This window comes from Danio rerio, chromosome 8, assembly GCF_052040795.2.
Source record: "Danio rerio strain M-AB ecotype USA chromosome 8, GRCz13ab, whole genome shotgun sequence".
Taxonomy (NCBI): domain Eukaryota; kingdom Metazoa; phylum Chordata; class Actinopteri; order Cypriniformes; family Danionidae; genus Danio; species Danio rerio.
This window is the reverse complement of record NC_141028.1, coordinates 32,975,631-33,235,578: the sequence shown is the minus strand read 5'-3', so window position 1 is coordinate 33,235,578 and position 259,948 is coordinate 32,975,631. Positions and strand designations below refer to the sequence as shown.

General features: G+C 36.1%; 8 protein-coding genes and 2 long non-coding RNA genes across 30 annotated transcripts; 5 read left to right on the top strand and 5 right to left on the bottom strand.

Annotated features, from left to right (window-relative positions):
- The first annotated feature begins 24,643 nt into the window (after positions 1-24,643).
- slc20a1a (solute carrier family 20 member 1a) lies at positions 24,644-42,794 on the top strand. 6 transcript variants are annotated; one of them, XM_087263060.1, is made up of 11 exons: positions 24,644-24,752; positions 26,984-27,604; positions 30,337-30,477; positions 30,832-30,917; positions 31,065-31,161; positions 34,264-34,383; positions 34,950-35,168; positions 36,951-37,449; positions 39,986-40,171; positions 40,496-40,580; positions 42,172-42,794. In XM_087263060.1, the coding sequence occupies exons 2-11, from the start codon at positions 27,256-27,258 to the stop codon at positions 42,334-42,336; spliced, it is 1,947 nt and encodes a 648-aa protein (XP_087119186.1). In that variant the 5' UTR covers positions 24,644-24,752; positions 26,984-27,255; the 3' UTR covers positions 42,337-42,794.
- A 3,601-nt stretch (positions 42,795-46,395) lies between these two features.
- snrnp200 (small nuclear ribonucleoprotein 200 (U5)) lies at positions 46,396-69,519 on the top strand. The gene is made up of 45 exons (NM_001123257.2): positions 46,396-46,440; positions 49,657-49,820; positions 49,916-50,087; positions 50,618-50,810; positions 50,897-50,952; positions 51,035-51,130; positions 51,836-51,988; positions 52,077-52,176; positions 52,295-52,431; positions 52,543-52,620; positions 52,744-52,917; positions 53,477-53,614; positions 53,716-53,871; positions 54,445-54,615; positions 54,706-54,899; positions 55,022-55,145; positions 55,260-55,409; positions 56,136-56,246; positions 56,337-56,468; positions 56,541-56,729; positions 58,177-58,374; positions 58,594-58,746; positions 58,842-58,922; positions 59,008-59,091; positions 59,188-59,294; positions 59,863-59,981; positions 60,065-60,219; positions 60,302-60,491; positions 60,643-60,813; positions 60,898-61,058; positions 61,943-62,170; positions 62,256-62,447; positions 63,449-63,627; positions 63,722-63,873; positions 64,235-64,343; positions 64,434-64,542; positions 64,629-64,818; positions 64,937-65,101; positions 66,000-66,121; positions 66,201-66,344; positions 67,242-67,418; positions 68,513-68,673; positions 68,781-68,862; positions 69,156-69,248; positions 69,370-69,519. The coding sequence occupies exons 1-45, from the start codon at positions 46,396-46,398 to the stop codon at positions 69,517-69,519; spliced, it is 6,405 nt and encodes a 2,134-aa protein (NP_001116729.1).
- A 116-nt stretch (positions 69,520-69,635) lies between these two features.
- odf2b (outer dense fiber of sperm tails 2b) lies at positions 69,636-86,442 on the bottom strand. 7 transcript variants are annotated; one of them, XR_015497023.1, is made up of 19 exons: positions 86,372-86,442; positions 86,010-86,176; positions 85,814-85,915; positions 85,067-85,231; positions 84,288-84,475; positions 84,071-84,200; positions 83,865-83,996; positions 83,683-83,757; positions 82,737-82,808; positions 82,464-82,580; positions 82,203-82,382; positions 81,015-81,124; positions 78,610-78,745; positions 78,406-78,516; positions 75,964-76,227; positions 75,760-75,860; positions 73,416-73,578; positions 72,929-73,313; positions 69,636-71,547 (listed from the first exon to the last, which is right to left on the bottom strand). XR_015497023.1 is itself a non-coding variant. In XM_087263229.1 (19 exons), exons 2-19 carry the CDS (start codon positions 86,103-86,105, stop codon positions 70,120-70,122), a joined length of 2,433 nt encoding a protein of 810 aa, XP_087119355.1. In that variant the 5' UTR covers positions 86,106-86,176; positions 86,372-86,442; the 3' UTR covers positions 69,636-70,119. The 7 variants fall into 7 exon arrangements, 5 of the variants coding, with proteins under 5 accessions (XP_087119355.1, XP_087119357.1, XP_087119356.1 ...); XM_087263229.1 differs by having other exon boundaries at positions 69,636-70,284; positions 73,188-73,313; XM_087263231.1 differs by having other exon boundaries at positions 69,636-70,284; positions 73,188-73,313; positions 81,015-81,121.
- A 2,445-nt stretch (positions 86,443-88,887) lies between these two features.
- On the bottom strand, positions 88,888-94,266 carry ptges2 (prostaglandin E synthase 2). Its single transcript, NM_200280.3, has 7 exons — positions 93,920-94,266; positions 93,602-93,796; positions 93,462-93,517; positions 91,787-91,939; positions 91,457-91,657; positions 91,260-91,377; positions 88,888-89,806 (listed from the first exon to the last, which is right to left on the bottom strand). Exons 1-7 carry the CDS (start codon positions 94,211-94,213, stop codon positions 89,687-89,689), a joined length of 1,137 nt encoding a protein of 378 aa, NP_956574.2. The 5' UTR covers positions 94,214-94,266; the 3' UTR covers positions 88,888-89,686.
- A 9,254-nt stretch (positions 94,267-103,520) lies between these two features.
- On the top strand, positions 103,521-155,457 carry ralgdsa (ral guanine nucleotide dissociation stimulator a). Of its 3 annotated transcripts, none has more exons than XM_087264012.1 (17): positions 103,521-103,855; positions 137,733-138,037; positions 138,124-138,189; positions 138,946-139,139; positions 139,233-139,357; positions 140,821-141,036; positions 142,819-142,922; positions 143,191-143,275; positions 147,031-147,108; positions 147,293-147,379; positions 147,477-147,509; positions 148,112-148,233; positions 148,348-148,612; positions 149,905-149,976; positions 150,059-150,334; positions 150,454-150,568; positions 151,745-155,457. In XM_087264012.1, the coding sequence occupies exons 1-17, from the start codon at positions 103,676-103,678 to the stop codon at positions 151,918-151,920; spliced, it is 2,499 nt and encodes an 832-aa protein (XP_087120138.1). In that variant the 5' UTR covers positions 103,521-103,675; the 3' UTR covers positions 151,921-155,457.
- A 1,754-nt stretch (positions 155,458-157,211) lies between these two features.
- Positions 157,212-205,269, top strand: smarcb1a (SWI/SNF related BAF chromatin remodeling complex subunit B1a). Of its 7 annotated transcripts, none has more exons than XM_087264016.1 (9): positions 157,212-157,364; positions 161,565-161,676; positions 161,779-161,887; positions 163,385-163,522; positions 196,494-196,621; positions 196,712-196,878; positions 200,800-200,990; positions 204,150-204,281; positions 204,935-205,009. In XM_087264016.1, the coding sequence occupies exons 1-9, from the start codon at positions 157,281-157,283 to the stop codon at positions 204,972-204,974; spliced, it is 1,101 nt and encodes a 366-aa protein (XP_087120142.1). In that variant the 5' UTR covers positions 157,212-157,280; the 3' UTR covers positions 204,975-205,009.
- LOC147842656 (uncharacterized) lies at positions 203,731-205,259 on the bottom strand. The gene is made up of 2 exons (XR_015498096.1): positions 204,458-205,259; positions 203,731-204,302 (listed from the first exon to the last, which is right to left on the bottom strand). It is a non-coding gene; the product is annotated as an uncharacterized LOC147842656 (long non-coding RNA).
- A 61-nt stretch (positions 205,270-205,330) lies between the features above and the next one.
- derl3 (derlin 3) lies at positions 205,331-213,557 on the bottom strand. Its single transcript, NM_200903.2, is given in 7 exon segments — positions 205,331-206,207; positions 206,290-206,380; positions 209,087-209,282; positions 211,033-211,126; positions 211,288-211,361; positions 211,448-211,513; positions 213,254-213,557. Coding segments are annotated over 7 exon segments (744 nt in total). The 5' UTR covers positions 213,344-213,557; the 3' UTR covers positions 205,331-206,074.
- Positions 213,558-213,652: 95 nt separating this feature from the next.
- Positions 213,653-218,379, top strand: LOC141375655 (uncharacterized). Of its 2 annotated transcripts, XR_015498095.1 has the most exons (4): positions 213,653-213,742; positions 214,646-214,715; positions 217,397-217,448; positions 217,552-218,379. It is a non-coding gene; the product is annotated as an uncharacterized LOC141375655 (long non-coding RNA). The 2 variants fall into 2 exon arrangements; XR_015498094.1 differs by lacking the exon at positions 217,552-218,379 and having other exon boundaries at positions 213,684-213,742; positions 217,397-217,527.
- Positions 218,380-222,811: 4,432 nt separating this feature from the next.
- mmp11a (matrix metallopeptidase 11a) lies at positions 222,812-253,829 on the bottom strand. Its single transcript, XM_087264872.1, has 8 exons — positions 253,639-253,829; positions 240,167-240,420; positions 235,625-235,768; positions 234,162-234,295; positions 233,106-233,326; positions 230,274-230,478; positions 227,831-228,094; positions 222,812-225,193 (listed from the first exon to the last, which is right to left on the bottom strand). The coding sequence occupies exons 1-8, from the start codon at positions 253,747-253,749 to the stop codon at positions 225,075-225,077; spliced, it is 1,452 nt and encodes a 483-aa protein (XP_087120998.1). The 5' UTR covers positions 253,750-253,829; the 3' UTR covers positions 222,812-225,074.
- Positions 253,830-259,948: the final 6,119 nt, after the last annotated feature.

Here is a 259,948-nt window from a genome sequence, read left to right as displayed (position 1 = left end):
AATCAAGGCTTGATCATATTTTATTTTGGTAAAAAAAGGCATAATCTGGAGGCTTTTGCCTTTTATAATAGCCACTTCTGATACCAAATGATCAAATAGAAGTGAAAATATTATTTGTTGCTCCTAAAGCTTTGATAGGTGACAAGACTTTTGTCAGGTAGTGTATACTAAAATATAAAATGCTTATTTAAAGTAGCAAACACGTTTCACAAAAGTCATTTTTTATTGCATATTTATTTTTATCAAATAAATGTAACCTTGGTGAGAAAAATAATAAAAAAAACATGTTTTATAATCTTTCAAACTTTTATCAAAAAATTCTCAGCTACATTTTTTTTTACAATTTAATTAATGGGATCTTCAATTAATCTTCAGAATTTAAGAGTTAAGAATATTAATATGATTTAGTTTTTTGCCTCAGACCAGTGACTCTGAAACAACCTGTTGAGTGAGTGAATGGAAAAAATATTGTTTTTATTTGCATTTCTTTCAAAAATATGTAATTAATTGTAATAATTAAATATTAATATATACATTTATAAAAATACATTTATATATAATTTTATTGGCCTGGAACAAAGCATTCATTAATTCATTTTCTTGTCAGCTTAGTCCCTTTATTAATCCAGGGTCACCACAGCGGAATGAACTGCAAACTTATCCAGCAAGTTTTTGTGCAGCGGATGCCCTTCCAGCTGCAACCCATCTCTGGGAAACATCCACACACACACAGACAATTTAGCCTACCCAATTCACCTGTACCACATGTCATTGGACTGTGAGGGAAACCGGAGCACCTGGAGGAAACCCACACGAAGGCAGGGAGAACATGCAAACTCCACACAGAAACACCAACTGAGCCAAGGTTCGACCCAGCGACCTTCTTGCTGCAAGGCGACAGCACTACCTACTGCGCCACTGCCTCGCCTGGAACAAAGCAGTTTTTATTTAAATGTTTGTTTAAGGTCAATAATAGCCCTCTTAAGATTTTTTTTCTACAGAACAAACCCTGTGGCTTACCTAATTAAGTCAGTTAACCAAATTAACCTAGTTAAACATTTAAAAATCGCACATTAAGCTAAATACTAGTCTCTTGCAAAATAACTAGTAAAATATTATGTTAAAACAGTCAATCAGTTGAGCTATTGTATAAAATTGGGCTAGGGATCTAAACATAAACATAAAGAAAGATATTTGGTCAACAATTTTACAAAATGTCTATACATCATCTGTATGTGCTCATCATGGGATTCTACAAAGCAAAGTAGTCCAAAGAGTTCACTGGTCTGAGCGTAAACTGGCTAAACATGTTCCCAGCTGATCCAAACTGTGACAAATGTCATGTTGAACCTGCATGACTTTTACCTAATAAACCTATTAAACCTACTTATGGAACCTATAAAAATGGATCCTTCTCTGTTAATTGACCAGTTTGAAGTTCTACCCCCTGACTGTGAGTTACCATTTTCATTTATTCATTCATTCCTTTTCTTTTCGGCTTAGTCCCTTTATTAATCTGGGGTTGCCACAGCGGAATGAACCGCCATCTTATCCAACATATGTTTTACGAAACGGATGCGCTTCCAGCTGCAACCCATCCGTGGGAAACATCCATACATTCTCATTCACACTATAGACAATTTACCCTACCCAATTCACCTGTACCCCATGTCTTTGGACTGTGGGGAAATCGGAGCACCCAAAGGAAACCCACGCAAATGCAGTGAGAACAAGCAAACTCCACACAGAAACGCCAACTGATCCAGCCGAAGTTCGAACCAGTGACCTTCTTTCTGTGAGACGACAGCACTACCTACTGCGCCACTGAGTTACCATTTTATTTTTTAATGAACATTTTCTGTAATTATTAGCTAGGCGGTGTATTTTGTTGCGGTGGAAGTGTCCTCAACCCCCATCTTATACTAAATGGAATAAAGATGCCTTTTTTTTGTTAAATTAGAAAAAGTAAAGTCTTCGAGGTTCAGTGATCAGTGATCAAATTTTCTAACATTTAGTTGCCATTTTTGGAGCATGTAAAATTTCTGAATCTTGTAGCATTTACTGCAGAATGAATGGTTGCCCATCTTGTACTTTTAGTCTTTATACCTTCCAAATGAACACTAGTGCTGATATAGCACAACTCTTCCTGATAAAAAAAGCACAAGTTTGAAGAATGTGCCACCCCCAGCCTATTCCCTTTAATATATTAGCCCTCTTTTCTTTTATTATCATGATTTATTTTACCTAATACACCATGCTGCCTACCTCAATTTTTTGGTAATGACCTGTTTATATATGCTTTATTTGTAAAAATGAATGAACATCATATATTGTTTATGCACATCATATACTGTGTGTTGCACAATATGAGGGTTATAGAGTGGTTTATTTCTATTCTTTTATTCCATTTTGTACTGTTATACATTTCATTTTTGTTCCTGTTATTTTCTTTTTTACTTGTGTATGTGAACTGTCAGAAAAATCTGATAAATAAATCTTAAAAATTAAAAAAATTCTCTTCGATTTCTTATTTTTCCAAATGCACAGCAGATCATATTTTTAACTCAAATCAACAGAACATGATGTTGTATGTTTATGTAAATGATCGTTATGGGAGGGTTAAATTAGTCTATTAGAAAAACCACTTGTGTCATCATTTCAGAAGCCAGATTCAAGTAGTGCATTTACCAGTATTTCCACATGAGCCTACCTTGCCAGCAGCTAAATCGCAAATAGATTTGACCTTACATTGTTTACGATAAATAGGAAAGAGTTGGAAAACAACATCCATGCATGCTAATACAAAAAATAATAATACATCAACTGCCAGTTAGATCAGATGCAAAACCTGTCAATCACAAGATCGGGTTCAAGAAGCTGAGGAACAGGTTTGAATGAAGATTTGCTGGCACAAAGGTATAGAGTAAAAGCTATTGAGCAGAGTTCAAAGAAGTTCTTGCTGTTGCCAAAAGCCCTGCCTGTGTGTTGCAGGCTTGACCGGCCTCATGCAGGGCAGAGTCTAGTGTTTCTCAGAGAATAAAGTGACTCAGATGTGGAGGTGTCGCGGTAACATGATGTCCTGCTGGAATGTGGACACCTCAAGGCAGCTTTAACTCACATAAAAGGCTGCTATACATGACATCATTCTCTTTTGCAGAGCAGATCCATGTCAAATCTAACTGGCAAGATTGATAATATTAAGTTACTTCAAACTTTTAGGTGCAAATAGCAGGTGTTTTAGGTAAGACTTTATAATAAGGACTTAATAGTGAATGTTTGTGAAAGAGGGAGAAAATACTGTCATCATTTACTCACCCTTCACTTGTTCCAAACCTGTTTGGCTTTCTTTCTTCTGTTGAACACAAAAGAAGATGTTTTGAAGAAAGCTGAAAACCTGTAAGCATGGACTTCCACAGTATTTGTTTTCCCTTCCATGGAAGTCAATGGTTTTCAGTTTTCTTCAAAATATATTTTTGTGCATATGTGTGTTCAACATAATAAATAAATTACCAAATGTTTGGAATCAGTAAGTAAATATTGGGTACATTTCATTTTTGGGTGAACTGTCCCTTTAATGCATTAATGGGATAGTTCAGTTTGTCAATTTACTCTCCTGCGGGGGAGGAAGGTGACTTTGTACTTTAGTAGAACATTAAAGAAGAGTTTTAGCTGAAACAGAAGTCCTTGGTGAAGTGGAAGTCAATGATTGCCAGCATATAGAGAGGCAAAAACATATAGAGGCAAAACAAAATTAATATCCATGGTTCCTTGATTAATGTCCATGGTGTCTTGAGCATGTTCTTGACAGTCTGAAGCTCATGCTTCTGTCATATAGTGATGAATATCTAGTTTTTATATAGAAAATTGCAACTTTCCAGATAAGCAGAAGAAATATATTAAGCACTTACTGATTGATCTGCTTCATAAGGCCTTAGCATATTGCCAGGAGCCAGAGATATTCATTTTGTTTTGCCTGTATGTATTGTTTATTCTTAATGTGGAGTAAATTGTCAACAAACATTTTAAAAATTTGTTTTTAAATTCATGTTTAATTTAATTACATTTAATTCACTAACAAGCTATATATATGATAATTTATCTTAAAGTTAATAAAAATAAAAATACAGCTGTTCAATGTTAGATCAGGTAAATACATAATAAAATACAATCAAATAACATTTTAAAATTACAATTTTAAAAACTAAATATAATTTAAATGGAAATTATAGACATATTTTAGAAATCAAATAAAAGAATTAAATGCATAGTATACTATAATAGTACACATATACTGGCAAAAGTTGTAAGCCTCCACCAGCTTTGGTGTTTTAGCTTTTTATTTTATTTTTCATTCATTCATTTTTTTTTTCGTGTTTGCCACCACAGTGGAATAAACTGTCAACTTATCCAGCATATGTTTTATGCAGGGGCAACACGGTGGTACAGTGGGTAGCTGTTGCCTCACAGCAAGAAGGTCGCTGGTTCGAGCCTCGGCTGGGTCAGTTGGCATTTCTGTATAGAGTTTGCATGGTCTCCCCGTGTTGACATGGGTTTTCTCCAGGTGCTTGCTATTGTTTTAGTTTCACTTTTTATATACAAACAGAAAGTGCACATGAACACAAACTAACAAGGTTACAGAACTAAAAAACTAGGCACCAAGCACACAGTTTTCAAGTTCATATTTAGATTTAGGCATCTTTAATTTAACTACATCTCTTTCCAAGTAATCCCATGTAATGTTACACTATATTTTACAGGATGCCATCAATAAAAAAACCTTTCAATGCTCCTTTAGTCTGGCTTACTGCGACTTAATGGAGATTGTTTGTGTTTCCTAGTATCCAGCACTTTGTCTCGGATGCCTTTCCTACAATCCATTAGGAGAAATCAAAATAGAAACTTGAAAAACCTGACAGGAGACAACTGTTGACATCACAGTAAGATGCCACATTAAAGCCAATAGCTCTGAAAATCTGGACTTATTATTGTATACGTATTCTAGGGTTTTTGTTTTGTTTTATTTTTTTTTCTAGATAAAACTGAGGAACAAAAAATAAGTAAATTGAGACCATTAACACTAGAACTACCAAAAATTGTTGTATACCGAAACCAACAGTTGTCAAAATGTATGAACATACTGTTTTGATATGGCTAAAACTTGTTATCCCACTATTTTCAAAAAGAGTGTGAAAATAGTGAAGCTCTCCAGAGTCATGGAATTATTATTTTTACACATCTGTGATCCTGCGCAGACCAAGGACAAAAAAAAGCAATTGCATGACACCGTATTTTCTGTATTTTTATTTGTAATATATACTTTTTATATTCCGCCACTGGCGTCAATTTGGAGCAGTGGTTAGCACAATTGCCTCACAGCAGAAAGATCACTGGTTCGAGCCTCGGCTGAAGTTGGCATTTCTGTGTTGAGTTTGCATGTTCTCCCCGTGTTTGTGTGGGTTTCCTCCGGGTGCTTCGGTTTCCCCCACAAGTCCAAAGACACTCGCTATAGGTGAAATGGGTAAGCTAAATTGTTCGTAGTGTATGTGTATGGGTGTTTTCCGGTGATGGGTTGCAGCTGGAAGGGCATGCACTGCATCCACTAAAATATGCTGGAGAAGTTGGTGGTCCATTCCACTGTGGCGACCCCTGATTAATAAAGGGACTAAGCTGAAAAGAAAATCAATGAACGAATATACGGCCACAGGCCGAGTGCCTTAGTTACATTTTGCACTGCTACGAGTGTGATATTGATTTTATACAACATTCAACGGCATAATCATGTATACAAAATTTTTTTTAAATCAAACACGAAGAGTCTCAAAAACCCTTTTGTATGAGGAACTATTTTTTTCCACCACTCATTTACATCTACAGCTCACATCAGAACAGCAGAAACCGTTGCCAGTTCATAAACATCACTTTAATATTTAAATGATTTAATAGCGTGATATCTACAATGATGACAAAGCAGCGGATTTTGCTTACATTTAAAGATTTTAAGGTTGAACAGCATGAAATGCCATTAATCTAACTAGATATCCCATTTTCTCTATTGCAATCAGGATACCACAATAATAAACCCCAAAAAAGCCAAAGCAAAGCAAACACTACCATAAATACAGCACTACAAAACAAAAGAGAGAGACCGTCTTAGAATGTCTAGTTTGAAACTTACCTTGAAACTTACCTTGTTTTTCTCTCTCTAAGGACTTATTATGCAGTCTCTGTCACCATATTGTGGTGGAACGTCAACCGTCACTTTCTTTGGTCACTTTCACCTGTCTTTGCTCAGACAGGCTAATGGAGGCCGATGCACTGAATCTCTGAAATTATAAATATTTTTAAAATAGACAATATCCTTATAAATAATTTGCACAGTTGCAATCCAAACATCTACATTCTCGACCAAAAAAGCCTCAAAAGTACATTATGTTGCCCAACAGCAGCAACATTTGTCAAACTGTAAAGTGTGCTCTGCTTGTCACTGTATCTGGGCGGAGTAATACACAAGAGTGAAGAGGCTGTACAAGTGCTGTTATTTGTAAAATATCTCATGGCTATCAGCCAATCAGATTCAAGAACCAGACAGAACTGTTGTATAAGAAGGCATTACATCTTTAAAACACTGAAGTTCTTTTAGTAACACCTTTTTTACATACAACAGTATGATACATTTAAGAAAATCTGTTTTAAACATGCCTTGAGCTAAAACATAAAAATGGTGTAAAATGTCACTTCTGTTATTGTCAACTCTTTAAACAGTTTAAAAGGTTTAACAATAATAAAGGTTAAATAACATTTTGTAGCAGAATCAAATGTTCATGTTTAAGCATTTTGCATTATCTTACATTATTAATGGATTCTGTGTACTGTAAGTCATACCTTTTTTGTTTGTTATTCCAGTTCATGGAAAATGATTTCAAAATGTCTGAAATGTACCCACAATTATTAAACTATAGGTATAAGCATCCAGTGGTAATTTGGTGTTATCTAAACACAATTTAACAACAGGGAGATGTAAAAAAATGCCTGTTTAGCGAAAGTCAGTGACAGGGAAATGTTGTTTATCCCATGGCATTCTAGTCAGAATTTTACAGAAAATTGTACATCTTGCTGTATAAAAAGTGACATGAATCCTCTTTTGAATTATTACTAATCCTTTTTTGTGCTTTACAAAATGATGAAAGCATCATTCACTCATGACATGACTAAGACATCAACACCAAATCAGTTTTAAAGTTGATATTTGTCACCGGTGGCATCAGCGAGCTCTTTCTGCAGCTGAAGAACCAAACGTGCATTTATTCTGTCATTTTCCCTTCGTGTAATGGAGCCCCGGCCCTCAGGCTACACATACTGTGGCTTGTCGTGGGGTGTATTTATAATTCCTCAAGCCAGAAAAAGGAGGAGGGAGGGGGTCAGCGTGGGCCGTTCTCAATTCACTATATTATCCTCTAACAATAATTGTGGTTTGAATCAGCATTTAAGATGGATCAAAAGTTTTCAGAGGAGAAGCAGGTTTTAAAAAGGGCGCACCCTGCTATCCGTGTCAAAGCATGTGTTGAAACAGATCCCGTCTGACATCAGTCATTGTACATGTTTGATTCAATTCAGGACTAGGGTGGTACTCTACAGAAGTGTATTAAAATGGGAGAAAAAAATGCTCATTTTGTTACAGGTTTTTTAATTACAGTCATTAAATTTGATTGGCTCATTTAAGATTTTTGAGCATCTCATTGGGCTCAATAGCAGGAAAAATATTTTTCCTGATTTTCCAGAAGAGGAAATTGTCAAATTGTCAAATTTAGGCATATTAAGGAACTATTTATGAAGATTTTTTTTCGATTTGCCAATGGATGGACTCTTTTTATGACATTAAATCATTGGATCGTTCACTTCATTTGTTCAAACACAATAATTCCTTCAAGAACGAAACACCAACTGCTGCATTTTTGTTCCTTTTTTTGACTGTGAATCAAACACTGTAAAAATGCTTTAAAAATCGTTTTGTTTTGGGACAACATAACTGAATAAAGTTTACTTATTATCTTTTACAAATTTAAGTGGATTGAACATAAAATATTTAAGTAGTCCCAACAAAATCTCACGAATTGTGTTGTTTCAGCTCATTTTAAATAAGTAGTTTGAACAAGCAACAAAAATATTTTAAGTGACAGTTTCAGATCTTTACAGGTCTTACAATTTAAGCAGTTTGTTCCAATTCTGAGTTTATATCTCATAAGGTGATATCTCGGCATTTTTTAGCTTAAATCCCCAACACTGAAAAAAATTATTCAAAGATAATTCCTTGGATTTACTAAATTCTTTTACATTACGTGGTTGTAAACTATTTATTTGGGTTGGATTTAAACAAACAAATTAAGTTGAACATTAATAAAATTTGATTCAATTCAACCCATATAAATTATTTGCAACAATATTGCAAACATAATTTTTTTCAGTGAATCAAGAGTTTATATGTAGCATGATTGTAGTTTATTTCTTACGATATTGTTTATCCTTCAACACTGAATTTATTTCTCAATTTTAATCTCACAATTCTGAGACTATCTTACAAATTATTTGAGTTTTCAAGAGGTTTTCTTGGAATTTTGATTAAATATCTTTCAATTCTCACTTTTTTTTTCACCAGAACTGCAATCTAAACTAATTTATAAGTGAAGACCGCAGGAGACAAAGCCACAATTTGAACAAAAAAGAATCTGAATAGCAAGATGTTATAAAATATTAACCTGCAGCTGTGTGACAAACTCTTAATTTTTGGAAAAGTCTACATTTTGACATAAAAACCTGCAGTTACATTATGTATTTTTCCTTCTGTTGTAAAAACAAGCTTCCATAAACAACACCACTCTTGCTCATGCAATATTGATATATTTATTTCTATTTTGTGAACTCCTCTTATAACCTATATTTACACCAAAACATAAAAGTGACTTCTTAGACCTGATTGTCTAAACAGAGCGACACAAGCACATCCTGCTTATTTTTATTTACAGTTCATACACAAAGTTCACAGTTAAAAGCGTTCTGATTGATGCAGACTCGACCTTTATTTGTGGTGTGGAGCACTCCCTGCATTATTCCAGTAATTAAGTGTTCATGCATCTGACTCACTTCCGTAGGATTATAGTTCAAAAACACATTCGGCCAAACCTTGGCATTCCCACCTTCACAGGTCTGACAGACAGGTAAGTCAGCAGTCTGTGACACATCAACAGTCTGCATTTCTTCAGCACAGGCAGCATCTGTGTCAATGATGCACATTAGCAGAACCTTAGTTAGTTAGTGGATGCTTTCTTTTTTTTATCTCACCCCTTTTTTTAGAGGGAGGAAGAAAGCGTACCTTACAGGCTACAGCAAGTCTTTTGTGTAACACACACATAACGTATGCACACACACACACACAAACATTCCTCACTTCTGAGAAAATTGCTTTGAGTGATCCTACCGATCCTGTTTGGCGAGGGAATGGAGGGAGGGAAGGGTTGGATAAAGGAGAGACAGATGGAGGAAAAAAAATGAGGAGAGATGAACTGATAGACAGTGTGAACCGCTTGTAAAGGGTTTATTTGCATATTGAATCAGGTTTAACTGTTCAGTTTGTTTGTTTTTTGTCCATGAAAACAGGCACTATATGCCGTTAGTTATTTTACAAGGAAATGATGTGGAGGGGAATCAAATCTGGGGAAATACAGGGAAGATTAATTCCTTGATTGAATTATAGCCAGCTTTCTGCTGTAAGTTACAAAATATGTCTTCACATAATAAATATGTGAGCTCTAACGTATTGTAAAACATAGATCAAGTTCAATAGAAACCTTGGTAAACATTTGACTTATCAAAATAATGAGTTTGTGTCAATTCTACTATACATGTACAACTTATGCATAATAAAGGTGTAAAGGTATAGTTTAGTCACTCTTTTTTCTTTGCTTTGTTTTATTGATGATATATTAATTAAACAATGTTAAATATATTAGTTTTTAAAATGATGTGTACATATAATAATAGTAATAATAATAATTCTTGAAAGTTTTTTTTTAAAACAGTCCAGAGAAGTGGAATTCCTGATGGTCTTAAGTTTACAGCATGGCTGATACAGGGTAAGTCCAGATGCAGAATGAGGACTGCGGGTGGGAGTGGCCAGGTCACAAATGTAACCAGGTTCTGCTAGCCCATGCACTGCTTTATGTTAAAATCAAGGTCTTAAAATCAATATGTGACTTAACAGGAAGCCAGTGTAGTTGCTGAAGTATAGGGCCCTACATACAAACAAGCTGTTTTAATGATGACTGAAAATAGGAGTACAGTAAATTACATTTTTCCCTGCCATGTCTTTAAAATATGATCATTTATTCTACCCCAGTATATTCAATAGAGCTTCTGCGCTAGCCTGTCGGTACTGACGGGCACGTGCGAGTAAACAGCTTTTTTGTCTCGTTTTACGCTTGGTCAACTAAATGAATCCCAAAGTCTAATTAACTGATTGTATTTTAATTACATTTCAACACTGATGCTGTAAAAGGTAACGTCGTATAAAACGGAAAAAAGTCAAGTTAACCATTCACCGGAGGTTTATCAGAATGGGAAAAACACAAGCAACAAGAGAGCCAGGAAAATGTTTCAGATTAATGAATATTTTACTTTGTTTAAAGCTCTGTGTCATGCAATATTATTAACATTCACAGGAACACTGAGAATTAATCTTTATGTTCAGCTACAAAATTCCAAAAAACAATATCCTGAGCTAATAATATTTTTATCACCCATTATCTTAACCCTCCCACAAAATTTGCATAGGCTACATATAGACATAGTTTTTTTTTCTTCTTTGAAACACTTTAAATAATATACGTTTACATTCTCTTCATAAGGCACATTGGTGTTTATTCAATGTTTTCCTAACCTACTGATGCATTTGTCCCAGACTACCACAGCTGTAAAAATAGCATAGAACTGTACGTTCCTAAAAGCAGAGGTACAGAAGTAAAATAATAAATAATAAAAATGATTTTGTGTTTTACTGACATCTTGTGGTCATTGGTTGACTAGCTTCACTGAGAGCGGATGATACGATTGTAGTATAGGGGTGATCACGAAAAACTGTACCGTTTACATGTGCTTGTTTAAAGATCTGAAATAACCAAAATGTTATAGATTCAGATTTTACAAAGAATGGCCTGTTGCCATTGTGTTAAAGGCATTGTGGCAGTAATCAAGCATATATATATATATATATATATATATATATATATATATATATATATATATATATATATATTTTTTTTTTCTCTCTCTCTTTTTTTGTTATTTAACAAATAATGTTTAACAGAGTAATGACATTTTTACAGTATGTCTGATAATATTTTTTCTTCTGGAGAAAGTCTCATTTGTTTGAATTTTGCTAGAATTGTTTTCAATTTTTATAAACTATTTTAAGGTCAAAGTTATTAGCTCCTTTATATTTTTCGATAGTTTTGATAGAAAGCTATGAAATGAATAAATCTTTGTTTTTCTTATTCCATACTATGCTTAATATTCATTGGATGCATTGTAAATAAATTAGTTTTGATGTGTACTTGAAATCAAAGACTTTTATATATAGCTCTGTGTCTTCTAACTTGTCTTCTTGTTCACTTTTGTGAACCAATGATAACAAACCTTTTTTTTAAAAAAAACATCATCATTTGTATTGAATATTTGTTATTCTTTTATGTTATACAAAATTAGTAAATATATTACAAAAAAATAACTGTATCATCATTCATGAATACTTTATATTTACTTAATTCAATCAATAATTGAGAGTCAGTGTAAATTCAGTGCAATCTAAATGAGGACCAGAATCAAAGTAAATCTATACCAACCCCTGCTTGGATTTATTATTTTTGTTTATATTAAACCACTTTTGTTAATGCTATTTGGTGTAAGCCAATAAAAGATGGAACATTTTGTCTTTGACTCATTTATATACATACATTAAATCGATACATTCATTCATTCATTCATTTTCTTGTCGGCTTAGTCCCTTTATTAATGTGGGGTCGCCACAGCGGAATGAACCGCCAACTTATCCAGCACATTTTTTACGCAGCGGATGCCCTTCCAACCGCAACCCATCTCTGGGAAACATCCACACATACACTCATACACTACGGACAATTTAGCCTACCCAATTCACCTGTACCGCATGTCTTTGGACTGTGGGGGAATGGGAGAAACCGGAGCACCTGGAAGAAACCCACACGAACGCAGGGAGAACATGCAAACTCCACACAGAAACGCCAACTGAGCCGAGGATCGAACCAGCGACCCAGCGACCTTCTTGCTGTGAGGCGAAAGTACTACCCACTGCGCCACTGCGTCGCCCCATTAAATTAATAAATAATAATAATTAAAAAAAAAAACAATGTATGATGGTTAAATGAACACTTTGTAAGAAATGAACAGTTTGTAATACTGCTAACGTGTTATAAATATGATTCGGTAGAAGGGAAAAGTAGAAAATTTGAACCAAAATCTGAGCTATTTACAATATTATACACTCTGCAGTATAGGGTTGCACGGTTTACCGGTACTATATCGTGATACTATGGCTCCAAAATACTGGCGGTACCCCTGTAGTTTGTAAATGGTAGTATCGTCAATAACGGTCTGTCTACAATACATAATGTTGCATGTGGAAAAGTCACTAAATGCTCACACGTTTGTGCAACAATAGACCATTTTATTTTAATAGTCTATGGAAACTTCTAAATTTGCAAAAATGTGTAGAATTCACGCCTTTTATGGTAGCATATTGCATATTTTCTGATGCTTCAGTTCGAATCTGAATCCGTTCATTTCTGCTTCTGTCAATATGATTTAATATCTACAACACTTTGGATTTCTTTGGATTCTTACCTGATTAGGCTGAAAGAAAAACATCAGATGAAAAACCAAAAATAGCAAAAGGAAACACTGAAACTATTTTTGACCACTTCATATAGCCTAAAATTCTCTTTTTGTAACAAATTTTATTTGGTATAATTTGTTTCTTAATTTTAATGCATTTTTTGTTGGTACGAATACATTTTAGGTGAGGAGGCGTGCAAATACTTTTCTCAATGAAATATAGAATTCATGACATTTTCATTTTCATTTGAGTTATAAATTACAGTATCGCAATACTACTTGGTATCAGTATTGGACATGAATTGATGGTATCACGACAACCTTGCTCTGCAGTGAAAATATTATTGACTACAATGTGTTTTCAGGAGTGATGTTTGAGGAGCTTTCTGGTTGGTGTTGATGGATAAGTTGGCAGCAGTGACTCGAGGGAATGGGTTTGCTTTGCCTCCGGCAGGCACTAACATGTTCTTGGCTTATGATTGCAAACCTGTGTAAACTATTGTTAAAATAGACTTGTTTATGTGCAGGAAAAAAAAAATATACCCAACTGTATGTTTCACTTTAATTATTATCTCTAAATAAAAGTCTGTTTCGTTCTTCCTTAATTAAAGCGTCTCCAGCATCAAGTTAACAAGATGTCAAGGTAAAAGAAAACAACTAGCACCATCTATTTAGCAGTCGCCTATTGTGAAATGACAAATTCTAAACAATTGCAGTAAAATGCATGAAACCTCCTGCTGTATTTGGTAAAACGTCATTGTACCCTATAATGCAAAGACTGATTTATGTGGATTCTTCTCTTTGTGTTTATAGTTCAAGCCTCACACTGCTGTTTACATGTCATTATCTGTTATTTCTTAAAGTGATGTTTTCAGCAGAGGCGGAAAGTATTTCAAAATAATCTCTTATTTACTCTTTCACGTGATATCTTGCATTTCTCAATCATTTTTAGCTAACCATTCTAAGCTTTATCTGTATAATTATAGAAGCAGGCTTTGTAAAATTGCATGTAATTGGTGGTTATTTTGGGTGTGGTGATTTGTTCGGTCATTGTATCAATGTCGTTTTGGGCCGTTGCATTGTGTCAATAATCAGGCTTTATGAGTCACGTGTAAACCTCCTGTACAACTGACTTATCACTAAATTTGCATCTGGATTTCCTTAAAGAAACATTACACTTTTTAATAGGCTCGTTGAACAAGTTTTTCTAGAGTTTTTGTATCCATTCAGCCGATCTCCGGTTCTGGCGGGAGCACTTTTAGCTTAACTTAGATCATTGAATGGGATTAGACTATTTGCATCCTGCTTAAAAATGAACAAACAGTTTTGACAATTTTCCAATATAAAGTTTGACTCTTCTGTAGTTACATCGTGTACTAAAACTGACAGAAAATAAAGTTTTTAGGCTGATATCTAGGAACTATATTCTCATTTGTGCGTAATAATCAAGGAATTTTGCTGCCACACCATGATATTGTTGTAAAATGAGCCCATTTTCAAAAAAGTGGGGTGATCCTTAAAGCATTAGAAAATGTAAATATTAATGATAATTTAAAAGATTTTTAAAGGGCACTAAAAAAACATATGCTGATTACGTAAGATTATGTGCTTGTTGTAGTATCCTAACTGGAAAAAAATAATTTTTGAGCATATTTCATGAGTATATATGAGCAATATCACACTCGTAGCAGTGCAATATGGCTGTATATCAGCATTAACGGGAGGCAGCCGAGTGCCTTAGTGTCCCATCAGTATGGAAGTAGATCAGTAGCAATACTTGAGAGCTTGCAAATGTAAATGTGAGCACTTGTGATCTACCTTCATACATCAGCCACATCCCACTGCTATGTGTAATAGTGTGATAGTGCGTTTATACAATAGTTTGACAGCATAATCGTGTATATAAAAAAGACAATCAAACACAGAGAGTCTCAAAACCCTTTTGTATGAGGATCTACTTTCTTCCGTCATTCATTCACAGCTGCAGCTGACCTCAGAACAGCAGAAACCATTGTCAGTTCACAAACGTCACTTCGGAGATGGTATTTGACTGATTCTCTAGCATAATATCATAATATAAGTGATGACAAACAGGTAATTTTTGCTCACATTTTAAGATTATAAGGCTGAACGGCATGAAATGCCATTAATCTACAATGGTTTCCAAGTGTTTCTCTGTTGTAATCAGGATATCACAATAATTAACCCCAAAAAGGCCAAAGCAAAGCAAACACTACCAGTTTCTGTGGCATAAATACAGCACTACAAAATACAAAAGAGAGAAATTGACTTAGAATGTCACTTACCTGATTTGTTCAGCTGTATTTTGAAATGTGCGCTGAGAAAATGCTGTTTTCGTACCTAAGAACTTTAATAATAATATGATATATGATATATGATAATGTGGTCTCTGTCGCCATCTTGTGGCAGAACGTCAACAGTCACTTTCTTTGGTTTGCTCATGGCAGTCGATGCACTAAATCCGATGCTCCGACATTATACATCTTTAAAATAGATACTCCTTATAAATAAACTGCATAGTTGCAACATAAACAACTACATGAAACTATAAATTGTCAAACTGTAAGGCGTCTGTCTCCTGTCGCTGTATGTGGGTGGTGTAATACACGAGGATGAAGGGTAAAGACATATCACACGGCTATCAGCCAATCAGAATCAAGAACCAGATGTAAACCTTCAATGAAATATATTAAAAATCCTCACAGCTTTTATTTTTCAAATATAAAGGTCAAAGGGATGCTATCAAATATAGAGAAACTCACTGTACATTAATTAAATAGCCTTGAATAAGTGAGTGCCGAAAATAGCACTGCTAATTCAGTTTTTTTTCTGTTGATTATTTGTCACGTTTATTTATCTACCATCATTCACTCAAAATAATCATCAGGTTGTTTAATATAGGCTACCCTGTTGAAAATATCAATTTTGGGATTAGAGGGAATTGTAGAGTATGCCTTTAAATGCAAATAAACTGGTTCTCTCTGCTCACTCTTCGGACATTTCACTTCAAAGAAGGAACCAGGCCAGGGTCGAATCTTGTCAGGATAAACTGAACACAGCACAATGACAGAAAGCAACGCAGACATGAAATCAAGATCTACAGTCACAAATACCACAGTAACCCAGTCAACAAATTTCCTTTGGCCCTGATCTGGCCCAAATCAACAGCTAAGATGTGGCCCAGATCAGTTAGTGTTCCCCGGCCTAGAACTGGCCCACATCTGTTTAGCCAGAACTGAACCAAAGACTGAATCAGGAAGTTTCACAATTGTTATCTGAAGTAGTTTCCAGACACTATTGCCTTACAACGTCGCTGTTGTTGTTTTTGCTCATTTGCTCATTCCAGTTATGAATTACGTAGCTCAAAAAGTATAAATTTAAAATGTTATAAAAATACAAATTATGTAGTGCAGGGGTGCTCAATCCTGTTCCAATTAATTAGGACCTGAACACCACTTGATAATTACAGGCAGGTGTGTTTGATATGGGTAGCAACTGAAATCTGAAGGAAGGTAGATCTCCAGGAACAGGATTGAGCACCCCTGGGGCCTGTTTCAGTAAGGAGGTTCAAACAACTCAGAGTTTAAACTTGAACTCTGAGTTGATTTACCGAGAGATTAAAAACTCTGAGTTTTCGGTTTCAGAACAGCTGATCTGAGTCGGGTCAATCAACTTCGAGTAGACCAACTCAGAGTTAAGCGCGCACACCGTGACTTTAAAAAGGCATTATTAATAGAGCGTAGACATTACGAGTGACTATGGCAATATCTTATAAAAGAGATCACCATTTCTTTCTCCAGCTGAACTTGATGTTCTCATGCAAAGTTATAGCAAATATGAGTGTATATATTTGAAAAGAAGCAACCATCAGTGAAGAAGAGACAGTTAGCGTGGGAAAACAGCTGCTCAAGTTAATGCCTAATTTCACTTTTTAAGTATTTAAATATTTAAGTATAATAAAATAAGTAATGTAATTTGTGACGTTTATATTTTTTTTCTAAACTTTTTTATACATTTATTAGTGCACTTGTGTGTCTGCCTTTTTTATTGATCAAGGGATAGAGGTTAATATAACATTTAGAAGGTAAGCAGTACTAAAAATATTTTTTAGAAAGAATAATAATCCCATTAATCTAGTTACAGTGCATGTCGAAGGTGAATTTAATTTAATTATTTATTAAAAAAGGATAAGCCATTCTCGTACAGTTCTTCTGTGTGTGACTAAAATGTAGGCAATAGCTATGTTTCCATCCAAATATATTACATAAATTTATGTGCAAAACTGGAATATTGCATAAAAGATGCGAATAAAATTCCATCCAACGAGTCAAAGAGAAAAAAAATTGTCACTTCCTGATTAAACTGGCACCAAATATCAACAGTAAAAACAGAATTTACTGTGGTAGAAGAAGCTGCGTCAATTAATTCTTTATTTAGCCTAATTAATGTACTTGCGCCTCGATGTCAAAAGACTGAAACACAATGAACACGTGGGGGCGTCTGAAGCCATGAGACGCGGAGACTCTTGACACGCACCAGACGTTCGGAGGTAATTAATAATATACAATAATACTGAAACAGTTAAGGCATTTTACAATGACTAAAACAATATTTAAGACGTGTTACAGTGTGCTCAGCCTGCTGGTTTGTCCATTTACACACATTTTCATTATCATATGATCATGATCTTTTTTAATGTACATACTGTAATTTGTTCAGTAAAAGTGTTTCCATCGTAGTTTATGCGCACATTTTCTATTGAATAAAAGTTTATCCTACTCAGTTATGCGCGGTTTTTATGCATATTTTAAAAAGTTATGTGCATCATGACGTTTCTATCAATCGTTTTTATGCACGTATCCAAAATAAGCATAAAAATAGGTGGGTGGAAACGTAAGGCTAAGACGAGAAATACCGCTTCATCTTTAAAAAAGGGGAGGAGACAGACAGAAACTCTGAGTTTAGAGAATAACACCTGCTTCTGACCAGGTTAGATTCACAGAGTAAGTTACCACAGTAACTGACTCTGAGTTAAAGTTACCTTTCTTTCAGAAACAGTCTTGACTTACCCTGCTTTCTCGAGTTTGACAAACCTGCCATTTTGAAACGGAAAACCCAGAGTTTCTCTCATTTCAGGGTTAAAATACTCTGAGTTTTCAGTTAACCTCCTTTCTGAAACAGGCCCCTGATGTAGTGCTTTTTGAGGTGCAGTTAGATCACAGAGAGCTGCAATAGATCCTTTCAAATCCTGTCTTGTGGACATAATAATGAGCATTGATACATGATAAAACCACACTGCTACATCACAGTGTAGTTCGCCACAAAATCGCTGGGATTTGAATCCTAAGTTTATTGTCAGGAAATTAAAAAAAAAGAGAGAGAGACTTGTGTTCACATAACTCCAATATGACTGTGGACACACTTTACCTATGCACATTTCTCTCCAAACAGCTTCCATAAGTTGATTTTGCATGATAGGTGCCCTTTAAAAAATTTAAACAGTGCCACATTTTTATCGTTTTTTTTTTTCAGTGACCTACATATCTATTTTATGAGTGAAAAAGTCCCAGTGTTGTGATGTTATGTAGTATGTGGTGCAGGGCTTTAGAGATCTGTGTCACCCGGTTCAGCAGCGTCCAACAGAGCAGGAAGAAAACAGCTTATTTTAGCGTCTTCCCGCTCTGCGTCAGTGTGCAAACCTATTAGTGGAAGGGCTGAGCAGCCTGCAGACACATGTGGGTGAGACTCATGGCAAAACCAAACTATTTAGTCTGAATATTCTTTTCCTGTTTTCCTACATGTCGGGTTTAAATACAGGTTTAAGCACGCGGTCCGGGGGAAAACAGAGCTGCCATTGTGGACCTGAAAAGACGAAAATCTTTTTTATTTCACTCTATGTTCTGTAAGAGAGTTGAAATGAGCAGGTTATCTGTTTAGCAAAACCAGAGGCAAATATTATGATTGCAAACTGCTTCGTAGGAGTTAGTTCAAAATGTCATGGCTGATTTCACAAGACGAACTGGCAGGTTAGATGTTAAGTAAAACTTGCATTTCTCTGAATTACAAGGAAGAGTGCGAAACCTTCCATTTCAGACAAATACAACAACAGGCTCATTTAATTTAGGTCTGGCCTTGATCCAGAGCCTTCTTCTGCACTTCACATGGAGCTGCCTGTGGTCTCCACTGAGGTCAGGGTTTGTGTGGAAACAAAAAATTCTGTAGGGAAAATTCCTCACTCCCCTGTGACTGAACATGTTCATGAAGTGTAAAGATGTACAACAATGATGCGCTCAAATTTTTCGTGCAGTAAAATGTTTTCCAGAAAATATTTAAATGGTTATTTTAAATTATAATTCATGTAAGAAGAATATAAAAAGTGACAGTAAAGTTTTTTTTACAGTTTTAAAAAAAAAAACTCAAGAAATCTGGCAAATTAAGTTTTTAGCATTTTTAGCACTTAAATTATTTAAATATTAATGTTTAACCATGTCTGTTCTTTTGAAATTTTGTCAAAGAGTTATGTGGAAAAAACTTGTTTCAAAATTGGCTCATTCTGAAAAAGCAGCCCTATGTACATTTCTGGAGACAATAATTATGTAGCCAGAAGAACGTAAGGGTGCATACGAATGCTACGGGGCGGTATATGCCGTTCCTTTTCAAAATGTCCTCGCTGCAGCCAGGGCCAGTGCATCCATAGAGGTGACCTATGTGGATGTAAAATAGTAAAGGCGGCAGACCACCAAATTAATGCTACAGCCCTGGGCTTTACCTTAGTGAGCAGTACAATGTCCACTATGTATTGGCCGTGGTCCATTATGTCATTGTGATTACAGACTGCAGCCTGGACATCTTACATCACAAAAACAAAAAATAAAACCAACAAGTAAATAACAGGGTGAGAATGTGATCAAATCTGAAAACGGGGCTGTCGAATCTGAAATCAGGCTTTTCTTTTTCTGGATTGCTTTTCAAAACACTGTGGGTTGGGTTTGGGGAAGTGGGGCGACTCTGGTTTGGGGAAGGGGGTGGGTGGGGGATCAGTTGGTTGGTCAGTCAGTTGGTCAGTTAACAGCTCCTGGGACATATTTGGTGCTCTCCAGAGTTGTATATAGGGGTACATAATCAGAATGAGCCTGGTTTAAAAAAAATACACAAAAATATTTCACAGTATTGATACTATTTCTTAATCAAATCAGCATATTCAAATATTAATTTTGAATTAAAATAAAAAAATGCAAATAAATTAATAATGTTATCTGAATATTCTTTTTAGGTATTTTTTGTCACTATAAAACAAATGTTCCAGAATGTTGCTAATAAATTATGCAAATTATTTCAATTATTACATTACGGAGGGTGTGCATTGAAGCATAATTGAAAAAAAATAAATGCACATTTCCTTTTACTACCTGACTGACTAACAATTGTTTAAAAAATCCTGTTGAATAATTGAAAATAAATATGCACACAAACCTCCAGCACAGCTTACCACAGAGAAATGCATAATTTAAAAGTTTAACAATTTAGTTACTGTGACTGACTAACTCAATCTCAATCTTATCACTGAAATATTGCCTTAGATATATTTTTGATGTTACATTGCTCTGACAGGCCTAACATGATGCAAAACCTCTTGTTTATGGACCGAAAGAAAATCATTCATTCATTAATTTTCTTGTCGGCTTAGTCCCTTTATTAATCCGGGGTCGCCACAGCGGAATGAACCACCAACTTATCCAGCAAGTTTTTACACAGCGGATGCCCTTCCAGCCGCAACCCATCTCTGGGAAACATCCACACACACATTCACATTCACACACACGCTCATACACTACGGACAATTTAGCCTACCCAATTCACCTGTACCGCATATCTTTGGACTGTGGGGGCAACCAGAGCACCTAGAGGAAACCCACGCGAAGGCAGGGAGAACATGCAAACTCCACACAGAAACGCCAACTGAGCCGAGGTTCAAACCAGCAACCCAGCGACCTTCTTTCTGTGAGGCGACAGCACTACCTACTGCGCCACTGCCTCGCCAAAGAAAATCATATTTCGTTAAACTGTACATTTCTTTACAATTCAGTGGTAAGAAATGGATATCTTATATTTTACTATTGTTTAGTCATTTCTTTTTTACATTTTTGCTGAATAAATTTCATATTTTAAAAACCCTATAGAGACTTTGAATCAGAATTTGGTCATTACTTAAATCAGCATTTAAAGCAACTGTTAAATATAAAAAACCTGTCCTGGTCACACACACACAAACAGTTAAAGTCAGAATTATTACCCCCAACTCCCCACATTTATTTGTTTGTTACTCTCAAAGTGCCAGTAGCCATTGACTTACATTTATGAACCACCTATAGGCCACAGTTTCAGCTACAAATCTTTCTTTCCCTTTAAGAAGTCTGGCTGTACAGAAAGTAAAGTGTATATTTTGGTTCACTGACATGGAAGTAATCTCCTTCTCATTATGTGTTGACAGTCCCTCGGTCCAGGCCCCTGTAGTCCTCCCAAATGGGGTTCAAAGTTTGGTCCAAAAATATCTGCCTCTTCCCTCATTTAAGCTGAGAAGGCTTTTTCCGTATCAAATACGCCATCCATCACTTTAAAACGGTCAATAATTACATGAAGGAAGATGTCAGCAGTCCAGTGTCCATCGTAGCATTTCGGTCCTGTCAAAGTTGCTGACGCTTATACACGTGTGTGCGGATGTTCATTAGTGACTGATGATTACGCAAAAGAACATGTTACTAAGTTGTGTGTACTAATAACTGATTAGAGATTGGTAATTTAATATGGATTCATCCTGTTTTAAAGATGTTTTCCTTTGGCTAAGCAATTTGTGAAAATTAATAAGTGCCTGATAAGAACATTTAGGTCACGAAAGAAAAAAACAGAAATTCTTTAAGAATTCTAATATTTTTTTTGTTATTTGAACCTAAATTTTTAGTGTAATTGAAATGTTAAGTACAGTAAGGACTTTCATGACTCTACATATGCTGTGCTTGATTTAAAATTAATGGCACTTTCAAAAGTCATTAAAAGTCCTTGAATCTGCTGTTCATGAAAGCGTGGGAACTCTGTTATGTGTTTGAGTTATTGAAATATATTTTGTTTTAAGTCTGTAAACTAATAATGAAATATCTTCCAAATTTAAAATACATTTTTTTTATCAAATAAAATAACCAAATAGACTATTTTAAGAGATGTTTAGATTCCTTTTTATAACATACAATATAATATTTATTTATAAAGCACATTTAAAAACAACCAAGGTTGACCAAAGTGCTGTACATATAGGAGTGCTAAAGACAGAGAAGCAGAATATAAAAGAAAGATTTAACAAATAAAAGCAATAAAACAATCATCAATGAGTATTAAAAGTGAGAGAAAATAGATAGGTCTTTAAAACAGACTTAAAAACAGAAATGGAGGGGGAAAGTCTAATGTGGATAGGTAGACTCTTCATTTTTAGATGAGAGAGTACCAGTGTTTTACTTCAGAAGAGTTAGGAAATTAAAATTTGGTGGTGTAAACCTAATTTTCAATCACAGCAAAGGAGAGCATTTGTTATTCTGACAAATTATCATTCATTCATTTTGATTTTAGCTTAGTCTCTTTATTAATTAGGGGTCGCCACAGTGGAATGAACTGCCAACTTATCCAGCATATGTTTTACGCAGTGGATACCCTTCCGCAACCCAATACTGAAAAACGCCCATACACTATTTCACACACATACTCTACGACGAATTTAGCTTATTCAATTCACCTGTACCGTATGTCTTTAAACTGTGGGGAAAACCCGAGCACCCGGAGGAAACCCATGCAAACAATAGGGGTACCACCTGACCCAGCCGAGGCTCAAACTAATGACCTTCTTGTTGTAAAGCAAATGTGCTACCAACTTCACCGCCGTGACGTCCTGACAAATTATTTTTTTCTAAAAAAAAAAAATTGTATAAATAATGAGAGCATTTGTATTAAAATGGATAAATAAATTGGAACATACAATAAAACTAAATATTTTATTCAAACACATACTTCTAACAAATACAGTACATCCATAAAAATGACCATTATATATATATGTACACTATGATAAACACAGTATGTCTTGTTTAATTTTATTTAGCAAAAAATAATGAGTGTCATACTTTTTTCTTCATGTTTTACAGAAGACACCAACTAAAAATACCATTCAGTGTTGCAATAGTTGCATACCAAACTATGTCAATCATGTTAATCATAAGAGAAAAGTATCATTTGATGACATATAAAAATACCTAATTTAAAGATCATTCTGCAACCGCAAAACACCAATTAATTATCATTTCAAATATACAGTTGGAGCGAAGCAGTGGCGCAGTAGGTAGTGCTGTTGCCTCACAGCAAGAAGGTCGCTGGTTCGAGCCTTGGCTCGTTTGGCGTTTCTGTGTGAGTTTGCATGTTTTCCTTGCGTTTGTGTGGGTTTCCTCCAGGTGCTCCGGTTTCCCCCACAGTCCAAAGACATGCTGTACAGGTGAACTGGGTAGGCTAAATTGTCCATAGTGTGTGAATGTATGTGTGGATGTTTCCCAGAGATGGGTTGCGACTGGAAGGGCATCCGCTGTGTAAAAACTTGCTGGATAAGTTGGCGGTTCATTCCCTTGTGGCGACCCCGGATTAATAAAGGGACTAAGCCAACAAGAAAATGAATGAATGAATATACAGTTGAGTCAGAGTTATTATCCCCCTTGTTTATTTTTTTCCCTAATTTCTGTTTAAAGGTGAGATTTTTTCAACACATTTCTAAACATAATAGTTTTATTAACTCATTTCTAATAACTGATTTATTTTATTTTTGCCATGATGACAGTAAATAATATTTTACTAGATATTTTTCAAGACACTTCTATACAGCTTAAAGTGACATTTAAAGGCTTAACTAGGTTAATTAGGTCAACTAGGCAGATCAGGGTAATTAGGCAAGTTATTTTATAACTATGGTTTGTTCTATAGACATTCGGGGGGGAAATTAGCTTAAAGGGGCTAATAATTTTGACCTTAAAATGTTTTTTTTTATTATTACAAACTGCTTTTATTCTAGCCGAAATAAAACAAATAAGACTTTCTCCAGAAGAAAAAATATTATCAGATATACTGTGAAAATTTTCTTGCTCTGTTAAACATCATTTGGGAAACTTTTTTTTTTTAATTCAAAAGGGGGCTAATAATTCTGGCTAAGTATATTTATATTTACATATAATGCCATATATAGCACTATCCTTGTCAGCATAAAGTATTTTAATCTAAAAGTTATTTTAAAGTGAAACCTTTTACGATCTTCTAAACACTATCATAAAATCTTTTTAGTAGATTTTTAACAACTTTGGTTTCCAGGCATAACATATTAAGAGGTGTCTGTAATTGAGCTCTTACAAAAGACTTTTTTCACAGCCTATTGCTGTATTATTAAACCCAACTATATGATCATATTTCATAAAGATAGTTAGCACACAGGCACATGCGTCTACATGAAGCCCAGATGACGAAATATAGAGTATAATTGGTTATTTGGTGCAAACGTCTGGCTAAACATTAAAAGTCTTTGCCTTTCACAGAAGCCACAGTCTCATGATCTTGTGGAGGTGTGGTTCACTTCACTCTCTCCTCCTTCTCTAGTATTTATAAATGACAGACGGGACTGAGCTACAGTTAGTTGAGTCCTGGAGTTAAAGGCTGAGAAAGTTTTAGAAAGCTGAGCGTTCATTGTTCACTGAATTTATTGACAACAACCCAGCAGAAGACATTCATCGTATTTGGTGAGTACTTGCTTTTTTAGTCATTTTGTATTGCTTTTACATTTGAGAGTATATGATATTAAGTGTGGCAAAAAAATGTGACTGATTTTAGACAATAATTTAAAAAATCAATCATTTTCATTCATGCAGAAGTTGTTGTTTTAGAAAAGTAAGCATAAAGTGTTGTTTTTACCTCTGTATCTAATATCACCCTCACGTGACCCTTACTTAAGTGGAATGATTGCCAGTTTTGGTTATTCATAGTATTTTTATGTCTGTAAACATTGCACAGAAGACCAGTGTGATGTTTGTTTACAAAGTCAAAACAAACAAAACAAACAAAATTCATCTACTTAGAAGCATCTCTTTAAATGTTTGTGTGAAGCCGAATAATTGCTCGTTTTCGGTTTCCTTTAGATCATCTGAAAGCTCTTATGTAATAGTCTGTTCAAAAGTTGCAATCAAAATATCAAAGTGTTTTCAGGCTTGTATAGCATGCTTAATGAAGCATTATTAAGCCTCTTTTTTCCCCAAATGAATATGGCTTTTTGTTTTACAAATTCCTTACTCGATTACTTACTGGCACAGCTTAATTTCCCTTCATAAGTTTTTTGGGAGAAAATGCATTTATTTTATAGTCAGTAAATAATATGCAGATACAAACTGCTGATAAATAACTGCATACAATAAGTTTGTTTATCAACAAACTATCTTTCCTAGTTATTCACCCAAAATTCTAATTCTAATGTGCATGCTAATATCTTGTATTGTGTACTGATGTAATAGAATTACAGAGTCTTTAAACCCTTTAATTGACCCTCCAAGAAAAAAAGGATTGCATTTTTTAACTCCTAATGTAGCTAGTTAACACACACAATGCATTTTTTTCTCAACACATCCCATAATTTCTAAAATGTCAACCTCTACCAAGTGGTTGATATATTGGTTTGTGGTAAAAGTAGTGGAATTATTACATATGCTACACTGTAAAACCTAAAGAGTTAAAATAACTCTAACTGTTTGAAGAAACTGACTGCAACAAACTATTTAAGTTGAAAAACTAATCCTAATGAGTACTGTGAACATAATCATTTGAGTAAACGAAGCAATTTAAGCACAGTAAAACCCAATAACTGAAGAGAACTCAAACCAACTGAGTACTGTAAAGCCTAAAAAGTTAAGGCAACTCAAATCGTTTGAAGAAACCGATTGTTACAAACCATTAGAGTTAAAAAAAAACTACTCTGTATGAGTACTGTAAACTTACTCCATTTAAGCTGAAGTAATGGTGTTTTTAATTAACTCATTACCTTCAACAATACTGAGTTCAAAGTTCTTTTCAAAAGAGCAGAATTAACTTTCAGTCAATTTTGAGTTAACTACACTCATTTAACTTGATCAAGTTGACTGTTGACCAAATTATTTAAAATAATATTCAAAATAAAACATTTTTGAACACTAAATCATCTTGAGGTCATTCTCTAAATGACTTTACCAGTCATTATTTAAAACAGTCAAACTATGGTCAATCATTTGGTAGAGCAGGCAGTTAAATGGTTAAGCAAAGTGATTTAAAAACAATATGGACAATAGAACAACAAAAGACTAACAATGTGTAAGTATTATATAGTTGTGGAAAAAAAACTAACTAAACTAAACTAAAGTAACTATGAAATTCTCCTTTTCCCTGGATGTTTATAGTTTTCTGCATCAAATTGCGTGATTGTGTAAAAGTTAATAAATTAATGAATTAATCACATTTATATTAATATTAATTATAAATAATAAATAAAAACATACTATTTAGAAAAATAGCCAAAAGTTTATAGAAATGTTTATTTTATTTATACAACAAAAATATTAAAATTAAATATTATATCTCCATAAAAAAAATCTTTAAATCAAACTATAGACTATTTCAATGTGGTCATGTCACTGGCCCATAAACAGTTCCTGTTTGTTATCAAACTACTTCAAAACTGTTACAAGAGGTGATTCAATCATAACTTCATGTTAAAACAGCCATAATAATATTATTTATCAATATGTGGACCTTTTTGGATTCTCGCAAGCTGTAGAAATCAAAAATGTAAAACAGGAAATGCATTGGGACCACTGTTATTGTTTACATCCTCAAAATGGTCTATATAAAAGCAGCACAGTTTATTTCAATAGTTTGTCTCAGCAGTTTTGTGTTTTTATAATCATGCCATAAAGTCTTTAATTAATCCAAATGTCTCTTTCTTTTTCAGTACCATCAACACCTGCTAAGATCTAGTCCATAATGGATGTCTCAGTTTGTGTAGCCACTCAAAGCCAATCCAAAACCTTTACTGATATTAGTATATGTAGCTAACAGTTGCTTTTTACTTTCTGCTACGTTTATTTTCATTTGTAGAGACGATTTGATTTTTAGCTCATATCCTATATCACTTTGCCTATTTATTTATTTATTTATTACGAAAATACCTCAATAATCCAAGCCAGTTGATTCTCGGTAGGCCAGAAGTGTTTTTCTCCAGAAATGGAATCCACTACATTAGCATCTCTAGCAGCTGTTAGTGTGCTAGCGGCAGGTGCACAGACAGACATGTCTGATGTCCTCTGGCTGTTGATTTTGGGATTCGTCATCGCCTTTATCTTGGCCTTCTCTGTGGGTGCCAACGATGTCGCCAACTCCTTCGGGACTGCCGTGGGTTCTGGGGTTGTGACTCTGCGCCAGGCCTGCATCCTGGCTACCATCTTTGAGACAGTGGGTGCCATGCTTTTGGGGGCAAAGGTCAGCGAAACCATCCGTTCGGGGATCATCGATGTTCACATGTATAATGGCTCGGAGGCTGTGCTGATGGCTGGATCCATCAGTGCCATGTTTGGTGAGTGTGTACTTGATTTAATGTTTTCATTATGTAATAGTGTATCAGACAAATGAAGAAGTCAGGAACATAGATATGGATATGTATACGCCACCACAAATTTGACCACTCCACAAATGGTGACGCATCCGCCATCTTGTAACAGTCAATATCATCACTGAGTTCTCCAAGATGTATCAACATTGCACAACCTTTGGTTGTAAGAACTGACAAAATGTTAAATCTTGTTAGTTAAGCAAATCAAACTTATTTATAGATATTCATATGTGGATATTACTACACAACTTGCTCTTGAATGTTTTAACACTGACTTTGACTGCTCCAATATGGCGGACAGTATCTCAGCAACAGACATCCATAAATATTTACATTAGATGTTGCCTACGCTATTGTATTGGAAGGAATGCGTCAATAGAGTCGCTGTTTTAATACAGGGTAGTGCTCCTTTGAAATGAATTTGGGAACAAGGTGTAGTGGAGGACTTGCCATCCAGAGCCAGATATAGATACACATATGTTCATATATCTATGATCAGGAGTTTTCACTGTGGTCAGTATGAAAATATATTTGTTAAATTACGAAAATCATAATTTTACATCACTTTTCTACATCAGTGGATAAGTAATTGCATAGGCATTGGTGACAAAGAGTGTGTGTTTGTGTGCATGAGAATGTATTATCCTCCCTCCCTGTTAAATTTTAACTCAATCCGTGTCCTGAAACACACCCCCCTCTCCTGCTTTCACTTCTCATTCTAACAGAGGGAGCGATTTGTTTGTGGAGAAATCTCCGTTATGAGTGACTTGTTCACTTAACTGACAATAATACAAGTTTCTGGCACAGCAGCAACTTGTTGTCATATTTCATTTACATTGTTTGCTTATTTTATTCAACATAACTAGCATAAGCCTAGTGTTTAGTGCGAGTTGGTGCTACTTTGCCTTGTGGTGAATGCAGTAAGTGACTGTATTATCATCAATAACGTTACCTGTTTAGCACAAAAGTTCCTAACATACAAAAACATTAAAAACTAAATCTAACCTATGAAATGTTCTGCCTTTGTGCTTTGTTTTCTTTGTTTGCTCGTTACTACACCCGTACACAGCGCTACAGTCCAGGTTGAATGGGATTTGTCCTGGGAGCATTTTACAAATTTGGGCAGACATCAAGCATGACATCAAAACTGCAAATCATTTTTGTCAAAACCTTAATGTCCATTTGACATCCACACATTTTTTTTAATTCATTGTAAAGATTCAATTACAAATTAAAAATTGAAACTGGATTTTGTATCATTACAATGCATGTACCTACCTTGTTACCAAGCTACCTTGTTGTCAAAAATACATTAAACTGACATCTAATATTGGCACCAAATGTGGCAAAAATCAATTACAAGACAGTGCTGTTTGTTTTTTTTTTTTTGTATGTTTTATTTTTTAATGCCAATGTTAGATGTCAATTTAATCTAATTTTGATATCAAGATAGTCAATTGCATTTTTGACGTGTTTTTTGGTGTCATCTTGACATCAAGGTGCCCACAAGGCACTAAAATACAATTTTTAAAATTGTTGTCTTCTAAAGATTAAATTTAGGTTTTGTTGTTTTCAACCAGAATTTGTTAAATTATATTGAACACAATCAGGAATTCACAACATAAAAATCGCACTAACAACTTTCTCATCTGCATTAATGACATCAATAACAAAATACATACTATTACAGGATCTTCCCTCAAGTTCCTTTGGCTTAGTTCCTTCTCTATAAGGGGTCGCCACAGCAAAATGAACCACCAATTACTGTGTAATATGTTTTTATGCAGCAGATTTTTTTAAATCATGATGAATTTGTTTGCTTGCAAACACATTATTGCAACCATTTGTATATAGTAAACAAAGAAAGCTGGGTTAAATGTTGTTTTGGACAACCCTTTTTTCTCGTTCTTCTTCAAATCTATTTTAAATAAGTAATAAATCACTGACTTACACTCCTAAAGTGATAAATAAAATACTAATTGATTGTTACCAGAACTTATGAGAGTCATTTATTCATTTTCTTTTCGGCTTATTTTGTTAATCAGGGGTCGCCACAGAAAAATTAACCGCCAACTCATCCAGCATATATTTAACGCAGTGAATGCCCTTCCAGCTGCAACCAATCTCTGGGAAACACCCATACACACTCAATCACACAGATATACTTTGGACAATTTAGCTTAGTCAATTCACCATTGAGCGCATGTCTTTGGACCTGTGGTGGAAACCTGAGAACCCAGAGGAAACCCATGCGTACACAGGGAAAACATGCAAACTCCACATGGAAATGCCAACTAACCCAGCCGAAGCTCGAATCAGCGACCTTTTTGTTGTAAGGCGACAGAACTACTCACTGCACTATAAGAGTAAAAAAAAAAACAACAACAAAAAAAATGTGTGGCTACTGAATATACATTGAGGCCAATAAAGTGAAATTATTGTTCTGTGTAAGAAGCTAAACACTATTTACAACAATTATAGCTTTATTCCTTGCTGCCAGGATTTATATGCACAGCAAATGTTATTTTTGGGGGGAATTATCCCTTTAAAGCCAATACGTATTTAACAGTGCGTCACACGGGGCATCACAGATCAGCTGAATCCAGTAAACCACGAGTATGTCACCTAGGTGTAATTTTCTCATGATGTCGAGACTTGTGATGGTCACGTCACGAGTGTTGTGATTGCGGTTGCAGGATCTGCAGTTTGGCAGCTCGCAGCTTCCTTCTTGAAGCTCCCCATCTCTGGGACACATTGCATCGTGGGCGCCACAATCGGCTTTTCCATGGTTGCCAGAGGTCACCAGGGGGTCAAATGGCTGGAACTGCTCCGCATTGGTATGTGAAATTGAGTGTTTTTGAGAATTTGCACAAGCATGCTTAGTCAGATTACATATTTTATCCCTGAGTCAGTAAATGGAAAGAGAATATTTTCTCATGTGACCCCAGAAATAGCAAGTGGTAATGCCTCCCGAACATGCAGATCTCCTCTTATTATTATTCTTTCACATGACCTAAATGAGATCTATTTATGGAGCGGAACATTTTGGACTCTTCAGACAGGAAACATGATTAACCATGGTGACTTAAGGGGTCTTTGTTGATACTTGTCGTGCAGTCCTGAGAAAATTTGAGGAGTTTAATGATACATTGACCATATTTATGTGGCTCATTGATTTATGTGTTTTCCAGTGGCCTCTTGGTTTCTCTCACCTCTCCTCTCGGGCTTCATGTCTGCTGTTCTCTTCTACTTTGTCCGCAAGTTTATCTTGAACAAGGTAAAAAAGCAAATCTGAGCTCACTTGTTGCATAATGTACCAATGTCTGTTTTGGTGCTTCATAATCTCTTGTTGTAGTCAATAATGAAAGAACATGCGCTTTTTCTTTAATCACGTGCTAAACAGCAGCATTTCCATGTGCTCTAGGATGATCCAGTGCCCAATGGTTTAAGAGCATTACCGGTTTTCTATGCTGTTACAATGGGAATCAACCTGTTCTCCATCATGTTTACTGGAGCACCAAGTAAGCTTTTTTCTTTTATTTTTAGATATTTTTTCTTGAACAAGTAGGAAAAAGAGAAAAGAGACAGCTTTGGTTGTATTATTTTATGTTGTTCACCATAAATAGGTATGTGTTGTAAGTAAAAATCTAATTTATAATTTCTAAACTATAGATAAGGTTTTTTCAAAGTTTTGAAGCTATCATATAGAGCATTTATTAGCAGAAAATGACAATAGAGTTGTATAAATGATGCAATTTAAATCACTAAAGTACACACAAACATCGTAGGTAGCAAAGAATTCTTGCACAGATTTGGCATAAAGCTGGCACAGCATGCATTTATTCCGCACTGGCATACAGCATGTGGGCCAAACATAGTCCGGGTTTGGCAGAGGTGGCACATCACTATTTTACAGATGTAAAATGTAGTATTTGGCCCAGATGTTTAAAATGTATATGTGGGCCACGTAATTTTGGCCTGTCTTAAGTCTTGACCCACATTTAAATTATTTTTGAGTAAAGAAAAAGATTCGACCAATCAGGTCGCTTCGAGAAAAAAGCATGCCTTTTCACCTTATTCTCAGCTGACGAGTGGGTGCTGCCATTTGAATCTTTTTGTCTCGCGACTTCCGGTCACATTCACTTCCATTCATTTTTTGACGTTAACAACTGCTCGTTACGCTGCTTGATGTTGCAATTTAATATTTTCTTATTATATTATGCTACTTGGTCTGTGTAGTCATGCAAACATTTGTTTGTTGAGCAAGTAGTTTGGCCATTTTCTGCCGTTTATTATTCCTAGTCATTTCTCTTATAGGCGACTGAATCGGAAGTTCTAAGACAATCGTGAAAACAGGCGAACTTCCGCATTTTAGAATAAGGTCAATAGCGTGCCTAAAGCCCAATACTTCTTGACTTTATCAATTTAATTGCAGTCATGACACCATCATTTCTGGCACAGCTTTGGGTGTTTTGGTTAGACTTGGCCCAGATATGGTCCATGTTTGGCCCTTGTCTGGAATCCAGACTTGGTAAAGTCATGTATCGTAATTCAATACAGCATGTGGGCCAAGCAAAAGATGATTGTGTGGGCCAGAGCTGGGCCAGAAAAATTTTGTTATGTGGGACACATACATATAAACAAAAGCATTTTTCTTTTAAAACACAAACAAGAGAAGTGACAATAATAAATATTAATATCTTATTTAATAAAAAATATCTTCATTTTTTTCAAGTGCTGTATTTTAGATCATTTTTTAAAATAATATGAAGAGCAAAAACCTCTAAATGCAAAACCTCTAAATGCCGCCTGAAATTTTCCTGTGTGTATGTTTAGTAATGTGGCAATGAATAAGTCCTTCTCCTGATCTTTAAAGAAAGATATCGCAACATACACATTTTCTGTGGAAATTTCAGACGATAATTAGAGGTTTTTGCATCTGAGCTCATATTTTGAGGAACATTTTGTTCTCAGATTGTAGCTCAAAATGTACTCACATTGATAACTTACAGCATGCTGTATGATGGTCACATGACCTGAATGCACAAATGACCCCTCCCTCATCTGTTATTGATTAACTGACCATTAATTTCACATTTACAAACACATACCGAGTCGGTTTGTTTCAAGGGATAGTTTGCCACAAAATAAAACAATAATACTCACAATTTAGTAATACCAAACCTTTTTGAATATCTGGTCAGATTTTGATGTTCCATTTGTTGAATTTAAGTTACATTGCATCTACACCAACTAATTCTCATTTCATATTAAGTGGACTGTTAGGTTGGGGTTAGGGTTAGTGTAAGTTGACATGTACTTGCTAAGTTTCTTATAGTTTTGTTGAAAGAGCAGTATCAACACATTAAGTACAGTCTACTAATAGTCAAATGGACCATCAAAGTAAAGTATTACCAAATTTCTTTTTTTTATGCTAATCACAAAAGCAATTGTAGCCATTGACATCCATAGTTGGAAAAAATAGTCTGATAAGTCAATGGTTACCAGACAAATATATATATATATATATATATATATATATATATATATATATATATATATATATATATATATATATATATATATATATATATATATATATATATATATATATATATATATATATGAAGAGTTCAGATTCAAAAACCTCTAAGTGCCGTCTAGAATTTTCTTCTACAATGAAAATATCCTTTCTCATAAAAGTAAAATTACTGAATCAAGAGATAGAAATCTGAGAAAAATACTAATTTTAGAAGAACAATTCAGATTGCACTTAGAGGTTTTTGCATCTGAACTCTTCAAACATTTTATGTTGAACAGAAAAATGCTATTCATACAGGTTTAATTCCACTGGATTGAGTAATCAGTAAGAAAACTCTCATTTGTGGTTGAACTTTCCCTTTAAGGAGGATAGACCCTTTTGCTGACAAACATATGTGCTGTGTAGAGGAATGGTCTGTACAGTTGAATTAGTAACAACATTTTTAAATAAAATGTTGGCCTAAGTTCAGCAATCTGTACTTTTAAGCACACTTCAGGGGATCGTGATGTCCCGAAGATAGTGTCTGCTGTGAACCAACAGTTGTCTGTTTGCTAATCAGCTAAGCACAGGACCGCCCTCTTCCTGGTTATCTGGCCAGCCACGCACAGTGTTCAGTGCTGTTAGTGGCTCTTCTCTTTCATAGGAATCGAAAATTAACCTAGCCATACTTTATAATGATATATATATAAAAAATAGCAGAAGGTCCCCTTTTTAAGCTCATTTAATACAGAGAATTTGTATAACAGCTAACTTATCTCACTGCAGTTTTTAGTCAACACAACAGACTTGTAAAACACAGACACACACGTGCTATTATTTTGTTGAAAGCAGGACGATGATCGTTTTTGTTCACACTCACTAATTTCGAATCCCAGATTGTTTGTGTTTTTGGTTAATTTAACACAGTTTTAGTTTTAAACAGAAGATGAAGTATATGCTAATGCTAATTTGCTAATTTATAAGATGTTTTCAAGACTAGCATTAGATAAAGTATTATAACAATAATATGTAAGTGTGTATTGTATAAGAAACCATTGAACTCTAAAACATGTCAAGTGATTGTCTGTTTGTTTATTTTCAGTGTTGGGGTTTGATCGGATACCATGGTGGGGAACCCTGCTAATCTCACTGGGCTGTGCCATCCTCACTGCTCTGGTGGTCTGGTTCATTGTGTGCCCGCGGTTGAAGAAGAAGATGCAAAGTAAATGTTTAGGTGAACTTGAATTTAAAAGGCAAATTAAGGAATTCTCTATGGATGGAAACTAGTTTTTGAAATGAATATGAAATTTTACAGTTCAAAATTTCAAAAGAAAGATATCAAACCTTTATTGAGCAATTAAACTAAGTAGATATAGGACATTCATAATGTAACAAAAAAATATATAATTCAATCTAAAAAAAAAATCAAACTGTTTAGATAAAAGTATCTTAAAACAACATTAACTCTTTTCAGGGTGTTTTAAGACCATTCAAAAGTGTGGGTTAAACAAAAAATATTATAAAAACATAAAAAAATACTTTTGTTTAGCAAGCAGGCATTAAATAGTTTCAGTTTAGATTTTACTTTAGACGTACTTTTCAAAAACATAAGATAAAAATCTTACCTACATCCAAATTTTGAATATAGTTAATTCTCGGCTGAATGATAAAATATGTTTGTAAATGTTTCTAATAAATTGCCCCTTTGACTTTTTTGATTATTCCATGTTCACCCTGATCCATTCTCTTACAATATCATAATTTCTTTAACTATTTCCACCTTTTCAGGTCCAAATATTGCGGACACCAGTGGGACACAGCTAGTTGAGAAGAAGCCTTCCTTAAATGGCCTGATGGACCATCATCCTGGCCCTCCTCGAAACTACTCTCCTGTTCCACAGACACCACCTGCTGACAGCAACAAAGTGTCCTTCGACATCGGAGGATCGGCAGAAACTGACCTGGACAAGAAAGAGTTTGACACCAAAGATCAGGACTGCACTCATGGTCAGTCTCTTGAGTTATGCTTGATCCATTAGACTGCGGGTAAATTGGGTAAAAAAAAAAAAACTTACGAACATAAATTCTGAGTTGATTGATTATATTAAGAATTGCAGACATTTTTAGTCTTACAAGTTTTCTAAAAATGTTTTAAATTTAAATATGTATTGATTTTCATACATTTCTTACTCAGAACTTATTCTCAAAATATTTTATCTTACTGTTTTCTCCTTAATAGCAGTAAAAGTACACTAAAGAAAAATTTAAGCAAGTACAAAAGAAATCCTTAGTTCCTTTTGCTTTTCTTTTTCACTCAGCTTTTGAAAACATCAGCTGCACTGACCTAAATTATTTGTCAGTGATACAAAAAACTTTTAGTTGGATTAATTAAGATTAGTTTTCTGGAGAGGTGAACTACTCTGTAACAAAACTTTTTAAGTTGTGCCAACCATTCAACTGACCAAAATATTATTATTAAAATTCATAAAATTGTGCCAACTGACCTAAATATTCATAATCCTTATTTCCTTTAATTTGTTCTTGTTTACTCTGTTTTTGAAAGAATCAGTTGCACTAACCTAAAATGTCTAAAGTTGAGTGGACAAAAAAATTATTGTGGAAATTGCTACTAAGAAATAATGCATTGTCTGAACAAACAAACATAGTTTAATAAAAAAAACTAAAACAACGACAAATGTTAACAAACATTTATCAAACACAGTATTAGAAACAGGACAGGAGGTAAAACAACAATAATGGTAAACTAGACAATGATCAAAACATGATAGAACAAACAGATCTGTAAAAATGCTCTGTAATGCTTCACAGCAAAAACTAGACTCAGCAAAGAGTCTGTGTGAATGAGGTGTCTTTATAGACCTATTAATCAGTCCATCATGAGCTTCTGTGTGTGAGTAATCAGGAGATTATTTAAATTATAGTTTGAGCATTTGATTTCTCATTGAATTATTACAGGATTTTACTGAGTCGTTCATGAAAATTAAATATCAAATACATTTGATTTATTATTCGAGAATGCATTTTGATTTATTATTTGATCATTGGAGCATTTGATTTATCCTTTGGGTAGTTGTTTATGAAAGATTGATGTATTATTTGATCTTTTTAGGCATTTAAACAAAATGTTGTCGGAAATAAACTTTCATAAATACAAATTAACAGCTAAGTGTTTCTTTTTGTAGAGCAAGTAAATGTGAGATGAAAATTCCCGTTAAAAGTCTTTCTGCAGCTGTTTTATATATATAAAAAAAGCACATTTTTAATAATTATAGGGTCAAAAAAAACTAGAGCTGCACAATATATCGGAAAATTATTGTTATCGCAATAATAGTATATGATATATACATATTACAAATATCTGTAATAAATAATTTTTTTTATTTATTTATTCATTGTTTAATCAAGACAAGAACGGGGAAAAAATGAACCAATCAGAATTCAAATTTCTTCTGAGACTAAAGGTTTGTACCTTGACAGTTTTTAGTCTGAATTAAAATTTAGTTCAGAAATTTGTTGGATCTGAAAATGTCTTTTACCAGTTTATTTTAATATCAATACATAAATAAATATTTTAAAATATCGCTAATAAAAATAGCATCATAAAAAATATTGTTATCGCAATACTTAACAATAGTATTGAATATTTTCCCAGGATTATTCACCCCTAATGAAAACAATGTGTTTGCCTACAGTGTCTTGCCTTAAACTTCAGCTTCTTTTTTTTATTGACAGTAAAACATTAAAAAAAAATATTGCTACTTCTTGCAGCTTTAAACGGCAGTGGCGGTATTGTTATTCCCGACTTGAGCGGAAACCAGTTTCACACCGTTCACAAAGACTCAGGAATCTACAAGGATCTTCTTCACAAACTTCACCTGGCCAAAGTAGGTGAATGCATAGGAGAGCCCGTAGAAAAGCCCATCCGCCGCAACAACAGCTACACCTCCTACACCATGGCCATTTACGGCATCCACGGCTCACTAAAGGACGGAGAGGGAGGAAGCCGCACGGGACTGGATGGAGAAAAGAGGCGCTCGCGGTACGACAGCTATAACAGTTACTGTACGGCGGTAGCTGATGGTGAAGCTGCATTGGAGGATGCGGCTCTGGCGGTGGGGATGGAGGATGAGGCACTCAGAGGAGATGTGCTGGAGGAGGATATTGATGAGCTGGAGATCGACAAGCCTGAGGTGTCCACACTCTTCCAGTTCCTTCAGATCCTCACCGCCTGCTTCGGCTCATTCGCACATGGGGGGAATGATGTTAGGTATGTAAGATGGGATTTTTCAGACTTCTTTAAAAAAAAAGTTAATTTAGGTTTATTTATTTTGAGATTTAATTAACTTGGCAATGAATTATTAGTGATTTCTCTAACTATAATTATGTTTATTGGATTTTTTTACAATAATGCAAACATAACAATACATCTTCAAAAGACACGCAAAGAAAAATATCAACACAAAACTATGAAGAGAAAAAAAGGAAAAAGAAACGAAAGAAAAAAAACTCAGATTAAATATAAAACAGCACTACCCCAAATAAAACAGATCATAAAAAGGTCTTAAAACATTGATTATTTTTCAGATAACGATACAGTTACATTATTCCTTTTAGGATCATTGGGCAAAGACTAGGTTTCAAACAATCCAAATTAGAGTCCAAACATTGAAAATATGTTCTGTTATTTTGTGTAAACCATGGGTAAGATGTTCCAGGGGAATTAACTCAAAAATTATCTTGTGCCAACCTTTAAGTGATGGAGATTCATCACTAATCTAATTAAGTAAAATATTTTTTTCGGGCAGCAAAGGTTAATACATTATGCAATTTCTTTTTAGCCGATGAAAAAATGTGTCCATTAAAATAGGTATAGGTATACCCAAAATCAATGAAACTGGATCAAAACCTTTATAGTCTGTTACATGACCACATACAAGTTGGTTTGAGTTTTCTTCAATTATCAAGTTTTACTATGCTTATTTACACAATACTCATTAGGATTTGTTTTTCAAGTTAAATGGATTGTTACAATCGGTTTCTGCAAATAGTATGAGTTACCTTAACTTTTTGGGTTTTACAGGAGAGATATGGAGTCTACACTGTAATAAATGCAGGGTTTCACACAATTAATTTATGTTGTCCCAACACAAATTAAGTTAACTTAATACTTTGAACAAATTTATGTGGATTGAACATAAAAAATAAGTTGTCCCAATGAAATCTCAAGAATTGTGTTGTTTTAACTCACGTTAAATAAGTAGTTTGATCGAGCAAAAAAAATTTTTGAGTGTATGTATTATTTAATAATGTATTTTTTTGTACGTGTATAAAGAGATATTTTCTTACCATTAGACCAAATATCATCCCATGTTTTCTCATCAATATCAGTATCTAACTCCTCCTCCCATTTGGTTTTATTTTTTTGTATCAGGAGATGGGATTGAACATACAGACCCATAAAAACGACCAACAGACATCTTTCCTGATGATAAAAATAACCTCTCAATAGAAGATCTTACCATTTTTAACAAGTGCTGTGCTGTTAGTGATATAATGTCTCAATTGAAGAAATCTGAAAAAATCACGTTTGAACAATTGGTATTTCTGAGCTAATTACGTAAAAGACATTAATTTATTGTCTGAGAACATATCCCCAAGCCTGACGATTCCCAAATTACTCCAGCGTTTACAACCATCATCCAGAATTCCTGGGGTAAATTTAGGATTATCTAGAATTGGGGTAAAGAAAGATGTCAGTTTAAATCTTCCTTTAAGCATGCAAACTATAACTGAATTTTCATATATCTCCCTTTATTTTTTGAAAGCTCTTAACAAAAAAACATTGTGAAGGAAATTGTGTAAAGGGATTTTTAAAAGATGAAAAAGATTTTCTAAATTTTAAAAACCCAAAAAATTGAACTAATTTGCCACAGAAAGCTGTTTCAAGACATTTATATTTTTTATTAACAGGCAATGATTTTAAAATCTTTACATATTCTATATTCATACACTGCAAACAATGATTTTGCCGCAAAATAATCTGCCAATGGGGTATGAAAAATAATCTTAGGTCAAAAGGAAAAACAAGATTATTTTGCTTACCTCATAGGCAGATTATTTAGCTTGTTTTAAGGAAAAACTCACTTAATATTGGCATATTATTTCTGAAAACAAGACAGTATGTTTAGCTTACCTTTTGCTTCTTGATCTACAAATTTAAGATATTTGGACTAGAAAGAACACAAAAAATCTAAGTAAAAAAGCATTTTTTAGTAATTTGTTTTATTATTTTTATTAAGTTTATTTTAGTTTTACTTTAATTAAAAGTAATTTATATATTTTTATTCATTTTATTTTAGGTTTTTATTTTATTTTAGCTAAAGTTTTAGTATTTATTATATATATATATATATACACACACACACACACACACACAAACACATATGGTCGACCATATATAATTTTTTTAGTATTTATCATATATTTAATTTGTCATCTAACTTTTTTGTTTGTTTTATGGTTTTAGGTAACCAAGGAATGCACTAAATGTGTCAAAGCATGGCTTTTTGACTTATAATAATAGGATTTATATTTCAAATACACGCTGTTCTAAGGGATTATTTGACACTGAAGACTGATAATACTTTTCAAAACATAATAAAAACCTTACCAACTCCAAGCATTTAGATCATAATTTATGTCATGCACTCCAGCTCCTTTCTCACGTTGCTTTAATCTCTAATCTTTTCTTTATACTCTGCAATCTCTAAGCGATAACCCTACCCATGATTCCTCTGTTCCAGCAATGCGATTGGCCCTCTGGTGGCCCTTTGGCTGATCTATGACACCGCCTCAGTGGCACCCAGCGCTCCTACACCCATCTGGCTTCTCTTATACGGTGGAGTGGGCATCTGTACAGGACTCTGGATTTGGGGTCGCAGGGTCATTCAAACCATGGGCAAAGACCTGACACCCATCACCCCCTCCAGGTAAAAAAAAAACACTAATACCCTCAGTAAGAACCCATAAGATGTGGGATCAGACTTCATAATTCAGTTTTATCACAGCAGTTCTCATGGGGCTTAAGGGCCCAGTTCCCACTTTCTTATCTTTGTTGACTTTGTAGTGTAAACAAACAGTTTAACAACACTCCCAGCCTTGTGGAAAGTCCCTCAGTAGAGAACATCTGTCTTGTCTCTTCAGTATTATGACATTTTCGCAAGGCCATACTGCTTTCTTGTCATTCAAAGAGTGTTGTGCTGTGTGTAAAGATGATTATAGAGCTTATGATAATCATCATGTCTGTCTCGCAGTGGGTTTAGCATTGAGCTCGCCTCTGCTATTACTGTGGTTGTCGCTTCCAACATCGGACTCCCAGTCAGCACTACTCATTGCAAGGTGGGTTGTTTATCAGTGAATTAAACACATGCCATTTTAAAGGGAAAGTAATTCAAGTTTGCCTCTAAGATGTTTGGTCATTTTTTTCTTCAAGATTTTTACCTAAAATTGTGATCCTTGTTGATACATAAAGTTCAACATGAGTAATAAAACTAATACTCATTTCTTCTGATGATATATTGAGGTGTTATGACGCAAGACTGACAGTCTCAACAGTTTACAGCATAATTACCTTTGAAACAGCCTCAGTAAACAGTCCTTAGTGTGTTAATGACAGTCTTTAGCGAGAGCTGCCTTTGTTTTGGTGCAATTTGTTTAAGTTTTCACTTTTTACAGTGTACAAGAATAATCAACAGACATATGAAAAGATTTTTTCATCGTAAATGAAATGTATAGATTTTAATTTTACATGTCAATGAGATAATCTATCGTTTATAAAAGAAATTATTTGACACGTTGTTCTATGTATGATATGTTGAAGCATAAACAAGCAAACAAAAATCATACAATGTAAAACCCAATAAGTTAAGGTAACTCAAACCATTTGAGGAATCCGATTGCAACAAACCATTTAAGTTTTAAAAACTAATTCTAACGAGTGCTGTGAACTTAGTCCATTTGAGTCCCTTTATTAATCCAGAGTCGCCACAGCAGAATGAACCGCCAACTTATCCGGCACGTTTTTATGCATCGGATGCCCTTCCAGCCGCAACCCATCTCTGGGAAACATCCACACACACTCATACACTATGAACAATTTAGCTTACCCAATTCACCTGTACCACATGTCTTTGGACTGTGGGGGAAACCAGAGCACCCAGAGGAAACCCACACGAACGCAGGGAGAACATGCAAACTCCACACAGAAATGCCAACTGTCCCAACTGAGGCTCGAACCAGTGACCTTCTTGCTGTGAGGCAACAGCACTACCTACTGCACCACTGTGTTGCCGTATATATTTATATATATATATATATATATATCCTGAAAAATCTGGGTATTTATATGTCTATTTTTTAAAGTTATTAAATTACTGAATAAAAAAACAGTTAAAATGACGTCTTGACTATATTGTTAAAGTATGAATTATTAAAGTGAAACATGTTTCGTGTATAAGATGTAATGAATTTTGATTGATTAATAAATCAAACTGAACAATCTATTTATTCTGTTAATGATCTGTTGACAGCAGTTTCCTTCAAGGAAAATACAGAAATTAACAACCTTAATGTTTTGGGGAGCCTCCATGACGTGGTGCCCCTTCTCCGCTACGCCACTGCTAACCTTAAAAGCTGATGCAGACAGTAGTGAACATACTTATATGACAGTTTCTGAGGTTGTGGACTAAATGTAATAATGTAGCATGTTTAGTTTCCTGCACAAACTAATCATTGCTCTTCCTAAGACCTCAATGTATTATCATCTGGAGACAAGGTTATTAATTAGTGTTGCCGGTATATATGCTTTTCCTGACTCGATCTTGAGAGGCCTGAGTAAGTGCAGCAAATTTTTATTTTTGGGTAATCTATCCCTTCAACATATAATAACACACGATGTGCTGTGTTGTTTTGTTTGTGTGTTCGTTGACAGGTGGGATCAGTGGTGTCTGTTGGCTGGCTCCGCTCCAGGAAGGCGGTCGATTGGCATCTTTTCCGGAATATTTTTATCGCTTGGTTTGTGACCGTGCCAATTTCTGGTCTCATCAGTGCTGCTATAATGGCACTATTTTATTACGTTATACTGCCGCTGACCTAATGCGTTACATTAAACAATTTACCCTTTGTAAATACCTACTTTTTAAACTGACCAGATGCTCGTATAATATGGAGTGCCCTTCAAATTTGTGCCATCAAATGTACTGTACATAGCAAATCAAAGACTGTGCGTGGTTGCACATCACACTCTTACTCTGTGATTTTTGTACGTTTAAGGTGCTTAGTATTTTTAGCTGTAAATGTGTGAAATATGTAGAATGACAGTGTTTATCTAGTTTTATTTGGGCCTTTTTTTAAAGAAAAAGTGTTGTTAGGTTAGACTAAATTCTGTTTAGACCTTTTAACGAAAATGAAAATGTATAGTTTGAGCTGTAACGCAATATTTTATTTATAAAACGTATCTATATATTTGCATGGAATTTGAAAGAAATAATGTTTCTTGTGAGATTTTGCATGCTCATTTACACTTGTAAATAAACCAGTTTTACAAAACATAAATCATGCTTTCTTTTGTAAGTCTTTTCATGTTTTCATGTTATATTCAACAAAAGTGTATAAACAAAACTAACAGCTGTATATCTTCTAAAAAGTCTAAATCTACACATACATGAAATTTAAGTAAGTGCATTTCTCAAAACAACACATTCAAATAGCAAAACATCATGAATTGCCTGCAAAAGCCATGTCTCTTGCTCAAAACCCTTAGTTTATCTCTCAGAAATAAATATCTGTCAATGAACACAGTGACATCAGAATGACAAGTCCTTGTGCCGTTGTGTAAGGATAAGAGAGTCAAATTGCTTAGTCATGTTGTCAACATAACTACTACAGTTGTGATGACAATGATTGTACACCTCATGTGGACTTTGATTGCATGAGACTGGACAAAATTCATGTTTATGCTTTTTTTCTGTTTGTTCTGTAGTTTGTTGACAGACCATGTCATTATGATATAGAAAGTAAAGGACATCACTGCATTGCATAAATTAAAAAAAAAAATTAAATGTAAACATACAGTAGGACAGTCTCCTAAAGGAAAAATGGCACATGCAGTGCTGTAGAAAGCACAGTGCCGTCTTCTTACACTCAACAATCCTATTTGTTGGACCTCAAATATTCATTTACACCAGTTACATCACTTGTTCGTCCTATGTTACATTATTATCTGTGCATTCATAGGCTTATAACAAGTTCTCTAAAAACTTTCATGCATATTGGGCCATTTCTGCCTGAAACAGCTGTGCATGCATATTCTGGTAGAGCAGCTCTGTAATGCATGCAACAGATAAGTTGACTGTCTAACAAGAGTTTCATGAATGTAGGGCCCTTTTTGCCTGATAGAGTAGTACATGTCCCGGCAGAACCATTCTGCTATAATGTATGCACCAGGTAAGTTGGCTTTCTAACAAGAGTTTCATGCGTGTAATGCCATGTCTATCTGAAACAATGGTGCATGAATTTGCTGACAGAGACGTTCTGCCATATTATGCATGCACCAGGTGAGTTGGCTTTCTAACATGAAGCCAAATCATGTTTTTTGCTTATACAAGGGCTTATTACAAGGTCACTTTAGTAGCTTTATGCATGTAGTGACATTTTTTCACCTCAGACAGCAATGCATGCATATCATGGCAGAGCAGCTCTGCTAATGCATGCGTAAGGTAAGTTTGTTGTCTAACACAATGGGATTAAATGTTTGTTTTCTGCATATAAAGGGACTTATTGGAAGGTCACTAAAAGAATTCCATGCATGTAGTATTAAAAATACATTCATATATTTATAAATATATACAGTACACAAAACATGCCAGTATAATACATCTTTATAAATTTATTAAAATATGTATATACATAAATGCCCATAAAACACATGTATATATATATATATATATATATATATATATATATATATATATATATATATATATATATATATATATATATATATATATATATATATATATATATATATATATATATATATACATGTATTTTACTGGCAAATATTTGTATGTGCTAGTACAATATAAATATATATATTTATATATATTATATATTTATATATATATATATATATATATATATATATATATATATATATATATATATATATATATATATATATATATATATATATATATATATATATATATATATATATATATATATTATATATATTTATATATAGTACACACACACACATACAAATATTTGCCAGTAAAATACATGGTCATGTATTTATTAAAAAAACATATTTTCCAGTAAAATTCATTCCTATATATATATATATATATATATATATATATATATATATATATATATATATATATATATATATATATATATATATATATATATATATATATATATATATATATATATTACCCCCCCCTGCATATTGTTCCCCCAGTTTCTGTTTAACGAAGAGAAGATTCTTTTCCAACATATTTATGAACATAGTTTTATTAACACATTTCTAATAACTGAACTAAAACTAACTAAATCTTTGCCATGATGGCCCTACATAATATTTTGCTAGATATTTTTAAAGTTTTGCTTAACTAGGTTAATAAGGTTAAATGGGCAGATTAGAGTAATTAGTCAAGATCTTATATGCCAATTGTTTTTTCTGTAGACTATCGGGAAAAATAGCTTAAATGGGCTAATAATTTTAACCTTCAAAACTGCTTTTATTTTAGCCAAAAAAGAAAAAAAAAGATTTTCTACATCAGAAAAAGCATTATAGGAAATATTGTTGAAAAATTCCTTGCTCTCTTAAACAAATGATGTTTATGTATACACGAACATGTATATAACTGGAATATATGTGTATATATTTTTGTATAAATTTAGGAACATATTTTATTGCCATATTTTGTGTGTATATATTTCTATGAATATATAAACATGTATTTTACAGCCATATTGGTGTATATATCTATATATTTTAAATTATGAACATGTATTTTACTGGAAAATGTGTCACATATTTTTGTAAATATATAAACATATATTTAATTGTATATATTGTTATAAATATTTTATACACACACAAAGTTGAAGTCAGAATTATTATCTCCCCTAAATTATTCGACCCCGTTTATTTTTTCCCCCCAATTTCTGTTAAACTGAGAGGAGATATCTTCAACACATTTTATGAACATAACAGTTTAATAACTATTCTCTAATAACTGATTTATTTTATCTTTGCCATGATTATTTGGCTAATAATTTTGTCCCTAAAATGGTTGTTAAAAATTTAAAAACTGCTTTTATTCTAGCAGAAATAAAACAAATAAGACTTTCTCTAAAAGAAAAAAAATATTATCAGACATACTGTGAAAATGTTTTTGCTCTGTTAAACATCATTTGTAAAATATTTTAAAAAGAAAAAAAAAAAAAGAGGGCTAATAATTCTGACCTTAACTGTATATAACTAGATATAAACATGTATTTTACAGGGCTTGACATTAACACCTCCCAATTGCAGGTACACTTCAGCTGAGGCAGTTCAGACAGGCAGCCACTGGTGAGTTGAATATAATTTTAAAATTGTAGCTTAATTAAAAGTCCTATGTATATAAAGTACTTTAGTCAAATTTAAGCATCATAAATATATTTTCCCAACGACAAACTTGTGGCTAAATGCCAAGTGGCTAGAAACCTTGGAAAAAGAATAGTGTCTGTAGAGCAAAACCTTAATTAAAATGTGTAGCCTTGGCGTCACTTTTGAAATTCCCTTTTTCAGAAGTCAGATATCTTTAATAACATTACTTTCCAGAAGAGGCAGCATTTTCGTCCACTACACTTCAGTTTGGCTGAACCCGGAAGCGGAAATCACACCAAACTACGTTTTGAAACCGTCGTGCGTGTTTCGAGCGTATGGTGTGGATATCCACATAAAGAAAAGAGAGTTCTTTTCTACTTTAATAATATTGTAGTGTACGCGCTGTCCGTGCACATTAACCTAGTTTTGAATAACTAGCTCCATATATGAGTGCTGTGTGGTTTGTTTAGCAGTCTCTCTCTCCGCTAGCACCGGGTGTGCTGGTTAATACAGAAGACTTTCATTTCAGCGCACTTACAGTAATACGAAGCCATGGCGGATGTTACTGCGCGTAGTTTGCAGTATGAATACAAAGCGGTAAGTTTTATTACATGTCTAGTAGTTTGTTATGACATGTTATATGCTTTGTGGCTAAATTAGATCTTTTAGCGCGCTGAAGCGGTTTGTTTTGGTGTGCGTGAGCTCAGGGATAGTTCAACGCAAATTATAATTCTGTCTGACTCTCTTCTATTGAGCACAAAGTAAGATACTTTGAAGAATGCTGAAAACCGGTAACATTGACTAACGTTGTATTTATTTTTGCTACTATGACGTCAATATTGAGGTTAAGCTGGTTTTTGGTAGATGCGTTCAGTGACCTGTTGTGACATGCTCCCTGTATTGTTTACCATGGTACTTTGAATATTCGATCTGAAATCACAATTAAGTATGACTTCAATACAATATTAGCACTTATTATTTGACTGTGAGCATTGTTGTACTTTGATAGGCATTGGCTGCTAATTTGATTTCACTATTTCGATTTTTAAATTTTTTTCTGAAATTATATTTAGGAGAAAGTCTGAATGTGTGAAAATAATACCAATTTTACCTCAATGGCGTCAGTGGTTATCGGTTTACAACATTTTCAAATATTGTCTTTTGAGTTCAACAACAAAAGAAACACTTAAAAGTTTTTAATAACTTGAGAGTGAGTACATTTCCATTCTTGAGTGAATTGTCGCTTTAAACACGATTTAGAGTTATCTCTCTAGACAGCATTGTGATTAATTTAGTAGATTTGTTGCTTTGAATGATATTAGGGCTGGGCTATTTGGCTTAAATTCAAAATCTCGATTAATTGAACCTTTTTATTTTATTACGATTAATGAACAATTAATTGTTTAATTTTTTTATCCCATACTACAAGTGAGAGATTATTAAAGGGTGCATTACATAATTTTAAAATAACTGAAGGAAACACACACTATCTACTCTCTATTACTATTTATTGAACATCTATGCTGAACAACTGATATTTAAGCACACGTTGCCTTAAACCAGGGGTCGGCAACCCAAAATGTTGAAAGAGCCATACTGGACCAAAAAAAACAAAAACAAATATGTCTGGAGCCGCAAAAAAATTAAAAGCCTTATATAAGCCTTATAATGAAGGCAACACATGCTGCATGTGTTTTTATTAGCTGTATTAGCCTACTATAAAAATGATTTAGTTGGCTACAAATACATACTGAGCCTTCATGATTAAATGTTTTTTTTTTCCTGCAGTGCATCCTGTAGAGAATGACGCACCACGTGACTACTCTTTTGTACGATGCCGTCTCAAGTTTAACTTAATTACAATATTAATGCATTATGTTTAATGTTCGAGTTTAACTTCATTACAATATTAATGAATTATGTTTAATGTTAAAGTTTAACTTCATTACAATATCAATGAATTATGTTTAATGTTCAAGTTTAACTTCATTACAATATTAATGCATTATGTTTTGCTTTGATGAAATTAAAGAAATGCAGTAAAGAAATCAGATTTTTGATGTTTTTTATTTTGAGGATTCCAAAAAACAACATCAAAGTGAACGTGCATAACGTGCCCCTTACTGGGAATGTGCTCAACAAGGAAGGGTCAATCTCCAGGGGTGTGTGACAAGGAAAGACAGTCTCGTTTTTTCCTTTCGCCACTCGCAAAATCTGCTCCCAAAAGCAGTTTGCATATCAACGATCGCACCTTGTAAATAATCACCGTTGAGTGAGTGATAGGGATGGGCTTCTTTGAATTCTCTCAGGGAGGGAAAATGAGAGAGCGTGCCCCGCTGTACATCTTTGGCAAAGACAGCTTACGCTCCATGGCGCATCACACAGCCGCCGGATAGTTTACAACAGCCACCTGCCTATTCCATGTGTCGCAGGCTATGACGCAAATCTTCGTTGACAGAAATGTTGAAAATAAATATTTTACACACTTTTACAGCATTGGAAAACGTTAAGATTGTTTGTCCTCCTATAGAAACCATATTAAAACAAAAATATATTTACCTCCCCCATCTTTTTCTGTTTTCAAACATTTTTTGAAAAAGCTCCAGGGAGCCACTGGGGCAGCGCTAAAGAGCCGCATGCGGCTCTAGAGCCGCGGGTTGCCGACCCCTGCCTTAAACCAACAGTCACTTTTTTTCTATAAATATTTGGAAGCAAAATTAATTATTTTCAATGTTTTCAAAAGTATATAATAAACAGTATCTCTTCTAAATAAAATAACTCTTGTATATCCTGTAAATAGTTTAAACAGTGCATTTCTTGATTTTATTTATTTTTTTGTAAACAAATTATAGTGGAAAATAATTTTATTGTAATAGAAAATATGCTGTCTCAAGGCATATCTGGCGTGGCTTTCTTAATGCAAACTTGCAGCGTGTAGTTACATTGTTTGAGAGGTGCATGGGTATTCTTCCTCTCAAAGGCTGCGCCGGACCATACCCGTGTGTTCGACGCAGAAGTATAAATCAGCCTTAACAGAGCAGGGTCATGTGACTCCACATCCTGTAGGAAAAGATTTTTGAAAAAATTGACCTGGGAAAATTAGATCAATCATAGGTTCTAAATGTTAATTTCGATTAATTTTCAAATGATTGTCCAGCCCTAAATGATATTGTGTTTTAGCATAACGATAAGGATTAGACATGCTGATATTCATACAATATGGTATATACAATATATTGTCATAAATAACATCTATAATGCATGTTGGCATTATAATGTAATGTGTAACAGCGTAATGTTATAACATGTCAGATGTTCATTGAAAATAGTTATATTCTTTATGTACTTGTATGTTAGCACCTTACAGTGAAGCTTCATTTGTTAACATTAGTTAATTAAACTTAATTGATGAATGAAAACTACATGTAAACCGTTTATTTGTCTTGGCAAATGTCAACTTCCTTGTTAATGTTTAATAACTTGTTAATAACTAACATTAACTGCATTACTTTTTTAATGTAGCTATTTCTCACTTTCAATATTAGTTAATGTATTAGTAATGTTTATTGTTGCAAAGTGTTATTTATTGTACTTCATAATCCTTGTGCAATTTAATCTGCAATTTACTTTTTTGTTATTATACCTGTTGAATTAATCTTTTTGAAAACATCACATATTCTTATAAAAGCTTCAACAATCATGGCAACAAGATAGATTTATAGCATCACGCACTTATTATGCATATAGCCAGTTTGAGCTTGAGACTCAAACTTACCATCAAACTGATTGTGAGTGTTTGTGTTTCTTCCACAGAACTCTAACTTGGTGTTGCAAGCAGACAGATCTCTGATCGACCGAACACGCAGAGATGAGCCCACCGGAGAGGTGCTGTCTCTGGTCGGAAAACTGGAGGGGACCAAAATGGGAGACAGAAGCCAGAGAACCAAACCTCAGATGCTGGAGGAGAGGAGAGCAAAGTCAGTCTGATCACAAATGCATCAAGTTTGCTGGTAAAAATGTCTCAAATGAGTCAAGGATTTACTAAACAAATGTGGTGCATTGTGTGATGCAGGAGGAGAAAGAGAGACGAGGACAGACATGACATCAACAAGATGAAGGGCTTCACACTGTTGTCTGAGGGCATTGATGAGATGGTGGGCATTGTGTACAAACCTAAAACCAAAGAGACCAGAGAAACATATGAAATCCTGCTCAGCTTCATTCAGGCCGCTCTTGGAGATCAGGTAGGAACAGTGTCCTTGTTCATATGTGCTATGAATATGAAATTTTAATGGAACTACTGTAGATTTTGCTAGGGATGCGCTGTTATAAAAATTCTGGTTGATGACTGCTTTTTTGTTATTGGTGACAGATTTATATTTTAAAAATCTATATTTAAAGTATATATTTATATAAAGTATAAATGTTGATTAATTTGAATCTTTTTTTTTATTAATTACATTTTTTTAAATATTTGTGTTTATTTTTGTTCAAATCAATGAACATGGATTAAAGAAACTGTTTCAAAACATCCAGAAATCTATCAAAAAAATTGTGCTGACCTTTGTATGTTTGTGTAATTGCAAAATTACATGTTGATAAAGCAAAAGTTAATCTCTTTATGAATCTCTATTTTTAACAATCCATTAAGTGTAAAATGACAATGCTTTATTAGAAATTTGGGCTAATTTTGTATGTTATGAATGTAAGAAATTGATAGAATTTTTTTAAAATATCACAATATAAACTACATATATATTTTTTAAAATCTAAGCCAAGGGATATCCTGTGTGGAGCAGCAGACGAGGTGTTGGCTGTGCTGAAAAATGACAAGATGAGAGACAAAGAGAGGAGGAGGGAGGTGGAGCAGCTGTTGGGGCCTACAGATGACACACGTTACCATGTCCTGGTCAACCTGGGAAAGAAGATCTCTGACTATGGAGGAGACAAAGAGCTACAGAATATGGGTATTTTATTTTAATTTTTTTGGTGTCCAAGCTCTCCTCAACTTGATGTCCAGGTAGATTGTGCTTTACTGTCTGTCTTTTTGCAGATGACAACATTGATGAAACCTATGGAGTCAATGTGCAGTTTGAGTCCGATGAGGAGGTGAGCTTTGGCTTTGGTTGAATTATGATAATGTGTTTTTTGCTCTTTAAGTGACGTCATTGTGCTGTTGGTTCATCTGCAGGAGGGTGATGAGGACCAGTATGGAGAGGTTCGGGATGAAGGCTCTGATGACAGTGAGGGAGAAGAGGCAGATGAAAGCAGCACACTGACTGCAAATGTAAGTCACATGCTCCACGTGTTTCTGCATGTTATAATAAAGCAGTGACTTTCAAGCAGGTCACTGGGTCCCACAATTTTATATTATTATTAATGACTAAATTGTCATATTTATTTATTTATTTATTTAAAAGTTAGATTTTAATGTTATTTTAACATTTTATGTAAGCTACCTTTGTAATACTGCTTCAAATAGTCAATAATTTTAATGAATTGTTTATAGATAATAAACACTATAATAAACTGTTACAGTTGCAAATTCACAATTAAATATAATTACCCAAATGCCTGCAATTAATCCAACTTTATTACAGATTAGATAATGGAAACACACAAAAAGCAATAACAGCCACAAAATATTACAAAGGCTACAATTAACCAAAAATACATTGTCACCAACCCTCAGTTTAATCTTAGGCCTAGAAGTTTGAGCTGTTTTAACTTGAGGAAGTTTGCACTGACAGGTCTTAAAATATATCGTCTGTTTTGTTTCAAGATTTTTTAAAGGACTTTTATAAAAAATTACTTGTATGCCAAATATAAACTAGGGCCTTATCCTGGAAACCAGGCTTTAGAAATAATCAATGAAAAAACTACACCTGGATCATAAATAAGTACATAATAATAATAATAAATAATAATTATAGGGTTTACAGATCACTGATATAAAGTACAAGAACCAGCTTATCATTTTCTTTCTCCATAGCTGGGAAACACAGGAGATGTAATGATGACCAAAAAGAAGGATCTTCACCCTCGAGACATCGATGCCTTCTGGCTTCAGCGACAGCTCAGCCGCTTCTACAACGATGCCATCGTGTCCCAGAAAAAAGCAGACGAGGTCTTGGAGATCCTTAAGGTAGAGAATGTTCATGTCCTTAGAGACTAAGGGATTTGTTTGTATTTGTTTTGTTTTTGAGTTGCTGAATGAAAACTTTTTTTGTTAGACTGCCAGTGATGACAGAGAGTGTGAGAACCAGTTGGTGCTGCTTTTAGGCTTCAACACATTCGACTTCATCAAGGTCCTGCGCCAGCACAGGCGGATGAGTAAGTAGATTGTGTTGGATTAAATGGATTGGAATTTTTGAGAATGTTTCGCCAATGTGACTTAATGTTAAAAAGATATACTGCTTTTTTTTTAATGTTGCTTTTTTGTCATATTTAGTCCTGTACTGCACCATGCTGGCCAGTGCTCAAAGTGAAGCAGAGAAGGAGAAGATCATTAATAAAATGGAGGCCGATCAGGATCTTTCCAAAGTTCTCTACCAGCTGCAAGAGACTGAAAAAGAGGACATCATCAGGGTCAGGAATTGCCCTCTGGTTTTATTCACATTAGTGTTGGACTGTTTGAGATTTTAATCATTTAAAGACAAATGTCTGTCTGTAAATTTATGATGTTGTGTTTTCTTGCAGGAGGAGAGATCTCGCAGGGAGAGAATGAGAAAATCTCGTGTGGATGATCTGGAGTCTATGGACATTGATCATGGCGAGGTAGATCCCACTTAATGCTGTGTCCACCTCTTAAAATTAGAGTTAAATGTAATTTTTCTCAGTTTGATAACCACTCCTAATGTGCATTGTGACACTTTATTGTTCTGTGTTTTTTGTCTTTAGTCTGTGTCCTCAAGGCAGCTATTAGACCTGGAAGATCTGACCTTCACTCAAGGTAGTCACTTCATGGCCAACAAGCGCTGCCAGCTGCCTGACGGCTCCTTCCGCAAACAGAGAAAGGGCTATGAGGAGGTTCATGTGCCTGCACTCAAACCCAAACCCTTTGGTGATGAAGAGGTATTTATCTGCTAGTTTTTCTTTTCTTATTAGGGATAGGGATTTTTGGTTAATTTATTGCCACATCAAGTTGGCTAAGTAAAACAAAAAAGCTATTAAGCTTTCAAAAGCTATCAAAGATCATACTGAAATCTTGTGGAAACATTGCTATCTAAAACTGTATTCATATTTTAGCATTTAATTGTTATTCCTGTGATGGCAAAATGTAATTTCCAGAGCAAATGCTCCATTGTTTAGTATTGCATGATCTTTCAGAAATCTTTCTAATATGGTGAATATCCATATAACAAAATGGATGTGGTTTGTTTGTGTCGCAAGAAAGATTTATTTTCGCTGTTCTCTAATCACTATGCTTAAGTGAACACTATTGATTTGAAACAGAAATACTTTGTAACATCTTTGCTGTCAATTTTGATCATGTTAATGCTGTCTTGCTATATACATTTTTTTTTCCATTAAAAAAAATGTTATTGGCCATTTTGAACAGAAGTGTATACAACAGAGTTTAAATTGCTGGTTGATTGGCCAGTATTTCACTTTTCTCTTATTTCTTTCAAAGACATTGGTGGGTATTGAGAAACTGCCCAAGTATGCTCAAGCTGGATTTGAAGGATTTAAATCCTTGAATCGCATACAGAGTAAACTCTTCAAAACCACTATGGAGACTGATGAGAATCTTCTGGTTTGCGCTCCAACGGTTAGTCTACTGGAAAACAAAGATAAATGATATAATGTAGAACTTGCCAGTTTTATGTGCATTTTACTTAAAGATTTTTTGTCCCTCTCTATGACCTGTAGGGTGCTGGTAAAACTAATGTTGCTCTTATGGCTATGCTCAGAGAGATCGGAAAGCACATTAACATGGATGGCACCATCAATGTTGCAGATTTTAAGATCATTTACATCGCTCCTATGCGCTCACTGGTACAGGAGATGGTGGGCAGCTTTGGCAAGGTAGGAACACTGAACATAGAGGTAAAAACATCTTACATTTCTAGTAACACTTTAGAATAATGGTACATTAGTTAATGTATTTACTTACATTAAGTATGAATAAGCGTGTATAGCATTTTTAATCATATTTCAACGGTTACTAATGCATTATTAAATGATAAAGTTGTGCTTGTTGACCATAATGCACTGTAAGTTAACATGAACTAACATTATTTAACTTAATGTTAACTAACATTAACAAAATGAATAAAGACCGTAATAAATGTATTACTAATTGTTTGTTCTTGTTAGTAAAAACATTAACTAGCATGAACTAATGGACCGTTTCTTAAAAGTGTTACCAACTTGATTTCATCTCTCATAGTTCCTCAACTAAAAGCAAGTTTTATTTCTAGTGACTTCTTGTCATAATAACAGGAAAGATTTTAAGACAGATGAATTTACAGTTTTACAATTAGCCAGATAATGTTGTGAGGCCACATTAAGACATAGATTTAACATTAGCACTTTTATACTTGTTTAATGTTATAATAAATTATACAGTTCTAAAATATTGTTGCTTTACACCTGCAGCGCTTGGCTAGTTATGGCATCATTGTTTCCGAGCTGACCGGAGACCATCAGCTGTGCAAGGAGGAAATAAACGCCACTCAGATCATCGTGTGCACGCCAGAGAAATGGGACATCATTACAAGGAAAGGAGGAGAACGAACTTATACACAGCTTGTGCGCCTTATCATTATTGTAAGTAATCAAATCAAGGTTTCACTTTAACTTCTTTTCAGTGTTTCTCCGTATGTTTTGTGTTATATATAAACATGCGTTGCCTTACAGGATGAGATCCACTTGCTGCATGATGACCGCGGCCCAGTCCTGGAGTCACTGATTGCTCGAACCATCCGTAACGTGGAGCTGACGCAGGAAGACGTGAGGCTTATCGGCCTTAGCGCCACGCTGCCTAACTATGAGGATGTGGCAACCTGCCTTCGTGTGGATCCATCAAAGGGACTTTTTTACTTCGACAACAGGTGAGAAATGGACTGCTGTTGTGAGATTGTGAATGGTGGTCTTCAACAATTTTTGGTAAACACTGAATATGTTTTTACTATAATAATGAACATATGTTTGGCTTTTTTCTTTTGTTTTATAGTTTCCGACCTGTGCCTCTGGAACAAACCTATGTGGGAATTACAGAGAAAAAGGCCATCAAACGCTTTCAGATCATGAATGAAATCGTCTATGAGAAGATCATGGAGCATGCTGGAAAAAATCAGGTGTGAAGCTCAACACAATAACATGATTAGTCCTTTGTACTTCCATGTGTCCCATTAGTTTTTCAGTCATTAATATTGTCTTTTTTATTGTTTCATACATGTTGTTTCCCCCAGGTGTTGGTGTTTGTGCACTCGAGAAAGGAGACCGGGAAGACAGCTCGAGCAATCAGGGACATGTGTTTGGAGAAGGACACTCTGGGGTTATTCTTGAGGGAGGGTTCAGCCTCCACTGAGGTCCTGAGGACTGAGGCAGAGCAGTGCAAGGTTAGCTCATCATTTTAGGGTTTGTTCACACTTGGCAGAATTGATTTAATAGCAGTGAAATCTGGTGCGATTGTTAGTGTGGTAAATTGAACAAATGTAATAGTTGCCATCTGAACACTGCTATGCACCAAATAAATGGTTTGTCTAACTCTGGTGTGGTTAAACTGAAATATCAATGCAACAGACCAGAGACAAAAACAGACTATGATGTCACAGGATGTGACCAAAAAAGCAATCATAAAAAAAAAATCACATACAAGGAGTGCATTTAGCCAAGGATACAGCAATGTTTTGTTTTTAACAAGTTTTGACAGTAATAAAAATCTATTCAGCGAATCTTAAGAATTCAGAAATATTACTGATCTCACAACTATTGTTTTTTTTTTTTGGTCTGGACCAGACAAGCCAAGAAAAGTGAACTACAAGTGTGAATACAGATATTATTATGATATTATTTTTATTATTTGAGATATTAGTGGTTGAGTCATACAAATGAATTTTTTAGATCATTTACACCCACTTAAGTATTTACCATAATTTTTACACCAGGATCAAACATGCTTCTTGTCTGCTGTTGTTTAATAAACCAGCAATTCCATTGCAAACTCAGTGTGTTGATAAAGCTAATAGTATACCCATCAGTGAATACTAAAATGTAACTAATATTGGAGCAATTAATTGTCCTCTACACACATTATCAATTAATTAATTTTTTTATGGTTGCAGAACTTGGAGCTGAAGGATCTTCTGCCGTATGGTTTTGCTATTCACCATGCCGGAATGACCAGAGTGGACAGAACGCTGGTAGAAGATTTGTTTGCTGACCGTCACATTCAGGTTAGTTAGTAACCGTGAGGGAAAAAAAAATAAATAAATAAATTTATTTTGTTTTCTAAATCCTAAAACCCATGAATGTGTGTTTTGTAGGTGCTGGTCTCCACAGCCACTCTGGCCTGGGGTGTGAACTTACCAGCTCACACTGTCATAATCAAAGGCACACAGGTTTACAGCCCAGAGAAAGGCAGATGGACGGAGTTGGGAGCACTGGACATCCTACAGGTCAGTGTTTTTCATCAATCTTTTAAGAAGTTAATTGAACTGTGGGTAATAACTCTTGACTTTTTGGTGCAGATGTTGGGTCGTGCTGGCAGACCGCAATATGACTCTAAAGGAGAGGGTATTCTGATCACTTCTCATGGAGAGCTGCAGTATTACCTGTCCCTGCTCAATCAGCAGCTGCCCATCGAAAGCCAGATGGTGGGAAAACTAGCTGACATGCTGAATGCAGAGATTGTGTTGGGCAACGTGCAGAATGCCAAGGTGAGTTGTAAATGCATTTGGATTAGGGTTATGGTTAGTTTAATAGCAGGTGTTTTTTTATATAGGTTTAATTTAATTAGTTTTTTGGTGATATATCAAAGGCGGTTTTAAAAAAAAATTAACTGTCTACTTGTGGCACCCCCTTTATAAGATGTGGAATATATACATAGATTGTAATTTTACATATTGCTGTGAATAATAATCATTAAATAAAGATACCATTATGCCTAGTATTTTCCAATACTTCTGGGGGGAAAAAATGAATGTAATTTTTATATAACTTTTTAACTAATTTTAAAAACATCAGTCATAATTTTTACTCAATATTTATGAAGTTGAAAATGTTGCTTTGCTAATGCTTTCTGTGTCTTCCAAATTATAGTTTTTGATTGATTGTGAAGCATATTGTTGAAGAATTTGTTTTCAAAATTAAAGTTGTTTATTGTACTTGAGTAAATTGGCAAAATATTTACTTCATATTCACGCAGCACATGTTTTTTTGGCGTTGATGTTAACAGATTAAAGCTTTCATACTGCGCACAGAAGCAGCGCATAAGCACAAGGTGTGAGCGCCACTGAAGTGATATTTTCAGCGGTGGGTCTATTTTTGCCGCGCTTCTCACGCTTAAATAAAGTGACAAAAAAATGACCAAAAGCACATTGAATGATAGTAAAAAGTTGTAATTTTACCCAACAAATACATTGATAATATCCACTGGTTTTTATATATTCAATCAAATGAACTTAAACGAATAAAAACAGCAACAATTATTTGTTTGGGCCCGAACTACAAAACTAAATTTAAAACCATTTTAGTATCAGTTTTGCTTCATTTGCACACTGGTTTGATCACGTATAAATATTATTATAACTTTAATCCTACATTATCCTGACAGTCAAAAACAAAATGACATGATACCACATGTCTAAAAGACATAAATGACACTCCTCATAGAGCTTGAGACGCATACAGTTCTTTAAGATCTATATCATTTGTAAAATAAAGACTTGCAGGTCAAGGAAACAGCCTTGGAGGAAGTTGCCCTGGGCCTTGATGCAGATGAAAAGTAAAAAAAAAAAAGTGCATAGATGGATAGATAGATTAGACAGAGATAGATTGATCTGTGCAACAGCTGCTGATGAGCTGTGCGCTGCAGGCGCAGTCAGTGTGAAAGGCAAATGCCTTCGCGCTGCCTCTACTCTCCATACCACTGCTCACGCTTGCGGTAAAAAGTACAATAATGTATTTCTCATTATTATTGCACTATTTGACTATTGGAACCTTACCATTACTAGATTTATTTCCAGAATTAAAGTTTTACATTGTCATTTTTCTACAGCACACACTTGAAAATATTATTTTCTACAGATAATATTGCACATGCTTAACAGCAGTATTTCTCTGTAAATTCAACATCTCTAGCAGTGATTGGTCTATTTTTTTTAGGATGCTGTAAATTGGCTGGGATACACATACCTGTATGTGCGCATGCTGCGTAACCCCACACTATACGGCGTGTCCCATGACGACCGCAGCATAGACCCCCTGCTGGAGCGTCGCAGGATGGACCTGGTGCACACGGCAGCTACCGTCCTGGAGAAGAACAACCTGGTCAAATACGACAAGAGATCTGGCAGCTTTCAGGTACACACTGTTCTTGCTCATCACATTAACCACTGCTCTAAACACCTCTTGGCACATCCAGATGATTTATATGCACAATCAATGCCGAGATTGTACCAGCTTGAAATCCCCCAGCATGGCATAATGGATTTCAGCACGGCTGCCTGAATCTATTGATTAAATATTTAAACGGCAGCAACAGATGTGCTTTAAATGATGGCTAATGTGTTTGCATTGAAGGTGACAGACCTGGGGCGCATCGCCAGTCATTTCTACATCACCCATGAGTCCATAATGACTTACAACCAGCTGCTAAAGCCCACACTGAGTGAGATCGAGCTCTTCAGGGTGTTCTCGCTTTCATCTGAGTTTAGGAACATTACTGTCAGAGAGGTACGTGCCTTGTTTTATTTAACCAGACGAATTGGTTCATCCAAATATCTGCTTCCAGGATTTAACAAGCGTGGTTCTTACGTTCTGATTGACAGGAAGAAAAACTCGAGCTTCAGAAACTGCTCGAGCGAGTCCCTATTCCAGTGAAGGAAAGCATTGAAGAACCCAGTGCAAAGGTTTTTTTTTTTTTTTAAATACATGTCAGTTGTACGTGAAGTTGGCTGATCCTTTTTTATCTTAAACGTTATGTCTATTTTTCAGATTAACGTGCTGCTGCAGGCATATATCTCTCAGCTCAAACTGGAGGGCTTTGCTTTAATGGCTGACATGGTCTATGTGACGCAGGCGAGTGTAGAATAAAATCTTGTCTTATAATAAAAAAACATTTTTCCCTTCAGTCTGACTGATTTCCTGTATTAACATTGTGTTCGACTTTTGCAGAGTGCTGGCAGGCTGATGAGGGCTATCTTTGAGATTGTTTTGAGCAGAGGCTGGGCCCAGCTTACCGACAAGACTTTAAACCTCTGCAAGATGATTGACAAAAGGATGTGAGTTGTCTTGATGTTGACTTTGGAAAGAATAATTATATTAGGGTGTCCACTGGGCCTTAAAGTCTTAAATGTGCTGAAACATTGTATTGTAGGTCTTAAATCTTTTTAAAACAGGTCTTAATTTTTCTTTGTTCATGTAAATCTACATAATCTGGCCAACACCAATACAACAATGCAACTTTTTAATTAAAAATTTCATTTTTAACTCTGTTTACCATAATAGTTTAATTATTTTCCTTACTATAGCATTTGTTTAGAAGTTATCCATATATTAACTGCAAAGGATACTAACCTGACATATCTATTATTATTAAAATATTATAATTATTATTTTATTAAATTATTATTATTTTTATGATGAGGCAAGTGAAAATCTTTTCCAACTGTGATATTCTAAAAAATATCCTTGCGTTTAGCCCTGTATAAGTCTAAAATTTCATTCATAATGGTCTTTAAAATGTCCTAAAGTCTTAAATTTAACTTGGTGAAACCTGCATAAACCCTGTATATACATTTGTCTTGTCATGTGATGTTCTATCATTTGTTTTTGTTGTTTTTCATCAAGGTGGCAGTCAATGTCTCCATTGCGTCAGTTCCGCAAGCTTCCCGAAGAAGTCATCAAGAAGATTGAGAAGAAAAACTTCCCCTTCGAGCGTCTCTATGACCTGAACCACAATGAAATCGGTGAGAATTGCTAATTATTATACTCAAGCAATGTTGTCATATTCATGTGCAGTTTTATTGAATTACCTCATGGTCTATTTCAGGTGAGTTGATCCGCATGCCAAAGATGGGGAAGACCATTCACAAGTACGTCCATCAGTTCCCTAAACTGGACCTGGCAGTTCATCTGCAGCCCATCACACGCTCCACTCTGAAAGTGGAGCTCACAATCACGCCCGATTTCCAGTGGGATGACAAGGTCAGTCTTAAACTAAAGAAGTAAATAACTCCAGGAGGTTTTTTGTAATATGAGCTTGAGACTCACTGTTGGCTTGTTTTAGATACATGGCTCATCGGAAGCCTTCTGGATCTTGGTGGAGGATGTAGACAGTGAGGTCGTCCTTCATCACGAGTACTTCCTCCTGAAGGCCAAGTACGCTCAGGATGAACATCTTGTGACTTTCTTTGTACCTGTGTTTGAGCCACTGCCACCACAGTATTTCATTCGCATAGCTTCAGACCGCTGGCTTTGTAAGTTATTCTTGTTCTACTGAATTTATTGCTCTATAACTCTTTCCAAACAGTTGAGCAAAATAAATAAATCTGAGCCCTGGAGATACTACAGTATTTCATATGTAAATGTGTTTTCTAAAGGTAATTTTTTTGCACTGTCTTTCTCAAGCATGTGAAACACAGCTGCCTGTTTCCTTCCGTCACCTGATCCTGCCGGAGAAATATCCTCCTCCCACTGAGCTGCTGGACCTGCAGCCTTTACCTGTGTCTGCTCTGAGAAACGGAGCCTTCGAGAGCCTTTACCAGAATTTCCCCTTTTTCAATCCAATCCAGACTCAAGGTATCTGCCCTCACAGACCCCATAATATGCTCCATTTTTGATCCAAGTCTTCCCTCAAAATGAAACTGTTTTTGTCCCCCTTAGTGTTCAATGCTGTGTACAACAGCGATGACAATGTCTTTGTTGGTGCTCCAACGGGCAGCGGGAAGACCATCTGTGCAGAGTTTGCCATTCTCAGGATGCTGCTCCACAATGCAGAGGGTCGCTGTGTCTACATCACACCTATGGAGGCTCTGGCTGAACAGGTATTTCCCCAAGTGCAAGCAAAGTATTTTATTCTAATAATAATTCACATAATCTGTAACGCTTGGTCTTAAAAAGTCTGAAAATTCTAAAACTTTTGCTTTGTCCGAGTTAAGCTACTCAGTTGGGCCGACATCCATCCAATGACTAACAATACATCTTAATAAAACCTTTTTTTATAGTTAAGTTTTTTTATTGCAAAGAGATATAATTTACAACAGCTGTTTTACAGCAAATTCACTATTAAATACCCTAACCAGGGAAGAAAAACTAAAAACATTTACACGATTCCTGATGATCATACAGGGCCGTTAAAAAAAAATCCTTAGTTTAAACCTGTATAAGTCTAAAATTGAATTATTACTGGTCTTGAGAAGTCTTAAATTTGTCTTGATGAAATCTGTAGAAACCCAGTGTTAGAACCCTATAAAAGACACTGAAATGTGATGTTGAAAATGCAATGCTGCCAGAAACTATGGAGGTACCATGAAATATGAAAAAAGCACAATTCTTCCTTTTATTTATTTGTTCATAAACAAGAGATTAAACAAACAGTTCACTCAAAAATGTTCATAATTTATTCACGCTCCACTTGTTTCAATCCTGATAACTTTTAATTCTTGCTTGTTAAACAAAAAAAGATTGTGTGAAGAATGCCATTGTCTTCTATAGTATTTATTTTTTATACTTTTGATGTCAGTGTTTACCAGTTTCAGCATTTTCCAGAAAATCTTTTTTGGTGTTCAACAGAGAAAAGAAAATCAAAAAGCTTTGGAACCACTTCACTGGACGATATATTTGTCTTTTTAGGGGATGAACTATCACTTTAAATGTTATAGTTTCTGTGGAGTGTAAACATCATTATTGAGTCATATTTTTTGTGCAGGTCTTCCTTGATTGGCACCAGAAGTTCCAGGAAAATTTGAACAAGAAGGTTGTTTTACTCACCGGTGAGACGAGCACTGACCTGAAGCTGCTGGGTAAAGGTGACATCATTGTCAGTACCCCAGACAAATGGGACATTTTATCTCGCCGCTGGAAACAGAGGAAGAACGTGCAAAACGTCAGCCTCTTCATTATAGATGAGGTTCATCTCATTGGAGGAGACAACGGAGTAAGTGTTTGTTTCTTCATTTTTGTTTTTTCCGTGATTTAAAAAAAAATTATATATATTTCTAATTTTCACATATCTCTCATAGCCTGTGTTAGAGGTGATTTGCTCCAGGATGAGGTACATCTCCTCTCAGATTGAGCGGCCCATTCGCATTGTGGCCCTCAGCTCCTCTTTGTCCAATGCTAAAGATGTGGCTCATTGGCTCGGCTGCAGCACCACAGCCACCTTCAACTTCCACCCCAATGTCAGGCCGGTTCCTCTGGAGCTTCACATCCAGGTCAGTCTGAACTTCTGTCAAACTTTAACTTTGTATTTTTTTTTTATTAAGCTTTTCAAAGATGTGTTTTGCTTGATGCAATCAAAAGTAGACAAAATCCTGGTGTACCAATTTCAGATTTTGATTGTCACAAAAGATTTTATGTAAATCTTTCGGATGTAGTGATATACAAGCCATCACATGATATTCTTTGCCATAAAAACATGGACAGAGGAAGACATCACTTTGGTTGCTTTTAGAGCCACTTTCTCTTTTTCTCTCTTTCATAATAGCTATTGATATGAGACAAATTTTTGCTACACATACAGGTTCTTTTTCAGCACTAGGATGCCTGGTCGCCCTGTGTGTAAAGCATAGTCCCCAGTAAACTATAATCTCTGAAAACCCTGTCATGCATGACACATTATATAGCACTTGCTGTTCAGAAAGTTTATCCTCCTGACTGGTCAGATTTAGATGATTGACAGATCAACGTTCAACCATGCACCTCACGAATTAAAGCTGACAGTTCCTAAACTTTTTGGAAATATTTAAAAGTGATTGGGAGTTTATAAGCCCAGTACGCATATAAGCTCATTCGATAGCAACAATCCTCACTGTATATCCGACTTTATACAGAAAAAGCCACTTTAATTTCTGTTCTGGTCAAGACTTGTGAGAGAATATTGTGCATTTTAGATATTTGTCTTCATATTTGTCCATATTTTAACATCACAATCTAAAAATATTCAAGAAGTAGGTCAGTAGGTTGAAAGTAACTGGCTTTTTGTGGCTGTATGAATGCATTCAACCACATAAGTGTTGTTTACACTGCGGAAACAACCTGGTCAGACCCCATTTAGATCTTATTTGGATATTATTCAAATATTCAGATATTATTTGGGTCATCAGTTTATGAATAAATCTATAAAAATGTGCATCATTAAAAGCAGTAAACAAACAGAACCCTTGATGTTTGCATTTGGAAAATTGTTGTTTGATAATCCTCATAACTTTTTCAGGGCTTCAACGTGAGTCACACACAGACTCGTCTGCTGTCCATGGCTAAACCGGTGTATCATGCCATAATGAAACATTCCCCATCCAAGCCAGTGCTGGTGTTTGTGCCATCAAGACGCCAGACACGTCTCACAGCTATTGATATCCTCACCTTCTGTGCTGCAGATGTGGTTCCCCAGAGGTGCTGAAAAAAGATTTATTTGGTTATTATATATTTAATCAGTTTTCTTCCCATCAGACATCTCATCTCCAGCATTTTTTTTTTGTCTCTGAAGGTTCCTGCACTCAACAGAGAAGGATCTAGTTCCATTTATGGAGAATCTCTCTGATGTTACACTGAAGGAGACCCTCTCTAACGGGGTGGGCTATCTTCACGAGGGCCTTTCACCTACAGAGCGCAGGATTGTGGAGCATCTGTTCACTTCTGGTGAGATACAAAAGACCTAAAGTTTTAATCTTATGCTTGTTTATGTTTGCATGTATAAAAATATATATTTGAGATATAATTGGTTGCCAAAAAAACTTTCAAATGTGCCAAAACTGTCAAAATGTTTAATTTTCTGCCAAGTTCTTTTGTTTGTATTTCTTCTCTTATTTTTATTTATTTTGCATTCTGATTTCCTGAGTAGTCTTTGTGTTTTTCCTCATATACTGAACTCATGGAGCCATAATTCCAGCAGTTTCAAACAGACCTGGAAATACACAATTTGTAAATAGATTTGAAGATGCAGTATAAAGTTAATTGGGTGATTAAGATATGACCAAGCCTCCTCTTTTTATTTATGCAGGTGCAATTCAGGTGGTGGTTGCGTCTCGCTCTCTCTGCTGGGGCACTAACATTTCTGCCCACCTGGTGATTGTCATGGACACACAGTACTACAATGGCAAAATTCATGCGTAAGATTACTTACTAATAATACTTACTGATCTTAGACCATTAATGACATCCCCAGTATTCACCCTGTGCACCTCTCTTCCTCTGATCAGATATGTGGACTACCCAATCTATGATGTGCTTCAGATGGTAGGAAAAGCAAACCGTCCTCTTCAGGACGATGAGGGTCGCTGTGTCATCATGTGTCAAGGGTCCAAAAAGGTAAAACTGACTCTGATCCATGCTTTTTTCAATATATTTACTTGTTTGTTCAACTCCTCATAATATTGTGCTTCGTTGTTCTTCAGGACTTCTTCAAGAAGTTCCTCTATGAACCTCTGCCTGTAGAATCTCACCTGGACCACTGCCTTCATGACCATTTCAATGCTGAGATTGTTACTAAGACGGTGGAAAACAAACAGGATGCTGTGGACTACCTGACATGGACCTTCCTGTACCGCAGAATGACCCAGAATCCCAACTACTACAATCTGCAGGGTGATGAAGCACAGAAGCCTGCACATCTTTACTAAATCTAGAGACTTTATGCTGCAGGTTTGACTGTTTGTGACTCATGTAAAAATATATATATATTTTTTTGCATTTGAATTTGCAGGTATGTCTCATCGTCACCTGTCAGATCATCTGTCTGAGCTGGTGGAAAACACCTTGCAGGATCTGGAACAATCCAAGTGCATCAGCATTGAGGATGAGATGGACGTGGCACCTCTGAATCTGGGCATGATCGCAGCCTACTATTACATCAACTACACTACTATTGGTGAGGACTCTCTCTGTTTAACACTTCATTTACAATAGAACAGAAGCCATGGTTGATCTTTTTTCTGTATTCTGCTTTATATATGTGTGAAACTAATTTATTGGGAAAATGTAGGCTGGCATTTGGTTCTGGATGTTTTTTTGTTTTGTTTTTTGGATGAAAGTAGATCTGAATTAAATATAAAAAGAGGCTGCACTTAGTTTCAACATTATATAACAGAGTTCCCACAGGTCAGCTGTGAACAGTCAGACTACTTGTGCTTCAAACCAACGTGTTTAAGATGATACATTATAATTAAAGTCATATGATGAAAACTGCAGTTGACAACATTAAGCAGCTGAACTAGCTGTTTTGTATGGCTAAATAATAAATGGAAGTGAATTAGACTGTAGGTCTTGACAAATTTAAATTACAATAGCCTCGCACCTCTTGTTTTGAAAATAAAGATGTATAGGTCATGAAAATACAGCTTTTTATTCAGTGAAAAATCAGGGAATTTGACAATTTATCCTAAAAAAACATGCATGTCATGCAAATAATTTAATCACTATGATGGAAAAATTGTGATGCCCTAAAATTTTATTTTATCCATTTATTTATTTATTTATTTATTTATTTATTTATTTATTTATTTTAACCAAAACTTAAACTAACATTTAAGTTTCATTTTCCAAAAGCCAAAACTATAAAAATTAGTTCATCTAAAATATTTAATAATCAACATAAAAAAGACCAATTTGAGTCTTTTAAATGGTCATTCTAACATGCATGTTTTTATTTTCAGATTCTGGTTAATATGTTCAGTTTCTGAAATGTTAAGATGATTCATTTGCTTCTTGATTTTCTCATCATGTCTGTGTCATCTGATTCAGCTACCCTGTGTTTGTATTCTCTCCAGAGCTGTTCAGTATGTCTCTGAATGCCAAGACAAAGGTGCGTGGCCTCATCGAGATCATCTCCAACGCTGCAGAGTATAAAAACATTCCCATCAGGCACCACGAAGACACCCTGCTACGACAGGTGAGAAAAATGCACCTTTAATTCAAATTCTACAACAAAACGTGATCAGAGCGCTTAATCCTCTCTTTGATTTTTACAGCTGGCTCAGAAAGTCCCTCACAAACTGAACAACCCCAAATTCAACGACCCTCACGTCAAGACCAACCTGCTGCTCCAGGCTCACCTGTCCCGCATGCAGCTGAGTGCAGAGCTGCAGTCTGACACCGAGGAGATCCTCAGCAAGGTCTTAATCATATTTTCACATGCTTTTTTCTGTTATCCAGTTACAAGTGTTAAAATGTTTTCACTTTAGGCAACATAAAAGTTGAAACACTGCAATTTACAGCAGCCATGACGCTTCAGTGTTGCATGATTTAATATACCAGCATTGCACTAGTGTCACAGAATCCTTCAGAAAGGATATTTGCTGCTCATTTATTGTTGTTGTTGCTCTGTCATAATAGGGATAATGTTATTTTTATCAATGATAAACAAACATGACTGCTGCTTATCTTTGAATAGGAAGTTCAAAACAACAAAATTAATTTGAAGTTTCAGTAATAACTTTCGGTAACATAATAAATATCTGTGCTGTCACTTTTCATCGGTTTAATGCAGCGATGCTAAAAAGAAAAATTCATTAAAAAAATTCTTGCCCCAAACCTTTGAAAGTATACCACTATTTTCACATCAGTAACAGAAAATGAAGAAACAAAAAAAAATGTAGAACATATTAGACATCTTAAAAAAAAAACTAAAGATTTTTGTTTATTTCAAACATTTGACCAGAAATCTTTATTTTTATCAGACAAAAGATGCCATATAGTTTTATTTTTAAATTAGGCATACAGTCAGGGTGCACATAAGAGGTCTGTATGCACAATATAAATTACGTTTGGCAATCAAATATGGCACTAGAGAAGTGCTTTTGCAGACCACTTTAAGTAATGTAAAATCAGTAATTGTATATTTGTAATATAAATAAATGTGTTAACTTCCGACCGCAGAAGCCTTCTAGCTGCTCTTCATCTCAAACACAGTCATCTTCCCCCCGCACATCATCTCAAACATCATTCCTTTTTTTTTGTTATGTTGACGTTCATATATTCAGTGTTTCTAAAGTTCTGGTGTTTGTCTTCAGGCGGTGCGTCTGATCCAGGCGTGTGTGGACGTGCTCTCCAGTAACGGCTGGTTGAGTCCAGCACTGGCTGCTATGGAGTTGGCACAGATGGTCACGCAAGCCATGTGGTCCAAAGACTCGTACCTCAGACAGCTGCCACACTTCACCTCTGAACTCATCAAGCGCTGCACAGACAAGGTAGACTCTTTAAAGAGATAATTCACCCAAAAAAATCTAAAAGTCTGTGTCATTTACTCACCCTCATGTGGTTCTGAATTTTTTTTTTCTTTTTAACACTAAACAAGATACACTCAAAAATGACTTTTTCTGCTTGTTCAGATTACTTATTTAAAATGAATCGTTTCATGTTTAATCCACTTAAATTTGTAAAAACGATTACCGTAATCGATTTGAGTTGGGACAACATGAAGAACTTGTGTAGAACCATACCTGTCAACATTGGGATGTGAAAATAAGGGATAACAATAATAAGGGATACCCCCTCTCCTTAAAGTCCCTAAATAAATAAATATGTTCATCTGTTGCTGTTTTAATGTAAATTAACATTTAAATTGGTATATTTTATTATTATTATTTACAAAATAAATAAATAGTTTGCATTAACAGCAAATAAATTAACAAACATCTTATTAAAATTAATAGCTGTTATAAATAAATAAAATCAAGTTATAAAATCTCAATCTTTTGTTGACTGTATAACTTACTCATTCTGATAAAAGAACACTGAATGAATCTCATTTATTTAGATTTTTTGTTTGATTACATCAATTAACAGGTGTCACTGTAAAAAATGCACACATCTAACATTAAAATAAAAGCATTCGATTACTTGCTTTATATGCTCATTTAGGACTAAATGAATTGTAATTGAAAAGAAAACCCCGCCATCATCGACATTATTGGATGTTATTATTATTATTATGTGTATATATCTGTTCAAACACGCACTCAAAACCCAGACTTTTGCCCCGTTTCAAACCGCGTGTACAGAATCTGTTTGCGAAACAATGTCTCTTTTTCACTAGGAAGCATGTCAGTTGACAGTCACACACTGCTATATGAATGTTTTGAGGGTGCATAGAAGCGATGGCCCCTGTAATGAAAAGAAAAGGGAATCCCGCTGTTTTTATATTTATTTCAGTGTTTGCATGCCTAAATAAGATGAAAGCACAGAAGAGTCACATTTAAGAGCAAAGCGCCACCCCTGGTGGTTTGGCGGTATGGTTTTGTGTGACTGTCTATGTTTTGTTGATGTGTGTGTGTGTCTGTAGGGTGTGGAGAGTATCTTTGATATCATGGAGATGGAGGATGAGGATCGCACTGGACTCCTTCAGCTCTCGGATGTCCAGGTGGCAGATGTGGCTCGTTTCTGTAACCGATACCCCAACATTGAGCTCTCGTATGAAGTGGTTGACAAAGACGACATCAAGAGGTGCAAACTCTTTCTTTTGAAGATGCTTAATATAGTGTGGTTGTACGAAACACAGAATTTTTTCCATAATCAGCTGGAGGTGTGAATGAGTGTTCTTGTGTTTGCAGTGGGAGTCCAGTAGTGGTGCAGGTGCAGCTGGAGAGAGAAGAGGAGGTCACAGGCCCCGTCATCGCCCCTCTCTTCCCTCAGGTCAGTGTCTGTCGGGATATTGAAATAATTATGAACAATACAGCATTTAATAATCATAGTTTAACATTTACTAATGCATTATCAACATCCAAACTCATGCTTATTAACATTAGTTAATGCATCATGAGTTAACATGAACTAAAAATAAACAACCATTTTTTCGTTAACAAACAATGAACATTGCACTTATAACAGTATTTGTTCATGTTAATAAATGCATTAATTAACACAACCTTATTGTAAAGTGTTGCCCAATGAACATGAGTTAAATAATATCTTGTCCGTTTGTGCAGAAACGTGAAGAAGGCTGGTGGGTTGTAATCGGTGACCCCAAATCAAACAGTTTGATCTCAATCAAGAGGTTAACTCTGCAGCAGAAGGCCAAGGTCAGTCCTGCTCCTCTATCCAAAAGCAGCAGAATATACATTCTCACACGTTATTTTAGACTTTCTAAATGTACCATTTAAAACTTTCTTCAACTACAGCGTGCTCTCTCTCTCTCCACAGGTGAAGCTGGACTTTGTGGCTCCTGTGGTCGGTGTGCACAACTACACCCTGTACTTCATGAGCGACGCTTACATGGGCTGCGATCAGGAGTACAAGTTCAGCACAGAAGTGAAGGAGGCTGACAGTGAAGGAGACAGTGACAGTGATTAAGCCCACAGTAGACGGACGGTTTGAGCCCATTAACTTTTTTTTTTTATAAATATTTTTGGAGGAATAACGTGACTGTTAAGTTCATTGTGATTTGAATAAAGATGTACATTGGAGAGTTGTCGCAATGATGTTTTATTAAAAAGTTAACAAAACAAATTCAAGTACATTATCGGTAAAAAGAACTGCATCATGAAAAAAGATTGACTTTTATTTTTCCTCATGTTATTCCATAACTTTTCTAACCTTATTTCCAGTGGACAGATATAAAATGAGAGCGCTTTTACATTTTGTCTCTCTGCATTAGTCATTTTTTGTTTAGTAAAGTTATCGTAAAAAATGTGATGCCATTTCTTTCCAAATCCAAATTTAAAATCACAGTGTTCTTATTTTCCACAATACCCATGTTTTAACTTGGAATAACCTTGATTTTTCAGTCACAACAAATAAATAAAGACCTTTATAAAATGAAACAAATATTACAATTTTACTGAAACACATGCGTAGTGAATCCACAGGATTTTTCCCCAGAGACAAAAAAAAATCATCGGCATTTCGGCATGACATGAGGATTAGTAAATGACAGACTTAACATTTGATAAATCAGATGTGTGGATTGAGTGCGCTGGTCAGCGAGGAGTCTCCAAACACATCAGCGTATGAAGCTTTAAGGTAGTTGACGTAGTTCTGCAGGCTGCGGTTTGAGCTGTTCACCTGCTCCAGCTGATTCTTCATGTCTTGAAGTTTACACTGAAATCTCTTCTCCATCTGAAAAAGGAAATGCAAACCATTTCTAAGAGAGTTTCATTTAAAGAGACACACAAATTCCCTTCATCATTTACTCGCACAAATCTAAAATGTCCTCTGTTTCATCACAGAGAGTTTTGCAGATGTATATCTGCTTAAATATTTTAATTGCATTTCTTTAGCAAGTGTTTGCCTTCCTGCTTTCATGTAGGTCAATGTAAATTGCACTGTACTGTAGGCAATGAAGTGCTTTAAATAAATGTGTAGATGTAACTGTAATAAATGTGTCTAATAGACTTCTATTGTTGGTATGTTTCTGTGCAACCCCTTTAAAAATAAAACTAACTTTTTCTGCACATGCACACACATACATATAACTTCATCCAGATTGACCGTGCTGGATCATTTTGCTGCGTTGAGCCTTGATAAAAAGAAGAGAGTAAGCCAAAGGCAAGATGTGTATCTCTTATTTACATGTGATCTTATATTATTTTGCCGTTATGGGATTACCGTACCAATGTCAATGGTGGGGAAGTGTTGTCTCTTAATTGACAAGATATCTTGTCAATGTCAGGGAATGGGTTAACAAAGTACAACTGTTTTCAAGATGGTAATACTCTACTTTAACAAAAAAAAATTCCCCGGAGCTCCACTGGGAAGGAAATATAAAGCGTTTTTCTACTACATTCAGTGTGGTGCAGTGCAGTCTTGAGGGTTTTTTCACTGCTTTGCTTTCTGTACCTGGTACTTTTTTAGTACCACCTCAGGTAAGGTTCCAAGTAGCACTTAAAAAAAAACTTGACATATACACATTGCTGATTGGGCCATTTCAAGCTGTATTAAACTGCAATGAAAATGAAAAACCGTAGTGAGCCAAGCTGTGCAGAACTTTAAAGTAGCACACAGTCTATAGAGCAGGGGTTCTCAAACTCCTGCAAAGTTTAGTTCCAACCCCAGACACACATCAGACACACCTGGGCTAGCTAATCAAGCTCTCATGCAGCGGACTCTAGAGTTTAAGCATAATTGAGCAAAATTCTGTCGTACAGCGCTGAGTAAAGGAACGGGGTTAAACAAGATGATTAGAAATTTAAAAAAGCGAGCGATTGATCCATGTTTTGAATTTCTGTCCAGAGACGTCATGGTTTGATCTTTGATTGGTCTCATGCAGTCACGTGATGCCTCTTCACAGGTCAGAGTTCACCAAGCTTGAACTTTACAACGCAGCAAACTGTAAAACTTGACACTAGAGCTCGCGTTTCCGGTCTCCGAGCTTGATTAAGCCTAGTTCACACTACAGGATTTTAAACATCAGCAGATCGCTGTGCCGTTCACACTTCATGACCTGACTTTGTGTCTTTTGATCTCTGTGGTGGTCACACTACGCAACACTCTGTGAACGATCCACAAGAGGGGGGTCACACACTACATGATCTGACAACAACTCATTCCCCATCAGCTCATTCAAGCTACCAAACCACAGCCAATGAAATTTTGAGGGAGGAGTCGTCAGAAAAAGCTGAACACTATTGGCTGCTTGTGTGCTGATGACATCACTGACAGCGTTTTAAGCTTTGGAGAAAGCATTTAAAAACATCGTCAAATCAGCTGATTTATCAGCGGATTAATCACTCATCTGCAAGCTTCCAGTGGATAGATACACAGAGAGTTTTTAATTTAACTCTTTGAAATAAAACTAACATATTTATAACACCCTGCTGTTTTCTAACTATCAGTGTATTTCTTTCTGACATTGTTATTTTTTTTTTTATTACAAAACACTAAAGAACTGAGCATTTCTGCCTTAAATTACCATATTGGTCAAAATGACTGCATGCATGTCTGATACTTTTCGCTGTGACTTTAAATATGTGTGCATTTTCTTGCCTAGCAACTTCCTGCTAACATAAAACTTTCTGATGGCAAAAACATCAATTTACTTTAGATATCTTTCAAAACAGCATAGTCTGTGCTGTGAAATAGCTCCTGTTTGAGAGTGAAAATGAAAGCCAAGACCTTTAAGTGTTTTAGTATCTTAACTACATATTTATAGGCTGTATTACCAAAAAAAAAGATTATATTTTTAGGGTAATGGTGTCATTAAATATGATGCCAGACATTCAAAGCTTAATTTTAATATCTCAATAATAGCTTTGAATGTAAATATGTTGTGACAGTATGGCGTTTTATATGAGAACGGTCAGAATGAGCAGTATGGTAATTCTAATAGTTACAGAATTCTAGTTTCACTGTTAATATAGCCTACTCTCATGTCTGTGCTAACGCAGAATGAAGCGAGTGCACCGATGCCCATTCTGACCAATCACAGAGGTTTCTGCTGAGCTCCTGAACACACAGGCACGCGGCTCATGCTGATATGCTCTCTCATTGGCTGCAGCTCGTCACTACATCTGACCACACGTGGGGTTGAGTCGGCCGACTGCTCTGGAATATTTAGCATGCTGAATGTTGGATTTCCGTCTGCGAGGTGTCGGCAACGCGTCAGCGAGCCTCGTTGATGCGTTGTTCAGTAGTTCACACATGCCGAGCGCCGAGCACCCGCAGATTTCTTCCCGATCACAGCCCGATCTGTCGGCGAGCTCGTTAACTTCCAAATCGGACTCAAATCAGGCTTAAAATCCTTTAGTGTGAACTAGGCATTAGCTAGCCCAGGTGTGTCTGATTGGGTTATAACTAAACTTAACAGGACACCGGCTGTCCAGGACTGAGTTTGGGTACCCCTGAATAAAGGGGGAAAAATAATATGTACTCAATGGCAACAAGTTGCCCATTCTCAAGTTCAGAATACCTTCTTTTGTGTACAACAGAAGAAAATAAAACAGGTTTGAAAATGACAGTTTTCTGTTTTGGGTGAGCTATTCCTGTCATCTTTTCGTCAAGTGTCTTCATCATAGAATACTTGCATCATCTTTGCTGCGGCGTGTTTGACTCAGCTCATTTTTGGCCAGGCTCAGTTGGCTCTCCAGTTCCAGCATTCTGGACTGAGTGGATCGCTCTTTAGAAATCAGCCGCTCCAGACTCTGCTCCCCCTGTCCACAAACATCAAACACTGCAGTTGAAGAGTTCTGCTGTCTGACGAGGCATGTGAAGACTGACAGACTGTCGTGTGTGTGTGTATGTATATATATGACCTGTCTCTGTGCCTCCACTCTGCTCTGCTCCAGCTGTCTGAACAGACACTCACACTCGCGGCTCTTCTCCTCCAGATGCTGCTGGCAGCTCTTGATGGTCTCTTCACGCTTAGAGACCAGCTGAAGAAGATCCTTGTTCTGAGCACTCGTGTCCTCCATCTTCCTGAGTAGCAACAACAAGAAGTGAAGTTTCAGAAACTAATTTCGAGGAACATGTGATTCGATTGAGCACGACTGGCTGCTCATCTGTAATCAGTAATAATCCAATCAGAGTGAGGCAGGCTTACTATAATTGGATAGTTTTCCCCCTACTGCTCTATCTTCATTTTGGAAGAAACCTTCCTTCCACCCCAACTCCTTTTCCACCCTTTTCTAAGGGGAAGCTCTCGAGACCTACCTGATCTCAGATCCCCTAATGCTTTTTGACCGGGCGGTCAAAATTCATATGCAAAACTGGAATATCGCATAAGATGTGCGAATAAATCAGCATTTCCATCCAATGAGACAAAGCGAACAAAATAGTTCCTGAATAACTGCCACCAAATATCAACAGTAAAAACAAAAATTTACTGCGGTAGGAGAAGCTGCGTGAATCTTTTCTTTATTTAATAAATTACTTGTGCCTCAGAAGACGATGCCAACAAGCAATGAACACGTGGTGACGTTTAAAGGCGTGATACACAGAGCATAGCGTCTTTTGATTCTGGAGGTAATTAATAATATAATAACACTAATACTGAAAGGGTTACTGTGTTTTAGAATGATTAAAACAACATTTCAGTTTTACAATGTGCTCGGCCTGCTGGAATGTCCATTTGCACACATTTTCATCATCACATGATCATATAACAAATCACATGACTTTTTAATGCGCATACTGAAATTTGTTCGCTAAAAGTGTTTCCATAGCAATTTATGCACATCTTTTTTTCATCGAAAAAAGTTTATCCAACTCAGTTATGCGCACATGTTTTTGGTGTTTCCATCAACTGTTTTTTTTATACTTTCATAAAAGTAGGTGGTTGGAAACGTAGCTATAGTTATTTGGCACAGAACAAGTTAAAGTCCACATGAACAGGAAGCTGTGATCGTTTTTTCCCATATTGTGACAGTTCCTAGAGAAACAAAATATTAAATGATAAAACAGTGGACGTGACTTGTTTTTTCTTCTCTGAGCTGATTGGATGTAGTAAAGTGGGTCTTTTATTCAAAAAGATTGGGTAAAGGGTTTTGGAAGAGTTATTGCAACCTAACAGACACCTCCTGCTCACCATTTTTGTTCGTTGTCAAAACTGACAGTTGGAGGGCATGGTCAAGTATGTTATACACGTCCAATACTTTAGACAGGCGTAATCAGTGAATTTAACTGAAAACAAACAAGAAATGCATTTTGAGATTTTAATCTTAGATTACAAGAGAAACTTTTCTTTTTTCTTCTTGATGACTGTGACGACCCCAGGATATCAGTTTGGATGTGGCAGATCGTGATTAGGTGCCTGGTTGCTCTCCAATTGGTTTAAAGCATATAAATAAGAGTGTTGTGCTAGCTTCGGAAGGACTGTGTAGCTATTTGGACATCCTCGTGTCGAGACCTTCTCTTTCATTCTGTAACCTTATGGTTTCGTTTTGCATTATTTATATTATGTAGTTAAAGTTAGTTGTGATTATATCTTAAGTTCTTATTCTTCTATATCTATCCCTAGACATTTGTTTGTTCCTTGATTTGTTGTTCTATTAGTTTTATGTATAATAAATAAGTTGCATATAGATTCTTTTGTTGTTTGAGCTCTTTGATGTTGCGACTCAAATGAGGGGGTCTTAACAATGACATGCACAGATGAATTGTTCAACCACCGAACTGGCAATGTAGGCTAACCAAATCAATATGGTTAGTTTTGGCTGCATTTGTACTTTAATATTAAGACATATTTGATTTCAATTTCACAAGGCCTTTTTAATATGATACATTTTATATTGTGATTATACCATCAGTATATTTTGGATATTTTTTTTATATTATTATTATTATATTTTATATATTTTATTTACATTTTTTAAATATTATTATTATTATATTTTATATATTTTATTTACATTTTTTAAATATTATTATTATTATATTTTATATATTTTATTAAAGCAAAATATAAAGCAATAAGTACACTTTGGTTTATCTTATAAATAAATATAAACCGTTATTAATAATATTTATGAATTTAGTTTTAAAATGTTATGCATGTTGCATAGTAGACCAAAATATCAATATACTTGGTTTACTTTTTAAAAGAGAGAATGAAATTTTACTGTATAAAACAAAACAATAATATGCAAATGTGCAACAGACCTTTCAATGCTTTCCGTTGAGCGTTTCAGCTGCATATTTTCTTCAAGCAGAAATAAGTTCTTCTCCTGGAGTGACTCTATTTTACTACTCTGCTGCTCCACCTACAACCAAACAGGAAATTAATAAACCCAAGTGAGCTGGCTCAATCATACATCTGAAGGTAGAAATCTTAAACCAACAAAAGTGGTCTTCATAACCCCTCACTTTTGTCCTGAGTTCAGCCAGAGCGCAGCTGTGTTCAGTGTTTCTCCTGTCCTGGATAATCCGGTTCTCTTTGGTCTCTCTGAGCTCATCCTCCAGGAGCTTTAGAGCTTCGCGCAGCTTCTCCATCTCTTTCATCCGGGCCTGGAGCTGCTTGCGGCCATGCTCCATCTCTCTGTCCACCTCCACACGCTCGCTTTCTGCCGCCTCCTCCATCATCTCCAGTCTCAGCCTCCATTGCTCAGACTCCAGATGCGTCTTCTGCAACTAACATTTAAAGGGTTGTGATTACTATTAAATTTAGATTGACTGAAATGAGCAGGTGATGTTTGTGGTACAGGTGAATGCAAGAGTGTTTGAGTGTTTCCCTGTGTTGGGTTGCAACTGGAAGGGCATCCACTGAGTAAAACATATTAGCATAAGTTGGTGGTTCATTCCGCTGTGGCGACCCCAGATTAATAAAGGGGCTAAGCAGAAAAGAAAATAAATGAATGAAATGAAATCAGATTATTATTTGACGTCAATGTAGAAGAGCTGAAATCTGACAACATTAAACAATACTAATGACTCGTAATGAAAATAATGAAACTGTTTCTTCTCCTCAGTGTCAGTATATTGAGCATGCATGTATTGATGCTTGCATGACTTCCTCTTGAAACAAAGTACAGATGCAGGTAATAAAAATTGTAAATGTGCACCCTATACTGACACTGAAGAGAAGAAACTGTTGAATTTAGCCCTTCTTTTTTTATTTATGCATGCACAAAGTATTCCGGTAGCTTGGTAATGTTCTTAATGAACCACTCACGATATATAGTCTCTTTCGAGGATGTTTTTTGGTATTTATTTTGAGTCTGGACCATGCTTTTTATAATACGCTCTCTTATGTGATCTCAAATTTCCTAATTTGTATTCAGAAGATGCTCCAAGGCCTCTGAGTTTTGGAACAACATGAGGGTTAGGAATGAACAATTTTCATTCATGAATTTTAATGTAGGCATCATCGATTACGTGATGGTGACTTTATACAGATTTTAACCGTTTAACTACATTTTAAACACAAAATTGTCTTTTTTTCTAATTTCCAATAAAAATAGTTCCAAACATCTTTGAACAGCACTGCACTTTTGTGTTCCTGAATGAATCTGTGTTTAAATGAAGCAAGTAACAAATGATAATCCTTTTAAAAATTCTATTTATGGGCAGATCCATTCATAAAAAAGCTATTTTGCTTAATTTCTAAATAATTATTTTTTATTTGAACACACTTTTTGTCATCAGTCATGCTTTTAAACACAACTATTTGCCATCTATTGAAAGTTCTGTTTACACCTGTGATTAAAGGGTTAGTTCCCCCAAAAATGAAGATTCTGTTTAAATCATTACTCACTCGCATGTCGTTCCAAATTCCTGAGATGTTTGTTCATCTTTGGAACACAAATTAAAAAATTTTAAATGAAATCCGAGAGCTCTCTGACCCTTTACACTTTTATGGTCCACAAAAGAGTTCTTTGAGCATTCTACAGCTATAGTTGTAGATCACAAAATAAGATATTTCGAAGAACTATCCCTGCAACATTTTTTTTTGTAAAACGTTAATCAAATTATTAATAAATAGAACGATTATTCAAATATATATATAAAGAGGTTTCATAAAATAATTAACATTGTGTCTGACTCCCATGAGCATGGAGGACTGCATCCCTACATCTCTGCAATGACTCAAATAACTTATTAATAATATCATCTGGAATGGCAAAGAGTCTTGCAGGACTCTCAGAGTTCATCAAGATTCTTTGGATTCATCTTCAATGCCTCCTCCTTCATCTTACCCCAGACATGCTCAATAATGTTCATTTTTGGTGACTGGGCTGGCCAGTTCTGGAGCACCTTGACCTTCTTTGCTTTCAGGAACTTTGACGTGGAGGCTGAAGTATGAGGAGCAGCACTATCCTGCTGTAGAATTTGCTCTCTCCTGTGGTTTGTAATGTAATAGGCAGCACAAATGTATTGATACCTCAGGCTGTTGATGTTGCCATCCACTCTGCAGATCTTTCGCACACCCCATACTGAATTTAACCCCAAACCAGGATTTTTCCATCAGCAAACTTGACAGATTTCTAGAAAAATCTTGGGTCCATACTGGTCTCAATAGGTCTTCAGCAGTAATTGTGATGATTGGGATTCAGTTCAGAACAGATGATTCATCAGAAAAAAATTCTCTTCTGCCACTTTTCCAAATGATCAACTAGAAGACAAGTTGTTATTTGTTGTTCTTACAACTGGGATCGACGACAAGACTTTTGTCAGATATATATACAGATAGAGATATGTATATTTGTAGAATAATTTACATGGCTCAACCAATCAGAATCAAGGACTAACCATCAGTTTTATAATATTGTTTATTGATGTCCCTCTAAAAATGCTGAAACTTGAAAGTACCTGACTTTTGTAACCTTCCACCAGACTCTCGAAGTCTTTGAGTGAGACCTTCAGCTGCTGCACCTCAGCCTGAGACAAACACAGCCTGTCCTCTGCAGCTGACAGAGTGCTCTAATGGAGAATATAAAGCAATATTAATTGACAAGAACATATAAATGACTCGTCTGCAAAAGAGGTAAGTCTTTCTCCAGACAGAGTTCTTGCCTTGAGTCTCTGGTTCTCCAGTTTGGTGGAAGTGTTTTCTGAGGTGAGGAAGTGCAGACGGTTGAGAAGACCCTCTCTCTCGGCACAGGACTTCTGCTCACAACTGCACAACTGATCACTCAACTCACTGAGACGACTGCAAAGAGACAACACTTACAATCACTGGCCATCATGAGCTCTGGAAATACCATAAATCAGTCAAACATGAAATGTTATTGGGAAATAGGGGTAGGAATCACCAGAAACCCCACAACAGGATTTTATCACAAAACTTGTGTTACGATACAATATTATTGCGAAATTTTAAATGTATTACGATAATCTACGATTAGGGTTCCCACTCTTTCATGAACAGCACATTCAAGGACTTTATTTTAATTCAAGCACATTGAATAATTCCCCCAGCATATGTAGCGCCGTGAGAGTCCTTACAGTATTTAACATTTCACCTAATATTTAGATTAAAATGTCAGAGTAATGAAGATATTTTGTATGTGTCATTTTCAAAACATCATCATTACTCTGAAATTTTAATTCGTTAGAGGTGCAGTAGGTGATTGTCTTCAGAAACATTTTTTGCTGTGCTGGTTGAAAGTCTCTTCAAAGTCCAATTGTAATGATCAAAGTAAATGATCTAAATATGTGTATGTGTATGTGTATTTATTTTTATATTCTGGGTAAGGCATAAGACTAAAACAAGTTCATTCAATTAAATAGAGTCGAGCCGACATTTCCTATAATTCCGATAAGTAGCTTAAACTGTCAGCAAATGCAGATTTTAAATATTGCGCAGCTGTAGATGTTGTTTCAAATGGGTGATATGCACAGAAGTGTTGTTCAGCCACTGAAAAATTGATGTGACTATTTCAGTTTCATAAGGTAGCTTTTACAACATCGATAATGTAGATTTTTATTTAGTTTAACAGCAAAACAGAAGTAAATAGTGCTATTCCGCCTAGCCTGCTTTACTGAGGTTATGTTGGTTTTATATTCACATTGGTTCATTTTTAAACAATAATGACCTGTGACGCGCTCCCTATATTGTTTACTGCTACTCTAAATATTTGGTCGTAAATGGCATGCAAGTATGGCTTAGTAATAGGTAACTCCTGCACGCCGCTGTCCAAGCACTAGTCGTTTTAGCTCAACACATGAAAGAGGGTTCTGCTGTCACCTTTAAGGTGTGCGTGCTCGTGTTTCAGGAGGCGTGGCTCTGGACTGTGGTTCAGAGATTTATGCTAACCAGTTAGCATTGTGCAAGATCACCCACTGCACCTTTAAATCAATACTGGTAATCTTCAAATGTGGTTTCTGAAATATTGATGAAATGTGCATTATTTTTCATAGTTTTGTACAATGTTTAAAATATAAGATTTTTTTTTTATTAAGAATTTATAATTTTTTGTTCTGTTTTTGACTGTAGCACAGTACAATTGCTGAAATAACTTTTAACGTTACACTGCAATTTACTACCATTTTTAAATTATGTCCCGATAGAAAACTTAACTGGTAACATTGGTTTTAACTAAATAGAAACAGTTTGTGTATCTCAGTTAAATTTAATTTTTGCAATTGTCATGCACAGGGTATATGCAGGAATCCTGAAGATAATATCAATACCTTTTTAAGACTTTTTAAAGATCTTCTCAGAATATTTGAAGACGTCATCGCCACTTCAACTTCTAATCAGTATCAAAACTTTAACTTAATAAACAGTTGTTAATGGAACTCCTAGGACAGCGTTTGAACAAACTTTAAGACCTTAAAAAAATGTGATTAAGACTTTTTGATACCTTTTTAAGTGCCTTAATTTTCTCATAATTAATTTATCAGCTTTTAATACTTTTTAAGATCCGGCGGACACCCTGCATGCAGATAAACTGACCAACGCTATTGAAAATCTGTCATAAAATGTTATATGCACCTTTCTGTAATGCTGCAAGAAAAAAGAAAAGAAAAAACTCTAAGTTTTTTTTTAGAGTGGTATGCTAATGGTCTAATCTGATTCGATGATCTTTGCTAAGCAAAACTAAAAGTGCTTTCCGCCAGGCTCAGAGATCAAACTATTTGCAATTAAAGTTGAGTCTTCCTTTAAACGACTTGCAAAATAAAATCGCTAAAGGTAGGTTTTATTTTTGTTATGCAGAAAAAATATGAAGAGTTTTGCTAAAATATGACTAAATCTGACTTTTCCTTGACAGCCTTTGTGAGTTTCACTTAAGAACAAACCTGTTTTTACAATGCATTTGACAGACTATTAAAATAAACTCACTGATTTGGAGACCTACTAGTCATAAATTACTCAGAGCATAATCCAGAATTCACAGTAAAAAATAATAAATTACAGACAAAGACTAGACTGAGTTTCAGTTGAGCACAAAGCAGGTTAAGAAAGAGTCCCTGACTTATTTAAGGTGGTGATCTGCAGCTCCAGCTGGCTTTTCTCTCGGCTCTGTTTGGAGAAACGCTGCTGAAGCTCCTCAGCACTGGAGAGAGCCTCTGTTAACTGAGCCTCCTGAAGAAATGACAGAGACACATTAGGCATCACAACACAAGTCTGTACTGAATGGGTCATACTGGACAAATGTGTGATTTATGTATTAAAGAAAGTATTAAATAAAAACTGTACAATGTGGGATTGAATGTCAAATTTAGGTAAAATTACACAAAGTGGAAATCAGAATTATTAGCCCCGCATGTTTATTTTTCCCTTAATTTTTTTTAAAGGAGATTTTGTTTTTCAACACATTTCTAAACATAATAGTTTAATAACTCATCTCTAATAACTGATTTATTTTATCTTTGCCATGATGACAGTAAATAATATTTTACAAGATATTTTTCAAGACACTTCTATACAGCTTAAAGTGACATTTAAAGGCTTAACTAGGTTAATTAGGGTAACTAGGAAGGTTAGGGTAATTAGGCAAGTTATTGTATAATGATGGTTTGCTCTGTAAACTATCGCTTATAGAATATATATAATATATAGCTTGAAGGGGCTAATAATTTTGACCTTAAAATTTGTAAAAAAAAAAAAAAAAATTCTTAACAGCTTTTATTCTAGCCGAAATAAAACAAATAAGACGATCACCAGAAGAAAAAATATTATCAAACATACTTGTGAACATTTCCTTGCTCTGTTAAACTGAGAAAAAAATTTTTTAGCCCTCCTGTGATTTTTATTTTTCTAAAACCATTTTGAGGTCAATATTAATAGCCCCATCAAGCTTTATATTTTTGATTGTCTACAGAACAATCTATCATTATACAATAACTTGCTTACTTCCCTAACTTACTTAATTAACCTAGTTAAGCCTTTAAACGTCACTTTAAGCTGAATACAAGAATCTTAAAATATATCAAGTAAAATATTATGTACTGCCGTCATGGCAAAGATAAAATAAATCAGTTATTAGAAATTAGATATTAAAACTATTATTTTTAGAAAAGTTTTGAAAAAAATCTATCTGTTAAACAGAAATTATGGGAAAAAATAAAAAAGAATAAAAATTTAACAGGAGAACTAATAATTCTGACTTCTGGTTTTTGTCTTTGGTAGGATATCCAAATCTTTTTCTTTTCTACATTACCTTTTCCAGGAGCTGTGCAGAAAGCTGTGCAGCAGTATTCACACTTTTCTCTGCCTGTTTTCTGTGTTCCTCCAAGACCTGTTTGTGGACGTCTCCTTCACAGTGCTGCTTCAACTCTCTCATCTGCTCCAGCAGGCCTTGAACCTCATCCTGCTGATGCTGCAGTGTCTCTTCCAGTCTCTGTGTCGCAGGACATGTTTACAGTCTCACTTTACTGTGTCAAACAAAAACCGAGAACAAAGTATAAATTTGTTGGCTTACTTGGATCTGAGCCTCCTGACGTTTATTTTCAGCTTCCTTCTTAAGCAGATTGTTCTGCAAGCGACTGCGGGTTGATTCAAGAACCTTGGACAGCTCTCCTGTGGCTTTCATATGCTCCTGTCATGAAACAATGTCTTTTAAATATTTTTCAGATTTTAAAGTACTCATCGCAGAAGAAAATTAGATGCAAATCCACAATATTGAAGTATTGAAGGTATTAAGTAATGCTGTAGAAGAATGCTACACAAATGCATAAAGAAAAATTACTGTTACCTTTTCAGTTTCCAAATTCTCAGCCATCTGATTGGCCTCTCTTTCTCTCCTGCTAAGTTTAGTCTCAAGTTTCTACAACAGAAATGATATTTATTAGTAATAGTAAACAACAAGTCTAGCTTGAGAGAAAGGAAACAGCTTTGCATTCAATAATTAACTACCATTTGGAATTTTGAGGTTGGTAAGATTCTTGGAGTTTTAACTAAATTCTGCCTTATATGGACCACTGCAACATTTATTTGATCTAAAACACAGTAAAACAATATTATGTATTTTTATTAGAACTTAAAATTGTTTATGTTTTATATTAAACACATTTCAAAATCTTTTTTTCTGTGATTTCAAAGCTGAATTTCAATAGTTGCTACTGTTCTGTTTTTGTTTTTTACTGGCAATGTTAAAAATAGCTGCGTTGATTTAAAGGAATATTTCACTCAACATTTTTAATTCTGCCAAATTTTTCTCACTCTTCACTTGTTCAAAACTTATTTGAGTTTCTTTCTTCTGTTAAACAAAAAAGAAGGAATTTTGCGAAATGCTGATAGGTAGCACTATTGACCATCAAAATAATTAATAATGTAACCTTGGAAGTCGATGGGTGCTAGCAATCAGCATTATTTAAAATATCTTTTTTGTGTGTTCAATGGAAAATGAAACTCAGAAGAATTTAAAACCAGAAGCGGTTTAAATTATGCTGTAATTTTGATTTTTGGGTGAACTATCTCTTCAAATAGAACTATTTTGTAACATTAACCCGGGCGGCGTATAGTTTAGTGTAGTATGAAAGTATTCATTTATTTTTTTTAAAAAAACTTAAATGACCACAAACTTTCGAACAGCAGTTTTGCGTATCAAGCTCACAACATTGTTATATTAATAACACCACAAACCAATATACAATTTTTGTAACACTACCACAACAACAAAAAATATATACACAACACACCCTTCTCTCAGCTTCAGAATCTGCTAGCTTCCTCATTAGAATCTCTCTCTCATCAGTCATCTTCAAAGCATCTGTCTGTGATAAAAATAAAAAAACAACAACAGAAAAAAACAATGGATTTCTGCAGTACAATAGAACTAAATTAAAATTAAATGTATAATAAATTAAGTTTACAATAGTACCTCACGCCCATGCTGCTCCCTCAAAAGGCGTCTGAGAGTTCGGTTTGTCTCCACAAATTTGTCCAACTTCTGTTCAAGTAGCTCATGTTGACGGCCCAGCTGATCCGAGTTTACCTTTGACTGTTTTTTCTCCTGAATACACAAATCACATGTGTTTTATTTACGTGAAAAAATATCACTGTAAGACACTGCAGTTTGCAATCTACCTTTTTGAGTTTGCCCACAGATTCCTTCAGAAGCACCACTTGTTTGGCTGCGGCCTGACCATCAATTTCAGCTTCCACCAGTTTCCTCAGCAGAGTTTCTAGCTCCTGGTGCAGTGGTCCTGCATCTGATCTGTCCACATCAACCACACAATTAAAAAATCCAGTATATAAAAAAAACTGAAAATAAATATGTCAAAAATATATTAAAGTACAGTACCTGATTTCTCCAGGTTCACCCTGTGTCCCGTCTGCAGAGCTACGCAGATCTGTGTTTTCACGTTTTGACCTCCTCAAGCTTTTACTAGCTTCCTCAAGTCTTTCCTCATGCTGGTCAATCAAATGCTGACAGGCACTCAGCTGCTGTGACTGGTGCTTCAGGTGCTCCTCTGCTTGCCGTAATTTCACCTGTAGAGTCAAATCAATTATAAAATCTTTCTTATTGTCATGCAGGACTTAACATTAAGGACTGCCCGATGGCTCAGCACCAGTGTAAAAGACCATTCACGTGCAAGATGTTAAATTCAGTATTAGCATGCACACAACATATAAGGTCAAGTCTTAGACACCATGCAAACATTTGGTATTGAAGGGATAGTTCACTCAAAAATTAAAAAAATTGTATGTTGAACACAGAAGAAGACATTTTAAAGAATGTTAGAAACCTGTAACCATTGACTTCCATATTAATAGTTTTTCCTATTAAGGAAGACAATGGTATCTGGTTTTCAGCATTCTTCAAAATAACTTCTTTTGTGTTCAACAGAAGAAAGAAACCCAAACAGGTTTGTGAAAAGTGAAGGGAGAGCAAAAAACGACAGCATATTCAGTTTTTGGTGAACGAACTATGTTTTTGCTGTAGTATCGAAATTGATATATTGAAACTGTGTACAAGTTTTGATTACAAAATAAAATGGATCAAAAACAAATAAAACAACTATTTTGATTTTTGCACGGATTCATGCCAGGGCACAGGAATATAAAATTCCCAATCCATACCTCATTTTTTAAACAGTCAACCTCCGACATTAGGCTTTCGATTTTTCTCTCATATTTGTTGATGGCTCCTCCTGGATCCTCTTCTTCACTGGACAGGTCGGTGAGCCGGAGTGGAGGTGAGGAAGAGGAGAGTCCCGGAGTGATCTCCAAGCAGCGAGTAGACCCCTGATGGAATTTTTAAGGAATTAAAACAGTATTTCATGAAAATGCAATTGTCATTTTAAAAACAAGAAAAAAGCAGCGTGATTTTATCTGTGTGAAATTGACTGTATGGCTGTGGTTTACTAGAGAATGGGAATGTGACATAACAACACAATGCACTGTTGGACTTTTGGTCATGGAGCTGCAGTAGAAACTGAGTAGCAGTGAATGTAGGTATGTAATATTATTGTGTTTGTCTAATTCAGTGTACGAATGCACTGAAAAACTCTTGCTCTATTTATTGACATTGGTCGTTCTCAAATTTTGCAAGTGACACAATTGAAATAAAGCAAAAGTGAAAGTACATGGTAAACAGGGTGACGTAAAAAAAAAAACGAATGATGTGACATGGTTTGTCCGGCCCTCACACAGGAAAGGTTGCTGCATTAAGAGTAAAATTAAATATATTTAATTAAAAAATACAAGGGCACTTATAAATGTATGTGTTTGTGTGTGTTTAGAGATAAAATGATTTTAATAATTATTATTCATAATAAAGATTTTTATTTCACGCTGGTGAATAAAGTAAAACAGGGCTAAACAAACCTCCCATTTGTACTGTCTTCGTGTTGAGCTCTTTCCAGGAGGAACCCATGGAGCTCGGACCTTCACACTGGCAGTGGATCGCAAACTGCTCACTTTTGCCTGCTAAAAACACAGTAATGGTGATGAGTGACTTAACTGTTTCTGTAATTCAGATGATATTTATTTAAACTGGAACAAGAGGAGGATTTGGTCAAACCTGGCTCCTCTGTGGGCTCTTCTTCAGGTGAACATGCACAGATGTGGAGTCTGGGATATGAACATGAACGGGCGGAGAAGACGACCGTGTTTTCATCCCTTTACTTTAGTAAGACGGTCTTAAAACAGTTACAGGTATGTAAAAGTGTCCCAGATGTGTGTCAGAAACTTGTAAGAAAAATAAAAAAGAAGTGTTACGAAACAAGCGTCCACTTTGTCCACATTCAACGATGTTTGTAGTTCTGAGTCGTTATTTTAGTTTACGCACTGCAACCAGTTAAATCGGCATGATCGGAAATACGTTTGAAAAAGCAAGTCGTGTACATTAAATGGTAAATATGAATTTAAAAAAAATATTACAACCTCAAGTCAAGTATACAACGTTGCATCCCCCGGGTAATGTTGTTTGCACTACCCGGTAGTCTCGCACGGACAACAATAGCTGCCAATCAGAGACGCTCCTGGCACTACAAGTCCCGCCTTCGATGTACTGTTTTGGTTAATGATTGGCTATTTCGAACTTTATCGACAAAGAGCTGAGAAGTGTATGCCCAATGGACTGAAGCGTATTAGGTTGTCCTGACAACGACGCGTCGCTATGTGTGGGCATCTCGTTTGGCATTTATAATAAATAATAAACAGTAGTAACGTTATGACATTTTTGAATGACATTTGAATGAATTTCATCTAAATTATAATAACTTTAAAACTTCCTATTTTTATTTTTATAACTTCCTATTTTTATTTTTATCAGGGTTTCTGCTGGTTTCACCCAGTTAGTTAAATGTAAGACCTTTTTAACACCATTGAACGAAACTTTAGACTTATACAGGGCAAAATGCTAAGGATTTTTTTTTCGAATATACCAGTTGAAAAAGATTTTCATTTGCTTTATCAAAAATGATTATAATTTAATATATTTAACAATATAATAATAATTTAAATAATAAGAAATATAGGTCAGGTGAGTATTCACAGTAAACAAATATAGAACTTTTAAACAAATGTTACTGTAAGGAAAGTAATTAAAAAATTATGGTAAATTTAGTTAAAATCCTATTTTAAAATAAAAAAAAAATGTAAAGAGATTGGGATTGTTTGTGATCTTATAAGCATACATTCTTGTATGATTGTAAGTTAATGGCCTGATTGGGTAGCTATATATGAACAAAGGAAAATTAAGACCTATTAAAAAGATTTAAGACCTGCAACACAATATATTGATGGATTTAAGACTTTTTAAGACCAAAAATTTAGCTTCTGAGATTTAAGACATTTTAAGACCCCACAGATATACCCTGTCATGTACAGGGTTCTTACACATTTTCCAACTTCAAATTCCAGCACTTTTCACTTTTTCTTTTTTATGCTTTTCCAGCACCTAACAACCACAGTAAATTACATTTATTTATGATGTATGTACTTTTCACATTTAAATCCATTGAGCTATTTTTAAAAACAAAAAATTACATTTCAACTTCAGTTGTTGAATACTTTAAAGCATAGATTTATAGGCATAGTTCACCCAAAAATGGTCAAATATATAAAATAATCAGTTATTGGAAGAAGTATGTTATTAAAATTTGGTCTCTTTCTACCTAAAGTTAATATCTCAAAAAATGAGCTCACAGTCAGATTTTGTTTGGATGTAATGCCAAACTTTCATGACCAGTCGTTCATGATTAGATGCATTCTGGGTAAATGTCTCCAAAATATGTATGGAGCTAATAATATGCCAAAAGTTAATATAACTGATTATTATATGATATTTAAAAAAATAATAATAATTTGAATTTTTAACTAAAAGATAAGGTTACAGTATAAGTCAGAATCAGCTCTTTATCCCTCAAAACACTGAGAGCTTGTTTGATTAACCAATGAGATTTAATTTAAATATATGAATTTGGTTCACTGAAGCATGCATGTTAACTACTAAAAATAACTGCGCCCCAATAGCCAAACAAACGCCAGCAAACTCAAGCAGCTGTATGATAGGCCAAAATGCTTAGTTTGACTTTTCGGTGATCATCTACTCTTCCTTGCTGATCACCACTGACCTACTTTCTGCAAGATCTGAAATTCATGATCTGAATTTTAAATTTTGTATTTTAGTATATTAAATTTGATGTTCCGAATTTCTCCATCTTGAAAACTTAAAACTTTTTTTTTTTACAAACTGAATATCTGCTGTCTATGAATTCAGAACCAAAAAAATCTAAAGTTTGAAATTGTGTCTATAAAAATCTGACTTTAAAAAATTGAGTTGTTTTAAATTTCAGATGTTCAGTAATCAAGTTAAGAAATTCAAATTCAAGTTGAGAAATTAAAATTCAAGTTGAGAAATTAAAATTCAAAAGAATTTTAAATGGCATATAATATTTAGTCTTTATTAACTTACAACTATTAATAATTCAAATGAACAGTTCAAATTCAGATTGTTTTGGCATATTATTAGCTTCATAAATACGAGCATACAATGAACATTTTGCAATGAAAACTGGTCACACGGCAACAATTTATGCAATCCCACAAATGCTCCCAAATATATTTTGAGCTCACATAGATAAAATTTCAGGTGCATATGCAACCAAAATGGTCACAATTTTGAGCCCTGAAGTTTCAAATTCAAGCAGGTTTAAGCACTTTTCTAACCTTAAAAACACCATTAAAAATCAAGCATTTTCCAGGAATTCCAGCACCCAAAAGTACCCTGTATCTATAATATATGTAATAATCTAATCTGCCCTTTTAACAATTGAACTCAATATCTACACATACAATTTGTGTACTGCATTAGCGTAGTGTATGTATGTATGTATGTATTTATGTATGTTCTGTTTCGACTATTTAAAAAACAGTTTACAGACCAATCAAGCCAATGACCATATGCTTGAGACGTTTATTTCTTTGACAAATATTTACCATTCTTGTCAAATCAAAAGATGATGCATAGATAATATCTTGGTTAAATGAACAGGCTGAATGTCCATAGAAACTATCACATTATTCATTAAGATTTCCTTTAAATTAAACCATCTAAACCCAAGGCTTTGAAAACTAATATGAACAATCAGCAAACAAGTTTTGAAGTCACTGTAACCTCAGATTGAAAGAAGAGCAATCTAAACTGAGGTAACTGTAAGCTTGAGTAAGCAACCTAAATGCCACTTGATGACAATTGTAGCGAAGCAGAAATTCGAAAGAACAAGAAAGAGCAACATATGCGAAAACAATTAACCGTAATTTGTGAAAACTGATGTTAGCTTCAAACTAATCCACACACTTGAAGAACTGGATGGTTTAAGAACAATCCCTGTAAAGCTCATTCACAACTACCATAAGAGGATGTTTTACTTTAAATAGAAATAGGTTCATGTTGCCATCCAAAGTAAAAGGAAATCCAGAAATCCAGCCTAGTCAAGTATAATGACAGAGTAAAAGCGTTCAATGCCATTTCAGGGATTTTTTTTTTATTGATATCTTTAAATTAATTTCTTAGCTTTGAGGTTACAGTCTGAGCCAAGAATAGATGAAAGCCAGTTTAATTACTAGAAAGGAAGTCTTTACGGCAAAACCAGCAGGCTACCATTAGATGGCATCAAGCTTTTTAAAGTTGTGCTGTGTTAATCAAGAGCTTCATGTCGGTGCAGCGATGACAGAATGACAGAAGCTTTGATTTTATGACACATGTTGTGTGGCCTTCTGCATTCGGCTGTACCATTTCTTCACCTTGGTGTGTTCCATCATATCATCAAATGACTGAAGGCCTTCCATAACCCTCAGAACTCCAAACACTGCCTATAGCAAAGAAATAAAAAATAAACAAGGTATGAGAAGGAGCCTATTACTTAAGTAAAGTACATATTCCAGCATAATTACATAGGATAGTTCACCCAAAAATGTAAGTTTGATGTCAATTTATTGACCGACAAAAGATTTTAGCCGTTTATGATTCCTAAAATGCAAGTGAACCATTTTCAGCACTTTGTGAGTCACAAATAATTTACAAGCAAAACAAAATATCTGTGGCTCCTGACGGCACACTTAAAGGTGTTGTATGTAAGTTTTTGACTCTTCTAAAGCATAAAAATATCATAATATGTTTGCAGATATTTAAGAAACATGCTAAGTGAACATTCTTGTTCTCTGAAAAACAATGCTGAAGTCAGTTATTCTGCTTTAAAAATGGGCGTTCTGTGCCGGAACGTCTGTCTGTGTTTTGGTCTATGTAACCCACCAAGTTGCCTATTTAGTTGCCCAGTTTAGCCTTTTATATTTCAGCACCCTGGGTTGTCTTGTTGGAAAACCGCATATTTCATTCAGTCTGAAAAGCTCTAAAAGCATGCTTCTGTGACCGAAATGCGACCTGCGGTGAACAGTAGCAGACTTTGAAATGAGACGCACATTCAGAGCTCCACATGAGGTAATTATTAGCAAATAATATAAATATTACGAATGTAAACATTAGGTGAGCAGGTTACATTGTAACCCTGTGCCCTAAAAATACGCTACATGATGAGATTTGCAGTGAGGTTGTTGTTTACAACAAAAATTCATTTTTTTCACAATATTTTTGTATATTTTTAATATACAGCCTTTTAAGTTAAATAAGCGCAGGCTTCGTGACAATAAGAGCCTTTTTTTCAAAAACATAGATATTTTACAGATCCCCATGTAAACGAGTGGCAAGAAATTGAAAATAAGAACTTTTTACCTCAGAATTCAGACTTTTTTTTTTTAAGGTAAAGCAACAATTCTGAGATAAGTCGCAATTGTAAGTTATGAAGTCAGGATTTGAAATAAAAAGTCTTAATTCCGAGTTATGGTCAAAATTCTGACTTTGGATCTCGCTAATTGAAAAAATTAAAACTTGCGATTGCAAGTTATCAAGTCAGAATTTTGAGATAAAAGTCCAAATTTTATCTCACAATTGCGAGTCAAGTCAGAATTGTTACTTTATTTATCAGAATTTCAAGATATAAATTCAGAATTTTGAAAACTCGCAGTTGCAAGTTTTAACCTGACTAATCTGACTTTTTTTAATTGTAAGGAAATTCTAACTCAATAACTCACAATTTCAAGTTCACATTTCACATTTCTGAGATAAAAGTCAGGATTTTGAATTCTGAGCTAAAAAGTAGCAATAACCTTTTTTTCATTTAGTGGTGGAAAAAGCTTTCATAGACCCCAGTTTACAGAAATAAAGTGTATTTCTATTAATATAATTTCTGTCTATCAGAAAAACACATACCAGATCTGCAAGGTTGGGTTCATCACCTCCCATGAATTGCTTGTTTTTTCCAATGGCTGCCACCCAGTCATTGACAGCCTTGTAAAGATCCTGCCTTACATCAGCTTGCAGATTGTGTCTGTAGAACGAGCAAATTTAACTTTAATATCAAATCATTTTTTTTACATATTATTTACACACTGCCAACAGGTGCATACTTATATTTTAATCTCTTTGAGATGATCCACATGGCAGCAGCTCCAAAATACTTAGCAAAAAAGCCCTCGAAGGAACCGAATTTCCCTTCCCGTACTATGTAGTCAAAAGATGCGAGGGCTTCAGTTGGCGTCCGGTAAACATTTGGGGAAATTAGATGCACCAGCCAATCATCTGCCCATGTCCGCCATTTAATCTCTTCTCTGAGAAATAAAAATGTTATTGAAACATAGAGGAAGCCCCATAAAGCTAAATTATTGTTTGACACAGTAAATAAAAAATGAAATATGTTGAGAATGCAATCACTCTCAGACATAACTGATTTGCTTTACTTTCTGCTGTCTTTTCCAGGATATAGTTGATCAGCATCCGCGTCATGCACCATGACCCAGTACTTATTGCCAAACTCTATCACGTCTTTCCCTCTGTCGTTCTTTGACTTCATTTCAGGATAACAAGCAAGAATCTCAGATATCTTTTTGTCCCTAGGAGGAGAAAACAGACCATCCAAATTTGCATTTAAATTTACATTCATTTGCCAGAATGAACAGAACCACAACTTTTTTATAGCGAAGAAGCAATCACAAAAATGAATGCAGTACTTAAAGGGATAGTTAACCCAAAATAAAAATGGACTCCTTAAGGCTGATTTATACTTCTGCGTCAAACACCGGCGTAGGCTACGGCGCTGATGCATAGCCCTTCGCCGTGGCCGTCGCCGTCACTGACGTGCACCTCTCAAAAATTGTAACTACACGTCGCAACAACGCGTAGCGCAAGCCCTGTGATTGGTCGGCTTGCTAGCCCCGACGAGTCTGGGCGGGACCAAGAGCCGCGCGAATGGCGCGAGCGATTGTTTACAAGTGTGGAGTCCCGTGAAGGAGCTCCGGATGGAAAGTTTTGTTTTGTGTTTACCTCATGATTAAAGTTGTTGCACGTCCGCCGGTTCCTGCCTCAAAATGAGCGAGTTTGAGTCACTTGTACATCCAGGAAGTGTTCAGAATAGCAAAACAGAAGCGAAGAAACTCGACACAGAGAAACATTTACACCTCATTGCCAACTAGCGTTTCGGAAGTGTTAATGCAGACCAACAGAGACAGCGCGCAGAAGTATAAATGCACAGCTGCGCGCGTTGCCTGCGCCGTGAGTTGCGCCGGTCACTTGACGCAGAAGTATAAACCAGGCTTTACTCAGTCTTAAGTGGTTCTGATCATTTATGAGTTTATTGTTGTTGTTGTTCTTGAGCAAAAAAAAAAAGATATTTTGAAGAATTACAATAGCCAGTAAATACTGACTTGCATTGTAAAAAACACAAATACAGTCAACAGTTACTGGTTTCCAACATTTTACCAAATAGGTTCTTTTGTGTTCTCGAACATGTTTGTAACAAGTGAAAAGTGTGTACACGATGACAAAATATTTATATTCTTATTATATTCTATCAATATTATAAGAAAATATAATGGTGCCATTTCATTCTGGCTTCAAACTGTGACTAGGGAAGAAATTTAATGTATAAAATGTAATGTTACAAATAAAGTCAAGCCAAAAGCACAGCAAAAAAAAGACGCTTAAGTGTTGCTACTACAAAATATTTATAGGTCAGAGAAAAACAGGGTTTCAGTCTCAATAAATAATATGAAATTTAATAGTTTTCTTTTATTCTATAATTTGAATTGTATTTAATAGCATTACATTCTCTCAAGCAAACAATGATTATCCTAGATCTTTACTATAATTTACAGATGACACCCATTAAAATGTTATTGGTGAACAAAATAAAAATTGATTGTTATTTTAAACCATTATACGTTGTCACTGATTTATCCATTTATCAGGCAAAAAAACTAAATTTGTAATGATGTTTTAATTATAATTCCCATTTTAATAAGTATATCAATATATTCTGTAGATTAGAATTTGTTTTTATGCAGACATATCTTATAAATAGTCTAACAATAACATCCATACAAATAAAATAAAACTATTCAAGCAGAAGATACTCACTTGCTGCTAATGTATGTCTTCAAAGCACTAATAATTACTGAAGAGTCATTCAGTTGCTGTTGAGGAATCGATCAAGAAAGAGACTTTGTGAGCAGAAGCATCATATACTTCACTATCCATAATCAGGAAAGACTACATACCACCGTCCCGTTCACCATCAGGATGGGGACTTTTCTGTAGGTCGACCACTTGATCTCCTGCCGCATAACGGGATTGACCTCCACGATTTCATATGGCAGTCGATGATAATCCAGGAAAGCTCGCACTTTGCTGCAAAACGGACAGGTCTTATACTGATAGAGAGTCAATTTCAGGTCTGTGTCCAGATCTGATGCCTGAAACAATAAAAATCAAGGTAAGCCAGCAAACTAAAAATTACACATATTGGACTTTCAACAGCTGCACGTCAACGAGAAAATTTCAAGGGTGTCAGACATTGCACATTCGTGTATATTTACGTCAGCTTCTTTCTCTGCAAGGTGATGTTGAAGTGTGAGTTTGATGGTCTGGTACAAGCCGAAACCACCTCCGAGCAAGAAGGCGCATCCCAGGACTCTGCCACTGCCTCGCACCGGCGCCGCGAGCAAAAGTCTGGATTTAAACCCCGAGCTACCGGTACCGTAAGCTCTCCCTTGGCATCTCATGGAGGTTCTCGGCACGAATGCTGCAGTGTTTGTAAAACGGCACGTCGGCGTGTCTAAAACTAACCGGCCGACCTTACCCAGCGTTCTCGTACAGGCCGCCGCCATCATGATTTTACATAAACTCCCACAAATCTACGGCAAGCGCAATGACAGCCGAGCAAGCGCTACTAGAGCGCTACAAGCTAATAGCCGTTTCCAAGGAGAAAAAACGTTAACTTCCTGCAGGGGGCGCAATGGATTGAAAAACAAATGTCCAACTGTGTCGCATTAAAATCTTCTTTTTAGTCTAATTTAGATATTTATTTACACCAAACAAGAGTTCATATACACTGTTTTATAACTTAAAAGTATAAATAAAATCTTCAATAATCTTTACAAATAATCGTGATCAGTGCGGAGAAAAGTAACAGATATCGCGTGACACACTCATCGGATAAGAACTTACACGTCAACTTATTACCAGTTGAAGCAAAGACACGAAGGTATTCTTTTCCTCTTAATTTTCCTGTGGCCTGACTAATATTTACAACTATTGTTAAACTTATAACCTGGTCAGGGTCTGAAACACATACAGTCCATTTTAAACATGACTTTCGCAGACGGACAGCTTATACTAGCTAACGTACAGCATGTACTTTTAAGAATAATTGCATTCATTATTCATTAATCTGGGGTCGCCACAGTGGAACGAACCGCCAACTTATCCAGCACATTTTTACACAGCAGATGCCTTTCCAGCCACAACCTGGGAAACACAGGAAACACACACTCATACACTACGGACAATTTAGCCTACCCAATTCACTTGTACCACATGTCCTTGGAAACCGGAGCACCCGGAGGAAACCCACACAATCGCAGGAGAACATGCAAACTCCACACAGAAACGCCAACTGAGCAGAGGATCGAACTAGCAGCCTTCCTGCTGTGAGGCGACAGCACTACCTACTGCGCCACTGCTACGCCTAATTGCATAACAAAGTAAATTATGTTAAACCAACAAAGACAACCTTTACTTAAAAAAGTTTACAGGCTAACCCTCACCCTAAGTATTCCTATTCATTATATCAGCCGCTTCAGACTTTAGACCCTTGAGTTTTAGTAGGTCAATTTTATTTACACAAATATTAGTTTCTATAAGCTAATTACATCATGTTATTATTTTATTACCTATTTCATTTAAAATAAATGAATAACAGACTTTTTAAAGCACCTGAATAAAATCATTAAAGATCTGTCAAATAGCCTAATATATATTACACTAAGTTTGGAATGAACCGCCAACTTATCCAGCATATGTTTTACACCGCGGATGCACTTCCAGCTGCAACCCATCACTGGGAAATATCCATACACACTCATTCACACACACATACAATTTAGCTTACCCAATTCACCTATACCACATGTTTGTTTTTGGACTTGTGGGGGAAACTGGAGCACCCAGAGGAAAACCACATGAACAGAGAGAACATGCAAACTTCACACAGAAATGCCAACTGACCCAACCAAGGCTCAAACCAGCGACCTTCTTGATTGCGATTGTGCTATACCCACTGTAACACTGTATTGGCCCGATGATTGATGTTATTACTCTTAATTTATTATTTTTCAATTTTAGTAAGACACACACAAACATGTATATACCAAAACATTATGACCACTTGCCTAATATGACGCTAGTCCTCTGGATGCTTCCATTGTAACCTGCCAAGGCATGGGCTCTGCAAGATATAGTATCTGGCACCTAGATATTAGCAGCAGTTCCTTTGTTTTTTTAGGGAGCAAGCAAAGTGGAGCCATTGTTAGTTTCAGTTAGGTGTTGATCTAGTGAATATGGAGGCCAGGATGTCTCATCGTCATGTTCTTTTAAACTTTCCTAAACAATGGCAGTCCTGCTGTAATAGGCCACTTACACAAGTGATCAATGTTAAGGTAGGTAGCATGTGTCAAACTTACGTCCTAATGAATCTCCAAACCCAGGGTTCCTGGATTACTCAGAGCATCACAATCCACTTCAATGGCTGGTCTTTGTCTCGCATTGCATCCTAGAGAAAGTTTTGCCTCTGCTTTTTAGAGATATTCTGCCTTGGTTAACTTCCCTTAATAATTTGGCTCATATGTTAATTCCTGCACATTACTTGATGATGAGAAATTATTGTTTGCCTAAAACTTAACCCACAGCTATGCTGTTTCCTGTGGGTCACCTGCAGGAGTTGTATAGCATGTGTCAAACTTGCGTCCTAATGAATCTCCAAACACAGGGTTTACTAGGTTGCTCAGAGCATCATAATCCACTCCAATGGCTTGTCTTTGTCTCACATTGCATCCTAGAGCCATAATTCCATCCATGTAAACAGCCATTTATTTGATGAAAAAGAAAACAAGACCCATCTGAGATGACCTTCTTCTTTTGCTCCATGTTCCAGTTCTGACACACACACATGCACATATAGGCACTTCTGATGGTGGAAAGAGGAATGAAGTGCTCTGTGTCATAAACAATCCTCTCATAACTATCATTCAGATTTAAAATGATTGTTTCAGATCAGATGGAAATCCTTTGTTGCCTTTATGCATGGCTGAACCTTGGGGGACCAGTACCCTGTTGCTGGTTTGTGGTTTGTCCTGTCAAGATCCACTGTTGGTAAAATTTCGCCTTGACTTTTTAGAGATATTCTGCCTTGGTTTCCTTCCCATAATAATTCGGCTCATATTTTCATTCCTGCCCATTTCTCCCGCATCCAACATTTTGATTATGAGAAATGATTGTTTAATGTTTAGCCCAGACCTGTGCTGTTTTCTGTGGGTCACCAGCAGGAGTCGTAGTTACAATTTTACATGTCTTGTCAGGCTTTTTACTAACAAATGATTGATTCGGAACAACAGGTTTGTGTTCCCATCACTCACTCCCTGTGTGTGTTCTTTGTACCAATATGGAAACAAGCAAAAGGAAAAAGTTCTACACCAGGAAAAATTGAAACTCAGCATTGTTTGACTGATGTTATAAACAAAGCAAAGGCTTTTAAGAATGTGCAGACAGTTGTTTACAGCATGTTATAATCGATGAGTCATTACACAATAAAGAGGATGCAGAATCTTGTGGCGTTCTCTTTGGCAATAGGATGTGTATCATGTCACCACAAGTCTCATGGTCTACCAGTTAGAAGCCTAATAGTTACATTTATTTCAAATGACACATGTTGTTGCAGTGCCTTATAAACAAGTTTATCTTGCATCACTGTAACTTCTAAAATTACAGAGAACCGTTCTCAACAGCAGAGGAATTGCCACATTCATGCTGCTAAAATAGCCTGCATGCACATGTGGTTGTTAAAGTAAAGCTTTTGGAAATTTTTTCTCGAGACAGAAGTTTCCCATCGACGTGTAAAGTTTCTCCATGATTCCATTGCCAGTGTCCTGAGGCCGAGTGGAACATTAAAGTGAACAGCTCCAACAGTTCCTCTCCAACACCACCCTGTCCTGTCTTTGTGTTGAGCTGGATCTCTGTGTTTAGAAAGGATCTGTGCTTCCTTCCCTGACTTTCTATGAACTCTTATTCTACAACACACAGTTCTTGTCAGTTAGAGAGTGTTTATAAAGCCAGGAGTGCTTAAAGGGGGTGGGTCTGTGTCTGAATTTATGTATTTATATTCAAACAATTCTTACCTATCCTAAACCTTTAAACAGTAGTATATATAATATCCAGAATTCCTTATAATGTTGTGATGGCTAAAATCACATGTAGCATTGAAATTAACTGAATACTGATGTTTCTATTCTAGTGTGGCATGGTGGCTCACTTGTTAGGACTGTTGCCTCACAGCAAGAAGGTCACTGGTTCATATCCTAGCTGGGCCAGTTGGCAGTTCTGGGTGGAGTTTGCATGTTCTCCATGTGTTCGAATGTGTTTTCTCCAGGTGCTCCGATTTCCCACACATTCCAAAGACATGCCCTATAAGAGAATTGGTGGAACTAAATTGGCTGCAGTGTATGAGTTTGTGTGTGAATGCGAGCGTGTATGGGTGTTTCCCAGTACTGTTTCAACTGGAATGGCATCCGCTTCGTAAAACTTATGTTGGAATAGTTGGCGATTCATTCTTCTGTGGCGAGCTTTGATAAATCAGAGACTAAGTCGAAGGAAAATTAACAAATTAATAATTTCTATTCTAAAAATTGTATAAATTTGAGTACAGTGCTTGTAACACAAATATATAATCACATGTCTGTAGGTCAATGCAAAGTATTTAAGAAACTGCTGATCTACGACCATCTCTATGGTGTACAGAGAATGGTCCAGAAAGAGAAAATGCAGAAATGTCTTGTTGATTGTCAGAGGAAAATGGTCAAACTGTTTTTCATAGACTCAAAGAACCACCAAAGTCTGCTGAAGAGTATCTCTGAACAGAGATTATTATAGACCTTTTTCATGGCTGCTGCATGGAGGGCGCCATAGCGACCAGCGTCTTCCGGTAGAATGCTAAAAACTTCCGTTTACAGCGTGTACAACTGGGGCCTCATGTACGAAGACTTGCGTGGAAATCTTACTAAAACATTGCGTACGCACAAAGCTGTAAATGTGCGTACGCAGAAAAAAATTCAGATGTATGAAACACTGCGTACGCCGAATCTCACGCATATTCTTTTGTACATCTGAATGAACGTGAAACTGAGCGCAACATGCACGAGCACAAAACCCCTCCCTGCCTCCTCCCCGTATGAATATGCTAATGACTATGCTAATGGAAAACCCAACGAAAAAGCAATGGCAAAATCAAGCAAAAAGAGAAACTTTGAACAGAATGTGAATTGGAGGTGCTGCTTTCGGAGGTAGACCGGAGAAAAGCGGTGTTATTTGCAAGTTTGTTCTCCGGAATTAACAACAAAAGAAAAAAATAGAGTGGGAGAGTTTAGCTGATGCGGTCAACACAGTTGGGTCTGAACATCGCACTGAGTGCATTAAAAAAAAAAGAAATAGTGTGGTTTATATCTGTAAAATGTTGCAGGATGCTTAACAGTCTCAGTGGTGCGCTCGTAAGACGCTTTTGATCATGAATTGATACGTTCGAGCATGATCTCGGCTCGAATCCAGCGTCTGATGAACTCTTTCTTGTTTTTCCCCCGCTACATATCAGATTTTGCCAACTATTTATCACGAGAAAGACAAGTAGGAATCATCAATAAGTTCATATCAATAAGCATCATATTTTATTTGCACATTTATTGAATGGAAATGTTTCTGATTCACGCATGCAAATTCATCTTCAGATAGTGTCTTTATAGCAATGTGCGTGCGGTAGATCGCTCAGATTACATTGGGAAAACAGGCGACTGCTGCAAATTGTGCTTTAATGTTTAGCTGGTCAAATGTATGGTATGAAAACCTTATATACCTGCTGAACCCGTTTCATACAGCTGTGATTGCAAGGCTCAGACACTTTGTGGAGATGAATTTAACACAACTGCCTCTAGAAGTCGCCAATGGCAATGAAACAGACACGCACAAAAAATGTGCGTACGCCTGCCAGAAAGCTGCCGTGAAGCTGCGCACATTCCCATGTTCAGTTCATTGTTAGTAAATCCAAACGTGAGCGATTCTGAGCATGAAACCTGGCGTACGCAAAGTTTTTGTGCGTACGCAGCGTTGATACATGAGGCCCCTGGTAATTTGTGCTCCGAAAATGGGGTTCAAATAACTTTTTTAATGGATAACAGTGTTTTTGTGACACACAACTTAGAAATGTGTCTGTTAAAGCCGTCATAATGTCACATGTGGTTCAAGCGCGTCAGAAATACGAGAAAAACATTCTCCTAATTCACGTGTCTGCCGTCAGAAATACACGTGCACACACACACACACACACAGAGAGAGAGAGAGCGCAAACCAGAGTACTGGCATGAAACTTAGCAGGTATGAAAGTCGTGCAATTTACAAAAATGACCAATAAAAGTCTGTTATTGATCCTCTGCTGGCTGATTTGCTGTTCATTCTAATCGCGCGCCGTTTGTGTTTTATTTCGTGTGTTGTTTTTACCACGGTTTGTGTTTTTCTGTCATTTCGAAATGACACTAGCCTATATTTTCACTTTGTCACAGTTATTAAATCAGTGTGTCAGTGGCACAGTACAGGCTATACGTGTGTGTGTCAAACATTTTGGTGAATTACATTTGTTTGGGCTGGTTATATATTTGAAATAAAGAGAAAACGTTGACTTTAGCGATGACAAGGCTTCATTTAAACTGGAGAAGATGCCTCACAGCAGCTGTTTTCCATCCTATTAGATCGCATTTCTTTAAATGATCAGTACAGGAGGTGGTGCGGATGGACAACAGTATTAGTTCAAAGAGAATAAAAGCAGGTAAATAGATTAAAACTATCGTTTCGAAGCTGTCCATATGTGACTGTTTACACGCATTAGCTGCCGACCGGAAGTTCTTTGCATTCTCCTTGCGCATACACGCAAAGCATAATGGGTAATTTTGCGTTCCAAGAAAAAGGTCTATACTTGAAGCAGATGAGCTACATCAGCAGAAGACAACTACAGTCCTGCCATCTAAAAACAGGAGACTGAAGCTACAGTTTACAAAAAAATTACAAAAATTGAACAATAGAAGACCGGAAGAGGGTTGTCTGATGAATCAGGACATTTGCTGTGACATATGGATGATCAGAATTTGGCACAAACAACAAGAAAGCATAGATCATCCCTGCCTACTATCAATGGTTCTGGCTGAGATTTTCTTGACACATTTACTCATTAGTTCCATCTGAGCATTCCCAGCAAACATTTTGTGTTTAATTTACATCTAATAGACATCTAAATGTAGACAGCAAGGCTAAACGTGGGCTGTCAGTTAAAATCTAATAGACATCTAAGAATAGCCCAAAACTAGACTAGTTGTCAAATAGACAGATTAGACTTTATGTAGCATAATTTATTTGTGTTTATTTGATGACTAGTCTAATGTTGACCCAGTCTTAGACGTCTATTAAACTTTCACTGACAGCTAAAATTAAAAAATGCTTGCTGGGTTGCTTCAACACTCCCGCCAACCTGATTTCACCACGTAAGACATGTTCCTGGTTTAACACCTATGTTGATGCTGGAACAACATTCCAATCAGCCAATCAGAATTAAGAGATACGTTTACCATTTACGTTAAGTTTAGGCTTATGGTTAGGTTTATACACTTCTCCATCTATTATTCCCCTCTGAATTGGGAATGATTTACAGTTATGGTATAGATTATAGGTATGGATTTCATTTTTTTTTTTTAAATGATGTTCCAGGATCAACACAGATGTTAATCCAGGATCACATAGTACTTGGCAAAATCATGAAATGCTAAACACCCCAGACTACCTGAGTATTGCTGCTGACCATGTCCATCCCACTATGACAACAATGCACCCACCCAGTGATGCTACCGCTAGCAGAACAATATATAATGTTATAGACCTTAAATCAACACATTTTTTTTAAAAACGCCACAGTGACCAGATCTTAATTAAATAGAGCACCTTTGGCTTGTGCTAGAATAGGAGATTCTGTCAACAAGTTCACATAAATCTTACAAATGTGTTATCAGCCCTTTGATAAACCTATGCCATAGAGAATTCAAAAGAAGCACTCAAAGGTGTACCTAATTTAGTGGCTTGTAAATTAGCCGACAGCTAGCTCTCTGCAACTCGCACATGGTTGCCCATTGAAGCCAAGCAGGGCTGAGCCAGGTCAATTCATGGATGGGAGACCACATACGAAAGCTAGGTTGCTGTTAGTGTAGTCTTAGTGAGGCCAGCAGGGGGTGCTCACCCTGCAGTCTGTGTGAGTCCTAATGCCCCAGTATAGTGAAGGGTACTCTATACTGCTCAGTGAGCATCGTATTTTGGATAAAACATTCAACCGATGTCCTGACCCTCTGTGGTCGTTAAATAAAATATCAGGACGTCCTTCAAAAAAAGAGTAGGGGTTTAGTCCCGTCATCCTGGTCAAATTTACCCACTGGTCCCTGTCTATCATGGCCTCATAACCATCCCCCTATCATAAATGACTGGCGCAATAAGGCTGACGTCTTGTCATCCAGGTGGATGCTGCACACGGGTGGTGGATAAGGAGATTCCCCCCAATGTGTAAAGCCCTTTGAGTGTCTAGAAAAGCGCTTTATAAATGTAGGGAATTATTATTATTAGTATTATTATTATTATTACTATTACTATTATTATTAATTGTAACAAATTAAAATGTTTTCCTATGACTCTGAATCAGCCTATACAACCATTGAATGCCTTACACACGTGAGAGGTACTTTTTCAAAATTCAAGATGTTCCCAAGAACTTGCACATGTCTGGACGTGATTGGAATGAAGCGAATGTAGGCAAGACATGTTCGTGCATATTCTGCCTGAATTTCAACAGCCATGCACCCTACAGAACGCAAGTGAAGCGCCTCAATGTGAGACATATTTTAAACAGAAGCTGCTTTTGTGCACACGTCTCTGTAGTGAGGTAGGGCGCTCTTGTGCAAATACAGTCGTCTCTGTGGGCTTTATTGCAGTTCCTCTAGGCATCTCTTTTCAAAGGTTGAGCGTTTGCTGTCTCCATGGCAACCACATCGCTCTATGGCTGCGTAGGATATCCTCTGCATTTCAAAACAGTTCCCACAGTCTGTGCTTTCATAATAGAGTGCCACCTCCCTGCGCTCCTCAACTATATCTGCTGTTAGATAATCATCACATGTATGATATTGAACTGTGTGCTACTCCTGTTGCATGTACGGTGGCCTCACAGGAACTATTCTTCCATTCTGCATCCCTCCCTTGACTCGTTCAGATGTTATCATTAAGCCTGTTTTACTACAGGACAGCTCGAAAAAGCGGTGTGACCTAGATTTAATGTTAGGGCATTGCAATTTTTTTCAACTCTTTAATGGATCTGAGAGTATGTCGGCCATTTATGTGTGTGTGAGTGTATGTGTGGGCTTTTTTCTAGGATCCAGACTCACTTACAGGTCACTGGGCAGACTGGTCACACGTGCAAAAACACACTTTTTGTGTTGCGCCAGCAAAAACATGATCCAGATACACAAACAGAGGGTCTCTAAGGGGAAAAACATCCAGGAAACTCTCCTATATATCTTCACATGCTGGAAAAGGACTGTTAGCAGTATCCATGGAGTGAATGTGGGGCTTAAAAGGGAGGGGGAAAGAGACAGAGAGAGATACACTGTTACGCAGAGATACTGCATTTTAAAGCGAAATGTACCTGCATACCTACGTCGCATGTACTGTATAGGCGTGGGTGTTGACATGGTTAGGAGATTGTTAGAGACTATGTGCAAAAGGAAACCCTTGGAGGAGGAGGAGAAGGAGGAGGAGGTCGAGTTGTTCAGATTTCTTACCGTCTCCTGAGGCGACAGAAGTAGACAGAGTGTTACTGACAGCGACAGCAAGTTCCTGTTTGTGCACAGGGAAATACAGAGAGAGGCGAGTAGTTTTTGCCTGTGCACTCACTCTGGAAAGGGAACGACTGAAAGGGAGAGAGCACGAGAGAGGGAGGGAGTTGTGTATCAATGAGAGCAGACAAGGGGGAGCAGCATTCCCCTAATATGAAGCAGGCGCCTGGACAGCAGCCTACACTCTCTCCATCGGGTAAGATGGAGCCCAAATCTCTGTTCAGCCTGCATAAAGCTCTGGCTCAACCTGTGAAGATGTGCATGTTTGATTTCCCCGTCTCCATCCTGGACGATCTGGTAAGAGACTGCAGTCGTTCGCTTCTGATTCACCTGATGCGAGTGTGTTGTCATTTGGTCCAAGTGTTGGTTGCGTTCTGCTGTTTTCATGCATGTTGGATTAGAGCCAGTGAGGACTTTAACTGATGTTTCACTGGGAATGCTGGTACAGGCATGTTAGTTTTTGTTGTTTTGTCACTTGTCATTATACAGGTTGATCAATATTGGCGTCTGGAGTTAGTTGGGGATGTCTCGAGCTTAATAGTGAGTTGTACTATTGGCGTGATGAGTAGGACGTTGATGCTATCTGTTTTTTGTTTTGTTTGTTTTTCTGTGGTACTCTTCGGTCAAGAGATGTTCAAGGATGATGTGCTACTTTTGCTAAGTAGCAGGTGTTTTATGTGTCAACACTTCTGCAGGTGTGAGTATGCATTTAGGTTACCGGGCTTGATTTTTATTGCATTTTATATGGTGCACTTCAGTAGAGCTCTGCAACTACTGCTTAAGTTTTATGAGTCATCTTGGAAATGGATGTGATCCGTAGTTAGTCCTCTGGGCTTTGTTTTGGATCTGTTTTAATGCATTGGAGTGAAATGTTTGGTTTATTAAATGCTGCTAATTGTTTAACATTTTTACTAATATTCTTTAGTGGCCATGAAGTAAAAAAATGCAGTGTGACATGTGAGTGCATTTTCTAAATACCTTTTTTAAATACAGTATTTCCTTTGCACTCTTTTTAAAGGGCACCTTTTTTACCCCTTTATGAAGATTTAAGATAAGCCGTTTGTGTCTCCAGAATGTGTCTGTAAAGTTTCAGCTCAAAACACCCATCACATTATTTATTATACCATTCCGAATGTTGGATTTTCTGCTCTAAACACAATGTAGCTGTTTTTGTCTGTGCATTTAATGCTATTTCTCCCTACCCACCGTTCACGTACCTCATTTACCGCCTCGGCTGCGTCAGATAAACAGCACAGTGACAGACATGAAGGAAGCAGATCTCACGTAACGTTTGAGAGAAATACTACAGTAAGAATTTTCCCAATGAGTATTTGATGTATTTGTTGTGGAGTTAATTCAAGCCTTTCTACTACGATGAGTCACACACAATGTTGTTACAATGTTCACACAAACACACACAGCACGTATGTTTAACTTTTGCACTGTTTTTACATGGCAAATGTGACATGATACACGTTAATATCCACTGCTGAATGTACATCCGTTGTTAATGTACAAAAAACTTGATTTCATGTCCACAAACCACGATTGAAGCTTCTTCTTTGATAATTTTACTGACATGCAGCTGTGGTGATAAAGACGGTAAAATAGCTGTAATTCATTACACATATGCTCTGTTTTAAAAACATTTTAAACTTGTAAAACTCATTCTCGATCATATTTGATGATGATTGATGATCACAGAGAGCTGAACAGATCTTTTAATTCCAATTTGCGCATGTCTTGTCTTGTTGATATGATTATTTGCGTTACTACGGAGACATATTATTATGCGGCTGTCAATCAGTTCTGTGGGTGGGGAAAACCACACTCCTACATCATGTTGCCGTGGGCCTCAAAATGAGAGGGATTTGGATCCTATTTTAACGTCAGGAAATTTAAAAGAAGAGACTTGTCTTTTTATCACTCTAATAAGATTGTGGACACACTATACAGGGCTCGAAATTGCGACCATTTTGGTCGCATATGCGCCCGAAATTTTACCTATGCGACCTCAAAATATATTTGGGAGCATTTGAGTGAGTGCTAAAAATTGTTGTGTGCGACCAGTTTTTACTGCAAAATATTCACCACATGCGCGGATTTGGGAGACATTCACGCAGAATGGATAAAAGACTTCCAGTGGCTTCAAGTCCGCTATGAGAAGTCTGTGGGGTGGAATTTTCAGGTAACTGCGTGCCACATCTAGCACGAGAGCTTCTGTTTAATCCTTCATATAATCGCCAGATAGTTTCTGCCGTGCAAGTGGCAGTTATATGTAAAATTTAACACCATGTTAACCATGTAATATCACTACTCATGAAAAGTATTGCTATTAACATGACGTATACATATAATAAGGTACAGTATATGTCAAAAACATCAGTGCAATATAAGACACGACCCGTGAGAACTGCACAGCTATATCATTAACAGATTCATTCATGTCAAGCAGTGCGTGCAGGTCCGGTGAGCTGTCCGTGTATCTTTTGGTCACTCAGCTATGTTATAAAAATCTATTTTCTTATGATGACGGGATTTCGTTGAGACATATTTTCCTCACGCTTGCATATATATTTTTTTCCTTGTTAGTTTGATTAGAGTTGATTTCAAATGCAATAAATATGTTTGTATAAAACTTGTAGTAACAATGCTTATAAGTGCGACTAAATTTTGGCTGTTGCACCTAAATTTTTAAAGTTAGGAGCACCGGTGCTACCAAGCAAAAAGGTTTATTTCGAGCCCTGCTATACCTGCACACAGTTCTGTCCATACAGCTTCAAAAAGATGATTTTCATCATAGGTGCCATCATAAATTATTCATTTTAAACTTTTATTTAATGTTTACAATACAAATCCTATTCGATTCATTTATTTGGTAAATAAAGCAAGTCTCTCATATAATATATCTTCCATATATCTACTAAAAGACAGAAATTATTACTTTACAAACTGTATTGTAAGTAAATCATATGAACGTTTACATATTACTCTGTAATATTACTCGAATTAATTAAAAAACTGAATAAATTAAATGTACACACATTTACACACAACTAAATAAATAGACTTAATGATGGGGTGAAAATCTGCATAAATCTGTGGATTTCTGCGCGCGCAAATTTCGTGTGGGCCTTGTCATAACTCTATAAAAATCTTAAGTTGATATAAATCCCCAACACTAAATAGTAATTTAAAGTAATACATATGGAACAGCGTGGTTTCATTAATGATCAGTATGTTTTCAGCAGTGATGTGACTGTATCAGATCAGCGTGTCTGCGTGTCTCAGCCAGTGACTGTCTGTACTCATTTGTGACTTGGACAAGGCTTTTGATAGAGTTTCTCTTTTGGCCTCAGCCATGAGGAGAAAGCACTTTTAAATGCCAAGTTCTGAGTGTCAAAGCGCCTTGGAATCATAATGGAGCTCCAGAGAATACAGCAGGGTAATAAATTGAGCCACAGAATGGTGTTTCTGTGGCACTAAAGAAAGAAAAGTATGTGAGCTCTCTCTGTAAAAAAAAAAAAAGAATCGGAGGTTTACACACTATGTTGGGTCAGTGAATTAAGTTTTGACCTATTTCTGAAAAGAAGCTGAGTGTCATTAGTACTTTAGCTGTTGTTTTGAAAAGCACCGTTGGCTTGTTAGAACATCAGCATTGTTTTAGGCCGCATAGACACACATTGACAAAGTCTGGCCTCTTGAACATCAATATCCACCTGTGTGGACGTTCTGTGTTTGTGGGTCAGGTTTTGTCTAGTCTCACAGAGCCAGACCTTTGATGGTCCATAATCCAGTTAATTCTAGCCAAGAGTGGCATGCTGGTAAAAAATGGATTGTACAAGCACAGAAAACAGTCAATGTTTAGAGACTCCAGTTACACACAGTAAACATACACTAATTCAAATATATAGGCTAATCATCAGGCTCAAGTTATCTTGATTAAAAATATTTGATGTTAATTACTTGTGTCAAACCCATTGATTATTGTAAACGATTGAATCAATTCTTATGAGGCTATTACCTTAAATTAATTTATTCATTTATAATTTTCCTTCGCATAGTCTCTATTTCAGTGGAATGAACCACCAACTAATCCATCAAATGTGTTACACAGTGGATGGCCTTCCAGCCGCAACCCAGTACTGGGAAACACCTATACACACGCATTCAAACACACACTACGGCCAATTTAGTTTATTTAATTCACCTATAGTGCATGTCTTTAGACTAGGGGAAACCGGAGCACACGGAGGAAACCCATGCCAACACAGGGAGAACATGCAAACTCCACACAGAAATGCCAGTTGCCCCAGCCAGGACTCAAACCAGAGACCTTCCAGCTGTGAGGCAACAGTGCTAACCACTGAGCCACCATGACGCCCTTATTACCTTAAATGTAATTTTTTATTATTTTTTCAGGAGAACTGCTGACAAGCTACACAAATCATGTGTTAAATTAAAATAATACTAAAAATAAATAAAATATTACTTCTGTAAAGTATTAAGTGTTCTTTTCCGATTTTAAAATTACAAAATTGTACGTGATTGTTTTAGGTATTCTTTTGGTTTTATTACAAATAATGGGATGTAATTACTATTGATAATTATTGATAAAAATTACAATAATAAAACCCAGATGGTTCGGATACAAATAATATACAAATAAAGACATTTCTGTAATCTTTAACTGTACACTTGCTTTGGCCAGATCATTTGCATCACTGAATCAGTAATTGGAGGCTTGCTGTGATCAGATGATTTGAATTGGTAAATCATCAATTTTAGACTCACTCTGACCTGATTGGTTGAGTTGCTCTGACCAGACCATTTGAATATGTGAGTCGTTAACTGGAGACTCACTCTGGCCGTTTTCAATTCCAAGAATGCTGAGAACAGACTTGCGTTCTTGTGAAGAGCGGTCACCTCGGAAAACCAAACCCCGGCATGCGAAAAGACAGAACGAGTTTGGTGTTTAAGTCTGCATCGATGCATCCTTGTTATCAAGAACACATTCGAGAACTTTCATGCATCCTCCGTTTTTGCGATTTTGAGTTTTGAAACTGAACTTTGGCAGTAGATGATGACGTTACACGAGAACATGAGGACGCAAGAACGCATATTGAGAAACAGCCACTGATATGATCATTTAAATTAGTGAATCTTTAATGGGAGATTCACACTGAATATTTGAATCAGTGAGCTTTTGAAATGAAAACAGATACAGCTAGATTAGTCCAATTCACAAATTAATAATTCAATGCAATATCCAAACTGAATTTATCTCGGCCAGCCCAAAGCTTAACCACAACTTCACTATACAGCAGGGCACCTTGACAATAACTCCTTCTAGGAATGTCAGGAACCTAGGAGTAGTTATTGATGACTAGTCTGTTCTTTCAGATTTGCTTTATTTGACACCTGGTAGATTAGACCTTTCTTAACCAAACATGCTGCTCAAATGCATGTCCAAGCTCTTCTCCTCTCCAAGATGGATTCTTGCAATACTTTCTTGGCTGCTTCCCATCCAACACCATCAAGCTTCTACAACTGATTTAGAATAAAGAGAAACAAGTCTCTAATGCTGCTTTAACAATAGACACGGATGAAGCGTCAAGTGGGAGTGTTTACATGTTTGCAAAGACCCAAATAGACATCCTGCAGTGTAATTCGCACAAATCGCTCTGATTAACCAATCAGGAGCTTGCTCTTTTAGGGGTGTGATTTATGACATGGCGCAAGTGGATGAACTTGAAGTTCATGGACTCAGACTCGGCCCCGAACTAATATATGCTGTTTTTCAGCCTTCCTAAAGCACATAAGCACAGTTGTTCTCTCAATAAAATCCACGTTTAGCCATTTAGCAATGAAGCTAGAGTCAACGGGCAGAAAGAAGCCCTTCCCATGATGCAAATCCACGTCTATTGTGAATTGAATTTAATGCATAAATGAAGTGAGTTAAACTTACTTTGCTAGTTACATGAAAATAGTACAATTTATTTGCGTGTTCCGCATCTGGTATGAACACAGCATACTGAACCAAAAGGAGTACATGTTATACCTTTATTTTGTCAATCTACACCAGATGACCACCATGTTCCTGGAGATCTACTTCCTGCAGAGTTCAGCTCCAACCCTGACAAACACAACTTGACCAATGAGGTATAGGCACAGCTAGTGTTTTCAGCCAACAATAAACTACTGGTAAAAGGTTTATGTGACTATTATCCATACTTTTCTTTTACAGTAACGATATTACAATGTTATTAAAATAGACCAGTTCAATAGGCTTAAGCATTCATTTAATTGTTGAAGCATAAAACAGGATGAAAGACTGTGTAAATGAAAGCGGCGTCAGTGGCAGGCTTGCGCAGAAACTCCATTAAATATACTGGGGTAAAATAATTTTCCATATTTCCACAAGACATGGTGCGGAAATGTTTAATTTTAATACTGTGCCTCTTGTCCATTCTGAGACCCATTTTATTTTGTATGTTAATCAGGCAATGAAGATCACTGAATTTGAAAGAAATCAGTTCTTAAACGTGGCAATTTTGTAATGGTGCGACAGGTCACCAGAAGCCCTTGGACTGGCAGACTGAAAATTAAAAGTCTGTGTGCATATACTCCATTAATTAGGACCTGAAACAGCACTTGGTAATTACAGACAAGTATGTTCGATCAGGGTTGCGACTGAAATCTGCAGGAAGGTAGATCTAGTAATCGGTGCTCGTATCAATTTCGAGGCACTGTTATCCCTACAAATCAACCGCTGACTCTGCACTCATTTACTTCAGCCTGATGAGCTCGGTAGGAACCTGTGCTCTGCTAATAAAAGTTGCCTTGTGATACCATGGGCCACAGAATCAATCACAAAGACATTTACTTTTAATGTTTCATACTGGTGAAAAGACATGTCAAACAGCTGAGTGTCTGGCCATTTTTAAGAAACTTCTGAAAACACGTCTGTAATATCAATATGTATGTCCAGGTTTATTAAATGGCAGAATTACACAAAAGTGCAATTTAAATACAGCACCACAGAATAGACATATTCAAAAAATAGACAAGCTTAATATTGGTGGGCACAAGACAAAAACTAAAGCCTATTACATTCAAAATTTAAAGACTTAAGAAAGCCATTTTCAACTGTATCTGTGACATTTTAAAAACTGTTTGTGTTATTGACAGTTCAGGTGCAAGAAGAATATATCACATGCTGTCTGAGGGAATGATGATTGAGCTGGTAATATGTGACTCAGTTGTTTGTTCCCAGTGATCTTTTGAATCATAAAGCATATTAAAAAAAAACATATTTAGCAAACAATGTTTGAATGGTGTGTTCCTCTGACATTTAAAATAAATATGTGTGGGATCTTCTACCTCAAAGCACATGCTCTCTGTTCTTTGCGGTGCTTCCACCTGGCAACAACAGCTGTAGCCATTTCAAGTGCAACATTTAAGACATGTTTTTTTGTGTGTTAAATAATAGCGCAAATACCTGTAATTTGAGGAGTGAAAACTTTATCAAATCGCATTTTGTGATTAATTAAAATACTTAGTTACTTCACATAAAATTGGCATATGACCAGGAAACTCCTACAAATCATATTCAATAAAGTCAGGTGCAAAAATAGCTGCGTTTACACTCTTTTAGCACTATTCATCGCTGCACATGTTTTGTAAATACCAACAGTACTAATTTACAGTTTTTCCTATTTGCTTTGACCGGGTAAAGAAACTAGAATCCACTCCATTTTCATTATCATTATCCCAGCCGAGCAGAAAACATGTCTGGCAAATGTGTAAACCCTTTCTCATTGGATTGACACATTTTCCCCAACATTTTCCTGTTAACACGGATGTTATTTAAGCAGTCCAAACTCCATAGTTTTAGCTATGGTAACCAAATATAAACCATTTATTCCTGACTATTAGAAACTATCAACTTTGTATGAAGTCATTAAAGCACTGGTTTGACACTCCTTCACACAAATCTTTAATTAGAATTAAAAAAAAAAAGGTGGCCGGTCAGTGTTGTTCTTTGCCAGCATGAATGGAGGAGGTCAGTAGTGGCTATGTCTTCTACTCTGATAGATTTGTCTGTATTTTGGTTTATATGAGTCTTCTCAAATATTTACAGTATTTTAATATTTTTGTCTAGTCTGTTTTTTAACAGTATTTCAGTTTTCAGCCACAGTTTGAAAAATATATTTTCCAATATATTTTGTTGTCCATTGTGTTGTGATTAATTAAAAGCTCATATACTGGTTTGAACGTTTTGTTGTTTGATGGCAAAATTGACTTTTTTGCATATTTTAAATGTTTTAGCACATTTAGTTTTTCAAGCAAAATGTGTCATTTTGACAATGAGTGACGCTGTTTAGACTTGTGTGTTAACTGTTTTGAAATTGTGGAGTTTCAGTTGACGACTGCATCAAAGCAATTAAGAAAAGCTGTACAAAGAACTTGTTCTGACTAGTAAATTTGGCCAGTAATCATTTAATTGTGGGAAATTGCCTCATTGTTAATTTATGGGATAACATTGTGCAATTCTGAGTGTGCTTCTCACAGGTGAGTGGGTTTTACAAACCACCTGTAATCACACTCTTTCCTCTCTCTCTCTCTGTGTGTGTGTGTGTGTGTGTGTGTGTGTGTGTGTGTGTGTGTGTGTGTGTGTGTGTGTGTGTGTGTGTGTGAACTTCTTCTGGAGAAAGTCTTATTTGTTTTATTTAGGCTAAAATAAAAGCAGTTTTTAATGTTTTAAAAAACATTTAAAGGTCAATATTATTAACCTCTTTAAGCTATATATTTTTTCGATAGTCTACTGAACAAACCATCATAATTCAATAACTTGCCTAAATACCCTAACCTGCCTAGTTAACCTAATTAACCTAGTTAAGCTCTTAAATGTCACTTCAAGCTCAATAGAAGTGTCTTGAAAAATATCTAGTCAAATATTATGTCCTACCATCATGGCAAAGATAATATAAATCAGTTATTAGAGATGAGTTATTAAAACTATTATGTTTAAAAATGTGTTGTAAAAAATCCTTTCTCCGTTAAACAGAAATTGGGAAAAAAATAAACAGGGGGGCTAATAATGTGTGTGTTTGTGTTTTGTGCATTTGTATGCAAAATAAATATTGAACTAACTTAGCATCTATATATTGCTTTCTGGTGATTTGAAGTGATTATTTTATCCTCATTTGTTAGTTCCCTTTGGATTAAAGTGTCTGACGAATGAGTAAATGTAAATGTAGTTAAAGGTGAACATTGAAATAAACTGAATACTGACATTGCTATTCTAGAGCGGCACGGTGGCTTACTTGCCAGCACTGTCGCCTCACAGCAAGAAGGCCAATTGTTCACGTCCCAATTGGGTCAGTTGGCATTTCTGTGTTAAGTTTACAAGTTCTCCCCATGCTGCGGGGGTTTCCTTTGGGTGCTCTGGTTTCCCCTACAGTCCAAAGACATGTGCTATAGGTGAATTACATTAAACTAAATTGGCCTAAATTAAACTACACTATGAGTGTGAATAAGTGTGTTAATACCGCTTTGACGACCTATAGAGACTAAATAAAAGGAAAATGAATGAATGAATAAATGGACTCAAACATGTTTAATTGAAAATAATTGTGTACAAATTACAAATTGGTTACAAACTTCTGCCATCATGTTTTATAGCAGACAAAAATGTTTTCAACAAAGAACAACCTTTTTATAAAATGTAGTGGAAGAATATAAAAGAATAAAATACAGACACTTAGTGATGTTTTATAAACAAATTTTAAGAAGAGCATGTGAAGATTTTATAACAATTCTAACGCATCATTAACAATCATTCCATTATCCAATCAGCATTAGACCAAACCCTACATAAATGCCAAACTTGACCTACCTGCATTATCTCACGACTTTAGCATCCCTCCACCATCCCGACATCTCACCTCTTAAATCTATCTACCTGGAGGGCGCGTTCTGGGGCTGGGCTTGACACTTCACTCAAACCCCAACGTCTCTCCCTTTCCTGACAAGGGGAATAATACAAGTTGGGGTATCTTTTCCAAGCTCAAACATCTGTAAGTGTGAACTCCTGAAACAAAAATAAAGTTCAGTGCCAGAGTGAATATGGTTTCTGTCCACTACTGTAGTTAACTGTAGACAGTTTTGTCTAGATTTAGTTACAAAATCTGCCCCACAACGAAAGTAAAACTCTTAAATAGAAGTTTAGATTTTATAAATGAACATCGCATGCTGGGAAATGTAATAAAGTATTGTGTAAAATGTTCTCAAATCTACAATGACATCCTGTGAACATTTGCCCAAACACAACAAGGTTCGATTCCTTGGCAAAGAAACTTGTCACACAGGTTTTACTTCAGCTTGATTGCCTCACTTGCTATTTCGTTTTCTGTGGGAATTCTTCTGAATTCCCAGCACAGCAAAGTGCATCAGTCATTAATAATGATTCTGTAGCAAGGCTGAGGTTGTCAATAGATGAGCTTATTACAGCAAGCGTTGTGGTCTTCGGTCAGAGTTAGAGTTGTGTTACCATGTTCCCTGCGTATTGATACAGCTGTTTGAGTCTACACGTGTCAGACAGGGCCAGTGTTTTTGGGGTCAGCGGATGGCGAAGGAGAATTTTACATAACTGTCACGAGATTGAGGATATTGTGCAGTTCATGCTACAAGAACTCAATTAGGAAGGTGATGTGTTGGAAAGACAGGATTGATCAACTCATTCAACTGATACGCTGGTGTGGCTTGGGTTGTATGTACGTGAATGGAGATCTGTACTGTGAGTTGGGAGATTTAGAGGAACGGAAACAGGTAAGAACCTCTTCTGTTAACAGCCAGTGTGTCTCAGGAGATATAGCTAGCTATAACCAGATTCAGATTAATGTATTTTATGAATATGTTTTATATTTTATGTTGTCTTATTTGTGGAGTAGGCAGATTAGTAACATATTTGATGAATACTTATAAGTAGTTCCTGAAACATGAAATGAGATTTTAGTCAATGATAGTGGGCTGTTACTAAAGAAATAAGTTGGAATCATGCATAGAGTTGACATTTCTCGTACAGAAATATCCTGAAGGTGGTATTGTTTGTGTGTGTGTGTGAACAAATTGATAGCAATGTTTGACAAGTAGTTTCCTGCTCCTTTTAAATCTCTTTTAGCTGTATGATTGTATCTCTCAGGTGCTTTCCACAGCCTGTGTTCCTTATCCACATCTGGGTCATTCTGTTTTTGACATAGTAAACAAAAGAAAGAAAGAAAGAAAGAAAGAAAGAAAGAAAGAAAGAAAGAAAGAAAGAGAAAGAAAACATGTAGAAATCAAAAGTGAAATCCATTCCAACGAATCTCGAAGTTCTCTGAATTTACAGATAGAGACTGTTTACGTGACGTTGCATTTTCTGTCACATATGACAAAAATGAAAATAATTGATATTGTCATCATTTGAAATGCAGTTATGATAGACAATAGTTTGACTTGCATAGACATCTTGTTATAAAAATGCTGTGTTGTTACATTTTGCAATTGTCCTGCTGGATGACTGTCTTGTTGAAAAAATGACAGCTCTTTTTAATTAAAAACAAGTCGTAAAAATCATTGATAAATACCTCGGGTCTATTTTTACAATTGGCTATTTAAGTAAATGGCAATCATTTTATTCATCCATATATTTCTAAAAACACAGGAACTTTATACATTTGTCACTGAAAACTATATCATTTGCTGTGCCTTCATATGCTCATTATAAACTGGACAATTCCACAAAAATACTTAATTTAGTTGAAGGACACCAATCAAGATCGTGTGACTGAAGCCCATGACATGCACCTGAATTTTTGCTTTACATATTGAACTTTTTTGTAATCATTACAAAATTGTTAAGATTTGTTGTCCTTTCCTTTTGCAACCCTATTATTGGAAAATGTCCTACAAATCTGAAAGGACGTAGAGAAAAATATTATTCATGATTTCAGAGAAAATATTATAGCACTATATCTAGATAAGTGTCCAACAATGAAGAACAATCACTCTCACACCATTTGTATATTATTGAGAGTTCTTATTTTTATATCATGCCATGGGACTTATTTACACTACAGTTCACTAAAAAGTGAATTTAAAAAAGTAAAAAAAATTGATAAAGTTAGTACATTCTCAAACATCAGACTACGTTAATGATAGCAATTTAATTAAAAAAAATAGTGTTTTACAAAAAAACTTTGTCAACTACCCATATAATGTAGAAAATATATTGTGTAAGCACCACAAATCAATCAAACATCATTGATTCCATTCTCGTTAACACTGGGTTGTTGTGAATCCGCTGAAAATTTTGAGTAAGCAAAGGAGGACAAAAAAAAGATAGCTTTGTTTACAGACGCATTACATTTGTCCCCGTTTGAAATGTAGCTCAAAGTACATTTCTCAGGTTGACACAGGCTTCAGAGTGGGTTCAGGGTGTTGTTTGCTAACATTTATGTGAGAACTCTGATGGCCTTGATTCCTGCTTATAGGAAGGACAGTTTTAAACACCTTTAGCCATGTTGCAATGTCCACTCGGAATTGGTTCCAGATAATGGATAATGGTCCTATAACCACCTGTTTTTTGTCTGTGAAAAATATAAATGAAGCTTCTTGAAAGAATTATAAACCATGCTGGTGCTAAACAAGAGCAACAAGCTGTTATCTATCAATCTCAGCAGAGAGCAGCACAAACAGTGGTTGTGCAATTGAGTTCATGCTGTAGCAGAGATAGCCTTAGCCTAAGTATACAAGTTACAGCAAACTTTTGGTGTCAGGGGTCATTAGTTTTGAAAGAAAAATACCACAGGGACATTTAGGCCTCAAAATCAAATAAAACGCAATGGACCCTTTTCACATTTCCAGGTTTCTCCCATGCGGAAGTCGTGGGTAAACTTGAAGAGGAGTGAATGGGAGAGTACAACAAATACATTTTTTGCATTCCTATTTGCTCAAATAATAAAAAAATAACTCCTCAATTGTGTTTTCAAGCCTTCTAGAGAAAGGAAAAAATAGTGTGAGAGCAACATACCCTCTCGTCCATAGACGCTGCATTAGAATTTTTTTTTTTTTTTGTAATTCAGTGCAAACATGATATAATATAAAGTATAGCTTTATACTTAAAAAAAAATCTACACATTAAACTTTCAAGAATTTTAGATGCTGATGACGCGCCATAACCATCTTGTAAAAAGGGTCCACAATTACCAACAACAGTATGTTTTCATTTGATTAATTCCAAATCAATTATAAAAATACCATTTAATGCAAACAATTTACTGAAGCACTCAAAATGGTGTTATTAACATGATTAATGCTACACGTGATCTTGGGAGTCTGCAGTTTATCACACTGAGCATAAAATGGTGTGAGCACCTAGTAGGAAAAATTTCTTTCTAACCCCTTAACCTGATTTTGCTTCTCTTGTTTTTAATCTGATCATCCAAAGTTGATAAACCATGGGTACATTTTCAGTATATCGATCAGTGTGTGTGTAGCTTTGCTATAGACAGATGATACACAATCTATGTGTGTCTCGCAAGTAAACTTTGTACTCAATACAGCATGCAAACATGAGCCTGTTAGATTAAAGCACTGATCAAACATTTTATTTACGCACCCACATAATTCAGTACCTATAGACAAATTACTAGTTTGTAAACATTCAGGATGAGCGCGCAACAAGGTTGCAGAAAAAAAACGGGAGCGCTAGCATTTACAGCGAGGAAATTACATCCGATGCGGTACAGAGTTTGTTGTTGTATTAGAGGTAAGTTACATTAATTACATATTATATATATTATTTACATAATGCTTTCAGTGTATTATAACAACTTGTCACCCAGTGATAAGTACAGTTATTTGGCAAAATTAATGTTAAAGTCAGCGACGTTTATCTGACAGGTCCATTTGCGATAGCGCCCTCCCAATGGATATTGGATTAGACTAAATGGCCAAGCTTCCGGCCTGATGCTTTCTCATTAAAACTCAAAGTGATTTTACACGAGAGAAGTTAAAGGCCTTCAAGTTTTTGGATGCCAACAATTTTGATTTGTGTGGTCATGTGCATGAAATATTGTTCCATGATTACCAGATTCAAAATGTAGTGCTAAAAACCGAGGTTCTGCCGGGCCAAAGAAAAGGAAGGAAGACGGAACTGAACAAGGCCTGGATAATCATCTACAAGCAAAACAACTGCATTCTGACAGCAAACTGCACCACATTTCATTCTAAGCATTCAGTGTCTGCAGTTTAAATGACCATATTTAACAGTTTTAGCTGAAATCATTGCTGCAATCAAAAACGAGTAACGTGTATGAATCAGCATATCGTGAACTTACCTGACATGAAATGAGAACTGCATAGTCAAGCATTTTTAACTAGGTCCTCACTCCATTCAGCTTAAATGATGGCTGTTAGCCAAAGACGAATTGTCCGATGGATGGTTTTGGCATGCTGTTCCGGGAGAGAACCCGGAGCTCGGAGATATTTGAGCCAAGGGCTCCTGCCCGGTCAATATGCATATCACGGGATTTGAGATTAGGTAGGTCTCGATAGTTCCCCCTTTAGAAAAGGGAGGAAAAGGAGGAGATGGGGTTGAAGAGGGGATTCTTCCAAAACGAAGATAGGGCAATAAGGAGAAAGTGATCCATTTATAGTAAGCTAGGATCACTCGGATTGGATTATTACAGATTATGGATGAGTGGCCAGCAGTGCTCAATCATATCACGTGCTCCTCTTGACATTAGTTTATGAAACTTCACTTCTCAAGTAGTAGTGCAGATATTTGACACACACATTTTGAAGATACCTGGGAAGATGACTATAACAACAAAATGCATTTCTTTGCCAGATAAACTCAAATCAACTACAGATGTTTATGATGAGAATAAACGCACTCTCAACTCCAACTAATAATAAATACAAATCCACAGAGAAACAAAATTGTAACTTAAAAAGATTTTGTAAATAATGTGTATTTTGGTCCAAAATGAAAAGTGCCAGAAATATTGATGAAATGTTCCATTGTGTTTTCTACAATTAAAAGAAAGACCAGAATAATTTAATTTAATATTTCTTTAGCTGTACGGCTGTGAGATGTATTCTATTATTAAATTGATTACTATTTTAATCCTTGTTTAGGAATGTAATTATTGACCTTTTACTTCTCACGGTTTGGATTGATCATTTCAGTGCACATAAATGTATTTAATACAAAAATAAAGAGGTTTGTGAGTATTTTATGTTATTTATATTGTGTTTCAAAGCCTGGGATTCTGATGCATATACAACTTACAGCATAATAGCTCTGTGTGATTGCTCTGCATGGCAGCCGAACAGAACAAACAAATGTTTCAATTCAATCAGTGCCCATGGTTATTCAAGTCCTTGTGCTGCCTTGAATTATGGCTGCAAATTTAATAGCAGAAGTGGCCAAGGGGGAAAAATACTGCAAAAACCTGTCAATTTTCAAAAAATTTTAATGTAATTGTGGCATACTTGAGATTGCTTGTATATAATTTTTACAATTAGAAAGTATCCAGGCGGTTGGACTTTGTAGATTTGGACATTGAGTTTGCTATCTTGTTTACTTTGTTTCAGTAAACTGCAGGCAAAAACACATTAAAAAAACATTTATACACATACACTTTTCAGTTTTGAGATTTTGGGGGGCTATTTGTTTAAGACTAATGTACATAAAACATACTAAATACACATTAAAAAATGTTTATTTTTTCAGTCCGTACATTTGTGTATGCAAATTACAAATACAATGCATGTTTTTTGAAGTCATTTTCTCAAAATGTTTTTTTTTTCTTCTGCACTGAGGCAAATGTTTCCACTTCACACTCACATACAACAAATTGTTTATTAATATCTATACTCCTTTTCATTAATATCTATATTACTTTTCATTTCACTGAGTTTAAAATGTCAAGAAAAATTTACCTCACTTCATCAAATGTTCATTCAATCCAATTTTTGTGATAGATGTGTACAAAATAGCACAAAGTTAATTAAATAATTTCTCATTTGCATATTTACACATTCAGACTAAAAAGGTAGATTTCTTTAACAATTCATTGTGTAATCAAAGCAACTAGCAAAGTAAGGTAATAATTTAGTATTTTTTTTATCTCATTTGCCTGCAGTCTCCTGCTTTAAGGTGTATTTTTTATTTTATTATATTGTCTGTACTCTGTAAGACGATTACCCTGTGTTCCAGCGCAGGTGAAAAAAAGTTTTATTTTATAAATTTTATTTAAAAACACTTTTAAAAAAAACAACAACTTAATTTTGTTTTTTTCCAGCTGCTGGAAATAAGCTGTAAAATAACGGCCGTTAAATCAAAGAAATGTCCTTAAATTTACATTTCTGATTGTAATAGCATTTCTGAAATTTGTGGTTACAGTAAATTTCTTTAATTTAACGGCCATTATTTAGTTTTTTTGTTTTTTTACAGTGTACAATTAGTGCACTTCCATAATGCACTTAAAGTGCTCTATTTTGGCCGACTAAGGTTTTGCTTAATGTACCAAAAGTTCATCTTTAATAGTACTAAAACTAAAATTAAGATTAACTAAGTGGACTTAACTGTGCTATTTTGACACACCATGAAGCTGAACTAAAATGTGCTTTTAATGTACTATTGCAGTATTTAAATAAAAAAAATTTAAAAAAAACTTTTAAACCACTTTTGGTACAATTATAATCATGCCCTATTAAACCTGTACAAATGAAATAGACTTATAAATTACTTAAAACATAATTATATATATATATATATATATATATATATATATATATATATATATATATATATATATATATATATATATATATATATATATATATATATAATTATGTTTTAAGTGTTATATAATTAATATATATAATTATGTTTTAATATTTTTTTAACAAAATTTGTTTTATATATAATAAGTATATTATATGTTATATATTATATTTTTAAGTCCATGGAGAATATTACATAACATCCTTTTTATAGAGGATTAATCTCTGTGAATAGTTGTTTTCATGTTAATGTATATCAATTTATCAAATGATAGAAAATTTATAAAATAAATATTATTAATGGATCTCAAGTTCTAGCCCAGACACTGTTTTTCCTCTCTTGAACATCCTTTCAGATTTATTGATATAATGGTTACCTCGGGGAATATTTTGCTCGGGAAAACACCATCATCCAAAGCAGGTGTACCACACAGCTGCTGCTCTTTCTGGCCAAACACTGCTCCTCTGGAGGGTTTGGGAGTTTTCCTCGGAGCTTTGCGTCAATGTTGCAAACATGAAACGATGAGTAATTACCAGTATTGTCCGACAGAGTACGCTGTTAGCGTGCATTACAGTCAGGCTCGTGTTGTCGGTAGGATCCTACAGTGTTGTGTTTTTGTGGTAACTAGGACTGTAGCTCAACAAATATTTTGTGGTTAAAAAATGAAAAACCTACAATTTGGGTTATTCTGTCCAGTGTAGCTGTCCCAAAAAAGGATGGATCAGAAAAGGGACTGAAAATACATTAGACCCAAAGACTAAATAAGAATTATACAACCATCTTGTCAGGCATTTTTAGAGCAAGAATCAATTCGCTTATTAAACGACTCTTATTTTACGTATGTTTAATTGTTATACTCTAGGACTGTGCTTTAAGGCTTTGTCAGTTTTAATAATTAAAATGTACAAAATTAGAAGGATTTCTTATGTATTTTAATATTTAACAAATTAGAATTATTTCATTTTGTGTATTTTAGTAAGTGCATGTCAAAATAAGTACTGTATGTGTTTTGTTGCATGAATGATACATTTTGTGTACATTTTGACAGTATTTGCAGTGTTTAAGTTATTTGAGACATTAAATTGTAAACTTTTGTACATTTTAAATTGATGCAAATCAAACATTTTTCAACAATTAAAATGAGCAAAAGAATCTACTTAATTCTAATCTGAATATTAAGGATATTTTTGTTTGTATACGGTTAAGCATTACATGTAATTTTAGAAAATATATCATTTTTTTGGTCACATCTGATTATTAGATATACAACACATGTGAAAACAATATTGTTTAATATCCATACAGCTATTGGAAAAATGAGATTACGATACAATTTATAGTTTAATTTCTATGTTTGAGTACAATGTAATTTTTATTCTGTAAACTACTGGTGAATTGTCCTCTAAATAAAAGAGTATAAATGTTGTCATATTAAGAAATTAATAACTGATGGCATACTGCATTCAATTAGCTATTTCAGATGTTATATTTGTTCAGATGTTCTTTTCAGTGTTAGCCTGTTTCACACTGGCAAAAAATGTTTTTAAACTATCATTATTTAGTATTAGTCATAATTGTGCTCACTGTAGTTATGTTGTTGTTTATTCAAATATCTCAGCAGATCCCTGTTTACAGCCCTACGCAACAGCATTTAGCATTTAACCAAAGTTAGATAATGAATCATGCAATAGTTTAATTAACGCCACGTAATTAGTTCAATTGCAGTTGCTTATTAATAGCCTACGAAGCTATAATCAAGCGATTAAAAGTGATATTTTTAGCAGCTCACAACAGAGTTTCCCGGAAAATGACAACACTGTTAGTCATTCAAGGGGCGGAGCCACGTGCGCGCTTTGTTGTGGGCGGGGCTTAGCGGATCAGGGTATTCCCTTCACCCGCACTGATGCAGTCAAACGCTCGTTGCTACAGCAGAAGTCTAGATGACAGAACATGGAGATAAAATAATAGATAGTAAACAGAGGTGACAGTCTTTTAGTAATGGTCTATATTATGGGGATACAGTCGGACGCCCTGGGTGTTAAACCCACGTCCCTGGATGAGCTGTTTGAGTCCAGTACATGGAGAATTAAAAACATATGGGATGGGGTGAAGCTGGAGATCGCGGCCGGAGATGGATGTCCGGTGGTCTTAAATAGTTTTACGCATTTGGACCCAGATCTACCTATGTTGGAGGTATGACATCAGATATTAACTCATTTTAGTTATTGTATGTTTTCAATCTGAAGTACAGAGAGAGAACTTCTACAATGTTATAAATGTATAGGGGAAAAAAAGTAACAGAAATCAAGTTTTTGTATTATTAATTAGTTTGTTGTGAAAGTTTGTGTTGGAATTGTACTTCTTTTTTAGTTTTATAGACATTTATCAGCAAAAAAAAAAAAAGTTTTTGTAGTCTGTTTAGATGCTCTTCTAAGTTGTTTTCAAGTTCTTTGTGATTTTTATGGAAATATTGGAGACTGAACAAATTCAGATTCTACCACATATACTTCTACTACAGAGTAGTAATGTCTTTATGTGTTCTTTGTCATGTATAAGATTTATGTCATCTTTAAAGATGGTACATAATCTCCTATTGAATCATCTAGGCTACTATAAAAAGTCTGCTTAAATGCATTTACACGCATATCTAGTTTTCGATAACCAACGTGAAGAAAACCAAAACTAGTCTCCATAATCTTGGGGATAAATAATGAGACTCCCTGTTTCTCTATTACTGGAAACAATGTTCCTCTCTCTAAATTCTCCCCCCAAAAAGCCATGAGAAAATAAAAGTCAAATGAGAATCTCATCCCCTTCAGGTATTAAAACACAATCTCCTCTCAGTATGATTTAGCCAAAGACATGGGAAGAAATGCTGCATTATGGCATTCATTATCTAAGGATTTTTACTGACCCTCTGTTTAAATGCCATTAGATGTTATTGAAGTGTGTTATTTCCAGAGGGCCGTTTATGATGAGATTACTTACAATGGTGCTGATGTGTCAGCTGGAAATGAATGGTCGCATCTGAGAGCTGCTTATATAATACATGACAACACGTTTTCTTGTCAGATCTGATGAAAGACTTTCATTATCAATTTCCTATTCGTGGCTTCTCGAACCCTGCAGAGCATGATGTTTTTCTGAGGCGAGTAAATTATTTTATCACCATGGCAGCCACGCATTTTACAGTTGTTATTCTTAAACCTGAAGCATCTATCTATGGTTTGTGAACAACATGTCCTCTTTTATCTTGTGTTTCAGTGCAAAAAAAGCACATTGTTGTGACCTAAACCCCATTCACACCAAAACTTGTTTACGACGCTGCAGCTTTACTCCAATCACACTGTAAAAAAGAAGGTTCCAGTGTGTCACCAGCTGCTAACCTTCACTGGGCTAAATCTAATCTGCTCTCGTTACACCATTAGTGATGGTTAAATCTCTCACTGCATTCCAGCACAGCACTGAAGCCCTTCTCCCTTTTGGGTGCTGTTTGCTTTTCTTCATTATATATAATCATAATTTATTATTCATCCATTATGATGTGAACGCAGTTGACTGAAAGGCTTCAAAAAAGTTGGCTTTGGTATAACCATGAGCGATGGATGAAGTAATAGTGCTATAAATCTCGTTCTCTTATCTCTGTAGTTCTCATCCTCTTTCTTTTATGGCATAGCTTGTAAAAAAAAGGGCACTGCAGGCACTTATCTCTGCTTTCAAAGTGCTTCAAGTCTGCAGATGGCTTGGCAGGAGCTCAGAGTTGGTTGCATCAGCCCTGAAGAGCTAAACCAAATCAGCCAGATGTAAAAGTACCCTTGTATAATAGATCATTATGAGCTCAGTGCATAGATCAGCTAATCTCTTAACGTAACAACAACTGCCATAAAGGATCCAGTGTGAGAGTTTGTATAAGAGCACATTAATGACGTGTTATATCTGAGAAATTGTCAGACATGCCGCACTGTAAAAATGTGTTGCTACCTTTATGTTCAAGTTAACTTTATACGTAATTTCAACTTACATGCATTAAAATGAATAAATACATCAAGTTATAATTTGTATAAGTTTAAAAATAATCTTGAAACCTAATTAACTTGCTAAAATAAGCTAAAGTAACATAAAACCAAATATTTTGTCGTGACATATTTTATAGTACAGCCTGATCTCACGAGGAAACATTACTATTTTATATTTTGGCAGAAAAGTACAATTTTTAAAAAGAGCTGTGCCCCCAAATTTTATTTTACATCATAACACATCAGGCTTAAATGTACAAATGAGACCATATAAATGAATATGAATTTGTACAATATTATTAGTGCATTTTGTAGAAATGAAATCATACAAATGATTACATTTGTATGAAAAATACCATTTTTTAAGGGGGTGTGCCCCCAACCCCATCCCTAACCCCAAACATCATTGGGGGATGAGCAAATTCATATACATATCATACGAACAGCAAATATACAAATAACATAACAAATTATACGAATAGCAAAACATATTGATTAGCATAACATACAAACTAGCCATTAAATCAAAATATACAATATGCCATGAGATTGTGTTGCACATACTCTCAAGTAGGCATGGGCCAATATAAGATTCTGACAGTATGATAACCTTGGATAAAAATATAAAGTTTTCACTGTATTGTGATTACTGCTATAAAAACATGTTCTTTTTAAAAGTCTGGGTAAAAAAATAAAGCTTTTTTCCCTTTTGTACACAATGTAGCCTATTTTATTTTGAGAAGTACCATTCAAAACATTTTGGGACAGTAAACATGTCAGCTAAATAATTCAAATGAATTATGAATTATTGACTTCTGCTCTTTCCATTAATTCAAAAACACAGACTTCTTCACAATTTGAAACGGCATCTTTGGATATATTTTCTGCTGGAGATACTGTTGTCATACATAAAAAAAACATATAGGAACGGTTTAGCAGAAAATGTTGGCGGATTTAAAACCTTGACTTTTCCAAACCGTGTTTACCTTGAAAATGGTTATCGTCTCATGCCTACACAACAGTCAAAATTTTGGGACCTTTTGCTCAAACAAGACTACAATTATTTACCAAAAAACTGTATGAAAAAATTAATAGCAGCACCCCTTCATGTCTTGTGTAGTGATGGTGTTGCAAATGAAATTCTTACACATGTCACACTTTAATGTTGCCACTGGCATCAGTTATCTACTTTCAGACATGATCATTTGTTTCAATTTTATCACCTGTAATTGATAGGACACTAGGAGAGTATATACAGGAAAGAATGAGGAGAGAAGGGAAGGATTGGCAAAGGATCTCAAGGCGGGAATTAAACTCAGATTGCCGTGAGCACCGGAGTGCCATAAAGCAATGCACTTACCACTACACAATTGGTGCCGACAGTTCTGATTTTTTTAGTTTGGTTTGTTTGTTTTGTTAAATCAGTTGTACATTTGCAAGTTTTAGTGAACTTGCAGAAAATGAAAGTGTAGTACAGAAAATCACGTTCACGTTCTCTGATGTACAGCTCAAATCATAATTATTTGTTAAATTGATTTTGAAAAATAATTTTTTTTAACCCAGTCCTAAAATTGGTTATTGTGGTGATTAAAGCTTGATTTTATTGCTGAGGTGTTAATAATTTGGTTGTTGTAGCCCAATGCTGGGTCAAATGTTGCCAAACCTAATGTTGGCTTATTTTATTATAATTATTTTATTAATTCAATTTAAACTTCACTTTTTAATCCAACAGCTAGGTTTGTCCATATTTGACCCACACATTTGGTTATGATAACCCAACACATTGTTTAGAGTGATTGTTGTATTAATTATTTTACTTTTGTTCATTTTAAAAAGAACAAAAAATGGTCCCATAAACAGTTATATCAAGGTGCACTTTGATTCTGTAGCGAACAATGAACAAAGAATTGACTGGCACTTTTGTCACTGGGTTATCGCTTCAGTACATTTTGTCTTTGTTCTCCTGTGTTTGTTAAAAGCGTGTACAAATTTTGCATTCTCTTTAAAAAGCCCTTTGTTTGAGAGATGGGACTCGGAACGTCATAATGGGGCCAGTGGAGCTGAGCTTCGTATAATGAGAAGAACAGACAGGGGTTACATTGACACATACAGAGGCGCTCTTGTCGTGAAAGATCTCTTGAATGGAAAGAGAGGGATAAGAGGGAGGAATAGTGGGATGGCGATGAAAAGAAAACATGGATGTGAGAGGCAGAGAAAGGGAAAGTGGCCGAGTCAAAAGGCAAGAGTTGGTAAGCATTGATGTAATTAAAGAATTGTATATTGAGTAATACACAAATGTTGAATATGGGCTACGTCAACAGGGAACATCACAGGTTATTGTAAAAATTTACTTTTTTTGATGAAATGATTTTACCCAACATGAAAATTCTGTCATCATTTATTTGGCCTCTTGGTGTTTCAAACACAACTTTAATTTTATCATAATTTGAAGTGACATTTTGAGAATTATTCTGTCTGTTCTTTTACGTATAATATTTCCTTTTTATAATTAGCACTTCTTGGGTGTATTGCCTCTTCTTGTTGAATCGCTGAAGGCTGAATTCCTCCTCATTTCTAAGTGGCTTTTGACTAAAGCATCTCCTGAATGATTAAATATAAAATGTAACGTATGTTACAATGAAAGTGAATGGGGGTAGGGCTTCCAGATTTCTCCTCAAATTAGTTTTAGGGTTGGGGTTAGAATAAGGTTTTGGTTTATTTTCTTTTATTAATTATTATTTTTATTGACTTTCATGGACATTTTAGAGTAAATTACTTTGAAGCATGCACATTTAATATAAAAACAATAGTGTAATTAAGTTCTAAAAATATTTTCATTCACAAAGGTAAATTGTATTTAGTCTTATTGTATAATAGCACTAAAATACTATCATATATTTATCATACATTTCATATATTTATTCAACATTTGCCAAACAAGTTATGCAGCTGATAAAAAAAAGTTTTGCAATTATTTTTACAAGTTTTACAAAGGTTTTCCACATCAAATAAATCTCTGTGCCCTGCATCTAAAACTATATAACATCAATGACTTTTGATTATGAGACACAGAAGAACCATTAATTTTACCTTTTTCCCACATCCAGTCCCTTTTTATAAACAATATAAAATAAAAGGTGGCAGCTTATGACCCTACAAATTGATTTTGACCGAAAATATACCTTCATTTATTGTTTTTTTAGAATGTAAACAAAAATAGAAGAATGTAAAGTAATTACTTAATGAGTGTGAATCATGACCTTTAGAATGTAAACAAACACATTTTTATGTTGCTTTAAAAAATGTTTTCTGAATAGCACCATTTCATGCATGAAATATCTAATACCAACAGCTGTGCTATTCTGGAGCCTGGGAGCAACTGCACACAGCAGTTTAGAGCCGGATCAATCTTTTTTCCGAGGCTTAATATTGTAGAATTCCTTCCTCAGCTCTGCTAATCTCATTCTGAAATGCTGGAGGAGATTTCACAAAAACCTTGGCACAAGCAAAATACAAGCAAAAAGCTGTTATTTTTAACAGCATCCAACCCAGCAAAGTACTGATAACGCGCTTTATCACAGTTAAAAATGTTTAACAGTATGTAAACAATACAGAAAAGGTTAATGATTACAGCTCAGTTTGGATTCCATTCAGTGTTTTAGGGGGAAGTTAATGCTCACGTGACAAGAGAAAGCTTAATAAATATTCACATTAGCTTCTGGATGTAAAGGAACACTCCTTTTGGAAGTCCCCAAGAGTTAAACTGTTGAATTTGATCATTTTTCAATCCATTTATCTTAGCTTAGCAAAGATCATTGGATCAGACTGTTAGCGTCTCGCTAAAAAAGGAGTTACTGTATGTTCATTTTCTTATTTAAAGCTTGACATCTCTTTAGTTACATTGTGTACTACAACCAAAATAAAATGAAATGATGCTTAATTCTAGCCCGATATGGCTATGAGCTATACATTCAGTCCAGCAAAATAAACATAGAACGTTGGTGCTGTACCATGGCTGCAGCAGGAGCAATGATTTTAAGCATTGCTGTTAGTTGCCTTGCTGGGGATTTTTTTAATTGCTGCATAATGTTATTGTGAGAAGAATTAAGCTTTAAATAGGAAAATTATCCAAACTTTTAGAGCTTTTTAAACTTTCTAATCTGATTCAATGTTTTATGCTATGCTAAGCTAAATGTGTTTCAACCAGACCCAGAGATTGGCTTAATGGTGTAAAAATGGGGGAGCTTGTTTCCAAAAAAAGTGGACTGTTCCTTTAATACAGGGTTTTTTAGCCATTTTATTGCATCCTTGTTGTCGAAGTAATGATTTAAAACAATTGTACTGAGCCCAAACTTCAGTTCAAACTTTCTCCCAGACTGCAGTTATTTTTTGGTTGCTCTCAAATTTAAAACACATTATGCCTGTTAAGAGTCTGTCATAGGTAAAAAAATAAGAGTCTGGAAACTTCCAGAAGAAGGCAGATTAAAGAGAAATCACCTTTTCAACTTTGTCTGCATGCAGTTTTTCCACTGTCGATGTGGGCAGCAGTGAATCTGGCCATCACTCTGTGCTGAGGTTTAATGCGCTGTAACCGAATGTGCTGGAAAACCTACTGAGCAATGCCAAAATACACAGACTGCAGCTTTACTTGACGTATCTCATCTCTCTCTAGATTAATAACTCCAACAGGAGTGTCAATCTCGCGAGAATTTAAGATACGCATCCATAATCCGTAACTCTCACAGCACAAAAAAACCATTGTTTTGCCCTTTGCAATTAAACAGCAAAGGAATTCGGTCGTAGTTTTATAGTGGCTTAAACGGTGATCTGCATGTATTCATATTGATACGGGAGAGTATTTTTCACAGCTATGTGTCATACCCAGCCAAAACAATAAAAGCAAACGTGCACTGAGGTATTTAAGCAATGTTATGACACATTTTGAAAAATTGAATGAATGGAAAGCCTTTTGAAGCAAGCTTAATTAATGATCAACAGGAGGACACAAAGCAGAGAACACATCGATTTATTACAGCTGCCTTAAATTCTTTTCATCTGACCTCATCCATTTACTTTCTCACTGTAGAGTTTTACAACTTCAAGGCTGCTCAGATGTGTTTTTGCATTTGTCAGGGTTAATATAATGTAGTTAAGTAAAGTATATAACATTAAACTAAAACCATTTTTTGTTATTCAAATGTTGACTGAAATTAGGTAAATAAAAAAACTGCAAGATTAATTTATTTTAGCCACTAATCAAGAAAATAATACTTTTTAGTAGGTCTGTGTGCTAAAGTAATTAAAACTGACGGTTTGCTTTCTAACTGTCGAGTTCTTACAATTGCTCTGACATTTTTTATTTTTGTACGTTCAGTTTTCAGGGTTGAAATGAAGCTAATTCCATTAAACTAAAAGCATTTTTTTTACTTAAATGCAGTCACGGGCTGTGCCCCCCAAAAAGATTGTTGTGTTATTCATTCAAAATATATCAGAATTATTCAAATAGGCATTAAACGTTCCATGATTTTTAATGTAATAAAAATGAAATACTACAGTCGATTGGTGTTTTATTTTTTTTTAAAAGAGACTCGTTTCTCTGACTGGATGCGTTGATGATTGTGTGACCCCCTTTTAGTTATGTTTTGACGCCAGCTCTGCTTAACTGTTAAATGAATTAAATGAATAAAAACAGTTATTTTAAACTTGTTTTAGCTCAGCCACTTATCAAGAAAATATTTCAAATTTGTCTTTTTAAAAATATAAAAGTATACAAAAAAATAATTAGCTATTTCGCTACTAAAATTATTGAATCTGGATGAAAAATTATTGAAATCATGTATTGAAAAGTATTTTAAAAAACTACTAATGTGATAAAACAATTCAAATCATGACAGTTCAAGAATACCAAAATAACAGATCATCTATTAAAATCAGTAATAAATAAATAAATATGTACTAAAACTTTAGCAAACATTAGCAAAACATTTTTAAATACAGTAATTTTAAAAGTACAGCAGGAGTTTAAACCGATGAGGCTATTAAATGCAGATAATAAACTTTCATGATAATAACGAACTATATACATGAGAAAACCAAACAGTTTTGTCTAGACAGCACAAGCTGACCGATGCATCTGTAAAGACTGCCTTCTTCTGGAAAGAGGGTGGGGAGTAGCAACTTATTTACATTTAAAGAGACACAAAAGCATTTTTGCTTCTGCTTAATAATAGGCATGAATAAAATGTTCCAATAAATTATATGTGAGGCATTTTGAGCTGAAACTACAAGCACTTGGGGCTATGGCACTATGGGGATATCTCAGACTTCAATCTTGTAAAAATAGGACTATAAAAGGTGTATTTACGGCATGAAATGTAAGCAAAATCATCTATTTTTAACATATGAAGTTTTTATCCTCATTGTTTGTTAATGTACATAAGTTAAGGAGAACACATAATAGGGCTTGTCTTCGAAGGTCTTTTAACTCCTCCCTGATTATTATGACAGGAGGAATTGTGCATTGTTTTTTGACGTGTGTGCGTTTTAAGTGTTGTTTGTAAAGGATGCATCTGTCTAGGAAGCTGTTACGCAGATATTTTTCAGCACTCTTTGTCTTTTCACAGGAAACCCTGTGGCTTTAGTGGATCAGAGGTGGTTTGCAGCTAAGTTTTAGGAGTGTTTAAAGCATTTTTCTTACAGGCTGGGCTTTTTGTGCCTTGCCAAGTGTATTTTGGTGAAAAGCAAGCCTGTGATTAGTGATAAACAATATTCTTTTACCATATACGTTTCCTTTTATGCTTTTATTATGGATTTTCTATATAGTGTGGGATGTCAAAGCTGGTCTCCTACAGTGTTGTGTCAGGCTGGTTTTCTTAAGATTTCTGTGACCTGTAGTTTCACTTTGAGTCCGAGGGGCTTCCCATGGTGTGTTTGCGAAAAAACTTCTTGTTTCATTTTATTGCTTAGGTGAGCTGAGGTGGTCTGCTTTCAGTTTTATTGTTTATTTATTATTTACAGCAAGTCTGTATTTAAATATAATGATGTTAAAATAACTTTAAATAGAATAGAATAGAATAGAATAGAATAGAATAGAATAGAATAGAATAGAATAGAATAGAATAGAATTTTGAAGTGGTCTTTTGATGAGGTAGTCTACTTTTCCTTATTTGTTTTTTATTATTTATTTATTAATTATTTACACTAAGTTTGTCTTTAATGTAATAATGTTGAATCGGGTAGGCTAAAATTGTCTGTAGTGTATGAGTGTGAATTAGTGTGTATGACTGTTTTTGTATGACTTTTTTTTTTAGTGTGTTTCCCAGAGATGGGTTGCAGCTGAATGGGCATCCAGTGCATAAAACATATGCTGGATAAGTTGGCGGTTCATTCCGCTGTGGCAGCCTCAGATTATAATAGGGACTAAGCCTAAATGAATAATAAGTAATATAATATATTATAATATAATATAATATAATATAAAATAATATAAAACATATAAAATAATATAATATATAATATAATATAATATCATATAATATATTATAATATATATAGCCATCCATTCTAGAGAAGATTATATTTGCTTAATATTCAATGATCACATAATATAATATCTAAATATGGATGTCAAATGTCAAACATACTGTATTTCTGTATTACAGAAATATGAACATAAAATATGCTGAGATCTTCATTCTCCACCATCATCACTATGACTATGAAAGTGAAACGCTTAACACCTTGTGTTTTACTGTTTTGTGCAATTTCTGCTCGAAAGCAAAACTAACACGGTTCCTTTTTCCCTCAATTGAAACACTTCAGAAACACCACTTCATCCTCATTTGAGAGAAGCTCTTCTCCTGCATGTGTGTGTTTGTGTGTTTGTTACCATAGCAGCCGCTGTGCAGAGCCTTATGTTGAGTTATCTGTTTAACCAGTCTCCTGTAGAGAAAGCTGCTGTAGTGACTCACACCCACACACGCACACACACGTCCTCACACTACTGGCTCTTTGCCCAAGGCATTGCTCACAGTCACTTCCCACAGTTCTCTGGGAGTTCCCTCTTGTTTCCATTATGACGTCAAGTACAGTACTTGATTTAGTGTAGTCTTTTGCGAATTACTGACTGCAGGTTTTTATTTTTTATTTAAGCATTATATATGAGATCCCCAATCAATTAACCTATACAGTTATGAGCATTTCAATTCATAACCTTTTTGATTTAGTCGCTAAATTGTATGTTTTTGTACAAATTAAATTGGATGAGTTAGCTACATTTCAGACAGTATGTCAAATAGTTATGTGTCCTTGTGAGATCAGGCTGGTTTTATGATGTTTTGTGTTGGTCAGACGGAGAAAATCACAATTATGTCTACGCCATAGGCATATTACTATATATTTGCTAATGTCTATTGCTGTTTTATTGCGCAATTGATGTAAGCTGCTAAAAAGGGTTACTTTACCAGGTTAAATAAAAAAATTAACTTTATTGCATTTAAATGTCCAGACTACACAAGTTAAACTAATGAAATTGTGAGAAAATTATAATGGATAACACTTCACGATAAGGATTCATTGTTATAGTCAAGTTAAACTAATGAAATTGTGAGAAGATTATAATAGATAACACTTCACGATAAGGATTCATTGTTATAGTCAGGGCTCGACAATCACACCCACCTAGATTTCAGCAGTGGCCCCACTAGCCACTTTGGCTGGTTGAAAATCATTTTTAAGTTGCCAAAGCTGCCTCATCCCTGAAGACTACAGTCTTAGTTTAAGACCGTTTGTTAATATGCGTGCAAATGTGCTCTTAGAACCGAGAAGCAGCACGATTGATAACTTCGCACAAGCAAAAGAAAGCAAGTGGATACTGAATGAGAGGATGATCAGGCTCACGTTGATGTTGTGAGAAAGGCACAGCTGATGTGATGCGCACAAGTGCTTAAAATCTCTCATTTCCTTGTGCAAAACTGTGCCTGGAAACGCAATTGGTCTGATCGTTTATCTTTGAAATAGATGGGAAAAAAGCGGTGCTCAGCAGCAGTTGCCACTTTCGCTTTTATCACTCTTTGAACAGATTATTATTGGGCCTAATGTTAACTGTGTGCACGTGATTATCCTTTTAATATCGCACACAGAATGTTTTCCACCTGCTTTCTTTTGCTTAGCTATTTTTGTTATTATGGTTTAATTATTATGCTTTACAATAACATTGCTTTAATGGGAGATCAACTCTCCATTTATTTAGTTACCGGATGGTCTGGGACCTGCTGTGTTTAGTTTTAGATAAATGAGAATTTTTTTTTATTAAATGTCAGTTGTTGTTTTTTAAGAACATCTTTGTTGAATAAAAAGTTCATGTACACAGCTATATTAAGCTTGTTTGACCCATTATTTATAGTTTGTGCCAAATAAATAATTAGTTTGGTTTGGCCAAATTATGAAATCAATTGGTCAATGAAATCCTTAGTGTTGAGCCCTAAAAAGTCATGTGAAATAAAAAAAAAGTTAGGAGGCATGTGGACATAACGCAAGTAATTTTACCATACCAACATCAAGATTATGCGAATATATTTTCCCGAAAACAAAACTGTGGCTAGCGAACAGAAGTGGCTAGTAACTAGCCACACTACTACTAGCCACAATGGCTGGTGATCAAAAATGTTACACTTAAGCCCTGGTTATATGTATAAGTAAATGCATTATTAACTAACATCATCAGTTAAAAATAGCTACACTCATTTATATTCCACCTTTGTGCTCATATTTAAAGGTTCAGGACACCCCGGAGAACTTTATTTTTTATATTAACAGATGTGTGTGTGTGTTGAGCTTCAGTTAAGACAATGTTAGCACCTGTCAGCTTTAATTGTGGGGAAAACTGGATAATTTTGAGCTTTTGTCAGCTAATTTCAGCTTCCGGGTTTAAAATGAGGGGCGGGATCAAAATCGGCGACGTAGCGCAGTACTGCAAGTGCAATGATGACGCGTCGGTTTCTCATTATTATTCATGGCGGAGTTTTCTTATCCTATGAGAAGAGCCGGCTGCTTAATTATTCATGAGACCTGCCAGACCTGCCAGTGTAAAGCCCGAGCTGAGAGACACGGAAACCACGGCACAGTCATGAAGGCTCGTATGTGTTTGTTTCCATGATCCACGGGGTTTGTTGCATGTTTTCCCCCGCGATCTTGTCAGGGCCGATCATAAAGCAAAGCTGTGTGTGTGCTGCTAGCATTTTTGTCGGGAAAGCAGCACGAGAATTAGAGAATGGCGGACGCTGTGTTTTATCAGGAGTTCGTTCACATTCAGACACATTGCTGTGCTGCTGTGTTTGCCTAAATCCTCCAGATTACCAGCAGGGTTAATGGTTAAAATAGACAGGTCAGGAGACCTGCTGCACTGAGTCTGCTGGATACGAGGATTGAGGGAGAAGTCCTCATTTATAGTGTTCACATGAACACACATCTTTATAATGATATAAATTGTGGTTGTCTGTATATGAAATTACGAATAACACATGTAGCAGGGCATTAAATCACTGTTCATTTCTTTGCATTTTAACTTTGTAAACTATAAACTCATGCGTCTCCTCTTTGTGTCTCATTTTGTGAGCTAACTGACAACAACAGTTATTCACTCCCCTTCTCCCCTGCTGGCCACGCCCACTCCTGCCCGATGCTCGCGGAGCTCCACGCCCATTAATCATGCATCTTTTGAAAAAATTCTGAAGTAGACTTTAACCGAAAGTGGGGGGGTGTCATGGCCCTTTAATTGAGATCATTTCTTTTATACTATAAAGAACAATAGCTAACGCTTGAAATGGATGAACTAACAATAACAGTGAAAAATGGCTGTTTGTTACATGTTTGTTAATGTTTGATCAGATTAATATACTAGTGAATTTTATTAGTTTATTGGCTAGTTCTTAAACATTAACTAAGTAATAAATCTTAGATAAATCTTAGATCTTAGGTAATTTTTCATTAACATTTTATATTTACAGAAGTTCTCTTAACGAAATTGATCATTATTGTAAAGTGTTAACAAACAACATAAATATTCATAAACGTTGAAATAAAAAGTAATTGTTCCGTTTTTTAAGTGCCCGCAATAACATCATCAGAAATACTGTAGAATGGACTTTTCTGTTCTGACAATGCAATGCCTTTTTTGTTGAGAGAAAGAAGAAGTGTGCTGTGCTTTTTGTGGTACTAGGCAACCACTAAATTAGCTGTATATTGTGCACCAGCGCTGCTGTTGATATTACCAATCATCTCTATGCTGGACTTGCTTCCTGGCCTTCTGCTATTTAATAGCATTGTGATATTCACAATTTGTGAAGTCATAAAGCTCCAGATAACTTGAAACAGCGACCACTGGTCTCTCCTCCATCTTTAAAAGTCTTCATAGTCATCTTGATAACAGAACTGCTGTCATCTCAACGGAAACCTTGCCTCTGCTTGCATTTGATTGGATAATGAAGAAGATTCGACTGATGTATCAGGATTTTTCAGCTCAGACTTTGCATGTGCAGAGTGCATTGGCAATAATGCGAGGTACAGCAGGCAGTATAAACGGCAGGAGCACAGGGAGCATAAGCAGAGCGCAAAATGCTCACGGACATAAGAAAACCAGTTAAAACGGCACCTCCAATCTCAAAAAGCAAGTGATCGGCCCAACACTGGTCCCAAAAAAAGTTTGTGTTATGCTTCATCCATGTCCATAGATGACAGTATAAAGTCTGTCATTTCAATGAGCGAAACATATCTGCTTAGTGCACAAACAATAGCTAAATGCATACAAGTACTTCACTTCTAAGTATATCTAGGTATATCTGAATTCACACTTCTCATAAAATAGCAGACAAAAATGCTGGATGAACGACAAGTATGCATTCAATGGACACTCTACTATCTGTCAATGGTAGATTAATTTATGGTAGTGAAGTGATGCAACTGACACTGATAGGTTACGTGTAGTTTAAGGGCTGGGTTAGCCATGTGACGGTGGCTGATAAAGAGCCACCCTCTTGGTCTTGTGCGTTTAGTGTTAAGGCTGTATGTGGATTAGTAGGGAAATCAGCAGTAATCCGAGACTCACCCTTAAAGCCCCCGTTCTGGTATGCTAGATCTGTATGCCCTTGCAAATCCCTAAACCGTGCATTGAAACTAAATAGTACATATTTGAATAATTAAACATTATTTTTGCTGCTAGTTACGGATTGTATAGTATTTTATTTGTGAGACTGATGACACTGGGTTCTGATTGGTTGATTGTGTAAGCAAATATTTTTGCATGATGACTGCAATACAGTATAGTCTTGTGTTTTTGTTTATCTTTTAATTTACACATTTATTTATTAAATTATTTAAACGTGGTCTCACAGTGGGTAGCACGATCGCCTCATAGCAAGAAGATCACTGGTTCAAGCCCCAGCTGGGTCAGTTGACATTTCTGTGTGGAGTTTGCGTGTTCTCCCTGTGTTCGCTTGGGTTTCCTCCGGGTGCTCCGGTTTCCCCCACAGTCCAAAGATGCGCTATAGGTGAATTGAATAAGCTAAATTGGATGTAGTGATGGCTTGTGGCTGGAAGGGCATCAGCTGCGTAAAACATTTGCTGGATAAGTTGGCGGTTCATTCCACTGTGGCAACCCCTGATTGATAAAGGGACTAAGCCGAAAATAAATTGAATTAATTTATAATTAAAACATTAAACATGTACTTCACGGCTTAAAAATTTTCCATAGTTTACCTAGGTTGATTTTGTAGGCACATATCTTTACATACTGCAGAACTGTATATTCTTGCTTTCTAAAATTATTTTATTATATTTAGTTGATTTATTATGCTAATTTATTGAATAATTTGAAATATTAAACTGATATATCACCCAATTATGCCACTGTTTGCTTTAAATCTCCAAATCTATATGATTTTCTTTCTTCTGTTAGACACAAACTAAATTGATCTATTTTGGACAAAATATAGCTATTCGTTGACTTCCATCTTTTTCCAGTACTGGGTTGCAGCTTGAAAGGCATCCGCTGTGTAAAACATATGCTGGAATAGTTAGTGGCTCATTCCTCTGTGGTGACCCCTAATCAATAATGGACTAAGCGGACAGAATATAAATGAATGACTTCCATATGTTTTTTTCTAACATTTTTCACTACATTTTTCCAAATACCTTCTTTTGTGTTCATTTGTGTGAACTGTCCCTTTAATAAAAAAATTTACCAGCCCAAAACGTCTAATGTGTGTTTTTAAATAAGAATAAAGACCAGAACACTCAGTTCTTTCTCTTTTTATATCTGTAGAGCTCAGTTCAGGAGATTGGAGAGGAGGTGGAGGACGGTGCCATCTATACCATTACACTCCGAAAGGTGCAGCTCCACCAGACGGCCAGTAAGGGCCAGCGATGGCTGGGTGTGGAGACAGACTCTGCCCTCAGTCTGTACGAGACGTGCAAGGGTCGAACCATTAAGGCTGGCACACTGGAGAAACTAGTGGAGTACATGGTCTCTGCCTTCAAAGGGAAAGACTACACTTACGTCACTATTTTCCTCTGCACCTACAGAGCATTTGCCACCACCAAACAAGTGCTAGACCTGCTGCTTAACAGGTAAACAGCCGTCAAGCACGAGTTCTTCTAGAGGTTTTATATCAAGCACTATGAATTCACTTAAAATGCATTAATTTATTTCTTAGATATGCCAAACTGCCAGCCTCAGGCAAGACAAAAGTCTCAGCAGAAGACCACACAGAGCTTAAAAAGTAAGTGCTCATGTTGTTTAAATGAACTCAATCTATTTTTCTGCAGTTGAAATTTGATTTGTGAAATGTGACCTTATCGGTTATCAGATCAGATGATATTTATTTGTTGTATCAATATTGGATATACTATGTATCATACAAGATTGAAAGAACCCAATTTTTATTATAAATTTGGATTGCCAATGGCATCATCAAATGCTTACTTGTGTAAAACAAAACATTTCATATAATGTTTAATGAAACAACACATTTTTAGTTTTGAAATTCGTTATTCATTATGATGATTTGATTAGTAAACAAACATTTTCAAATGATCAAACTAAGATTAAAAAAAATATATATAAGTATTTAAATAAAATACACATTATTAAAACATTATTATATTTTTCAAATATAAATAAAAAAAATTATTTGTCAGCTTACTAAAATAGGTTTTAATATTAAGAACTAAAAGTATAAAAATAAATGATATGAAATGAAATATATATAATTAATTTTTATACTTTTATTCTTAATATTAAAACCTATTTTAGTAAGCTGACAAATCAACAAAATATTGATGTGTCATTTTGTTGATTTTGCATGTAACAAAATCTAAAAATGCTTCATTATTTAAAAGCAAATAGAAGTTTTAATATTTATATTGTCATTTTATAACTTATATGTCAAACATTAAAATATTGATATTAATTGGCTTATCAATATCTTCCAGAAATTAATAATATCAAAGCATCCTTATTTTTGTGTGATTGGCAGCACTGTGTCATCTATCCTGGGTGCCTGGTTAGATCAATACTCGGAGGATTTCTGGAGTCCTCCAGATCACGAATGCCTGCAGAGTCTCATATCCTACTTACAACTCAACTTCTCTGGATCGGACCTGGAGAGACGAGCTTTAAACCTGCTGGAGCACTTCCAGCATCGCCAACAGTGCGAGGTGGAGATTGAAGGTATGATCTTCACCAATAATGATGCATTTTTTAAACTTATATTAAAGTTCAACTTCCAAACTAACTTTATGAGGACTTGCGTATCATGTACAGGTGACCTGTGCTCCTGCCCCTTTGCCACACCAGAGGAGAGCAGTTTGGAGGATGAATTCTCCCCCTCACATTTCATGTCCTTCAGTCCTTCTATAGTTGCTGAGCAGTTAACAGTCATGGATGCGGTAAGACGTCAATTTAAAGCTGTCAGCTTAAATTTAATGCCATTACTATCAGTATAAAAAGTTCAGTGAAGTGCTTTGAAATGTGCATTGTTGTATTCAGATTTTGACGTATTCTCAACTGAAACATGAAGACAGGGCGGGACATAGCGTAGCTCCTCCCTTTTTATAAAACAATAGCCAATAGCGTTTTGTTTTTTAACAGCTCTGCTCTCTGATTGGTTGAGCACTTAAGCGCATCAAATGAACATCAAATAATATTCATTTTGAAGAGGGCAGGACATGTGAGATACTAGAGAGCATTTGACTGGTCAGAAGATTTAATGAGAAACTGAAGTATGAGGTGATCCATTTATGTGGAAGTTTTGGGTGTTTATATCAGATTTATGTCTTCTAAATGATAATTTTGTCACTGTTTTAAAACACAATAGCTTATTAGATATTATTAAAACTAACATATAAATACTACCATCAAAAAAAACATCAACATTTCATGTGACCTTTAACATGTGTTTTTTGACTAAGTGGTCATCCAAGATGTAATTCACTTAAAAATGTGCCTAATGCCGAGTTCAGACTGCATGATTTTCAAAGTAGTCACGTCATAGATGTTTTCACACTGGATGACTATCTGGGTTAGCCTTCCATCGGTGCTGTTTACACACTGCACGACTTTGAAAATGGAAGAATCGCCGACAACTTTGTCTAACTTACGTTTCAATACCAAACAAACACGAGAAGTGGCTGTAGGTAACCTGCAATGTTATTTTCAAGCAAAACACATTTCACACGGCATAATTTGAATCATTAATAAATTGTTATAATATCTACTTATTTGCAGTTCTTTGACATAAATAACTTTGTATCACCTGTAACCCAATGTCACGGAGGAGCAGTCGGGTTTTCTCTGTGTTCACCTCATCAGCACATCGGTTTCCTTCAGCGAAAAATGTAACTCTTAACGAACATTTTGCTATTTTTATTTAAAAATGAACTACCAATATTAAACCCTTTACAGTTCATGTGGCGTTAAAGGATTAAAAACAGTGATGGAACAATTGAGACAGGATTTACACCTATGTTCAGTGTTCTCCACTTGTGATCAGATCAACAAAAGTGCATATTACTACCAAATAGCCAAATAGGACCTCAGTAGTCTAGTGGCTGAGCTGTTAGTTAAAAGGTTAGAGGTAAAGGTGGTTGCAAAGGTTTACACAAAGACAGAATAAGGACAGTTCTGTACTGCAATCTTCATACAATGTTGCTTTATTGATCTGTTTATGCACCCAGTATGTATCAGTCAGCAAGTTTTTGTTGACTTGAAGCAATGAAATATTTCTGTCAGCTGAGAGATCTAAACTTGAGAAAATGATTTACCTTTCTAGGTCATTGAATAGCATCGATGTAAATAAAGTCATCCTGCAAAACTGGGTGAATTTGACTGAATGCATTGTTTTTGTTCACAGGAGCTGTTTAAGAGGGTTGTTCCATATCATTGTTTAGGGGGCATATGGTCCCAGAGAGATAAAAAGGGCAAAGAGCACCTGGCACCAACCATCCGTGCTACTGTTTCTCAGTTCAACAGTGTGACCAACTGTGTGATCGCCACCTGCCTGGACAACAGGTCTCTCAGACCTTTCCAAAGAGCCAAGCGCATTGAACATTGGATAGAAGTTGCCAGGGTAAGACAACATTTGTTTTTTCAACATTGTTCACAGGATTAGTGTACTTCACTTCACCACCAGTTTTATTTTATTTTACAAGTGCACAAAGCTCATAATTTTTGGAGCACAAATGCAGAACATGCACATTTTTGCAGTCATACATAAAAAAGTATACACAGGAGGAAGTAACAGTTCAATCAAAAATGAAAATAACCCTGTAATTTACTCACACTTAACCCATCTACTGTATATATGACTTTTTCTATCAGACAAACACAGTCAGGGTAATTTTAAATTATATATGGTTCTTCCATTCTGTATAATAATGTTGGGGGATAAATCTGTGTGAAACTAACCCACAGCCGATAAGGGGTTTATACATGTCTTGTGTAATGAATTGTTGTTTTTGTAACAAATGTTTTTCTAATTTTTAAATTATAAACTCAAATCCTGCATGTTTTCGATAAATTCTTGGCTGACCTCTGACTACAAATGACGCATAACATAAGAAGTATTCGTAGCGGAAGAGTAATATACTCTATAATACAGTAAAACCAAGCCAACTAGTTTTCTTATTTGTCGTTATCTTCCGAGTCGAATATTCTGCAACTGCCAAAAGTCAGTGATTTGAGTTTATAATTGAAAATATTTTTAATGATTTTTTCACAAAACACTCTGATACACTTCAAAAGACATGCGTATAAGGGCTATGTGATTAATCAAATCGAATCGCAGTTGTAGTATATGTCTATTATTTCTCCAACCCAGAGCAAATGCGTAACTGTGTTTGACAGTCTTCCTAGCCAATTAAGTGAGCACATTTTCAATCTGCCCAATCAGAACTTTTCAATCTGCCTACTTTACAGAAAGCTAAGGTTATTTTATTTGAGCTTACTGTGCTCTAGAGAAAAATGTGTGTTTAATTTCTGAATATTTAAAAACAAATTTGAATAAATGTTAAAGTTAATATCTTTTACATTCTTTTTTTTTAAGTAACACTCATTGCATTTTAGTAGTAAGAAGCTACAATACAGATTATTGAGCTGAAACTTGACTACAAAATTAAACCGCAAACCAAATCGAAATCGCAATATCTGTCAAAAAAATCACAATTAGATATTTTCCCTATATCGCACACCCCTAATGCGTATGACTTGTTACGAATTTATTCATTTTTGTAAGCTTTAAAAAAAGGGCCACTGCTCAACAACATTATACAGCATTGAAGAGCCATAATAAAATTTAAAACTACTCCAATCATGTTTCATCGGAAAGAAGAAAGTCATATGCACCGACGAGGAGTAAATCATGGGGTAATTTTAATTTCTTGGGTGAACTAATACTTTCAGAATTAACTATAACACTATAGACCACATAAAGAACCCTAGCAACCAACTATATACAGTACCATCACCAAAAAAACATTTCAAAACACAATTACTGGAACAGTTAATATTATTATGGTGTACTTTTACACTTTTCAGATTCTAATATTTAAACTTTTGGTGATGATATGCACCTTTAAAGCATTAATATGCCCCTTAAGGCACCTTAAAAACACACTGCCCCAATGACAGCTTTTGTACCTTTATTTCTGAGTGTAACCACCACATGTATATGCTCTAAAAACACTTAAAACCGCTAGCAATGCCTTGGCAAGCACCCATGACAACAGAGCACTGTTTTGACAAGTTTAGCATAGTTTTAGTTTTGATGCATTATAGTAGCACACGTCTTTCTTCTTAAGCAGTTCACAAATGTTGCAGTTCATAAACATTCATTTGTTTGTCTTGACACCAGAAATGCCGTATCCTGAAGAGCTTCTCCTCTCTGAAAGCCATCCTGTCTGCCTTGCAGAGTAATGCCATCCACAGGCTGAGAAGGGCCTGGGATGATGTTTCACGGTAAGAGTCTGACTGGATTTCTGTCAGCAACAATTAGCCAGAGTTAAGGATAAGGGCTTTAGCATTAGCATTAGCCACTGATTAAAGGTAGCGTTCTCTGTGCTAGCCTCTTATGTGCTCAGTCATACAGACTGCCAGCTAAAACAGCTTTTTATGAAAGACATTCTGTTATAGTGATATTGGAGTGGAGAAGTGAATGCTAGTTAATCACAGTGTTTGGATTTCACGTGAGCAGATTATGACTCAAGCAATTTGGTTCTGCTTACAGGGAAAGCTATCGAACTTTCCAAGAGCTGTCTGAAATCTTCTCAGACGACAATAATTACTCACTCAGCAGAGAGCTTCTCATTAAGGTGAGGAAAACATTTGTGAACCTGTGTCCCCCCCAACACAAACCTTAAGCACACTAGTTGTGAATACTATGTTCTTAAAATGAGCCTAAAATGCAAAGTAATATGGGAGTAATACTGTATGGGTAATTTATTGGGATAATGGGATTAAAAGTGTAAAATATGTGATAATAAAAGGTTATTTATTTCCCTCTTTATTTGTTTTGTAAAATCTATTTTTTGCATAATACAAAGGGAAATATAATTAAATAACTTAACTATTATATTTACATATATTAATTACTTTAATTACATATCTTCATGGTACATTTGGAAGAAATGTCAGCAATAGTTTGACATACTCTGTGTGTGTGTGTGTGTGTGTGTGTGTGTGTGTGTGTGTGTGTGTGTGTGTGTGTGTGTGTGTGTGTGTGTGTGTGTGTGTGTGTGTGTGTGTGTGTGTGTGTGTGTGTGTGTGTGTATGTGTATGTGTGTAGGTGGGGTGGGGCAAAAAAGGTTAAATATTAATCACAGTTAAAGTTAAACCATTAATCACAATTGTTTGTTTGATAATTAATTGTCTGCTAAATGTTCGTGATTGTGATTAAACAAATTATAATAATATTAATAGAACTCACAATAATTAAATGTATTGTTCTAGTTTTCCATTTATAGATAATGCCGACTGAACTATGAAATCTCCCCATTTCCTTTTCCAGTCTGATCACCTTTGGTCAGAAGTCACATGTTCAATCAAGCATTTTTCAAAATTTTAAAAGTGCACCACAAAACCAACAGCATTTGCTGTCGGTGCTGCTGGAGCAAGACGGGATGTGGTTATATCACACTGTCATTCACAGAAGCGCTTAGTGACTTAATAGTCCTTTCAGCACCTTTAAAGCCATGTTTCTATAGCAGCTGCAAGGTAAACAGAAAGCCATTTTCAATTGCACAATATCTGTGGCCTTCTGGCTCAACTATCTATGGCCTGCTGAGTTTTCTGGAGCACAGCGTCAAATGCTTTTGTTGCACTTTTCACTAGCTGGCAAGCTTCTACATTTGATAGAGATCTTGAAAAGAAGCTGTTCATGTTAAAAGCCTTATGCAACTTTTGTGAAAGTTTTTATAGTAATTTTGGTTTCAGGTATGAGATTTGGCACAAATTTCGTATATAATTCGTATATACATTTTTATTTGTTTTTTTTTTTGTTTCATTTGTTGTTGTTGTTTTTTACATAACCCTCAGTAAATTCTATTTGATTTGTGCTTAAACCAATAAAAAGTGGCTTAAAATATAGAGCATGCTAACATTCAAAGTTCAAATCCAGTATGTTTGACCTTTCAGTTTAAGTGTTTCCTCAAAATTATTGAGGAGCACAACATTGACTGATGATAATAATACATGTTTATTGGGCAGGAAATTAAGCATATTGAAATTATTTTTTGAAGAATTGTGCGATACTAAAGTCTGGAATAATTATGCTGAAAATTGAAACAATATTATAAAATATATTTAAATTTTTGCTTTATGTGACTTATGTTGCATGGGTATGTTTTGGCAATAGCTAAAATATATTGTAACAGGCAATTTTCTTTTATGTCAAAAATCATTACAATTGTAAAGTAATAATTAAGTTCAATAAATATATTTAGTAAATAACCAGGACATAGACACATACACTACATAATATAGCTTATTTAATTCATCAATAGTCCATGTCTTCAGACTAGTGGGGGGAAACCGGAGCACCCGGAGGAAACCCACGCGATCACTGGGAGAACATGAAAACACCACACAGAAATTACAACTGACCCAGCTGGGGCTCGAACCTGCAACCTTTTTGCTGTACCGCCCAAGAAAATCTTTAGACTTTTAAAATTTTAGTGTTTCCTATATTTATGATTTTTTAAACATTTGTCCTCTGGAATTAATGAGTCTTTTGAACATTTAATTGCTGAACAACAAGAGAAAAATTATTTCTTGTTATGGCAACCTGATGCTCTATAACACACAAACAAGTGATTCAGGAAGTGAGAGGTTTAATAAAGGGTTAAGTTGTTTTGTTATGATCTTTATCTCCACCTCACAAGTATCTTTCGTAAGCTGTCATTTGCATAGAAAGAAGTAGCACATGACGAATATTTCCTTTACGTGCATTCAACGTTAGAAAGCAAACTAGAGCAGAACGTCGGAAAGCATTTCTGGTATGCGAGCTGAGGCTGAAAAACTTGCAGTTGCTGCCATAAGGGAATTCCTGGCATGAGGTCATAGTTGCTCTGTACCACCAGATAAACACTCCTGCTAAACACAGAAGGTCTTCCCCAGGGTGTTGGCCAACATATCTCATATGTACATGCAGTTAAACACCACGTCCATTCTGCGTCATGGCATATCATGATGGCGCAGTCTAAAGTTTGCTAACAATCATACCTATGCTGCTAAGTTGTATTACCTTAATAAAAATTAACTATAAATAATAATAAACACAGTTTTGTAGTTAAACCATAGTAGCCACAAATTCACAATGGATTTGCAATACCCTACTGAAAAAAACAGCTTAAACCAGCCTAAGCTGGTTGGCTCGTTTTAGCTGGTTGATCAGCACGGTTTTAGAGGGGTTTTGATCCACTTTCAGGCTGGTTTCCAGCCATTACTAGCCTGGTCTTGGCTGGTCAGGCTGGAAAATGACCAGCTAAATCCAGCTTGACCAGACTGGTTTAAGCTGGCTGGGCTCTTCAAGCTGGTTTTAGCTGGTCATTTCCCAACCTGATCAACCAAGACCAGGCTAGTAATGGCTGGAAACCAGCCTGAAAGTGGCCAAAACTCCTCTAAAACCAGCCTGGTCAACCAGCTAAAACCAGCCAACCAGCCTATGCTGTTAAAGCTGTTTTTTTCAGTAGGGTAACCACAGTCCGCCAAAAACATTGTCAAAATACATTTAACTCCAATAAAATAAATTTTTAGGGGTAATTAGTTTGGATGCTAATGTTAACATGTTTCTTGCATGTTTTGGCACATATTGGGCTACATGTTATGTTATCATCATGTTATTTCATGCTAGCAGAGTGCCAACAATGCTAGAATCATGCTAACAACATTCTAATATATGCTGCTTAGTGTTAAAACATCTTAGCCTTGTCATTGACGTGTTGGAGTAAAACATTTAAATGTAAACCTTTTCAATATAACTTTTTTAAACTCTGACCATAACAGTTAAACTCCATTCTGTGTCATGGTATATCATGATGGTGCAGTCTAAAGATTGATAAAAATGTTAAGTTTGGTGCTAACTTTTATTAACTTTAAAAATTAATAGGGGTTACTGTATATAACTAAAATAAAATTTAAAAACATTTGCAATTAAACTATAACTATAAATTCAGAATGGCTTTGCTATACTGACACCAATGTGTTTGTGATTATACAAATGGTAGTCTGTTCACCAAAAAGCATGTTAATTTTTTTTTCTTTAGCACTCATTTAACTAAAGCTAGCAGAATGCCAACAATGCTTGAAACATGCTAGCAATAGCTTTACAAGTGTTAGCCTTGTCTTAGTAACATGAATAATTTAAAACCCTCAAAGTTAAACCTTTTTAAAGTTATTTAAATTCCCTGATCACACAGTTAAGTCCATGTCAATTCTACGTCAGGGTATTTTATGACAGTGCAGTCTTAAGATTCCACTTCGGCAGCCTTATCTGACTTGAGCTTATAGGGCTGTGAGTGTTACGTCAGTGAAATGCTGAAATGATGATTCAAACCTGATGTTTCCACAGGAGGGCACCTCTAAATCTGCCATAGTCGAGATAAACCACAAAGGAGCCCAGAGGAGACACCAGCAGCAAAGAGACATGGTGTGTACAGAAATAAATGTCAAATTATGTTACTCAAACTTGATATTTGTGAAGAAATAGCGCCCTCTAGTGGTCAAAGGGGTTTAGTTTCTACAGCTTATATGAAACTGAATGGAAACATAAGCTTGCAAAATTGTAAATTGTTTGTTTAATTATTTAGTTTCTTTTTGTCTGTGTTGTTTAGGGTGTTGTGCAAGGAACGATTCCATACCTTGGCACTTTTCTGACTGACCTCGTCATGTTGGATACTGCTATGAAAGACCATCTGGAGGTGAGAGGGACAAAGTGGAGAAAATGCGTATTATCTGTAATAGTTTTGTTATAAAATAATATTCTAACTTATGTGATTTTCTTTTTAATTTCTTTAGGTCGGACTGATTAACTTTGAGAAGAGAAGAAAGGTCAGTCTTTGTTCATGAAAAACTATATTTTCTAAAATAAATAGTTTCATTCCCGGATGCTGATTGGTTTAGACAAGCTAATGTTAGCTAAGCTGTTGAAACAGGTTGTTATAGTTGCCTAAAACTCAAATTATGTGATATTTGAGTTAATTTAAAAAATTAGAAAAATACTTGACAAACATTGGTTTAACAAAGCCAGATTTACAAAAAATAAAATAAAAATAAGAAAAGCTCGAAGTTTGAAGGTCTTACTTATACAAATATCAAAGAAATGTTTCTAGCTTATTTCAAAAAACAGCTAATATGTTAAAGCTATTTGCTAAGATGTATTAGCATGGTGTTTGAACAATTTCCTAACATGATTCTAGCATGTTTTAGCACATGGTAGATGCTAATTTATTTAGTGAACTATGCTAAAAAATCTTAGCCTTGTGCTAACACCTCTTAGTGCTATTTTATTGACTTATTTGAGTAAAATTTCCACGTTTTACAAAGTTGTTTGTCCTTTGGACCATTTAAATATTAAAAAACGCACTTAAATGCATACATATTTCAATAAAAGGAATACAAATGAAGTGCTTTATTTTTGTTGATCTGTTTAGGAATTTGAAGTGATCGCTCAGATCAAGTTGCTGCAGCTGACCTGCAATTATTACAACTTCAGCAGAAACCAGCGCTTTATTGACTGGTTTAAGAGAGTGGAGAAACTCACAGAGACCGAGAGGTGAGACAGACCACAAATTAAAATAGGAATGATTTGAAAACTAGATTTTAAAGAGACAGGTTTATTTTTATACATTTTCACATTTTTTTAAGTAATATTTTATTCTGTGTTTAGCTACTCTATGTCGTGTGATATCGAGCCGCCGTCTGAGTCGTTGTGCAAAAAGAATGGAGGCATCATGAAGCGCATGAGCGAGGAGTCGGGCTACAGCAGCACTGCGTCACACTCCAAGTCCTTTGAGCAGCCGCGATTAAGCCAGTTCAAAGACTGCTTTAAAGATGGAGCTGATTCCCTCAGCCTCACCTCTGCAGGATCCAGCGGCTCAGATGCAGACGAGAGTCTCAGCCTGCTCAACTCTCCTGAATCAGGCAGTCAGAGAGTAAGGCCCTGTGCTTAATTTACAGTTCCAGTATTTATATTTAGATCAGTGTTATTTTAGTGTCACTGGTTTACTATTATAGTATTTTGATTTTCTTTTTCAGTAAAATGTTTTAAAATTTATGTATTTTATGTCATTTTTATTAGGTTTTGAAGATTTCTATTAAGTTTTATAATTGTTTTAGTCATGTTAATTAATCAAGTTCAACTGAAATTTAGAGATGTTGCTTTACCAGCTGAAATAAAAAAAAAATGTACATTTATTTAGATTTAAGTTGCAGAAATTATGTTCATGGATTGAAATACACTGAAATAAAAATTCAGATGATGCACCTAACACATAATCTTATCACTTTTGTTATGTAGAATTTATAGTTTGTTTTAATTATCGGTATTGCCTAAGGCTGCACAAATAATAATTTTTCAGCACTTTTGTCTGTTATTTTCATTGCATTTTTATATTTTTAAGTTTTAGAATTTAAAAGCTAAACTTGTTTTTTTATTTTTTGGTTATTTTGATCCATTTTTTTTTTTTCAAATTAAAAAAAATGATATATGTGTGAAAAAGTGATTTTATATAAATATTAAGCATATTAATTGCAGTAAAAATTTCTGCTTTAATAGACCCTTTTCACATTTTCGGGTTTCTCAGTAGCGGAAGGCATCATAGCTGGATAAACTTAGAGCGCAGTGAATAGGAGAGTACAACAAATATTTGTTTACAACCTTATTTGCTGAAATAATACAAGAAAAACTCCATGATGATGTTTTTAAGGCTTTCAGAAAAAGGAAAAAAATAGCTTGGGATTGATAATCACAGTCAGAGATGAGAATAAAATCAAATTTACTCTCAGCCCCATAGAAGCTGCATTAGAAACACCTCGTATAAGCAGTAATTCGTTTTTTTTAATTTGATATAAAGTTGATGTAATACATTCATAAATGCATATAAATGTTGATACATTTATTTTTTTAATCAAAATATGAAAAACTTTCAAGGATTTAATGATGACCGTTAAACATGACCCTGTTTGATCATAACAGTCTTGTGAAAAGGGTCCATGTTTCAAAATAACTTATAAAAGTTCAAAATATGGGTCGAATAATTTGTAAATTATCATTTGGTGTCATTTAAATTTATAACATCTGACCAGTATGTATTAAAATATATACATTTTTAAAGTTAAAAAAGCACCAATTCAATAAATCCCATTATAATGGACAGAAAGGTGCTTTTTTTTAGCATTTGAACATATTCAAAATGCATTAACCTGACTTTCTGTTTTTCTCCAGACATCCACACCAACTGTGAAACACTCATCAACCTCAGAAACAGGAGAGCTCCCATCTGATTCCTCAACCAAGGTATTTGAACCTTCATAACCGTAATCTGCAATTGAAACTGAGTTATTTTTGAACATGTATACATCAAATCTATCTTCTCCAGCTCTGGGAATCACCCACCCCATCATCTCTGGAGGCGTCTGGATCAGGCTTGTGTTTAGAGTCAGGCTGCAGCAGCTCCACATCTTCCTCCTCTTCCTCCTCGTCCTCAGTCTCAGCCTTCACAGGACGGACCTTCAACTTTCACAAGCGCTCAGTCTCTGGCATCTCAGACTACTCGTCTCTGAGTCTGCCGCTCTACAACCAGCAGGCAAACGACTGCTGCATCATCAGAGTCAGCCTGGACTCAGAAAACGGCAACATGTACAAAAGTATCCTGGTGAGTGGGAGATATTATAGAACATGTGATGTTATTGGAGCGTTCCTTAACCCTTTATCAGGCAAAGGACCATATGTTATGTTAAATGTCAGATTAATCTTAATGATCATGGTTTTCAGGTCACTAGTCAGGACAAAACCCCTGGGGTCATTAGGAAAGCCATGGCCAAACACAACCTGGACAATGACAAATCTGAAGACTATGAATTGTTACAGAGGGTCTCAAAGCATAAAGGTAAGGAACTGAAACAGGAAATATTGAAGGGCTTGGTTTTTTATTAGTTATTGGTGGATGTTAGCTTGTGTGTCCACCAAAAGTGCTTCTCAAGAGGTGAGAAAGTGAGAAAATGTCTTTTTTTATGTCAAGGTTTTTACGACTAGTTATTCAATTTACATTGGTTCTCATGTTGTGAGAAAGTCAGATTTTTTTACATTAAAGAAAAGAGTAAAAGGGTTTTATGACTAATTTTACAATTCTGATATAATTTATAAATTATAAAACTAATTGTATAATTTTGATATTTTGTAATATTTTGTATTATCTCTCAGTTCAAAGAAAAAAAAATAATTGTGAGTTATACATTTAGAATTGCAAGAGTGAAAAAAGTCAAAAGTACAAACTCTGATAATTTTTCTTTCAGTTAACATGTCACAATCTATCTATTTTCTTTATATCATGCAATTCTGAGTTGATTTTTTTCTGTGATTTATGGGGGAAGAACAAAAACTTTGAGAAATTAGTAATTATGAGATAAAAATGTCAAAAAATGTTAAAGAAATTATGTTTATTTATTTTAAAAAAATATATATATATATACTATGTTTTGATTTTTCTAAATTTAATTATACATTCTCACAAATGAAGCCAATGTTTTAAAAACAGCTAACTTAATAACACTTTAAAACTAAGTTTTCTAGATTAAGTAGATTTTAAAATTAATTCCATTTGAATTTACTTCAAACCATTTTTTATAACTTTTTTCTTTGTAAAATGGCATGAATTTAATGAATTTATTAGTCATATAATAATTCATTTCAATCAAATATTACATTTTATCAGCTGTAAAATACAAAAAATAGTTGGCCATTGGTATCAGCCAGAATTGTTTATTGTATTGCATCCCTGGTGCATTTTTAAACGAATCTTATTTTTTTAGTCTGCTAGAATCTTTATTTTGAATGCTTGCTTCCATTCTAAAGAGCACATTATTGGACAAATAAATCCAAAACTTTACAATCGTTTGTTCAATTTTTTTTTTTTTAAATGGCTTTTTTTTCTTTCTAAAGTTTAGCCACCTTTTAGGGAGCCACTAATTATTTAAAATGTATTTAGTCTTAAATATAACCAATTCCGTTTTCTAAATTAAGCTTTGTTACCATATCTTACCTTGATTTTCTTTTCCCCCAACAGAACTCAGAATCCCAGATAATGGAAACGTTTTCTACGCCATGAACTCAACTGCCAACTACGACTTCTTGTTGAGAAAGCGTGGCGTCTCAAAAACCTGCCGCTCGAAAAGCTCCCCGAGCCTGACTCTACCACGCATGAAGCAGAAAGGCTTCAAAATCCCCAAGAGCTTCTTCTGAAAAGACTCTGAAGCTGTTGGAGATCATCCAGAGTCACTTTATTAACCCCAACAGTATTATCTGGATCTTTTATCCAATGGATTTTTTGCGTTAACGAGCATCTGTTTTCTGAAAGGAAGCGACCCCTGCGTTTCCTGTCCTTTGGAGCTTCTACAACCGCCCACTGTGGTTCTTACAAGGTTTACCTTAAGACTGCACTTAAGAGCCACATTCATGCATGAGCACACTAAACAAAAACATTTCAAGCACTTTAGAACGGTCCTTAAAGCAAGAGATTTGTGGTCCTCTGTCCTTTTCAAATTCAAAATGAATTGACGTTTTTGCTTCATCTCTGCCACTGGACTCAGTAGCAAAATCTCTCAAACATTAGGACTGCTCATGGAATAGTGACAGTATTACATGTACAGTACAAAATGTGTAAAGTGTACAGCCGTTTGTTTGTTTGTTTGTTCTTTAACATGGCCCTTTTGACTGTTGCTGCTGCCAGTTTAGCTTGCCTGTTTTCCTCTAACTGATTACAGTCTGAAGGGGTGTGCAATATTTATCATCTGCGATAATATTATAATTGTCATGTGAGCTCACATTATGCGGTATGTCAACTTATTAGGAAAATATTAAACAGAAACACGTCCATATACCATTAAAATGACCTTATTATCCAAGTTATGAAAGCAATATCCCTTCATGGGTTTTGCTTGAATTTTTTTTTCTTTTTTGTTAATTAATATCACACAAGTCAACTAAATTTGCGGCTAATGTTAGTTCATCTCTACACTAGAGTCTTTAGTTTCTGAATGAATTGAATGAATCATTGGAGTTAATGTTTCACTGATTCATTAATGCTTCATTTCTTGTTTCATGAAGAAACCACTTTCAACAAATCATTCAAATGATTGGAAAGTCTAATATAATGCCGTTAGAACTACAATTTGCCAAGAAAGCTAAATATTTAACAATATATATATGTTAAATATGTTGTAAGTAACAAAACATGCTTTGTGTCTCAACACTACAGTGTTTTGCCTCTGAATGAGTCTCTTTCTGAACAAATCATTTGAGCTAATGGTTTAATTTGAGTCAATGCTTCAGGGATTCATTAATGCTTGCTTCATGTATTAGCCGTTATGAACAAATCATTCAAATGACTCTTGAGTCTATTAGAACGCATTTAGAATGACCCTGTATGTTATCAGGAAAGCAAAATGTTTAACAATATATATGTTTTAGCTGTCAAAAGCAAAGGCAAAAATATTGTGGGCCAATCATTTGAGCCAAAGATTCAATTTGAGTCAATGTTTCAATGATTCGATAACACTTACTTAATTTCTTGCGTCATGAATTAGCCATTTTCGACAAATCGTTCAAATGATTCAAAGGTCTAATAGAATGCAATTAAAACAAAGCAATAATTTGTCAGGAAAGTTAAATATATAACAATATATATGTTAAATATGTTTTAAGTAACAAAACCCAAGGCCAATGTTTGTGTCTCAACACTACAGTGTTTTGCCTCTGAATGAGTCTCTTTCTGAACGAATCATTTGAGCTAATGATTCAATCTGAGTCAATGATTCAGTCATTTATTAACTTTTACTTCATGTATTACCCATTTAAAACAAATCATTCAAATGACTCAAAAGTCTACTCTAAGGCGTTTAGAACGACCCTTTATATTGTCAATAGATGCATCCCAATTCGCATACTTACGCACCATTCGACACCATTTTGTAGTATAAATAGTGCAAGTAGTGCATTCACAATGAAAAAAATTTAGTAAAACCGAAGGTCGATGTTTGTTTCTCAACACTACAAAGTTTTATCAGTGAATGAGTCTGCTTCTGAATGAATCATGTGAGCCAATGCTTTAAATATCCATTAGTATGTGCTTTATTTCTACATTAATGACTCTTTTCAAATGAATCATACTTTCTCAGTTGGCATTACATTTCAATTTACTCTTTGACCACTTTCTATACAGTAGTATGACTATATATATAGGAGGCCATTTTGCATAACTCATGACCTACAAGCTACAGTTTTCGTAGCTTCACTTCTACTCACAAATCCTTTTCCTTGGCCTTACGGGATAGTAAATAGTTCTCTGCTCATATAGTGTTTGTTTTTAACACGCTATACAGTAAGAAAGATGTAATGAAGTACTTGCTGCCACCTGCTGGCAGTTTTGTTGTCTGTTTATTAATCCATGACAGATCTAAACAAGTCAACGTAACAACACACTCAGCAAAATATTGTTTAATTATCATTCATTCATTATTTTTTTCAGCTTAGTCCCTTTATTAATCAGGGGACGCCACAGCCGAATGAGCCGCCTAATAATTGTCGTATATATTGCACACCCTTATTTCAGGCATCCATTGGTTCACTCGAGACTGAATGATTCTTTTATGACTGCTATAGAAGTGACTTGGTTTCCTTTACGACGAAAGGTTTTACAGAGTCGTGTTTGAGCAGGAGGAGATGACAGGTCTGAGATGCAGGAATCACGCTGTTATTTATGGCTATTAAATAACCATAAGTAACATTACTAATGCTTTTTAATGCATATAAAATGTATCGATGCCAAAGCCGTTCTCTTTTATTTGCAGCCGTGTTTCATATTATAAAACGCTGTAAACTCAAAAGGCTTTTTGTACCAAACACTGTGAGTGGCTTCACCCTGCTACGCCTTTTTGCATTGTGAACTTAAAGGGATAATTTGCCCCAAAAATGAAAATTTACTCAGCTTTTACTGTTTTTTTTAATCTTTTAAACACAAAAGCAGTTATTTCAAAGAATTTTGGAACCCGATGACCATTGGCATTCATAGTTGGAGGTTTCCAATATTCTTCAAAGCATCTTCTTTTGTGTATAACAGAAAAAAGAAAAACAAATATTTGGAACCACTTCTTTTTTTTCATTTTTGATGGAATTTTCCCTTTAACTACATCCATGAGTGCTCTCTTAATATGTGTTTCAGCATGATGAGGGAATGTTGTTCCCTTCAGGAGAGATTTTCAGAATGTTGGTGTGTGAGTGTGTGGTAAAGAGGATTTATATTGTCATACGATGAGAGAAAAACACCAAGAGTTTGGTGTATTCTTCTGCCATGTAACTGGAGCAAAATATAAATTGTGCTTTGCTTATAATTTCTGAAAGTGCACGGAGAACTGATATGCCAATAGTGATTCCACTCTTCAAATATCTCCTTGCTGTCAGGACGCTGCGAACATGATGTGAAATGTTTCTGCCTGCAGCTTGTCGCTCGACACACGTGCCATATCTATTCACACTGCATTTTCTATTTGTTTTGGTTCCCCTTTTTGTATCCTTTTGTATGTCTGAATCTAACTCCGAATGTTCATGTCAAACTTTGAATGTTACCCCGTTTTTATTTATTTATGTTTTTAATTGTTTTATTTATAATTTTATCGTTGCAAAGATAAATTAATAAATGCACCTTTGTATGTACAAACAAGCACTACATTTTTTAAAGAACTTACAAATAAATGTGGGGGGCGCTGAGACCCCTATACTTGATGTTAATGTGTTGTTGTTGTTCATTTTGATGTTCAATATGTGTTTCATAGATATACTTATTCAAATCAGTTGGATCCATGGTCTGAGACGAGTTGTAAATACAGTTTATTAATGCTATGTCATATTAGCAACTATTTAAATGAGCAGTTCAATCAAAACAAATAATGGTGTTTTGTGGCAAGTACGTTGCATATTTGTGTTATTGTTTTTCAGCATCAATGAAAGCAAAAGCCTGATTTTTATTAACTAATCAACATCACAAAATTTGCCTCTTTAATTAGTGTCATAATTGTAGAAAACAAGGTTTATGTAAAAGGAAATACATACTTTAAGGGGACATTTCTAATTGATTAATCCAATATTTATTTAAGTTATTATTATTTAAGTTAATGTAATTTTTTATTTGAATAAAAACCCTTAATTTAGATGTTATCATTTTTAGATGTTTTCACTTAATAAATTGTAGTTGCTTAAAATCTATAATGACACATACAGTTGAAGTCTGAATTATGAGCCCCCTGTTTATTTTTTCCCCAATTTCTCTTTAATAGAGAGATTTTTTCAACACATTTCTAAACATGATAGTTTTAATAACTTATTTCTAATTACTGATTTATTTTATCTATTTTATCTTATAATAGTAACTAGATTTTTTTCAAGACACTTTTATACAACTTAAAGTGACATTTAAAGGCTTAACTAGGTTAATTAGGTTAATAAGGCAGGAGAGGGTAATTAGGCAAATTATTGTATGATGGTGGTTTGTTCTGTAGACTGTCGAAAAAATTTGCTTAAAGAAAATAATAATTAATAAAAAAAATGTAATTAAAAAACGCTTTTATTCTAGCCGAAATAAAACAAATAAGACTTTCTCCAGAAGAAAAAAATATTATCAGACATACTGTGAAAATTTCCTTGCTCTGTTAAACATCATTTAGGAAATATAAAAAAAGAGAAACTAATAATTCTGACTTCAACTGTATGTTAATAAAAAGTGCTAATTTTGTATGATGTACAACAGGTATTACAAATTTTTTTTTTTAACCAAAAGTAAAAAACAAATCAATAGAACTGACTGAAAGGATTAATAATTGGAATAAATGCATTAAACTATTTTGCTTTTATTGAATTTGTCAAAAAAAAGTTTATCTACACCTTTAAACTTTACTAAAGATATTTGACAAAGTTTGCTAATGTTCTAAAGAGATCACTAGTTAATGATTTTAGGTCATCTATAAACTCAGTTGTTTTCAAACTGGGCTCTGGGGACCCTTTTAGTGCTATGGGGGTCCATGGAAAAGTCAGGAGAAAAAAACATTTAAAAATTAAAAATAAATAAAACATAATGAATTAATGATTTTATTAAAAAAATAAACACTACATAAATAGTTTGATGAAAATAAGTATTTAATAAGTGTTTTTGCATGAATTAGCAGTTCATTCCGCTGTGGCAACCCCTGAAAAAGCAGGGAATAAACCAAAGAAATTTATGAAAGTCATAATAAGTAAATGCATGTATAAATACATTATTGAAAACATTACTGTAACAAGTTAAAAGGCAATAATCTTAGCATCTAATTATTTTGAAAAATAATATTTAAGGCATATTTCTCATTTATAGCTTACTGAAGATGTCTTTTAAATTTCAGGAGGACGGGGGCATCTATAAGACTGAAAACCCCGGCAATAACCTCAGCATTTATTAATAAATGCAAACCAAAATCCTCTGTCGTCGGCATACGTCATTTCCCTGCGACACACAGGTCAGGTCGGCCGCTCGCTACTGCTCATGTTTAGCGGAACCAGTCGCGCTAACGTCAAACATGGCTTTAAGCAAGACATACGGACAGAAACCCATTAAGTTCCAACTGGAAGAAGATGGAGATTTTTACATGATTGGATCTGAGGTTTGTAATTCAACGAGACGATCATTTTCACGAAGATATATGTGTATAAACCGCATATGGCTTTGCTATGGATGCTAATACAGAAGCTAGCTCGCTAATGTTGTGTATATTTTGTTATGTGGTCGATGAGATGGAACTTAATTGATGTCTGAATCACTCCGGCATATTTTATATCTCAAGTAGAGATGTAAATTTGGCGGTGTTGTTGTATTAAACACAACATTAGTTTACAATTGACAGTCACTGACAGAATTGACGACTGCTATTTAAGTTAGTCAAACCTTAAAGAACTGCAAGTAACGAACTTATTAACGTTAAGTTAGTAAATTACGCGGTAGTTAGTTTGATCATAAATATTAGAAAATGTAGTAAATTAACCCGATTTCAGCCTTTTGTAATATTAAATGATGCAGAAATGCTCTACATAAACATGAGCACACTTGCTATTTATAACAACGAAATATTAATACAAAGTCAAATCAATAATAGATTTGTTTAGGTGTGTTTGTAGTAAATACAATGGTAATTTATCTGAAATAAACAGTCACTGAAAAAACTGATTATTTATATTATAGAGGTAAAGTTGTTTTTATATTTGCACATTCGTTCATTTAGAAGACTATATTGTTGATGTTAAGCATGTTACTTTGAATATTCGGTCTGAATTAGCATGCAAGTGTGACTTGAAAACAATATTAACACTGTTTTTTTTTACTGTGTGTGTACAATGTTGTACTTTAATAGTCATTTGCTGCTAATATGATTTCGCTATTTAGAGTTTGCAAATAATACTTTTATGAAATCATATTATTAAGGGGAAAGTCAGAATGTGCGAATATAAAACCAATTTTACCTCTATATTTATATCTACCCAAACCTTGATAAAATAAAATCGACAGTGTAATGGGTTTTAATGTAACTTAAACTAGCATTCCTTTATTAATTACTTTATTGACTACTTACACGAAAAAATTAATTTGAGTTTCTTTTCCAAAGAACATTTTTAATGCTCCCATTAATGTCCTTATAATGTCACTTCAGTGCTGCATGGAGAAATATTGAAATAATTAGCTTTCATACAACTAAAACGCATAACAGACTTGAATAAAAGGTCATTATAAATTCTAATGTAAGTGGTATCAGTAGCACAAAAAATGAAAAAAATAAATTCTGAATAATATATTCAGAAGCAAAAAAGCAACAACTAAAGGTACTTAACCCTTAAACATGTCCCTTCACAGCCTGAGTATGAAAATAGCCACAGTATACAACAAACACAAAACCTTTATAAATAAATGAAAGTAATCCGAATTATCATTCAGAAAAAAACTGCTGTTATAAACAACTATAAATTTTATGCATTCTAAACAAAACAAAAACAATCAGCTGCTTAGAAATGAAATCTATGAGCAATTTTCTAACTAACTACAAAATAAATGTGGTATGGCAGCAACTTATGTAAAGTAAGCTGTGTATATTCAAAGTGCAAAATCTGTTGTTGTATAACAGCCATAAAAATGTTTAACAGTTAAAAAAATCTATCACAGCATTTTTCTGAGCAATACAACACTGCCCCTTTTAAATAACAGGTTTTGAAATATAACAGAAATGTGTCACTGTGTCTGCTAAACTAATCAATTTTGTTATACAGATAACACGTGTGCTTATTTATTTGAAACAACAAACATAGTAGTAGGATTAGTAATAGTAATTAATAATAGTAACGTTAATAGTCTCTCGTGCATACACACTCGGGTCTACCTTAAACGCATTCAGTCTCTCCTCACGTGCATACAGTCTCTCTGCTTTTGCTTTACTTTTGTCCAGTCTAGTGCCTCGTACACGACGCGTCTTCTTTACGGTGGTTGGTTGGAATCCACCAATCCCACAATGCTTCGCCTCCGTGAATAGGAAGATCTAGCCTAGACTGCAGACAAAATTAATTAAAGTACCAAGTAATCGGGTTGGGTATTGTTTGGGTTTTGTTTCGATACTGGTGCTATATCGATACTTCTAAAATGATACCGGTGCCAAAATGGTGCCTGAACCGATACTTTTTAGCCACAAAATTATGGTGGAGGACTAACAAAAAATATTTTATTTGTCAAAATCTTTTTTTAAAATAATTTTATTAGAACAATATAATTTAAGTTTAAAGTAAACATCAATTCATATTTTCTATATTTGAAATTAATGTATTTCCTTTGATCGTTTGTTGGTTAGCATGAATTTAAGATATGCATTATGAAGTTACATTAGCTTACTATTAACCTGTGTTGGGCGGGCAGGGGTCACATACTTTTAGGAGCTCATTTTAACATATCACTTATAATAATCTTTAATTAAAATAATCTTCCTTGTTAAATTATTTGACAAGTAACTTTGTACTGGTGTAGGAGAACACATTTCCAACATTCAAGTACATCAAGGCACATTGTTGCACCTGTAAACTTTAACAGGCCTACAGTTAAAGTCAATTAATTTTCCCCTCCTATTCATTTAAAATAATGTTTATGAAATTGTTCACAGTGTTTCCTAAAAAAAACGGTTATTCTGGAGTCATAATAAGTCCTATTTCTTTTGTTTTTTTTTTTTAATAAAAGCAGTTTTTAATTTAAATAAAATAAGGTCAATATTATTAGATTCCTTCAGAAATATTTACTGTATATTTTTTATATACACAACAAATCAGTTACAAAATAATTTGACTAATTATTTCAACTTTCATAGTTAACTCATTAAGTGTTTAAATGACACTTTTTATTTTGACACTTTTTATTTTGACACTTTTGTTTTGACATAAAAGACTATAAAATACTTAAAGGGACTTTGTCTGAATACAACTGTCTTGCAAAAAAACTAGTAAAATGTTATGCACTGACTGTCAGCATGGGGAAGATAAAACAGTAGATATTAGAAATTAGTTAGTTAAACTATTATATTTAAAAATGTGTTGTAAATAAGTCATGTGTTGAAATCAAACGGAAATCAAAAATGAATGAAGGCAAAACTAAACGAGTTAAATATATGACTTACATGAGCGTGACTGAAAACTACATTTGATCAATGTCTTACATTTGTTCTTTGGTACTTGCCGACTGTTTGTAAATTCAAGACTGCGTTTCCTGATGTGAAACTATGTACACTAGATTTCTGATTAATAATGGTCTCTGCATAGCCGAGGACTTCCTATATTAAAAGTGTTAAAATCGCTATTGAAAACAGAAGTCTAATATCATCAACAGTGGACATTTTGATTGTGTTTCACAACATGAACATGACTGAAGTTTAATATTTTTATTACCCATGTCAATTTGAGCATCAACTTCTGACAAATGCGGGGAACTGATGCGCGCAGCACCGTCACAGAGAGAGCAAGTGCCGCGAAAGCAGAGGGAGCGAGTGCCCGAGGTAGCGATTGCAAGTGTCACTGAGAGCATGCAAGAGAGGCATTTCTTTGCCTTTTTGAGCCCTCAAATATGTCATTAAGTTTGACATGTTTCCCCCTTACATGCAACTTTTGTAAAGCACATTGTTGTCAGAATCCTTGCTTGTAAAATACACTTTAGAATCTTAGTTTAAGCAAATTTGATGAACGTGATCATGCGTGTTAATCTGAAGAGAGTCGCTCTGGCTCACCGAAAACCATGGCTGAATGCACTGTACTGTGCGTTGCGTGCGTCTGTTCCCTAAACAACAATAACAATCTCCTGACATCTCCTTTCTTTATTCCTCAAAATTGTTTAGAATGAAATGTTTAGAGATGGCATGACACAACGCCTATGTGTGCCTTTGATGCACCCCTCGATGCATCTTACGTCCTTGTCACAGCACCAGTGGCACCGAAATTCATATGCTGATTTGATCCGGTACATACCAGTTACTAAGGTACCAGTGCTATAATGGCACCGGGTTTTCGGTACCCAACCCTACCAAGTAACAGACGAAGGCATCATATTTTTATGGTAACAAAGTTAATATATTTAAAGTAATGCGTTATACATACAGTATTAGTTACTGTCAAAAGTAATGTTGTTACAGTAACGCATCTACTAGTAACACGTTATTGCTCAACACTGCTTATTATAAGGCTATAGTATTTACATGCAAATCATGACTATAAAATAAAATGCTACCAAAACACATCAAATTAAAACACTTTTCAGTTTTTAAGTATGTATTTTGTCCATGTGTGTTTAGGTTGGAAATTACTTGCGTATGTTCAGAGGGTCTTTATATAAGCGCTACCCATCACTGTCGAGACGACTAGCCACAGTTGAGGAGAGAAAGAAGATAGTTGCTTCCTCTCACGGTAAGTGTTGAATTAGTTTAAAACATGTGAGGGTTAAAAGTAAGCTTTCTATCTTACAGTATAAGCAATGTTTTGTGTTAGATCACGGTTACACCACTTTAGCCACCAGTGTGACGCTGCTGAAGGCCTCAGAAGTCGAGGAGATCTTTGACGGACATGATGAGAAGTACAAGGCCGTGTCAATCAGTACTGAACCTCCAGCATATCTCAGGTGAAACATTGCTCCCTTTTTAGCATTAAAATGTTTACATGCTTTCCTCATGATACTTTACAATACAAATTACAACTGTTACATTTCTCAAAATGTTTTATTATTACATTTTTATTGGAATATTAAGTTGTTTCTGACATTTTGCTCTTTAACTTGTTTGTAGTGTTTTAGTAAAATTAATATTTTATAATATTTGTTATGTCAAAAATAGTTTTCAGGTTCTTTGGCTGAAGTATGTGAAGGTATTTTCTAGATTGTTATATGTGTATAAAAATGTATTATTCATATTTTTTGCTTCCTTCGCATTATCCATTGAAATGGTGTAAGTTTTGACTCTTCCAAAGCTTAAAAATACCATAATATGTTTGGTGAAAAACAGCAAATTTCATTCATTAAGTATTGAAGGCTCTTAAAGTATGCATCTGTGAAATGCGGCCTTTGGTGGACAGTAGCAGACTTCGAAATGAGACGCAGATTCGGAGTTCCACATAAGGTGGTTATTAGTTAGCAAATAATATAAATATTTTGAACCTAAACGTCTGGTGAGCAGGTAATATTGTAACCACGTGTCCTAACAACACACTATGTGATGAGATTTGCAGTGATGAGCAATTTGGCTGGCAGTTTCGTCTGGTGTCAGAACACAACATTTAAACACTAAATTTGAATACAGCCATTCAGAAGCACATAATAGAGGACGCACTGCGCTGCAACAAAGTGTTAAGGTTTACTATCTAATTAATACACATTAAACCTCTTTAACATTATTAAATGTACATGCTGAATCACTGATGTGTGTTTGTTTGCATTATTTCACAATTCTAAAGTTCAATTTCAAACGGTTTATTTTAATTTTAAGATCTGAGGTGAACTATCGGCTGCTGCTTTCAGTATATGGCTATAAATGTCATTCAAACTATTATTCGGAATTAACACTGAATAAAGCACATGAGGTTTACCTGAGGTGATCATTGTCAGTTTATCCTGTTTTTTAGCTGCAAGAAACAGAAGTGGATTCTAAAATAAAAAAATCAGGTATGGGTTTAAACCAAAACACCTTTTAATAAGGAAAAAATTCCTTCTATTGCGTGCATTTGCTTTCATTTATAACACCACTTAGGCTCGATAGTCAGGCACGCTCCTGTTGGTATCGTCAATCTGGCAACCTGTGCTTGCGTGCGTTTTAAACCCGGTGGGCAATACCTAGTTCAACCACTGGGTGTAAAACATTCATACTGCAGCTTTAAAGACCATGAAAAGTCATTTTAATTAATGTAACCTAACAATCTAGGCTAAGGCTACATATTATGTTCAGAAAAGAGTTAAAGGCATGACAGTTTTAATTTACCAAACTATTTTGACTACCTATTACAATAGTCACTGTACAGTTACCAAAAAAAAAAAAATCAGCATATGAGCATATTATTGTCCAACAAAATAATATTTGAGCAAAATCAGTATTTTATTAATAATTATTGCCCATGTTTTTCTTCACAGGGAGCAGAAAGCCAAAAGAAACAGTCAATGGGTTCCAACTCTCCCCAACAGCTCCCATCACCTGGACGCTGTTCCTTGCTCCACCACCATCAACCGAAACCGAATGGGACGTGACAAGAAAAGGACCTTCCCCCTCTGGTGAGCCTTTAAAAAAAAGAATGTTTAAAGTTTATGAAAAGTAACATAAACCTCACATTATTGAGCTCAGCATCAAGTCTGAATCAGTCACTTGTGATGAAATGTGGCATTTTTTATCATCTTAAAATATTATTTTAATAAACCCTAAATACAATTTGTAGGAAATGGTGTTAACTAAAAAAATAAAAGAATAGTTTCTGTTATATTTTCTTACTTTAACAGATTGATGAAGTTATATTATACTGTAAAATATTTAATGCATTTATTACTAAACCTAAATGTAGTATCTTGTTTGGTAATAATTAGGGACCGAGCACCGAACGGTGCAAGGCCCTATTGGAATTGCTCCGTTTCTTATTATTAGGGACCGAGCACCGAACGGTGCAAGGCCCTATTGGAATTGCTCCGTTTATTAGGGACCGAGCACCGAAACGGTGCGTAGGCCCTATTGGAATTGCTCTGTTTATTATTATTCTTCTTCTTCTTCTTCTTCTTCTTCTTCTTCCGCGGAATGAATCGCGGTTTTGAGGGGCTAAACATGCCCGAAAACTCACGAAACTTTGCACACGCCTCAGAAGTGGCGAAAATTTACGTTTGTTAAGGGCTTCGGAAGTGGGCGTGGCAAAATGACTCGACAGCGCCACCTAGAAAAATTAATCGGACGAGCCCCCGATATACGAATCACGCACATGCACGAAAATTGGCACACACCTCAAACACACCAAAACATACGAAAAAGTCTCTTGGAGCCATATCTCAAACCCAACAGGAAGTCGGATATTTTTAACTTCCTGCGGCGAAAAAGTGCCGTTTTTGCCATTTCCAGGCGTTGTATTTTAACGAACTCCTCCTAGGGATTTTATCCGATCGACACCAAAATTGGGTTTTGTCATCTAAAGGCCTTGGCGATGTTAAATTGCGAAGCTTTAGAGTTTTTGTCGATGGGCGTGTCCGTGGCGGCCTCGCAAACTTTGCAATTCGCCACAAAACAGGAAGTCGTTATAACTCAGGCATGCATTATCCGATCTGCCTCAAAATTCACACGCTCGATAAGCGTCCTGACCTGAACACGTTTACATGCCAATATCTAGATACAGTTACAGCGCCACCTGCTGGCCACAGGAAATGACATAATTTACGGAGTAATAAACTCCTCCCACAAATTTTATCGTATCAGCTCCAAAATTGAGTGGTGTTATCTGAAAGCTCTAGCGATGATATATTGTGAAGATCTAGAGTTTTCGCAGAGGGGCGTGTCCGTGGCGGTATGACAAACCTCAACGCTTCGCCATGGAACAGGAAGTCCTTATAACTCAACCACACAATGTCCGATCTGCCTGAAACTTCACATGGTTGATAAACGTCATCTCTTGAACACATCCACATAACAATATTAAAGTGGGCGTGGCAAAATGACTCGACAGCGCCACCTAGAAAAATTAAACGGACGAGCCCCCGAGCTACGAATCACGCACATGCACGAAAATTGGCACACACCTCAAACATGCCAAAACATACGAAAAAGTCTCTTGGAGCCATATCTCAAACCCAACAGGAAGTCAGATATTATTAACTTCCTGCGGCGAAAAAGTGGCATTTTTGCCATTTCCAGGCGTTGTATTTTAACGAACTCCTCCTAGGGATTTTATCCAATCAACACCAAAATTGGGTTTTGTCATCTTAAAGCCTTGGTAATAATAAATTGCGAAGCTTTAGAGTTTTCATCGATGGGTGTGTCCATGGCGGCCTCGTAAACTTTGATGATTCCCCACCCAACAGGAAATCGTTATAACTCAGTCATGCAATATTCGATCTGCCTCAAAATTCACACATTTAATAACAGTCCTGACTTAACCAGGTTTACGTGCCGATATCCAATTACAGTTATAGCGCCACCTGCTGGCCACAGGAAATGACATGTTTGACACTATAACAAACTCCTACCACAAACTTTCCCGTATCAGCACCAAAATAGAGTGGTGTCATCTGAAAGCTCTAGCGATGATATATTGTGAAGATCTAGAGTTTTTGCAGAGGGGCGTGTCTGTGGTGGCATGACAAACCTCAACGCTTCGCCATGGAACAGGAAGTCCTTATAACTCAACCACACAATGTCCGATCTACCTGAAACTTCACATGATTGATAAAAGTCCTCTCCTGAACACATCCACATAACAATATTGAGTCAGTCATAGCGCCACCTGCTGGCAGAGGGTAGTTTGGCTTGTAACTCGGCCACACAATGTCCGATCTGCCTGAAACTTCACATGGTTGATGAAAGTCCTCTCCTGAGCACATCTACATGATAATATTGAGTCAAAGTCATAGCGCCACCTGCTGGCAGAAGGAAGTTTGGCTTGTAAGTCGGCCACACAATGTCAGATCTGCCTAAAATGTCACATGGTTGATGAAAGTCCTATCCTGAGCACATCTACATAATAATATTGTGTCTTTAATAGCGCCACCTGCTGGCAGAATGTAGTTTGTCTTATAACACAATCTCCACACAATCTCTGATCTGCCTGAAACTTCACATGGTTGATAAAAGTCTACTCCTGAAGACATCCACATAACAATATTGAGTCAGTCATAACGCCACCTGCTGGCAGAAGGTAGTTTGGCTTATAACTCAGCCACACAATGTCCCATGTGCCTGAAACTTCACATGGTTGATTAAATTCCTCTCCTGAAGACATCTACATGCCAATCTTGAGTCACAGTTATAGCGCCACCTGCTGACAGGAGGAAGTTTGGCATAAATCTGTGATTTTCTTAGTTTTTTTAAAATATATTGGCTTATATTATTATTGTTCGCTGTTCTCTGTCATCGTAAGGTCACCGGGCGGCGGTGAGCCCGGGTGCGAGGTCCCTATCATCGCTGCTTGCAGCTTTAATTAGGGACCGAGCACCGAAACGGTGCGTAGGCCCTATTGGAATTGCTCCGTTTTTTATTATTAGGGACCGAGCACCGAAACGGTGCGTAGGCCCTATTGGAATTGCTCCGTTTTTTATTATTATTAGGGACCGAGCACCGAAACGGTGCGTAGGCCCTATTGGAATTGCTCCGTTTTTTATTATTATTATTATTATTATTCCGCCCCCTATCGGGGCACTTTTGAGGGTCTAAACATGCCCGAAAACTCATGAAAATTTGCACACACACCAAACGCGGTGTAAATAGCAGGTTGATATGGGTCTCGGAAGTGGGCGTGGCAAAATGGCTCGACAGCGCCACCTAGAAAAATTAAACGGACGAGCCCCCGATACACGAATCACGCACATGCACGAAAATCGGCACACACCTCAAACATGCCAAACCATACGAAAAAGTCTCTTGGAGCCATATCTTAAACCTAACAGGAAGTCGGATATTTTTAACTTCCTGCGGCGAAAAAGTGGCGTTTTTGCCATTTCCAGGCGTTGTACTTTAACGAACTCCTCCTAGGGATTTTATCCGATCGACACCAAAATTGGGTTTTGTCATCTAAAGGCCTTGGTGATGTTAAATTGCGAAGCTTTAGAGTTTTCGTCGATGGGCGTGTCCGTGGCGGCCTTGCAAACTTTGACGATTCGCCACAAAACAGGAAGTCGTTATAACTCAGGCATGCATTATCAGATCTGCCTCAAAAGTCACACGCTTCATAAGAGTCCTGACCTGAACACGTTTACATGCCAATATCCAGATATAGTTATAGCGCCACCTGCTGGCCACAGGAAATTACATGTTTTACACTGTAACAAACTCCTCCCACAAATTTTTTCGTATCAGCACCAAATTTGATTGGTGTTATCTGAAAGCTCCACCGATTATATATTGTGAAGATCTAGAGTTTTTGCGGAGGGGCGTGTCCGTGGCGGCATGATAAACCTCAACGCTTCGCCATGGAACAGGAAGTCCTTATAACTCAACCACACAATTTCTGATCTGCCTGAAACTTCACATGGTTGACAAACGTCATCTCTTAAACACATCCTCATATCAATATTGAAGTGGGCGTGGCAAAATGACTCCACAGCGCCACCTATAAAAATGAAACGGACGAGCCCCCGATCTACGAATCACGCACATGCACGAAAATTGGCACACACGTTAAACATGCCAAAACATACGAAAAAGTCTCTTGGAGCCATATCTCAAACCCAACAGGAAGTCAGATATTATTAACTTCCTGCGGCGAAAAAGTGGTGTTTTTGCCATTTCCAGGCGTTGTATCTTAACGAACTCCTCCTAGGTATTTTATCCGATCGACACCAAAATTGGGTTTTGTCATCTAAAGGCCTTGGCGATGTTAAATTGCTAAGCTTTAGAGTTTTCGTCGATGGGCGTGTCCGTGGCGGCCTCACAAACTTTGATGATTCGCCACAACACAGGAAGTCATTATAACTCAGGCATGCATTATCAGATCTGCCACAAAATTCACACCTCTGATAACATTCCTGACCTGAACACGTTTACATGCAGATATCCAGATACAGTTAAAGCGCCACCTGCTGGCCACAGGAAATGACATGTTTTACACTGTAATAAACTCCTTCTACAAACTTTATCGTATCAGCACCAAATTTGAGGGGTGTCATTTCAAAGCTCTAGAGATGATATATTGTTAAGATCTAGAGTTTTCGCAGAAAGGCGTGTCCGTGGCGGCAAGACAAACCTCAACGCTTCGCCATGGAACAGGAAGTCGTTATAACTCAACCACACAATGTCTCACCTGCCTGAAACTTCACATGGTTGATAAAAGTCCTCTCCTGAACACATCTATATAAGAAAATAAAGTCACAGTCATAGCGCCACCAGCTGGCAAAAGGTAGTTTGGCTTATAACTCAGCCACACAATGCCTGATCTGTCTGAAACTTCACATGGTTGATAAGATTCCTGCATTGAAGGCATCTACATACCAATATTGAGTCACAGTCATAGCGCCACCTGCTGGCAACAGGAAGTTTGGCATAAATCTGTGATTTTCTCAGGTTTTTTATATATATCGGCTTAAATTATTATTGTTCTCTGTTTTCTGTCATACTGAGGCCACCGGGCGGTGGTGAGCCCGGGTGCGAGGTCCCTATCATCGCTGCTTGCAGCTTTAATTAGGGACCGAGCACCGAAACGGTGCGTAGGCCCTATTGGAATTGCTCCGTTTTTTATTATTATTATTATTATTATTCCGCCCCCTATCGGGGCACTTTTGAGGGTCTAAACATGCCCGAAAACTCATGAAAATTTGCACACACACCAAACGCGGTGTAAATAGCAGGTTGATATGGGTCTCGGAAGTGGGCGTGGCAAATTGACTCGACAGCGCCACCTAGAAAAATTAAACGGACGAGCCCCCGATACACGAATCACACACATGCACGAAAATTGGCACACACCTCAAACATGCCAAACCATACGAAAAAGTCTCTTGGAGCCATATCTCAAACCCAACAGGAAGTCAGATATTTTTAACTTCCTGCGGCGAAAAAGTGGCGTTTTTGCCATTTCCAGGCGTTGTATTTTAACGAACTCCTCCTAGGGATTTTATCCGATCGACACCAAAATTGGGTTTTGTCATCTAAAGGCCTTGGCGATGTTAAATTGCGAAGCTTTAGAGTTTTCGTCGATGGGCGTGTCCGTGGCGCCCTCGCAAACTCTGATGATTCGCCACAAAACAGGAAGTCGTTATAACTCAGGCATGCATTATCAGATCTGCCTCAAAATTCACACGCTTGATAAGCGTCCTGACCTGAACACGTTTACATGCCAATATCCAGATATAGTTATAGCGCCACCTGCTGGCCACAGGAAATGACATGATTTACGGAGTAATAAACTCCTCCCACAAATTTTTTCGTATCAGCACCAAAATTGTGTGGTGTTATCTGAAAGCTCTAGCGATGATATATTGTGAAGATCTAGAGTTTTCGCAGAGGGGCGTGTCCGTGGCGGTATGACAAACCTCAACGCTTCGCCATGGAACAGGAAGTCCTTATAACTCAAGCACACAATGTCCGATCTGCCTGAAACTTCACATGGTTGAGAAAGGTCATCTCTTGAACACATCCACATAACAATATTGAAGAGGGCGTGGCAAAATGACTCGACAGCGCCACCTAGAAAAATTAAACGGACGAGCCCCCAAGCTACGAATCACGCACATGCACGAAAATGGGCACACACCTTAAACATGCCAAAACATACGAAAAAGTCTCTTGGAGCCATATCTCAAACCTAACAGGAAGTCAGATATTATTAACTTCCTGCGGCGAAAAAGTGGCAATTTTGCCATTTCCAGGCGTTGTATTTTAACGAACTCCTCCTAGGGATTTTATCCGATCGACACCAAAATTGGGTTTTGTCATCTAAAGGCCTTGGCGATGTTAAATTGCGAAGCTTTAGAGTTTTCATCGATGGGCGTGTCCGTGGCGGCCTCGCAAACTTTGATGATTCGCCACAAAACAGGAAGTCGTTATAACTCAGGCATGCAATATTCGATCTGCCTCAAAATTCACACATTTAATAACAGTCCTGACCTGAACACGTTTACATAGCAATTTCCAGATACAGTTACAGCGCCACCTGCTGGCCACAGGAAATGACATGTTTGACATTGTAACAAACTCCTTCCACAAACTTTCCTGTATCAGCACCAAAATAGAGTGGTGTCATCTGAAAGCTCTAGCGATGATATATTGTGAAGATCTAGAGTTTTTGTAGAGGGGCGTGTCTGTGGTGGAATGACAAACCTCAACGCTTCGCCATGGAACAGGAAGTACTTTTAACTCGACCACACAATGTCTGATCTGCCTGAAACTTCACATGGTTGATGAAAGTCCTCTCCTAAGCACATCTACATAATAATATTGAGTCAGTCACAACGCCACCTGCTGGCAGAAGGAAGTTTGGCTTGTAACTCGGCCACACGTTGTCAGATCTGCCTAAAATGTCAAATGGTTGATGAAAGTCCTCTCCTGAGCACATTTACATAATAATATTGAGTCTTTAAAAGCGCCACCTGCTGGCAGAATGTAGTTTGTCTTATAACACAATCTCCACACAATCTCTGATCAGCCTGAAACTTCACATGGTTGATAAAAGTCCACTCCTGAACACATCCACATAACAATATTGAGTCAGTCATAACGCCACCTCCTGGCAGAAGGTAGTTTGGCTTATAACTCAGCCCCACAATGTCTGATTTGCCTGAAACTTTACATGGTTGTTTAAAATCCTCTCCTGAACACATGTACATAATAATATTGAGTCTGTCATAGCGCCACCTGCTGGCTACAAGAAGTTTGGCTTATAACTCAGCCACACAATGTCTGAACTGCTTAAAACTTCACATGGTTTATTAAATTCCTCTCCTGAAGACATCTACATACCAATATTGAGTCTGTCATAGCGACACCTGCTGGCAGAAGGCAATTTGGCTCATAATTCAACCACACAATGTCCGATCAGCCTGAAACTTCACATGGTGGATAAAAGTCCTCTCCTGAACACATCTACATAATAATATTGAGACACAGTTATAGCGCCACCTGCTGACAGGAGGAAGTTTGGCATAAATCTGTGATTTTCTCAGGTTCTTTATATATATCGCCATAAATTAATATTGTTCGATGTACTCTGTCATCCTGAGGCCACCAGGCGGCGGTGAGCCCGGGTGCGAGGTCCCTATCATCGCTGCTTGCAGCTTTAATTATTATTATTATTATTATTCCGCCCCCTATCGGGGCACTTTTGAGGGTCTAAACATGCCCGAAAACTCACGAAAAATTGCACACACACCAAACCCGGTGTAAATAGCAGGTTGATATGGGTCTCGGAAGTGGGCGTGGCAAAATGACTCGACAGCGCCACCTAGAAAAATTAAACGGACGAGCCCCCGATCCACGAATCACACACATGCACGAAAATTGGCACACACCTCAAACATGCCAAAACATACGAAAAAGTCTCTTGGAGCCATATCTCAAACCCAACAGGAAGTCGGATATTTTTGACTTCCTGCGGCGAAAAAGTGGCGTTTTTGCCATTTCCAAGCGTTGTATTTTAACGAACTCCTCCCAGGGATTTTATCCGATCGTCACCAAAATTGGGTTTTGTCATCTAAAGGCCTTGGCGATGTTAAATTGCGAAGCTTTAGAGTTTTCGTCGATGGGCGTGTCCGTGGCGGCCTCGCAAACTTTGATGATTCGCCACAAAACAGGAAGTCGTTATAACTCAGGCATGAATTATCCGATCTGCTTCAAAATTCACACGCTTGATAAGAGTCCTGACCTGAACACGTTTATATGCCGATATCCAGATAAAGTTATAGCGCCACCTGCTGGCCACAGGAAATGACATGTTTTACAGTGTAACAAACTCCTCCCACAAATTTTTTCGTATCAGCACCAAATTTGGGTTGTGTTATCTGAAAGCTCTAGCGATGATATATTGTGAAGATCTAGAGTTTTCGGAGAGGGGCGTGTCCGTGGCGGCATGACAAACCTCAACGCTTCGCCATGGAACAGGAAGTCCTTATATCTCAAACACACAATGTCCGATCTCCCCGAAACATCACATGGTTGATAAAAGTCCTCTCCTGAACACATCCACATGACAATATTGAAGTGGGCGTGGCAAATTGACTCGACAGCGCCACCTGCAAAAATTAATCGGACGAGCCCCTGATCTATGAATCACGCACATGCACGAAAATTGGCACACACCTTAAACACGCCAAAACATACGAAAAAGTCTCTTGGAGCCATATCTCAAACCCAAAAGGAAGTCAGATATTTTTAACTTCCTGCGGCAAATAAGTGGCATTTTTGCCATTTCCAGGCTTTGTATCTTAACAAACTCCTCCTAGGGATTTTATGCTATCGACATCAAAATTGGGTTTTGTCATCTAAAGGCCTTGGCGATGTTAGATTGCGAAGCTTTAGAGGTTTTGTCGATGGGCGTGTCCGTGGCGGCCTTGCAAACTTTAATGATTCGCCACAAAACCGGAAGTCATTATAACTCAGGCATGCATTATCCGATCTGCCTCAAAATTCACATGTTTAATAAGAGTCCTGACCTGAACACGTTTACATGCCAATATCCAGATAGAGTTATAGCGCCACCAGCTGGCCACAGGAAATGACATGTTTTACATTGTAACATACTACTTCACCAAATTTTATTGTATCAGCACCAAAATTGGGTGTTGTCATCTGAAAGCTCTAGCGATGATATATTGTGAAGATCTAGAGTTTTTGCAGAGGGGCGTGTCCGTGGCGGCATGACAAACCTCAACGCTTCGCCATGGAACAGGAAGTCCTTATAACTACACCACACAATGTCTGATCTGCCTGAAACTTCACATGGTTGATGAAAGTACTCTCCCGTGCACATCTACATAATTATATTGAGTCTCTAATAGGGCCACCTGCTGGTAGAAGGTAGTTTGGCTTATAACTCAGCCACACTATGTCTGATCTGCCTGAAACTATACATGGTTGATTAAATTCCTCTCTTGAAGACATCTACATGCCAATATGGAGTCACAGTCATAGCGCCACCTGCTGGCAACGGGAAATTAAATATAACTCAGCCGAACAATGTCAGATCTGGCTGAAAAATCACATGGTGGATAAGATTCCTCTACTGAAGGCATCTACATACCAATCTTGAGTCACAGTCATAGCGCCACCTGCTGGCAGAATGTAGTTTGCATTATAACTCAACCACACAAAATGTGATCAGCCTGAAACTTCACATGGTTGATAAAAGTCTTCTCCTGAACACATCCACATAACAAAATTAAATCATTCATAGTGCCACCTGCTGGCAGAAGGTAGTTTGGCTTAGAAATCAGCCACAAAATGACTGATCTGCCTGAAAATTCACATGGTTGATAAGAATTCTCTCCTGAAGACATCTACATGCCAATCTTGAGTCACAGTCATAGTGCCACTTGGTGACAGGAGGAAGTTTGACATAAATTTGTGATTTAAACATATCAGCTTAAATTATTACTGTTCGCTGTTCTCTGTCATCCTGAGGCCACCGGGTGGCGGTTAGCCCGGGTGCGAGGTCCCTATCATCGCTGCTTGCAGCTTTAATTATTATTATTATTATTCCGCCCCCTATCGGGGCACTTTTGAGGGGCTAAACATGCCCGAAAACTCATGAAAATTTGCACACACACCAAACGCGGTGTAAATAGCAGGTTGATATGGGTCTCGGAAGTGGGCGTGGCAAAATGACTCGACAGCGCCACCTAGAAAAATTAAACGGACGAGCCCCCGATACACAAATCACGCACATGCACGAAAATTGGCACAGACCTCAAACATGCCAAACCATACGAAAAAGTCTCTTGGAGCCATATCTCAAACCCAACAGGAAGTCTGATATTTTTAACTTCCTGTGGCGAAAAAGTGGCATTTTTGCCATTTTCAGGTGTCGTATTTTAACGAACTCCTCCTAGGGATTTTATCAGATCGACACCAAAATTGAGTTATGTCATCTAAAGGCCTTGGCGATGTTAAATTGCGAAGCTTTAGAGTTTTCGTCGATGGGCGTGTCCGTGGCGGCCTCGCAAACTTTGACGATTCGCCACAAAAAAGGAAGTCATTATAACTCAGGCATGCATTATCCGATCTGCCTCAAAATTTACACGTTTGATAAGAGTCCTGACCTGAACACGTTTACATGCCGATATCCAGATACAGTTATAGCGCCACCTGCTGGCCACAGGAAATGACATGTTTTACACTGTAACAAACTCCTCCCACAAATTTCATGGTATCAGCACCAAATTTGAGTGCTGTCATCTGAAAGCTCTAGCGATGATATATTGTGAAGCTCTAGAGTTTTCGCAGAGGGGCGTGTCCGTGGCGGCATGACAAACCTCAACGCTTCGCCATGGAACAGGAAGTCCTCATAACTCAACCACACAAAGTCTGATCAGCCTGAAACTTCACATGGTTGATAAACGTCATCTCTTGAACACATCCACATAACAATATTGAAGTGGGCGTGGCAAAATGACTCGACAGCGCCACCTAGAAAAATTAAACGGACGAGCCCCTGATCTACGAATCACGCACATGCGCGAAAATTGGCACACACCTCAAACACGCCAAAACATACGAAAAAGTCTCTTGGAGCCATATCTCAAACCCAACAGGAAGTCAGATATTTTTAACTTCCTGCTGCAAATAAGTGGCATTTTTGCCATTTCCAGGCGTTGTATCTTAACGAACTCCTCCTAGGGATTTTATACTATCGACACCAAAATTGGGTTTTGTCATCTAAAGGCCATGGCGATGTTAAATTGCGGAGCTTTATAGTTTTTGTCGATGGGCGTGTCCGTAGCGGCCCCGCAAACTTTGACGATTCGCCACAAAACCGGAAGTCATTATAACTCAGGCATGCATTATCTGATCTGCCTCAAAATTCACATGTTTAATAAGAGTCCAGACCAGAACACGTTTACATGCCGATATCCAGATACAGTTATAGCGCCACCTGCTGGCCACAGGAAATGTCATGATTTACAGCGTAATAAACTCCTCCCACAATTTTTTTCGTATCAGCACCAAATTTGGTGGGTTGTTATCTGAAAGCTTAAGTGATGATATATTGTCAAGATCTAGAGTTTTTGCAGAGGGGCGTGTCCGTGGCATCATGACAAACCCCAACACTTCGCCGTGGAACAGGAAGTCCTTATATCTCAACCACACAAAGTCAGATCAGCCTGAAACTTCACATGGCTCATAAAAGTCCTCTTCTGAACACATCCCCAAAACAGTAATGAGTCAGTCATAACGCCACCTGCTGGCAGAAGGTTGATAGGCTTATAACTCAGCCAAACAACATCCGATCAGCCTGAAACTTCACATGGTTGATTAAATTCCATTACTGAAGGCATCTACATGCCAATCTTAAGTCATAGTTATAGCGCCACCTGCTGGCAGATGGTAGTTTGCATTATAACTCAACCACACAAAGTCTGATCTGCCTGAAAGTTCACATGGTTGACAAAAGTCCTCTCCTGAACACATTTACATAACAACATTGAGTCTGTCATAGCGCCACCTGCTGACAAAAGGCAGTTTGGCTTATAACTCAGCTAAACAACGTCCGACCTGCCTGAAAATTCACATGGTTGATAAGATTTCTCTCCTGAAGACATCTACATGCCAATCTTGAGTCACAGTCATAGCACCACCTGCTGACAGGAGGAAGTTTGGCATAAATCTATGATTTTCTCGGCTTCTTTATATATATCGGCTTAAAATATTATTGTTCGCTGTTCTCTGTCATCCTGAGGCCACAGGGCGGCGGTGAGCCCGGGTGCGAGGTCCCTATCATCGCTGCTTGCAGCTTTAATTAGGGACCGAGCACCGAAACGGTGCGTAGGCCCTATTGGAATTGCTCCGTTTTTTATTATTATTATTATTATTATTATTCCGCCCCCTATCGGGGCACTTTTGAGGGTCTAAACATGCCCGAAAACTCATGAAAATTTGCACACACACCAAACGCGGTGTAAATAGCAGGTTGATATGGGTCTCGGAAGTGGGCGTGGCAAATTGACTCGACAGCGCCACCTAGAAAAATTAAACGGACGAGCCCCCGATACACGAATCACACACATGCACGAAAATTGGCACACACCTCAAACATGCCAAACCATACGAAAAAGTCTCTTGGAGCCATATCTCAAACCCAACAGGAAGTCAGATATTTTTAACTTCCTGCGGCGAAAAAGTGGCGTTTTTGCCATTTCCAGGCGTTGTATTTTAACGAACTCCTCCTAGGGATTTTATCCGATCGACACCAAAATTGGGTTTTGTCATCTAAAGGCCTTGGCGATGTTAAATTGCGAAGCTTTTGAGTTTTCGTCGATGGGCGTGTCCGTGGCGCCCTCGCAAACTCTGATGATTCGCCACAAAACAGGAAGTCGTTATAACTCAGGCATGCATTATCAGATCTGCCTCAAAATTCACACGCTTGATAAGCGTCCTGACCTGAACACATTTACATGCCAATATCCAGATATAGTTATAGCGCCACCTGCTGGCCACAGGAAATGACATGATTTACGGAGTAATAAACTCCTCCCACAAATTTTTTCGTATCAGCACCAAAATTGAGTGGTGTTATCTGAAAGCTCTAGCGATGATATATTGTGAAGATCTAGAGTTTTCGCAGAGGGGCGTGTCCGTGGCGGTATGACAAACCTCAACGCTTCGCCATGGAACAGGAAGTCCTTATAACTCAAGCACACAATGTCCGATTTGCCTGAAACTTCACATGGTTGAGAAAGTCATCTCTTGAACACATCCACATAACAATATTGAAGAGGGCGTGGCAAAATGACTCGACAGCGCCACCTAGAAAAATTAAACGGACGAGCCCCCGAGCTACGAATCACGCACATGCACGAAAATGGGCACACACCTTAAACATGCCAAAACATACGAAAAAGTCTCTTGGAGCCATATCTCAAACCTAACAGGAAGTCAGATATTATTAACTTCCTGCGGTGAAAAAGTGGCAATTTTGCCATTTCCAGGCGTTGTATTTTAACGAACTCCTCCTAGGGATTTTATCCGATCGACACCAAAATTGGGTTTTATCATCTAAAGGCCTTGGCGATGTTAAATTGCGAAGCTTTAGAGTTTTCATCGATGGGCGTATCCGTGGCGGCCTCGCAAACTTTGATGATTCGCCACAAAACAGGAAGTCGTTATAACTCAGGCATGCAATATTCGATCTGCCTCAAAATTCACACATTTAATAACAGTCCTGACCTGAACACGTTTACATAGCAATTTCCAGATACAGTTACAGCGCCACCTGCTGGCCACAGGAAATTACATGTTTGACATTGTAACAAACTCCTTCCACAAACTTTCCTGTATCAGCACCAAAATAGAGTGGTGTCATCTGAAAGCTCTAGCGATGATATATTGTGAAGATCTAGAGTTTTTGTAGAGGGGCGTGTCTGTGGTGGAATGACAAACCTCAACGCTTCGCCATGGAACAGGAAGTACTTATAACTCGACCACACAATAGCCCCTTTCACACAGTGATACCGGTAAATATCCGGAAAATTTACGGAACGACTTTACCGGTATATACAAAAAAGCGCTGTTCACACAGGCGAGGACGTTATGGAATTTTTCCGGAAAAGAGCATTCACACATCCATTCCAAAATACCGGTAAATTCTGACATCATTCACCACAAATGAGCTTTAAACGGCTGCGCTTGTATTTGTAAACATTTGACTAAATTACAAACTCTGTGGATGATCAATATTGTGAACAACTTTCACAGGATCATATTTGCATGTCGAGATGTTCATAATATGTGCGTGTGCAGGCGCTCACAGGCTGTTTCATGGGCACACGCAAAGCTTGAAGGTAAACAAACAACGGCTTATCATAAGCATCTTATCGATGATTATTTACACGGTTGGCATTAAGGAGAACATATAAACGTTATCTGACTAACTTCTAGCAGCTAAATGCGTCTGGAAAAATATTCAAAGGCTTTTATTCTCACAAACCGCGCGGACGTAAATGCGTCTGACTGTTGTGATTGGCTAAAGCAGAAGTCTTACGTCAGCACGTTCTAGACGTGCACGCGCTTATTCCGGAAATATTCCTTCTGCGTTCACACAGCGCAGCATTCCGGCAAATTGCCGGTAATGTTACAACTTCTCTTTCCGGAAAATAGCCAGAACGAATTTACCGGTATTTTCAAAAAGGACCTGTTCACACATACAAGCTTTCCGGAAAATTGCCGGTAATTTTCCGGAAAGGTCTGTATGTGTGAAAGGGGCTAATGTCTGATCTGCCTGAAACTTCACATGGTTGATGAAAGTCCTCTCCTAAGCACATCTACATAATAATATTGAGTCAGTCACAACGCCACCTGCTGGCAGAAGGAAGTTTGGCTTGTAACTCGGCCACACGTTGTCAGATCTGCCTAAAATGTCAAATGGTTGATGAAAGTCCTCTCCTGAGCACATTTACATAATAATATTGAGTCTTTAAAAGCGCCACCTGCTGGCAGAATGTAGTTTGTCTTATAACACAATCTCCACACAATCTCTGATCAGCCTGAAACTTCACATGGTTGATAAAAGTCCACTCCTGAACACATCCACATAACAATATTGAGTCAGTCATAACGCCACCTCCTGGCAGAAGGTAGTTTGGCTTATAACTCTGCCCCACAATGTCTGATTTGCCTGAAACTTTACATGGTTGTTTAAAATCCTCTCCTGAACACATGTACATAATAATATTGAGTCTGTCATAGCGCCACCTGCTGGCTACAAGAAGTTTGGCTTATAACTCAGCCACACAATGTCTGAACTGCTTAAAACTTCACATGGTTTATTAAATTCCTCTCCTGAAGACATCTACATACCAATATTGAGTCTGTCATAGCGACACCTGCTGGCAGAAGGCAATTTGGCTCATAATTCAACCACACAATGTCCGATCAGCCTGAAACTTCACATGGTGGATAAAAGTCCTCTCCTGAACACATCTACATAATAATATTGAGACACAGTTATAGCGCCACCTGCTGAGAGGAGGAAGTTTGCCATAAATCTGTGATTTTCTCAGGTTCTTTATATATATCGCCATAAATTAATATTGTTCGATGTACTCTGTCATCCTGAGGCCACCGGGCGGCGGTGAGCCCGGGTGCGAGGTCCCTATCATCGCTGCTTGCAGCTTTAATTATTATTATTATTATTATTCTTTTCCGGAATGAATCGCGATTTTGAGGGGCTAAACATGCCCGAAAACTCACGGAACTTTGCACACGCCTCAGAAGTGGCGAAAATTTACGTTTATTATGGGTCTCGGAAGTGGGTGTGGCAAAATGACTCGACAGCGCCACCTAGAAAAATTAAACGGTTGAGCACCCGATCTACGAATCACGCACATGCACGAAAATTGGCACACACCTCAAACATGCCAAAACATACAAAAAAGTCTCTTGGAGCCATATCTCAAACCCAACAGGAAGTCTGATATTTTTGACTTCCCGCGGCAAAAAAGTGGCGTTTTTGCCATTTCCAGGCGTTGTATTTTAACGAACTCCTCCTAGGGATTTTATACGATCGACACCAAAATTAGGTTTTGTCATCTAAAGGCCTTGGCGATGTTAAATTGCGAAGCTTTAGAGTTTTCGTCGATGGGCGTGTCGGTGGCGGCCTCGCAAAGTTTGACGATTCGCCACAAAACAGGAAGTCGTTATAACTCAGGCATGCATTATCCGATCTGCCTCAAAATTCACACGTTTAATAACAGTCCTGACCTGAACACGTTTACATGCCAATATCCAGATACAGTTACAGCGCCACCTGCTGGCCACAGGAAATGACATGTTTTACAGAGTAACAAACTTCTCCCACAAATTTTATCGTATCAGCACCAAAATTGGGTAGTGTTATCTAAAAGCTCTAGTTATGATATATTGTGAAGATCTAAAGTTTTCGGAGAGGGGCGTGTCCATGGCGGCATGACAAACCTCAACGCTTCGCCATTGACCAGGAAGGCTTCATAACTCAACCCCACAATGTCTGATCAGCCTGAAACTTCACATGGTTGGTAAAAGTCTTCTCCTGAAAACATCCACATAACAATATTGAAGTGGGCGTGGCAAATCGACTCGACAGCGCCACCTAAAAAAATTAATCGGATGAGCCCCTGATATACGAATCACGCACATGCACGAAAATTGGCACACACCTCACACATGCCAAAACATACGAAAAAGTCTCTTGGAGCCATATCTCAAACTCAACAGGAAGTCGGATATTTTTAACTTCCTGCTGAAAAACAGTGGCGTTTTTGCCATTTCCAGACGTTGTATTTTAACGAACTCCTCCTAAGGATTTTATCCGATCGACACCAAAATTTGGTTTTGTCATCTAAAGGCCTTGGCGATGTTGAATTGTGAAGCTTTAGAGTTTTCGCAGAGGGGTGTGTCCGTGGTGGCATGACAAACCTCAACGCTTCGCCATTGACCAGGAAGTCCTTATAACTCAACCACACAATGTCCGATCTGCCTGAAACTTCACATGGTTGATAAAAGTCCTCTTCTGAACACATCCACATAACAATATTGAGTCAGTCATAGCGCCACCTGCTGGCAACCGGAAGTTTGGCTTATAACTCAGCCACACAATGTCTGACCTGCCTGAAAATTCACATGGTTGAATAAAATCCTCTCCTGAAGACATCTACAAGCCAATATCAAGTCACAGTCATAGCGCCACCTGCTGACAATAGGAAGTTACTTATAACTCAGGCAAGCAATGTTCGATCTGCCTGAAAAATTACATGGTTGATAAAATTTATCTCCTAAAGACATCTACATGCCAATATTGACACACAGTCAAAGCACAACCTGCTGACAGGAGGAAGTTTGGCATAAATCTGTGATTTTTCTCAGGTTTTTTAAATATATATTGGCTTATATTATTATTGTTCGCTGTTCTCTGTCATCCTGAGGCCACCGGGCGGCGGTGAGCCCGGGTGCGAGGTCCCTATCATCGCTGCTTGCAGCTTTAATTATTATTATTATTCTTCTCCCCAATGAATCGCGATTTTGAGGGGCTAAACATGCCCGAAAACTCACGCAACTTTGCACACGCCTCAGAAGTGGCGAAAATTTACGTTTTTTATGGGCTTCGGAAGTGGGTGTGGCAAAATGACTCGACAGCGCCACCTAGAAAAATTAAACAGACGAGCCCCCGATCCACGAATCACGCACATGCACGAATATTGGCACACACCTCAAACATGCCAAAACATAGGAAAAAGTCTCTTGGAGCCATATCTTAAACCCAACAGGAAGTTGGATATTTTTGACTTCCTGCGGCGAAAAAGTGGCGTTTTTGCCATTTCCAGGCGTTGTATTTTAACGAACTCCTCCTAGGGATTTTATTCGATCGACACCAAAATTGGGTTTTGTCATCTAAAGGCCTTGGCGATGTTAAATTGCGAAGCTTTAGAGTTTTTGTCGATGGGCGTGTCCGTGGCGGCCTCGCAAACTTTGACGATTCGCCACAAAACAGGAAGTCATTATAACTCAGGCATGCATTATCCGATCTGCCTCAAAAATCACACGTTTGATAAGAGTCCTGACCTGAACACGTGTACATGCCGATATCCAGATACAGTTATAGCGCCACCTGCTGGCTACAGGAAATGACATGTTTTACATCGTAACAAACTCCTCCCACAAATTTTTTCGTATCCGCACCAAATTTGAGTGGTGTTATCTGAAAGCCCTAGCAATGATATATTGTGAAGATCTAGAGTTTTTGCAGAGGGGCGTGTCCGTGGCGGCATGACAAACCTCAACGCTTCGCCATGGAACAGGAAGTCCTTATAACTCAACCACACAAAGTCTGATCTGCCTGAAACTTAACATGGTGGATAAAAGTCCTCTCCTGAACACATCCTCATAACAATAATGAAGTGGGCGTGGCAAAATGACTCGACAGCGCCACCTATAAAAATTAAACGGACGAGCCCCTGATCTACGAATCACGCACATGCACGAAAATTGGCACACACCTCAAACATGCCAAAACATACGAAAAAGTCTCTTGGAGCCATATCTCAAACCCAACAGGAAGTCGGATATTTTTAACTTCCTGCGGCAAATAAGTGGCATTTTTGCCATTTCCAGGCTTTGTATCTTAACGAACTCCTCCTAGAGATTTTATCCTATCGACACCAAAATTGGGTTTTGTCATCTAAAGGCCTTGGCGATGTTAAATTGCGAAGCTTTAGAGGTTTTGTCGATGGGCGTGTCCGAGGCCTCGCAAACTTTGACGATTCGCCACAAAACCGGACGTGATTATAACTCAGGCATGCATAATCAGATCTGCCTCAAAATTCACATGTTTAATATAAGTCCAGACCAGAACACATTCACATGCCAATATTCAGATACAGTTATAGCGCCACCTGCTGGCCACGGGAAATGTCATGATTTACAGAGTAATAAACTCCTCCCACAAATTTTTTTGTATCAGCACCAAATTTGGGTTGTGTTATCTGAAAGCTCAAGCGATGATATATTGTGAAGATCTAGAGTTTTTGCAGAGGGGCGTGTCCGTGGCGGCATGACAAACCTCAACGCTTCGCCGTGGAACAGGAAGTCCTTATATCTCAACCACACAAAGTCATATCAGCCTGAAACTTCACATGGTTCATAAAAGTCCTCTTCTGAACACATCCCCAAAACAGTAATGAGTCAGTCATAGCGCCACCTGCTGGCAGAAGGTAGATAGGCTTATAACTCAGCCAAACAACATCCGATCTGCCTGAAACTTCACATGGTTGATTAAATTCCATTACTGAAGGCATCTACATGCCAATCTTAAGTCACAGTTATAGCGCCACCTGCTGGCAGATGGTAGTTTGCATTATAACTCAACCACACAAAGTCCGATCTGCCTGAAAGTTCACATGGTTGATAAAAGTCCTCTCCTGAACACATCACCATAACAACATTGAGTCTGTCGTAGCGCCACCTGCTGACAAAAGGCAGTTTGGCTTATAACTCAGCCAAACAATGTTCGATCTGCCTGAAACTTCACATGGTTGATAAGATTCCTCTCCTGGTGACATCTACATGCCAATCTTGAGTCACAGTCATAGCGCCACCTGCTGAGAGGAGGAGGTTTGGCATAAATCGGTGATTTTCTCAGATTTTTTAAATATATCGGCTTAAATTATTACTTTTTGCTGTTCTCTGTCATCCTGAGGCCACCGGGCGGCGGTGAGCCCGGGTGCGAGGTCCCTATCATCGCTGCTTGCAGCTTTAATTAGGGACCGAGCACCGAAACGGTGCGTAGGCCCTATTGGAATTGCTCTGTTTATTATTATTAGGGACCGAGCACCGAAACGGTGCGTAGGCCCTATTGGAATTGCTCCGTTTTTTATTATTATTATTAGGGACCGAGCACCGAAACGGTGCGTAGGCCCTATTGGAATTGCTCCGTTTATTATTATTATTATTATTATTATTATTATTATTCTTCTCTCCAATGAATCGCGATTTAGAGGGGCTAAACATGCCCGAAAACTCACGCAACTTTGCACACGCCTCAGAAGTGGCGAAAATTTACGTTTGTTATGGGCTTCGGAAGTGGGCGTGGCAAAATGACTCGACAGCGCCACCTAGAAAAATTAAACGGACGAGCCCCCGATCCACGAATCACACACACGCACGAAAATTGGCACACACCTCAAACATGCCAAAACATACGAAAAAGTCTCTTGGAGCCGTATCTCAAACCCAACAGGAAGTCGGATATTTTTGACTTCCTGCGGCGAAAAAGTGCCATTTTTGCCATTTCCAGGCGTCGTATTTTAACGAACTCCTCCTAGGGATTTTATCCGATCGACACCAAAATTGGGTTTTGTCATCTAAAGGCCTTGGCGATGTTAAATTGCGAAGCTTTAGAGTTTTCGTCGATAGGCGTGTCCGTGGCGGCCTCGCAAACTTTGACGATTCGCCACAAAACAGGAAGTCATTATAACTCAGCCATGCATTATCCGATCTGCCTCAAAATTTACACGTTTAATAACAGTCCTGACCTGAACACGTTTTCATGCCAATAACCAGATACAGTTATAGCGCCACCTGCTGGCCACAGGAAATGACATGATTTACAGAGTAAAAAACTCCTCCCAGAAATTTTATTGTATCAGCACCAAAATTGGGTGGTGTTATCTGAAAGCTCTAGCGATGATATATTGTGAAGATCTAGAGTTTTTGCAGAGGGGCGTGTCTGTGGTGGCATGACAAACCTCAACGCTTCGCCATGGAACAGGAAGTTATTATAACTCAACCACACAATGTCTGATCTGCCTGAAACTTCACATGATTGATAAAAGTCCTCTTCTGAACACATCTACATAACATTATTGAGTCAGTCATAGCGCCACCTGCTGGCAGAAAGTAGATTGGCTTATAACTCAACCACACAAACTCCGATCTGCCTGAAACTTCACATGGTTGAAAAGTTTCCTCTCCTGAAGACATCTACATGCCAATCATGAGTCACAGTTATAGCGCCACCTGCTGACAGGAGGAAGTTTGGCATAAATCTGTGATTTTCTCAGATTTTTTTTAATATATCGGCTTAAATTATTACTGTTCGCTGTTCTCTGTCATCCTGTGGCCACAGGGCGGCGGTGAGCCCGGGTGCGAGGTCCCTATCATCGCTGCTTGCAGCTTTAATTATTATTATTATTATTATTCCGCCCCCAACCGGGGCACTTTTGAGGGTCTAAACATGCCCGAAAACTCACGAAAATTTGCACACATACCAAACGCGGTGTAAATGGCTGGGTTTTAGGGGTTTCGGAACTTGGCGTGGCAAAATGACTCGACAGCGCCACCTAGAAAAATTAAACGGACGAGCCCCCGATCCACGAATCACGCACATGCACGAAAATTGGCACACACCTCAAACATGCCAAAACATACGAAAAAGTCTCTTGGAGCCATATCTCAAGCCCAACAGGAAGTCGGATATTTTTAACTTCCTGCGGCGAAAAAGTGGCGTTTTTGCCATTTCCAAGCGTTGTATTTTAACGAACTCCTCCTAGGGATTTTATCCGATCGACACCAAAATTGAGTTTTGTCATCTAAAGGCCTTGGAGATGTTAAATTGCGAAGCTTTAGAGTTTTCGTCGATGGGCGTGTCCGTGGCGGCCTCGCAAACTTTGACGATTCGCCACAAAACAGGAAGTCGTTATAACTCAGGCATGCATTATCCGATCTGCCTCAAAATTCACACGCTTGATAAGAGTCCTGACCTGAACACGTTTACATGCCAATATCCAGATACAGTTATAGCGCCACCTGCTGGCCACAGGAAATGACATGATTTACGGAGTAATAAACTCCTCCCACAATTTTTTTCGTATCAGCACCAAAATTGGGTAGTGTTATCTGAAAGCTCTAGCGATGATATATTGTGAAGATCTAGAGTTTTCGCAGAGGGGCGTGTCCGTGGCGGTATGACAAACCTCAACGCTTCGCCATGGAACAGGAAGTCCTTATAACTCAACCACACAATGTCCGATCTGCCTGAAACTTCACATGGTTGACAAACGTCATCTCTTGAACACATCCACATAACAATATTGAAGTGGGCGTGGCAAAATGACTCGACAGCGCCATCTAGAAAAATTAAACGGACGAGCCCCTGAGCTATCAATCACGCACATGCACGAAAATTGGCACACACCTCAAACATGCCAAAACATATGAAAAAGTCTCTTGGAGCCATATCTCAAACCCAACAGGAAGTCGGATATTTTTAACTTCCTGCGGCGAAAAAGTGGCATTTTTGCCATTTCCAGGCGTTGTATCTTAACGAACTCCTCCTAGGGATTTTATCTGATCGACACCAAAATTGGGTTTTGTCATCTAAAGGCCTTGGCGATGTTAAATTGCGGAGCTTTATAGTTTTTGTCGATGGGCGTGTCCGTGGCGGCCCCGCAAACTTTGACGATTCGCCACAAAACAGGAAGTCGTTATAACTCCGGCATGCATTATCAGATCTGCCTCAAAATTTACACATTTAATAACAGTTCTGACCTGAACAGGTTTACGTGCCGATATCCAGTTTCAGTTATAGCGCCACCTGTTGGCCACAGGAAATGACATGTTTGACACTATAACAAACTCCTACCACAAACTTTCCCGTATCAGCACCAAAATAGAGTGGTGTCATCTGAAAGCTCTAGCGATGATATATTGTGAAGATCTAGAGTTTTTGCAGAGGGGCGTGTCTGTGGTGGCATGACAAACCTCAACGCTTCGCCATGGAAAACGAAGTCCTTATAACTCTACCACACAATGTCTGATCTGCCTGAAACTTCACATGATTGATAAAAGTCCTCTCCTGAACACATCTACATAACAATATTGAGTCAGTAATAGCGCCACCTGCTGGCAGAATGTAGTTTGTCTTATAACACAATCTCCACACAATCTCTGATCTGCCTGAAAGTTCACATGTTTGATAAAAGTCCACTCCTGAACACATCCCCATAACAATATTGAGTCAGTCATAACGCCACCTGCTGGCAGAAGGTAGTTTGGCTTATAACTCAGCCACAAAATGTCCCATGTGCCTGAAACTTCACATGGTTGATTAAATTCCTCTCCTGAAGACATCTACATGCCAATCTTGAGTCACAGGTATAGCACCACCTGCTGACAGGAGGAAATTTGGCATAAATCTGTATTTTTCTTAGTTTTTTATATATATATCGGCTTATATTATTATTGTTCGCTGTTCTCTGTCATCGTAAGGTCACCGGGCGGGGGTGAGCCCGGGTGCGAGGTCCCTATCATCGCTGCTTGCAGCTTTAATTAGGGACCGAGCACCGAAACGGTGCGTAGGCCCTATTGGAATTGCTCCGTTTATTATTATTATTATTATTATTATTATTATTATTATTATTCTCCTCCGGAATGAATCGCGGTTTTGAGGGGCTAAACATGCCCGAAAACTCACGCAACTTTGCACACGCCTCAGAAGTGGCGAAAATTTACGTTTATTATGGGCTTCGGAAAGGGGTGTGGCAAAATGACTCGACAGCGCCACCTAGAAAAATTAAACGGACGAGCCCCCGATCCACGAATCACGCACATGCACGAAAATTGGCACACATCTCAAACATGCCAAAACATACGAAAAAGTCTCTTGGAGCCATATCTCAAACCCAACAGGAAGTCGGATATTTTTAACTTCCTGCGGCGAAAAAGTGGCGTTTTTGCCATTTCCAGGCGTTGTATTTTAACGAACTCCTCCTAGGGATTTTATCCGATCGACACCAAAATTGGGTTTTGTCATCTAAAGGCCTTGGCGATGTTAAATTGCGAAGCTTTAGAGTTTTCATCGATGGGCGTGTCTGTGGCGGCCTCACAAACTTTGACGATTCGCCACAAAAGAGGAAGTCGTTATAACTCAGGCATGCATTATCAGATCTGCCTCAAAATTCACACGCTTGATAAGCGTCCTGACCTGAACACGTTCACATGCCGATATCCAGATACAGTTATAGCGCCACCTGCTGGCCACAGGAAATGACATGATTTACGGAGTTATAAACTCCTCCCACAAATTTTATCGTATCAACACCAAAATTGAGTGGTGTTATCTGAAAGCTCTAGCGATGATATATTGTGAAGATCTAGAGTTTTCGCAGAGGGGTGTGTCCATGGCGGTATGACAAACCTCAACGCTTCGCCATGGAACAGGAAGTCCTCATAACTCAACCACACAATGTCCGATCTGCCTGAAACTTCACATGGTTGATAAACGTCATCTCTTGAACACATCCACATAACAATATTGAAGTAGGCGTGGCAAAATGACTCGACAGCGCCACCTAGAAAAATTAAACAAACGAGCCCCCGACCTACGAATCACGCACATGCACGAAAATTGGCACACACCTCAAACATGGCAAAACATACGAAAAAGTCTCTTGGAGCCATATCTCAAACCCAACAGGAAGTCGGATATTTTTAACTTCCTGTGGCGAAAAAGTGGCCCTTTTGCCATTTTCAGATGTTGTATTTTAACGAACTCCTCCTAGGGATTTTATCTGATAAACACCAAAATTTGGTTTTGTCATCTTAAAGCCTTGGTGATGTTAAATTGCGAAGCTTTAGAGTTTTCATCGATGGGTGTGTCCATGGCGGCCTCGCAAACTTTGATGATTCGCCACAAAACAGGAAGTCTTTATAACTCTGGCATGCAATATTCGATCTGCCTCAAAATTCACACATTTAATAACAGTCCTGACCTGATTAGGTTTACGTGCCGATATCCAGTTACAGTTATAGCGCCACCTGCTGGCCACAGGAAATGACATGTTTGACACTGTAACAAACTCCTTCCACAAACTTTCCCGTATCAGCACCAAAATAGAGTGGTGTCATCTGAAAGCTCTAGCGATGATATATTGTAAAGATCTAGAGTTTTTGCAGAGGGGCGTGTCTGTGGTGGCATGACAAACCTCAACGCTTCGCCATGGAACAGGAAATGCCTATAACTCAACCACACAATGTCTGATCTGCCTGAAACTTCACATGGTTGATGAAAGTCCTCTCCTGAGCACTTCTACATAATAATATTGAGTCAGAGTCATAGCGCCACCTGCTGGCAGAATAAATTTTGGCTTGTAACTCGGCCACACAATGTCAGATCTGCCTAAAATGTCACATGGTTGATGAAAGTCCTCTCCTAAACACATCTACATAATAATATTGAGTCTTTCATAGCGCCACCTGCTGGCAGAAGGTAGTTTGGCTTATAACTCAGCCACACAATGTCCCATGTGCCTGAAACTTCACATGGTTGATAAGATTCCTCTCCGGAAGACATCTACATGCCAATCTTAAGTCACAGTTATAGCGCCACCTGCTGACAGAAGGAAGTTTGGCATAAATCTGTGATTTTCTTAGATCTTTTTTTATATATTGGCTTAAATTATTATTGTTCGCTGTTCTCTGTCATCGTAAGCTCACCGGGCGGCGGTGAGCCCGGGTGCGAGGTCCCTATCATCGCTGCTTGCAGCTTTAATTCTTCTTCTTCTTCTTCTTCTTCTTCTTCTTCCGCGGAATGAATCGCGGTTTTGAGGGGCTAAACATGCCCGAAAACTCACGCAACTTTGCACATGCCTCAGAAGTGGCGAAAATTTACGTTTGTTATGGGCTTCGGAAGTGGGCGTGGCAAAATGACTCGACAGCGCCACCTAGAAAAATTAAACGGACGAGCCCCCGATATACGAATCACGCACATGCATGAAAATTGGCACACACCTCAAACATGCCAAAACATACAAAAAAGTCTCTTGGAGCCATATCTCAAACCCAACAGGAAGTCGGATATTTTTAACTTCCTGCGGCGAAAAAGTGGCGTTTTTGCCATTTCCAGGCGTTGTATTTTAACGAACTCCTCCTAGGGATTTTATCCGATCGACACCAAAATTGGGTTTTGTCATCTAAAAGCCTTGGCGATGTTAAATTGCGAAGCTTTAGAGTTTTCATCGATGGGCGTGTCCGTGGCGGCCTCGCAAACTTTGACGATTCGCCACAAAAGAGGAAGTCGTTATAACTCAGGCATGCATTACCCGATCTGCCTCAAAATCCACACGCTTGATAAGCGTCCTGACCTGAACACGTTTACATGCCAATATCCAGATACAGTTACAGCGCCACCTGCTGGCCACAGGAAATGACATGATTTACGGAGTAACAAACTCCTCCCACAAATTTTATCGTATCAACACCAAAATTGAGTGGTGTTATCTGAAAGCTCTAGCGATGATATATTGTGGAGATCTAGAGTTTTCGCAGAGGGGCGTGTCCGTGGCGGTATGACAAACCTCAACGCTTCGCCATGGAACAGGAATTTCTTATAACTCAACCACACAATGTCCGATCTGCCTGAAACTTCACATGGTTGATAAACGTCATCTCTTGAACACATCCACATAACAATATTGAAGTGGGCGTGGCAAAATGACTTGACAGCGCCACCTAGAAAAATTAAACGGACGAGCCCTCGATCTACGAATCACGCACATGCACAAAAATTGGCACACACCTCAAACATGGCAAAACATACGAAAAAGTCTCTTGGAGCCATATCTCAAACCCAACAGGAAGTCGGATATTTTTAACTTCCTATGGCGAAAAAGTGGCGCTTTTGCCATTTTCAGGTGTTGTATTTTAACGAACTCCTCCTAGGGATTTTATCTGATAAACACCAAAATTGGGTTTTGTCATCTTAAAGCCTTGGTGATGTTAAATTGCGAAGCTTTAGAGTTTTCATCGATGGGCGTGTCCGTGGCGGTCTCGCAAACTTTGATGATTCGCCACAAAACAGGAAGTCTTTATAACTCTGGCATGCAATATTCGATCTGCCTCAAAATTCACACGTTTGATAAAAGTCCTGACCTGAACAGGTTTACGTGCCGATATCCAGTTACAGTTATAGCGCCACCTGCTGGCCACAGGAAATGACATGTTTGACACTGTAACAAACTCCTTCCACAAACTTTCCCGTATCAGCACCAAAATAGAGTGGTGTCATCTGAAAGCTCTAGCGATGATATATTGTGAAGATCTAGAGTTTTTGCAGAGGGGCGTGTCTGTGGTGGCATGACAAACCTCAACGCTTCGCCATGGAACAGGAATTTCTTATAACTCAACCACACAATGTCTGATCTGCCTGAAACTTCACATGATTGATAAAAGTCCTCTTCTGAGCACATCTACATTATAATATTGAGTCATAGTCATAGCGCCACCTGCTGGCAGAAGGTAGTTTGGCTTGTAACTCGGCCACACAATGTCCGATCTGCCTGAAACTTCACATGGTTGATGAAAGTCCTCTCTTGAGCACATTTACATAATATTATTGAGACAGAGTCATAGCGCCACCTGCTGGCAGAAGAAATTTTGGCTTGTAACTCGGTCACACAACGTCAGATCTGCATAAAATGTCACATGGTTGATGAAAGTCCTCTCCTAAACACATCCACATAACAATATTGAGTCAGTCATAACGCCACCTGCTGGCAGAAGGTAGTTTGGCTTATAACTCAGCCACACAATGTCCCATGTGCCTGAAACTTCACATGGTTGATAAGTTTCCTCTCCGGAAGAAATCTACATGCCAATCTTAAGTCACAGTTATAGCGCCACCTGCTGACAGGAGGAAGTTTGGCATAAATCTGTGATTTTCTTAGATCTTTTTTTATATATTGGCTTAAATTATTATTGTTCGCTGTTCTCTGTCATCGTAAGGTCACCGGGCGGCGGTGAGCCCGGGTGCGAGGTCCCTATCATCGCTGCTTGCAGCTTTAATTATTATTCTTCTTCTTCCGCGGAATGAATCGCGGTTTTGAGGGGCTAAACATGCCCGAAAACTCACGCAACTTTGCACACGCCTCAGAAGTGGCGAAAATTTACGTTTGTTATGGGCTTCGGAAGTGGGCGTGGCAAAATGACTCGACAGCGCCACCTAGAAAAATTAAACGGACGAGCCCCCGATCCACGAATCACGCACATGCACGAAAATTGGCACACACCTCAAACATGCCAAAACATACGAAAAAGTCTCTTGGAGCCATATCTCAAACCCAACAGGAAGTCGGATATTTTGTACTTCCTGCGGCGAAAAAGTGCCGATTTTGCCATTTCCAGGCGTTGTATTTTAACGAACTCCTCCTAGGGATTTTATCCGATCAACACCAAAATTGGGTTTTGTCATCTAAAGGCCTTGGCGATGTTAAATTGCGAAGCTTTAGAGTTTTCGTCGATGGGCGTGTCCGTGGCGGCCTCGCAAACTTTGACGATTCGCCACAAAACAGGAAGTCGTTATAACTCAGGCATGCATTATCCGATCTGCCTCAAATTTCACACGTTTGATAAGAGTCCTGACCTGAACACGTTTATATGCCAATATCCAGATATAGTTATAGCGCCACCTGCTGGCCACAGGAAATGACATGTTTTACACTGTAACAAACTCCTCCCACAAATTTTATGGTATCAGCACCAAATTTGAGTGGTGTCATCTGAAAGCTCTATCGGTGATATATTGTGAAGATCTAGAGTTTTTGCAGAGGGGCGTGTCCGTAGCGGCATGACAAACCTCAACGCTTCGCCATGGAACAGGAAGTCCTCATAACTCAACCACACAAAGTCCGATCAGCCTGAAACTTCATATGGTTAATAAAAGTCCTCCCCTGAACACATCCACATAACAATATTGAAGTGGGCGTGGCAAAATGACTCGACAGCGCCACCTATAAAAATTAAAAGGACGAGCCCCCGATCTACGAATCACGCACATGCGCGAAAATTGGCACACACCTCAAACATGGCAAAACATACGAAAAAGTCTCTTGGAGCCATATCTCAAACCCAACAGGAAGTCGGATAATTTTAACTTCCTGCTGCAAGTAAGTGGCATTTTTGCCATTTCCAGGCGTTGTATCTTAACGAACTCCTTCTAGGGATTTTATGCTATCGACACCAAAATTGGGTTTTGTCATCTAAAGGCCTTGGCGATGTTAAATTGCGAAGCTTTATAGTTTTTGTCGATGGGCGTGTCCGTGGGGGCCTTGCAAACTTTGATGATTCGCCACAAAAGCGGAAGTCATTATAACTCAGGCATGAATTATCCGATCAGCCTCAAAATTCACACATTTAATAAGAGTCCAGACCAGAACACGTTTACATGCCAATATCCAGATACAGTTATAGCGCCACCTGCTGGCCACAGGAAATGTCATGATTTACAGAGTAATAAACTCCTCCCACAAATTTTTTCATATCAGCACCAAATTTGGTTGGTTGTTATCTGAAAGCTCAAGTGATGATATATTGTGAAGATCTAGAGTTTTTGCACAGGGGCGTGTCCGTGGCGGCATGACAAACCTCAACGCTTCGCCATGGAACAGGAAGTCCTTATAGCTCAACCACACAATGTCTGATCTGCCTGAAACTTCACATGATTGATAAAAGTCCTCTCCTGAACACATCCACATAACAATATTGAGTCAGTCATAGCGCCACCTGCTGGCAGAAGGTAGTTTGGCTTGTAACTCGGCCACACAATGTCCGATCTGCCTGAAACTTCACATGGTTGATGAAAGTCCTCTCCTGAGCACATCTACATAATAATATTGAGTCATAGTCACAGCGCCACCTGCTGGCAGAAGAAAGTTTAGCTTGTAACTCGGCCACACAATGTCAGATCTGCCTAAAATGTCACATGGTTGATGAAAGTCCTCTCCTGAGCACATCTACATAATAATATTGAGTCTTTCATAGCGCCACCTGCTGGCAGAATGTAGTTTGTCTTATAACACAATCTCCACACAATCTCTGATCTGCCTGAAACTTCACATGGTTGATAAAAGTCTGCTCCTGAACACATCCACATAACAATATTGAGTCAGTCATAACGCCACCTGCTGGCAGAAGGTAGTTTGTCTAATAACTCAGCCACACAATGTCCCATGTGCCTGAAACTTCACATGGTTGATAAGATTCCTCTATTGAAGGCATCTACATACCAATCTTGAGTCACAGTTATAGCGCCACCTGCTGACAGGAGGAAGTTTGGCATAAATGTGTAATTTTCTCAGGTTCTTTATATATATCGGCTTAAATTATTATTGTTCGCTGTTCTCTGTCATCCTGAGGCCAAAGGGCGGTGGTGAGCCCGGGTGCGAGGTCCCTTTCATCGCTGCTTGCAGCTTTAATTCTTCTTCTTCTTCTTCTTCTTCTTCCGCGGAATGAATCGCGGTTTTGAGGGGCTAAACATGCCCGAAAACTCACGGAACTTTGCACACGCCTCAGAAGTGGCGAAAATTTATGTTTATTATGGGTCTTGGAAAGGGGTGTGGCAAAATGACTCGACAGCGCCACCTAGAAAAATTAAACGGACGAGCCCCCGATCCACGAATCACGCACATGGACGAAAATTGGCACACACCTCAAACATGCCAAAACATACGAAAAAGTCTCTTGGAGCCATATCTTAAACCCAACAGGAAGTTGGATATTTTTGACTTCCTGCGGCAAAAAAGTGGCGTTTTTGCCATTTCCAGGCGTTGTATTTTAACGAACTCCTCCTAGGGATTTTATTCGATCGACACCAAAATTGGGTTTTGTCATCTAAAGGCCTTGGCGATGTTAAATTGCGAAGCTTTAGAGTTTTCGTCGATGGGCGTGTCCGTGGCGGCCTCGTAAACTTTGACGATTCGCCACAAAAGAGGAAGTCGTTATAACTCAGGCATGCATTATCCGATCTGCCTCAAAATTCACACGTTTGATAAGAGTCCTGACCTGAACACGTTTACATGCCGATATCCAGATACAGTTTTAGCGCCACCTGCTGGCCACAGGAAATGACATGTTTTACAGTGTCACAAACTCCTCCCACAAATTTTATCGTATCAGCACCAAATTTGAGTGGTGTTATCTGAAAGCTCTAGCGATGATATATTGTGAAGATCTAGAGTTTTCACAGAGGGGCGTGTCCGTGGCGGCATGACAAACCTCAACGCTTCGCCATGGAACAGGAAGTCCTTATAACTCAACCACACAATGTCCGATCTGCCTGAAACTTCACAAGGTTGATAAAAGTCCTCTCCTGAACACATCTTCATAACAATATTTATGTGGGCGTGGCAAAATGACTCTACAGCGCCACCTACAAAAATTAATCGGACGAGCCCCCGATATACGAATCACGCACATGCACGAAAATTGGCACACACCTCAAACATGCCAAAACATACGAAAAAGTCTCTTGGAGCCATATCTCAAACCCAACAGGAAGTCGGTTATTTTTAACTTCCTGCGGCGAAAAAGTGGCATTTTTGCCATTTCCAGGCGTTGTATTTTAACGAACTCCTCCTAGGGATTTTATCTGATCAACACCAAAATTTGGTTTTGTCATCTAAAGACCTTGGTGATGTTAAATTGCGAAGCTTTAGAGTTTTCATCGATGGGCGTGTCCGTGGCGGCCTTGCAAACTTTGACGATTCGCAACAAAACAGGAAGTCGTTATAACTCAGGCATGCATTATCCGATCTGCCTCAAAATTCACACATTTGATAACAGTCCTGACCTGAATACGTTTATATGCTGATATCCAGATAGAGTTATAGCGCCACCTGCTGGCCACAGGAAATGACATGTTTTACAATGTAATATACTCCTTCCGCAAACTTTATTATATCAGCACCAAATTTGAGTGATGTTATTTGAAAGCTCTAGCGATGATATATTGTAAAAATCTAGAGTTTTCGTAGAGGGGCGTGTCCGTGGCGGCATGACAAACCTCAACGCTTCGCCATGGAACAGGAAATGCTTATAACTCAACCACACAATGTCCGATCTGCCTGAAACTTCACACGGTTGATCATATTCCTCTCCTGAACACATCCACATAACAATATTGAGTCTGTCATAGCGCCACCTGCTGGCAGAAGGTAGTTTGGCTTGTAACTCGGCCACACAATGTCCGATCTGCCTGAAACTTCACATGGTTGATGAAAGTCCTCTCCTAAGCACATATACATAATTATATTGAGCCTGTCATAGCGCCACCTGCTGGCAGAAGGTATTTTAGCTTATAACTCAGCCACACAATCTCTGATCTGCCTGAAACTTCACATGGTTGATTAAATTCCTCTCCTGAAGACATCTACATTGCAATATTGAGTCACAGTCATAGCGCCACCTGCTGGCAGAAGATAGTTTGGCTTATAACTCAGCCACACAAAGTCTGACCAGCCTGAAAATTCACATGGTTGATTAAAATATTCTCCTGAAGACATCTACATGCCAATATTGAGTCACAGTCATAGCGCCACTTGCTGGCAGAAGATAGTTTGGCTTATAACTCAGCCACACAAAGTCTGACCAGCCTGAAAATTAACATGGTTAATAAGATTCCTCTACTGAAGGCATCTACATGCAAATCTTGAGTCACAGTCATAGCGCCACCTGCTGACAAGAGAAAGTTTGGCATGAATGTGTGATTTTCTCAGGTTCTTTATATAAATCGGCTTAAATTAATATTGTTCGCTGTTCTCTTGTCATCCTGAGGCCAACGGGCGGCGGTGAGCCCGGGTGCGAGGTCCCTATCATCGCTGCTTGCAGCTTTAATTTAGTAATGAATCTTAAAAAATGAAAAATTTAACAATTTCTGGGAAACAATAAAAGATTTTACAACTCTTTTTTTTTTTTTTTTACAACTATCAGATCAAGTGGAGTTAATATTTAAAAACAAGAACATACATTTCAAAGGGGAAATTTAGTTTTGTTCAAAGTAAAATTGATTTCATACAACACTTTTTTTTTTAATGGTTTGGATGTTTGTTTTTTCAGCTTTGATGATCATGACCCTGCCGTCATCCATGAAAACGCCTCTCAGCAGGAGGTCCTTGTGCCCATCCGGCTTGACATGGAGATTGATGGACAGAAGCTGCGAGACGCTTTCACATGGAACATGAATGGTAGCCTGTCTCTTATTGCATACTTTTTTAGAAATGCATTCATTAATTTCAAAGTTACATGAACTCAAATTTTTTTCTCTTACCCAACAGAGAAACTGATGACTCCAGAGATGTTTGCTGAAATTCTGTGTGATGATCTGGACCTGAGCCCGCTGACCTTTGTTCCAGCCATCGCCTCGGCCATCAGACAGCAGATCGAGTCCTATCCCACAGACAGTATCCTGGATGAGCAGATGGACCAGAGAGTCATCATTAAAGTACACCTTCATTTCACTGATCCCCTCTTTTAATGTCTGATCTCATTACTCTATGCCAAGCTTTACTATGTTATGTATCTCATTACTCGATACCAGGGCTTTTCTACTAGTTTGTTATGGGGGCCAGTTCATGAAAAGCAGCCCAAATAAAGGGCCGGAGAGATATGACTTTTTAATGAGTGAGGACACAGCTGCATATAACATATCTACATATATTATGTTGTATTTATGTTCCTTAAGACACCCACATTGTATTTTACTACATTAAAATTGTAATATATTGTATTTTGAAACCACATAACATCACTGCATTGTATAATAGGCTTTTTTTATATACAAACATTCAAATTATTTATTTCAAAGCACAACCAAAGCAGTGCATTGTTTAAGTAGGCTTCTTCTACATTTAAACACATTCATGTTATGTTTTGAACTGCATAACAATTGCAACTATTAATGCAACTATTATAGATTTTGGTTGTATGATTATATAGTCTGAAGAAATATTATGATGTTATCACGTCTAATGTAAATGTAAGCTTTATATTGGGTAAGTAATTGCATGTTTTTATCATCTGCATTCATTCATACATGCATAATAATTTTAATATTTTGTAATAATTTGTCTAACATATATTTTGTTTACATTGCACTGAAAGCCACGCACAACTCTCATTGCTATGGCGTGAGATGTTTTCTACTCGGTGCGTCTGGAAAGTATTATTATATCATATCAAGTATAATAATATCAATATTATTCTAATATTACAAAGCACGAACTTAAGCAAGGAAAAGACGCGATATATGAATGACCCGCTGCTATAGTTAATCCAGCATGCATGCGTATTACCCTTGGTGTATAAGCTCACAACTTTAAACTAGCACACAGGTAGCATATAACTTTTAGTTGCTGTTTCATTCTGTGCAACAGAAACACAGCGTAGAGAAGCCTTTCATGACTATAGTGGCCGTTTTTAGATTTAAGCTTATTATTTAAGTTTATTTTTGATGTGTTGGTCACACTATTTGGAGGGCTGGAACAAATCGCTTCCAATTGAATAGCCCTGCTCTATACTATGGTATTTTGACCGTCTGGTAGTATGAATGAATAGAATGTTTGAAAATTTAAATTTTTTTTTTAATTATTATTTTAGAAACACTTATTAAAATGTATTAAACAGGACACTTTTAAATTTTTTACCAATTTTTGTGTAGATTAGGCTTTCATGTTGAAATTGTGGTGATATTTGCAAGATAAACTGATAAACTATCTGATAAGCAAAAAATCACACGGTGAAAAACGTTATATATTGTAACAAAGTTCTGACCTCATAGCCACATTACACAAACGTAAGTCCATGAGAACATAATGAGAACAAATAAATATAAATAAATACATTTTTTGCCCACTTTATGAATACATAAACTTCTTGGCCAAATTATAAAAAGCACTTTCATTTTATTTTTTGTCTGAGAGAGAAAAACAAAAATATGAGCCACACAAATAATGCGGTGACAGGACATTTCTCTGTAGTATACTTGTTCCTGCTGCTTGCAATAGCACTACTGTGCTGTCATGGCAATGCTGATAAAATGAAACCTCTAATAGGGTATATGTAGAAGGACTTTTCATTTTGTAGTAACAAAATTCCGGTGAACTGTATGCAGTTACAAAATTGTCTTGTTTAAGTTTAGTTAGTTTAGTTTAAACTTTATTGTCCGTTCTGCTTGACACAGAAAGGAAATTTTTCTTCAACACTGGATTTAGGACAACAATTACAAACATACAACAACGACACAATAACACTTATCAACACAACAACATAAGTTAAAAGTTTAAAAACCAAATTAGCCCCATACACAATACTGCAAATCATACTTGGTAACCACCTCATTCACTACAAACATTGATCCGGTTTAGAACAACAACTGCCATTGGGATAAATGACTTTTTATAGGCATTTCTTCGTGCTTTAGGAATTCTAAACCTGCGTCCTGATGGTAGCAATTCAAATGCTGAGTGAAGGGGGTGTGTATTATCTTTAAAAATCACAACTGCTCTTTTTTCCATAAAAGAGTCAAATAAAATCTGCAATGAATGCTGTTTGTGACCAGTTATCTTATTTGCCTGATTGATAATTTGCGCTAATTTCTTTTTCTGTTTAAGTGTTGTGTTACCAAACCATGAAACAATATTATATGTGAGAACACTCTCTATAAGTGATCTATATGCCAAGTTTAAAGTCTGTGTACTAACATTAAAACTTCTCAATTTGCGGAGGAGATAGAGGCGCTGACTTGCTTTCTTATAAACCCCCTCTACATTACTATTAAAATTCAATTTATTGTCAATAATTGTGCCTAAATACTTGAAATTTAAAACCTGCTCTACTATTTGTCCGTTTATGGTGACTGTTTTAAAGAGTCCAGTATCTACTCTTCTTCTTTGACTCCCCAGACATAACTCTTTTGTTTTCCCAATATTTAGGTGTAATGAACTTTTGCCAAACCAATCTATAATACTATCAATATATCCAAAATATAAAGAGCTATTCATTTCTTCCTGACATGAAACCAATGCCAGATCATCAGCATATTTTATGAGTGTGAGATTGTCATCAATATTGCACTGCAGTTCATTAATATATATAGAAAATAAAAGAGGTGATAGTACACATCCCTGAGGTACCCCTATATTTAAAACAGAGCAGTCAGACATAGCATGATTAACACAGACACTGTGTTTGTCTGTTTTCTTTTAAAATCAACCATCTCCACTTCCTGATTGATATAGGATATAAAGCGGGTCTCAGAATGTGAAAAAAGCACTGCATTAAGTTACATTTTCCGCACTATATCTATAAAATACAAACGTACTTTACTCCAGTATTTCCAATGGTGTTTTTGCCTGCTGATCCTGACAGCGCGTGCATGTAAGCGGCTTTTCATCTCATTCTATGCGCGAGCATCTAAATGAACACTGAAGTCTATTTAACTGATTGTATTTTAATTACATTACAACATTGATACTGTAAAAGGAGCCATATAAAATTGAAAGTCACATTAACCATTCACCGTAAGTTAATCGGTATGGGAAGAAACACTAGCCGTGCATATACACTATTGTCAATAAAATGTGGTCATTTTATTTGCTTGTGTTTTTAAAGCTTTTTAGCTTAATTTTGAAATATGTAGAATATAGGATATTATCTTAAATTATTCTTACAAAATTACTTAATATTATTAAAAAATGTATAAATAGTTATTAGTGATAAATATTTATTCTTATTAAGTGAATTTGGTTTCTGCCCAGATTTTCATTTTAGTGCATTTAAAAAAAAAAAAATTAATAATTACACCTTAATGCTTTTATATTGTTGTTGGATTATTTTAATGTAATTGTTGCATGTGTAATATTTCAGCTTATTGATATTAATGTCTTTAATGTAGTGAAGCTGTGTATTTATTAGCATGTTAAAAATAGTGTTCAAAACAATCCCACATTTTGACCCGTTACATTTGTACATTCAAACAGTTTCACTTTTTTTTATTATGAATGATTTATTTTCAGATGACATTAAAACTGGTTATGATTGATCATAGTAACAGCTCTGTTCTAATCTAGGCTAAACCAGTGACAAAGTAATCGGTGTAGTTTTGGAGCGCCCTCTGTATGTGAAAATAATCACTACAGGATTGTTCTGGTAAACTACTAGCAAAATTTGATTTAGAATATTTTTATTCATTTGTGAGGTGTTTGAAACATTGCTGAAAAGCCCAGTGGTCACCTGTAACATTTTTATACATTTTTAACTCTAACTTTTTATAAATGTATCCTTCTGCAAACATCAAACTGTGGTGTGTGCAGTTTATTTATTTAACTGCATGAAAACACTCATGTCTGTGTTTAAATCTGTGTAGTTGAACATCCACGTGGGGAACATCTCACTGGTGGACCAGTTTGAATGGGACATGTCTGAGAAGGAGAACTCACCAGAGAAGTTTGCCCTGAAGCTGTGCTCTGAGCTGGGTCTGGGTGGAGAGTTCGTCACCACCATTGCATACAGCATACGCGGGCAGCTCAGCTGGCACCAGAGGACCTACGCCTTCAGGTACACACTCACATACTCAAATCACACATGCTGTTTTTGTAAATAGGCTCATTTTACTAGTCCCCTAGAGTTAAACAGTAGCAGTTTTGAATCCATTCAGCTAATTTGCAGATCTGAAAGGAAGACTTTTAGCTTAGCATAATATAAATCATTAAATCAAATTAGACCATTAGCATCTCACTTTTTTTTTTTGCTAATATTCCTACTTGAAGCTTGCCCCCTTTGGTAAACTGTGTTCTAAGACTAACAGAATATGGAAAGTTACTATTTTCTAGATTGATATGATTAGGAACTATACACTCATTCTGCACGTATCAAGGAACTTTGCTGCCATACCAAGGCTGCAGCAGGCGCAATGATATATTAATCAGCACTTAAAATTAGTCCGCAGCTAGCTAACTGGGTAGCAGAGCTGCATAAGAACAAAATAGTCAAGCTTTATATATTTATATAGGAAAATTCTATTCTCAGCTAAGCTAAAAGCGATGCTGTCTGACCCAGAGATAAGCTCAATGGATTGGAATATGTAAAACTCTAGGGGAGTTGTAAAATTAGTCTATTTCCAAAAAAGTAAAGAGTTCCTTTAAACTACATTCCATCACAGTCTTGTAGAGCAGCAGTCCTTTTGTGCTAAAACAAAAGTGAAGTGTTTGTGTGCCTTTGAGTTGCTGCTGATTGATAAAACACAAAGGAAAGTCCAGGGGCCTCATGTATGAGGACTTGCGTTGAAATCATACTAAGACATTGTGTAATCACAAAGCTGTAAATGTGTGTACGCAGTAAAAAATTCAGATGTATGAAACACTGCGTACGCAGAATCACACGCATATTCTCTTTGTACGTTCGAATTAACGTAAAACTGAGCGCACGTGAACGAGCGCAAAACCCCTCCCTGCCTCCTCCCCTGTATGAATATGCTAATGACTCTACTTTGCCAAAACCAAAAGAAGAAGCAATGGCAAAAGCAAGCAAAGAGAGAAACTTTGAACCGAATGTGAACTGGAGGTGTGCCTATCGGAGGTAGACCGGAGAAAAACTGTTATTTGCAAGTTTGTCCACTGGAATGAGGTAAATTAAGTAATAGTCCAGCGGACATCAATAGCACGAGTGGCTTAGCTCTTAAAGTGCATGGCAACATGTTTTGACACTATCATTCCTGAACCCGGTGAGAATCCAGCGTCTGATGAACTGATTTTTCTTTTTTCCCCATTTGCCTAGTCTTCTTCACGAGGAAGACAAGTAGGAATCATTAATAAGTGTGTGTATTATGTTAAGCGCATTTGAACATCACATATCATTTGCACATTTATTAAATGGAAATGTTTCCGATTCATGTAGCCTATGCAAATTCGTCTTCAGATGGCGCCTTTATAGCAATGTGCGTGCAGTAGATCGCTCCGATTAGATTGGGGAAACTGGCGATTGCTGCAAGTTGCGCTTTAATGTTTGGCTGGTCAACTGTATGGTATGGAAACCTTATATACCTGCTAGACATGCGGATGATCATAATCCCGTCTCATACAGCTGCCATTTGCACGGCTCAAAGATACTTTGTAGTGTTCAATTTAACATGATTGGCTCTAGGAGTCGCCAATGGAAATAAAACAAACACACACAAGAAATGAACGTACGTCAGGCATGAAGTTGGGGTGGACCAACGCACATTCTCACGTTCATTTCATCGTTAGTACATCCAAACGTGAGTGTGAAACCTGGCGTACGCAAAGTTTTTGTGTGTACGCAGCATTGATACATGAGACCTCGGTGTGGCTATAGAGAGTTAGACCCATTCAAGTATTGCTCCATTTGTCTCATAAAGAGCCTGAGGAAAGTGTTCACAGCTTGAACTTTTAAAGCAGTCAACTTTCTTCAAGTTGGATGTTATTTCAGACTGTCTGCTGTCTGGGGAAATTGCAAAACTCATTTTAAGGGTTGTGTATTTTGTCTGGAATGAAGACATGGCTTGTACTGATCATTTTAATCTACTGAGGAAAGCATGTTTCATCTCTATGAATCGGTTCATTTAAACCCTTTTTAAAATATCTCTCTGCTTCATATATTTGTTAGAATTTCACTAATAATTAGGAATAATAATTCTTTCTGAATTTTGTCTTCAACTGTATGTACACTGCATATATGTACAGTGCTCAGCATATATAAGTACACCCCTCACAAATCTCTTTTAAATTCATATTTTAATAGGAAGCTGTACAATATTATATTTGTTTATTTACATTAGATTAGTCTGTACTGAAGCCAAATCTGGAGCTTATCTAACAAAATAAACTTATGATAACGGTCCAAAAACTAGTGCAGCCAAATTTATGCGGTAGAAAAATATTAAATATATAATTTATAAAAAGAGGAAAAATCAAGAGAAGCAAAACAATTTTAAAATGTAGTTGAAATTTTGTAGGTTGTAATTTTTTTTTTCTTGAATTTAATTATATTATCCTAAAATATTATTTTGATAAATGTATGTTGAATAAATCTGTTTTGTTTAACTGCACTAAAATACATTGCCTATATTTACTAAGAAATTAATACAAATATTCATTTTAAGATAGGGTGTACGCCATTATGCTGAGCACTGTATAAATATTTTTATATTTGCCATACTTACCAATTTTTGGTGACTTTTTTTTATTCTGTACACTACTGACGTCATTTCTTCCTAATTTAAAATAAAATGTTGTCATTTAAAGCAGTTCTTTTGTTCTGCAAAAAGTAACCCATTAGCTCATGTTTTCACACATTTATTCAAATATTTGGATTTAGTTTTTGACAATACAATTCCATAGTTTTATCTTCAGAGAAATGTTGTCATTCTTCAGACAAAAAAAAAATGCTAAAAATGACAAGGTTAACATTTTACTTAAACCCACAGCCATCCAGAGGAACTAAAACATTTGAAGTGTTCTCTTGATTTCTTCCATAGCTTATTAATGTGTTTATAAATGCATCTAATTTTTTGTCTACACCATATTTGCATCGCATGATGACATACGTGCAACAACTCTGTGTCAGTAAACTGATGCCTCATTCTATTTATGACACAAAGGACACGGGATGTAGACAAACACTTGCTGCTGTGATAATAGTGGTATTCATTTAAATAAAAAGAATGATTTTAAATACTCTTGTTTGGTCTCTTTTTAGTGAGAATCCTCTTCCCACGGTGGAGATTGCCATCCGAAACACAGGAGATGCAGACCAGTGGTGTCCACTGCTGGAGACACTGACAGACGCCGAGATGGAGAAGAAGATCAGGGACCAGGACAGAAACACAAGGCAAGACTTCAACTGCCTCACCTTTTGTATAGTAGTTGTGCACTCCTTTTACTTCGGAATGGGAGAAAATGTAACACCCGGTATGGGGAATAAGCCTTCTATATAACAGGGCCAACCTTTGAATAGTAAACTCATCACGTCGCTGCAGACACAAGGCAAGACTTCAACTGCCTCACCTTTTGTATAGTAGTTGTGCACTCCTTTTACTTCGGAATGGGAGAAAATGTAACACCCGGTATGGGGAATAAGCCTTCTATATAACAGGGCCAACCTTTGAATAGTAAACTCATCACGTCGCTGCAGTTGCCACTGGAAACTCTTGTTGCTGTAGAAACAGGCAGTGTTCTCAGTCGTGTGTTTTCACTTTCAAACGCACAGGTTTTGTCACTGTTATGCCAGGTGTCCACACTGCTCCGGCATTTTAGGCACGACAAATGCTAAGCAATTGATCAGAGTTGTCCTGCTGTGTCTATTCTCCATCTTGCAGTATGATTGCACAGCAACTGAACACTACCCTGGACAGTCATGTAGTGTGAAAACAATGGCGATCCAACGTTTATGAAGCTCATGCTGTGCAAACTCGGCCTCAGATCGTGGAGGGATTTTGATCATTCCAGGCCTTGTATTTAACTTTTTATTTTCTCTCATTTCAGGCGAATGAGGCGACTTGCAAACACAGCCCCAGCATGGTGAATCTCTCTCCCACAACTATTTAAATCAGAAGAAAATCCAATAAAGCTCTGACTCGGCATTACTGACAAGAAGATATAAAGACATTCCATCGGCCAGTCCAGATCAGAGAGATCGCCGTCAACCTAAAGCATCAAAGCTTGCATCCTTCATACCCCTAATCTGTTTGCTTGGAAACAGACAGTCTTGAAATGTTGAGAATATTTTATGGTATCTTTATTTGTCTTGTTTTGTGTTCGTGTATAAATGCCATTTTGTAAACATAATGTGCTTTTAAATAAAATGATTAAGAAAAAAACAGTTGCATTGCTTTTTGTTCAGTAGTTTGCAATATATTTGCACATTAATTCAGATGGCAGTTAAAATCCAACAAGAAACTTTATTAATTGCCCATTTAGTATATATATATATATATATATATTCAGATAAACATGAGCTTCCTTTAACATATGGTTTTAAAAAGATTTTGTAAAGCACAGACTCATCTTTCAGTTTCACCATACAAAGCCTTTTGTATTTTGCGGCGGTGCTGGGCTAACAAAGGCCACAGGCTTGGAAATGCATAGTCTGCAGTTTAATTTGCCATTTCAGATAGTCGGCACATTTGTGAACGTGTCCACCTGCGCCACCACTCAATGTATTGTAGGAAAAAGATATACGGCACAGTATTGTACCCAAGAAAGTATCCTCTTGTGGAAATCACAACCCCTCCGGAATGAAAGATTGTGGTTTGGGAGATTTGAATGGCTTCTCTTTTCAAGTCCATTACTGCCAGCCACCGCTGCTCTGTGAGATTCATTCAACACTAGTTGTTTTAAAAAACAGCAATTGTTTGAACAGACGGGCATTGTTTTTTCCAGAACAAAGTAAAAGTTGTTCGCGATGTCCATGGCACTGAATGCTAAATTTGGATTTTGTGCGCTTAATTAGCACAAAAGGCACAAAGGTGGATAAAGTTTCAATCTTTTTGTGGGATACTTCTGAAAGTGTGACCACTTTCTTCATCTTCAACAACTATTGCATAGTTTGAGTTACAACTTCACATGTAGGCTAAAACTTCAAATACAACAAACAGCACGTGAAAAGTTCTGGGTGTGAAACCTTCAGTTTTCGTCTCTCTGAAGATCGTCCTCATTTTGATCTTCTACACCTTGTCCATTCCAGGACATCCCACTCGGATCTTCTGGAAGAGGGGCGTAATTGGGATCTTCTTGAGGTGGATCAAACAAAAATCGACTGCAAATGATCAAGAAATGTCTTTAGTTTTTCTCCCTGAAGACAAAACGAAGAGTAATAATATATGATATATGTTACTTACAAAATTCCAGGAGTGGTAAGCAGCTTTCTGCCTCCTGGCTGGTTGGGAAATACATCCTCCAGGAAGTAGTAGATGTGTCCAACACCAATCCCTAGTTGATTCAATACATTTTAAAAGATAAGTAAAATACTTTTGATCAGCTAGGGTTTGTTGAGCCGATCAAAACGAAAAGTGAAGACATTAAAGCAATAGTTCACCTAAAAACTAGTATTTCTGTCATCATTCGAACAACCTGTGTTTCTTCTGTTAAGTACAAAGAAATATTTTGAAAAATGTTGGGGGGCGAGGGGAAGGGACAGCCATTGACTTCCCTGTTTTTTTATTTATTTATTTTTTTTTTGCTACAATGGATGTCAATGGCTGCTTTTCATTTTTGGACAAACTATCCTTTTAATGCTTCAAATAAGTTCTGCATCAAAGAAACGCTGTTGTTTTTAACTTTATATTCGTGAAATAGTCATGAAAGTTTCTATGTTAAAGGTGCAGTATGTAAATTTGACACACAGTGGTTGAACTAGGTATTGCATTGCTAGATCAAAATACTGGCAGACACAAATTGCCAGATTGAGGACCAACAGGAGTGTACCTGACTTTCGAACCTAAAGGTTCATTTGAATCGTGTTCTTATTAAAAGCAATGCCACGCCATAGAAGAATATTTTATATTTTGTTTTTGTTGAAACCAACACCTCGAATTTAGAAACGGCTTCTATTTCTTGCAGCTGAACAACAGAAAACTGACAAAGATCACCTCAGGTACACCTCATGTGCTTCATTTAGTGTTAAATGCTAACAATGTGAGTTTGAATGCCATTTTACATGACATTTATTGTCATACTACTGAAAGCAGCAGCAGATAGTTTATCTCAGATTTTGAAAATAACGATGTGAAATTAAACTTAAGAACTTTGACTCCGTGTAAACAACACAAATCAGTGATTCAGCATGTACATTAAATAATGTTAAAGAGGTTTAATGTGAACCTTACCATTTCATGAGTGCATATTCTGTGCTTCTAAATGGCTGCATTTAAATTTCTGTTGGGTTTTGTCTGGTGCAAACAACCACTACAAATCTCATCAGGTAGCGCATTGTTTGGACACATTGTTTAGAATGTAACCTGCTCACCTAATGTTTACGTTCGTAATGTTTATATTATTTGCTAATTAATAATCTCATGTGGAACTCTAAATCTGCGTCTCATTTCAGAGTCTGCTACTGTCCACTGGAGTTCTCATTTCAGTCACATGCTTTGAGAGCCTTTCTGACTGAATGATTGAAATGCATGGTTTTCCAACAAGGCAACCCAGGGTGCTGATATATAACTGGGTGAGCTTGCAGTGGGCGGGTTAAAAGAACCAAAACAAAGACAGCATTCCAGCACGGAAAACACATTTTCAAACACTATAGCACTGTTTGTCAGATAAACAGGACTGTTCAGTTAGCATGTTTCTTAAACATCTGCAATCATAATGGTATTTTTATGCTTTAGAAGAAAAACTTACATGCAGCACCTTTAAGAAGCAAAAACTGGTTCAAAATAATAATAATAAAAATAATCTTTATGTATCTGGGCCCATTTTGGAGTTTTCATAAAATGAAATTTACTAAACATGACAGAAATGTAAATTTAATAAAGAGGTTTATATATTTATTTCTAAAAAGCATATTAAATGCAGAAAAAAAAATGTCTACTTAATATCAAATAATTTTATGTTTTGTCAAAATGTCAGAATTTTGGTGAAACAATGTTCACCCAGGGTGCTTTCACACCTACACTTTTGTTTCGGAACGTGTCTCGATTGCCCAGTTAGCGCGGTTTGTTTGGCATATGTGAACAGGGTAATCGCGCTCTGTTCCGCGCCAAAGTAATCGCTCCGAGATCGCTTGAATGAGGTGGTCTTGGCTCGATTGAAACGAACCCTGGAGTGGTTCGATTACAGTGAGAAAGCGATCCGATCCGAGTGCGGTTATATCACAGTGTTTTATGGATATGTAATAGGCATACGGCCATATGAATAGGGAATTATGAGTATGGCGGGAAGTTTCGCGAGTCTCCGGATGCCCGCAAACGAGTGATGATCTCCCGGTAATCTCGCGTCTCCCTCCCGGTCCTTAAATAGGCATCGGCGCGCACCCTTCTCACCCCTCCCCACCGCATCTCTCCTCAGACACATCGCGCGCGCGCACCCTGTCAATCACCATCAAACCACCACCTCTCCTGACAGCTGAGCGGGACACTGCAAAATAAACCCTGACACTCTGACCAATGTGAGGAGAGTTTACTCACACGTGACTTGTTTTAGCTCTTTTATTCCGATTAGAAACTTTGCAATGTGAAAGCGAACCGCTCCAAGAGCAAAGAGCAACAATGTAACATTTGTAATCTCTGTTTTGGAACAACTGAATCGATTCACAGGTGTGAAAGCACCCTCAGTGTTACTGATATACTCATTTAAAAAGTCTTCTGACCTTAACTTGAACAATTCATCAATTAAAATCTATCTTGTTTCAAATAAGCAAGATTTTTTTGGCATATGAGCTATTATCACAGAAACATGAAACTGGCATTTTTACAAAAATGCTTAAAATGTAAATCAGTCATTACTTTTGGCTCAGAAAAAAAACCTTTAAAAAGAACACATTATAATGTACAACAAAATAAATCAACTTGTATAACATTTTAGTTATTCTGATGCTTGAAACCTCTTTTAATCTTTGACCCATAAATGACAGTAATCATATCAAAGGTCAGCTCTTAGCTCATGAGTGTTTCAGGAGGACAGAGGTGAACGTACCCAAGAGATCAATAACAATAGAGTTGCCCAGCAGCAAAGAGAAGCCCATGAGCACCCAGGGCAGGAATGGAGCCTGGAAGTTGAGCAGGCCGAAAAAGTTCATGCGGACAAACGGGTTCCTTCGGCTCCACACATAAACCAACATAATGGTGAACGCCTGGCCCAAGAAGAACAGGTTAGAAAACAGACCAAAGAGCTGAGGACTATGGAGTTAAAGAAATCAGTAAGTTGGAGGAATAAATTAAAATCATTTATCACTACAAATTAACAAGAAAGAATGAAGTGTTCAGGTAACACATATAATTATAAAATATTCAGTTTGTTTAGCTAATGCATGATTAGGTAAGGGGATTAAAATCTTTTATGATTTAATTTCTTCTATTGAACACAAATCAAGTTATTTTGAAGAATATCAGGGGAAATAGCCTTAGTAGAAAAAAAAAATACAATAATTATTACTATAGTTATGGTAGTATAATACTATAAGTATACTATAAGTGTTTCCAACATTTTTTAGTATATCTTAAAAAAAAAAAAAAAAAAACTTAAAAGACAAGTTTCAAAAGCTGACAAAATATTTCATTTTGGGTGAACTATTTCTTTACTAAACAATGCCAAAATGCATCTAAAGGACTGTTAATATTATTTAAATGAAATATTTAATTAAAATCAAATGTTGTATTTGTAGACATTATTTAATAGACCTGAGCTATTACACTGTCATTAACTAAGATTAACAAAGAATATCATGTACTGTAACTAATATTTTGCTCATTGTTAGTTTGTTATTTAATGCAGTAATGAATGTTACCTTAAAGGACCTTATTGTAAAGTGTTTTCATTTTGAATAAATCTAACAATGCATCTTTAACTACGGAATATAAATCTGCCACTTTAAAAAAATTAAATCACGGTTTTGTAATTCACATTAATGACAACAAGTTCATAATATTTAGATAAGAATTCATAAGATAATGCTTTTATCTTATGAAATCTTTTACAATTAAATCCTCAATTGTTATGGAAAAAATTATCAGGAAAAAAAGAGTTATGACAAATTTTTAATTATGAATAAATGATCAAATAAAAAAATACATGTCAAATTATTGAAATTATGATAAAACAACATTTTTAATGTCTAAAAAATGTAGAATTTGAAGAATTCATCAATTAATTACTTGTCATTATTTCAGCTTTATCTCATAATGAGAATCAGTTAGTAAATAAAGGTATGAATTAGAAATTAAATTAAATGTACAGTGTTACAGTACTGTAGTTCACCCAGAAATGTTATTGCTTATGATATGATGTGATGATGAATAAATCATTAATAATAGCAGCAATTCAGCATATATGACCTCATGCATGACAGACGTTGAGTTGTTTCTCTTAAAGGGACAGTTCAACCAAATAAAATAAAAATACCTCATCATTTATTGTCCCTCAAGTTTTTGCAAACCTTTTTGAGTTTTTCTTCAGTTAAACACAAAAGAAGATATTTTGAAAAAATGTTAGAAGCTATAACTCTCCCGTGTTCGGGTGGGTTTCCTCCGGTTGCTCCTGTTTCCCCCACAACATGTGGTAAAGGTGAATTGGGTGGGCTAAATTGTCTGTAGTATATGAGTGTGTGAATGAGTGTGGATGTTTCGCAGTGATGTGTTGCAGCTGGAAGGGCATTCACCGTGTAAAACATATGCTGGATAAGTTGGCGGGTCATTCCGCTGTGGCGACCCCAGGGACTAGGCCAAAAAAAAAGGAATGAATGAATGAAGTCATAACTACTGACAATCTGAGTAGGAAAAAAAAGTTAAAGGTTTTCAACTTTCTTCAAAATATCTTCTTTTGTGTTCATCAGAAGACAGAAACTTAAATTGGTTTATACCAGGAGGAAGATGATAAATTATGATGTTAAACTGATATTTAATGTTGTGTATTCTGAAGGATACGGTCATGAGAACACCACCAAACAGGAACATGTAAACGAAATCTGCTGTTCGGCCACGGAAGGAGCCTTCCTCCAGCATCCGGCAGTATCGGTATCTGCTCAAGTCAAGGACATATACTCTACAGACCCTCGGCACAGCTGCACACCACACACACAAAACCCACGTTATGCAAAATAAACACTCCGTGAAACTGTCTGACACTTCCTGAACATTTCACACTGACAAACACAATTAAGCTGATCATAAAAGGGATACAGGAAAATCATGTTGAACAAGAAGCTGAAGCCTAGAGGTCCAAAAAACAAGAAGTTGGTGATCAGTCGCCATATCTAGAAAAAAAAAAAGAGAAGCACACATGATTATCAAAACTAGAGATGTGTAAAGTAGCCATGTGTCAGGGGTGTTTTAAACTTACCTGGTATTTTTTTAATATCAAGTCAGGGTTGAAATAGAGTTGAAATGGTGTGATGAGCTCCAGTTGCTGTAATATGCAAAACAGTCAAATTAGTTGAAGAAAGATTGTTGACTGTTGTTGCTGAAACATGAAACTGTTACAGATTGTTTGCATAAGATGTATGGCTCTTCGTTTGTGTAATTTTTTGGTCTTTGATTTTTACAAGCACTGGGAGGGCAGTATTGTAGTTCAATAAAACTAAAACCCTTTAAACTACTGCCTATTGTTTTCTTCTTTTGATGTTAATGTTAACTAAAATCAAAAACCGTAAAAGCTAGTTGGAAGGGAGACTTTCATTTTTTTATTTTATTTATGACACTATATACGCATTACGCACGCATGCACACACACACAAACAGACACACAATATATATATATATATATATATATATATATATATATATATATATATATATGAGCAATATCACAAAAGTAGCACTGCATTGTGGCTGTATGTCTCTGCACTGGTGGGAGGTGTGCGTTGTGCCTTAGTGTCCCAGCAGTGCTAATATAAAGCCACATTGCAGTGCTACAAGTGTGATATTGCGTTTATATAACAGTTCGACGGCATAATCATGTGTATAAAAAAGATATCAAACACGGAGAGTCTAAAAACCCTTTTGTAATAGGAACTACTTTCTTCCATTATTTACTCACATCTGCAGCTGACGTCAGAACTGCAGAAACTGTTGCTCATTCACAAACGTCACTTTAGAACTAGTATTTCAATCATATCTTAGTGATCAATAAAACTGTCAATGAAACATACAAGGCATAATAGTTCAGTTTAATTATTTACTGTAAATAATATGCTGTACTAAACAGAAACATATTATAGTATAAAACAGCTAAAACAAAAAATTCAATAAAAACAGGTGTATATATAGTCAAATAAATACTATAGTCATTTATAGTAAAGGTAAATATTTTTGATAATAAATAAATAAATATATATGTATACACACACACACACACACACACACACACACACACACACACACATATACATATATATATATATATATATATATATATATATATATATATACACATACATACATACATACATACATACATACATACATACATACATACATACATATATATATATATATATATATATATATATATATATATATATATATATATATATATATACAGTTGAAGTCAGAATTATTAGCCCTCTTTTGAATGTTTAAAATATTTTCACAGTATGATATTTTTTCTTCTGGAGAAAGTCTTATTTGTTTTATTTTGGCTAAATATTTTATTTTATGGTGTTACTTCGTTAAGATATTTTGAAAACTGTTAGACGCCATAACTACTATTGTCCACAGTAGGAAAAAAGGATGAATGTTTTCAACATTCTTCAAAATATCTTCTTTTGTGTTTATTAGAAGAAACTTACAAATGTGTAGCATATTGTGTACCATATGTGCAAATTTGTACCATATGCTGGTTCTGTATTGTACACACACAATAATTATACAAGATATAAACCAAGTAGAAAATGTTACTTTCATTGGCCTAAGTTTGATGCTAAAATAAAGATTGACGCTAAAATACCGATCACGCATCATTATGGTGTTACTTCGTTAAGCATTTACACTGACACTTGATACTTCAGTGTGGGGAAGATCATAATTCTGAAGAGAGGCATACGGACTTACTGTAATTAATATGCGGCTCTATATTTACCCTGGAACTTAAATACAGAGTACAAATGTACAGAAGTAGACATGTTGTAAAGGCAGTTTAGCTACTCACCACAGCGGCCGTGGTTAAGACACATGCAGTGGTGTACGCGCGAGTGACCGCGGGAATCTGCATGTACTCCTGAGTGACGCTGTTTGCCATGATCTTTCTCTTATCTACACTTCAGCTCTCACTAATACCACATATTAGCCGCTCTGACGCCGAATAAACACCGACCAGTTCAGTAGGACGAGACTTTATGCTTCGGTAAATCCATGTCCGCGTTTAGTGTTTGTTTCGAACTGGTCATTTTTAACGGTTCATGATGTTTGCCTGTGAATATGAGAGCTTGACTGTGGGCGGAGTGACACAAACACGCTTCATCGGTCGTTTTAGCTCCTCCACGTGGATAAAAAATATATATTTGTTCTTCCGTGGACCAATGAGATCGCGCGGGTTCAGTGACGTCTTGTTGACAAATTTGTGTTTAAGTAAACAAGCCACTTTTTTTTTTTTGCAAATTTGATGCAATTCTTCGTAAACTTGTTCGGCTCTTATCTGGTAATATGTCTTCTGAATCTAATATTTTACATACTAATGATTTAAGTATCAATGATGTGAAAATTATAGACAATGAATTTAATAACATTTACAGTAAAAAGTTATGCAGAACTATATTGTTGCCTAAATCAAACCCTTTTAGAATTCCTTATTTGAGCAGATTGAATGGGGAAAAAAGTTTGGAACTTAGGCTACCTAGTGAATACTGTCTCACCAATAAAGTTGACACCTGCTTTTTGAATGCACATAGGCCTATACCCAAATGTTTTGGTTTAATGTTGAATATCTCATATTTAAACTTCAGTTTTCTATCAATTTAATTATTATATAGGCCTATAGAAAGTTCCATGTACACAAACAAAAATGGTCCAATGATAAACCTAACATTTATTTGCTTAAAATTGATCTTAAGGTTTATATCGAAACCCCAAATAAGGCATTAAAATGCATTAAAATTAAAAAAGCTATATGAATGTATACAATTTTGAAATCATTTTCTTATGCTAATTTCTTGTAATTTATATAACCCCTGTAATTTAAATTTATTTATTGTTTTTATACTCTATTTGTTCCTTTGATGTGAAAATAATTGTAAGCACTGTATTCCTCGATATTTTGTATGCTATTGTTCTTGTTATGCAATAAAACAAGCCACTTTTTATGTTTTGTTTGCTGGAATACATTATTTTTGGCACTATTCATGCCCGTAGCCAGGGGGGTTTGGGTGATTCGAACGAACCACCCCCACAGCCAAAAGGTCCAGCATTTGTTCTTTTAATTATTTTATTTAATTTAATATTACATATGTATTATATAATTAATATAATGTATTTATATTCATATTCCCGTCATGTCTGTGTTTATGAAGCAGTTTGCTCACTTTGCTTGTTTTATTCTGATCAGATAGGCCTATCAGATCGCTCAAACCACTTCAGAAGGTGATCTAGGATGCATTTCAGATGAAACTGGACAGGTATAATAATTTTAGACAAAACTAATATAAACAAAATTAATTATGACCAGGAGAAAATCTGACCTGCTCCTGAAACACCTGTAGGTGCCCTTTTAAAGCTTTAATACTAAAACATAAAGCAAACATGTTCCAACTTTTCAAGCCTGTAGCCAGGGGGGTTCAGAAGACCCACCCCTCACTGACAAAGGTCCAAAATTTGTCCCATGTATGAACTCATTTGTCCTATTTTAACTGCTATGCCATCATAAATAATGAAAATAATCCATCGAAAAAGGCTTTAAGACCTATTGGAATTCTCTGTCGGCTGTTGCTTCGGTGGGACTATAATCTGATGTAAGAGTCTTCTTTCACTACTTTATTGTTTTTAAACAGAGAAAACATTTTACAGGGAACTTTATTCTTAATCTTGGACCTTATTCTTGAAATAAAAATGAGCAATAAAAAGTTGTGAAGCACCAGAAGCGGACCATATTACATTAATTTGAATATATTTTGGCTATTGTTGATTTCCAGGAATTTTCAAATGTACATTTTTTACCAAAGAGACTAGAAAAATTCTGAAGAATTAATTATTATTTTTATTATTATTATGTTTTAATTATTATATTTTTATTGAAATGGCCAAATTGTGACTGAGGACAGTTGAATGTGCTGGCCAGTTTGTTTTCTGTCTAGTAAATGATAGTGGGCTAAAGTTTCTTTTTTTTGCTTCAAAACTTTAACAGATTGCTGTTTTTCCTAATGATATATGACAGTGGTTCTCAAACTGTGGTACGCGTACCATTAGTGGTACGCGGGCTTCCTCCTAGTGGTACGCGGAGGAACTGCTGAATAATGAAAGAAACAATTAACACTTAATCCTTTAATGCGTAATATAACATTGATGTGATCAGCATTGGCTGTTTAGTGAAGCGTACGATCACAACGCTGTGCTTAGAATGTTTATTTTAGTGCATTGTGTCATAAGCTGCTGAAAATCAGTTTCCAAAGTTTAAGAATTGATTCTGAAGCGTGATTTGACTGACATGAAAAGTAGCCAATCACAGTCGACCTTGTCTAGTTGCGTGAAAACGTAAGGGCGGGACAAATGCTTTCTGTGTTGCAGAGACAGAAAAAACAACTTAAAAACAAATGTTTTGTTGGAATAATGCTTCTCGGATGTTTTCACTGTAGATATGTTCAACAGAGTAATTAAACCGCGGACATATGTCCTGCCTTTTTGATGATCTACATACACGTTTCGCTCTCCGACAGCCAGTCTGACCTGTCACTCCTCCAAACACATTCTGAATGGCGGCGCGGGAATTGAGGTATTGCGCAATTATTCATTTCTGCAAATGCGGCGAGTGCTTTATTTTAACACGAGAGCGCATTCATGTACGCAAATCGCTAAAACAGATATGCGAGCTCTTAAATATGCTTTTTTCAAATGAACTGCAAGACCTCTCATGATCGCCTGTGTGCTCAGATTGAATACAATCGCGATCTCTCCACTATTAAAGCAAACATTATTTATCTTTGCTCCTTGACTAAATTTAGTCAAAAGTATTAAAAGTTATCAAATATTTAGAATTAGATTGATGCATGATCGATGACAATGCTAATGGTCTTCTTATTTGGCTGTGTTGTGAAGTGAAACTTACTTTTAGCAAAGGTGAATTTTTTTTTATTTCTTTACGACAAAAGAATTATGCTGGAAATGTTTCTGGATGAGGTATTTGTGTGATTTACACATTTAGCTGTATTCTGATCTGTCCTAAAGCATTACAGGTCAAAGCAATTCTTTGTTTCTTATTGTTTATTTATCAAAATTAACAATAAGGCTCTGAGGCTTAAAGCACTGTTTTGATAAATGTATTGTTGTCATATTTCAAATACCTCAAGTAAAATGAAGCCATTTGTTTTATTTTTTTACTGACAGTGTACTTGTATTTTTTTATCTGCAAGCACAGTTAATGTTCAGACTATTTCAAATGTTTAAAGTGATTGACAATAATACATATTCTTAATAATAGGAATTAATTTGCATCATTTTTAAACTGTGCACACCTGTAGCTGCTTAATTAGGCCTACGACGCTATTTTTTAATACTGGTTAAAAAATAGCATCGTAAGGTGGTACTTGGAGAGACAATTTTTTTCTAAGGTGGTACTTGGTGGAAAAAAGTTTGAGAACCACTGACTTAGAAGAATAATGTAAACTTTAAAGAGTTTCGAGCAACACAGTCCATCACATGTAGTTTATTAATATCAAAGATAACAAAATATATTTTTCTTTGTGGCATGTTCTCTAATTTATATACTCTGGTAATGTTAATATGTACAATATAAAACTTGATTCTTAACTTACTGATCTATACTACATTCTGTTTGCAGATCATTGGCATTGATATATAGTCATCACTATGATTCCTTAGGAGCATATTCTCTGTTTTATTTTATTTGACCTCAGTTCTTTCTCTCTTTTTGTTTTAATAGATTTGTGCATTTAATAATTTTTATTTTTATTTACACTTCATGTTCTCTTTTTTTTGTTTACTTTATAACCCATGCATGAAACTTATGCAGAGGGGAATGTGAGGAGGGGGCATGCCTAGTACAAACATATTTAATTCTTTGAGTTTAACTTTAATATACTGTATGTTAAGCGACATGTTGATGATTGTTGGTTATTTTGTACAGATGCCGCCTGAGATCTTGCAGTGGATCCTACTGAGAGTTGTCACACAGGATGGTGATGGGACATTTCTGCAACTCTCACTGACATCCAGGACCTTCTGAGCCATTGTCATTCATTCATTCATTTTCTTGTCGGTTTTGTCCCTTTATTAATCCAGAGTCACAACAGCGGAATGGACTGCCAACTTATCCAGCAGGTTTTTACGCAGCGGATGCCCTTCCAGCCGCAACCCATCTCTGGGAAATATCCACACACACATTCACACACACACTCATACACTACAGACAATTAAGCCTACCCAATTCACCTGTACCGCATGTCTTTGGACTGTGGGGGAAACCGGAGCACCTGGAGAAACCCCACGCGAAGGCAGGGAGAACATGCAAACTCCACACAGAAACGCCAACTGAGCCGAGGTTCGAATCAGCGACCCAGCAACGTTCTTGCTGTGAGGTGACAGCACTACCTACTGCGCCACTGCCTCGCCGAGCCATTGTCAGTAATCCAAAATTCAAGAAGCAGGGTGTGTGTGTGTGTGTGTGTGTGTGTGTGTGTGTGTGTGTGTGTGTGTGTGTGTGTGTGTGTGTGTGTGTGTGTGTGTGTACACATGATAAAGAGTACAGAATATGCCAAGCACTTTTTACTGCAGATTGTTACTTTAATGCTGTGGTGGAATTTCCCTGTAAAAAATATATAATTGTTTTTATGTTTATTAAAGATAATAATCACAAACTGCTGTATCTTAAATTATTATTAATATTTTCTATAAATTGTCAGTCTTCCTTTTGTACGTGTGCATGTGCATACACAGATGTTCTGTAGGTGAGACATCTGACATCTACAAAACACAGATCTGCCAGATTTTTACTTGAACCGAGAAAGAGGGACTTTCAACTGACTGTATTGCTTTGTGTTGGTGTTTTTACTGAAGATGAAGTTGGTATTTATTTATCAGGATTTGTCAAATAAAAAAATCAGAAGTTTACACGAGTGCTGCACTTATTAATGTCAAATTTATTTTCATTAATTTGTGTCCTGATAGATAAGTAATAAATAAAACTGGCCGTTTGTGCCACACTATTAATATAATATTAAGTGTATTTAATATTCTAATTTAATGAAATAGAATAACAATGTTGTACGTGACTCTTAATAACCAAACAAAATCATTATAAAAAATATTTTTAAAGATCTACAGTGCAGAAATGGATCCAGAAGGATTGTTAGAAAGTGGTATTAAAGTATTTACCCTGTATTTACAAATAATACAAAAATAAAACCAAGAAGACTGCATTTTAATTCAGTAGTATTAGATTATAAAATTATTAGTAACTTATTAATTAAATTGTAGAACAGATATTAAAACCACCCAGTAGGTGGCAGCAGAGCACTGTCTTCATTCAAATGGAGAAACTAAACAAAACTTTAATGGATTAGTAAATAATAAATAATGAAATTGATTGCATCCATAGATGACACACCATGTAATATGAAAAAAATTAATAAAAAATTTTACTCATGCTGGAACATTTACATATAACAGATAATATACGTTTATATTCATAGCAGCGTCAAAGTAAAAATAAATCCATTATATGATGAAATAATCTGATTTAATAAGTAAAAAGGTTACAAACATATACTTCCCTTAATAAATAATAGCTTATCCCTGCTCTTAATAAAACTCAAAGCAGTGCAGTATTGAAAGAGAAACAATTGGACACATGCCCAATATTTTTAATAGTATAAGTTTACTATTTTTAATTGTAAATTTTCCAGAGAACTCTCCCATTCAAAGGGAAAAATTAAACTGAACTAAAAGCACTGCATTTTTATTTATTTATTTTTTCAGACTCCACCTTTATTTGCTGTAAATATGCAATATGCATTTGCATTTTGAAGCAAAATAATAAACCATTAAAATATCAGAACTAAAATCACTGCGTTTCTGAAGTGACACCATTGTGAAGAGTCTTTTGAGTCTTTTGTAATATTTTTTAGCAGGAAAAATACCATTATGAAATTCACATAACTGTTAACATAATTAACATATAAAACACTCATCAAGAATGCCCACTTTTGTGCATTTTTGTGTTTATTAACAATAAAAACAATATTTAAGAAATTGTACATGCATTTCCTGTTTACTGACACCACGTAGTGGGCTTTCACTCTATTGCGTTTCCACTAACCAATGAAATTACAGGTGGGCGTGGCTGAACATGCAGCCCCGCCCCACATTCATCCCCGCCCAGATCTGCGGGCTGCAGACAGGGGCTTCTCGTTTTATTCACTTAGAACAGTGGTTCTCAAACTGTGGTACGCGTACCATTAGTGGTACGCGGGCTTCCTCCTAGTGGTACGCGGAGGAACCGCTGAATAATGAAAGAAACAATTAACACTTAATCCTTTAATGCGTAATATAACATTGATGTGATCAGCATTGGCTGTTTAGTGAAGCGTACGATCACAACGCTGTGCTTAGAATGTTTATTTTAGTGCATTGTGTCATAAGCTGCTGAAAATCAGTTTCCAAAGTTTAAGAATTGATTCTGAAGCGTGATTTGACTGACATGAAAAGTAGCCAATCACAGTCGACCTTGTCTAGTTGCGTGAAACGTAAGGGCGGGACAAATGCTTTCTGTGTTGCAGAGACAGAAAAAACAACTTAAAAACAAATGTTTTGTTGGAATAATGCTTCTCGGATGTTTTCACTGTAGATATGTTCAACAGAGTAATTAAACCGCGGACATATGTCCTGCCTTTTTGATGATCTACATACACGTTTCGCTCTCCGACAGCCAGTCTGACCTGTCACTCCTCCAAACACATCATTCTGAATGGCGGCGCGGGAATTGCGGTATTGCGCAATTATTCATTTCTGCAAATGCGGCGAGTGCTTTATTTTAACACGAGAGCGCATTCATGTACGCAAATCGCTAAAACAGATATGCGAGCTCTTAAATATGCTTTTTTCAAATGAACTGCAAGACCTCTCATGATCGCCTGTGTGCTCAGATTGAATACAATCGCGATCTCTCCACTATTAAAGCAAACATTATTTATCTTTGCTCCTTGACTAAATTTAGTCAAAAGTATTAAAAGTTATCAAATATTTAGAATTAGATTGATGCATGATCGATGACAATGCTAATGGTCTTCTTATTTGGCTGTGTTGTGAAGTGAAACTTACTTTTAGCAAAGGTGAATTTTTTTTTATTTCTTTACGACAAAAGAATTATGCTGGAAATGTTTCTGGATGAGGTATTTGTGTGATTTACACATTTAGCTGTATTCTGATCTGTCCTAAAGCATTACAGGTCAAAGCAATTCTTTGTTTCTTATTGTTTATTTATCAAAATTAACAATAAGGCTCTGAGGCTTAAAGCACTGCTTTGATAAATGTAGTGTCGTCATATTTCAAATACCTCAAGTAAAATGAAGCCATTTGTTTTATTTTTTTACTGACAGTGTACTTGTATTTTTTTAAAGTTCTATTTTAGATTAAGATCAAGTGTAAAATAAAATCTACATGTGATGTACAGCTATTTAAGAAACAAATTTGTCATATTGTAAAGAAAAATAGTGTAAAATATGTAAATAAAAGGCCAAATTAAATCTTTTTACCATATACTTTAATTCAACCTTTCAAAGCTTGAAAATATCGTTTATAAAAATGGGCAAAAAGTGTCTCTATGGCCTTAAAGATTATGTGGTAGTTTTACCAGTGCTATTGAAAAAGATTAATTGTCTTGAAAGGAAAAATCGACCATACTTCCTTTGTTAGTACAAATTCCTATACATGTAGCTTTGGATTTAAGCAATTAAACCATTCAATCAGGTTTAAACTTAAAAAAAGTGATTTCATAATGAAAATCTGATTTTTTTTTTTTTCAAAAGTAACCAACTAGTACTTTTTAAAAGAGTACTTTGTACTTTTACCTAATATTAGTATTATTTACTAACATTTTTGTTATTTTAGCAGTGTAATAGTACTTGAGAAAGATTTCACAAGCATTTAATGCAGGTTTATTATATTATTAATATATGATTCATAAATATTATTATTAAGTGTTTTTATTTGTATCTATTCATATGCAATGTTTTATGGGTTGCTGAGAATACATTTCAGGTCTTCAGTACATAGCATGTCAGTCTTGAAAAAAAAAATAGGTGCTGGAAAAAGTGCTTAAAATTCCTTGATTTTCATAAGGCTGTGCCTGTATGAACCCTGTCATATGTACATTGACCATATATTTCAAGATTTGTCTGAAAGTGTAGGAATATGACATATAGCCTATATTCATAAGGTCCAAGCAACATGTCCAGCTTTTGATGAATAGGCTACTATGAATACTTTAGATTTAAGTACAGCAGTTTTCCTTTTACTTTTTATCTTTTTACTTTTTTTCATTTTTAATGAACTTTTAAAAGCATATTTTAACTAAAACTTTTTTTTTTTATCTGCAAGCACAGTTAATGTTCAGACTATTTCAAATGTTTAAAGTGATTGACAATAATACATATTCTTAATAATAGGAATTAATTTGCATCATTTTTAAACTGTGCACACCTGTAGCTGCTTAATTAGGCCTACGACGCTATTTTTTAATACTGGTTAAAAAATAGCATCGTAAGGTGGTACTTGGAGAGACAATTTTTTTCTAAGGTGGTACTTGGTGAAAAAAGTTTGAGAACCACTGATATATGATATAGTAAATTTGTATCTTAAAAATTAGTCTTGTTTTATTTTTTTATAGCAATTTTTTAGGAAATATTTTAGTACATCAAAAAGTGTGGTTATGATGACATCTGACCAGCTAATCCAGCAAAAAAAAAAAAAAAAAAAAAAACACTAAAATGCAGTATTTAAATCTTATAGTTAAATATAAACCTGAGGCGTATAACTGCAAATACGTCCACTTTTTGGAAAAAAAAAAAAAAGAACCACACCTTTTACCAGGTTGGCTGCGGGCCTGCTATTTATTACTGATGTAACAAACAAGAAGACTTTGGGAACAACGGAAATGTGTCAATCTTTTCCTTTGGTTCTAAAATATTTAGTTTTTTTTTAACTTCAATATATTTCAATATTTTTATATATATGTATCTCAACCCACTACGCTTACCAAGTTGGCAGCAATTAGTTTTTTTTTTACCATTTAAATAACAAATTCTTCTGAATACAAGTTTATTGTTAATGTTTAAAAATACAATACAATTTAAAATGACTTTTGAACATTTTGCATGGGACATACCATTTTTGAGTGAATTATTTATTGTATATATTAAATTAGCATTTATTTATATTTTGATTAAACATTTGATGACTTTTTTTCTGTATTTTCATTTTAACAAATGCATAATTGAAATGAACAAATGAACCGATCAAATAAATAAATACAAGTACAACCACATGGTTTGGGAATCCTTTAATTGTGCCAAAATACAACACACGTTTTATATAAAAGTATTTACACAGTAAATATGAAATTCAGGAGGATAATAGTGTACAAACTAAAAAAAAAAAAAAACACTAAAGAGAAATGTACACAGATAATGTGAAAAAATCCATGTTGATCTTTTGAAGCATAAAAAAATTCAAACATTGTCAGTGTCCTGCACTGAGGAGTGCCCGTTGGTCAGTTGACATATGAGTCCAACGTAGTCTCAACATAATAAACAAATGCTCATGTGTAAAGAGAGTGTGTTCTTTAAGCCATTATCAATCACACACTCACTCTGAGTGAGATAAACAGTTTAAGTTATAATACAAGTTGCAGAGCATCGTAAAAACTTCGAGAGTTGCGGACATTGAAGCCGGTGCAAAGATCCCTGACAGATGTTTTAGCACCTTGTTTAGCACCTTAAAAACAGGGGATTTATATTTCTTACACAGTGTTAGCTTGATAATAAAACAAAAACAGACATAGCTGCTCATGGTTCATAAAGCTCAGATGTGCAAGATTTCCTGAGAAGAAATTAGATTAGATTTATCAGATTTTTTTTTCTGTTTTGAGGTGAGGGGGAAGTGAAATGCCCAGGAGAACAAAAGTTTGTCTTTATGAACAAGTACGTACATTTAGGTAACACTGTACAATAAAGTTTCATTAGTTTATCTATTTACTAACATGAAAAAAACAATATGTCCACAGCATTCATTAATCACTTATCAGCAATTCAGCAATTATTATAGACCAAAGTTTTGCTTACTAAAGGAGCACCGCACTTTTTTGTGGAAATAGGCTTCCTTTACATGTTCCTACAGAGTTAAACAGTTGAATTTGACCATCTCCCAATCTCTGGTTCTGGCAGGAACACATTTAGCTTAGCTTAGCATAGATTATTGAATCAGATTAGACCATTAGCATCTCATTCAAATAAAAGAGTATTGATAATATTCATATTTAAAGCTGGACTCTTCTATTGTAACATCACTTAGTAAGACTGACAGAAAATGAAAAGCTACTATTTTCCGTAGCTGCAGGAGACGCAATAATAATCAGCACCTGAAAATAATCTTCAGCTACGAAACTACACGACCTGACAAAAGTCTTGTCGCCTATCTTAAGTTTTAGGAAAGACAAATAATAACTTGACTTCTAGTTGATCATTTGCTATCAGAAAGGGCTAATCTGAATGGCAAAGGCCTTTAGATTACGCTTATTTTAACAAAAGGTAATATGATCATGCCTTGATTTTTAATTATTTAATTAGGACAGTAAGAATTGACTTTGCTTAAACAAAAGTTTTTTCACTTAACAGAAATAATGTACAGTCTAGAATATAGTCATGTAATGTACAAATGTAGAAAAACATTTAATATTGTATATGACTCCTATAAGCTTAGACGACTGCATCCATACATCTCTGCAATGACTCAAATAACTGATTAATAAAGTCATCTGGAATGGCAGAACAAATGTCTTGATACCTCAGGTTGTTGATATCGCCCTCTACTCTGCAGATCTCTCGCATGCTCCCATACTGAATGTAACCCCAAACCATTATTTTTCCTTCACCAAACTTGACTGATTTCTATGAGAACTTTAGGTCCATGTGGGTTCCAATAGGTCTTCTGCTGTATTTGTGATGATTGGGATGCAGTTCAACAGGTGATTTATCAGAAAAATCGACCTTCTGCCACTTTTCCAAATGATCAACTAGAAGACAAGTTATTATTTGTTGTTCTTACAACTGGGATCAACGACAAGACTTTTGTCAAGTAGTTCAGGTAACAGCCCTGCATAAATTCAGGACTATTACTCTATTAAACTTTAAATAGGAAAATTATTATTTCAACGAGATGCTAATGGTCTAAAACGATTTAATGATCTATGCTAAGCTAAGCTAAATATTATAAAATCAACAGTGTAATTCTAGGGGACTTGTAAAATGAGACTATTTAAAAAAAAGTTGAGCGTTTATTTAAAATTAGTTAATGAACTGTGAGGTAAAAACCTAACACTGATTTGATTTAATAACATCTAGATTAAGTTGGTCATTAAAATAAAATCTATTGAAAATCTATTAAATTGTTTATAATATTTTGTTGTTTTTTGTTTGTTCATGCTAGTAAACACGTTAACCAATGGAACCTTATTGTAAAATCTTTCCGAAATGTACACTGTATGCTTCAGACCAGAGTGTGTGAATGATGCAAGAGGGTTTCCTGAGGATTTATGGCATGTTACATCCGAAGAAGTCAGCACCGATGTAGCGTGGATAACCTTCCAAAACCTTCCGCTGAACTGGGTCAAACTTCCAGTACTGCCGGCGGCTGATGAAGACCACAAAGCCTATGGATAGAGCAAACATCAATTTACATGAAATGTTTTGCATTTATGAACAGATCATTTTATAATTAGGCCTATACATCAGACATTTTGCAAGAAATCAAGAGATGATTTTCAATTAGGGATGCAACGACTATAGTTTTTGGTTGTACGATTATAGTCTGAGGAATAATCACGGTTTCACGGTTATTAGACATTTATTGATTTTAAAACTACTAGTTTCTAAAATCCTTCTAAACTCCTTATATTTTAAAGTGTTAATTATTGCTGCTCAGTAACCAAATAATACTGTACATCACAATATAACAATAATGAACAAACAATAGTCCATTTCTCTTTGGACTTAAAAATAAGTGAAAAAAGTTTCTCACATTTAAACAAGCAATAATTTTAACTTGAAAATACATTTTAAAAATGAATAAATGAATAAATAATTAAATAAACAATAAACAAATAATAAACAAATAAACAAACAAATAAATAATCAATAAACAAACAAACAAACAAAAAAACAGTTCAATAAATTAATAAATAATTAACAAACAAACAAATGAATAATAAATAAATAAATAAATAAAAATGAATGATTGAATGAATAAATAAATAATAAACAAATAAAAAACAAATAAATAAATAAATAATAAACAAGCAAATAAAATAAATAATAAATTAATAAATAAACAAATAATGAATAAATAAATAAACTAACAAACAGTATTTGTCTAATGTAAATTTATTATAAGTATTTTCTCATGTAAATGTAAGTATTTCTCTTTTTTTATTTTCTCTTTGCTGGATATTTGTCTGAAAGTCACTTTAGATCAACCATATTACAAAAATGTTTAGTATTATTATTTTGTATTTTTTTCCTTTTTGGATGCGAGTAGAAATGTGTATAACAAGTGCGAGTGTGTTGCGGTGCGCACACGTCGCTCCCAATATGCGAGCGTAAGCCATGCGCCTCCATTGTAAGCAAATTTGCGCATGCAAAAAATGCACACACGCAGTTGGCATAACTTTGTTTAGCTGTAGCAGTTTTGTTCCGTGCCGCGGTCTTGAATAGCCATTACGATTAATTAACCTTGACAAATTAAATCGCGATTAATAGTGAAATCAGTTAATCGTTGCATCCAGTATTTTCAATCATTTATAATTTCAAGTCTGCAATTGTATAACTCATAATTGTGTGAAATAAAAAGAGGGGTCGGGATGCAGACTTGGTGTAGTTGCAAGGTGAGCTGCATGCAATGCTTTTTAATGCGAACACCTAACTTAACCCCACCCCTAACCCTGGCCCTTACAGTGACGTCACTGGTATGTAAACAAAGAGTCACTGTCATTTCTGGAGGACACTCGCCATCAAGATCAAGTTGTGAATTACTTCAGAAGACCAGCGCAATCAGACAAGTATTATCCAGAGGAGGATAATGTATAGAACAGCCACAAATGAGGTTGGTGTCATGATCTCGTTCCTTTAGAGCGAAAATATGCAGATTCTGCTTGATTCTTGATAATGAGATGGTTGTTGTTTAACTTTACTGGTGATTCCAAATAAGCAATGCAATTGTAAACTTGGCAAACAGTTCTGGATAAATTGATGTTTCCCCATTCAGACATTCAGTGCATTGTGTCTGCAAATCCAAGTCTGCATCCAGATACTATTGGAGATAAATGCATAATTGCAGGAAAAGGTAAGAACTGCTTAATGTAAATTTGCAACTGTGAGTGAGAATATGGTCAGAATTGTGAGAGAAAAATTCACAATTATCTTTCAAAAGAGAGTTCAAAATTACAATCATTTAATAATTTACTCATGCAAGATTTAGGTTTCTGTACATAAAGAAGGCCAAACCATACAGATATACAGAAGATTATAGAAGATTTTTAGCCGAAATTGTAGTTGTAAATATATGAAATTATTAGATATTAATACCAAATAATGTGGCAGGAACTACATCTTGGTCGGCTTTAGTTTAAATAAATTAAAATTCCTTTAACTTTCAACACATATCCATGTAACAACTGCTGAAACATCGCCCTCTTCTGTCTATCTTCCATACTCACAAGTTAAAATTGAAAGATCAGTGATCAGATGGGAAATTTTCCTCTGTATTCTTGTCACTTTGACCCACAAATACATTTTGCCTTTCATCCTTGAAAAAGGTCTGTCATTTACTCTGTTTTAAAAAATATGTTTAAAACTAAGTTAAAGTAAATCGACATGATAGTTTTTTTTTAAAAATTCACCATTTACTTCCTCAGATGGTTCAAAACTTTTACACAAAACAAGATATTGTGAAAAATGTTGGGAAATGCAGCTGCAGTTGGAACAAAAAATACTGCCAATGGCTGCTTTTTTTCTTCAATATATCTTCCTTTGTGTTTAACACAAGCACTAACCTCCCACTCTGCCTCGTGAAGCCAATATGAAATTAAATAATCAAAACAAAAATAATGATATAATATATCAATTAAATGTGTGGTTCAAAATGCCTGATTAAGTGACTTACTAACTCACTTAAATGATTCATTCAAAGCGCAGATTCAGCAAACTAGTTTTAACTCACACAACCTGATTTCTTTCATGGTAATCTTCACTTTCACTACTAATACATCTGTAAAAGGCTGGTCTGGACATACCGCTGGCCTCCTGGAAGGCAGCATCAATCTCCTCAGGAACACCCCACCAGTCCTGCTGGATCCGCCGGGGGGCAGACGTGTCCACTCGGTTCTCTTGAGGATCCAAACGCCAGTAGTTTCCAGACTTGAAGAAGTATGTGTGCTGGCTGTGGTGCTCCTTTACACGCAGCGCGGCCTGAATGTTTGAGACACGGAGGCCTAAAGATAGTAGAGAGTCTGGTCCTTTAATCCTGTGCTCGGCATCAAACACCCAGTAGTTGGAACCTAAGACATAAGGGAAAGATTCATTAGACATATCACTGCTTTCATGTATGATTTTACTCAATGTAACTATTTCAATTTCGCATCATATGCTTGAAAAGTCTTGCTTATGCATTTTCTTGTTCCTGTGGTTCCAACAGGTTGGTGCTAACGTGTCTAACTTTAAAGGGCACCTATTTTACTCCTTTTACAAGATGTAAGATATACCTCTGGTGTCTCCAGAATCTGCGTATTTATTATAACCTCCAGAATCTGCCCGTTTTGGTGTCTGAGTACAATGTAGCTGTTTTTGAAGCCTGTAGCTTTAAATGCAAATGAGCTGCTTTTCCCCGCCCACCGTTCCCACGTGCATGCGTGCTTTTCCTGTGTTACAGCAGATAAACAGCCGTCAGTGACAGAGACAGACAAGCATGAAGCTGAAAAACAGCTTATTAGTCAAAAATACCAAGTAAGTTTATTTGATGTATTTGTGGTGGAGTTTATTCAAACCTTTCTGAAATGATGAGTCTCACACACATGCACACACACGTGTATATATGTGTGTGTGTGTATATATATATATATATATATATATATATATATATATATGTGAGCATTTACTGACACCATGCGACTGCGGTGATTATAGTGGTTATGAATTATTAGAGATTTTACTTTTTTTATTACAAACATGCTGTTTTAAAATTGTTTTAAATAAGCATAATATTTAAGATTGGATCAATGTAAAAAATAATTAAGGATAATAAATAATCCTGAACTGCACAAGGCATCTAAAAAGTGTCTTGTATGAAGAGCCAAGTAATCCTTTAAAAAAAATTATAAATGTTAAAATAAAAAAACCTCAATCAAACAAACACACCCACAAATAAATAAATAAATAAATAAATACAAATATTATTTGGAAAATATTTAGTTTCTATTAAGTTACACTTAATTATTCTAATCATTATAGTGCCATGTTTCTAACTTTTAAGAAATAGTTTTTAATTTGACTAAAATTTTATTTATTTATATGTTCTTAATCATCACAGATTTGAAATCATTATTTGTACTAATTTTAATTATTAGATTATTTTATCAGTAATATATTCATTTTTTCCTTTAAGCTTATGTACTTATATTAATACTTTGACTGATTATTTAACATTATTTGTAGTTTATTACATTAATTATTTTTAAAAAATCTCAAACATTTCCACAGACCCCCTAGTACTCTGTTATGACCCTAGTTTGAAAACATAACTGAATACAAAATCTGAACTATTATACAGACCACAAAATGACAATTTTATTTTTACTTTAAATAGCTCAAAAATATAAAAACGTAAAACTTTTATGCATTTAAAATTCTTCTCTTTGTTTTAATTCACTAAATGGCCAGGCACCTTCTTATCTGTCAAATCTGTTGACTGAATATCTGCCTGGTCGGTCTCTTCAGTCATCAAACCAGAGATTATTATGCATCAGAGGCTTCAAGTCGAGGCTGAAATGCAGGGGTGACAGTGCTTTCGCATTAGCTGGTCCTACATTGTGGAATGCTCTGCCCCTCTGTTTTAGGTCTATATCATCTCTGACTGTTTATACATCAAGGTTGAAAACTTACCTTTTTGATTAGGCATTTTATCAGTGAGAATTTTTATTTTTGTGATTTGCATTGTGCAGCACATTGGTTAACCTTTTATTGTGTTTAATAGTGCTATGTGACATATTGACATTTCCATAAAACTGTCTGTCTAGTGTCCTCTAGTGGGTAAAAAATGAAGTACATTTACAGCATATTTGAACTCATACACAGTAGCTATTTGACTCAAATCGAATCGATGCTATTAGATTCAACATGACCAAACTACATTTTCCAACCCACATTTTCAATCTTTAATGCTTCTAATTTAGAAAATTTAATTAACTTATAAACTATTTAAACTGCAGCAACCACCCATAAGAGTACAAAACTGTTTAGGAACTGTCCTGCACAACATGCGTGTGTGTTTGTCAGTTGTTAGCAGTGAGTGTTCAGCGTGGTTGTGTTCAGTCATGCCCTTCACAAAGTGGGACGCTTCAGATATGGGTCAAGGGGAAGTACCGCACTACCCGTCACCATACATTTGTATATAACCAGGCTTGTCTAATCCTGTCCTCCAACCGCAAATCAGAGTCAGCCAGTGCCGCTGCACTCACCCACCTTCAAAGAACCAGATATTGCCCTTTTTGTCTTCATAGGCGGCGTCTATTTTCTGTGGAATGCCACTCCAGTGTCGGGAGGCCAGCGCAGGGTATCCGGCCTGCAGACGGCCATCCCTGATGCGCCACGCATAGCTGGCCTTGAAGAAGAACAATTCCCCACGGATTATAGACACAGCATCGAAATCTGTGTGACAAGCGTCAGGCTGCAAACAGTGAGAAAAGAGGAGACTGAATAAACAAAGGGAGAATGAAGGGAACGCATCAGCTTGTTCAGATAAACAGTCTTTTGGTTATATCCGAGTATTTGAAATAATTTATCTCAATTTACTGTTGTATATTGTGTAGTGGATGAGGTTAAAGCCACCTGTCATGTTGGGATGAGTTTGCTGAAGGTGTTCAAATGTTTTGTGTTTAATGTGAACACACAGTTCATGGAGATTCAGCTTGAAAGTATTGCAAAACCAGTTTTTAATTCTGTTGTTGGCATATCAGCACAATCTCATCGCTATAAACCAATACATTTATTGCATTAGATTCATTAGATCTGAACAGATGAATCAAATATTTGAATAACCAAGTTTGGACTGAAAGTCTAACCAAGGCTAAACAAATTGCAAATATAAGATCATTCTTGGTATAATAAAAAATTTAATGCAAGACAAATTTAATATAAGGATAACAACAACAACAGGGCGGCACAGTGGCTTAGTGGTTAGCACTGTCGCCTCACAGCAAGAATGTCACTAGATTGAGTCTCAACTGGGTCACTAAATGTTGGAGGTTCATTCCGCTGTGGCAACTCCTAATAATTAAAGGGACTAAGCCGAAGGAAAATGAATGTTGGTGGAATGAACTCCCTAACTGCATCAGAACAGCAGAGTCACTCGCTATTTTCAAGAAACGACTAAAAACTCAACTATTTAGTCTCCACTTCACTTCCTAAGCTGCAATTGCCTCTTTGAATATCACACTAATTGTACAAAAAAAAAAAAAAAAAAAAAAAAAAAAAAACTACTAACACTTCCCTTCTTAGACTTTACAGACCTGAAACTTGCCTTTAGTACTTATTCATTGTTGCTCTTAGTTGTGTAAATTGCTTCCTTGTCCTCATTTGTAAGTCGCTTTGGATAAAAGCGTCTGCTAAATGACTAAATGTAAATGTAAATGAATGAATGATTAAACAACAACAACAACAATATTAATGACATCGCCTTCTTCTCACTTGTTGCTTGCGAGAGAATTCTCTTAATGTGGAAATCCCACCAACCACCCTCAATCAAATCTGGCTAAATGACATGTTAGGTCTTGTGAAATTGGAGAAGATTAGGTTCTCTCTCAGAGGCTTATCTAATAGATTTTATACACATTGGAGGCCATTACTGGATTATTTTGACAAATTAACACCTCTTGCAGTGGTCATTTAAAAAATCATTTCATGGTCAGAACTAGCCCTCACTTTTGCATTTATACGCCGATGTAGTCATCCTTTTAATTGGACTCATTTACTAAGAGAAAGTTCAGCACAACCAAAATCACAGTAACCAAGAAGAATAGCTATCATTCTTATTTATCTTGGTTATCCAAAACTGCAATGACCAACAAAACCACACTATTGTTTATTTATTTCATTATTTCATTGACCTTGTTATTTATTTATTTATTTATTCATTCATTCATTTTCTTTTTGGCTTAGTTCCTTTATTAATCTGGGGTCACCACAGCGGAATGAACCGCCAACTTATCCAGAATATGTTTTACGCAATTTTTAACATTCCCAATTTACCTATAGCACATGGCTTTGAAAACTGGAGCACCTGGAGGAAAACCACATAAACACAGGGAAAACATGCAAACAAAGAAATGGCAACTAACCCAGCTGAGGCTCAAACCAGTGACCTTCTTGCTGAGAGGTGATCATGCAACCCACTGCGTCCTCTATTTATTTATTTGATTTAATATATATTTTTTGTCCGTTTATTCATTTATCTTTTATGTTCTGCAAGAAGACTTGCTATGTGTGCGGGGGTTGTGGAAAATTGCACATTTGTAGAGACCTATATTGGCTTGTGTTCTATAAATAAAGTTTAATAAAAAATAACATAAATAAATAAAATAATGAAAGTAATATTATAATAATAATAATTATTATTAAAACTATAATAATTATAAATTCTCCCAGGACAATAAATATATTTAAAATGTTAAATAATATTTGTATGTATGTATATATATATATATATATATATATATATATATATATATATATATATATATATATATATATATATATATATATATGTGTGTGTGTGTGTGTGTGTGTGTGTGTGTTTTTCTAAATGTATTAATCAAACAATTCTGAAGAAGAAGAAAAAACACTTTCACAGAATTACTAATCAGCACCAAATAAAGTCCATTTCACAGCACAAATGAACAACAAGAAACAAATATGTTAGAGTTTGTTTGATCAGTGCGATAACCCTCTGCGTCTGTTGCCTTTGGTGGAGTTTATTTTTTACATGTTCAATCAGTGTCACTTGATTTTCCAAACAAACGACATCAAACTTTGAAAAGGAACCAGATAGGCTTCACATAAATGTATATTTTAGCCCTGAGACTGAAAAAGTAGGTACTTATTGAATTAATGTAACATCACAGTCATTTATCAAAACATTCTAAATCCAATAGCTAACTTTTTTGTTAATGTTTGTTGTTGCTGTTCTTCTGTGTGGTATGAATTGGCCTTGCGAAACAATTCTGTCACCCAAATGCTGTTGAGGTGTATTTGTTTCACTGCTGATATAATTTACAAAACACGTGTTTAGCTACTCACTGGGAATGCACTGGGAATGTCATTGGTTTCTGCTGGGATTTGTGGCGAAGCTTGCACTGGGGGTCCGTACAGGTACTGGATCCCCTTCTTGTCATCCTCGCTGAGCTTGAGAGGATAGGAGAAGCTGTAAAATGGGGACATGATGGCTCCAGGCACCAGAGAGTGCTGTAGACCCAGTACGTGACCAAACTCATGGGCTGCCACCTGAAGAAGATCCGTTCCTGTAGGACAGCAAACAAAATGAAGTTCTTTTTCTCCTCTTTTTTCAGATCAACAGTCATTCTTCAAGTACAGATTGGAAAAAAAAAATCTGATTTATGTGGACAAATCTGATTTGTTTGTTTTTTTCAAATCTTGACTGCTGATTTGTTTGATCTGATATGTTTAGATAAGCTCTTGAATATCTGATGCAGATCTGATCTGATCTGCTTCTGTAGTAATGATGTAAGCATCAGCACGATGCCAAATGATTTTTTCAAACAACAGCTAAGAGATATATGTGTCAATTAGAGGAATGTGTGGAATTAGAGGACAGAAAACCATAAGTATGTAACATTACACACTCTTACTACAATGTCATATGCCTAAATCATAAGTCACAAAGCATTAATCACTCAAGCACCATCCAAATGAGGGATGGGTTTAAGACTGGAGTCAGATATTTAAAATGATTCTACTATTCTATTGGAATAATACATTTCAACTGTACTGAGTAGGTAAAAATTTTTTAAAACGTTATGAAATTTAAAGAAACTGCAACAGCTCTGATATCACAGTACAAAACAAACAGAAGCAAAACAGTAGCGATATATCATTCATCAGCATTTCTGCATTGTAAAAATTGATTACTAAACTTTAATTTAAAAAAGTGAGCAAACTGATTGCTAGTAAAGTGATTAGTTGACTTTATTTTTAAAAAGTGAGCAGAATCAATCAAACATTCGCTGATCCATTTCCAAAAATGTGAGTTATCTATTTGACATTCTTTTAGATTCCCCAAAAAATCAGCTTTCTAAGTGACTGGCAGGCAGTAAAGCAATAAGATTTACAAATTACCAAGTTCATTCCCAACTGTCCAAGACTCATCGTAATCAAAATGAATGTCTCCTTCTCGATGTGTCCTCGGGAAAAACGCATGAGCCAGGATCCCACCAGGGCCATCGAAAGGCAAATTATCACCATGCCAGTACCTAATATAGAATACATAGACATATAAAGACAGTCATGCAGTAATAAAACTGTACTACAGTTTTACACAGTGACCATTGTTTGGATTTTTATATTCTTTAGTTCTTTTTCCAGATTTATCGTAGCAGGAAAAATGTATAATATAATAAAAGCAAATATATTTACAAAACTTCCACATATTAATTGGTTCAGTATTATACCTAAAGACGTACATATAAAACATAGCATATATATATATATATATATATATATATATATATATATTTATATATATATATATATATATATATATATATATATATATATATATATATATATATATATATATATATATATATATAATTTGTGCACATATAATATAGGAAAAAGGCCAAATTTATGTCACATATATTCAAAACCTATATTTATACCTATATTGAAACATTTGTTTATATAGGTTCTTTCCGTGTGGATGTAAAAGCCAATGTCTCTCATTGAACTTTGAGCATATTACATTCAGAGATGCTGTTTATGTTCACACAGCTACATTACACATCAACTAAAGTTTAAAATATGATATCATAGTGGACCAACCCTTTCATACTTTGATGTTTAAATAAATTTTGCATCAAAAAAGCATTTTGATATTGTTAAAGGTGACTGCATTGTTTGTGAAGCATAAAATCACAGGCACATTAGCTGTCAAAACATGTGCATGGAAAAATAAAATAAAATGAGAATATTGGTACTATACACAAATTGCATTAAAGCTGGGTCGGTACCTTAAAATAGTACCTAAGCATTTGTATCTTAAAAGTCTATATTAGTAAATGTTCTCTTTGTACCTCTTGAGGAAAGAACACCCCTGTGACAGTTTTTGTACTTTTATTTCAGAGTAAACGTTGTAACAGTTTTCTTTATATATATATATATATATATATATATATATATTTTTTTTTTTTTTAACTTATACTATAACTATATATATAGTTTTTTAAAACTATTTTGCTATATATAATCTCTATATAATGTATATTTTATGTTTATTTATTTATATTTACAGTATATAACCTATAGGTTACTACTGTAAGCAAATATCAGCTTTCAGGACATACTTCCAGTATCACCTTTGCTTGAAATGACCCTATCTAATCCTGTTTATATGAAATAAGCCTGCTCCTGAACAGGTTTGAGCTACCAGACCTGTTGCTATGACAACAACTCTCGGATGAGTTTTGAAGAACGAAACAATCCTGGATCGTGTCAAATCATCTATAACTAAATCCAGCTAATTGAGTAAGCCACGTATGAAGAACAGACCCCAGCATACTGATTTAGTTGTTGTTGTTTACCTTGTAAAGTCAATGACGATGTCGGCCTCCTGGTTGACGACCTCAGTAAAGGTGAGGGGCGTGACATCACTCCAGACCTTCAGAGCCTCTTGGAAAATCCGCCTCACTTTATCCTCATGCATCTGCCATGGAAAGCGCTGGATTCTGGATACACATGGACATATGTTTATCAACACAACACACGTGATCGCTTTTGCTTCTGTGTAAACGCATTGTGTTACAGACCACCAGCCTTTCACTGCTGGACCACCAACTGACACAATCCCACATCAGAGACCACCAGTGATTTATCTTTATTATTCATCACCGCAGGCATCTGTCTGGTAAATGTGTCACATGGTCTCATAATATGTTCAGATTGGCTGTTTTATAAGCATAATGAAACTGTGGTTTTGGTGCTATTATGTATATGGCTTCATGACCCAGTTTTTGACAGGAGAAAAACTCTGCCGGGTTATTGTAAGCCCAGACACTGTATCAGACTGTTTTAGATTCTCACATTTTAACCTTTTATTATAGTCCTTTAAACAACTGTAAGCGCTTGAGCATTCTTCACATTTTTTGTGTTAACCGCAGTAATAATTTGCATAGCTCAAGTTTAGAGGAACGTACATAAGCTGTTACTACTTGTATCAGTAACTATTTATAAATGCACATTTTAATAAAGGAAGCCAAGCTTTGTCATAAGTTTCACACACCTGTCTGTGTAAAAGAAGGGAAGTGTCCAGATTTAGCCCCAGTGTAGCATTTTGGATGCTATTTATAGTGCTATTTCCCTTGTGTGCTAAGTAAATTTATAGTTGTAAAAAGACTGACTACATGTTATATGAACATCTTAACAATAACGCATGATTTTAACATTTGAATAGCGAATAAATACATGTGGAGTGATTAAAAGAAATAGAAACATGCCTAGGACTTGTTAACAAATCAGCTAAACAAGAAGAGACCAAAAAACAAAGGAAGCAAAACCAGACAGTAGCTTCCCCTACTAGAAGACATGTACTTGCACCATGAAAGAGTTCATCTAATATGATGCTTACACTAGACATGGCTTGCATGAATAGAATGTGCTATTCACACATAATTGGATGCCTTGAGATTACTTTATTTGTGCATAAAATATGCTAACAATATTTGCGTCATGGGAGAGGCGTCTGTCTGCCTGGCAACTCTAGTTTCATTGTTCAATGGTTGACATACATTTTTTTGAGAGAGTAACTGCACTTTATATGCTAAAGGAAGGCTGAAAATTGGTGTAGATTGGTTCGGCACTGCTGCTGGGTCCATCAGACCTTTCAGAGGTGCACCCAGCTTGGCAAGTTCATCAACTTGTCCAGAAGCTACACCTACACCTTCAGGACACCAACACCTACAGAAGCTACACCTTTCAGCAGTACTTCCGACTGAGCGGTCCCAGTTTGATGACCTGCTGTCCCATGTCGGCAGGAGGATTTCCCTTTAGGACACCAACTGTAGAAGCTATGCCCTAATCACACCTCTACTAAAGCAAGCTCCTGATTGGTTAACACAGTGCTAATGTCTGTCATGGTTTAAAGATTTTTTTAACTCAAGCAATTTGTGCGTTAAGTGTGTAAAATGGCTGAAATGCTCAATTCGCACGATGCCATTCCTTCAAATCGCATTATTTGCAAATCCCATCATGCCAATGGTGGTACAGCCAGGAGATATGATACAAAGACCTAGGGTAACACCCCAGATCTGGAGCACTGATGTGTAATCACAGGCCTGCAGGACTGACAAGGAGATGGGGGCCCAGTAGGTCAAGATGGAGCTGGGGGGACCAAAGACCAAAGTGGAACTGGAGGGAAAGAGGAACCTGACAGATCCAGGGCATAGATGGACAAGGCACAGCAAGAGGACTGGAAGACCATGTTGGAGGACTGATGAGGCAAAGCTGAAAGACAAAGGAGTGTGGGGGAGTCAGAGGACTGGTGGTCCTCGTTGCAGACAAGGAACTATAGAGCCAATGAGAAACTGAAAGATGCTTGAGGTCGAGTCCAGGGATCAACAGCCTAAGATGAAGCCATGGCATCTACTTGCCATGAAAAAGCTGGAGTCTGTCAGATCCAATGCGCCTGCATTGGGATCAGAACTAAGAGAACTGTGTTGGGTAACACTTCCCAAAAAAAAGGCTGTAATATAAATATTAACGCTCTGGACCAATTTGGACCTTTTTAGACCTTTTCAACATTGGATCCTCATCGTTCTAAAGGCCACTGATATTTTTAGAGCGCAGCTTTACCTCTTTTTAGTTTAAACAGATAAGGACTGTCTAGTTTGTTCTCCACTTCTGTCAATTGGTGGAGTTTGCCTCTAGCTTGCTTGGTCACAAAGTAGAATGCTTGGGGTTCTACAATTATTTGGCTATCATTATTGACATTTTTTTTTTTTACTTTGAGGCAAACTATGAAGCTGTGTGCAAGAGGGGGCATCAGTGCCTTTTTGTCTTAGGAAACTATCACGTTTTCACATTGGCCCCAATATGCTTACTTTTTTCTATCATGCTTTTCTTGAGTCTATTCTATCTTTCACTCTGGTGGCATGGTTTGGAAGTCTGTCCCTTAAAAACAGGAATAGACTAAGCTAGGTTATTAGGTGGTCTAGCAAGTTGATTGGTGAAGCACAGCTGAGTATTGAATCCCTATATAGTAGGCAGCTTTAAAGATTGCCTAGAACATTAGTAGCTGTAGCTCTCATCCTCTTTCTGGGGAGTTTAAGCTACTTCCTTTGAGTTGAAGGTTTCAGATGCTTTTTAGTAGGATAAAACATTAGCTTTGTCCCATCATCTATTGTTGCTCTGAATAAATTGTAATATTTTATAATGTACTTTTGCATCTATATATGTGGGTATGTATATGTGTGATTTAATTGTTTGTATCAAATGCCAATCTTTGCTGCAAAAAGAATCTACCTATAGGTCCCAATAAAGTCAACTGAACTGAACTGGTTCTGGTTAGTGATGGTCATTCAACAGTGACATTTGTATTAAACTGATCTGAATCTAACTAAAACTACAAAAGCATTATATTATTACCCAGCTGTCTATCTGAAATGAGGAATATGTCCTTATATTCTCAACTATTGTTATGGCTTTTTACTTTCTTTTGTCTGTTCCATGTACAGATGCTTTGACAAAATCTACTTTGTAAAAAGCACTATAGAAACTGACTGACTAACTGAAAGTAGTGCACGATAAAAGAAGAGAAGAACTGGAGCCAGTGGAGAAAGGGCCACTAAATGGGTTGGTTAGGATAAAGAGACAGAAGAGGGACGCTGGGTGGGAACTCTGGAGACTATGAGCAAAAGGGAACAAGTGGGACCACAAGAGATTCAGAACTGGGTGGAACCAGCAGAGGATATTCTGAGTTGGTGGAACCAAAATACAAGAGAAACTGTAATAACCTCTTACTCAACCAGAATACTGCTTATTTTATTTAAATGGTTTTAGTTTTATGGTTTTATTAAAGTAATATTACTGTTTTAGCATTGCTGCATGACCAATGTATGAAAAGAAAATGTAAACATGTCATTTATCTTATACATAATGCCCCATTCTAATCCATGAAGTGCATAGCTCTATGCTATTCAGCCTTGAAAATGTTACACAAAGAACAATTCAGAGCAACAAGACCACAGAAATAAAAAGGTGTGTATCCTACATCTTTAACCGGATGCATCTACACATTGCTGCACGTGAATAGACCCCTGTACAAATGTGGCTGATTGCTTCTTTTTCAAAAACAGGCAATGACTGTAAAGCCCCTACATTCACTGCCTTCTGCAAGTTTGATCAGAATAGAGATATAAGACCACAATTGTTATCATTCATTTAGATATAGAATAAGAGGAAAATACCCCTTTTGTTACAAACAGAAAGGCTTTGAATCAGTTATGGAGCTTACATTTACTATTTAAAAATATAATTGTTTTAAGAAACTTATTTTTATCCAACATGTATGTGATTATAATAATAAAATATAAAATGAATTTAATACTACAAAAAATATATATTTGCCTAATGATGCATTTAGCAGACACTTTTTTTCAAAAACAACTTAAAATAAATGATCTCAATTACAACCAACCAGTGTTTTTTTTTCTCTTAGTATGTGACATAATATTATATCAACATAACGTTCATAATGTTTTTAAACATACACTTTCTAAAGGATTCCTCATGCCAATATGTATAATATCTTAAATGTGTTGCATCTAGTTTGGTTTTGAGACTCTTATTTTGAGACACTTATCTGTTTCCATGGTTTATTATTAGTGTCACCTGTGTCTTGTTTGGTTCTGCATGTATGTTAGTCTTTATAGCCTGTGGTTTCCTCAGATTGTTGTCCGCTGTTGTCTATACATGTCATTTTAGTTTTTATGGTGTGGATGTTCTTCTTGTGCCTCTCTATTATTATCTTTTTCCTACACTCAACCGATGCAAGCTTAAGTTATTCCCTGATATAACTGTAACAACATCATAAATGACTTATAATTGTTTCTAATTTTTTTACACCTTACTTGTAGGTGAGGTCAGTTTTTGGCCAGCGTCCTCCAAAGAGCACATATCGTTTCTGGCGGAGATGCACATCTCTCTGTTCGGGATAGTCTGGCACGCCACAACGTTTAGGACCAGTGGCCCTGGAGCTGTTCCTGAGTGGTGTGTTGATATGTGGCTCTTCTTTCGGCCATGCTGGAGGTTTGAAGGTGTCCTGTGGGTGAGGGACTCTGCCTCTCCTCTTCTCAGAGTGCAAATGAGGAATATATGACAAACCCTGCAGTGGAAACATGGAAAAGCTACATTAGCCTGATGGTAACAATAGAAGTTTGTGATAATGGTTAGCTGGCTAGCTCCTGATGGTAGATCACTATACACTGTAAAAAATTATTCTGCATTTTAGTTTTTTCAACACGATTTTGTAAGTTAAAACAACAAAGTTGGTAATTCAACTTAACCTGGTACAACATGTGCTGAACCAGCATCCTTTAAGTTGCGGTCCATACTTTTAATCCAGCAGGTGGTGGAATATGCACCTTTAAGTCATTTTTTGCTAACTGCCAGTTAAACACCAGAAGAAGTCAGACACATAGGATATTTTTATTTACAGACACCAGATACTTTAAATGTTAAGTCATCACATTAATAATGCTTCTTCAAATTCTTCTTTAACTTGTAACTTGTAAAATATTGACTTATTGTCAATATGTTATTTCCAGTATAAAAGTTTCTAGAACATATTAGACCTTTACTAATACATGTGGAGTTTGACTACATTCATAGGGCTTAGTGAAGTTTTAGGTTTGAATTTGCAATTTCTCATTCTTCATATTCTTTTCGGCTTAGTTTCTTTATTAATCTGGGCACTTCACTGTGGAATGAGACGCCAACTTATCCAGCATATGGTTAACGCAGCGGATGCCCTTCCAGCTGCAACCCATCACTGGGAAACACCCATACACACTCATTCACACTCATTCACTACGGACAATTTAGCCTACCCAATTCACCTATACCAAATGTCTTTGGACTGTGGGGGAAACCAAAGCACCCGGAGGAAACCCCCGCGAACGTGAGTAAACATGCAAACTCCACACAGAAATGCCAACTGACCCAACCAGTGACCTTCTTGCTGTGAGGCGACAGCACAGCACTACCTACTGCGCCACCGCATCACCCCAATTTCTCAATATATGTATAAAAAAGTACTTTTCTAGTTCCCTGACTAATGTACTACAGGTATTTTTATATTGATGTGGATGGATTTTCCATTTATATACAGTAGAAGATATTTTGGAAAATATTAACAGAATAAATATTTACCAAATAAATTCCATCATATGCATACAGTATACAAACATGTATGCAACAGTAGACAAATCATTTTGAAAGATTTTAGTAAATTTTTATTTTAGAAAAATTGTGATTATTCTGGTCTTGGTTGTGTACATTATTTATTAAATATGTTTTGGTTTCTTTACTTCATAGAAGTACTTCAAGTAGTATGGGGCATTTGGTGTTGATAAATTAAGTGGAGCTGCAAGTTTTACTACAACTAATCAATAAATTGTCACAAGACAATGCTGAAGCACTGCCATCTTGCAAGTAATAATTTGTAGGTAAATAAGATTTGGTGTACTCATGTTGTGTTTATGTCTTTAATGTTTTGTAATGTAAAGAGAGAAATGTAAAGATTCTTTATTGTTTTGCGTTTTTTTATACAGCACGTAGATTCTGAAGAAGAGCAGAGCAGACTGAAGACTCCTGGATATCAGAACTGTTAATTGGAGCAGATATCTGCAGTGCAAGAGTACATTTAAAGATAAAAAAGAGTATGCTTAAAAATACATTAAAACACAGATTTTGAGATCAGATTTTATAATCTTTCAAGTTTTGATGTCATTTTTTTTTATCCAAAAGCCTGTGTTAGTTCTGTATTTTAGAGTTTTACATTTTTCTTTTTCCTCTTGAGATTAGTTGTACTTTACAATTATTTTGTAAAGAATTACTTTGTAGGAAAAAAATACTTTGTAAAAACAATTATATTTTGAGTACAGTGTATGTAATTGGGAGTAAGGACCTTAAATAGAATGTGTGATGTTTTTCATTGTCTGTTCTGTTTCTAATCGAAAAAAACCTTCTAGATTAAGTTCAGTGAACTTGAAAATGTAAGCCAATATATTTAAACTAAACTTGGTGTGTTCTGCTAACTTGATAATGAAAGTAACCTATTAAAACTAAACATTGCAAGTCCAGTTAACTTGAAATAAGTAGTTGGGTGAACTATTTAACTCTGTCTGCTAAACATTTTAAGTTGAGAAAACTTAGATAATTAAGTCAATACTGCTTAACTGAGTCAATCCAACAAGATGACTTGACTAAGTTAAGTTGAGTGAACAAATAACTTTTTTACAGTGTAAAGGTGAAATTTGTTTCTTCACAGAAATCTGCTTGAATAAATATATACATTTTGTGTAATGTGCTGAGTGCAAAACATTTTACTGTTGTTTCATTATGAATCTATTACCTCTCGACAACAAACTGTAACTATGTGCATTACTTGCAATTCTTAAATGCTTTTTTACAAAAATGACGTAAAATGTGACAAAATGTGTTTTTAACATACTGACCCATTTGACAAGGCAGCATAATAATAACAACCATAATCTACCATAAAGAACATTGAATAAAAAAAAACAAGCAAACACAACTGACCTAATCAGATCTGACAAAAAGCAAACTTATGTTTTTGTGCTGTTGATGTTGTTTATTTACGGTGAGATATGATTGCAGATGGACTGCTTTGGAGGAAATGGCGGTTCATTAACTTAAAGACAGAGAAAAATGCCGTGGGCTGCACTGCGGCGCTTTTAGGTAGAAATCCGAGGCGTTTATGGACGCTTTAAACTTCAGGATGTTCAGCTTACATTTACAGTGCTAACCTTTTACCCACTTACAGAAAAATATAGAAATACTTCACTTAAATGGCACCGCAGTTGAAACCTACTTCAGAAATTGTGCCGATTTCATGTTATTTTTATGTCTTCATTTGGGATGGGAAAAACAGTTCTGAGAAGAATGTTGGCACCCTTGTTTTTTTTTCACTGGTTTACAACATATTATAAAATGTTTAGCACTTTTGCAGAGAAATAGCAAACAGGTGAAGATAGAGCTGCACAATTCTGGATATACTGAGAATCACTTTGTTTGTTTGTTTGTTTGTCTAAAATAGATTGATTTACTCACAATCCTGAATAGACAAGTAATTTACTGGGATCTGGCAAAGTTAAATTTACTGCAATCTATACAGGTTTTAAACAATATCTAAATGTATAATGCATATTTTTTCCCAAAATATAGTTTCATATATTTTTATCAAGTTTTAAAATAGATAGTTCTGGTCACTGATCCTGATCGGTTGAAACGTGTTCAAAGCTGTTGTAAATATAAACACACACCTATGACCTCATTACATCAGTATTGCTATGTTACAACCAACACTGTTTCTGAGGAACTACATTGTTTGGCAGAAGAATAAAGTTTTAGCTTACTATTATCATAATAATCATATTGCTATGTTTTATTTTATTACACCCGGCTTGCTATATGAAATAATCATATTATGAAAGAAATAAGCATGATCTGTGTACGTTTTGATCATTTGGTTTCCTAATTAAAACTAAATAAAGGAAAAGAGGGAACCGTCGTATTTTCGTTTTTCATTTTGCTCGCAAAAATAAAACAAAACGAGTTTGTGGCTCGATTTTCCTTTTTGTTGGTTTAGGGTAGGAAAACAGATAAACTTCCTTTACTTAATTTTAAATAGAAAAATAAATTATTAAAACAATGCATGAAGCCATGGTTTACACTACATTAAATTTAACAGCTACTAACAACAACTAACAACATTGGATGTTATAAATTCAAAGTAAACCATGGCTTCATTAGACTTATAGATTTAAAATATATTTATTTTAAATTAATTATGAGAAAACGCATTCATAGCCTTCAAGTTGTATTATGAACATTTATTTTTAATTAATCTTGAACTAATTATTAGGTGGCAACTTCTGTATATTCTTAATGGATTCTTGCTGGCACTTATTGATAAAACAATGTCAACATAGGCTCATACTGAAAACGTAGCCCTATATACATTAATGGAGATCGCAAATTATGTAGCCAGAAGTACATATGGCTGCATTTTGTCTAAAATTAATGCTACGAGGCGATATGACGCCATTCCTTTTCTTGCCCACCGGCTGACCGCTTACCTATGTATGAACAGCTTTCTCGCTGTTCCAAGTTTGTTCAGTAACTCGACATGTATGTCGGCGGACTTGATAAGCAGAACAGAGTGGACCGTGACAATAGGGTTCGAGTCCAGTGAAGAACAATTCCAGAAAGCAGGTAAGACAAAAACAAAAGCTAAAAAAATAAAATAAACATGTAAATAACAGGGTAAGAATGTGGTAAAATTAGGGGGCTTTTCTTTTTCTGCATTGTTTTTTAAAACACTGCAGTTGGGTTTAGGAAAGGGGGGGAGCGGGACAATCTGTGCTTTTTAAAACACTATTGGTTGGGTTTAGGGAAGGAGGAGGGTGGGGGAATCGGTTGGTTGGTCCGTCAGTAAGTCAGTAAGTCAGTCAGTCGATAGCTGCCTCTTGTGTATTTATGTGAGAACAGCAGGCACTCGCGAGAGAAATTTGAGATCTGAAAAAGTGTTCTCAGTGACCTCTGGTGGATTAGTATTTCGCTCTCTCCAGAAAATAGGGGTGTGTAATCATAATGAGCCAGGGTTAAACAATGTATTTGCTATGACATTTATTTGAAGCATCAAGCTGCTTTCAAAATGTGATTTTGACCATTATAGTCTAGATATCAATGTTTATATGCAAAATATAAAATTATATCTCAGTTTTTCGATGACAGTTTGAAAGTTTGTAACCTAACAACACAGGTTGAAGAGACTGAAGCTGTTTCATTTTACCATACATGATAACTGATCTCTCTGGGTCAAACGCAGACTAGTACAGCTGCGATCATCAAGAGATTAATAATCTTAAGACTGCGTGGGTTTTTGATTCAAGATTGCAATCTTTAACGATTAATCATGCTCTGCTCTAGGCGAGGCGTTTTCCCCTCTGTGACCCCGTGTCTCGGTGACTCGTCATGCGTGAGGCAGAGCTGCTGTATTGAACACAAAGCCCAGCAGGAACTGTGGAATGTGCTTTACTCTCTGAGAGAGACACTGATTTCAAACATGTGCACGTACACTCTTCACCACCACCATGCTGTTTTGGATTGTTTTGGATTTGCAGGTATTGCTTACTGTATACATTATACATTAATGACTCAGTAAGGATGGTGATGCATGGCCATGAAACACTTTTACTTTTAAACACTTAATTTATCAACTAAATACAATGACTTTAACGTTATATTGCGTTCATCTTTTGATGAAAAAAATCATCATTACACATACATATATATACTGGTAACACTTTGTTTTAAGCATTGTTACAGTGTAACTATTTATTTAAATACAGTGTAGTAATAATTTAACTATATGGTTAAAGGGGTGCTCCACTTATATATTTTTATCTTTTGTTGATGTTTAATGTAGCTATGTGAACATAAACAACATCTCGGGAATGTAAAATGCTCAGTTTAATGCAAAGGGAGACATAGGCTTTTACAGAGTTAGCTTAGCAAAGACAACACATTTCTATCACTGCTATTTCCACAGAGCTTCTTCTGTTTCTGTATTTGGGCTTTCAAACGACACACCACATCGAGAAAATTGCTTACAGTTTCATTTTAATTATGTTCCAGAGAATTATAGCAGGTGTGAGGTTCAGCTGTGTCCTCTTCATTTTCTGTCAGATTCAGGCTCAAACTGATACGGCTAACAGCTACTAAATATTATTACAAACAGCGTGCGAATTACTGCAGTTTAAACTATACAATTTATACTAATATAAATTATATATATATATATATATATATATATATATATATATATATATATATATATATATATATATATATATATATATATTATATATTATATATATAATTATTTTAAATAATAATATACAAATATACTAATTATTATTATTTTGGCTACTTGCAGATTTAAACACCTATTTTAAATGGAATGTGTTTTGTGAATACTTAAGATGTCTATGGGTGCTCTAGAACTACCAGTTTCATACTGTTGAATGATATTTTTCCTAGCATTGATTAGCACGATAATGCATTTACAATTGGTATGAACTGTTATAGGGGGGTCAAATGTACATTTATGTTACACATTTTTAATTATTAACATTTAAGACATAGATCAGAGAAAGCTGTTTCTTACTATCAAAGGGCCAACAGTCTCATACATCTTGTTTTGACATCCTTCAGGGAGGATCAATCATTAATTACGGGGTCAATCCCCCCCAACCCCCCTGTATTTCGCACCCTGATTACAAAGAAGCATTTATTTGTTTTATTCTTAATTAAAATTCTATTTAATTTTAAAGGCTTATGAAATATTTAAATAGATATTCTTTAAAAAAAAGAATAGCATTAGGTCTTTTCATTTTAAATATTTACACACACTTCCATTGCAAAGCTCAAGCGAATTGAAGTGAAACTGGTTGATACATCTTTCCTTAGTTGTTTATCTCAACATAACATCATGACCTATCAGTGGCAAAGATCGTTCATTATGCTGGAAACACACATTCTCCACCTGACCCACGCAGATGAGCCACCTTCTGCATTGTTGATTTACAAAACAAGCTTTAAGAACTCCAAGTTCAAAGCATTTATGTGTTTGACCCACTTCTTAAAAATGGAGGGCAAGTTAGGACATATTTGGCTATATACTATGCAGGGGGGAATGAAGTCGACACAATAGATTGCTATTTGCAAAGAAAAAATGTTGCCCAAGGTGTCTTGATGTTCTACCAAAATGCAACCCTAATGTTTAAGCATTTCAATAAAAGTCTGTGGAGATTAAAGCAAACACTTTAATTAAACGACACTTTAAATATGTGGAATGGAAAACAAGTTAATGACATGAAGAAGAAAGAAATGCTGTGAGAGAATTTAGAAATATGTGTGAGACTGTGGCTGTCCAGTTTTATCAGCGCTGTTGAAATGAACCGTCTGACCCTAAAGCTACTGAAAATACCTTTTAGAGTGGGATCAGAATTCTGGGTCAGTGCTTAATAGGTTCACAGACATCAGACAGCGAGAGTTTGAAAGCTGGCCAACAATGCTTTCTGATTCCTTTTCTTAATGCTGGAAATATTTTGAGTCAGCGCTTTGCCTGTAGTTTGACTTAATTTATGTTTCAAATAAGCCCCCCAGACAAAGCCGAGTTATAAATGCTGCTTTCTCCTTTCATGTGTGGTTCAATTTGCCAACAGAGGCTCGCTCTTATTCAATACTGCCTAAAGCTCTAACGTCCCCCTGCCTGTCTTTTTCTCTCTCATGTTTGCACATGCTTTTCAGCTCTCACAGAGGAAATCCTGATAAGAGGAGCTGGCATGGGGCATCTGAGAGTTGAGTTTGCCCCTATGTGCCATTCTGCAGAACTCTGCCACAGATTACACTAAAAAACAACAGCAGAGTCACCAAGTTCAGGCTTCATGATATCTGCACTGCTCAAAAACAGTGGTATCTGTTGTGCAAGACTGATAAGAATGAGTGATATTGTGGGAATATGGGACTTTTGTGATGTAACATATGTCAGCTACTTGTGTTGTTCAACAGATGAATTGTTGGGATTTTGCTATTGGTTTTAAAAATAAAAGGAACCAAAAGGTGTAACTTCCTCATAATAAGAGGTTCTAAACAACACGCAAATTATCCATTGGTGGTGGTGGTGGTGGGGGGGGGGTCAAGTTCTCAGTTTATGTTTGGTAATATGCTTCAGTGAACCGAATGTATATATTTAATTCAATTACATCTAATAAATTAAATAAACTTGTTATTATGTTGTCAGTGTTTTGAGACATATTGAGTGGTTCTCAATGTCATTTATGATATTAAATAAATGGTGACAGGTTTGCCTTCCTTTAATAGATGGCCATAAAAGACTGGTCATTTTTTTTATTTTACTGTTTAACTTGTACAAGCCAGTGTGTAATAAAATACAAGCTATGCATCTAGTTTTACAGACACCTACAAACTCCTTTTTTAAAGAAACATGTTTTGTGAACACTTACACTGTCTGTGCTCTAGATTTGCCAGTTTCAAACCGATGAACTCATATTTTCGGCGCAAACATGCATTCACAATGGTATGAACCATTTTAGGGGTGGTCAAATGTATATTGAAGCTATCTATTATTTTTATTATTAATATTACTTAAGATACAGATCAGAGCAAACTATTTATTACTATAAAAGGGCTGACCCCCCCATACATCTTGTTTTGCTGTCTTTCAGGGGGGATCAAGCATTAATTAGAAAGGTCAGACCTCCCTAATCCCCCTGTTATTTGCACCCTGGTTCTAAACTTTTATTAATTTCTGTCTTCTGAAAAAGATTTCTAAAAAAGTTGGAAAACAGCAGCCATAGTACACAGTAAAAAAAGAATTTAAGTCAGTACAACAACAAAAAAAACATAATCCTTATTTCTTTTCACTTTGTCTTGCTCACTCAGCTTTTTAAAACATCAGCTGCACTGACTTAAAATTGTTTATCAGTGATACAAAAAAACATTTAGTTGGGTTAACATAATATTATTAGTTTTCTGGAGAGGTGAACTACTCTGTAACAAAACTTTTTAAGTTGTGACATCTTTTGTCTGCAGAACTGGAATGGATAAAGTTGAGAGGACAAAAAAAAAACCTTATTTCCTTTAGTTTTTTTCTTGTTTACTCATTTTTTTATCTTTTATAGACAGGACAGTATAGACAGGAAAGCACGAGGAGAAGGGTCACACGATAGGACCTCAAAGTGGGAATCAAACTCAGGTCACCATGAGCACCAGAGTGCCATGTGTCAGCACACTAACCACTACACCATTGGCACCAATGTATTCTCAATTTTTGAAAACATCAGCTGCACTGACATAAAATGTCTTAAGTTGAGAACAAAACACTCTTTTGGAATTTGTACAATGAAATAATACATTATTAGAACAAATTATTTCTTAGTACCAATTTCCAAAAGAGTTTTTTGTTCACTTAACTTCAGACATTTTATGTCAGTGCAACTGATGTTTTCACGAGTTGTTTTCACATCGGCACCACTGGTGTAGTGGTTAGTGTTTTGACGTATGGCACTCTGGCGTTTGTGGTGACCAGAGTTCATTTCCCTCAAGGTCCTATGCTGATCCTTCCCTTCTCCCCATGCTTTCTTGTCTATACTCTCTACTGTCCCATCAATTAAAGGCGAAAAACATTTTGTGTACACAAGAAAAAAATGGAAAGGAAATAAGGATTATGTTATTTTTTGTTTACTCAAATTTAACCATTATAGTTCTGCAGACAAAAAATGTTCAGTTGGTACAGAGTAGTTCCCCTCTCCAGAAAACTAATAATCTCATGTTAACCCAAACAAATATTTTTGTATTACTGACAAATAATTTTAGGCCAGTGCAGCTTATGCTTTTGTTGTACTGAATTCAAATTGTTTTACAGTGTAGAAAAGAAATATTTGGAAGTCATTGGCTGTTTTTTTTTTTTTCTTTTTTTTAGCAACATACTTCAGTTTCAGGTTTAGTAAATAAAGCCCTTTAAGAGTGTGAGGATGGTGTAGAGGTCAATCCAGCCTCTCTCCAAGTCCTTTGGCTCTGCGCAGGTAGTGAAAATTCAAAATTTACATAAAACAAAACATTATGATTGGCTAAGATAAGCATTGAACATTTTGAAAAGTGGATCAAAAGCCATACTAAAAGCTGCTAAAATTGAAACAATAAAAAATAAAAGAAAGAATGGAAGCCAAGAGTGCAAGCCACTTTCAGTATGTGTACAAAGAAGTTTAAGGTAGCACTTGTTATCATCACTTTCTGACTAGTACAACAGAAATCACCAGAGTTTGGTGTACTGAATTAAAAAGTAATCAGCTTAAATGGTTAAATAAACATTGAATTAAATCAGAAATTATTTTATGACTATATATACAGTGTATATTAAAAAATGTGTTGAAACGTTTCATGTTTTGATATATATTGAAAAAAAAATCCTTTGCAGTGTAATTCTTTTAGTTTCCAAAAATTGTATTTAATATTTTCTACATCAAATATTAAGTATTGCATTTTAAATCAAGCTAAAAGGCAATGTTTGACTCATATTTAAAGAATCAAAAGAGTTTATATCTATTCATTGAGCTTTATAGATAAATTAAGTAGTAAAGAGTCGAGTAATTAAATTACTTAATGAGTGATTCAATTACTTTTGAGACTGTAATTAAAAAAGTAATCTAAATACAAAAACAATTATGCAATTAGTAATACTTTTTTAATGTCACTTACCCAAGACTATCACACACTTTAACATCAAGACACAAACACATACATCATTGCAACACCATAAAATGATAAGCGAGGCTTTAAAGAACTACTTGAAGGTCAATGATTACGGTATGTGTTTGAAAACGATATGATTTATTATGAATGTTTTCAGCCCCTCAACTTCCCACATTTATCAAGTGCACTTAAATGAGTCTTTTGACCTTAAAAATACCTTGTTTTATAGTTAGAGGGCCAGATCAAAGATGTGGGTCACTGTCCGGTCTGCTTTACAGACATCAGACAGGGAGAGAAAAAAAGAAAAGCTAATTCTTACACCAACATCTCACAGCTTATCATGACAAGATAAATGAAGCTCTAAAGGATTACCATTGGAACAGATATTCACAGCTAAATCCCCCAGAATCTGCAGATCACTTGGGAGTGATGAGTGGTCCAGAGAAGGGCTAAAGGAGGCTTTCAAGTAAGCTTTGAGTGATAAGCTCTCAGATACTGTATATGCACCAGTGCTCATGTTAAACTTTATCCTCAACAGTCCTGTCCTACATCTACCTGCTGTAGCAAATGTTTCAAAGTTTTGATCATCGCTTGAAGGATTTTGGCACCTGGCTAACTCACATAAACTTACTTTCTCCCTCTACTGCACACATATTCCTGCTCTGACACATCCAGGAGTAATAAAACTGATGGTGTGCTTTTCTTGAACGACCCTGTCAAAATCACAGCAGGGGCTTTTTTATCTAGTGGGTTCAGGTGATTCATCTGATCCAATAACCTTCAATTGTTTCTTTGAAAGATATACAGAGCAATTAATGTACAGTAAGTGCTTTATAACATGTAATGCTGCAGCTTTTAAATCCTCATTGTAATCTCAATTTATTTAAAAAAATAAATAAATAAAAAATAGTGAACGACATTATTTTCAGGTAAAAGCAAACACACAATTCAGTTGAACTCAGTTCATATAAAGTGACAAACTAGCTGTGAATTGGGGGTCGTGGTTAACTGTTTCTCCACCCAATGAAGTATGGTGGAAAACCCTTTCAAAAACAGCATTTTTTTTGTTTGTTTGATTGGTGACTAGTAAACAAAAATGTCAGAATTTTGGGTTCCAGAACTTCCAGGTAGAGATACATTTCACAAACCCAGCAGAAACATGTCTACGTTAAACTTTAGTTCTATTTTAGTTGCAATGTCAGGTGACCAAAATTTAACGTCAGTCTGCTGTCTAATACTGACATCAGCTGACATCTAGTACCAACGTCAACTGGTGTTGATATTTAGTTGGTTTTATGTTGTGTAATTTCCTAGCTAAAATTCATTTTACAAACCCAGCAGGCACACAACGTCATATGATGTATGATGTTGATCTTTAGGTCTATTTTAGGTGTGACAATGGGTGACTAAAATTTAACGTCAATTTATTGACTAATACCAATTTCAGGACCATTATGTTGTGTTATTACCTAACTAAATTATTTTTTTTAATCCCAGCAAGCACACAACGTCATATGACATTGATCTTTAATTCTATTTTGGTTGTGATGTCAGGTGACCAAAATTTAACGTCAATTTGCTGTCTAATTCCGACATCAGCTGACGTCTAATACCAACGTCATCTGGTGTTGATATTTGTTTGGTTTTAGGCTGTGGCATTATCTAACTAACTAAATCTTCGGTTGTTTTTTGTTGTGTAATTGCCTAAGTAAAATTCAACATCACTTTAATGATGTAATGTGACGTCCATACAATGTCAAAAGCTAACATCTTTAGCAGTTAATCTTGTGATTTTATGTTGTGTCGTGAACTAACTAAAATTCATTTTGACATTGAAGTCTGACTTCAAACTGCTGTTGGGGTTCTGATGTCAACCTGATTTTCATATACAACTGAAATTCAAAGTTAGTCTGACATTGGAGTCCGATGTCAATTTAGCGTGTGTGTGGCATCTGGTGCCTGCTGGGAAGAGATACATATTACAAAAACTTACCACTTTAAATCTACAGTATATAACTTTTGGCTATCTAAAGCAAATTTGTTTTTGCAATTAGTTTGGTAATTAGTAGCTAAATTAATCCAACTACAACAGTGCATTAACAACATTGTTTTGTCCCCCAACTGTTTTAATGTTTTCTTCCAGTGAAGTGGCTTGCAGTTCTATAAATATATAAACTTTTGTCAGCTTGACATGACAACACTATGTGACAGCATGTATTTAAATGAAGTATTATGACTGATAAACTTGGCAATCTGTTTGCTTTCATCACAAAACACCTATGTGGAGCCAAAAAAATTGTAACAAGAAAAAGGGCAGCACAGTTTTAGTGAGCAGACAATCACATTCCCTAAATTCCCTCAACAGTAGGCGACGAGACTGTGTGTGAAAAAGGGAGTGTGTGTCCCTCCAGATGGCACAGAAAGCCAAACCTGCCCATGCCTGCACAATGCCTTACTCTTTTGTCATTGCTGAGGAAACAAACTGACAACAATTATATGTATGTTTTACACCTGACAAAACAATGTTTACGTCTCAATTTGGTGATTCTCATTACATCTCTTTAATAAGCAAAACAAAAACTCTTGAACACTGGGCAAAAATATAAAAAAACATCAAGCCTTTGAAAAAATTATTATAAAACACTTCCAGAGAGAGAACAGGCTGTTATAATCATCCTTTACTAAACAAGACTAAAATTGAACAAACCTAAATTAAACTGACAGGTTCTGGCTCGTACTGCAAAGAGTTCAGACTTTCATAATTTCTGATTATTAATGATAATGATGTACTGTATGGCCAGTAACAAGTTAAAACTCAACAAATCTAGCTTTGTTCATGCTGCCCTGTTTGTATTTGCCATGTAGTATTACAACACAATACAACAGCAAGGCATTCTTTAACTTTATAAACAAAGTTTACACTTTGAGACAACTGTTAAACGATATACAGCAGAGAAACCAGGACCGGTAAAGAACCGCAACATGCGTGTAACAAAAGCAGTGACATAAATAAACTCACCGGGGACTCTTTGTGCTTCGCCAGTCCTTGTCCCCCGTGTAAAGGCAAGCATCTCGCGGTCAGGAGCACATGCAGAGCGAAAGCGCATGCCAGAAGCCCGGAGACCCGCATCCTCCTCCTGTATCCTCGAGCTCCGCTGCTGGAAGTGAAGTGGGAAGTGCTCGCGTGAGTGATGCCTGCTGTGGACTGCTACTGCTGCAGAGACTGCACTTATTTATATGCAGAGATTTCTTTGTTCTCTGTCCTCAAATAGGTACATCGAGATTTTTTTCTACTTATGGGCCGGAGTGACAACATTGCCCGAGCTACCCACGTGATTTTTAACTCTTTTGCCTCTGTAGCTTTGTGGGATACAAATGATGAGTTTGTAGTGAACAAGAACGACGTAATTTTGTCAAATGTGGTCAATTTCTACATTTTATTGCCACTACACTTAATGTTTTTCACTTTAAACTATTTGCTGTTTTAACTGTGATGGTTTTATTGTTAAACTGGTAAAAATAATATGATTGAGTGCTATAGTTCAATTCAGAATAACAATAGCACAATTAGAATGACAGGCCTACTGTCTATAATATACGTTAGCGCTAAAGCTAATCTAAAGTTGTGTGCCAAATTACAATGACACAATTTGCAATTAGAAGAAGCAATCAAAACTTTTAGTCTAGCTTCCATCAATACGAATCAAGGATTTTGATGACCAATCAGATGTTTTGTGATGCTGCTTATCAAGAGTCTTGTCCCATTAGGGCAACCATTTCAGAGCTATGTTAGCCTGGCCTATAACCACAGACCTCCTGTTGGTTTCAGTGGTGGAAGGCTGCCATGTGTGCTCTCAAGCCCTGCACTTAAGCACCCCAGATTCCATGAGCCCCCACTGTCTACTGCAATGCCCATTGTGGGGATCACAATCCTGTGTGTCCAGCACACTGCTCATCTGCTTGTCATCCTCCAGAATTCAGTCCAGCACCTGCTCCAGTCCTGGACTCCGGTTCTGCCGGCTCCACGCTGCATTCCTGCTCTGCCAGCTTCACCATGGTTTCATACTTTGCCAACTCCATGATGGCTTCATACTCTGCTGGTTCCATCCTGGCTTCAAACTCTGCTGGTTCCCCTATGGCTTCATACTTTGATGCTCAACCCTGCATTCATGCTCTGCAGGCTTCACACTGGCTTCCTGCTCTGACGGCTCCACAATGGATTCATACTCTGTTGGGTTCACCTTGGCCTTCTTTTCTACTGCCTCCATCCTGGTTTCACACTTGGTAGGCTCCACCCTGGCTTCATACTTTGCCAGCTCCACCCTGGCTTCCTGTCCTGCTGCCTCTACCCTGGTTTCATACTTTGCTGGCTTCACTCTGGCTTCCCGCTCTGCTAGCTCTACCCTGGCTTCATATTTTTCTGTCTTCACACTAGTATACTGCTCTGCTGGCTCTACCCTGGCTTCATACTTTGCTGGCTTCATCCTGGCTTCCCGCTCTGCTGGTTCCACCCTGGCTTCATACCTTGACGGCTTTACCCAGGCTGCATGCTCTGCCGACTCCACCCTGGTTTTATACTCTATTGGTTTCACAGTGGCTTCCTGTTTTACTGACTCCATTCTGTCTTTATACTTTGCAGGCTTCAACCTGGCTTCCTGTTCTGCTGGCACCGCCCTGGCTTCAGCCTGGTGTCCTGCTCTGTTGGTACCACCCTGGCTTCATATTTTGCTGGTTCCACCCTGGCTTCCTGCTCTGCTGGGTCAATCTTGGCTTCATACTTTGCCGGCTTCACCCTGGATTTCTGCTCTGCTGGCTCTACCCTGCCTTCATTTTTTACCAACTCCACACTAGCATACTGCTTTGCTGGCTCCACCCTGGCTTCATACTTTGCCGCCTCCACCCTGGCTTCTTTCTCTGCCCTGGCTTCATACTTTGTCAGCTTTACCCTGGTTTCTACCCTGGTCTCCTGCTAACTGCTCTGTCAGCAAAATCAGACCATGAATGACTATCGGCTAAAATAATTAGGCTCTCATTTTTGTTTAAAATCCAAAGTAATCTAAAAAAAAAAAATTCAAAAAGAAACTTGCCTTTTTGATTTGCCTGTTTACAAAAGTGGTAAAGGTAAGGGAATCATTTCCTTTTCTGCATATGGTTTTGGTCAATGTCTGTAATGAATGAATAACACACCACAATTAGCTTCTATGATAAGAGCTTAGATTACAGCTAAAAAATTCAGAAATATGACTGAAAAACATGTCAGTCTTTTAAATCAGTCATGCTTGTGTACGTTAAGTTAGTTGCCTTTTAATCTCATTTGAGTGTACCAAAACTACAGGTGCAGGAGAGCACAAAAAACTAATGAGCCTTCTCTTGCATTTAAACCCCCACAGTGAGTCTCAGATGTTGTTTTTCCCTCCCCTGGAAAGCCTCATGGACTAAGGGCTCATAGCTTTGTCACTGCGTCAACCTACAATGTTTATATAAGCCCAACATTATCATCCAACGAGCTGGAAAACATATTCATTCACTCATATGCCCACATGAATGATGCAGTTATCCTACAAACGCACACAGATGCTTGATATGCTTATTTACAAATGACAATTCACAAAGGTTATAGATGTTGGAAAAGGTCACCTGCACAGATAAAGATGAGCTCATAGCAGAAAATTTCCCTAAATTAGTCTGAGGAAAACAGGAAAACCAAAAAGTCAAAACTTGGATCCCATTAAATCACCTGATCAAAATCTGACCACAAGTTAAAGTAAAACCATTGGGATGATGGGATGAAGGTTTTAGGGATGAGATAAACATCACTAAACATTAGCAAAACATATAGAAACATCCAGTTTTAGTCTACTCATCAAAAACATTATTTTATGACAGTTTTTAACGCAACATTTTGGGAAAGTCCACATTTTACCCAAAACAACCCACCACTTTTGGAGTGTACTTTAACGTTTCAATTACCTTTTGTGTAAATAAAATGTTAAGATATTGTGTTTAAATAATATTTTATTGTCATCCTATATTAAAAATATCATCAAATAAAATGAAATAATACATTTATTCTGACCTTTGCTTATTAAAATACATAAAACAATAACCGATCATTCCAAATTGTTTTGTATTTGAATTTACTTCTATAAATCAGGCTAAAAGTAATATCACATATGACCTAATATGATCAAACATTAATAAAGCTGAGTGGAGTCTAATAACATTGCTCGTTGCTCATTCTGGTTGATGCATAACTAACATTAACTAATACACCGAACACTGGAACCCAGACTATATATCAGAGTAATAAATTAACTCCAGATGTCACAAAACTGCAGGTCACTACACCTAACAACAAAAACAATGATTAAATTGTGTAAATACAAATGAAAACTGTAGATTTTACCTAATTTTATTACAGATTTTACTTTAAATAGTCATTGTAAACAAACAATTCCAAGTAAATAAAAAGTTTCAGATCTACAAGTTTAAATTGTATACTAACATAGAACTTACATTTTTGTATTCTTGCCTAAATTAGTTGAATTTCCTATTAATACCATGTTACAAATATATACAGATAGATTTATGTGAGACTCATTAAGATGAAAGAACTATAAAGTAAAATGCTAATTTAACCATTATTTTTTAAAAGTATTTTTGAACCAATGTTTGTTAATGTGCTATTCTATTTCATGCTTGAGTTTGGTTTGAAACATACATAATGCCCAAATCTAATACCCGCATTTACTGCCTTTCAGAGTAGTGATTCAGTTCCATTATTCTTCCATTTCTATTAGTATTTATCAAAATAAAAACAATCTCAGATAGACTTAAATGGCCTTTTGGCTCTTATCCATGTATCTGCTTTAATCTGCGACCACATGCCTCTTTTAATTCAAACCAGATTTTTAGTGAAGTCTTGCTGGGAGCCTCGGCAAGAGAAACCCACTGGCCCCCACTAGAACCATTATATTGGTTATCCTAAACCACAACCCTCCTTTGTTTACTTGTCTTTTCAGATTGATGGGGCTGTGGTTGATGATATAACAACTAAACCAAGTAAATATATGCTTTAAAGAAGAGTTAAATATGAAAAAATCTCTTAACAAATACAATGCAAAGCATCAAGAACCCAGACTTTTAACATCCAGACTTTAAACACACACCTTGACCTTTCTGAGAAGGTCAACTCCGAAAGCACACTGAAATGACCTTTGACTCGAATGTTTCTCAGTAATATGGGGCAAGAGAGGAGAGAACGTGCAGAGCAGTCATTTGTGTTGAATCTCTATAATGACTTTAGGAAGCTGCCTGGATATGATTAGAATTTAAGAGTGGTTTACATTATTTAATGTGTATCTGATTGTGTCAATCCCCTGGTTCTCTTTACAGAAAATGTGCTTTGATGCTGTAGCTTAAAATATGTCTGCATAAATAGACTAAATGATTAAATTTGGGGGTCGTGAGGGTCAGTGAATCGGTTTTCTTTTCTGGGTGAATTATACATTTAATTTAATGGGGTCAGAAACTCAGCCTGCTATATTTATGTTGAGTTATTTCACTTGAAAGGCAATGAAAATAACTTATTCATCACCATAAATGTAAAATTACTAAGTCTATACACAGGAGTCGGAGTAAAAATATCACATGGCATTTAGAGGTTTTTGCATCTAAACTCTTCAAATGTAAGTGTAAGGAAGTTTTGTGAAAATAAAATGTCAAGATATGGGTGAAATAATACTATTATATTGTCATTGGCCTATATTATCTTACATTATATACTGTTATATGATACATATCATTTATATACATAAAACCTGTAAATATTTAGTAGGTATTTGGACATATAACCCTTAAATGGAGTGTCATCAAATTATTTTTGTACTGTAAATAAGCTTAAGATTTTGTGCTATGTAATTGTTACTTTGAATGACCCTTCAATGATAAATTGTGATAACTGAGAGAGAAGAGATAATTCTACCAACAAATAAAAAGTTTCTACTTTAATGCAATTACATTGTCTTAATAAAACCATATTTTATTTTATTATTTTATTTTATTATTTATTTATTATTTCTTTGTGACTTCACCCAAGATATAAAATGTTACTCACCCAAAACTTGTTCCAAAGAAATTTGAGGGTTTTTGTTGTTGTTGTTGTTGTTATATAGAAGATATTTTAGGGATATGTGAACCATTTAGCTTTATCATAGAAAAAAACAAATACTATGGAATTCAGTGGTTACATAGTATTATGTATGAACAACATTCTTCAAAACAACTTCTTTTGCCTTCAGCAGAATAAATAATCTGAAATTGGTTTGGAACAAGTCAATGGTGAGTAAATAATGACAGAATTTTTTAATCCCTTTGAATCCAAGTTTTCTTTTTGCAAAAAAAAAAAAAAAAAGGTTATTGCGCCACCGCGTGGCATATACTGGAGTGTAAAGATAAAAAGTATTCTGTCGTTTTGCTGTTTCAAGTGCACGGGACGATAAAAAGTCTACTGTTTTAAAGTAGAATAACAGTCAGATATTAAACAGAAAATCTAACTTCACTTTGAATGGCTATTCCAAACAGCTTTCAGCCCAATTATTTCTACAAGTAAATAAGCCTATACGTCTAATATTTACATTTCAAAATATGATTGTCAAATCAGGTTTTAGCCTTTTTGTTCTCACTATATAACATATATAAACTCATATTCTATTTTAGAAATATACAAAAGGAAGAAGACAAGTGCATAAAAGTGCTGAAGATTTTAATATGCTGAAATTGATACAAATTGATGGAGCAAAAGAAGCTAATTGATGCGGAAGGTTATTTAAAAGTAAGCGCACAGAAAAAAGCAAGTACAAAAAGTCCAATACAAGTTTTTATTTTTCAAATAACACTAAATAATGTATTATAATATATGCTGAAAACACACAGCTTTAGACTTATTTTGTCATAATAAATAATTATTTACTTATTAAACAGCTCAGAGATTTACGGATGGGGTGAATTTAAATGGACTTTAACTTATTACACAACGTTTGACACGCAACCATCTACCTTTAAGACGACGTATGTAATCATTTTATACTCTAAAACGACAACATTTTCAATTAGCATACTATTTCATTAATTTTAAAAGTTGCCTAAAACAGTTTTGCCATATTTGATCCCCACAACGTCAGTAATAGGCCTACAACACACACACGCACACACCAAAACACAGAAAGGGTTAACCATTTTAAGGGGACGTATTAACAACATTTGAAATTGGAGCTCCTTTCCAATTTCTTTACAGTGTGTTCTCTCTTTTCCTCGTCCTCGTCTCTTCA

Bases quoted from the DNA above. Each gene is read 5' to 3' on its own strand.
- slc20a1a (XM_087263060.1), top strand. From the start codon at position 27,256: ATGGAATCCACTACATTAGCATCTCTAGCAGCTGTTAGTGTGCTAGCG. The intron at 30,478-30,831 runs GTATGTGAAATT...TGTGTTTTCCAG, and splicing joins GCTGGAACTGCTCCGCATTG to TGGCCTCTTGGTTTCTCTCA. The intron at 37,450-39,985 runs GTATGTAAGATG...CCTCTGTTCCAG, and splicing joins CATGGGGGGAATGATGTTAG to CAATGCGATTGGCCCTCTGG.
- snrnp200 (NM_001123257.2), top strand. From the start codon at position 46,396: ATGGCGGATGTTACTGCGCGTAGTTTGCAGTATGAATACAAAGCG. The intron at 58,923-59,007 runs GTTTTTTTTTTT...TCTATTTTTCAG, and splicing joins TTGAAGAACCCAGTGCAAAG to ATTAACGTGCTGCTGCAGGC. The intron at 66,122-66,200 runs GTGAGAAAAATG...TGATTTTTACAG, and splicing joins AAGACACCCTGCTACGACAG to CTGGCTCAGAAAGTCCCTCA.
- odf2b (XM_087263229.1), bottom strand. From the start codon at position 86,105: ATGAAAACACGGTCGTCTTCTCCGCCCGTTCATGTTCATATCCCAGAC. The intron at 85,232-85,813 runs GTTTGTTTAGCC...AAATTCCATCAG, and splicing joins GAAGACAGTACAAATGGGAG to GGGTCTACTCGCTGCTTGGA. The intron at 76,228-78,405 runs GTACTTTCAAGT...TTTAAATGTTAG, and splicing joins TGGAAGGTTACAAAAGTCAG to TTGCAGAAGACGCATCTGGA.
- ptges2 (NM_200280.3), bottom strand. From the start codon at position 94,213: ATGATGGCGGCGGCCTGTACGAGAACGCTGGGTAAGGTCGGCCGGTTA. The intron at 91,940-93,461 runs GTGAGTATCTTC...TTCTCCTCCTAG, and splicing joins AAGACATACATTAGCAGCAA to GGACAAAAAGATATCTGAGA. The intron at 91,658-91,786 runs GTAAAGCAAATC...TTTATTTCTCAG, and splicing joins CCTGGAAAAGACAGCAGAAA to AGAAGAGATTAAATGGCGGA.
- ralgdsa (XM_087264012.1), top strand. From the start codon at position 103,676: ATGAGAGCAGACAAGGGGGAGCAGCATTCCCCTAATATGAAGCAGGCG. The intron at 147,380-147,476 runs GTGAGAGGGACA...TAATTTCTTTAG, and splicing joins CTATGAAAGACCATCTGGAG to GTCGGACTGATTAACTTTGA. The intron at 149,977-150,058 runs GTATTTGAACCT...TATCTTCTCCAG, and splicing joins CATCTGATTCCTCAACCAAG to CTCTGGGAATCACCCACCCC.
- smarcb1a (XM_087264014.1), top strand. From the start codon at position 157,281: ATGGCTTTAAGCAAGACATACGGACAGAAACCCATTAAGTTCCAACTG. The intron at 196,879-200,799 runs GTACACCTTCAT...AAATCTGTGTAG, and splicing joins ACCAGAGAGTCATCATTAAA to TTGAACATCCACGTGGGGAA. The intron at 200,991-204,149 runs GTACACACTCAC...GTCTCTTTTTAG, and splicing joins CAGAGGACCTACGCCTTCAG to TGAGAATCCTCTTCCCACGG.
- mmp11a (XM_087264872.1), bottom strand. From the start codon at position 253,749: ATGCGGGTCTCCGGGCTTCTGGCATGCGCTTTCGCTCTGCATGTGCTC. The intron at 230,479-233,105 runs GTGAGTAGCTAA...CACTGTTTGCAG, and splicing joins ACATTCCCAGTGCATTCCCA to CCTGACGCTTGTCACACAGA. The intron at 228,095-230,273 runs GTGGGTGAGTGC...CTTATGTCTTAG, and splicing joins CAATATCTGGTTCTTTGAAG to GTTCCAACTACTGGGTGTTT.